We start from the raw sequence: 288,358 nt of genomic DNA, 5'->3' as shown, positions 1-288,358 counted from the left end.
ATACCTCTCAGTGCTGGCTCAAGAAAACAAGCCATACATTCCAGACATCCAAAGGCAGCTATCAAAAGCTGAGAGAGTCAAATGGCCCTCCCCAGAATAAATAGGCTTACTAAGAGTGGCTAGGTTAATATTAGAGCAAAAGAAGGAGGATATCAAGACTGCCACATAGTGCAATGGAGATCAGATGCCAGCAGCTACAAGACTTTAATAATAGCCAGTGGGAATTTATGAGCCACCCAGAGATAGACTCCCAGTGATTCGTCCGGGTGTGGGCTCAGTGTCTGACAGTTGTAACATCTCCTAGGGGAGATGACATGCATAGAAATCACCCCCATCACAAAAGGCAAGGCACGATGTACACCACAAGGAATATCCAAGTTGAATACTATGAAAATGCAGTGTAGAAGGAAATTTCTTCCAGATGAGAAAATTTGCAGCAGCTGAGACCATGTGAACAAAAGCATGGAAATGGTGTGTTGGGGGTCGTAATCATCTAGAGATTTAGGAGGAGCTGTAATACAAATTATAAATACCACGGTATATTGATTAAAGCATTTATTGACTCCAGCAAACTCTGGGACTTACTCAAGTGTTCCTCACATTTAAATGTCACACACAGACACTCAAGCATTGCAAATGTTCCCAAGACATACACAGTCATTTGTTACACATGCTCATAGGTCACACACCAATTCAAAAGTTTCTATTCTGCCTGCTTAGCCACAATGCTAAAGGGAAGCTTTCAGCAGAGCAGTCAGAGTCCTTCCCTCATGGAATGTTCCCTCTTCAAGGATTCTAAGGCCTTTTGATCTTAAAGGGAGGGCCCAGTCCCACCTTGGTTTTTCACTTCTACTCTCACAGAGTTCATGCTAACCTGCTATTCAGATCTCCAGAAACTCACAAGGTGATGAAAGCTTCCCCCAAAAGAAGTTTTTACTGGCCTTCATAGCATTAATAATGATAACTATGGTCACTTTCTATCACATACAAACTTAGAACATTAACAAACTCACAAGCATTTTATTGATCATAATCCACACAGAGTCCTGCTAAACAATTTGAAAATAAAAGCTGCTGGGGGTGAAACTCTTTATACTCACATTCTCCCCAACTAAACCTAATCTTTCCTAGAAACATGTAATTTCCCAAAACTGTATTAGGAGGAAATAGGACATTTGAACAGACCAATTACCAGCAATGAAGTTGAACTGGTCAAAAAACTCCCAGAAAACAAAATTCCAGGACCAGATGGCTTCTCGGGTGAATTCTACCAAACATTTAAAGAAGAGTTAATACTTGGGGCACCTGGGTGGCTCAGTCAGGTTAGGATCCAACTTTGGCTCAGGTCATGATCTTGCAGTTCGTGAGGTTGAGCCCCGCGTTGGGCTCTCTGCTGTCAGCACAGAGCCTGCTTCAGATCCTCTGTCTCCCTCTCTCTCTGCCCCTTCCCTGGTCTCTTGCTCTCTCGCAAAAATAAACAAACATTTAAAAAAATTAAAATAAAGAAGAGTTAATACCGATTCTTCTCAAACTGTTCCAAAAAATAAAAGAGGAAGGAAATCTTCCAAATTCACTCTATGAGGGCACCATTACCCTTATACCAAAACCAGATAAAGACACTACAAAAAAAGAGAACTATAGGCCAATATCTCTGATGAACATAGATGCAAAACTTCTCAACAAAATATTTACAAACAAAATCCAATAATACATTTCAAAAGTTGTTCACCTCGATCAAGTGTGATTTATTCCTGGGAGGCAAGGGTGTTTCAATATTTGCAAATTAAGCAACGTGATACATCACAACAATAAGAGAAAGGATAAAAACTATATAATCATTTCAATAGATGCAGAAAAAGCATTTGACAAAGTACAACCTCCATTCATGATAAAAAGTCTCTAGAATTTGTCTCAGTGAGTGGCACCACAATCTACCCAAGTGTCCCAGCAATAGCTTATATGTCATCCTTGCCTCTGCCTACCTCTATTCACCTACATCTAATTAATTACCATATCCTGTGATACCTGCCTTACTTACCGTTCTCAGTTCTCCCCCTCTCTTTCCATCTTCATTTCTACTGCCTTAGTTTGGGCACAACCATGGCTTACTGATCACTCTGACAATTTTTTGTCTCCCTACATTCACTCTGGCTCCCTTCACTTGGTTCTCCATATTACAGCCAGGTCTTTCTAACGTGTAGTGATAAGAATAAACTCCAAATACTTTACATGACAAACAGCTTTGTGAGGGTCCCAACAGGAAACTCATGACATACTCAAACTGGGAAATTGAGAATATAAGGAAGGAAAATTAATTTCAAAGCAGTGGGCAGAATTTAGAGTAACAGTGGGGTTACAAACTGCCTCTTTTTGGCCAGGACTTAGGGGTTTCCTGGGATTCAGGACTTCCAGTGTTAAAACCCAGAAGTCCCAAGCAAACCCAGGATGAGTTACTCAGACTCAAGCACAACCAGGATGTTAGGGCATGAGAAAGGAGTAGTCGCCAGAACCCAGAAAGGAAAGGTGTTGGGAGACTACAAGAGCTGTGGTATTTGGAAGGGGAGCAACAACCAACTGATAGACACCCAGCAGGAAGGAAGCCAGAAAAATAGAGACCCAAAGCTCATGCTCATCATGCCTTCCCAATTCCTATTGGTGCCTCCCATTGACTTAACCAAGAGGAAAGGGCAAGGGAGATTATTTGATGTTGTCATATGAATCAGTCTAAGGGAGGCAGAAAGATGGTGACAGAAGGAGTCGGTGTGACATTTCAGGCTTTGAAGATAAAGGAAGAGGGCCACAATCCAAGGAATACAGGTGGTCCTTAAAAAGCTGGACAAGTCAAGAAAATGAATTATCTCCTGGAGCTTCCAGAAGAACACAGCCCTGCCAATACCTTGATTTTAGTTCAGTGAGACCAATTTCAGGAGTCTCATCTTCAGAACTAGAAGAAAATAAATTTGTGTTGCTTTAAGCCACGATAATTGTGGTAATTTGCTACAGCAAGGATGGAAACTAACCCAGAAGGAAACTTAGAGGGCATCTGGGCCAACTTCTCAGCCAATACATAAGTTGAACCAGGGCTTAGACTGCTGTGGGAAGTGAGTTCACTCTGCTGTTAGTGTGGAGTTTGTGAAGGTCTTTGACCTGGGAAGTGACATAGAGTTACGCTTCAGGAAGAATTATTCAGCTCCCTCCCACCTCAGGAATAGGTGAGATGGGAAGGAGGAATGACTGAACGAAAGATATAATCAGTCATAAAGCTACTATGAAAGTCTGGTTAAGAAGTGTGGGTTTAGGGGTGCCTGGGTGGCTCAGTCAGTTGAGTATCCACTCTTGATTTTGGCTCAGGTCATTATCTCATGCTTTGTGAGACAGAGCCCCATGTCAGGCTCTGGGCTGTCAGCACTTGGGATTCTCTCTCTCCATCTTTCCACCTCTCTCTCTCTCTCCCTCTCTCTCTCTCTCTCTCTCTCAAAATAAATAAATAAACTTAAAAAAAAAGTATGGGTTTAAAATGGGGGTGGATCCAGTAGAGAAGTGTAGGAAGACAAATTTGACAGAGATGTTGCCATCATGTAAAGAATGAGACTGTTGGGAATAAGAGCACACCTGGAGCCAGTGTGCTTGGAGAAGGTAAAGAATCCAAGAGAACGTGGCCACAGGGCAAATAGTATCTGTGACCAAATATGACATAAAATTACAAAATTTTGTTTGACCCTTTGAACAAGGAATTGAATTAAATGGTTCCATGGGATTTCATATCCACCAGGCTAACAAATTCCATCTTAAGAAGACCAGCAATGATGTCACTTGTTACCACATCTAATGAAGATATTTTGTCCTCACCTCACTCTCGCTCTTAGCTGAGCCATGTTCTCCTCATTGAAACACCACACTCTCCCAGGTTTCTCCCGCTCAGTCTCTTTTGAGGGCTCCTCCTACTTCTTCCTCAATCTAAAATGTCGGAGTTGACTTCCAGGGCTTTCCCTTGTCCACATTCTCCTCCATCTCATCTATTCCCACAACTTTAAATACCCTAACACTGACGTCTCCTCATTTTACATCTCCATCCCAGAACTCTCTTCCAAGCTTAAGCCTCATACATTCAACTGCTTAACTGGTAACTTTACTTAAATATTTTTAAATCCATCTCAATTTTAAAGTACCAAAATTAGAACACTTAATTCCCCACCACACTCACAAAAAGCTCTGTTCGTCTGCCAATCTACCCATCCTATACTTCATCCCCAGATGGTCAAGCCAGCGATTGGGACTCAAATTGATTTTTTTTTTCTAAATTCCTATATCCAGTCCCACAGCATTCCTGTAGGCTATGCTTCCAAAATATATCCGGGGTCTCTCCACTTGTGTCCATCTCTACTGCTAACACCATGCTCCAAGCCTAGTCTTTCATCTGGATGACTAAAATTGCCTTCTGACTAGTATTCCTACTTTTACCTCGGTTCCCCTTGAGATTCAATCTCAAAATAGCAAGAATGATCATTTAAAATTGGATTCTGCTATTTTACTATTAAAAATACTTTATTGGCTTTGATATTTTAGATCCTGTCATCCCCTGATTAAAATATTTCAGATGCTTCCTGTGCCATTTAAAATTAAATACTACAATGTGATCTGGTCTCTGTGTATCTTTCCTGCTTCTTCTCACATTTCCACTGCTCATTGCTTGATCACACAGGATTTGACATTTCCTAAACATCACTGACCTCGGAATGGATACCTTTAATCCTGGCTCCTCTCCTGGCTTCTTCTCTTTTAGGTCTCAGTCTAAGTGTCCTGTCCTTGAAGAAGTCTTCCCTTATCACTCTGTCTGTTGCTCCTTACCCTGTTAGTATTTATGGAAATATTTTCTCTCCAGCACTTTTGTGTTCCCTCCACTAGAAAGTAAGCTCCTTGTGGATAAGCATCATAGGTCCTATTCACCATTGCACCTCCAGTACCCAACAGTGTCTGATTCATATTAGGTGCTGAATAAAGATTTCACAAGTAGGGGGCACCTGGGTGGCTCAGTCAGTTGAGCGTCCGACTTTGGCTCAGGTCATAATCTCGCAGTTCATGAGTTCGAGCCCCGCGTTGGGCTTTGTGCTGACAGCTCAAAGCCTGGAGCCTGCTTCAGATTCTATGTCTCCTTCTCTCTCTTCCCCTTCCCCACTCATGCTCTGTCTCTGTCTCTCAAAAATGAATAAATGTTAAAAAAATTTAAAAAAAAGATTTCACAAGTAGTAAATAAATGAAACACAGGGCTACTACATCTCATTTCACTTTGGCTCCTAACAATTTGACTACCTGAGGTCATTTAAAGTATCATCACTTTGACATGACCAAATGTTAGGATAGCCAAAAACAAATTTGCACTCAGGAGGAAAAAACTGACACTTTTTTTCCCATGTTGAACTGATCAGTTTAAACAAGGCTAATATATGATAAAGCATGGCTCAAAATAGGCAAGACTATAACAGATCTTTCCAGAGCCATAATGTCTCTACTGCAAATGGCAATGCAGATAGTTTTACTGTGATATTTTTCAAACTGTTTTATAGCCAGTCCTTTTCCTCAACTGCCCTTTTTAATGTCTGGTAGATTCAGGAAGACTAACCCGCTGGCAACCATTTCTTGAAACTAGGCAGTTTTACTTGATTTTTTAAAATTATTTTTCTCCTTATTTGAACACTTTTATTTTAGAATCTTAAAAGAAGATCCAATTTGGATTGTGTTTTTTGGCCTGATTTCTTCATTATTCAGTTAAGCTAACTGGATGTGTTAAATGTGTGAATATTTTGAGAGGATGCAAGCTGACACTCTTGTTTCTAGGAAATTTGTTCTTTATAGTCTGCATAGTTTATCATCTTTTGTCAAAGCTAATTGAGATTAATAATCTAACATTTAGATGCTACTGTTTAATAAAACATGGCTTCTACTAAATACCATTTAGTTATAATTCTGACAAAGTAATAGACATTCATTTTAGAAAATTTGGAAAAGATTTTTAAAAAAGAAAAATTTAATTATCAATAAAATTCCAACTAGAAATAACCTTTTCTTGCTTGTTATGTATCCTTCCAAGGTTTTTATATACACATATACATAGTCATTCATTAACTCACTCATTTGACATTTATTGAACAGTTATTATTTTCAAAAAGAAGTCTAGATGCTGCTGACCAAGACAGATGAGGTCCATACATTCAGGTACTTTACTTTCTAGGCAACACATGAGAACACTAACAAATAAGATGATTTCCATTAGTGATGACAGCTATAAAGAACATAAAACAAGTAATGTGATGGAGTAAAGTTCATAAGGGGTGGGACAGTGAGGGCTGGCTACTTCAGAGAAGGTTCACAGGGAAGACATCTCTAAGAGTATATTTGATCTGAGACCCAAAGAACTAGGAAACACCAGTCATGGGAGGGTGTACAGGAAGGACATTCCACACAGAGGGAACAGAACATGCAAAGGAAGAGTCTTACTGTTTCTAGTAACTGCCACAGGTAAGTGTGGCTAAGTGTGGCTAAGACCAGAATATAAAAAGGCACAAACAGGGATCTCTCACATACATTATGCATTTTGACCAGCTTCATGCACACTTTTTCATTCGTGATATTTTTCACCCAGAGAATTTAAATTTTTATGTTGTCAAATCCATCAGTTTTTCTCTTTGTTGTTTCTTCCATTAGAAAGTCCTTTACTTTAACCTTCAATTAGAAAGATAATCACCTGTATCTTCTTCAAGCACTTCTATTGTTTCACTAATACATCCACAGTTTATTATGACCTATGATGGAGATTTAAGTGGTGTTTTTCCCTAAGTAAATAACTCATGTCTGAGTATAACTTTTTGAATAATCTTTTTTTCCCCTGCTAATTTTGATGGCACAATTATCATATCCTTATTTCTTATTTTGAAGACTAATGATAAGAAGAGTGATATGAATGAAGTGACCTAAACAGTCTTTTAGGACATTTATTCTGGCAACAATTTGAAGAAAGAATTAACTGGTCAAGAGCCTGAAAGGTGGAAAATCAATCGGAAAGCTGCAGTCATCATTCAGACACAAGATACCAAAGGGCTTGAATTAGGGCCATGACACTCAGAATGGAAGAGAAAGTCAATAGGTAAGGAAAACACTGAAGATATTAAGCAAGCAAAACTCATCAAATGACTGGATATGTGGCTGAAAAAAATAAGGAGAGAAAATCCAAGATGATTCTGAGTGTAACTCAAAGTGTAATTCCTCCCTATTGACTCATGCTGCTTCTTCATACTTAAACAATCACGTTTACTTATTATTCAAAACTCAAATTAAATATTGGAGCAAGGCAAAATCCAGCAGGCTTTTCTCGTAGCACATGAGAAGCAAAAATTTAGGAGCCAAATCTACAAATTGAGTCCTGATCTCATCTATCCCATATCCCTGTCTGAAAACATTGCTTATCTGGAATTTACTCTCAATGGGCTGAATTACACTTGTTTCACCTCCAGCTTCCCAAATCTTGACTTCTGCTTCTTTTTCCTTCAGGGAAACCAGTGTGGCTTCCCTTTCTCCCTCATGCTGGATTAGTCTCACCAAGAGGAGGAATTAAGGTGACCCTTAGGACTGTGATAATTACTCAGATGGCTGTAAGTCACTCCTCAACAAACTTGATCCAAGCTTTTCTTATTCTCCAAAATAGCCTCCATGGTATCCTAGTGAATGTTCCTCTGTAGAAATTCTTCCAACCCAATCACTTAAGTAGAACAATTCTCCCAGGTATTCTTCCTCATGGTTTCAGAGGTAAGGGAGGCCATCCATCCTCCCTTATGCCAGTCAGTATTTCTAGACAGTCAACATTTACAGAAGATTTGAACACAAATATGAAAATTATATGCTACCACCTACTTCTATCCATGGCACTATAATGCATAGGGTTATGAAAGCATTTACCATGTTTACTTTAAGAATATTAAGACAGAAAGGAGAATGGTGGTTACCAGGGAAGTGACTACTCAGTGGATAGGAGGTTTCTGTTTTATGAAAAATTCTGAAATTAGATAGTGGTGATGGTCGCACAACAGTGTGAATGTGGTTAATGCCACTGAACTGTACACTTCAAAATGGTTAAAGTGGTAAATTTTATGGTTGTGTATTTTATCACAATTTTTTTAATTACATTTGCTTATTTTGTTGTTGAGGATGTCTTTACCAGATTTCAAGATGCCCTCTCTATAAATATCCATGGGAGAAATGTCTGACTATATTACTAATATTCTCAATTGCAAAGTGGATCATGTTTCCCTTTAACACTGGCCAACAGGAAGGTTTGAGCCAACTTTAGCCTTTCCCTGGCAAGTGCATAGTATTTCACAGCTTGTCTTTTTGCACTAATTCCAGGCTCCACTGTACTTTCCTATCTTTATTTTTCCTTTGCTTCATTTTTCATTCCTACTTTCAATTTATTTTATCTTGCTACCATATATAAATCTTTGTGAGATACCTTAAATCATTTTAATAATCTGGCAGAATATAAATAACCTAAACATCAAAGTATGACCAGATATGGCATTTGTTTATTTTGTCTCTCATAATGTCGTTTCTTTTCTTGGTATAAACTCCAAGACGGTCCTTGCATTGAGATCTCTGAGAAATCCTACTAGACTTGAGACACATTTTTATTAGGTAATTAGCTTCCTCATAGTGAACTTCTTTTTTCTGACTTTATTCACACCTGGTACTTTCTTTGGTTAACTGAACACTGTGAAGCACCATATTACAAATGCAGTGATAATGATGAAGTGTCCTTAACTCTGAGTAACAGCCACTGTTGAAAAAACAAATCACACTTCCTCTCTGTCATGTTTTTACTGCTTTCCATGATTACAAGGAACAAGAAGCTTAGCAGTGCCTTTTTGTCCAAAGTGCAAAAAAAATGGTACATTTTAGAAAAAAACAATAGACTGCTATGATACACATTTTTCTTATGTTTGTGGCAAATTGGAAAGAACATAAATAACTCCTCAAAGCAATGATGCAGAGGCTTTTTTTTTTTTTTTTAGAGAAGGAGTCCCATAAAACAGAGACTGGGTACAATGGCAGAGAGTATTTTTAAATGAAATTTCCACAGCTGGTTTGAAACAAAGACTGAATAAATGAACATTTAGAATATGGCTTAGAGATTAGACTGGTCATTAAGGCTTTATTGCTGACTAATATGGTGGAAATAGTAATGAGTTTATCTATTTGCTCAACAAATGCAGGGTCCATCTGAAAGCCTCCAATGTCGGTCACTGAGACTCATTGTGGACCCCAAGAATTTGGGGCAGAGAGGGCAGAAAAACTGTAAATAAAAAAAAAGAGGATCAGAACCACATGCATAGACTTTAAACCCTACCTTGAAGATGTTTAACTGATCTCTTCTGAATTCTCTCTTGAGCCAGAAAGGTAGTGATTTAAAGATTAATGTCAGATGCATTACCAAGTATTATCTTATGTTGAAAGAGCATCAAGATTTATAATTATCAAAAAACGAGCTGTTGTTGCTTTGGAAGATGTTGCTTTTCCGGTACAGACATGTTCTCATTTGAAGCTCACAACAGCCATATTCAAGCAAATGAGGAAACATTCTCTGAGAGGCAAAGCAATTTCTCAACAGTTACACAGAGAGTAAATGGCAAGATCAGGATTCAAAACAGGATCTGTTTGGGTTCAGCACCAGGGATCAGCACCATTACACCACAATGCCTCACAGACTCACTCAGCAAACTGACAAAATGCTCTCACAGACTTCTGAGGAACACAAAGAAAATGCTGCTGCAACAAAATTTAACAGTTCAAAGATGCTGTGATTTTCACTAAATCGCCTGGATTATGAGTGCAGGAAGCAAAATATAACCTGGGTTTCCCAGCACTCGGTCCAGAACTTAGGCACTGCAGCACATGCATTAGTGTACACATGTATATACACATATACGCACACACATACACATATGCATGCACACACAGAGAGTGACGGGAGATCGACTTTACAACTGCACACTACTGATAATGCCAAAGAAGAAATGCATCACCTTATGCTGAAGAAGCTGTGAAAGCAGAAAAATCAATCTACTGTTTTAATAAAAAATGTGGAAACTGAGAAGATGAGCTATGGTGCAATCACTTTGGGCGGACCTGGCTGTTTTGCTATTAATCATTTCTCTACTGTGCAGTCAGCAGAACTTTATTTCAGTCTATTCGGTGCTTTGTTGGGTCCACTTCAGAGGCACTGTAACCAAGTGGGATGAGATTATGAAGCCATTATTGTATCCTCAGGATTGGGAACTGTGCCCACAATTGCAATCTTCAAGTAGAAAAGATTAACCCTGAAAAAAAGACAATCATTTTCCACAAGACCAGAATGTCAAAAGTTCCTGACATGACAACTTACATTCTAGCAATTACAAACCTCAGATTGGAGATAAAATCTTATAGTGTATCTGGAATCAGTCTTCAATCACTAACTTTCTGTTTTAAGAAACAGTTCAAATAAGATTAATTTCTTACAACTAGGGTCTTAAATTTCCTTATAGATTTGGTTAGTTTTGTCTTCTACTCCCAAACTAATTTGGGGATGTCAGTAACTGCCTCAGAGGCCTTCAGACTGTTCCCTCCTGATGTCTGATTCTACTAGTTACTGAGTTACCTAGAGAGAATAGGGAGCATTTTTTTACCAAGCCTCTTAAATTAACATACATGAGTGAACTGAATATCTAAAATATCCAAGATCTTGAAGAATCGGCCTATACATGGGAAGACGCTAGTCAAAAAAAAAAAAAAAAAAAGGAACAATGCCTTCAAGGACCCATCACCACTAATCCCTCAGCAGTACACTCTTTAGGTCTAAGCATCCTCCCTGGGAATGGATGTAGCTATGGTGCATCCAATATTGATGACCATTTTTGAACCAAGCTTGACTACCATTAGGTTCCCAACATCAAGAGCTGTCCGAGGCAGAGGTGTTAAGTCTCAGCATCAACCCAGAAAACATGAGTAGGGTCCCTTTTCTAAATATCATATTCCCTTCTGAGACAGAGCTACCTGAGCCAAGGGTTTTCTTTGTATTAGATCAATTGTTTTCTATTGCTTTGTGAAGGAAAAAACCCAAACATAAAAACAAAAGGATGCATTTGCTGAGGAGTAGAATATTTTATCTTCTTATTTTCATTCCAATACTAAACATCTTTAACTCTTTATGACTCCCTCCCCTTACACTCTGCCCCAAGGATAACAATACTCTATAAGACTTTTTGTGTCCTACAAGTTTGCTATCCTGACACTTCAGTGGCCCTGGCTGTGGATTTTGCTGGCCTCTGCACATTTGCATGCTGTGCTATCCTACCTTGAGTTCGGTCTTCCTCGTTCCTCCCCAAAAGGCTCCTCTTTCCAATGTGTTACCTGCTTTCTCCTCAACTGTAGCACCAAAAAGACCTCATGACTCTCTAAGGCCCTCAGTGGCCTCACCTTTGGCAAAATCATCCCAGGAAAAGACCTCACTAACCAAACTCCAGGTCCCATAAGAGGCCCATCCTTGCCCACTGGTCACAAAACCTAAGACTTCATTGGTCCTAGATCCCTCTCGTTTTTCAGTGTCAAATCCACCAACAAGTCTAGTCTCAGGACAAGTAGTGTCAGTCATCAAGCTAACTATTAAATATTTCTGGCCAAAGAAACACATGTAGCATTAATATGAACGCATTTCCCTATCAGCATCATCTAAGTCTGTTGGGCAATATTCAGGTCCTTAAGCATGCAGATTAATGCTGTTTATCTCAGTTCTGTTGTTTCGGGGTACAAATAAATTTCTTTGGGATAAAAAAATGAGAAAGATTATTCTCTAAAAAGGTATCCTTCTTTGTATTGCTTTCTTCTTTTTTCCCCCTTTCAAAGTGTCTATCATGTGTGTATACCCAGGTAAAATTATAACTTCCTATTTAGAACAGGTGAGTAGGGCTTAAAAAGAATATTTTCACATAAATTAAATCTTCTGGGGGGTGCTTGGGTGGCTCAGTTGATTAAACATCCAACTTCAGCTCAGGTCATGACCTCACGGTTCGTGAGTTTAAGCCCTGCATTAGGCTCTCTGCTGTCAGCATGGATCCTGCTTCATATCCTCTGTCCCCATCTCTCTCTGTCCCTCCCCCACTCTCTCTCCCTCAAAAATAAATAAAAACATTAAAAAATCTTCTAATTCCTTTCATCATCCCTTTCCAAGACATGAATTACATATGCATAGACCAAACGATGAGTTTCTACACAATACAGTCATCAATTTTATATAGATTACTAAAAGCATATTCATTCAGATTCCATTAATTTGATATTTCTCATGAAGTAGGTTTAGCTGTATTCTGTGAAAAATTACTGTCCTAAACAAATGAAGACAAAGTACAAAGTGGGCTTTATATGACATCAATCTTCAATCTCTTCTAAACTACATTTTTCTCAAGAATTCTAGAACTATCTGTATACACATGTCACAAAGTTCTTCATTCATCAAATCATTGTTATTTTGTTTGTGCCAAACATCTACCCTCAAGGAATTTACAATCTGGTAACTACAAACTACGAATTTCCCTAGGTAGAAATCATTCTTATGGTTGGATTTTTAAAGTATCTAAGACTTTTGTATGTAAGAAAGTCACTATACATAAGTTGTGCAACAGAACAATAAATACATTATGACTTTATGACTTAGCCTCAGAACTAGATCATCCTGATATCTGTGTATTAACCTACATGTACCTTTCTTATCCCCTCATCTGGCTCTACCACACCCCCACCAGTACTAACAACTATCCTGAAATTTGTAGCTATTATTCTTTTGCTTTCCTTATAGCACTGCTCCATATATGTATATTCTTAAACATTAACTTAAGTTTTGCTACTTTATAAACATTTTAAAAATCAAGTTGTATTAAGTTGTATGGACTCTTTTGTAACCTGCTCTTTTTTGTTCACTGTTTTTAAGATTCGTCTATCCTACAGCTGTGTAGTTATGATCTGTTCATCTTCATTACCATACAATATTCCATTTATTAATCTATTCTCATGGTGATGGACATCTGGCTGTTTCCAATAATTTTCTATTACAAGTAACAGTGCTGACACTGGTATGAATATCCTTGCATGTGTATGGTATTTATATTCAAGAGTTTATCTAAAATATACCTAGGAAAGTGCTGGAGTATATTCAAGTTTACAATATAATGCTAAAGATCATTTCGAAAACGGCTGTGCCAATTTATACCTTCCTCAGCAAGGTATAATTTTCCATTGATCCATATCCACTCCAACAGTTGATATTGGCACATCTGCCTTTTAAATTTTGCCAATTTAGTGAATATGTAATGTCATACCTTTGTGAATTTAACTCACATTTCCTTGATCATCAATAAAATTGAGTACATTATTATATGTTTCCTGGCCATTTGGATTTCCTTTGTAAATGTCTATCCAAGCCTTTTTGTTCATTTTGCATCAGTTTGTCTTTTTCTTATTGATTTGTAGGTATTATTTATTGATAAAATCTTACTGATTTGCAGGTAGTAATTCTGTGTCAGTTACATATGTTGCAAATTACATCTCCTGATTTGTGATTTGTCTTTTCATCCTCTTTATGGTGACTTTTGTTGAACCAAAGTTCTTCCTCTTAATGTAATTGAATTTATTGGTCTTTTTTTTTAAATTTTTTTTAACGTTTATTTATTTTTGAGACAGAGAGAGACAGAGCATGAACGGGGGAGGGGCAGAGAGAGAGGGAGACACAGAATCTGAAACAGGCTCCAGGCTCTGAGCTGTCAGCACAGAGCCCGACACGGGGCTCAAACTCACGGACCGTGAGATCATGACCTGAGCTAAAGTCGGACGCTTAACCGACCAGGCCACCCAGGCGCCCCTATTGGTCTTTTCTTTCATGATTAATGCTTTTTATGTTTTAAGAAATCATACTCACCTCTGAAGCAAAAGAGATAATAAATCATGCCTTTGCTCTATTAACTATTTGTCCTTAAAAATTATATAATTTAATTTCCTTGAAGTATTCTACAATTTTAACCAGTATTTGGGATTCATAGGACCACCTGTATCACAATCACCTAAGTAATTAAAAAAATTTTTTTTTAACATTTATTCATTTTTGAGATTGAGAGAGGCAGAGCATGAGCAGGGGAGGGGCAGAGAGAGAGAGACAGAATCTGAAGCAGGCTCCAGGCTCTGAGTCGTCAGCACAGAGCCCGATGTGGGGCTTGAACTCACAGACTATGAGATTATGACCTGAGCTGAAGTCAGCCGCCCAACCAACCGAGCCACCCAGGTGCCAACCCTAACTCACAGGTGGATGGGTGATGGGTTAAATAGGTGATGCAGTTTAAGGAGTGCACCTGCTGTGATGAGCACTAGGTGATGTATGGAATCGTTGAATCACTGTATTGTACACCCGAAACTAATATTATTGTATGTTAACTAGAATTTAAATAAAAACATTTAAAAATAAAATAAAATGCTAATTTACAGTCCTCATTTTTTTCAACAAACATTTATTACATAACTTTTACATGACAAGTCTGTTCTAAGTCTGAGAATACAGAAATAGACAAGACAAACAAAATACCTCTGATAGTCTGTAGTTTACATGTATGGGAGAGAAAGAAAATAAGCAATAAATGGGTAAAATTCATAGCATATATTCTTTTTATTTGTCTTCCTCCTTTTGTTTCTCTACTATGGGGCCCCTAGTCTCTTCTGACTGTTCTGCTATGGCAATGACATCTTTGCAGATGCTATCAGAAAAGTGAAGCTATGACATATGTTTAGCCTTGAATATTTAATTCTAGGGACAGCTGATAGCATACAACAATAAGCAGGATGCTAGTGAGTCATAAAAACTCACTTCTAATAGAGAGCAAATTGTTTCAAATTGAGTATTTCTCTAAACTTGGCAGAAGCACACCATCTTGACTGATGTTTCAATACCTGATCATACTAATAAATGCACCAAGGCCCTTGCTTTTATTTAAAAATAATAAGCTTTTTTCTTATTTGAAAAGCTTTATTGCTTCAATGGCAAATTTAGATCTTACATTTTGGATTTACAATAAAATATTTAACTATATTATCTTCGAATAACTATGGAAACTGCACTCTGGGAAAGTTCAAAGTTGAAATTAAGATAGAAAAAGAGATTTCACAGCTAATCTTGCTTAAGGCTTCTGTGCAAATTGTCCGTTTGCAATTTAAATATTTATTTATTTGAGAGAGACAAAGAATGTGAGTGGAGGTGGGGCAGAGAGAGAGGGAGAGAGAATGCCAAGCAGACTCCACATGGTCAACAAGGAGCCTAATGCAGGGCTCAATCCCACGAACCTCAAGATCATGACCTGAGCTGAAACCAAGAGCCAGACGCTTAACTTAATGAACCACCCAGGCACTCCTGTCCGTTTGCAATTTGGCCCCCAAATCTCCTTATGCTCTCACCTGCATTTTAGGGGATGACAGCCTGAGAACCAGATTTTCCCTAATCTCTACAACAGAGTTCTGGGTTAGAGAATGCCAATGAGAGGCATCATGCATGATTCGACGGTAGGAAAGAGGAAAGCCAATTCATTGTTCCCCAGCTACAGCAGACATGGGACCCTGCAAATGTAGGATTTTGCAAGCACCTCTATACATTTCCTCATGCATCTCCTAACTTGGTGCTGCAGGTTTGTGAAGTGGCTGCAACTTACTGATTTCCTGAAAGCTGGTGGTGAACCTAAGATCTAGCAATGGCCTTCCTTGACCTTCTACACTTGCAGTTCCTCTAATGATTGTAAAAGCACCTAATTACTTATATTAAATCCCTATCTTGCTTGAAATACGTGGAGTGGCTTCTGTTTTCTAAACTAAATTCTGAGTAATACACCATCCCATTCCATTTTCTTTTGCCTTTCTTGTTTTCTAAATCCCCAAATCATGATTAATTTGATTGATAGCCTTCAAACACAGAAGACACTCCCCCCACCCAGATTACTGAACTGGAGACCTGAAACCCCAGAAAATCTAACCTTTAAGTTAATTGATTGGGAGCCCAACAGATCCTTTGAACCATAGGAAAAACAAACCTCAACAAGAGACGTTGTATTTCATGAGTATTATGGCCATAAAATTTTCACAATATGCAGGAAATTCTATTTATTAATATGTATGTGCAAGTACTAAAATGGCCTTTTTGAGAATTATGTATTTTGAACATCTGATCAGGTAATTGAATCTACTAAACTTTAAAGGTCATATCACTACTAAAGGCCAATTTACTGAACATTCAAAGTATGCCTTACAATTTAGCATCTGTGGTAGTTTGGTAGGGCTGTCAGAACAAAGTACCACAAAATGAGTGACTTACACAGAAGAAATTTATTGTCTCACAGAAGTCTGAGATCAAGGTGTCGGCAGGGCCATGCTCCCTCTGATGGGAGTGTGAAGGCACTAGGAAAAGATCTTCTCTTGGCCTCTCTCCTAATTTCTGCTGGTTTGCTGGCAACCTTTGTTGTTACTTGGCTTGTGAGTTATTACCCCAATCTCTGCCTTGTCTTCACGTGGTGCTTTTCCTAGTGTGTGTCTCTGTGAGCAAATTTCCCCTTATTTTAAGAACACCAGTCATATTGGATTATGGCCCACCTTAATTACCTCATCTTAGCTTGATTAACCCTCTAAAGACCCTATTTCCAAGTAAGGTTACATTCTGAGGTACCAGCAGTTAGAACTCAGACCTATCTTTGGGGAGGGACACAATTCACACCAGCATCCTTTAGAATTGTTTTTCACTAATGTCCTCAAGGCAAAATGTCAACAATACATCACAAGCCACATTCTGAATCTAATAAAATTCTAACAATTAAAAATAAGTAGAGCTTAGTCCTTAAGTTTTCTTCCCATATGTCACTCAAATGAAAAGAGTGCCTGCCAATTCTAAATGACCTTGATCTTTTTTCATGCTGTGTATTTAGATCTTTAATTATAACAATAATATATGATTATAAAAAGCCATTTAGAGGTGCACAAACCAGGTATCTTTTCCATCCTCCTCTCCTCCCCACCTCAAGTCCCATGTCACAGAGAAGTTCCATTCAGAGTACTGGATTCAGATCCATCCAGATCTTTTTAATACATGCACATATAAACATTGTTCTCTTTTTTGCTTACTTGAATTTCCTAACATGTCTGAATAAACACATACACAGCTTACCTAAAACATAAAAAATAAAAGCTTTAAGAAAATGACATGGAAATTTTATTCCAAGTTATGTTAAGTGTATCTCTAGAATTTTAGAGGAAAAGCAGGACATAAATATCTTTAGTGGGGAAAAAGGCAACTTACTTGTTTGCAAAATGCAATAGAAATACCTCTTAAGTTCATTATTAGTTCAGTTACTATTCAATTGGGAAGGAACCAACTAGTGCAGTTTCTGGCACACAATAGTTGTTCAATAAATATTAATTAATTAATAAGATAAAAAAGTATTCTCCAGGAAACATCTTTTGGGGCTGGAAAGTCTGGATTAGGACTCTGAGGGGGCACAGGTGGTGTTGTCATTGCTTCTTCCAATGAACAGTTGGGAGTTTCAAAGAGAAAGGAGGCTATGGGAGGTTAAAGGCTGGCTATGCAGATGGTGTTAAAGAAAGAAATTTAGATTTCTGGACTGCAATCTAAAACACCAAAATGATATGCTTTGGGCTAGAAATGCAGCACATGTTAATAGTACAGGGAAGCATATGTTTGTACAAAAATGAACTACTAATCTGAGTAAAAGGTCCTGAAAATGGAGAAGATCTAGACACTGGCTGAAACTTTGCTTCAATTAAGTATCATTAAACCAAATCATTGAGCCACTTTCATCCAAGTTACTTTTTAAATGATAACACAATGTCCACAAGCCCTTCTAATCTTAATATTCAACATATCTATAAAAGAGAGAAAAATTAAAAAGTGACATATGGATCCACCAACTAAGGAGACCTAGCAGGCATGACATGGAAGAAATTACAATAATGCCCAAGTACCCAGTGGTGTCCAGGAGATGATATTAACAACAGATTCACAAATAATAGTCATAGTTCCAGATGATTATACACCAACACGTAGAGTGTGGGTAGAGAACAAAGAAATCTTGATATTCTTTTTAAAAAGACAAAGGCAACACTATGGTTGTCCTCAGACTTGGTAGGCAGCTGCACAGAAATGGAATATTGTGGTTTATATAAACAAAGAAGAGGCAGAATTTTGTTTAGTGTAAATAAGACCTACACTTGCTCAGAGATTCTTAAATGTGAGGGTAAAAATACCCAGAAGAATATAGGGGTAAGGATAAGAGAAGAAATCAATTCTAATAATTCATTTGTTCATCCATTCATTCAACCTAGAAGATATTCAAAATATTTAACAATGGGTATGGCACAACCAATCAGAATGTACACTCTGGCCAATCAGAAGAGATACCAGCTGTAAACAAATGGTATAAAGGCATGAGGCCCCTGGTGCACATATGCTGGCCACCTACCATCTCTCCATTCAGCAACTGAATAAATACATAAGAACAGTGGTGTGTGTGTGTGCGTGTGTGTGTGTGTGTGTGTGTGTGCGTAAAAACTTATGGGACGCTTTTAGTCACCTATACTCCCACCTTGCATGACACCTTTGCTCCAAATTATTGTTAATAAAATTGTTAAGGCCACATATTTTCTCTTTCAAGAAAAAGTTTTGAAATTTGCATTTAATTTAAAAACTCATTCTACATAAATATATGGCTTAATCCTATATTTTACTGGTTTCAAATATCTTTTAAACCATGTTTTGCTCATTCTTGGGTCAGTGAAGTAAAGCATCCAATAGTTTCAAGTGTTTCTCTATACTTTGCACATATGAGAATGTGTTTCTCTTGCTTTTACATATGAAATCTAACTTAAATAGGTATTAAATTAAATAGGTATGTCTGAAAAGTTACCTCATAGAAATTTGAAATTAATGCCCCATTGTTCTCCAGCACTTATCATTCCTAAGAATTCTAAGCCAAACAGATTTTTACTCCTTTGCAGGAAAACATTATATGCATTGAGATGTTTCTCTTCATCTGAGTATATTTTGCCAGTATATATCCAAGTGTGATTTTTTTAATATTTTTATTCTCTTTTTTCATTTTTATAGATTCCCTTCAGGAAATATTTCTGCTTTTATGTCTCTATTATTGTTTCTGTTTCTGTTTCTCTGTCTATCCTTATGCTATTCTTTTCTTTTTCAAAAGAGCTATAACTCTAATAGTTTTCTGAAATATGTATTTTATATATTTCATGGTTTTCATGTTATATATATTTTTATATATATTTGTATATTTATACATATATTATATGTATATATACACATAATATATAGACAAAATTTTTAGCCCCATAACTCACATATGCACATAATTTTTAGCCTCTGCCTCTGAATCAGACTATTTCTTTTCTTCCTTTCCCTGGCTCTGCCACAATTTTTCTGTTGGTTTCATGTTGCGTGACAGATGTTGCTGAGGTGGTTGGTGCTGTTGTTTTCATCATCAAATGAAGAGCAGGCTGATCAGACATCATGTTTGTCAACAGACAGCTTTTTATGGTTCTCTTTGACTTTGTTCAGGATACATTTGTGTGATGATCAAATCCCCTCTCAGGATCTAAAATGATGGGCAGGTTGATGTACCCTGTCATCGCTGGCAAGTGGCAGATTCAGGATGAAAACACAGTTCTTTTGGCTTCATATTTTTCCTTCATGCTACAGTATAAGAGACAGCTGTACTCAGATATGATAGATGAAGCAGTGATGGTGATATTTACAAATGTATGTCTCTATATGTGCATATGTAAATAATTTATATAATTCATGATAACAGTATATTCTATAACTACTATTCTGTAACAAAAGAGGATTCAAAATAACACGAAAACCAAAGATGATACAGTAAAATAGATTGTTGCTGGAGGTATAAGCAGAAAGCTCAGTTCAGCCTATCTAGAGTAATCCAAAGGGCACTATATGTTGAAAGAAATTGAAGGACTTCTTTCATATTCATAACAGATGCATGATAATCCTCCTCCTTTGGCTTTCTTATTTGCCCTAAAAGAGCCTGTAGAGTTATGTAATTGCAAAATGAAATGCAGCGTGAAGAATGACTTTCCATTTTATGCTACCCACTGATTAAGTGATCCAGTTACAGCAATGTCAACAGTCATTAAGAAAAGTCAGAGATTAGATACTGTATAAAAACAGACTACGCAAATGAATAAGTAGCTTAAATAGCTTTTAGAACTTGCTGATACTTAATAATGAGATTTTATAATGAAATTAAAAACTAATTCACCTGTAAATAATGATATTAGTAATGCACAAAACTATGGCACTGCCATGCATTTCCTGTATGCCTTCTATGGTCCTTCAGTGACAAGTCCTCTATATTACATATATTTACCATCTTGACTCTGGGGGATCATTTTCATATAGGATCATCCTGAACTCTTCAACTTTATGGAGAAAAGTCTGTAAGCCGCTCTTATGATACCATAGCCCTGCTTACCAGCATCTCACTAAATATTTAATAAGCAAAAAATTGTTAAAAAGCCATTTAGCATGACCTCACAATCCCTTTAGACATTTAAACCCAAGTTTAAATCCAAGTTTCTGTCATTTAATTGTAGAAAGATAACTACATTTTTATATGATTCAGTCACCTAACAGCCCACCAATAATTTGCTTCTCAATTCTTTTTTATTATTATTATTTAGAGAGAGAGAGTGGGGGAGGGGGACAGAGCAAGGGGGAGAAAGAGAGAGAGAGAGGGAGAGAGAATCCCAAGCAGGCTCCATGCTCAGTGTGGAGCCCAATGCAGGGCTCAATCCCACAACCCTGGGATCATGACCTGTGCTGAAATCAAAAGTGGGGCACTCAACCAACTGAGCCACCCACGTTCCCCATTTGCTATTCAATTCTAAAGCAGATTATTTAGTTTATGCTTTTACATTTTGAATAAAAACAAAATAATTCAAAGAAATCACCCCCTGCCAAGATTATGTAGGCAAAAATCACTTGGATTCAGACCCAATGATTTTAATTACCTTTTTTAGTAATTTTTTTATTTGCATATAGTTGACACACAATGTTATATTAGCATGTTATATTAGTTTCAGACGTACAACAACTCTATATGTTATGCAGTGCTCCCAACAAGTGTAGCTACGAGCTGCCAACTTACAACACTATTACAATATCATTGACTATATTCCCTATGCTGTACCTTTCATTCCTGTGCCTGGAAGCCTGATTCATTCCATAACTGGAAGCCTGTATCTCCCACTTCACCTATTTTGCCCATCCCCTACTACCCTTCCCTCTGAGAACCATCAGTCTGTTCTCTGATTTTATAGGTCTGATTCTCCTTTTTATTTGTTTATTCATTTGTTTTATAAGTGGGATCATATGGTATTTGCCTTTCTCTATCTGACTTATTTCACTTAGGATAGTACTCTCTAGGTCCATCCACAGTGTTGCAAATGGCAAGATCTCATCCTTCATTATGGCTGTATAGTATTCCTGTGTGTGTGTGTGTGTGTGTGTGTGTGTGTGTGTGTGTGTACTCGCGCATGTGCACACATGCACTCACATACATCTTCTTTATCCATTCATTTATCAGTTAACATTTAGGCTGCTCTCATATCTTGACTACTGTAAATACTGCTGCTTTAAACATAGGAGTAGGTATACCTTTTCGAATTAGTGTTTCCCTTTTCTTTGCATAAATAACCAGTACTGGAATTATTGGATCATATGGTAATTCCATTTTTAACTTTTTGAGGAAACTCCATATTGTTTTCCACAGTGGCTATACCAATTTGCATTCCCATTAACAGTGCATGAGAGTTCCTTTTCCTGCACATCCTCGACAACGCTTATTTCTTGTTTCTTTGGAGGGGCTTTTTTTGTTTTTTTTTGTTTTTACTTTAGCCATTCTGACAGGTGTAAGGTCATGTCTCATTGTGGTTTTGACTTCCATTTCTCTGATAACTAGTGATGTTAAGCATCTTTTCATTTGTCTGTTGGCCATCTTTATGTCTTCTTCGGAAAAATGTCTATCCAGGTCCTCTGCTCATTTTTTAATCAGATTATTTTGAGGTCTTTGGTGTTGAGTTGTGTAAGTCTTTATATTTTTTGAACATTAACTATCAGATATATCATTTACAAATATCTTCTTCCATTCAGTAGGTTGTCTTTATTTTGTTGATGGTTTCCTTTGCTATACAAAATTCCTCTTAAATTTTTTTTAATGTTTATTATTTTGGGGACAGAGAGAGAAAGACAGAGAGAGCAATCAGGGGAGGGGCAGAGACAGAGGGAGACACAGAATCTGAAGCAGGCTCCAGGCTCTGAGCTGTTAGCACATAGCCTGACACAGGGCTGAAACCCATAGATTGAGAGATCATGACCTGAGCCGAAGTCGGCCGCCCAACTGACTGAGCCACCCAGGTGCTCCCACAAAATTCCTCTTAAATCATGAAATGAAGGCAAGTTTCATAATCTAGCAACATGAAGAAAGGGTCTGGAACTGTGGGAAATCTCAGCAGTTGTCTTTTGATAATCATTTCTTTGTTGAGAAGCCATAGCCATTTTTCTGTATTTGATTCTCTGCTCCTTGAAATCAGTATGACTGAAGGACTCCTTCCTGACATTACTACCCATCATCTGGGTGGTGACCCCATCTTATTAGTGAGAAGTCTTGTCAAGCAAAAGCCTGATAACCTGCTGACTTCCTATTTGTATAACCATATTACTCTTTGAGCGTCATCAGAACCACTTCCAAATATTATTGATTTATAGCGATAAAAAGAAGCTCTAAGTGGCATGGCCCTCTCTATTGATTCTTCCTTTATCCATGAAATTTATTCATCTTACCAGGATTTGCACCTTAGGCGCAGTGGTCCTTTTCACCGGTCCTTTTCACCTACAAATTCAGGTGGTTTTCCAGTGAGTAAAAAAAAATGTAAGTAACTTACTTTCCATTTTTCCTGATCTCTTTAAATAGTATTTATTCATATTTTTAATATCTTCTTTTTCTTTTCTATCATTTTTCTATCATCTTTACATTTTCATGCCCTTTTTTTCTATATTCCAAGAAAGAACTTCAAAATGGTGTTCTGCATATCTTACATAATTTCCTAAAATCTCTTTTGCTTTCTGCACTCCTAATTCTGACTTTAAGTCTGAAGCTATGTTTCTAATTTAATTAAACTTTAATCCACATCTTTATTTCTGCATGCCTTTCAAAAGGCTTTTTTGTTCATCTCAGTGGACTTTTTCATTATATTATTTTGACCTTTCATCAAAAAGTTGACAAAATGCTACAAATTTAGTTAATCCCATAAGCAGATGTTATCAAAATACTTTATGAATCCTATAGCAAATCTTATCCTAAAACAAATCTTTAAAAGTTTGTACTCCTGGGGAACCTGGGTGGCTCATTTGGTTGAACGTGGGACTCTTGGTTTTGGCTCAGGTCATTATCTCACGGTTCGTAGGTTCAAACCCCGCATTGGGCTCTGCAGCTGGCCAGCATGGAGCCTACTTGGGATTCTCTCTCTCTCTCTCTCTCTCTCTCTCTCTGTCTCTCCGTCACTCTTTGCTTGTGCTGTCTCTCTCAAAATAAATAAACTTTTAAAAAAATGTATAAAAAAGAAAAGTTTGTACTCTTTAATTTTTCATGTCTTTGTTTTACCATCCTATTTTTTGAAGAATTCCATATTGGTTTTCCTTTATCTGCTCCACACTGGAATTGCAAGAGGTCTACTAAGGCCTAGGTTTTCCCTCATTGCACATCTGGTTGCTGTCAGAATTTTTTCAATCTTAAACATGAATGCGGTTTTACAGACCTTTACATCACAGTTCAGTGAACCAATTACACCCATAGCAAGGAAACTTCATGCATCATTTCTTCCTTGTGTTTGATTACACAGCTGTGATAGAGGCCAGCTTTCTCTTCTTGAGAACTTTATTCTTGGCCTAGCCTCTGCACCAGTCACATGGTTTGGCCCTCACTGGCCTCCCTCCTGGAGGGTGTAAAAGCCCTGCTGTGCTACCAGGCTTTGCTTGGTTTAGCTACTACACAGATCCTGGGGCTGCTCTCAAGTGTTGTTGCCCCAATACAGTGAGAAGTTTGTTTCCTTTCTAGATCTGGGCTCAACCTTTTCTCTCCAATAAATGGCATATAAATGAATTTCTACCAGCTGCTACTGTCTTAGAAAAAGTACTGGTGAGTCAGTCGTTAGTTTTCCCTCACCTTTAATCCTCTCTTCCCTCCTCAAAACTGGAACAACTCATCTGTTCTGAATTTATTCACTCCCCTAATCTTTATTGATGGTTACTTTTCCCACCCTACTAACCAATCACAGACTCTCAGGACTCTTTTCATGTAATACCATAAATGCTGACACACATAAACCACATGCACGCATACACACTCATACACATAATTACATACAATCCCATTAAAGTCAAGAACATGATAAGCATATTTTACCACAGTTTTCATTGTTCTGGAAAGTCAATGCAATTAGGTAGGAAAACAAGACCAGCAGTATAAATATTTTCAAAAATGAAGTCAAAATATTTTATGTAATAGATCTATAGGTCTACAAATGCAAGAAAATCATCAATGGTAAAACTATAGGAACTGATAATAATTAATTAAAATCACAACTTATTGCTGAGTGGAATACATTTTAAAAACCGGATGAATATTTTGACTTTAATTATGTGAAATGATGTCTGTGCACGTGTGTGTGTATGCGCGCGTGCACGCACATGCATGTGGGTATATATGTAAGGATGAGAATATTAAAATGTCAATATTAGTCATCTCTTTAGATGATAAGATGCTTGCTTTTTCCTTATCTATATTTTCCAAATTTCCTATAGTGACTATGCATTGTTTTTATAATAAAAAGATAAGATGTAAAGTGATGAAATGACATAATGAATGCTATAGTGCCCAACTACATTAGTTGCTCTTTTCCTATGATTCACCTTAGTGAATATTTGGGAATGTTAAGAAAGTCTTTCTTGAAATTCTAATTTATGTCAAAATGATTATTTCTTATGATATAGGGCCTTTAACAAAGCACATCTGAAGAATAAATCCAGCCAAGCATAAGTACAACCTGGAAAATGAAAACAAGAGCAAAGGCCTAAAATCCTTCACAAAGACCTTGTAGGTTGGTATACAATGAGATTCAGTTTTTAATAATAGAAAACGATTTCAATGCAAAATGTGTATATTAATGTCAAGCTGGGATGAAGTGCAAATAAGACCAGCAGCTGTATAGTATTATCTCTTCTGTCTCCTAGATTCCCTTTCTCACTTGTCCCTCAATAGCCTGGGAAATGCCACACATCCTGAGTGTTCAACAAATATTTATGAAGATAAATGGTAAAGTAACTTTCCAAGGGTCATTCAGCTATTGTCCATGGCTAATGCGAGAACAGACACCTAGTAGAAAGTTCTCCAAATACAGATTCCAATTTTAAGTTAACAAATATCTGTCAGAGTATACCAAGTACTCTAGGTACTTACACATACTTGAATTAATTTAATTTCATAACATGCTAAGAGATAAATATCTTTTTCTCTGGTTAGATATGAGGACACTTGGGCTTTTTAAAGTGAAAGGACTTGCTCATAGGAAAGAACAAGGTGGGAAATGTAGTGCCATCTAACAAATGAACAAATAGAGGCAGGTGGCAGGACTGCTACAGACACCAGATGAGAGGTTTTATTTGATGTTGGAATGAAAATGGTACCTTTATTAAGCAAGGCCCAAGCACTATGCTGGGCACCAGGGACACACTGGTTTTTAAAAAGTACAAGTCCTGTGTTTAGCTTCATAGTACTTACAGTCTAGTTGGACAAAAACAAGGATTAGGTGAACAATCTCATTAGAACCTATTTTAAATATGGGGGAAAGACTGTAACAGACAAGCATAGGTGAATAGGAGGTGTCCAGGGGAAGAAAGTAGCTAAGACTATTCCAGGTAGATGGCAAAGCATATCTGAAGGCTCGTTGAGACAAGAAAAAGCCCTGATAATCCAAGAGAATGAACAAGAGCCAGCCAGGGTGAGTGGATAGGGACCAAAAGCAGGTTATAGCAATAGATGAGGTTGGAAGGTAGGCAGGGGCAGAAGGAACTTGTGAGGAGTGTTAAGGATTACTTTTATCTTTATCCAAGGAGCAAAATGAAGCCAAAGAGTGATGTTAAATAAAGGAGTAGCACAACACAATTTCTCTTTGTAAAAAACTCTATTGCTACGCCTTGGAGACAAGATTGGAGAGAGGCAAAAGTGAATATGGTGTAGTGGATAATAACTCAATGTGTACTGTCTTGTACTTTCCTTCCCAGTTAACAAGTCCCCAGAATGCCTTCAAGTTATTTTCCCCGTGACATTCTTAGTCATGTATTGTGAGTGGGATCTATCTCCCCTCAATTCTAAGGGTGAGTCTCCAATCAGCAAAATCCATCCCTCTGACTACAGTGCCTAGTTCAGGAAAGGACAACTGGCCCAAACTGGGTAAATGAAAACAAACAAACAAACAAACAAACAAAAGGCTACTGGGAAATAAGCTTTGTCACCATTCTATGAGAACTTCTGGAAGAAATGTTTTCTCTTCCTGAAGATCATGAACAAGGAAGCATGAGGACCTAGAAGCTCCAGCAGCCCCCTTATTTGACAGGATGATCTAGTTTTAGCAGGAAGACAACACCATAGAAAGTAAAGAGGAGAAATTGAAAAAAACCAAAATTTTGGCAACATTGGTGACATTCTCAATCAAGTCTTGCCTGAAACTGACCCTAACTTTGGCCTTTTCAATTCTGTAAACCAATAAATGTCTTTTATTGCTTAAGATGTTTTTTATTATTTGTACCAAAAAGAGAAATACCTTATGGAGATATCTCTTAGGAAGCTGTACTCCAGGGTAGAGATACCATTAGCAAGGGCTAGAGTTGTAACAGTAAACATGGATAAACGTGATAAACTTGAGATTTATATAAGAGATATACTTAACAGAACTGGTAAGAAGTTTGAGAGAGAGGGGCACCTGGGTGGCTCAGTAGGCTAAATGTCCAACTCTTGATTTCAGCTTGTCATAATATCACGGTTTGTGAGATCGAGCCCAGCTCGGGCTCTGTACTAACAGCATGGAGCTGGCATGGGATTCTCTCTCTCTCACTCTCTCTGCCCCTCCCCTAGTCTCTCTCTCTCTCTCTCTCTCTCTCTCTCTCTCTCTCTCTCAAAAATAAATAAATAAACTTAAAAAAAAGAAGTTTGAAAGAGAAAGGTATCAAGGATGACTGCTAGGTTTCTGGGTGATAAACAGTAGTAAGCAATTCAGGACCATTGCAGAGGGAGCAAATTTCAGGCTGGGTTCAGAGGGGTGTTGGGGGTGGGGGAGGCAAGCATAGTTTTGCACACTTTAAGGCTGAGGATCCTGTGAGCTATCCAAGTAGAAATGCCACAGGCAGTTGGACATACAAAGCACATGAGAAAGGAGTAATACAATACTACATACAAGCTTTATCGGCCTCCATTTCTCACTTTCCTTCAAACAAATCCAAAAGAGCAAGTCTATACAATATCAGCATATTCTCAGCCTCTGAAATCATAGTCAGAAGAATGAAAAAAAAAAAAAAAAAACCAGGGCAAGATATTCTTTAGGGAGCAAAGGAAAGTCTTTTCCTAGTCTGTAGAAAATGATAGAAATGCTAAGGAAAGTGGGAATTGGGTATGTGCCATACATTTTCAGAGAATGGAATACAACTTGAAAGGCAAAAAAAAAAAAACAAACAGGAACACATTAGTAAATTGATGATTCAGGAAAGAGAAGTCTTTCAGCTAGTAACAATATTAAAAAGTCTATCTATCCCATTAAAATACTATGATGTACATGAGGTCTGAACACGCTCAGGCTTGGGTAAAAATGTGCTGTGATGAGCCTTGCTTGTTAAGAAATGGCCTTTGTGAAATATTATATGACTTCACTCATATGAGGATGTTAAGATACAAAACAGATGAACATAAGGGAAGAGAAGCAAAAATAATATAAAAACAGGGAGGGGGACAAAACATAAGAGACTCTTAAATATGGAGAACAGAGGGTTGATGAAGGGGTTGTGGGAGGGGGGATGGGCTAAATGGGTAAGGAGCATTAAGGAATCTACTCCTGAAATCATTGTTACACTATATGCTAAGTTGGATGTAAATTAAATAGATAGATAGATAAATGCATAAATAAATAAATTCATGTTTCCATTCCAAAAAAAAGAAAAAAAAAAAAGGAATGGTCTTTGTGAATCCTAGGGAAGTAGACTCCACAAAACAATGGGGGCGGGGCGGGGAGGATTAAACCCACAAATTGACAGCCATAGATGGAGCGGTATCTATGTGTTTTTCTTTTTTGTATCTGAAGCCACAACATTTTGATATGGAAAATGGGAAGGAACGTACAAGTTTCAAGGTGATACAATCTCCAAAGTAGCATTTCTGGGCCCTGGGCTTTCTCCCTAATAATGTAACTTATTTAAGGATTTAAATAATAATTTTTCTACATTCAGAGAAAGAAGGTATTATTTCTGTGGTCAGAAAATTTTTGATATTTGGTATTTGATGGAAATAAATGTTTTGGCAATCTTAATTGCATGACAGAAGGCAAATTCCCTGTGAAAGAGAAAAAGACATCGATATGAAGAGAACAATCTAAAAGTAAAACAATAGGAATGAGATTTCAATGGAAAAAAATATAAAAGAAGCACAGTGCAACTGAGGAATTAAAATCAAGTTTGGAGTCAATTACGGGCAGGAAAACTGAACCAATGCTGAAGACAAACTTGAAAAGTTGCATAATTATAGAAAGGAGAAAAAAAAAGATATGAAAACTGAGAATACATGGGAAAGGCCAAGGAAACCAAGTTTTATATAAGGAAAAGGGTATGATTTCAAAGGACCTCTAAGGGTACACAAAATCAAGAAGAAGCTGGAAAACCAGGTTTGAAAACAGAAAGGAACCAAGGGAGTTCCAGAAGGTAAAGATGTAGAAACTTTGGCCAATCTGTGGATAGAAGAGACTCTAGGGCACAGATGACACGGGACCACCACCTGGTGGTTCTGTGCCACTTGCTCAAGCTTCAACTCAGGAGATAGCATCCAACTGTCCAAGTTTGTACACAAGACTTAAGAATAAAATAATATTTCCAGGATCTTTAAATAAGTTCTACTAAACTATAAGCTCTTTAAAGGTCAAGACCAAATAGGTATATAGTATATGTATAATACACATAGTCTCACTATGCTTAAAACATTGGGTTTTTTAAGGCAGCTATTAAATAAATGCTTGTTAAATGAATGAAAATTTAACCACGTGAACACTAAATAGACTAATACTTACGTAGATATATTGTTTGATAAATTAATGACACAAAATCAAAAATCATTCCTTCACCACTGTCTCTATTCACTCATAAATGCCCATTGCTTTTATTTCTTAGACTTCTCTCAACTCCATCCTTTTTATTTCCATTTCCATTTCAATACCCTCAGTTTAGGCTTTTAAGCCCTACTCCCCTTAACTACAGAAGTGAATCTGATAGTTGATCCTCAGATATGCACATCTGGTCAACTAACCTATGATAAAGTAGCCAAGAATATACAGTGGGGAAAGGACAGTCTCTTCAATAACTGGTACTGAGAAAACTGGATATCCACATGCAAAGAATAAAATAGGACTACTATCTTACACTATACACAAAAATTAACTCAAAATGAAAAAGACTTGAATGTAATACCTAAAACCATAAAACTCTTAGAAGACATAGATCCTTGACATTGGTCTTGACAATGATTTTTTGGATCTGACACCAAAAGCAAAGGTAACTAAAGCACAAATGAACAAGTGGGACGATATCAAACTAAAAAGCTTCTGCACAGCAAAGGAAATCATCAACAAAATGAAAAAAAACCTAAAGAATGGAAGAAAATATTTGCGAATCATACATCTCATAAGATGTTAAAAATCCCAAATACAGAAAGAACTCATACAACTCAAAGCAAAAAATCAATCTAATTTAAAAATGTACAGAAGATCTGAATAGACATTTTTCCCAAAGAAGACATACAGATTGGCAGCAGGTACATAAAAAGATACTCAACATCACTAATTATTAGGAAAATGCACATCAAAACCACAAAATCACCTCACACTTGTTATTGTTAGAATGGCAGTTACCAAAAAAGACAAGAAATAAGGAGCGTTGGCAAGGATGTGAAGAAAAAAGAACGCTTGTACACTGTTGTTGAAATGTAAATTGGTGCAGCCACTATGAAAAACAGTATGGAGATTCCCTAAGAAATAAATAATAGAACTACCATATGATCTGGTAGTTTCACTTCTACGTATATATCCAAAGAAAAGAAAAGTACTAACTGAAAAAGATATCTGTATTCCCATGTTCACTGCAGCATTATTTACAATAGCCAAGATATGGAAACAACCTAAGGGTACACAAACAGATGAATAAGAAAAGAAAATGTGGCATAAATATTTAATGGAATATTATCCAAAAATAAAAAAGAATGAAATCTTGCCATTTGCAATGGATGAATCTTGAGAGCATTATGCTAGGTAAAATAATGTAAAATAGACAGAAAAAGACAAATACCATATGATCTCACTTGTATGTGGAATTAAAAAAAACAAACAAGTCCATTTATGCAGAAACAGATTGGTGGTTGCCAGATGTGGGCGGGTGGCGGTGGGGTGAAATGGGTGAAGGGGGTCAAAAGGTACAAACTTTCACTTACAAAATCTATGGCCCAATCAGGAGACTATAGATGCTGGAGAGAATGTGGAGAAACGGGAACCCTCTTGCACTGCTGGTGGGAATGCAAATTGGTGCAGCCACTCTGGAAAACAGTGTGGAGGTTCCTCAGAAAATTAAAAATAGACCTACCCTATGACCCAGCAATAGCACTGCTAGGAATTTACCCAAGGGATACAGGAGTACTGATGCATAGGGGCATCATTGTACCCCAATGTTTATAGCAGCACTCTCAACAATAGCCAAATTATGGAAAGAGCCTAAATGTCCATCAACTGATGAATGGATAAAGAAATTGTGGTTTATATACACAATGGAGTACTACGTGGCAATGAGAAAGAACGAAATATGGCCCTTTGTAGCAACATGGATGGAACTGGAGAATGTGATGCTAAGTGAAATAAGCCATACAGAGAAAGACAGATACCATATGTTTTCACTCTTATGTGGATCCTGAGAAACTTAACAGAAACCCATGGGGGAGGGGAAGGAAAAAAAAAGAGGTTAGAGTGGGAGACAGCCAAAGCATAAGAGACTCTTAAAAACTGAGAACAAACTGAGGGTTGATGGGGGGTGGGAGGGAGGGGAGGGTGGGTGATGGGTATTGAGGAGAGCACCTTTTGGGATGAGCACTGGGTGTTGTATGGAAACCAATTTGACAATAAATTTCATATATTGAAAAAAAAATAAAAATAAATAAAAAAAAAAAATCTATGGCCCAAAGCTAAATACTGAATCCCAACTGGTTATGAATTCACACAGCAAAACTATGTTTTATTTCTTTTTCTAGCCAAAGTAATGTTGGTTGAGCACACAAATTAATCAGAGAGCTGCTACTTATGGTTCAGAATTATTTTTACAATGCTATTTTACAAGTATTATTCCCTTCATAAATGCTCAAAAGGAAAATATAAACCATAATCTTTTAACAACCATATGTAATCAAATTTAGTTTTCAGACATTGTCTTTTCACTCTTTCAGAAGCAATGTTAGTTGTAGTTAAAAGCTCTGACTTTGGAGAAAAGTTTTTCCCCAACTCAATCCCTGTTCTGCCTAGTGACCTTAAGCAAGTTATCTATGCTTTCTGTGCCTCGGTTTCCTCATCTGTAAAATGGGGACAATAATAGTACCTCACAGAATTTTGTAAGGATCAAATAAATTAATACATGTAAAACATACAAATTTTAATATTGTTTGTTCTAGCTCTGTGAAAAGTGATGTTGGCATTTTTAATAGGGATTGCACTGTAGATTGCTTTGGGCAGTATAGACATTTCAATCATACTTGTTCTTCCAATCCATGAGCACAGACTGTCTTTCCATTTCTTTGTGTCATTTTCAAAAGTCTCTCATGTGTTTTACAGTTTTCAGAGTACAAGTCTTTCACCTCTTTGGTTAGGTTTATTTCTAGTTACCTTACTGGTTTTGGTGCAATTGTAAATGGGACGGATTCCTTAATTTCTCTGCTACCTCATTATTGGTATGTAAAAATGCAACAGATTTCTGTACATTGATTTTATATCCTGCAACTTTACTGAACTTGTGTATCACTTCTAGCAGCTTTTGGTGGGGTATTTCAGGTTTTCTTTTTTTATTTTTTGTAATATTTATTTATTTATTTGAGAGAGAGAAAGAGAGAGAGCAGGGGAGGGGCAGATAGAGAGAGGGAGATAGAGAATCCCAAGCAGGCTCTGCACTGTCAGCACAGAGCCCAACATGGCGCTCAATCTCACAAACCATGAGATCGTGAGCTGATCTGAAATCCAGAGTCAGACGCTTAACGGACTGAGCCACCCAGGGGCCCCAGTCTTTCAGGTTTTCAATATAGAGTATCATGTCATCTGCAAATAGTGAAAGTTTCACTTCTTCCTTACTGATGTGGGTGCATTTTACTTCTTTTGCCTGATTGCCATGGCTAGGATTTCCAGCACTATGTTAAATAACAGTAGTGAGAGTGGACATCCTATCTTATTTTTGATCATAGAGGAAAAGCTATCAGGTTTTCCCCATTGAGGATGATGTTAACTGCAGGTTTTTCATATACAGACTTTATTATGTTGAGGTATGTTCCTTCTAAACCTACTTTGTTGAGGGTTTTTATCATGAATGAATGTTGTACTTTGCCAAATGCTTTTTTTGCATCTATTGAAATGATTATAGTTTTTAAACTTTCTTTTACTAATGTGTTGTACACATTGATTGATTTGCAAATATTGCAAAAGATCCCAAATAGTCAAAGCAACCCTGAAAAAGAGAAGCAGAGCTGGAGGCATCACAATTCCACCCTTAAAGTTATACTACAAAGCTGTAGTGATCAAAACAGTATGATACTGGCACGAAAATAGACACACAGATCAATAGAACAGAAAAGAAAACCCAGAAATGAACCCACAACTATATGATCAATTAATCTTTGAGAAAGTAGTAAAGAATATTCAATGGGAAAAAAGCAGTCCCTTCATAAAACGGTATTGGGAAAACTGGACAGCAACATGCAAAAGAATGAGACTGGACCATTTTCTTACATCATACACAAAAATAAATTCAAAATGGATTAAAGACCTAAATATGAAACCTGAAATCATAAAAAATCCTAGAGGAGTACACAAGCAGTAACCTCTTTGACATCGGCCATAATAACTTCTTTCTAGATTTGTCTCCTGAGGCAAGGGAAACAAATGCAAAAATAAACTATTGGGACTACATCAAAATAACAACTTCACAGCAAAGGAAACATCAACAAAACTGAAAGGCAGCCTATGGAATAGGAGAAGATATTTACAAATGACATATCTAATAAAGAGTTAGTATCCAAAATATATAAAGAACTTATAAAACTCAACACCCAAAAATGAATAGCCCAATTAAAAAATGGGCAGAACACATCAACAGACATTGTTCCAAAGAAGACAGCCAGATGGCCAACAGGCACATGAAAAGATGCTCAACATAACTCATCATCAGGGAAATGCAAATCAAAACTACAATGAGATATACCTCACACCTGTCAGGATGGCTAAAATAAAAAACACAAGAAACAACTGGTGTTATCAAGGATGCAGAGAAAGGGGGACACTCTTGGACTGTTGGTGGGAATGCAAACTGGTGCAGTCATTCTGGAAAACAGTCTGAAGGTTCCTCAAAAGTTAAAAATGGGGGCACCTAGGTGGTTCATTCGGTTAAGCATTTGACTTTTGACTTCAACTCAGGTCATGATTTTGTGGTTCAGGAGTTTGAGCCCCTCACTAGGCTATGTGCTAGTGGTACAGAACCTTCTGGGATTCTCTTTCTTTCCCTCTGTCTCTGCCCTTCCCCTGATTGCTCTCTCTCACTCAAAAAAAATAAACTTTTTTAAAAAGTTAAAAATAGAACTACCCTATGATCCAGCAATTGCACAGCTATGTATTTACCCAAAGAATACAAAAATACTAATTCAAAGGGATACATGCACTCCAATGGTTATAGCAGCATTATCTACCATAGCCAAATTATCAGTGTTCAACTGATAACTGGATAAAAAAGAAGTGGTATACATATACAATAGAATATTAGTCATAAAAAAGAATGAAATCCTAGGGCACCTGGATGGCTCAGTCGGTTAAGCATCTCACTCTTGATTTTGGCTCAGGTCACAGTTTGTAAGATTGAGGCCAGCGTTGGGCTCTGCACTGACAGCATGGAGCCTACTTGGGATTCTCTCTCTCCCTCTCTCTCTCTGTCCCTCCCCTGCTTGCACTCTTTCTCAAAAAATAAAAAATAAAATAAAAACTAAAAAAAATGAAATCTTGCCATTTGCAACATGGATGGAGCTAGAGTATTACGGTAGGTGAAATAATAAAGACAAATACCATATGATTTCACTCATATGTGGAATTTAAGAAACAAATGAGCAAAGAAGGAAAAAAGAGAGAGGGGCAAACCAAGAAACAGACTCCTTTTTAAAAGTATTTATTCATTTATTTTGAGAGAGAGGGCATGGGGGAGAGAGAGAGAGAGAGGACAGAGTGAATCCCAAGCAGGCTCCACGCTGTCAGTGTAGAGCCCGATGTGGGGCTCAAACTCACTAACTGTGAGATCATGACCTGAGCTGGTATCAAGAGTCAAACATTCAACTGACTGAACCACCCAGGTGCCCCAAGAAACAGACTCTTAACTATAGTTAAGAGAACAAACTGATGGGTACCAGAGGGAGGTGGCGGGGGGGGGGGGGGGGGATAGGTTAAATAGGTGATGGGGATTAAGAAGTACACTTGTTTGATGAGCACTAGGTGTTGCATAGAAGTGTTGAATCACCATACTGTATACCTGAAACTAATATTATACTGTATATTAACTAATTGGAATTTAAATGAAAACTTAAAAAAAATACATGCAAAGCAAATTGGACAGTGCCTGACACATAGTATGCACTCAATAAACATCAATTCATTATTATATCTATAGCACATTCTTTTAAGTAGTCAACTTTTTTCAAAGTGGTTTTCTATTTTATTTTTTTACATTAATTCTAGTTGGTTAACATACAGTGTTATATTAGTTTCAGGTGTATAATATAGTAGCCTAATTCTTCTACTGAGTTATGTATCATAAACATCTCCATACATCTAAATTATTTTCTACAACATGATTCTTAATAGTATGGATGCACCTTATTTTAACATAGTTTCCTATTGGGAGACATTTAGGAGAGTTTCAGATTTTAGTCATTAGAAAGTGTTACGAGTGAGCATGTTTGCACATCTCTTTCATGATTTCCTCAGAAGTAAAGTTGCTGGGATAAAAGGCATATTCACTTTTAAGCCTTTTGATATATTTTAGGTCCCAGGATTTATATCACCCACAGTTTCTTATATTTTACATTTGGCTTATTATGAAAGGGGCCTCAGAGACTGTTACTGAGCAGAGGAATAATGAAGTTAGGGTAGTGTGCTCCTTAGCCACTCTGAACAGCAAAATAATGTTGAAATGAAAGTTTTGGGTGACATGAGTGTCCAATGAAGGTGACATGTGCTGACTACCATACCAGCATCTCCAAGCCCAGGCTATTTGAGCTATCAGCACTCTTCCAGTACAACTAACTCCAGATACGAAAAACATAATCAAGCCCCGGGTGTCAGGAATCCTCAGCCTCAAACTGTTGCATTGGGGAAAGTCAGAGCAGCTGCACTGACACACATTTCACAGGCTTTCTCTCTTAATTTACTCCATTCATGGAGAATTTCTCTTGACAAAGTGTTATGGCCCTTGTGTCAGCAAGACCTTGTATAATTTAGAAGTATGTTCCTAAAATAGTGAAAGGGCTGAAATGTCTCAGAGGCAAAAAATTACCTGAAGAGGTTCCATTGTAAGGAACCTTGCCAGAGGGAGCTAATCACATTGAATCACAGGTGAGGAAGCAGCATGACATGGGTGTCCAGCCCATTGGCCCAACACTTTATGCCTGCATGCTATTAAAAAGAGAGGTCTTAAAAATAAATCATCAGTAAATAAATATTCTAATATTTAGAGAAAGCGGAAATCATGGATTCAGGGATTCTCACGATTATAGAGATCATCAAGGTCATCTATTCTAGCTCAATGGTCAGCTGTTGCTTGGATTCCATTTACAATTGTCCTGAAAAGTGACCTTCTGCCTCTGCTTAGACATGTCCAATAGCAGAGAACTGTTACTCTCTCCTTAGAACAACTAATATAACTAGAGAGTTCACCCTTATTAAAATCCTGAAATCCATTAGCCTAAATAAACAAACACATAAGTAAATAGATATTTTCCAGACATTGGTGAGTCCTATAGAATGTTGAAAATGTTATTTTTTACAGCTGGCTCCAGAGCTTTTCTTAGGAAGGGAACTAAGTTTGTTTAGAAAAATACTCTGATAAGCCATATGGGGTAAGAGAGATGAAGGGTTATAAGGTAAGCAGAGAGCAAAACCAAACTGTTGTGCTTAGAAATTAAGGGAACACTGAAGTGGGGTAAGCAGTGAAAAGCTGGAAATGGGACTGAAAAAGGAAGAGGAGTTGCTGAACAACACATCCAGATGCTGGAGCCTGTAGGGAAAGGTGGCCAGTTAGGAATTCCCTGCGCTTAAAGTTCTATTAAGAACAAAAAAAAAAGAGAGAGAGAGAGAGAGAGAGAGGTTAGAGTGGGAGAGATCCAAAGCATAAGAGACTCTTATAAACTGAGAACAAACTGAGGGCTGCTGGGGGGTGGGAGGGAGGGGAGGGTGGGTGATGGGTATTGAAGAGGGCATCTTTTGGGATGAGCACTGGGTGTTGTATGGAAACCAATTTGACAATAAATTTCATATATTTTTTAAAAAATCACAAAAAAAAGAACAAGATTCCATTTTAAGATGATTTCATTTCTACAATACAAAAGATAGATTGGTATAACACTTTTAGAAAGCAATTTAGCAATATATATCCAATGTACTTTAGCCTTATAATCCCAATTCCTGACATACATCTTGAAAAATTAAATCAAAATGTAAAAATGCTGAATGAAAAAAGATGTGGTACAGATATATAATGGAGTATTACTCAGCCATAAAAAAGAATGAAATCTTGCCATTGGCAATGACATGGATGGATCCAGAGAGTATTATGCTAAGTGAAATAAGTCAGAGAAAGACAAATACCATATGATTTCACTCATATGTGGAATTTAAGAAACAAAACAAACAAGCAAAGGTGAGAGGGCGCAAAAAAAGAGAGAGAAGCAAACCAAGAAACAGACTCTCTAACTATAGAGAAAAAACTGATGGTTACCAGAGGGGAGGTAGGCAGGGGGATGGCTTAAATAGGTGATGGGCATTAAGGAGTGTACTTGATGTGATGAGAACTGGGTGATGTATGTAAGTGTTGAATCATTATATTGTATACCTGAAACTGGTATTACACTGTATGTTAACTACCTGGAATTTAAATAAAATTTTTTTTAAAAATGTGAAAATGCAAAAACTTAGAACTAACCCAGATCCTAAAACAGAGACTGCTAAATAAATTATGGCACAATCCCAAGAATATTTTGCAACTCTTAAATATGATGTTAATGATAATATAAGAAAATGTATGACAAGATGTTTTTGATAGAAATAAGAAAATTATAATTTAATATTAACCTACTAAGGAAACAAAATAACAAAGAACTTCTATGTGTAGAAAATATTTTAAAGAAATACAGCAAAACTGTTAATAATAGTCATCTCTAAGGATAATTTTCTCCTATTTTTCCAAGTTTTTAAAATTTTACATAGCAAATATGTTTAACACTTAAAATGTAAAATTTTTTTACACAATCTATATTTAAATGTCAATTTTAAACTTCATTTAAAATGTGTTTATGGCTGTTAATTCTTCAGCAACTATACAAGAGAAACAGCTTCATGGTTATAGAAAAGTCAACTATCCTTTCTTTATACCCAAGTCTGACTTTGGTCAGTTCATGTCACCTTTCTGAATGTCAGCTGTGGTACAAAAATAAAGATCTCTCCCTGACTCTATCACAGGCTTGTTGGGGTGCACAATACATTGGTGAATATGGAAGCCCTCTGAATTCTGCATCCTTATAAAATTATAAAGGACTCTTACTGTTAGATTAGAATCTACAGGTAGTCACTTCATTCTTCTACCTTCTGATCCATTCTTCTTTTGCAATGACCACTTCATATAATCTGGGGAAATGTGACTGTATATAAGTCACATTTCTATAGAACACATGTTGGGATAAAATGTATAAAATTCAGTATATTACTTTGAAACAAAATAAACAAAAGGTCCTGAAACCATTGGTGTCATAATGTTCTTTAACAGTATGTTTTCATGTGTGGCATGTGTGTGTGATGGGAGTTGTGAGTGTGAGTGGGTTATGAGTGTACATGTGCATATGTATGGTGTGTGTGAGGTATGTGTTTGCAAATGTGCACACTGAAGAGCCCTAGGGAGCCAGAGGTGAATTTAGAATTGCTGTTTCCTTATAAAGAAATTTACTTTGTTTTCTTTTGCTTTGTTGTGCCTGACTATCCATAGCAAGTCTAGATATTAAAGAAGAAACTTTCAGGACCAAAGATTACGGATTCAAATTCTGGGAATGGGAGCCTGTCACATCCTGTTGGAGATCATTCATTGGAATCTGACTGCAATACCTTAATCTTTAAGCAGAATTCAAAATAAGTCCATCTTGAGTTCCTTCCAAAAGTTAGGGGAGGAATCACTAAAAGACCCATTTACAAGGCAGTTTCCTCTATTCCTCCCACAAAACAAACAAACAAACAAACAAACAAACAAAATGGTATAGTGGGAAGAACACAAGACTCTAGTCAGATGCTCAAAGTTAAATTCCTACTTACACTAACTAGTAAGGCCATCTTTACCCACCAGCTCAGCACAGTGCCACTTCCTTCCACTCTGCCTGGTTACTTCCCCAAATTCCCAGGGAAACCTCTCCCATTGCCAATCCATCCCAGTTCATCACCAGTTCTTATAAATGGATCCCTGTGCCTTCATGTCTTACATTTCTTGTATCGCTCCCGACCCCCGGCCTATGCCCTTCATGTGAGATCAAGTTTCCAGCCTGGTTCATCTTCCAGTGATTACCCAGGCCACATTGGAGACTGGACACAAGGGAGCCGGGAGAACATTTTTAAGTTATTGGACCTCTCTTGGCCTGAGTTTCAAGGCTACTGGGTTAAATGATCTCTAGAGTCCATTCTTGATCTAATATTCTACCGTTCTATCACAACATAAACATTACAATAACAAATATAATAATTAAACCAGAAAATTTGTGTAATGGTCCAGTTATCAATGCGTCTTTATTCACATCATCTCCTTGGCCCACCCAATGGATAGATAAACCAGGTGGTATCATCTCCATTCTGGAGATACATTTTGAAAATTACATGATTTACTCTCCCAGGGTTACAGGACTCAAACCCAAATCTTCTGACTCTAATTTTTAAGTTCTTTAATCCATAGAATGATAAGGCATAGAAAAACCCTGTTGCTATCTATTCAGAGAGGAAACAAGGATTTGAGCAATTGTGGGAATTCCAAAATTTAAAATATAAGCAATGTGACTTTTTCAGACTAGATTCAAATCCTTTAGGGCATAACAAGGCATTCATTTCAGTTCTTATGAAGCAAAGCACATCTCCTACCCAAAAGAGAAACTGGTAGGATTTCAAATATTCTTACCAAGCTCAAGGGGTCTAGAATTTAGCACATACCATAGTAGCTTATCCAAATATAAAGCATCATGAGCCTCACTCTTGTATAATTGTACATAACCATTACATTGTCTTTTTTAATGTTTGTTTATTTTGAGAGAGAGAGAGAGAGAGAGAGAGAGAAAGAGAAAGAGAGAATGCAAGCAGGGGAGGGGCAGAGAGAGAGAAGGAGAGACAGAATCCCAACCAGGCTCCAAGCAGTCAGAGCAGAGCCCGATGAGGGGCTTGATCCCACAAACTGTGAGATCATGACCTGAGCTGAAACCAAGACTCAGACGCTTAACTGACTGAGCTACCCGGGTGCCCCAGCCCTTACAAATGTCTTTGATCATGTATTGGTTTTCCATTGTTACTATATAAGAAATTATCACAAACGTAGTGGTTTAAAACAACACAAATTTATTGTTTCATGATCCTATAGGTCAGAAGTCTAACATGGATCTCACTGAGCTAAAGTAAGGTGTTGGGAAGGCTGGTTCCTTCTAGAGCCTCCAGGAGAGAACCTGTTTCCTTGCTTTCTCTAGCTTCTAGAAGCTGCCTGCATTCCTTGGCTGGTGGCTCCTCTCTTTGTCTTCAAATCCAGTGATGTAGCATGTCTCTGACCCTGCTTCTGTTTTCCCATCTTTTTCTCTGACCACAGCAGGATAAGGGTCCTTTTATTTATTTTTGTTTATTTTTTAGAAACAGAGAGCACAAGTGGGAGAGAGGGATAGAGAGAGAGAGAGGGAAAGAAGCTCAAGCAGGCTCCAAGCTCAGTGCGGACCCCGACTCATGGGGTTGATTGACATGGGGCTCAATCTCATGACCCTGGCATCATGACCTGAGCCGAAATCAAGAGTTGGACACTTAACCAACTGAGCCACCCAGGTGCCCCAATAAAGCCAGATATGATTAGATTATACTCACTCAGATGATCCAGGTAACCTCCCCATCTCAAGATCCTTAATCATATTTGCAAAGCCACTTTTCCCATGAAAGGTTAACACAGTCCCAGGTTCCATGGATTAGGATGTGGATATCTCTGGAGGGCCATTATTCCACCTACCACCATGAATGTCATTAGTTCATTCAAAAAATAATAGCCAAAATGCATCAATGTACCTTCTATATGTTAAATATCTGATGTAGGAACTTTATACCCATTCCAACAAATATTTATAACAATATGTCAAGGTTGGTATCACTATCCCCATCTGACAGACAGTGAAAATGAGACTTATTGGTTAAGTAACTCTACAAGGTCATCTAGCTAGTCAGAGGCAGAGCAGACTTTTAAACCACTATAAAACAACCATGCACAGGAGAAGCCACCACTTTTCAGTGCGAGCACTGATTCCCAGGCATAAAGCTATCATGTAGTTAAGCTCAGCTGGGAGCCTCACAGATATCTCTGCTTGGAGGAGAGCCCCAGCATGCAGTCTGAGGTTCCTTTGCTTGTGGCACGTTCCATCCACAGCAAAAGGGAAATCTAGAGAGTAAGAAACAGCAAAAGCTTCCTAAGAGAAAAACTCTTCTAAAACCTCTGCAGACTCTTGAGATTTTGGGTAACACATGGCAAATGTGACAGGTTTCCTGGGCGTCTGCTAGTACTTGGCATCATCACGCTCCACAGTCAATTTCAAAATTGTCATTTTGGGCCCACTGAGGCTTTAAATAGCACCTCCAAACAGCCGGGCAAGTTTTGTAGCTTTCTCTTTCTATTAAGAGCATGTGAGGGCTCAGAGACTATTGAAAATAAATGTCACAAAGTAAATGCTTTTATGCATTTGTTTGTTTAAATTGTTTTGAGGGCACTGAGAATGAAGACACATGCTTCAAAAAGAGATATTCCAGAATAATGATGCCATATCTCAAAGCACCCAAAATATTAATTGCTACCCAAAACAAGATGCTGAGATAGAAATGCACATGTCACATTAATGCAAAGGCCAAAAAGTGAGAGAATAAAAGAAAACAAAATTTCAAAACACTATTGTTTATTAAGCACCTGTTGTTTGCCAGAAGTTTTTGAAAATTAATTTCATTTAATCAATACAATACTTACAAGTAACCTAATTTCACTGGTGAAGACAGAGCCTTAGAGAGGTTAAGCAACAGATCCAAGGTCACCCTGCTGGATGCCGATGAGGCTGGGGCTATCTAGCATAAAAAGAATCTATTTCACCACACACCCAACCAAGCAGGCTAGGCTCAGGGTATTAGGCAAGTGTCAGCCCTGACTCACCAGAAGGCAGCCTGACTTGGAAAATAATATATATCTGCTTCTAGGCTACGGGGGAGACAAAAAGAAGCATTAAAGCTGAAGATAAAAGACAGGCAGGTGCAGCTGATTTAGTTCCAGTCATCACATTCTCAATGTTCCTAACAGGAGTGGTGATAGTAACACCTCGTAATTACACAACGCCCTCCTCAGGGAAGCTCAGAGCTCTTTAAAGACACATTCACATTTGTCTTCCCAACAGCTCTGGAATGGAGGAGACAGCACAATCACTTTCCTTTTACAGAGGGAGAAGCTGGTGCATTTGCCCAAGGTCATAGAGGGACACAGAGGCTTGGAGAGACGGTAGCCCTGGGACTCTTATCCAGATGGCTTAACCACCAGCCCTGGGCTCAGAGACCCATGGGTGAAATATCCATTTAGTCAGCCATGCTATGCTTTGTAAAATCCCTGTCAAAATGACCCATACCACGAGAAACATGTGACAGGAAGGCCCTCTATTTCCTTCATTCTTCCAGATAGTCACTCCTGGTGGAGAGGGGATCTTTCTCTTTTGTTCAACAGCACATGTGCATTATTGAAAAAGGATCAGTCTTAACCAGAGAAAGGTTTGTCAAATTGATAGTCTACTCCAAACAGCCTCAAACTCTGGAGCCAGGAGGATCCCTGATCCTCTCCCAGAATGGAACCTAGAATTAGAATTTCTTGCCTTGACTACAAGGTGCATCAACTGAAGAGAGCAGGACCCGAGGGATGGCGAAAAGAAAAAAGAGGAAAAGGAGGGAGACCCAGCAGAGAAAGGACCCACAAGTGGAACATCCACTGTATGGGCCATCCCCAAAGTGAACTGTACAGATGGTAAAGTGTTTTTTAGCACAAGCTCTGCACATCCTTAGTGTCTGCAATTGGCTACTGGTATGGCTAAAGTTTGTATGAGGATTATACGTGCACATTCTTCCAGATATTTCAGGGCTTAGTAACAAGCATATGCAAGATTCAGAATGTGTCTCCTACAGCACAATACTTCACAGCATAGAAACAGGTAGAACACTATAGGTCTTAAACAAAGTGTGAGTCATTCTAATTACCAGATTTAATAAAAGGTTCTATTGTACCAACATAAAAAGAGGTCTTCATAATTTAAAATACTCTCAAGGCACAAGGCTTAGCACTTGACACTTGGAATGCCAGCTTCCTCATTTGCGATCTTGGGCCAAACACTGAGATATTTGCACTCCTAGAAAAGTAGTTCAGTTACCTCCTCCCTAAGGCAGAGACTTTACCATCATGAAACTTTTGAGAGCTAATACCTGATTTTTAATGCTATATGATTTATGCTATGATTTAAATGCTACAGTCTCAAATGTGAATTCAATGAAAATACTATGTAACTTTGCTTTGCTTGTTGCTCCTAGATTTGAATCAGCACAAGATCAGAAGCTTTTAAATTAAAACAATAAGTTTTGCCTACCCCACTCATTCTCAATTTCTGATGAATAAAAACCAAAAGGAAACAGGGGAATCTAGCTGGGTCAATCATTAGAGTGTAAAACTTTTGATCTCAGGATCATGAGTTCAAGCCCCAAGCTGAGCATAAAGCTTACTTTAAAAAACAAAGGGAATAGAAAAGAAGGGGGAAGGGGAGTAATCTGAATTAAGAGAAATCAAGAAAGAAGATTGAAGAAAAGTCTGCTACATAGACAATAGATGAAGACAAAATGAAGAAAGAATAAGAGTATATTCTGTCTGGGAAGAAAGTGACCAGAACCCAAGGAAGAAGTCACAAACAGCCTCCCCACCCCAGCTCAGAGCTACAGGGTTTGAAGCAAGAGTTGGCTATGGAGTAGTAGCTGTGAGGCAAATTCACAGTCTCCTAGGCAATCTCAATTATAACTATAAATACATATATCATTAATAAAACATTAGAAAAATCAAGTCTGTCAAGATATTTAAAGACTAATACATCATGACAAAGTAGGATTTATTCCAGAAATGAATGCAATTATGGGCCAATATTAGGAAATCAATAATTCATCATATTACTAGGTCAAAGGAGAAAAGCTATCTGATTGCCTCAATAGATATTTTTTAAAAAGCAATTGATAAAATTTTAAATCTATGACCTAGAAATATAAATAGAAGAAAGTAAAGATTATTTATTAATTGATATGGAAAATCTATGATCCAGTTAACTGGTAACATAATATTTAAATATAAAACATTATGGAGATTTTTACTAACTGAAGGAATGAGACAAAAATGACCATTATCAAAACTAATATTTTAATATCTTTCTGGTAGTTCTAGGCAATTAAGTAAGACCAACAGAAGTAAAAAGAAGTATAAATATTAGGAAAGAGAGGAAATTTTATCTTTGCTTGCATATAATATCTATATGAAAAATATCTAAGACAATCAAATGAAATAAATACTGAAACTAATAGGAGAGTTCATTAATATGGCTATGTAAATAACAAATATATATTTAAAATGAGAAATTTTGTATATGTCAGTTATATCCATTTTCTCCCCAATTAAAACCCACTCATGTTGAGAAACCCAAAGAAAATGAGGGTAAAACTAGACCCATGAAGATTTCAGGAAATGTAAAGATACAAAGAGCACCAGTTCTCTATCCTATGACTTTCCAAACTACAATGGGATTGTTGAGAAAAGATGAGAATCTTTTTTTTTTTTACATTTTTTTTTTTTAACGTTTATTTATTTTTGAGACAGAGAGAGACAGAGCATGAACGGGGGAGGGTCAGAGAGAGAGGGAGACACAGAATCTGAAACAGGCTCCAGGCTCTGAGCAGTCAGCACAGAGCCCGACATGGGGCTCAAACTCACGGACCACGAGATCGTGACCTGAGCCGAAGTCGGCCGCTTAACCGACTGAGCCACCCAGGCGCCCCGAGAATCTTTTTTAAGATGAGAAATATTTTAAGAATTAATAAAAGTACTTACATACAAATGGAAACCAGCAGTATTCCTTTCCCTTTTTGTCAAAATATTCTAAAGTTCCATAACAAATTGAGTTTTTACCATGGTGTCTCCTACCCATGCACCAACCCACTGATAAGAGCACAACTATATTTAAATTTGAGGTTACAGAAGCCACTCCTAAATCATATTCCAGACCCCAAGTCACAAATCGGTAACCTCACTACCAGTGGGCTCCTCTTACCTATATAGTAATGGTTGTCTTCCTCTCACCCTAAACCTCTGGGTCTATTTCTTCACTTACTTTTCAAACCCCAGCCCCTCATCAATCCATGAACAAGAAAAACTTTGTCTTACTACTTTTACTTGGGAATTAAAAACCTGCTACGACCTGAGGTCTGCTCTGTGCATTTATTCTTTCATACATTTATCCCACAAACAAACGTCTATTCAGTGCCAACCACAGACTAGTTGCTGGTGCTGTAAAATGAGTAAATTAGATACAGTAAGGGCCTCATAGTGCTTATAGTCTAGTGGGAGATTCAAACAAATTGAGAGGCAATGACAATATCATCAGTAAATGTGTGCTAGGGGAAGCACAAGGTGATGATGTAACAAAACATAGGGTCATCCAACCCTATTGGGGAGGTGCCCTAAAGTATGAATAAAAGCTGAAAGGCAAAGTATAAGGTGGGGGTGGAGAGAGGAAAGAACACATCTCATTTTACTTATTTCAGGCATAAAAGACAGCCACACATTCAATTAACATTCTCAGACCCACTAGGCAAGCTTCTAGGAGCTGGAACAGACACCATGTTACATGCCGTGTTTTATAGCTCCTTGGTGATGTCTGACAGCACTCTAAATAATCCTTTTGGAACTAACAGAAGTTTCGAGTGGATAGGATGAATTCTGAGCACAGTGTTTTTAAGAGTTTCTTTATCCTCTGGGGCTAAAACCCCTTTCAAGGATTGCTTGAGCAATCCTAGTTGTTAGATGACAACCCGCATGGTTACCAAGGATGAGAAAGGCATATGAAGAAAATACTGTTTTGGTCTTCAGTAAATGTTTGAACTCTGCTGGGTCTGACAGCAAAGCCCCAAGGACAAAGATGAATTTTATGATGTAGGTTTTTCCCATCAGGGCTCATGACTGACTAAGTTTTTCAGGGCTCAAGTGAGGGTCTGCTACCATGGTCAGCATTTAAAGTATGTAGCCTAGAAAAGTGCAGCTTTATAGATTTGGAAAATCTTACTAACTTCTGCCCAGGAGAATAAGAATGTTAAAAAGCAAATATTTTTGCTTATCTCCCAAAAACCAGTACTCCTGCCCAACTCTAGGTGCTCCGCAGCTACTACAAACACCACTTTATTAATATATTGCTACTAGCCCTTTCACATATTATTTACATTTAAACAGGAAAGACATGTTTATTATTGGAAAGTCATTACTATGACACTTTCCTAATCTTAAATATTTACATGTATTCTGTTCATCCTAAAAGAGAACTCTAACATTCACTCATATAAATCATAGTAAATTGGTTTGAAAACTAATTTTTCATTAAACAAAATGTATTTATTGCTTAAAATGTGACCCCTAGGAATTACTGACCTCTAAGAATAACCAATTTTTATAAATTTCAAGACAAGGAAAACATCATTACTTTCCCTCTAAAATCAGGGATTAAATGATGATGTCTGTTTTTACCCCCATCTATTAACATTGTACTAGAGGTTCTAAGCAAAGAAGTGTCATTATCCAAAGACAATATGATTGCCTATGTAGGAAATCCTAATGTATCTACAAAAGAAGAAAGAAACAAAAAAGAGAGTGAGAGCTACTGCTAAGTGAATTTATCAAGATCAGTATACAAAAACCAACTGCATGTGTATATATATAAAATACTTAGGGATGGAAGATGTACAAGACTTGAATACTGAAAACTACAAACCACTGCTAAAAACTAAAAAATACATAAGTAAATAGACATAGACCAAACAACTCAATATTGTTAAGATGTTAATTCTCTTCAAATTGATCTATAGATGTAATACAATCCAAATCAAAATTCCAGGAGGCTTGTTAGTAGAACTTGACAAGCCAATCATACAATTCATATGGAAATACAAATGGCCTATAAAAGCCAAAACAAGTTTTTGAAAATAACCAAGTTAGAGGACTTAACATTACCTGACTTCAGGACTTACAATCAAGTAATAGTAATCAAAACAGTGTGATATGGGTGCAAACTAAACAAGCAGATGAAACAGAATAGAAAGCCCAATAATAAATGCACACATACATGGTCAGGTGACCTTTGACAAAGATGCAAAGGCAATCCAGAAAAAAAATATACAGACTTAACAAATGGCACTAGAACAATATCCTTTAAAAAAAAAAGGTAAGCTTCAATCCATAACTCACATCACATGGAAAAATTAACTCAGAACAAATGTAAATATAAAACCTAACACTATAAAATTTGTATGAAAGGGGGACCTGGGTGGTTCAGTCAGTTGAGCGTCCAACTCTTGATTCCGGCTCAGGTCATATCTCACGGTTTAGGAGATAGAGAACCGCATCGGGCTCCGTGCTAGCAGAGTCTGCTTGGGATTCTCTGTCTCCCCTCTTTCTGCCCCTTCCCTGCTCTCTCTCGCTCTCTCTCTCTCTCTCTCAAAATAAATAAACAAACATTGAAAAAATTGTACAGGAATTTCTCTGGGTTAAATGAAAATAAAATCAAAAGCATGATCCATACAAGAATAAACTGATAAACTGAACTTCATCAAAGTTAAGGCTTTGGCTCTTCTAAAGATAGTGATAAGAGAATGAAAAGACAAACCACAGAGACGATATCTGCATATCACATATCCAATAAAGGATTTGTTTCCAGAATACATAAAGAACTCTCAGAACTCAATAAGAAATAATGTTTATAAAAGATTTGAATAGACACATCCTCAAAAAAGACAGATGGCAAATAAACACAGGAAAAGATTTTCACACCAGTAGTCACTTGGGAAATGCAAATTAAAACCACAATGTCTATTACACCTTAATAAAAAAAAATTTTTTTTAACTGTAAAAAAAAAAACCTCCTTAATGAGATAAGCACTACATGCCTATTTGGATGACTACAATTTAAAAGACTGAACATTCAACATTTTCATAGAGATGGGGTCGAGTTAGAACTCTGATACACTGCTCATGGGAATGTGAAATAGTAGGACCACTTTGGAAAATATTTTGGCAATTTCTTAAAAAGTTAAACACACACCGACTATATGATCCAGCTCTTTCATTTCCAAATATTTGCCCAAGAAAATGAAAGCATATGCCCACACAAAGACTTAACACAAAAGTTGAGAGCAAATTTTTTATGGAACATTTCTAGGATAGGTGTAGATCTTTTTCTCTCTTCGGTGCTGGAAAATTCTCTTCTATTATCTCTTTAATAATTTTCCCTTAAATCTTCTCAGTTCTCTTATCCTGAGATTTCTATTATTTGTATATTTGGCCTCTAGGATAGGTCTTTATATGTCTTATCGTTTCATTCACATTTTCCACTCTGTTTTTTCCCCCACCTTCTTGGAAATTTCTGTCTCTATCACACCCTTCTAGTCCCTCAACTGCATTATGTGTTGAGATCATCTGAAACTTGGGATATTTAAAAAAAATAGCTATTTTTTTAAAATTCTGCATAAATAATTATTTAAAATTAACTAAAAGTTTTACGCGTTTCTTTGGATTGAATGTTTGCTTGTCTTATTTGTTTGCTTTGTGTATCTCATGGGTTTGCTGTATGTGTGTATATATATATACGTGTATTTATTCATGGAGGTCTTTTTTCTAACCATTCTTTCAGAGTACATTTTTTGAGACATTTTTTAATTCTAAAATGTCTTTGGTAGGCCTTTCAAATTGAATGTCACTGTCACTGGGTATGGAATTTTAAGTTCAAAATAATTTTCCTTCAGAATAGCAAACATTTTGTTCCAAAGTTTTTGTAATACGTTGTTTATGACAAGAAGTGTGATGTCAATTTGACTTTTATTTATTTGTAAAAAAAACTATTTTTACCTTTCTGGAAACTTTGAATTTTCTCATTATCCTCAATGTCTTAAAATTTTCACCCATAAAGTTAAATTATTGCACACGGGGGCGCCTGGGTGGCTCAGTCGGTTAAGCGGCCGACTTCAGCTCAGGTCACGATCTCGCGGTCCTTGAGTTCGAGCCCCGCGTCGGGCTCTGGGCTGATGGCTCAGAGCCTGGAGCCTGCTTCTGATTCTGTGTCTCCCTCTCTCTCTGCTCCTCCCCCGTTCATGCTCTGTCTCTCTCTGTCTCAAAAATAAATAAAACATTTAAAAAAATTTAAAAAAAATAAATTATTGCACACATTATGCTTGATACAAAGTATATCTCAAAAACTGAAAAATCATTTCTTTCTTCAGCTTTGAAATTATTTTCTACCTTTTTTCCTTAAAAATTTCCTCTCCTCCATTCTTTCTTTCCTCTTCTATTATATTTTCAAAGTTTAAATGGAATTTCTCTTGAAATTTTTGAACTTCTATTCCATGACTTATATGACTTTTCTGACATATATACCTTTTGTCATTTTGAAAAATCTGGGGGGAGAATTACTCTGTTCAATTACCCTGAACATAGATCTCTCTCCAGCAGTAGCACAGGGGTGGGAATAGGATATACTTCTGGTTGAGATTCCTGGAATTGGTATTCTGCTGGTGGAAGATTCTAAAGTCCTCCCAAAAATTGCCATATAAGTTGATAAGTTGGGATACTTATCAGCATCTCCCAATAACTGAAACTTTCAACTTTTTTTTTGTAATATCCAGACTGTAAGTAATCCAAATGTCCATCAACAGATAAATGAATAAACAAATTGTGGTAAATTTACACAATGGAATACTATTCAGCAATAAAAAGGATGAATTCCAAAATAATTATATTGATTGAAATAAGCCAGACAAAATAAGGGTTCATGTATTATTTCATCTATATAAAATTCTAGAAAATTTAAAACAATCTACAGTGACAATAATCAATGATTGCCTCTAAAAGATGAGACAAGAGAAAGCAATTATAGAAGGAGAGATGACAGTTTTGGGAAGGACAGAATATGTTCATCATCTTGATTGTGTTGATATGTATAGCATTTGTGGAGATACATATCAAAAGTTATGAAACTGTACACAATTTAAATATGTACAGTTTATTTAATTATATCTCAATAAAGCTGTAACAAAAGAATATAATACACAGTGTTGAAAGCGGTTTATTTTGAGGTGGTAGAATTAAACCTGGCTTTTATCTTACTCTATGTACTTCATTTTATTTCACTATTTTTATAAATAAACATATAACATTTAAAATAAAAAACAGTAACTCTTACTTTATATTACATTTCAAATCAGAAAAATAGTAACTATCTGGTTTTGGTCTGTAATTTTGGATAATTTGTAAAAGTATAAAAATGTAATTGAATATTCTGACATTTTCACTAAGCATTGTATTATAATGCTTTCACTAAACATTGTATTATAATCTTTCTAACATATAACAGACTTTTTTGTTGTTATTTTTAATAAACCCACAGTAATTTCATTGTGTTGCTGGACCACAATTTAGCTAATCATGCTCTTTCGTGGGGTATTTAAATTTTCCCCCTTCTTTTCTTTCCCCTCTTGCTGTTATAGTTAATTTTCAAAACTACCTTCATGCACAAAACTTATATGTTTTTTCAAAATATATGTCACCCAACTGCAAAAGCAAAAATGAACTATTGGGACTTCATCAACATAAGAAGCTTCTGCATAGCGAAGGATACAATCAACATAACTAAAAGTCAGCCTACAGAATGGGAGAAGATATTTGCAAATAACATATCTGATAAATGGTTAGTATCCAAAATTTGTAAAGAACTTATCAAACTCAACACACAAAATACAAATAATCCAGTTAAGAAACAGGCAGAAGATATGAAAAGACACTCTTCCAAAGAAAACATATAGATGGTCAACAGACACATGAAAAGATGCTCAACATCACTCATCATCAGGGAAATACAAATCAAAACCACAATGAAATACCACCTCACACCTGTCATAATGGCAAAAATTAATAACACAAGAAACAACAGGTGTTGACAAGGATGCAGAGAGAAGGGAACCCTCTTGCACTGTTGGTGGGAATGCAAACTGGTCCAGCCACCCTGAAAAACAATATAGAGTTTCTTCAAAAAGTTAAATATAGAACTACCCTATGACCCAGCAATTGCACTACTATTTATCCAAAGGATACAAAAATACTGGGGCACACACCCCCAATGTTTACAGCAGCACTATCAACAATAGCCAAATTATGGAAAGAGCCCAAATGTCCATTGACTGATAAATGGATAAAGAAGATGTGGTGTATATATATACAATGGAATATCACTCAGCCATCAAGAAGAATGAAATCTCACCTTTTGCAACAACGTGGATGGAGGTACAGTGTATTAAACTAAGCATAGTAAGTCAGAGAAATATAAATACCATTTGATTTCACTCAGATGTGGAATTTAAGCAATAAAACAGGCGAACATATGGGAGGGGGAAAAGAGAGAGAGAGAGAGGGAAACAAACCATAAGAGACTCTTAAAGATAGAGAAAAAACTGAGGGTTGATGGACGGAGGTTGGTGGGAGACGGGCTAGATGGATATGGGTATTAAGGAGGGCACTTGTTATGATGAGCACTGGGTGCTGTATGTAAGTGATAAATCACTGAATTCTACTTCTAAAACCAATATTGCACTGTATGTTAACTAACCAGAATTCAAATTAGAATTTGAAAAGAAAATAAATAAAACAAAAGTTACCCAATTGTTTTCCCAAAAGGAGGCATCACTTTATATCTCCTTCGACAACAAATGAGTGTATTAGTTTTACTATAATCTTACCAGTATTACACTTACTTTTTGTTTTGTTATTCTTCTGGTTTTTAGGGGGAGGAAGTGTCTAATTTAATAAGGCACTAAATGATACATCATTGATTATTAACATGGTTAAGCATTTTCTATGACTTTGTTTATTATTTATATTCTGTCTTCTGTAAATGGTATTATCATTGTGTCAGTACAAGAAAATAGTCAATTATTTCAAAGGAAGGTAAAGGAAAGAATGAAAATGTATCCGTATAAAATAAATGAGATAGAAAATGATATACTTTACTAAAACGAGTTAGGGATGACTTTTTTCAGCAGACAGAAGATAACACCACAAATGTAGAACATGTCATGAATTACCTAAATCCAGGAAACACTCTTCTAAGGTGGGAGCAGCGCAAAATCAAATCAGAGCTACGAATGGAGCCAAACTGCAGATGACTGTGGAAAACCAGTGAGCAAACACCCAATCATCCCTATCCAGCCCCAGCCGATTGCTACCATGCAAGAACACACCACCAGATCTTCGGATTTTGTTGAAAGATATTGGACTTCTTGATTATAATGTGAACTCTCCCCTATTTTTAAAATAGTATTAATTAAAAAACAAACTTTGTTTATTCAAATGAAACATATCCAAAGACTGTTTTGGACCTCTAGACTGCCAATTTTCTACTTCTGGGCTGAGCCTAAACCTGAACAACATCTTTCACTTGAGTTCCAATATTTCATAAGCATCCCTCACCAGGTTGAACTATTCCTCAACAAGAAAGGGATTAAGAGTTTCAGTGAAGGACATCTAGTTAATCACAGCATGTTGAACACATATGCTTATTACTATTCCTTCCTGAAACTCCACTAACAATGAGAATGAAGAAATAAAGAAGTAGAATTCCATCAGAACTAAGAGAACAGTACAGAAAACCATAATAATACAGATAAGAGGAACAGAGACAACACAGATGAGAGGTGTCAACAAACTTTTGGAAGATGGAAAATAAATGGGGGATTTCTCATAGCTGAGAACGCTGAATACCAAAAACCTTCAATAGAGAGTGATAAGGAGGAGACAAGTAAACCAATTTATACCATAAGCCCCATAAAAACTTAGGAGTTGGTGGCACCAGGTATAGAAAGTCGCATATAAAATGTGGCACTGAAAATATGAGAACTGGCTAAATGTCCACATAGGAGCAGTCAGACCGGGAATTAAATCGGTGAATAAATTAGACCAGAGTTTCTCCAAACCCAAAGACACTAAACACAGTGAAAGGTGGAGAAGAGGTGCCAGGCTAAAACCATGGGTAGTAGGTGAAAATCTACATTCTTAATAGTGAGGTTCTTGTCCAGTTTCCTTGCAGTGCTTAAATCCAAGAGTACTGGAAGTCAAGCATATAAACCTCAATCTCTAGGCAGAAATATGTAGAGCCCTGAACAGTCCCAAGTCAAAACACAAGAGACTGATATATGGGGATCCCTAACAAAAGAAAGGTCCCAAGCAACAATTCGGCACAGAAATCTGCTGGAGAATTGATTTCAAAGAGCCAATAAATACCTATACACATTATTTCTTAAAGAATCTTATGGTTTTACGAGTATCCCTAAGGGCTCTGTGAAAGATCATGATTCAAAAAATAATAATAAACATCAGTCATGAATTTCACATGCCTTGTGATGAAATGGACAGTGACCCAACAGGCCCACTAGCAATTTAGTAAGCAATCTTTCGGCAGTGCACTGTAGAATGATGTTTATTGCCTAAGACCATTCTCGGTTTTTGACATGAAATAAAGGAAAGCTGTTGATAATTGATGACTGCTACATGGCATGGAGGCAGGCTATGGTAGGCTGATGACATCAGTCTCCATCCCAAATTACTTCATCCAACCTCTATTTATGGGCTGCTTGTGTGAATACATAAGTTCTGCTGGTGTAATTTTAAAAACTGCAGGGAAATTTTCATTCTAAAGAATGAATTTTTATGTGCTGCGATTTAATTGCCTCCATGCCATTTTGATATTATTTTAAACATCACAAATGTGAACTATAGAAGTTAGAAGTAAATAGCATTATGAAATTTTCATTTTTTGTGATATTCTGTGTAGTTATATATTAGGTCTTTCTGTTTTATATTTTGCTAGCATTATATTTTATAAAGAGGTCTGATAGCCCAAAACACTTATTTTTAAAGATAATGTATGAGTTAGAAAAGGAAAATTCCAAATCTAAGTTAATGAACAATTCCAATAAGGTCAAGGATGAAGAATTACAACCTCAAGAGTCATTCACTGCACTTGTGCAACAGATGATCAAAATAAAAGTCCAATCACTCACAGAAGGACAGTGAATTTTACCGCACTGTTCAACCTTCAACACATCTGAGCAAACTCTTCTTATTTAGGAATCAAGAGAAATCATCTCATCTTGATTGAAAATGACATACACATGTGCTTACCTCAAATTTGACCTAGACTTGCAGATCTGTGCAGGAAAAAAGCAGCACAGGTTTCAAAATAATGGCATATATATCATTTTTTATTTTTAGTTTTAAAAATAATACTCTTTATGTCTATATACTCCTATAAGAGCAATAGAGAAGCCAACACATATTTATAATACTTTGCAACTGCTAAAGTTAAAATTAATTTTGGGCATGAATGTAGTAAGAAAATATTTCTTCAAAGTCTTGTATAAAATTATATCTTACAATCCACTTTATTCATATTGCTTTTGCTTATGGTTGTAATAGCATTACTATTCAACATTGTCAATAAATTTTCGTGTTATAAATAACATTAATTAAAATCTATTTATAACCTCTTCTTAAATCTACCAAGCTCATATTTAGAAAAATCAAATCCCGGGGCGCCTGGGTGGCTCAGTCGGTTAAGCGGCCGACTTCGGCTCAGGTCATGATCTCGCGGTCCGTGAGTTCGAGCCCCGCGTGGGGCTCTATGCTGACAGCTCGGAGCCTGGAGCCTGTTTCAGATTCTGTGTCTCCCTCTCTCTGGCCCTCCCCCGTTCATGCTCTGTCTCTCTCTGTCTCAAAAATAAATAAACGTTAAAAAAAAAAAAAAAAGAAAAATCAAATCCCATATTGGCTTAAATCAGTCATCGGAAAAAAAATTTATTATGTTTGTTTTATGAGCTTAAAATTTATAAAAATACAATAAGATTGATTTCAGGAAGGCTAAGCTCAGCTTAACTATCTGGTTGTTTTAAGAAAGGTTGGAAGGGCGTCTGGGTGGCTCAGTTGGTTAAACATCTGACTTCAGCTCAGGTCATGGTCTCGCGGTCCGTGAGTTCGAGCCCCATGTCAGGCTCTATGCTGACAGCTCAGAGCCTGGAGCCTGTTTCTGATTCTGTGTCTCCCTCTCTCTCTGACCCTACCCTGTTCATGCTCTGTCTCTCTCTCTGTCTCAAAAATTAATAAACATTAAAAAAAAAAGAAAGGTTGGATAAGTAGTCTCTTTTTTTTTATTTAAAGTAGAGGGGAAATACTCTTGCACACACATTATACCACATATCAACTCATTAACATTTCATGTAATAGAAATTCATAATAAAACATCAGGCTACTTGGATAAGGTTTTAAAAATCAAATAGGACATAAAAAAAGAATAAAAATCAAATAGGAAATGTTGGAAGAAAAATATCGAAATTACCACAAACTATATTACTGACCTACATTACCATTGATATCCTCTCTGGAAAAGGGGAACTGCTCACAGAGAGTAAGCTAATGTGTTGCACAAAATAAGCAGACCTACAGAAAAATATTATTCTCTACTCAAAAAAGCACTGGAAATTATTATTAAATTTTTACATCTAAAACTTAGTGGTCATGTTATGTACCTTGAGCCAAAGATGTACTAATTTTATGCATAAGTTCCCTGAGACATGAAAATTATTTCAAAGGTTCCACCAGAGAAAAAAAGATTACAAAAGGTTGTTCTCAAAACACAGAAAAGATCACGAGCCGATTTTAAAAACCTGGAAGAAACATAAACAATTCAGGATCTATAAAAACCCTTGGAAAAAACCATAACTAATATCCTAAAGTATATTAGAGAGGTTAAATTATTACATCCATGAACAGGATGCTGTAACCAAAAAAAAAAAAAAAAAAAAAAAAAAGGAACAGGCAGAGAACCAAAAAGAACTCTGAAAACTTGAAAATATAATGGCAGAAATGAAAAATGCAATGGAAGATTTGGAAGATGAAGTCAAGAAGATCTCCCAGAAAATAGTGGAGGAGGACGAAATGGGTATCAGGAAAAAAATAAAAGGAAAATATTATTCTAGGAAGTACAACCTTGGACATTGTTCCGGGGAAAAGGGAAAAACAGAAAATTAAGGACAGGAAATCATCAAATAAATAATACAAGAAAATTTCTAATAGTGAATGAGCGCACCCAAGTTCTCAACACAGTAAATGAAAGAGACCCACACCAAGGCACACCATTCCAAAAGTTTAGAACGCTGACTAGAGAAAAAATAGGTCAGATGCAACACTTCAAAACTCAGCATGCATTCTCTAGAGCAATACTGGCAACCAGGCATTTATGAAGCAGTGCCTTCCAAATTCTGAGGGAAAGTTATTTCCAAATTAAAATTCTATATGTAGCCAAACTACCATTTAAGTGTGATGGTAGGGTATAAACATTTCCAAACAAGCAAAAATATATTTGAATTCACCTTCTAATCAATTTTTCTCAAGAAGTTACTGGTGAGATTATTCCAAGAAAACAAGGAAGTTGTCCCAAAGATAAGAATACAAAGAATACAGAAAATAGGGACTCTAATACAACGACAAAGAAATGTCCCACATTGAGATGTGTCCACGGGCTAAAGCCTGCTGAAAGATTACTGGGGTCTCCAAGAAAGGAGAAAGCAATGGAGGCTAGGAAAATTATGGGAATTCAAGACCTAATAGTAACTTGTATTTTCTCAACTCATTTTCTTAGGATAATTTAAAGGCTGAGGCATAGTTTGTCTTTATCACATGCAATGCTGGGGCATTTCGTGGATTTCCCTCTCAAATGGGTGAATGTTAGAGTGCATAATCCCAAGTGTGTTCTTTCAACATTTAAGAAAACAATATATTTCAAGGAATTCAGTAATTTCAACTCAATATAATGTTCAATTTCAAGAAAATAATGTAAATAGGTAAGTCATATTCTTTATTAAGCAAATAATTTTTCAAGCATTCAGTATTTCTGGAGATTTTAGTCTGAACCTCCTGGCTGAATTCAACCCAAATAAAGGTCTTATTTGAGCACTGCTCTAAATTTTTCTTCTAATTTGAATTCTAAATGAACATTCCAATTAGCCACAAGCCACACAACTACTCCATTGTGTTAAACAAAATCTATTATGCTGGATAACACTGCCTCAGCCCTATAAGCATTTGAGTTGTTGAACCTTGGTTTAAAAAAAACAAAAAGCTATGAGGTTACAAGTGCATCCTATCTTTTACAGTGATTCCATGGGGACTGAAACTAGAGTGTGACTGGATAGACAAAGATAACCGAAAGCTACACCCTGGATAAGCCATTCAAAATTAACATAAGCAATGAATATTTACACTCAAGGAGTCCTGGTTGGGAACAAGGGAACAAGAAAAATCCTAACAGTATGGCCCCAAGTTCAAGATACAGAAAACACTAATTATGGTTGTAACTCTGTCTTATCTGCTCACGTCATCTACACTTACTGCTTCAGCATCTCTGTCTGGGAAGCAGAGATAAGGCTTACATTTATCTTAGTGGAATTAGGAAAGCTTAGTTTGGAAGAGTATGGGAAACTTCCTTGAAAAGGATACACGAACACTCTTATTACATATTATAGTTCTAGTACTAATGTATTTAGGAAATCCAATTAAGCATTAAGGCTCTGCTATAGAAAATCCATTTCTCTTTTCTTAATCAAAGGACAATTTTCAAAGGAAAATTACTTTCATCCCTAAATAATCCTTCTAGGTCCCTCTGTTTTGCAAGTTGTCAGGTCTCGTCAGCTTTCAATGTGAGCTCCTCTAAGGGTAAGAACGAGAGATAGAGGCATTCTGTAGAGCTTCTCAGATGCCATAGATGACAATAAGAATTCTTAAAGAATGCCTTTTTCAAAAATACACTGATGTCAGTAGAGCCACGAACCCACAAAACAGAACATTTTTAAATGTATGAAGGGATAAAAGAAGTTTTATACTTTGTAACTACCTGCCAACTATTTCCTTTTTTCCCCTCTCATATTGCCTTGGCAGCAAAGTGACTTATCTACCAGTTAATAAATAGGTGAAAAAATGCCACCAGGCAACTATTTACTTCATAGATGTATAGGCCCTTAGCCCACTGGATATAATGGCAGCACTGGACACTTGTTGACACTGATTCTGTTTCCCTAAATTCCAAGCAATTCCAGAATATCGGCATATCAGGGAGCTGAAGCCACTTCCTGTCACATGCATTTTTCATGACTTTTCCTACTGTCTCAGACGAGGAGATTCTGGGGGAAAAATCAACTGGAAGAGATACGTACCTTGCTCAAAGGCTTTCCACATATGTAATTATTGGTCAAACAAAGGTGGAGCCATCAGCCTTTCTCAATCCCACATTAAATGTTAGGCTAATAAAATTCATAGAAAAATATAAAAACAGACACAGAAATCAAAATACTTGGAATTTTTTTTCAATTTAATTCAAATATACTAATAAATAAAAACCTGAGGACTCACATTTAAAAAGCTGTCCTAAATTAAGAATGTGGAGAAACTGTACATTTCTGGTGGAAGATTCACAAAATGGAAATGTAAAATGGAACAGCCAATTTGGAAAACAGTTTGGTAGCTTTTGAAAGGTTACACAGAGTTACAATATGAGCCAGAAATTCTACACCTAGGTATATACACAAAAGAAATGGAAAGGCATGTCCACACAAAAACTTGTATATGAATATTCACAGCAGCATTATTCATAAATGACAAATAGTAGAAACATTCAAACGTCAATTAACTGATGAATGGATAAACAAAATGTGGTATGCACTCAGTTGTATACTATTCAACAATAAGGAGGAATAAAATACTGATATATGCTACAACCTGGATGAACCTTGAAAACATTATGTTCCATGAAAGAAGCCCCATGCAGAAGAACACATATTGTATCATTCCATTTATTTGAAATGTCCAGATTGGCCAAATCTATAGAGACAGAAAGTGGATTAATGAATGGTTGCCTAGGGATGGAGATGGAGACCAAAATGTGGGGGGTGGAGGGTGACATTCTTTGGGAGGTGATGAAATGTTCTCAAATGGATTGCAGTGATGGCTGCATAACTGTGAACACACTAAAAAATATTTTAATTTAAATTATATACTTCATATGGGTGAACTGAATGGTATGTTAATTACATCTTAATAAAGCTGTTACAAAAAAATTTTTTTAAGAATTTTTAAAAAGCTGTCCTAAAGAAGGCTGAGATGAATCTCAATTTGACCACAGGTCAAACTATGAAGCTGATTCAGTGGGAGGAGAGAATATTTTGTCTCTGTAGAGTGAGTCTTTCAACCAGCCTTTTTCTTTTTTTTTTTAATGTTTATTTTTTTGAGAGAGTGTGAGCAGGGGAGGGGCAGAGAGAAGGGGGGACAGGGGATCCAAAGAGGGCCCCACGCTGACAGCAGCAAGCCTGATGTGGGGTTCACACTGACAAACTGTGAGATTATGACCAGAGCTGAAGTCCAACGCTCAACCGACTGAGCCACGCAGGCACCCCTCAATCAGTCTTTCAACTTACCTCTAGGTAAAGGAAGGATTCTAAGAAAGGAGTTTAATGTCAGAATATCTAGAATTGTAATAAAACATGTTGGAGCTTTCCAGTGAACTCAGAAAGAAGTTGGATAAAAACTTAACTAGCTTTTGAGAGAGCTCCTTGTTAACTGCTCCATTCAGGAGGGGGAAAAAACTTTTTTTCCCAAGGATTTACAAAATTAGCAGTTGCTACAGATTCCTTGTTCTCTTTTTTACTTGCACCAATATAGAATATGAGTTTATGAGTCACATTTACTCATTAATAGAGCAATGAATTTTCTCTTCAACTACAGATCACGGCACTTTTATAAGCCTACAGCAAAAGGAATCCTCCCACATAGAGAAATCACAAAGCAGAAGGCTGACAGGTTCTGCTCCAGTGTTCCGGAGCAGGGAGCTTTCCAGACAGAATTAAACAACTATGCAAAGTTCATATCATGCTTGTCTACTCCAGTAAAACACTGAAGATTCACAAAAATAACAAATGCTGAGGATTGAAATATATGTGTCAAGTATATTGGGGGTCAACTAAATGAGTTCAGGCAATATCCACAGGTGTGAGAGCATTTTGATAAGTCCTACCCCATAGTATTGGCTAGGAAAACCTCTTCTGTCAAAAAGCTTTGCTTCTCTTTGAGCACCAGCTGGTTATAAAAATAGTCTGTCAGGGAGCAGAATATGCAGGTAGGAGACAAAGCCCCTTTTAAAAAGGAGGGAAGCCACTGATCAGTGTCAAGATGTGATAAGACAACTAGTGTGTTCCAAAGGACTCACGAGCTGAGAAAGGCCTTCAGAGCTGATTCTGGGAGAAGATGTCTGCTAACTGCAAAAGCATATTATATTCCACCTAGATTATTAAATGTTTTTAAAAGCCAAATAGATGATGAAGAAAAGTTCCCCTTCATAGTATAATTCCTGCTAATAATGCAAAAGAATAAGAGAATTAGGAAAATCACCAGTTCTGTAGAACCTAATGAATGAAGGATCTGGACCTCAATTACCAACAGAAGCTAAAACCATAAAGTGACAAGCTGATGGTGAACTTTATAATACACAATCTGGCTTACACCAGCAAAACCCACTAACCAACCTTAAAATAGCATAAAAAGTGGAACAGTCATTCTGTGTTTCACCACCTGTGAATTATTCTTGCTAAAATAACTGAGTCTAAATCTAGTTGAGCCTAGATCAAGTTACCAGTTTACAAGAAACATATAACATTGAAGATGATGTTAAAAGATACCATGAGGATGCTATCAGCCAACTTCAAAATGAGAAGAACTGTCCCAGTTTCAAGAAATAAATAGCATGAAAAAGTGGGGTAGGAGAGCTGTTTGAGATCAAAAAAGACTTCATAAAGATGGCAGACAAATGCTATGTGTGGACCTTGCTTGGATGCTAATTCAAACCCAACAATTTAAAAAAGCATTTTGGGGGCAAATGTAAAATTCTTCTAAGAGATCATTTAATCAGAGGATATGGGATCTTTGTTAATGTATAGTGGCATTCTTAAGTCCTCATCTATCATAAACATACTGATATATTTATGGATGAAATAATATCATGTCATGGATTTGCTTTAAATATGCCACCAGCAATCCCTATCAAAATAAAATCAGCATTCTTCACAGAGCTAGAACAAATAATCCTAAAATTTGTATGGAACCAGAAAAGACCACGAATAGACAAAGCAACCTTGAAAAAGAAAACCAAAGCTGGAGGCATCACAATCCCGGACTTCAAGATGTATTACAAAGCTGTAATCATCAAAATAGTATGTACTGGCACAAAAACAGACACTCAGATCAATGGAACAGAATAGAGAACCCAGAAATAGACCCACAAATTTATGGCCAGCTAATCTTTGACAAAGCAGGAAAGACTATCCAATGGAATAAAGACATTCTCCTCAGCAAATGGTGCTGGGAAAACTGGACACTTATATGCAGAAAAGTGAACATGGACCACTTTCTTATACCATACACAAAAATAAACTCAAAATGGATGAAAGACCTAAATGTAAGTAAGATAGAAAACCATCAAAATCCTCAAGGAGAAAGCAGGCAAAAACCTCTTTGACCTCAGCCGCAGCAACTTCTTACTCAACACATCTCCAATGGCAAGGAAACAAAAGCAAAAATGAACTATTGGAACCTCATCAAAATAAAAAGCTTCTGCACAGCGAAGGAAACAATCAACAAAACTAAAAGGCAACCGACAGAATGGGAGAGAATATTTGCAAATGACATATCAGATAAAGGGTTAGTATCCAAAATCTATAGAGAACTTATCAAACTCAACACCCAAAAAACACATAATCCAGTGAAAAAATGGGCAAAAGACATGAATAGACACTTCTCCAAAGAAGACATCCAGATAGTGAACAGACACATAAAAAAATACTCAACATCACTCATCATCAGGGAAGTACAAATCAAAACCACAATGAGATACCACCTCACACCTGTCAGAATGGCTAACATTAACAACTCAGGCAACAACAGATGTTGGCGAGGATGCAGAGAAAGAGGATCTCTTTTGCACTGCTGGTGGGAATGTAAACTGGTGCAGCCACTCTGGACAAACAGTATGGAAGTTCCTCAAAAAATTAAAAATAGAACTACCCTACACCCAGCAATTGCACTACTAGGTATTTATCCAAGGGATACAGGTGTGCTGTTTCAAAGGGGCACATGCACCCCAATGTTTAATCACTATCGACAGTAGCCAAAGAGCCCAAATGTCCATCAACAGATGAATGGATAAAGAAGATTTGGTATGTATATATATACAATGGAGTATTACTCAGTGATCAAAAAGACTGAAATCTTGCCATTTGCAACTACGTGGATGGAAATGGGAGGGTATTATGCTAAGCAAAATCAGTCAGAGAAAGACAAATATTATATGACTTCACTCATATGAGCAATTTAAGACACTAAACAGATGAACATAAGGGAAGGAAAGCAAAAATAATATAAAAACAGGGAGGGGGACAAAACATAAGAGACTCTTAAATAGAGAACAGAAGGCTGCTGGAGAGGTGGTGGGAGGGGAGATGGGTTAAATGGTAAGGGGCATTAAGGAACCTACTCCTGAAATCATTGTTGCACTATATGCTAACTTGGATGTAAATTAAAATATTAATTAATTTTTTTTAAATATGCCACCAAAACCCAAAGATGTAGGGAAGGAACAGACTGGCAAACTGTTCATAACTATTGAAGCTGGTTAATGGGTACATGAAAGTGTACTTTCTACTATTCTGCTATTGTGTATGTTTGAAACATTTCATAATAAAGAGATTAAAAGAGAGAGAAAGAATTGCTGTAGCAAGTTTTCCCCTTGGTTTTGTCCTCATTAACACAATCCATGGACAGACAGAAAGTTCACAGAAGAGAAAGTGGACAAAAAGAGAAAGCAGCAATAAGGAAGAAGGAAAACACAATTGCTGGTCAAATAACTGCAGGTTATTTTGGTCCCTCTAAAAGAGAAGGCTTGACAGTTAAGCGTCCAACTCTTGATTTTGGCTCAGGTCATCATCTCATGGTTCATGAGTTCAAGCCCCACATCGAACTTGGCACTGTAAGAAAGCACAGAGATTCTCTTTCTCTTCTTGGGATTCTCTTTCTCCCTCTCTCTCTATCCCTCCCCCGCTTGCACATGCTCTCTTTCTCAAAAATAAATAAACATTAAAAAATTAAAAAATAAAGAAGATTTGATCTTTATGACTGATTCTACCTTTTTTATTTTTTTTTTTTAATTTTTTTTCAACGTTTTTTATTTATTTTTGGGAGAGAGACAGAGCATGAATGGGGGAGGGGCAGAGAGAGAGGGAGACACACAGAATTGGAAACAGGCTCCAGGCTCCGAGCCATCAGCCCAGAGCCTGACGCGGGGCTCGAACTCACAGACCGCGAGATCATGACCTGGCTGAAGTCGGACGCTTAACCGACTGCGCCACCCAGGCGCCCCTGATTCTACCTTTTTTAAAGAAAAATAATCTCAGATGAGTCCTTTATCAATCAAATGTTCTTGTCAGTTTTCGGGAAAATGGTGAAATAACACAAATGGAGATGTTTAACTTGAGAAGCTATAATTTCTATTAATGATAGAGATTATTGTAATTAAGTCTTTGCCAGGATTATATCTCTAAAGCCTTATTAGTTATCTTTAGTGTACTATTTATTTTCCATGCATGGATTTAAATAATACCATCATTTTTCCCATAGGAATAGGTGGCTTCAGGGATAGGAAAAGGCAGGTGTATTGAGAGTTGCCTGTGTAGAGATAAAGATATAAAACCCTCAGGATGGCAGGAAGACAAGCAGACATGATCTTCAACTGCTTTAAAAGCAAGTTAAACTAGCTCAGCACAGCTCAATCTGGGCAGAAATACTGCCATCTTCCTCTGATATGCCCTGTTACTTAAACCTGAAAACTCCTAAGTGTGCAATGTTTGATTATTTTAATTTGGTATAACTGCCCCAGTGGGAACCACTGGTCAAGATCACCTGCCTGTGGGATTTCTTTAAAAGAAGCAAAGATTTCTGCTGCCAACTACTCTGAGAAAGAGTAGATCTTGGGGAAGAAAATGAGGATTAAGAAGGCAGACATAGACTAAAGGAAGAGACACATTCCCTCCTCTCTCTAGAAATTGAATCTGGCCTCCAGTATCATCAGCCTTGAGGACACCATCCAGGACCCACCATCATGGATCCCAGCCTACAGGAGTTAAGAAGCCCTCGTCTAGAAGTGGTTTTATTTTATTTTAATTTTGTTGTTGTTACTGTTGTTTACAATTTATTTTCTTTTAAGATGTTATCTTTTTACGTAATTTCCACACCCAATGTGGGGCTCCAACTCACAACCCTGAGATCAAGAGTTGCATGCTCTACAGACTGGCACCCCTTAGAAGTGGTTTCAGGTTATGCTCCATGTTGTATACTTCTCTCCCACTTTCCTTGAATCTTCATCAGAATTTTGTCAATGTTGTGGTCTGGTCTCAGCCATCTTATGGGACACACTCTAGGAAAGACTTGTGCCTACACTCCTTCACAGAAATAAAAAATAAGTTGCCAGTCAAGAATCTCACATTGACCTAAAGCAGCGTCACAAATGCTCATGCACAGAGGAATAAATAGATCAAAATTCAAAAACATGATGGCTTGACACCAAGACAGATTTTTTAGTACAGGTAAACTTCTAGATTCTCCAAAGAACCTAGTGAAAACTGTACTTATTGTTGGAAGCCAGAGTGGAAGCTAAACATTTTGTAATATGGGGTATTAATGCAAATGCCTTCTCACAAATTAATGAAGCATCCAATAAGTTAAAAAAAATTACAAAAAGAAATTTATTTTTAATTTTAAAAACAAAAAATAGAAGTGCATTCAATTACATGCTGGAGCTGAAGTTCTGACATAAATAAAATTTATAATAAAATAAAAATAAATTTGTTGGATTTGTTTCTATGCCATGTGTCTGTGTGTGCATGTGTGATACAGAATCCCATCAGCCTTCAATATATCCACATCTTCTGACACCAAAGAAATGGGAAAGGATTTTGTTAGACATTAAAATTAGTATCAGATTCTTGTTTTGCTGGTGAGCAACTGCTCTAAATATGATAGTTTGATTCAGTTTGGAAAACTGTGATGTCCATCAGTTGGTGTCTTCAGGCTCCAGGACACATTAACTTATGGTTAACATATGATAGTGAGAATTAAACTCTTCCAAAATAGATGATGGTATGAGCACAAGTGACCAACCTCCCCGGCTGATGCCAACTAGAATGACCCTAGCCAGGTCTATCTCTACCTTCACTACTGAGACTATATTTGGGGGTCTTCTCAGGCATCTGGTCCTCGTCTGCTCTGCATTAGATTCCTTACCCCCGTCAACCAGGCAATTAGAGAAGAAATTTAAAAATATATGGAAACAAACGAAAATGAAAATACAACAATCCAAACGCTTTGGGATGCAGCGAAGGCAGTCCTGAGAGGAAAATACATTGCAATCCAGGCCTATCTCAAGAAACAAGAAAAATCCCAAATACAAAATCTAACAGCACACCTAAAGGAAATAGAAGCAGAACAGCAAAGGCAGCCTAAACCCAGCAGAAGAAGAGAAATAATAAAGATCAGAGCAGAAATAAACAATACAGAATCTAAAAAAACTGTAGAGCAGATCAACGAAACCAAGAGTTGGTTTTTTGAAAAAACAAACAAAAGTGATAAACCTCTAGCCAGGCTTCTCGAAAAGAAAAGGGAGATGATACAAATAGATAAAATCATGAATGAAAATGGAATTATTACAACCAATCCCTCAGAGATACAAGCAATTATCAGGGAATACTATGAAAAATTATATGCCAACAAACTGGACAACCTGGAAGAAATGGACAAATTCCTAAACACCCACATGCTTCCAAAACTCAATCAGGAGGAAATAGAAAGCTTGACCAGACCCATAACCAGCGAAGAAATTGAATCAGTCATCAAAAATCTCCCAACAAATAAGAGTCCAGGACCAGATGGCTTCCCAGGGGAGTTCTACCAGACGTTTAAAGCAGAGATAATACCTATCCCTCTCAAGCTATTCCAAAAAATAGAAAGGGAAGGAAAACTTCCAGACTCATTCTATGAAGCCAGTATTACTTTGATTCCTAAACCAGACAGAGACCCAGTAAAAAAAGAGAACTACAGGCCAATATCCCTGATGAATATGGATGCAAAAATTCTCAATAAGATACTAGCAAATCGAATTCAACAGCATATAAAAAGAATTATTCACCATGATCAAGTGGGATTCATTCCTAGGATGCAGGGCTGGTTCAACATTCGCAAATCAATCAATGTGATACATCACATTAATACAAGAAAAGATAAGAACCATATGATCCTGTCAATCGATGCAGAAAAGGCCTTTGACAAAATTCAGCAACCTTTCTTTTTTTTTTTTTTTAATTTTTTTTAATGTTTTTTATTTATTTTTGAGACAGAGAGAGACAGAGCATGAACGGGGAAGGGGCAGAGAGAGAGGGAGACACAGAATCGGAAGCAGGCTCCAGGCTCTGAGCCATCAGCCCAGAGCCCGACGCGGGGCTCGAACTCATGGACCGCGAGATCGTGACCTGAGCCGAAGTCGGACGCTTAACCGACGGAGCCACCCAGGCGCCCCTCAGCAACCTTTCTTAATAAAAACCCTCGAGAAAGTCGGGATAGAAGGAACATACTTAAAGATCATAAAAGCCATTTATGAAAAGCCCACAGCTAACATCATCCTCAGTGGGGAAAAACTGAGAGCTTTTTCCCTGAGATCAGGAACACGACAGGGATGTCCGCTCTCATCGCTGTTGTTTAACATAGTGTTGGAATTTCTAGCATCAGCAATCAGACAACAAAAGGAAATCAAAGGCATCAAAATTGGCAAAGATGAAGTTAAGCTTTCACTTTTTGCAGATGACATGATATTATACATGGAAAATCCGATAGACTCCACCAGAAGTCTGCTAGAACTGATACATGAATTTAGCAAAGTTACAGGATACAAAATCAATGTACAGAAATCAGTTGCATTCTTATACACTAATAATGAAGCAACAGAAAGACAAATAAAGAAACTGATCCCATTCATAATTGCACCAAGAAGCATAAAATACCTAGGAATAAATCTAACCAAAGATGTAAAAGATCTGTATGCTGAAAACTATAGAAAGCTTATGAAGGAAATTGAAGAAGATATAAAGAAATGCAACAACATTCTGTGCTCATGGATTGGAAGAATAAATATTGTCAAAATGTCAATACTACCCAAAGCTATCTACACATTCAATGCAATCCCAATCAAAATCGCACCACCATTCTTCTCGAAACTAGAACAAGCAATCCTAAAATTCATATGGAACCACAAAAGGCCCCGAATAGCCCAAGTAATTTTGAAGAAGAAGACCAAAGCAGGAGGCATCACAATCCCAGACTTTAGCCTCTACTACAAAGCTGTAATCATCAAGACAGCATGGTATTGGCACAAAAACAGACACACAGACCAATGGAATAGAATAGAAACCCCAGAACTAGACCCACAAACGTATGGCCAACTCATCTTTGACAAAGCAGGAAAGAACATCCAATGGAAAAAAGACAGTCTCTTTAACAAATGGTGCTGGGAGAACTGGACAGCAACATGCAGAAGGTTGAAACTAGACCACTTTCTCACACCATTCACAAAAATAAACTCAAAATGGATAAAGGACCTGAATGTGAGACAGGAAACCATCAAAACCTTACAGGAGAAAGCAGGAAAAGACCTCTCTGACCTCAGCCGTAGCAATCTCTTACTCGACACATCCCCAAAGGCAAGGGAATTAAAAGCAAAAGTGAATTACTGGGACCTTATGAAGATAAAAAGCTTCTGCACAGCAAAGGAAACAACCAACAAAACTAAAAGGCAACCAACGGAATGGGAAAAGATATTTGCAAATGACATATCGGACAAAGGGCTAGTATCCAAAATCTATAAAGAGCTCACCAAACTCCACACCCGAAAAACAAATAACCCAGTGAAGAAATGGGCAGAAAACATGAATAGACACTTCTCTAAAGAAAACATCCGGATGGCCAACAGGCACATGAAAAGATGCTCAACGTCGCTCCTCATCAGGGAAATACAAATCAAAACCACACTCAGATATCACCTCACGCCAGTCAGAGTGGTCAAAATGAACAAATCAGGAGACTATAGATACTGGAGAGGATGTGGAGAAACGGGAACCCTCTTGCACTGTTGGTGGGAATGCAAATTGGTGCAGCCGCTCTGGAAAACAGTGTGGAGGTTCCTCAGAAAATTAAAAATAGACCTACCCTATGACCCAGCAATAGCACTGCTAGGAATTTATCCAAGGGATACAGGAGTACTGATGCATAGGGGCACTTGTACCCCAATGTTTATTTATAGCAGCACTCTCAACAATAGCCAAATTATGGAAAGAGCCTAAATGTCCATCAACTGATGAATGGATAAAGAAATTGTGGTTTATATACACAATGGAGTACTACGTGGCAATGAGAAAGAACAAAATATGGCCCTTTGTAGCAACATGGATGGAACTGGAGAGTGTGATGCTACGTGAAATAAGCCATACAGAGAAAGACAGATACCATATGGTTTCGCTCTTATGTGGATCCTGAGAAACTTAACAGAAACTCATGGGGGAGGGGAAGGAAAAAAACAAAAAAAAAGGAGGTTAGAGTGGGAGAGAGCCAAAGCATAAGAGACTCTTAAAAACTGAGAACAAACTGAGGGTTGATGGGGGGTGGGAGGGAGGGGAGGGTGAGTGATGGGTATTGAGGAGGGCACCTTTTGGGATGAGCACTGGGTGTTGTATGGAAACCAATTTGACAATAAACTTCATATATTGAAAAAAAAAAAAGATTCCTTACCCCCATCCCTACCACATCAGCTGAGTGTCACTTCCTTGACAGAATATAAGATTGAACATGATGAGCAGAACTGCACTCCCACCCATCACTTGTATCTACACCCACCTACCCACCTGCTCGAACCAGGAGGGAAACCCATTCCTTACCTCTACTTCATTCCAATGTCCTGCACTGTTATCAACACATGCTCAGCCAAGGGCAAATTATCCTTTACCTTAACACCTTCTTTTTTTTTAGTTTCAACTTTTTTTAATGTTTATTTATTTTTGAGAGAGAGTGAACATGAGCAGGGGGAGCAACAGAGAGAGAGGGAGACACAGAATCCAAAGCAGGCTCCAGACTCAGAGCTGTCAGCACAGAGGCTGATGCAGGGCTCGAACTCACGAACCATGAGATCATGACCTGAGGCGAAGTCGGACACTTAACTGAGTGAGCCACCCAGGTGCCCCTATCCTAACACTTTCTAATTAAACCACACTATACTTTTTCTTCTGCCCATATATTTCTATTAAGAGACTGTGGCCATATCTAGTTGACACCAAACAGATCTCACCTCAGTGAAATTACCACAATATAGATTTATATGAATCATCTATTGAATCATTTGCCAAACATATTGTCCCCTTCTTTGTGCCCAGCACCCTGTTAGGCTCTAACTACACTTCCTAAAATATACCAATCTTAGGATTTGGTGGGTTTTTTTTTAATTTACTCTATTAATTTAATAATTTTATTTTCATTTACCCATCACATGTTACTTAATGTCTCTGTAGGTGCCACTACACAGATTAATTCATTTAATCCAATGAGCTAATATTTATTGACAGCCTACTGTGTACATTTAATAGACACTATAAAAGAAACAGAGAACTATTAATTCCCTAAACTTCAAGACAGTGAAATGTAGTAAAGTAGGTAAGAATTACACACTTACGCGCGCACACACACACACACACACCGTAATACATCAATCAGTGCCATATAAGTGGTTCAGACAGCAAGTTATATAGGAGCTTAGAAGAGAGAGAAAGATATAACTGACACACAGTAAATGTGAAATCAATGTTTGATTGAATAAAATTGAACCAGGGCACTTAATATTGAAAATAAAGACAGATGGAATGACACAAAAATCTGATAATGTGGAAATTTGCACGAAAATACTGAGACATTACATGCATGTTTTCTTTTAAATACGTTTTTACTTAAAGTAATATAAAAACATGTTAAAGTGACATTTTATTATCATCACTACACATGGGAATCCCTACAGGTGACATCTCTACTAATGTGCTAAAAATAAATTATTTTAAATTCATTCTATTTTTTTGAGACAACATCAGTATATTTGGTATATACCTACAGGGTTTTGGTTAATTTGAGTCTTCTGGAAGTCATTTGATTAATAGTTTCTTTTCTACTGCCTAACTGGCTTTCTTGTTTATGTTACATAGAAAAAAAAGCAGAACGTGACATCATTCTGAAAGTTCACAATGAGAATTTAAAAAATCATATTAGGAGGGAACACTACTCAGCAGGTACTCTAGGCATGAAGAAATGGAGACAGGAATCTGTCTTTCTTCTCCTGTGACATCAATTCATAAATCAAAATTACCATGACTAAAACATCACAAACAGATTAGCACATTGGTATGATTTTCAAAGTAGAATCTCGGAACTAAAATATCCATATTAAAATAGCAGCCCCATCAAGTGAACCAAAACATTCCTAATGAAATGGGAGCCTCATAAATTAAGACTCCAGGTAGCAAGACCAGTATCCCAATCTGAATTAGGTCTTGGAATTCCAATTTGCAGTCAGTATGTAAAAGACAAAAAGAAAAAAAAAAATTCCCCCCCAAAAAGTAAGTAAGGACACCTTCTGAAAAAGAAACTAGTAAGAACATAATAAATATACTGAAGCACATCAGACCACCTGGATGAAGCGGGGGCTACTCTAAAGGGCAGGCAGCATGGATCAGTCAGAAAGCCAGGGCACGTCCTGGTGTCAACTGCAATGAATGAATGAGGGGCCCTGGAGACGTGAGCAGAGTTGAGGAGGGCTGGATGATACTGTTCATCAAGATCCTTTTTACACTTCCTGCTGTGGACTGGTCTCCAAGGAGCCTCCCGTTTTACTGAGATTACCCTGAAGTTGCTGCATTGACTCAGCAAATGAGGTTGTCAATTTTCCTGGTGGAGGGGTTCTCTTTGAGATCAATAATTTGAAATGAAGAAATAAAATGTAGGAACTACATTTTAGGAACTACATTTAGGAACTACTACTACAGATTTCCTTCTTGAAATCTGATTATCCTGTGTCTAGTCCCCTGAGATATAGTCACATTGTAACTGACATTGTTGGTCTGTGCACCCTCTTCCAAGGAATTACTTTAATAATAATTAAATACTAACCCCAAGTAGTATTTATGGAGTTTCCACCACGCACCAGACACTATTCTAATAACGTCTGCCTATCCCTAGCAGCAAGAAAACTGCATGGGTACCAGTTCCACGCCCCATGGCCACGCGGCAGATGCTCAATACCTATTTGTGGAATAGGTGAGCAAATTAACTCAACAAACCTTGGAATTCCTAGCTTTACCCTTTCTAGAGAAAAGGGGAAAAGTGGGAGATGGAGAGTATGTGCCCCTCTATAGTGCTTTAATTATAACAAGTTAATGACAAATACATGTCCCTTTTCCTTGACAGCATCTCCACCTTGGCTCTCTTTAACTTCAACCACTTCTTTGTCCATCAGTTTTAAAACATGCTTAGAATACTCTAATTCTTATCCTTTTTATGTCTCAGGGTAGAAGATTCAGTGATCCATGCATGACAAATATATGTAGTATCAAAGGGGCAGTTAAAAACTCAAAGCAAGAATCAAGATTCATCACATAAAAGAAACTTCTAAAATCTCCCTGTACAGTGGCCTTAATTACATCATGACAGCCCAACTCCTTTTTCACCATATAAGTGAGGAATCGGATGTGGTTCTACTTCTACATGTTACAAAAGCTAAATATAAATGTGAGTATAAAGTCAAAAGCCAGTTTCCAAAAAATAAGCACTACTTTGAATTTGAAACCCCCTTTTGGCCAGTAAATCCATGCTGAAAATGATGAAGGATTTCTCTAGATTTAGCTTCCTTTAGAGATAATTCTGAGATAACAGAATTTCTGAGTGACAGAGAGCCAAAGGGATGATTATAGGAAACTCATTCCAAACAGCTCAAACATTCATACACTTCTGTATTTCATAGGCACTTACTGCGCACCTATGATGTGCATGACACCTTGCAGGACACAAGACCTGGTGTCCAGGGAAAGAGACACATAGATATCAGGATTGTGTGCCCCAGGCTTCTTACAGCAAGCAACAGAGCAGAGGAAAATCACTTAATCCAGCTGGAGCACCACAATCTAGACTAGATTACATGCAGAACAAAAAGATCTCCCTACAAATAAATATTTCAGCTGCCTCTCCAAAGCAAAGGTGGCATTTTGAAATATTTTAAGCAATGCCAAGTCAATGTTGAAAATCTTTGGGTGAAAATCACAGGCATGTAGAGAAAACCCTCCTCCAACCTCTCATACTTAACCTGAAGTTTGTGCTAAACTAACCCAATATATCAGAGCAGTAAGAAATCTAAACTTTAAAATGCTCTTCAGTTTATAGCAATGTACTTAATAATACAATGATGTGCTTGACCACCAAACAAAGATGTACTCCTCTGAAAATTTAGCTAACCTAAGCATAAAACAACCTGATGATTTTTGGGGGGGAGAGATCAAATATACCTTCTCCCAGTGTGACCTGAAAAAGATTTCTTGAGAAAAAGAATCTCATCAGCTTTGTTTCTTTCTAATCTCCTATCTTAGACTATCTTTAATATGCTGTCAAATGCAGATAGTTCTTTATACCACGGTATGACAGGAATACAAGTAATATAAAAGCAGTTTTGCACACTTATAGACAATATCAAGTATTTTACATAATAATGATGCTAGAGAATACAGACAATGATATTGTAATAGCGATGTGTGATGGCAGCAGCTACACTGTAGTGAACATAGCATAATTTATAAAATTGTCAATATGTTGTACACCTGAAACTAATATAATTGTGTGTCAAATATACTCAAAGTAAAAAAAATAATGATGATGATGTTATAATACAGATTCTCACCTGCTGGGGAAGAAAGAACTAAAGTAGGGTAAAAGACAAAGATTTTATAATTTAATTGTGTCTTCCTATCAAACTCTACAGATTCCAATAGTTTAACTGGCATAATATACTCATTTTCTTTTTTTTATTCACTTAGCCTATGATTGCATTAAGTAGATTACTAATGCGTTCATTAAATGAGGTCCTTCCAAGGGAACTGGTGATTTTAATGCTCCTGGCTAAATGATAAATATCACTAGCTTTACAGCCTTAAGTATGACTTGTGGCAGAGCAAACAAAAGTTCATCAACGATTGAGGTAGGAGAGAATGGATGGCTCTCTATCTTTAATTAAAAATAATCTGTTAACATTACAAAAGAAGGAATAGAAAGTTAACATGGAAATAAATGAATATTTAGAAGTCAACATTATGCCAAATTTAGCAACAGTACTAGGGAAGCTAGAAACTCATCTATATTACAAATACAAAATAGAAATGCATCTATATTAAAAAAATTATCAGAGTTCATATATGAAGTTATTTCTATAATATTCAAATTTTCCCTTTAAACATTCAAACACTAAAAAGTTTCATTTTATAGTTGCACTGAAGTTTCTTATTATCAAAATGAATGCCAAAAGACGGTGGGGGGGGGGGTAAGATTAGAGAGGAAATAAAGATTACCAGGATTTCCACTTATGGCAGCATGATGGATAAAAGTGGATGGACAACTCTCAAGGATGAAACAATAACATGTTGGATAAAATAGCAAAAAAAAAAAAAAAAAATGTTAATGCAATTAAGTGCAAAACTGAGCAGGAAGGAAAACAAAATACACATAGAGCCCAAAAATAAAGTGAAAACAGGCACCCATACAGGTAAGCACACACCAAAGCTGGCTTCTACCCTGAAGTTTCTGCTGAACTCTAGGGACCTTAACTTCCTACTTCGATGACTGCATAGACCTTAATAGAGAGATCATTCCTAGGATCTCATTTTGAGAAGTCAAAATAAGTAAACTAATAAACTACACATAAAGCTGGAGCACCCCACTCTCAGATGCAAAATTAACTCCACTGCACAAAAAGGGATGGCAAATAAAGAGTGAAATCTTGCCATTTGCAATGACATGCATAAAGCTAGAGAATGTTATACTAAGCGAAATAACTCGGTCAGAGAAAGACAAATACCATATGATTTCACTCATATGTGGAATTTAAGAAACTAAAATGATAAGAGGGGGATGAAAAAGAGAGAGAGAGAGAGAAGCAAACCAAGAAACAGACTCTTAACTACAGAGAACAAGCTGATGGTTACCAGAAGGGAGGTGGGCGGTGGGATGGGATAAATAGGTGATGGGGACTAAGGAGGGCACTTAATATGATGAGCACCAGATGTTATAGGGAAGTGTTGCATCACTATATTGTAAACCTGAAACTAATATTATACTGTATATTAACTAACCAGAATTTAAGCAAAAACTTTTAAAAAGGGAATGATGGAAAAATCTTACCTGTTTTTACTTTGGCACTAAATTGAGACAGAGGGAAATCCCCTGAAAATTAATAACAAGCTAGGTTACCCATGACTTTGTAGTCCAGATTTACACTACCTGTGGGGATAAAATCCTCAAGCAGAGAATTCAATTCAACATGGTCCCAATTTGGTAGTTCCACTAAGCAATTAACAGAAGCCAATGCTAATCCTGTCTAGGGGAACTCACCTTCAATCCAGAGCTCAAATGTTTCCCAGAGATAGAACCCCAAATAAAATAGTCCACAGTTTAAAAAAAAAAAAGTTACTAAACACAAGAGAAATAAGGCAATACGACTGAAACATATAACAGACCCACAAAAAGATCTGCAAATGGAATTCTTAGGCAACAAAAATAATATAACCATATTGACTATGATTTAAAGAAATAAAAGAGAGGCTTAAAAATCTAAGAAACAAGAACTCATAATTAAGCACTTGGAATTGGAACCAAGTAGAATTTAGAAATAGATACTACAATAAATGAAATTAAAGTCTTGATGGAAAGATAAAATAGACAAGACACAGCTAAAAAGATGTGGATTATAAAATAGATATTTTTAAATTACCCAAAATTAAATCCAGACAAATAGAGATGAAAATGATGAAAAACAGGTTAATGACATCACCAATATGGCGACATAGGTTATCTCTGACCTCAGTCCCCCTCACAAGACCAGTTAGCAACTATCCATAGAAAAGACACCATTGTGAAAAATCACAGAACCCTGGGTAAGGCTGAAATACCCTTGAACCACAGAAACAAAGGAGGACCACATTAGAAGGGTAAGAGGAGAGGTTTTACTTTGAATGCATTACCCATCCCCCAGGCCAGCACAGCACTGCACTGAGATGCTCCCCTCCCCAGGCCTTAGTTTGTCTGGTAGTTAAGAGATCCCAAGATGGACATTCAGCTTCCCTAGCTTTATGGAGCATTTTCCAAGAGGCCTACTCAGGTCTTATGCCATGGAGATCACTGGGGGATTCTACTGGGCCAAACCACTGGAGATCAGATAGAGATACACAAGGGTTTAGAACTTACAGCAACCAGCACTCAGATCTGATACTACAAAAATACAAAGGATCATGGGGCGCCTGGGTGGCTCAGTCGGTTAAGCGTCCGACTTCAGCTCAGGTCACGATCTCGCGGTCCGCGAGTTCGAGCCCCGCGTCGGGCTCTGGGCTGATGGCTCAGAGCCTGGAGCCTTCTTCCGATTCTGTGTCTCCCTCTCTCTCTCTGCCCCTCCCCCGTTCATGCTGTGTCTCTCTCTGTCTCAAAAATAAATAAACGTTAAAAAAAAATTAAAAAAAAAAAATACAAAGGATCATAAGATACTACAAACAATCATAGACCAAAAAATTGGACAACCTAGAAAAAATGAGAAAATTCCTGGAAACATATAGCCTACCAAGAATAAATCATGAAGAAACAGAAAAACTGAACAGACCAATAACAATATAAGAGCTGAATCAGTAATCAAAAATCTCCCAACAAAGAAAATCCTAGGACCAGAACATTTCACGGTGACTTCTAAACATTTAAAGAAGAATGACTGCCAATCTTTCTCAAATTCTTACAAAAATATGAAGAGGAGGGAATACTCCCAAACTCATTTTCTAAAACCAACAATACCCTGAGAGCAAAGCTAGATAAGGACACTACAAGAAAAGAAAATTACAGGACAACACACCCAGTGAATACAGATGTATGGGCTGATGTATGGATCTGCTGAATTTTATGTTGTATACCTGAAACTAATAAAACACTGTATGTTAACTAATTGGCACTAAAATAAAAACTAAAAAGTTCTCTCCACAAAAAAGAAAAACTGGTACCATGAGGTGATAAATGTGTTAACTAACTTTATTATGGTAATCATTTTGCAATATATACATATATGATATCATCACATTGTATAACTTAAACGTACACAATGTTATATGTCAAATATATCTCAACAAAGTTGGGAAACAAAAAAACAACAAAGGAATATTTCCAACAAAATAAAAATTAAAAAGGTCAAGAGCCATGGAGTACAGAGTTAGAGGCTCTCATAGGGCTGTCCAATCACAGCTCCACTCTGAACAGGCAATCACCAATATTTTTCCGGAATTGATAAAAGATTCCACTTCTCAGATTCAAAAACCTCAGTGCATTCCATGTTCACATACTCTCCCAAAATAATACACTCAGACACGTCACAATAAAACTGCAGAACATGAAGAGGGAAAATAACTTAAGTACAGCCAGAAAGAAAGGACAAAGCACTAACAGAGGAATGATAATTAGATTGACAAGTGACTTTTCAATAACAATGGTGGGAAACAGAAAATAATTACAATGTGCTAAGAGAAAATAGCTGCCAGTCTGAAGTAATATAAAACCAGTGAGACTAGCTTTCTAGCACAAAGAATTTATACATAGAACAAAACCTGTAGTTTACCCTCAAAAAATGAAAACGTTTTTTAAAACTCTAAACTTAACCAGAAGGAAAACAATCCAGTTAAAAAGTCTGAGAAAATATATTGGTAACTATGTGGTTACAACCAAACAAATATTTACTATATAAACCTAATTGAGACTATATTAAGTAACAAAATGTAATTTAAATTAGTGAGGAGAAATGATGTGTTATTCAGTAAATGATATTGGGAAAACTGGCCAGACACTAATTAAAAATAGATTCAGAAATCTTACCATTTGCAACTTTGTGGATGGAACTAGAGGGTATTATGCTAAGCAAAATTAGTTAGTCAGAGAAAGACAAATATCATATGACTTCACTCATAGGAGGAATTTAAGATACAAAACAGATGAACATAAGGGAAGGGAAGCAAAAATAATATAAAAACAGGGAGGGAGACAAAACCTAAGAGACTCTTAAATACAGAGAACAAACTGAGGTTTGCTGGAGGGGCTGTGAGGTGGGGGATGGGCTAAATAGGAAAGGGGCATTAAGGAAGACACTTGCTGGGATGAGCACTGGGTGTTACACACAGGGACTGAATCACTGGAATCTACTCCTGCAATCATTATTCCACTATATGCTAACTAACTTAGATGTAAATAAATAAATAAATATATATAAAATAGATTCATATCTTTCATCTTATATTTTTTTAATTCCTGATTTATTAAAATTTAAATATAAAACTAAAATGAAACCATTAAAATGTATGTAAAATTTTGAAAATTTTAAATAGCAAAGATATTTCTAACATAATAGCAAAGCCTGAAAACACAAAGGAAAATACTAATTTAATGCTAATTTAAAAATGGCAAAAATATAAGAAAGGCATCATAAAAATGAAACACTTAGAAAATACTTACAATATGAATGATCAAGAGATAGTTTAAAAATTCATACAAATCAAAATGAAAAGTACAATGACTCCGGTTTAAAGATAAGCAAAACATATGATCAGACATCCTATAAAAGAGTGAAAACAAATTCTTAATAAACATTAAAATTAAAGGCAAGGAAACCCCTTATTAATGAAGATCACAGAAATAATAGTTATGAACTATCAATTTTTCTTGTAACACAGTTAAGATCAAACTGAGTAAAGGGCACCTGGGTGGCTCAGTTGGTTCAGCATCCAACTTCAGCTCAGGTCATAATCTCTCAGTTTGTGAGTTTGAGCCCCACGTTGGGCTCTGTGCTGACAGCTCAGAGCCTGGGGCCTGCTTCAGATTCTGTGTCTCCCCATCTCTCCGCCCCTCCCATGTTCATGCTCTGTCTCTCTCTCTCAATAATAAATAAACGTTACAAAATTTAAAAAAAAAACTGAGAAACACCCATTGTCTAAGAGAGTGTATAGGCACATTTGACAAAATGTATTATATCCTTTGGCTTTTTTCCCCAACTTAATGGGAATCTAGCCTAATAAATTATACAAGAATACATATATAACAGCTCCACTTGTTTGTGAATACAAGACTGGTTAAATAAGATAAAGTTACAGTGGAATATTATACTATCTCTATAAATGTTAGTTCATAAATTAGCCCTGTACATGGAAGGCCAGGAAAGACCAAGGAAAGAGGCAGACTACCCCAGATTAAAACAAAGCACTTTTAAGGGAACTTAGAAGACTTGTCTTGGGTAGCTACAAGATAAGTAGATCTCTGCACCTGTCTACCAGAGTCTAAAAAGTTCATATAGAGGCCCTAACTGGGTTCAGTCATTTATTCAGTCCATATGGTCTCAACAGCACCATATTCTCTCTTTTTTTTTTTTTTTTTTTTAACATTTATTTATTTTTTTGAGACAGAGAGAGACAGAGCATGAACGGGGAAGGGTCAGAGAGAGAGGGAGACACAGAATCTGAAACGGGCTCCAGGCTCTGAGCAGTCAGCACAGAGCCCGATGCGGGCCTCGAACTCACATACCGCGAGATCGTGACCTGAGCCGAAGTCGGACGCTTAACCGACTGAGCCACCCAGGCGCCCCCACCATATTCTCTCTTAAAGCAGGCTAAAAATTTGTAGGTATAGTGTGATGTCAACATGTTTACTTAAAAAATAAATAAACTTATAACATAAATTAATATAATCTGAATAACTAATGAATATTTTTATCACTGCAGCTACACCATTAGAAGATACTCATATGTAAATCTTTAACTCTAAACCACATTTTTGACAATGTAATTATCCATAGCTTTATACATTTTAGAATTCATTATGTTTGATGGCAACTAAACTGAAAAAATATGCTAATTCTTCCTTCCTATCACCATCATGTGCAAATTACACATATACTTGATGAATGCACATGTTGCTAAATTCCGCATGTAAATGATATTTAAGTTTTGATAGTTTCACTGCTTCTTTAGCCAGTATATCTCCACAAATTATACACTGCATATCCAGAACCTGCAAAACAATTTCACAATGCCTAGAATCCAATCAAAGTTTATCAAATCTACAAAAAATCAGCAAACTATGATCTATAGTTAGGAGAAAAATCAGAACTGACACGTTAGCATTAACAGGTTATCATTAGTAGACAAGGACATTAAAAGAGTTATAACTCTAACCCATAAATTCAGAAAGTTAAGTAGAGATATAGAAGATATTTAAAAGCCCCAAATGAAATTTCTAAAAAAATTCTATTTTACACACATTAATAGCATGTATTGTGTGTAATCCCACACTGATGGGATTAACGGAAGAAGAAGAGAAACTGCAGAATAAAACATCAGTGAACTTGAAGACATAGTAATATTCAAAAGAAAAACAAAGAGAAAAGAGAATTTTAACAACATAGTATCAGTGAGCTGTGGGACAAATTCAAGTGGCTTAATACATGTGTTTCAGGGGGCCCTGAAAAAGAGGGGGAATAAAAAAAGGACAAAAAATATCTGAAAAAATTGTAGCTGAAAGTTTTCCAAGTTTGGTAAAAAGCTATCAACCCACAGATCCAAGAAACTCAACAAACTCCAAATAAGAGAAATGAGAGGGGCACCTGGTTGGCTCAGTGGGTTGAGTGTCTGACATCAGCTCAAGTCATGATCTCACAGTTTGTGAGTTCAAGCCCCGCATCGGGCTCTGTGCTGACAGCTCAGAGCCTGGAGCCTGCTTCCAATTCTGTGTCTCCCCCTCTCTGCTCTGTCTCTTTGTCTCAAAAATAAACAAATGTTAAAAAAAATTTAATAAAAAATATATAAAAGAAATGAGAAAAAATTACACCAAGTAACAACAAAATCAAATTTTAAAAAAAGGACAAATTATCTTAAAAGATAAATTTATCTTAAAAGATAAATTTTAAGAGTAGCCAGTAATAAAAATCACATTATATTTTAATGTTTATTTTTGAGAAAGAGAGAGGCAGAGTGAAAATGGGGAGGGTAATGCCTTTCTCTGACTGACTTATTTCACTTAGCATTATACTCTCTAGCTCCATCCATATTGTTGCAAATGACAAGATTTCACTCTTTTTTACAGCTGAGTGATATTCCATGGTATATCTAGACTACATCTTTATCCATTCATCTATCAATGGACACTTGTGCTTATTCCATATCTTGGCTATTGTAAGTAATGCTGCAATAAACATAGGGGTGCATCTTTTCGAATTAGTGTTTTCATATTTTTGGGTAAATACCCACTAGTGGAATTACTGTATCCTATGGTAATTCTATTTTTAAATTTTTGAGGAACCTTCATACTGTTTTCCACTGTGGCTGCACCAGTTTGCATTCCCACTAACAGTGCATAAGGATTCCTTTTTCTCCACATCCTTGCCAGCACTTGTTTCTTGTGGTTTTTTTTTTTTATTTTAGCCATTCTGACAGGTGTGATTTTGATTCATATTTCCCTGATGATCAATTAAGCTGTTTTTAAAAGAGCAAGTCAAAGACAAGAACATAGCTCTTTATCTCGGTCTCAAATCTCAAGATCCTTTTTCATTTTGTTTTATTCTGCCTTTGCTTTTATGTACTTCCTAAATAAAATAGTTTTTTCTGTAGCATGGTATAATGAAAAGAGCACTGGGTTAGAAATCAGAACCAACTTTTAATTTTGGCACTAAATATCGCTGTGACCCTGAGCACATTACTCAAATTGAACTCTACCTGTCATCCAAAAAACAAGGAGGTTACACTGGATACTCTCATAAATTTCTTCAGCATCCATAATTTACTGTGAATCAGATTAGAGATAAAACAGAAAGACTCCTCCCCTCAAAACTTACTCCAGAGCAGCAATAGAACGTACATCTGGACATAATTAAATCACTCACCATTCAAATGGATACAGAGAAGCAATGAAAGCAGAAAGATTATCTGGCACTCCATAAGTTTCCATCTGCTGTACATTTGAGGGTTCCCAGGAAAGGGAAAATAGTGACCTACATACTGGATATCAACTCAGGGAAGTCATTAAGGAAATAATAACAAAGCAGGAAGCTCTGTCTAGTCATCCTGGGTAAGACACAGACACCTTCTCACAGGACTGGCACAATCAGGCCCATTTTGAATCACAAATGAGGGCTTTGGACCAAAAGGTCTATGAAGGCCCTCCTACTTGCTCCAACATTCTGTGATTTGCATTTTTATTGTAGATTGAGGATTAAAATGGGAACAGATGAACGTTTTTCACACCCAGTCCCAGTTTCATGTGAAATGTTTCTGCACAAAATGTTTAATTGCTTTGCAGAACTCACAAAGATGATTCAATGCCTCTTTCCTCTCCAAATGCATATAACTACTAGCTATGCTTATACAATATAGAAAACATGATGCTTTGGGATAATTTGGAAATGAATGGATAATATTCTCTGAAATAGTTATCACTAATATCTAAGTCAGCAGGTGCTTGCTGAATCACTTCCCCTTTTGGCTTTGGCCCTTTAGAATATCCGTATCTTTTTAAAGTGTATTTAAACAAACAAAAAGGTGGACTGATTGTTCTCAAAAAATGTTTCCACAGTTGGTTATTTACATTTATTGGAGGATGCAGCAGATACCCCCAAAAGCCATTCCCACTTGCCTGCCTTCATTAAAGTTTGAATACATTCCCACTCCCAGCTTTAAGAAGAACAGAATTCACTCCTAGCTTTAAGAAGAATAGAATTCACTCCTAGCTTTAAGAAGAATAGAATTCTTAAAGCTAGGAGTGGCCACATGACACAATTCCAGCCATTGGGATATAAACAGATCTGACAGCAACTTCTGGGAACTTTTAGTTATTCTGGTTAGGTTTATACATTCCCCATGATACTTTCTTTCTTCCCTGAACATAGGTGTTATGTCTAGCCCCGCAGCAGCCCTAGTGCAACCATGAAATTACAAAGCAACATACCAAACAGTAAAGGGGAAAGATAGACAAGGCTTAGGTCGCTAACAACACAGTTAAGTTAAAAGATAAACAAATACCTCTTTGCTTAAGCCTCTGTATGCCAGGCTGTCCATCCACTAGTTGCAGCAAAATATATTCCTTGTTGATACAACAGATTTGAGGAAAAGAACTAATTGCCTTTTAGTCTGAGAATATATGTATTGCTTACAAAACACATGAAACTGATTCTTGACTGTTTCTTAATACTAATAACACCATGATTATTTAATAGGGCAATTACACATAGTCTAGGTTTCCATCAACATTTCAAAGAGGAAATATTAGCATATCATCATCTCTGATAAACAGCATAAGGATATATTACTTGTATACATATCATAATCCAGTTTCTATCACGGTCATAGCCTCTTTCCTATTATGAAAAACCATAGTTAAGTATTTTAGCATAAGCATGTTATCTGCCTCAAAAGCCACAGTCATTTTATTCATTCATAAGTCAAAAGATCTATGTGTCAGAAATTGTCATTTCACATTTTCTCAACTGATAAGTGTAGATACTTGTCAATCCTTTTCATCCAGTGTGCTTCAAACTCTAAAGATCTACATTTTTTTATACCTGGGAGTAATATAGTTATGTTTTGTTATATTATTTTAGCTATACTGAAATGTAGAGCAAGGATTAGCAAACTTGCTCAATAAAGAAACAGATAGTGGGGCTCCTGGGTGGCTCAGTCGGTTAGGCGTCTGACTTTGGCTCAGGTCATGATCTCACAGCTCGTGAGTTCAAGCCCTGCATCAGGCTCTGCGCTGACAGCTTAAAGTCTGGAGCCTGCTTCAGATTCTGTGTCTCCCTCTCTCTCTGCCCCTCCCCCGCTCACGCTCTGTCTCTGTCTCTCAAAAATGAATGTAAAAAAAAAAAGAAAAGAAAAGAAAAGAAAAAAGAAAGAACCAGATAGTAAATATTTTAAGCTTTAGGCTTTACGGTAAATATTTAGGCTTTACCATAAGGTCTCTGTTACAACCACTCAGTTTTGTCAAGTAGCACAAAAATAGCCATAGACAACATGAAAATGAATTAATGTAACTGTGTTACAATATAACTTTATTTACTGACATTGAACATTGCAGTTCATAAGGTTTTCAGGTGTCATGAAATATTATTCTTTCCAATTTGTTTTCAACCATATAACAATGTAAAAACCATTCTCAGTTCTTGGGCAATACAGAAACAGGTAGCAACCCCTATTTGGCCCACAAGCTATTTCTAAATAAAACCTGCTATTTTGCCCTGAATGCTTCAGTCACCCGATTATGCCTTACAGAATAAGCAAATGGAAACTTTCAAAACTTCACTAATGTTTCAGGTGTAGTTTTTTCTAATAAAGCGTTCAACAGACATTCTAATGTGTACTGCTTTACAAATAAATGATTCTAGATTTCTTAATTCCTGCATTCATTTATATAGGAAAAGGCAGCCTTTTTGTATAGCAATAGGCAGCATTACCACGAACGCATTATGATCTGAGATCACGTTTCCACTGATAACTGATAATCCCTGTGAGGTCTGCATCCATAGCCCAGGGGAGTACCCCATTCATTTCTGTGCTCATCCCTGTTATCTTCCCCCTGAGATCACCCCATCGTGGCTGTTCTCTCAAGTCACATAAGCACTCTGCCAGGGAAATAAAGGAAGGCATTCTTTGGTTGTCCTGATTTTAACTGTCTCCCTTAAGTTTAGCCTGGCCGCTAGACTTTAGTCCTCTTTCATATAGAGGTTAATGTATACTATTTAACATAGTACTGGAAATCTTAGCCTCAGCAATCAGACAACAAAAAGAAATCAAAGGCATCCAAAGTGGCAAGGAAGAAGTCAAACTTTCACTATTTGCAGATGACACGATACTCTATGTAGAAAACCCAAAAGACTCCACCATAAAATTGCTAGAAACTAATACAAGCATTCATCAAAGTCACAGGAAATAAAATTCAATGTGCAGATGTCTATTGCATTACTACACACCAATAACGAAGCAGCAGAAAAAGAAATCAAGGAATCAGTCCCATTTGCAGTTGCACTAAAACATACCTAAGAATAAACCTAACTAGAAGAGATAAAATATCTGTACTCTAAAAATTATAGAACACTTACGAAAGAAATTAAAGAGGACACAAACAAATGGAAAAGCATTCCATGCTCATGGACTGAAAGAACAAACATTGTTAAAGTGTCTATACTACTCAAATAAATCAACACATTCAGTGGAATCTTCATCAAAGTAACACCAGCATTTGTCACAGAACTAGAAAAAAAATCCTAAAATTTGTATGGAACCACAGAAGATCCCAAATAGCCAAAGAAATCCTGAAAAAGAAAAACAAAACTGGAGGCATCACAATTCCAGATTTCAAGCTATATTACAAAGCTGTAATCATTAATACAGTATGGTACTGGCACAAAAACAGACAAATAGATCAGTGTAATAGAATAGAGAACCCAGAAATGGACCCACAAATGTATGGCTGACTAATCTTTTGACAAAGCAGGAAAGAATATCCAATGGAAAAAAGTCTCTTCAGCAAATGGTGCTGGGAAAACTGGACAGTGAGTGACATGCAGAAGAATGAAACGGGACCACTTTCTTACACCATACACAAAAAATAAATTCAAAATGGATGAAAGACCTAAATATGAGACAGGAAACCATCAAAATCGTGGAGGAGAACACAGGCAGCAAACTCTTTGACCTCAGTCGGAGCAACTTCTTACTAGACATGTCCCTGTAGGCAAGGGAAACAAAAACAAAAATGAACTATTGGGACCTCACAAGATAAAAATCTTCTGCACAGTGAAGGAAACAATCAATAAAACTAAAAGGCAACTGACAGAATGAGAGAAGATATTTGCAAATGACACATCTGGTAAAGGGTTAGTATCCAAAATCTATGAAGAACTTATCAAACTCAACATCTAAGAAACAAACAACCTAGTTAAGAAGTGGGCAAAAGACATGAACAGACATTTTTATAAAGACATCCAGATGGCTAACAGACATGAAAAGATGCTCAACATTACTCATCACCAGGGAAATGCAAATCAAAACCATGATGAGATACCACCTCACACCTGTCAGAATGGCTAAAATTCACAAGAAACAACAGGTGTTGGCAAAGATGCAGAGAAAGAGGAACCCTCTTGCACTGTCAGTGGGAATGCAAACTGGTGTAACCACTGGAGAACAGACTAGAAGTTCCTCAAAAAACTAAAAACAGAACCACCCTATGACCCAGAAATTGCATTACTAGGTATTTACCCAAAGGATACAAAAACACTTATTTGAAGGCCTATATGCACCCCAGTGTTTATAGCAGCACTATCAACAACAGCCAAACTATGGAGACAGCCCAAATATCCATCAACTAATGAATGGATAAAGAAAATGTGGTGTATGTATACATGTATGTATATACACATATACACACATATGCATACATATATGCACATATATACATACATATATGTACATATATACACATATATACATACATGCAATGGAATATCACTCAGCCATCAAAAGAATGAAATCTTTCCATTTGTGATGACAGATTGGAGCCAGAATGTGTTATGGTAAGCAAAATAAGTCAATCAGAGAAAGACAAATACCATATGACTTCATTCATATGTGGAATTTAAGAAACAAAACAGATGAACATGAGAAGAGGAAAAAAGAGAGAGAGAGGGAGAGAAGCAAGCCACAAGAGACTCTTAACGACAGAGAACAAACTGAGGTTTGATCTAGATGGGCTAGATGAGTGATGGGTATTAAGGAGGGCACTTGTGAGGAGTACTGGGTGTTGTATGTTAAGTGATGAATCACTGAATTCTACTCCTGAAACCAGTATTTCCCTGTATTTTAACTAAAATTTAAATTTAAAATGAAAAGAAGCTAATGGGACATGAGGTTGCCAAAAATAGTAATAGCATTAAATGGAAAAAAGATGCTTTATCATTCCTGGCAAGAAGAACAAGACAATATTACTTATGGGGTGTAAAATGATAGTTCTCCCCACTCTAGGGCTAAGAAACATAACCTCCAAGAATGACTTGGCAATTTGTGACAATTGTTGTTTTTGTTAAGATCATCGCCTATGCACATTGGCATTAATAAGTTATATGAATTATCTTTTTATGGTGAAATATTTTCTGATTCCTTCATTTTGCTAACCAGAAACAAAAATCAGTAGTACACCATGAAAGCCTTAGGCAACTGCAGCCCACATATGTCTGTCCCATTCATTCTTATTCTACTTTCTGTAACTGTAGCCCTTTTTCTAGGACTGGAGCTCTGCCCACATTTCCATTATTTTTGGCTAGAGTCCTATTAAATGAAGGTGACTTTGAATTCCAGGCTCAATAAAAAGACCTCAGGATGGCTAGGTGATGTGAATAGTGAATGATTTACTGAGAATCTACTATTAACAAGGCACTGTTCTAAGTTCTTCATATATTTAATACATGATCTTTAGATAAGGTGCTATTATCATCATCTTATAGATAAGAAAACTGATGCTTAGGGAGTTTACAAAACTTACCCAAGGGGCACCTGCACAGCTCAGTCAGTTGAGCATCCAACTCTTGATTTCTACTCAGGTCATGATCCCAAGGTTGTGGGATCGAGCCCTATGTCAGGCTCCATGCTGAAGGCGTAGCCTGCTTGGGATTCTCTCTCTCTCTTCCTCTGCCCCTCTCTCCAGGTTACACATGCATGCACTCTAAAATAAAATAAAATACTTTAAAAAAAACTTACTCAAGGTCACACTGCAGGTAAGAAACAGTTCTCCTTCCACTGCACCAACCTGCCTCTTAGATTCTAGTTCATTATAGGCTCTTCCCTTAGGGTCTGAATTTATCTCCAATTTCTCCATGTAGATATGGGAGGATTTCCCAAAACAGTGATCATTTGGAAGTGGTCACTTTGCATTGATTTTGGATCACACAGAGTTCTACCCACCTTTTCCTCCCAGAATGAACTTGAGAATATTATATTTGAGTAGCCCAGGTGTTTACTCCAGGCCAGCCCTCTATCACTGGACAACTTCTTCCCAGCCCCTAGCCTGTGCCCTGCTGAACAGATTTTATTGCTTCCCTGAAAACCCAGTATTTCTGGGTATCTAGGATACCAAAACCATGCCTACCTGAGTTTCATCATTTCACTGTAAATCTTTGAATGCTTAATCCTACCACTATAAAGGGAGGACACTGCCCCACTGTAAACAACACTTCAATAATAAATTGCATAATGATGAATTTATGCAATTAAATTTGAATTTTTCTGTGAAATGGAACATTCCAATGAAATCTTTTTTTTTTCAATAATAGTTTTCAATGTGAGGTCCTGGAAGGTGTAATGCTACGTGCAAAGAGATATACTGGGCTTCTATTGTGTATTTAAATTATTATACCTAGTCCCAGCTTAAAAAGGTTGAATTTATATGTACCACAGTTGTAAGACAGTCTTGTTTTCTTTTCATAATGAAGACACATACAGCTAGAACTCAGTCCAGGCCTATGCCAAATGCTGAAATAGTTGAAGTTGTCTTTGCTGATTCTTTACCTCTTCCGTGGTACCTGACCCTAGATATCCTACTATTGTCATGTGTCACCCACACATGCCCACAGAGAGTTCCCTAAATTCTAAACCTTTCCCATTTCCATTTTTGTGCCTATCAAAAGTGTCCAGGATTTTATTTTCTCAGTCATATTCTCTATTTCCAATCTCCCCAAAGCAAAAACAAAAACAAATCCACAATATATTCTAATTATAAGTGCTTTAGTACATTCCCCCTCAAAGATAACAAATTATCAGTTTGGTTCCCAAGATTGGAAGCTAGAGGTCCCTGGTCAGAACAAGGAGGGTTAAGGTGAAGAATTTCAGATGACCACAAAAAGCACAGAAGGTTGGACAGTTTGGCACACAGCCAAAGGATATGGCAGGTACAGATGGCAGCAGTCCAGTACCCAGGGATTCAGATGGCAGCTAATTGACAGGAGAAAACAACTAGGCAGGTGGCTAACAGCACAGGTTCAGCTATCTAAAGTCAGGTCAGGCACAGGGTCAGAAAACCAGTAACATTAAATCTGAGAAATAAGGAATTCATAGAAACTGAGTAATTTTGCCTGAGGAGCCTGGATTACTGAACCATTTCCTTCCCCAGCTTTGGCATAGTTTTATCCAGGCTATAGTGGTTAACTACAGGAGTCTGAGAATGAAAGCGATGTGACAGATTCAGATAAGGAGAAACCAGACAGCATCTGAGGGGCTAAGGTTAATAAGACCATTGACCAAGCCTCATGAACAAACATTGATTATTTCCCTCCTTCAGGAGAGGACACATTTATAGTATAAGGAGAACTGCAATGACTGAATCCATTCTAAATGCAATACTTAAGTCCATTCTACAGCAGGGGGGAAAAACTCACAAAGATTAATTCCACCTGAGAGCAAATGGCTGCACAGGTAATTGAGAAGGAACAGTCAAGAGAAGTTTCACAAGGGAGATGACATTTGAGCTTGATTGTAGAGCATAAATAGAACATTATCATACAGGATGAAGGACGTTCCAAACAGGGGGTACAGCATGAGCAAAGACAAGCAGGCTTGAAAATACACATTGTACTTGAGGACTTTTGGGTTGTCCAGTGTGTTCAGATATAGGCAATATGGTAGGAAATAGCAAAAACGAAGCTAGACTATAAGCATGTATACATACACAAGTGCTCACATACATATGCCTATATATACATATATTCACATATGTATACATATTTGTATATTATATATAAATATAAATGAGTGCATAAATATAAATGTATATAGTTGTCAAACTGTAATCAGACAGTGAAGTCTTTGACTATAACCCTTAGGGAATGTGACCTTAAAGGAACACATTCAAAGGTTTTAATCAAGCAGAGAGGCATGATCAGTTTTATAAAATCAGTGATAACGATGCATAGGAAGGACTGGAAGGAGAGAACTACAGCACAGATAACAGACCCATCAAAGATCAGTTACAACAATCCACACAGAAGATCATGATGAGCTAAAGCAGGGCAGTGGTCACAGGGATAGAGAGGAAAAGGCAGTTTCTGGAGTTTTTGAGGGGAGAAATCAGCACAACTTACTAACCTATTTTACACAGAGGAAAAGAAACAAAGAGGTTCCTAACTTATGCAACAGAGGGTGATGAGATGGGAGTGCCATTAATGAAGACAAAGAAACAAGATTTGGGGAACAAGATTACAAATTGGATTCAAATTTGAAAAAACAAAAAACCAAAAAGCCTAGAACATAAGAATGAGCTTGTGCTATAAATTGAGGGTCCAGTATATTAGTAATGTTTGAATACTTGGGAATGTACAAAATCACCCAGGGAAAATGTCTAAAAGGAAACCTGGAGAAGACTAAATTTGTCTGCACATGAAAAGATATGTCACTGACTACAAAAGTAACTGTAGAGACTTTAACCAAATGAATAATACCCAAGAGAGCAAGTCTTATATTTGAAATAGGTAAGAGAGAAGGGGACAGATCATGCTTAAAGGAGAGATACTGAAAAGTAGGAAAGGTTTTCTGTACTCAAATACACCATACTGACAACCAGCTACTCTATTCAAGTCTTCTTGGAAGAACAAGAAAGTGATAATGGTCTTTCCAGGCTCTCTTGTCCTATAATGCTTTCCTCTCAGATGTACTTGCTTAACTTCTATCTTGTTTACAGAATCCTGGCCTTTTTATGGGCTGATGCTGGCCTGGCAATGGCACAGTTGTCAAATAAAATGCATCTGAGTTCATGGAAACCAAATCTATCGTTGATATTATGCAGCCAACCTGTATGACAAGGTTCTGGAAACACACTAAACCTGTTGTGGCCAAAATCACCCTATGCAAATTAAGTCTTTACATTCATCCTTATTTCCTGGTAACAATTTAGATGTAATTCTTCAAGTTACTCAGTGACATATAGTAAATGGCCTCTTCTATTACACTGATCAGCAGCAAACATACATGTTAATTACCCTGACTATAGCAATCATTTCACAAAGTACATGTATATCAAATCATCACATGTACACTTTATATTCAATATTATCTGTCAGTTACACCTCAACAAAGCTGGAAAAGAAAAAATAAATATCCAGTTTATTATATGCTTGGAAACCTCTGTATTCTCAACAGGAAAGCTGGAATTACAAATGCACCTTACAGAGTTGTGAGGATCAAATATTTGTGAAAGTGTTTTATCAACTTTCAGTCATTTCATAATTGTTAGTTGCTATTAGTAGTATCAGACCCTGGGGTTTAATGTACAGTTAATGACACATAGAATTAAGTGATAAAGTGATTTTTGTTTAATTTTTACTACAGCTTATAAAAACAGTAAGACATTAACCCAAATATGTGACATTTTAACAGACAAAATTTGTATTCTGATGATCTAGCTGAAAAATAATCATAGAATTACACACATTCAATCAGCACCTATATAAATACAAAAAGAAACTCTAGCCCTTTCATTGTGAATAAGGAAATACAGTAAAGAAACCTGCCCACAAGAGCCTAAACAGATGTGTTTAATCAAATCAATAATATTGTGTGACTGATAAAAGTACCAAACATCAGTGAATCAATTTCATGTTATATTCTTGGAGTGATATTGTATAGGCATTATTTTAGCAGAAAACTTTGTCCCAAAATGCTTAATCAACACTAGATAAAATACATACAAGCACTGTTGTTCTACTAGGCTTCATAAAGAATCCATTCATCCTAAGGGAATACATTCTGGTTTCCACATCTCTCCACAATATTTTATATCTATGCTCAAGAAAAGCCTGGGGTGAAGAAAAAGATATGACTAAATGGTTGAACATTTTAGCAGCAAAATCCTTAAACTCATAGTAGAACAATGATGAGATTAGCTGTTCCAGAAGAAAATCAAAACTATGGAAAGTAAAGAAAAATTTATAGTCAGGGTAAGCAAAGTAAATGCAGGCTCCTACATTTCACAAGAATATAACTATTTGTAAGGGCAAAAAAAAAAATATGTTGACAATTAAGTTTATTAACTCTCTGTTCTCCCAAGCAATTGAGGGCATCAGGAAATACAATGTTTCTAAAAGAATACTTCTGTTCAAGAAATAAGAATTATTATAAATGGGGCCTTTGTCTGAAAACACAGAACACAGAGATAAGAATCATTTCTATTCTAAAAGAAAGCTGCAGGTTGATAACAGTGGTGATCTATTTGGGAATGCAGATCCAATTCTACTGCTCACAGTGCTTAATGTCTCCAGCATTTTCCAGCCATTTCCTTCTACAGAGGCCCAGGTACGATAGCATATGCTGCATAGGATGGCCATTAACAAAGAAATGTGGGCTTAGGACAAGAATCAATACCAGCTGTCATCTTACGTGATCACAAGATAATTTTTAAAGCCCAAATAATCTCCTTGATTTGGCGTATGGCAATTGAGCTCATTTTTCAGTAGCTAAAATCCATGACTACATATTTACCCCTAAACACATAAAAGGGAAACAGAACGCTGTATTTCTCAAGAAAAGCAGACTTGGCTTGCCTAGACTATAGATCAAATTAAGTGGGGCCATGAGGCAAATGAGCTCAGATTTGGGACAACAAATTCTGTCGATGAATTTGGTTCCATTAGACTTGGGTTACAAACTACACCAAAATAATGGGATTTGGTTCCATGTGAGAAAATTATGGAGCTTAAAAAAAAAAAAAAAAAAACTCTTTCCCATTACAATCAACCACTAAAGGATTCTGCAAGGGAAATGCACTCAAATGAATTAGTTGTATAACTGTTACTCTTTCATTAAAATGATTTAATAGTTCTACAAATGTCATGGCATTAGCATTTTATGCAAAGCTATAAAACAGTAGCAAGTAAAAAATCAACTGCCTTTAAAAGTCAGCACTTTTGGACTATGTTTATGAGACTACACGGTCACTTTGTGATATGAAATGGCAGCATTGCTAAGATAAATATTGCTTGCTGGCCAGTTTTATTTTGGGCAGAAGGCCATTAAAGGAAGGAGGCTGCCGAATTCATATTTCATTTGGATGGGCTTCAACAATTCATGTACATTGGCTTAATTCATCTAAGGAAAAGAGAAGCTTTTTGGAGTATCTCCTTAAGAGATTATTTAATTACATATTCCTACAAAGTTTAAACTACTCCTTTCAGGGCAGGCAATCTAAAAACATATTTATAGGCAGGTGATAGGCAGACATGTGATGGCAAAACAAACGACTTCCAGAAAGACAAAGGTGCTGACTCTGTTCACAATCTATCCTTAATCCACTGTATCTCTAAATAGATATTAGATGTTTTCCATCCTCATTAGAGTATGGTAGATGATGTTCATATTTTTCATTAGTTTTTCCAAAACTATTCCTTAAGCAAAATTTTGATAACAATTGTCAACACACTTAGGCTGGATAGTAGCCCACGAAGTTTAACTTATTAACTGCACATTAGCCAACTGCTAAAGTTTAATAGTAACAAGTACCTAGTGGTATGGCTGGCATTCAGATTAAAAATAAAGGTTTGGAAAAAATATATAGGAAGGAAGGAAGGGAGGGGTGGTAGGGAGAGACAGAAAGAAAAAGGTAGGTAGGTTTGGACTGTCATAATTTTGATTGTCAGTGGGTAAGATTTAAGTGGTTAGAACACTGTCAATGGTCCTTCAGTAGCTGATGCCACATGAAAGACTAGCTAACAAAAATGAGCAGGTAACAAAATAAGTCTCTTTTCTGTGTTATTGACCTTCTTTGGCTAACATGTTCAATAACATGTAATGAAAGGAGACAGCATGATGCAGTGGGAGAACACTGAATTTGGAATATTAAGGTCTGGGTTAAAATCCTAGCTTGATCTTAGGAATTCACATAGCTTGTTTTTAAACTAGGAGCCTGGATTGGATGACATCTAAGATGGTGGACCAAATGGTATGGGGAAGGAGAGCACCCTATTACCACACAACAACGACAGGCCACTAGTGGCTTACCAACAATTATCAAGAGTAGGGGCGCCTGGGTGGCTCAGTCGGTTGGGCGTCCGACTTCAGCTCAGGTCATGATCTCGCGGTTCATGAGTTCGAGCCCTGCATCCAGCTCTGTGCTGCCAGCTCGGAGCCTGGAGCCTGCTTCGGGTTCTGTGTCTCCCTCTCTCTGCCCCATTCCCACTCATGCTCTGTCTTTCTCTATCTTTTAAAAATAAATAAAGCATTAAAAAAAAAAAGAGTAGTCAGAGGATATAGGTAAACTCTGTGTGGCTCCTTAATATCTACCTAATTGAACTGATGTGGAAGTTCAGTCACAATGGATTGGAAGTGGGCTTTTCAAGCTCCTGTATGATCTCATTCCAATAGTAAGACAGTTTCATTTATTATCTTAAACTTCTAAATGTTATGTTAGCCTAATCACTTTTAAACTTTTTCTTTAATATTTATTTATTTTTGAGAGAGGAAGCAGGAGCGGGGGGGGGGGGGGGCAGAAAAAGAGGGGGACAGAGAATCCGAAGCAGGCTGCACACTGACAGCAGAGAACCCAATGCAGTGCTCACACTTACAAACCATGAGATCACGACCAGAGTCAAAGTCACACACTTAACCAACTGAGCCACCCAGGCATCCCAGTCTTTTAAAATTCTATATTCTAATTATAATTATTAACTCCCACCAATATCTCTGTTTTTTATTATTAAAGTCTCCTCAAATTTAAAGGCAGGCAAACTGAAGCAGGAAATAAGGATGCAGTGAGTGAGTGTGAGAAACTGAGAAGTCTTCATGAGATCGACCCTAACTCTGGGTTCTAACTCTGTGGGACCTTTATTACTGGATGCTTTATTTATTTTTTTATTTTAGAGAGAGAAAGCACACAAGCTGAGAAGAGAGGCAGAGGGAAGGAGAGAGGGAGAGGGAGAGGGAGAGGGAGAGGGAGAGGGAGAGGGAGAGAGAAAGGGAGGGAGAGGGAGAGGGAGAGAGACAGAGAGAGAGAGAGACAGAGAGAGAGAGAGACAGAGAGAGAGAGAGAGAGAGAGAGAGAGAGAGAGAGAGAGAGAGAGACTCTTAAGCAGGCTCCATGCTCAGCACAGAGCCCGACACAGGGCTCAATCCCACGACCCTGGGATCATGACCAAGCTGAAATGAAGAGTTGGACGCTCAACTGATTGAGCTACCCAGGTGCCTCTGATTTTTACTCGAAGCTTTAATTGGAAGTCCCACCATATTGAGTCTTTCCCACTGCTATATGAATACATTTAATTTTGCTTTCTAAATCAAAAATGCAAGTAGTGAGAAAGCATATAGTAAATGTCTAAATATCTATTGCAGACTTTGGGATTCAGAAGGTAGTAGATAACATAATCTCTGACCTCAAGAAGTTTACAGTCTGTACTGGATATTTACCCAAAAATATAAAAACACTAATTCAAAGGGATACATGCACCCCTCTGTTTATAGCAGCATTATATACAGTAGCCAAATTGTGGTAGCAGCCCAAGTGTCCATCGATAGATGAATCGATAAGAAAAATGTGGTGGATAGATAGATAGATACAGAGACATAGATAGATACAGATATAGATAGCCACAAAAAAGAATGAAATCTTACCATTTGCAACAACCTGGATGGAGCTAGAGAGTGTAAAGCTAAGCAAAATGAGTCAGAGAAAGACAAATACCATATGATTTCACTCATATGTGGAATTTAAGAAGCAAAACAAATGAGCCAAAGGAAGAAAAAAAGGGAGAGAGACAAACCAAGAAACAGACTCTAACTATAGAGAACAAACTGGTAGTTGCCAGAAAGGAGGTGGGTGGGGATGGGTGAAAGAGGTGAAGGGGGTTAAGAGTACACTTATCATGATGAGCAATGAGTAATGTATGGAATTGTCGAATCACTATATTGTACACCTGAAACTAATATAACACTGTATGTTAACCATACTGAAATTAAAATTTTAAAAATAAAAAGTAAAGTTTACAGTCTGATTAGAGATAAAAATGAAAAGTCAGTTATGTGCAGTGGTTTTCAAAATACAGTTTGTAAAAATTATTCAGGAACTTTAAGGATGCAGATTTCCAGGCTGCAGACCTAGACCCAGGGACTCCAACAAGACAGTATTTCTGGGGTGTGTTCAGTAACTGAACTGAGTAACTTTAGTAACTGAGTGCTGCATTTTTAACAGTATCCAAATAGGTGATTCTAACTAATCCACATGGTCAGGCAACCACACACTGAAAAACACCACTGAGTAGAAGCTCAGGCTCCAGAGTCAAATAGTCTGGGTCTTACCAGTTTCCAGCTGTGCGACCTTGATTAAGTTACTCAGTTCTCCATGCTTTAACGTTCTCATCTATAAAATGAAGATAATAATAGCACCTGTGTCTTTAGATGGTGGTAACAATGGCACCCAGTAAGCACTTAGTAAAAGTTGTTCTTGTTTTTGTTATCATTAATATTATTATAACACTAGAAACTGATCAAGTGCTAATTGGCCTGACATTGTTCCCAGAATTCAATGATAAAAAAAGAGTTCTGACTAAGGGTTCCAGGAAACGCTTTAAGGAAGAAGAGAGAGTTGAATCACATCTTAAAATCAGTGAAACGTTTGGATTATCAGAGAAAATAAGAAATTCTGGGTATAAAGAACAAACTCAGCAAATTATCAAGGAAGGTGAGAATAAGGTGTGTGAAAACAGGGAGGGGAAGTAGCCCCTGAAGCGGAGGGTTGAAATGGGGAAAAGTGGGAGGTAAGTAGCCAGAATACTTAAAGCTCAGCAAGCCTCAAGTCCCCCCTTCTTTTTATTTTAGATACCTGTTTTAAGAGGCAGCTACATTAGAGACAGGCCCCCGCTTTAAGAAACAGGATATAAAAGATCCATTTATAATAAGTTTCCTTTTTACAAAAATAATCCCTATTTACAAAATAAGTTATCACACAGAACCTTAATTCACTGTCTGCATTAAGGTTTAAGACACATTTCATTCACTAAAAATAAACAATTCAACATTCCAATAAAGGGCAATGAGCTTTTTCTGAAATCAAGAGACTATTTTATTTAATTTCGGGAACCTCAGACCCCAGCACAAGGCCAGGAACATGAGAATAGCTCTAAAACCAAATAGTTGCTCAACTATATATATATATATATATATATATATATATCAAATAGTTATGATATAAAATAGGATACACATTTTTAAAAAGTTTCTTTCCTTTTGAAAGCTGCCACATCCATTTATTGTTCATATTCCCACATGAGGCTACTGCTTTAAAAATGCAACCAGATTCATTGTTTTCATTTATACTGAGTGTCCATAACTATGTAAGGAGCAATAAATTAAATTAAATATTGTACATGTCAATAGTCAATCTGGATAATTCAACTGAAAATACACTGAACTCTTATTTGACTTCACAGGAATTTAAGTAACTTCATTAAATTTGTAATTTAGTGGATGAAAAGAAAAGCACAGCGCACTGAGGCACTAACAGCCTAGCCTCCCCTTGTTTCTTCTTTCCTCGGGTTTCTGTGTACACAGATCCTTAGAGGTTTACTTACAGGTACAACTTGATCCTCCAGGAAATGTCCATCAAACATCTCTAAACCCCAAGAATGGAAGTATCCCCTACTGGTTCCTATTGCCCAAGAACTTCTTTTCTGATTTAGGATATTCCAACTTTTCTGTTTTTATCTTAGGAAAACATCAATGGAGCATACGGGACAGTTCATTTTTTTTTTTCTTTGACTCCTCAAATGATGTCTTGAAACTTACGTTATGACCATACCGCACTCAAAACATATCCACCACAAAGGATACAAAAATACTGATTCAAAGGGGCACATGCATCCCAATGTTTATAACAGCATTATCATCAACAGCCAAACTATGGAAAGAGCCCAAATGTTCACTGACTGATGAACGAATAAAAAAGATGTGATATGTATGTATGTATGTATGAATACACACACACACACACACACACACACACACACACACACACTGGACTATTACTCAGCCATCAAAAAGAATGAAATCTTGCCATTTGCAATGACATGGATGGAGCTAGAGTGTATTATGTTAAACAAAATAAGTCAGAGAAAGAAAACTAACATGATTTCACTGATATGTGGAATTTAGGGAACAAAACAGATCAACATAGGTGAAAGAAAAAAGAGAGGGAGGCAAACCATGAGAGAGACTCTTAACTACAGAGAACAAACTGAGGGCTGCTGGAGGGGAAATGGGCAGGGGGATGGGCTAAATGCATGATGGGTATTAAAGACATTGGTTGTGATGAGCACTGGGTGTTATATGTAAATGATGAATCACTAAGTTGTACTCCTGAAACTAATATTAAACTATATGTTAAATAACTAGAATTTAAATAAAAACTTGAAACATTAGGGGAAAAAAAAACCACATGGGCCAGAAGTTCATGAGGGTGTCACACTTCACTTTCATAGATGCTATCCATGTCCTGGAGACAGGGCAGCTGTGTTTATCACCTATAAAGCACAAACTAAATGTAGATTATGGAACTATGTCACTGAGGAATCAGTAACCAAGGCAAGGAGAGATGTCCATGTCGGTTATTAAGATATCCATTACAGTGGAAAGACTTGCTTTATAAAAGAACCACAACAGAAAAATGGGAATTTATCAGAAGTGATATTTTACATTGCTATGCCCATAATTCCTACAATGAAAATACCCCACTAATACAATTTGTAATCTTTGATGAACTAGAAAACGTCTTTGTTCCCACTACCATTCACTTCCTGTTTTTGTGAACTGGGGATAAAATGACCAACTTAAGCTTCACTTCACTAATTTGATTCCAGTTAATGCCCCAAGGGGAGCTATCAGCATGTCTCTTCCAATTGCCTCCTAGGGAACAAGAGAGAAATATTTGGCCTATTAAAAACAATGGACGCATTCACTTCTGTACTGGCCTGATGGGGACCCTGTGCTTCCGTTTACAACTGCCAGGTTCATTCAGCTCTTTGATTACCTTCTATCAGTGTGTTCACAACCAATTCAAACCAATAGTGGGAGACAATTAAATTCACTGAAAGAGCAGTTTTTATGGTCACACCTGCCTAATGTCACCCAGTCTTTTTTCATGCACATGTAATTAATACTGTTCAATGCCAATAACTCAGACTTCCAGCAATATAGAGTATGGTGGTAAGAACTCTGTTACTACCAGGGACTGAGCCAGGCCTGGGTTTGTGTTCCAGCTGATACACTTAGTACCCGTCTGCCATTTCAAATACTGTGACTCAATATACCTTCAATAGTCATGCTCTCTTCTAAAATAAACAGAATGATGAAAGAATAGCAAGAAATATAATGATTACACTTGCTTTTGTATTAATAGTTACTGTCACTTGAAGCACTGTCACTGAAAGTCACTGCTTTTCAATATAGGCAGGGGCAGAGGAGCACTTTGAACTAGACATCTGTTCTTCAAAGACTCATTTGAGTCATCTCTCTTATAAAAGATGAGCATGTACCTCTGCTCTGGCAGAAGAATATAATAGAAACATTTGTGCCTTACTAAGTCAGACCCCTTATAATACCCATTGGCAACTGGGCTGGTTTCTAGGAGAAAAGGTGAACCAATCTGCAGAAGGGTCTGATACACTCAAACCCTGTTCCCTGATTCAAAGTCAGGAAGATCAATGATGGCAGACCAGGGTGGTCCAGAATAAGACCCACAGGAAAAAAAAGGCAAGCCCTCTAGAATAAAACTCTCTGTGGAAAGGTTAGCAATCCAAGCTCAAAGGCCTGAGATTCAGAAGTCAGGGGGCATGGAAATAACAATGGAGACCTAGAAGTCTCTCAGGACCCAGACATCCAAGCACAATGTTGTGTTTAGAGGACATTTGACTATAGACTAAAGAACATATGAGTATGGACTTAAGTATGATCTTGGAGCTCAACCGTAAGGCACCACAGTGGTTGGCACATGAGTCTGGACCCCTGTCATATTGCAAAGGGAAACATCAATATTCATGGGATACTAGAGCACCCAGCTTCAACAGCAGTGCTAGGAGTTAATAGAAAGCAATGTCCAAGACTTCTCGTTTCCCTCTAATTCGGGCATTAGAAGAAGAAATAACCTTAATTTCAAGAAGGTAACACTGGACATCTTTCTACTAGAATATCTGGGGTCTGAAATAATTAACCTGACAAAATTAAGGTGATATGACCATATTTGTACCCTAAATTAATAAAGTAAGTTACAATGGTTACACTGCAAAGGTTACAGTGCAAATGGTTACAAAGGCAGGATCTACACAGCCCAACTGGAGAAAGGACCAAGCACTGGCCTGTTGAAGAAGCTATGCCGGCAACAAACATACAACAATCTCCCAGCAGCATAGAACTGCCACCTTCTAAACCCATACATTTAGTTTATTATCTCCTTTGTTAGATTGCCAGTTAAGGTGGAAATCTGGGCATATCCCATTCCCAATGCCAATGTAGATTACTTAAAAATTTTTAATAGTATGAAAAGTATATGACATCTTCACACAAGAAACACTGATGTATGCAAAGGGAACTAGATGGAAGGGAAGGCTGACCATTCCCATGACTTCTCTCATGTGCTGGATGAATTTACTTAACAAGTAAGTGGAAGAGAGCTCAACAGAACCCACTGAGAAGGATAAGCAATTGAGGGAGGCAAAAGTGGTCTTGTGGGGTCATCGTACATCACATTTAACTCCCATCTGAGCCTTTAGAAAAACCATGGGTGCTAGAGACCACATCAAGACAGGACTCTGGGAGGGACTTACTCCTCCTAGCTCCCATCTAGGGGACTACTATGCTTGCCCTTGTACAGGGGCACTGCCATGACTAGCTCATTTTGCCACACATAAAAATATGGAATTGCCCGTATTGAAGTCTGATTGCCACAACAAACATGGAAATAAATGCTGGTTCTAGCTCCGACTCTTTCCCTACTAGGATGCTAAATCTTTAAACTAATTGGTAGCTTAAAGCTCCAGACAACCTAACATTTTCATTTTCTCTTTCTTCTTTATTTATGTCTGAAATATTTAAACAAGGATCCATATTCCCTCCATTAGACCCACTTCAACTCCCAGCAGATCACAGGTATTGACATTCTTCTGTAGGAAAAGCAAACAGGGGGAAAAAATCAGCAAACATGTAAAGTTATAAAATAAATCAAATTAAGGAGAAGGAACCACCTGAGGAATCAGAGCAAGTATGAAATATGTTTGAAATATGTGACCACCAGAAACAAGAGAGAATTTTAGGCATTTCCCAATACACATTCTCAAAAGATGAGTTGAGAAAAATGTTCACACATACATGAAACCACAACAGACCCTTAAGAAGTCATGGGGCGCCTGGGTGGTTCACTCGGTTAAGTGTCCAACTTTTGATTTTGGCTTATAATCTTTTGATTTTGATTATAATCTCACAATCTTGAGATCAAGCCCTGAGTTGGGTGTGGAGCCTGCTTAAGATATTCTCTCTCTCTCTCTCTCTCTCTCTCCCTCCCTCCCTCCCTCCCACTCTTCTCCCCTCTTGTGCACGTGTGCGTGCTCTCTAAAAAAAAAAAAATTTTTTTTTAAAAAGTCACAATAGCCTGATGTCAAAAAAAAAGAAGAAAACAACACACACTGTAACAAAAACATGCAGTGAAAACACCACGATGGATATAAGGAGTAACTGATCAGATCCTTCTAAAATGGATTACAGGGCACCTGGGTGGCTCAGACCAACTCTTCGATTTCAGCTCAGGTCATATCTCGAGGTTTGTGAGCTCACGCCTCACATGGGGCTCTGCACTGGTGGTGCAGAGCCTGCTTGGGATTCTCTCTCCCTTTCTCTCGCTTCCCCTCCCCACTAACTTCCCCTCTCTCTCTCTCTCTCAAAATAAATAAACTTAAAAAAATGTAATCAGGATTATAGAAATAAGATTGTAGAATTCAAAATATTCTCCCACAAATTCAGGAGAAATTGATTAACAGGCTAATTTAATGAAAGAAAGGGTAAGATATATGGAGAGATTAGAATTTTATCTATGTCAGATGTAAAAACGGAGAAGAGAGAGAAGAAATAACTGTTTAAAATTAGAAGCCAATGTCTTAAGATGAAGAATTCATTTTGCAAATCCCAAAGCCTAAAAGAGTACTAGGCAAAATTATTTAGATGTAACCTAGATAAAATTTTGAAGTTCAAGACTTGTGAAAAAATATGCAAGAAAACAATCAGAAATAAAAGTGATGTGCGAAAGAGCAAATATCAGATTGGTCTCAATCTTTATGAACCGAATTTTGAGGGAAAAAAGTATATCACATCTATTCAAGTAGTTATCTTCAAAGACAAAAAGAAATTTCAGAAATTTAAATATTCTGAAATTAAAACACTTATGTACTCTTCATGAAAAAAACATCTAGAGTATATATATAACTGAAAATGAAAGCAAAAATTCAAGAAAAGAAAAATTGATATTATAAAAGAAAGTAGTTAGTGAAATACAGTCTAGTTAACATTTGGACAAAAAATTAATGTAAATGTCAAATTATCATTAAAAGGCTGTATGTTGTCCAATGTAAAAATGATAATTGTTTAATAATCTGGATTTAAAACTCCAATTTACAACAAAGAGCAGTAAGTGGAGAGAGGAAGCAGGAAGTAAAGGCATAGTAAGTTTCCCAAAGAAAGGAGTGGGCTCAGAAGAGCCAATGTTGCTTTTCTCTTTGAACTCCAAGTTCAAAGTCATGTCAATAGCTTGAAATTGGCCTGGGGGGAAGCATTTACACCACCGAAATCAGCAAATATTACCAATAAGGCTTTTCTTTTTTTCCTCAGAGAGCCACTATTGTCCCACAGGGTATAGTCAAATACCTAGTCTTTTTTTTTTATTTTATATTTTTATAGTGTGGTAAAACACACATAACATAAAATTCACAATTTTAACCATTTTTAAGCATGCAATTCAGTGGCATTAAGTACTTTCACAATGCTGTACAACCACCATCACACCATTTAAGAAAGTCTTAAAGTAGTCAAGTAACTTAAACTTACCAATCCGGCCAAAAGGACATGAAGTAAAAGGCAATTTCATCAGGAACTGAAAACCCAGTGTCTAGAGAATCAGACAATAGGATGGACTCAAGGCTGTGGGCAGTAAACAAATATCATGGAGCTGCATGGCTTTCCATTACAATGGCTATGGTCAGGAGCTGGGGTGGGAATTTTGCCTCCTTAATGTACCTAGCTAGGGATAGGGGTTGTAGAGGAGAAGATGTGGTCTCAAAAGATTCAGGCTGACTCTACATTTCAAACATTCCCCTAACTTAGCCCTTTTATCTTTTGAATCAAACAAACCAGAAAGGTGCAAGAGTAGTTTCCAACATGGGCAATATACTGGAATTGCCACATCAACTCTTAAAAAGCAGAAAGGTGCAAGAATAGTTTCCAACATAGGCAATATACTGGAATCACCAGATCAACTCTTAAAAAGCACTGATACCCAGACCCACCCAGACCAATTGCAACAGAATCTGTGGGAATGTAGCCAGGACTGAGAGCCACCAGTGTAAAGCCACAACTTTCAGTAAGGGACTGCAAACCTGCATGAGTCTGCATCAGGTAAGGGACTCCCCCCTCTACTGTAACTTACCTTGTGAACATCATTCCAGGGAGTCAGAAACCACAGAGGGAAAGAACATGAAATGGAAAGACACACAGTTCATAAACTGAGCATCAAATTGACAAGGAAAGCAATGGAGGCACCTCCCGAAGCACCACCTCAGCCAAGATTAAGCCAGTAATTTAAATCCAAATTAGAAATTGGCTAAATCTTCCACCGGTTTCATTTCTTCCACTCAGTTCTTTCTGCTGTTTTTGGCTTTGTTTTCTCCCTAGAGGTGATCCCTGTGGATTGTGCCAAACAAGTCTATTCTGATCGATTCACTGCTATTAAGATATTTTCTAAGATTACCCAGCCTCTGTGGGATTATTCAGAGAATTTCCAAACCATTCAGAGGTAGCAAACCTATAAAATGCTGGAATGCATTATCAGAAGGCTGCTGTAAGATACCAGTTAATAATACATTGTCTTCCCACAAATGGGCTAGGACAGAAGCCCTGAATAGCCCAGGATGTTACTGAAGTTGGTTTCAGCTGGCTGCCAATGCTTCTCAAAATAAATGTACAGCCCAGTCCACTTGAAAGATGAAACATTAGAAACAGGTCCTAGTCTGAGCTCTGTACTCTCCTTGAGAAGGTGGAAAAGGAAAGTGAACCAGCAATAATTCTCCTAGAAAACAGAAGCCAATATGGGAAGCTTTGGCCAAACCTAGGCCAGCTGTGTGGCACCAACTACCCTTGAAATATTTATTACCAGATGAGACACTTGTTATGGGTTGGACTGTGTCTCCCAAAACGATGTTGAAGTCTTAATCCCTGGTACCTGTAAATGTGATCTTATTTGCAACTAGGGTCTTTGCAGATGATCAAGTTAAGGCAAGGTCATTAAGATGGGCCCTAATCCAATATGACTGGTGCCCTTATAAACCAGGGAAATTCTGATAAAGAGACAAACATTTACAGAGGGAGGATGACGTGAAGACACAGAGAGAACATCATCAGCAAGCTAAGGACCACCCGAGGCCACCAAAAGCTAAGAGAGCAGGCACTGAACAGAGACTCCCTCCTAGCTCTCAGAAGGAACCAACCCAGCTGACACCCTGATTTCTGACTTCTGGCCTCCAGAACAAAGATAATAAATCCCCGGGTCTAAGTGACCAGGTTTGTTGTACTTTGTTACAGCAGCCCTGGGAAACTAATACAATCATCAAAATACAGTATTGGTTTAAAACCTGGTGGACCATTCAAAACCAGACCACTAATCCAGAGGACTAGGTAAAAAGAGGCATTCAAATATGTAATTCGAAGAAGGCAGGCACCAAACAGAAGTGATTAGAGAAAGCTAACAGGGTGGAGGAAACAGAACCAGGAGCAATCACAACACTGAAGAGGAAATTAGTTTCACTTCCTGAACATGGATTTAGAGGCCAGGTACTGCCCTCGGTGCTGGGGATTCGAGAGCAAATAAGGAGTTACTCATCATCTGCCCTGCTAGCCTTTTGTAGATATGGTGTGCCAAGATAGTAAGCAAAGCACTTTGGGATCAAAGGGGTGGGGGAGGCTCACAGAGCAACCTGGGATTTGGGGAAGACTTCCTGGAAAATAGGATATCTAAGCTCAATCTTGAAGGATGAGAAATTGACAGGATGGGCCAAAAGATGCCCATTTTCATAAAGAATCCAAGGGCCTCTTGATAGAGTGTCTAACAGGATGTGATTTTTTTTAAGAGGAAAGAGGCACAATCTTCACATACACATTTGAACATAAAACACCACAAGTTTGTCACCTTCAGAGCTGCAAAACACCCAAAGTAATAACCAGCAGAAACAGTCACTACATTGTAGAGCAGAGGAAACTGTGACCAGTGGGAGAAACCGACCTCAGCATGTGGGGGTATGAGGGCAGGAGGAATAAAAGCACATGTGCCATGCTGTATTTGTTCATGATACACATGAGACACCCCACCTTTGAGAACTACCAGAAAAACATAGAGAACTTTGCAGGAACTCATGACAGCAAGTGGGAGCAAGTCAGAGAAACTACAGCAAAAATGAAAATAATAAGGATCCCATAGGGTTGTTGTAAGAAATGAAGAAAGAATAAGTAATATTTCAAAGCAATTGGGATATATCACCCCCACTCCATCTATCAATGTTTGATCCTATCTGCATCTGTGTTTATCATCTTATGTTGTCATCATTCTCACTTACCAATATTCATTTCTTGAAAGCAACCTATTTTGGGAATGATGGCTCTGTAACACGAATGAGACTGATTTAATGACTGGCAAGTAGCAATCTAATGGGGATCATGGTGGCTACAAGCCTGAACACAAACAGGAATGGCATGGACCTCCTTTGTGCTGCAGCGCTCGGCTAATTGGGTCTAATGGAGGAGCTGGAGGTATTCTCCTTACGTTTTCCTAATGATATTAATGTCTTCATGAGGTTAATGAAACTGCTAACATGGGCCGACTGTGAATGGTTTTGTGTATAATATAAAACCATGTATTCTGAGTCTTATCCAAACACTAGGGATTATTACTGTTGTGGCTCGTTTTCTCTATAAAATCAAGGATGGTTGGGGGGTGGGGGGGGCTTATTTTTCCTTCTAAGAGCCAGAATCAAAGACCACTAAGGATCTGATTTGATTCAGAAATTCCTAGACTGCTAGGTGGACACCATCTGGTGGGGGGGGGGGGGGGGTGGCGCGGGGTCATTAAAACTATAGCCCTGTTTGGTCATATCCTTTATGGTCTCTACTGCCCCCTGCTGGCCTGAAGAGGGAGGAGCGGATCTCCAGCACCCCCATGGGAGATGGAAAGCACCTGAAGACAAGATAAAATATAAACAGCTATTATTTACTATCACTTACTACGTGCTTTCTAATTTAATACTCACAACATTCCTGTGGGGTAGGTCTTGTTACTGCCATTTTACAGATGCAGAAACCTATGTTCAACTAGTAAGCCAAGTTACCCAAGGACACAGAGCTTATAAGTGGCAGAACCAGGACAAGGTATAAATCTGTCTGGCTCACAACTGTCGTTACACTCCCACCAGGGCATATAGTACAGTAAAAGTACCCATACTTCAAAACCAGATAAATTTGAGTTTTGGGTTTTTTTTATTTTTTTTAACATTTATTTATTTTTGAGAGAGAGACAGAGCGTGAGTGGGGTCGGGGCAGAGAGAGAGAGAGAGAGAGAGAGAGAGAGAGAGAGACAGACAGACAGAATCTGAAGCAGGCTCCAGGCTCTGAACTCTGAGCTGTCAGCACAGAGCCTGATGCGGGGCTCGAACTCATGAACCATGAGATCATGACCTGAGCTGAAGTCGGATGCTTAACCGACTGAGCCACCCAGGCGCCCGAAGTTTTGATTTTAATCCCCCAACTTAAGAGCTGTCTAACATAAACTTTCAATAAGTTATTAAATCTATTTAAATTTGCTGAACTTGTTTTCTTTATCTGTATAATGTGAATCATACCTACCTTGGAGGATTGTTGTGAGGGTTAATAATAAAGTAAGCAAAAGATAGGACCTAGAGTACAGTGGCTGCCCAACAGATGGTGGGTCCTATTTGGAGCTAGAGACAGAAGGTGGACAAGCATCAGCCTTCCTGTGGCTCGGTGGCTGGTTCACTCAGGTCCCCAGGAGGTTTGTAACTCAAAGCTCAAAAAATACCAGAATGCTCAAGTAATGATGCCAATATATCTGAATGGCTCGTTAACACTTACAAACCACTTTTGTGTATATTTTATTTGATCTTCACAAATATGTAACTACAGATGCATAAATATGCCACAATTAATTGAAGAAATTCACAATATGCCCAGCATTACTCTAAGCATATAAAATACATTGCTGAATTTCACCTTCATAACAATCCCACAGGTTGGTATTATTTTTCCCATTGTCTAGATGCAGAAACTGAGGATCAGAAAGGTCAAGTAACCACCCCAGAATCACACTGTACTAAGTAGCTGAGCCAAGACTTGAACACTGGCCAATCTGACCACAGAGCTCATTTCTCATAACCTTCAAGATACACTGCCTTCTTCTGAAGCAGGCAGGGCAAGTATTACATTTTTACTATACACATAGAGATGTTCTGATTCGCATTAAGGTAAACAACTTGTTTTAGTACTCACAAGTTGTATTCGTGAAAATTAAGCCTGAATGGTGACCAGGGGTGTCATTTAGACATTGGCACAAGAAGGTTCCAGGTGTGTCAGGTTTGCAATGTGACATCTGGAGAAGAACCTTATGAAACTACTCATTATCCAAAAGTATTAACATCCAAAGATAAATTCATAATAATGGGAAAAACCAATTATTCACTGAAACTGGAATGAGCAATGAGGCATGAAAAAAATATATTATCTTTTTGCAAATATGGTCCAGTACTTTTACTATAAATTAAAATCTATGATAAATTGCAAATAAATTAGATGGACATCTGCAGCAGAGATTAAATAACCAAAGAAAAACTGCACATTTGGGGAATTTTAAGAACATGGAAACCACCTAAGAGAGATGGCTTTCCTTGCAGATTGTTTAGTGGATCCATTTCTTATCTAAAATCTTTCAAAGAACAATTGTGATGGCTCCCACTCACTAGCTCCTTTGAATATGAAGGATTTTCTAAGAACTAGACGGTGAGGACAGGTACCTCCAGCAGTTAATACAGAAAATGCCATTGTCATAATGTCAGATACATAAGGACACCGCAACTCAGGGACTATAATACAGATATATAACGTCTACATACAAATTTATCAAGTTGTGAATACAAGTCTGAAACTTGTAACCATAACATATAGCAAATCAGAATGGAAAGGGAGGCCTTCATAAATATTAATTTCCTCATCTTTAAAAATGGCTTAGGTGTCTATATATCTCAAGATCAGCTTCGAATTTAAAATGAACAGTGAAAAGAGGGGCACCTTGGTGGCTCAGTCGGTTAAGCATCTGACTTTGGCTCAGGTCATGATTTCACAAAGAACTTGAGTTCAAGCCCTGCATTGGGCTCTGTGCTGACAGCTCAGAGCCTGGAGCCTGCTTCAGATTGATTCTGTGTCTCTCTGGAGACTGCTTCGGATTCTGTGTCTCCCTTTCTCTCTGCCCCTCCCCTGCTCATGCTCTGTTTCTCTCTCTCTCAAAAATGAATAAACATCAAAAAAAATTTTAATGAACAGTGAAAAGAATGGAAATAATATATAAATATAAATAAATTAACATTTTGTTTCTTAAAAATTGTATATAAAGGAAAACACTTGTTAAATTACTGGAGATCTTGCTATTTAAAATAAACCTGTGGCTTCTCCCTTCCCTTTTATAAAGTGAAAATAACTTACTGTTCTTCAGTCCCTGTTGTTTTATTTTTAATTTTAACTTACGTTTTTCTTTTATTTTAAATATTTCTATTTCTTCAACAAAGGCTTTGAAGTCCAATAAATAAAGTGTATTAACTGAGAAAAGTCTTCCTGAAACACAAACTTTCCTGCTTTGCAAGGGGAGTTACCCTTTCTGTGACCACAGCATGAATAAAGACACACTTTGACATTCAGCAACACCGAGCCAGGAAGTTGCCTACATCTCATAAACCACTATGAGTCACCACAACTTCAGAGCAAGACAGAGAAATAGCAAGTGTCCACAGTTAAGAAGGAAATCTCCTATCTATGGTGAGAGATGCTTTCATGTAGGGAGCAAAGGCAGCCTTGCCAACCAATGGACATCCCAAATTTCCAGCCTCTCCTCTCCACACCTGTAGCATTTCCTGACCAATGGAGAAGCATAATTTTATCCTATACACCTCCCTTCACAGGTTATTATTTCTGCTCTTTCCCATTCCTGTTGATTGTATCATGTATGTAAGACTTTCTTCTATCCCCAATAGTGAGTCTCTTGGCAAAGCTAAAGGCTTTTCTTTAGTTGTCTCTTGAGACATATAGAAACTGGGAGTTGGGAAAGCTCTGTTTAGAAGAGCCAAAGCAGACCTAGGTGCTCTCCATACCTTGGGTTGGACCATGGCCCCTGAAGCAGGCAAATGGGCCCAGAGTGTCCATGTGTCAGAACAAAGCCTTATCTTCCTTCCAGCAAGGAAGCTTTCAAAACCCAGCCAGTACAGTAGCTGTCCACCAGACCAAAGTAAATGTCCAGATTCAACTTCATATGTATGTATGTAGGAGGATAATTTTCACATTTTACTGTGTACTTTCGTCTGGGTGAATAAAATCTCTTCTAGAAAAGAAGGTTGGGAGAAATGCTTTTATTTTCAGAAATTCTTAAAGGGTAAAATCTACCCACACAGCCTAGAGAAGGAAATCAATCAATCCGACACCAGAGCTAAGATTTCACTATATAGTAAGTGTGAGCTGGGAGGGAAGCATGGCAGGGATTCACTTGCCTCCTACATGGTCTCACTGGGAGCCAAGACTGCATTCCATAGTAGGACACTCCAGGCAGCCCTCTGTTCTGCCTCTGAACATAAGAAGTCTAACCCAGGAAGCAAGTCTAACCCAGGAAGCAAGACACATCATTCTACAGCACCTTCCTGAACTGCAGTTTATAAAATGGGATTAGTGTTTTTTTCTAACTGTATAACATTGACTAAATGTTAATGAGTATTATTATTATCTGGAATAAATACACTAGAACTTAAAAAGGAAATGTGCCAAGTTGTATGGTGCATTGTGAAGACTGGACCTAAATTTAGAAGACCTGGGCTCTCGCACTGCTATATACTACCATGTTCCCAGTGTTCTCTCTGGTTCTCAGTTTCCTCGTCTGTAAAACAAAGTGATTCAAAGTTGTGAACTGGCAGTCCCTGGAATGACTGCCCTGTTTCTCAAAAGTTTAATTTAATCATATTTAAATGGAGGACATGCTGTCCAGGCGGCCAGAGCCCCATCACTTTTTTTTCTCATAACTGATCCTCCTTTACACATTTATGAAACCAACCTAGCCCTGAAAAATTTGGGCTAGAAATGCTAAAATCTCAAAGAATATTTCCCAGTCTTAAAAAAAAAAAGAAAAAAAAACCTACAGTGTTTTTACCCAAGCAGCCACAGCTAGTATTTCCTTGTTCCCTCCCTATTTGAATATCTCAGCTTGAGCTACATTTTGAAAATGAAGAGATAAAGGCAGTCCAGCACGAGGAAGGAAAGTATTGTAAAGTATGACACTGGGACATGTCATGCCACATCATGGAGATGTAAACAGTCGTGCATGACTATACAGAAGAGTGTAGGGGGAGAAGTAAAGGGAATAGAAAAATTGAGGTGAGAGGCTTAGCAAGAGGCCAACACTGAAAAGAGTTGTGAGCTAGGCTGAAAACCCTGAACTCTGTCCCAAAAACTGAAAAGAGATGGTGGGGGGAAGGGGAGAGGGAGGTCACTGAAGGTTTTTAACCTGTTGGATTTCTATTTTAAGCCTCTCTACTCGAGAGGCTGCATGGAAGACAGACAAGTACTTTCCCCCACCAGCATAAAGTACTTTCCCCATTAGTAAAATAAGTTGTGTAGAACAAGGGTTCACACTGCTGGCTGCATATTAGAATCACCTGAGAAACTTGTAAAAGCACTGCTAACCTAGCCTGATGCTAAGAGATTTTTATTTAGTTGAGGGGGTAGAAACAGGTACGATATTTTTTCTTAAATGCTGAAACCTTAAAGATTCTTCTCGCTCTGAAATTCTATCAACTGTGTCAAAGGAGGTTCTTACCATTCAAAGTGAAGCGTGGTGAAAGCCACTTCCTTTATATCCTCAGACCCCAAATCTGGAACAACGTTTGGAAAGTACCTCCAAACAACTTATATCACTCTTCTTCTTTAAATTGGTTTAATCCTTGAGCGTATCAAGCTTCTCTCTGAAAAAGCACAGGATTATTTCAGAGAATGATTTCAAACTCCTATTTTAGAATTTCACACTGTTAAATCATTTAGAAGTGAAAGAATACCAGCACCTCCCAAATAAACGGAAAACTAAAATGAAATATAACAAAGTCTATTCACATCTTATAAGGGATTGTTTTTAATCAATCAGTCAATGAGAATATACATAAAACCTGAGTCTGTGTAATATTTCCCAAAATGAGTTACTCCAGCCTGGTAGGAAAGCAGCTCTCTACTCATTTTCTGCCTCTCTCTTCCCCTAGCTTGAACCTGAAGACATTTGCTTGTTTGCTTGCTTGCCAGTTTTCAAAGCTATTGAGCACTTCCTATGAGCCAAGCATTGTGCCAAGGACTTTACAAATATACATCACCATTTTACTAATGTAGAAACTGAAAAGAGGAAAAATAACTCCCTCAACAACACAGAGCTGGTAAGAAGCAATGCTAGAATTTGAACCCAAGTTCATCCTCCCAAACCCATGTGCTTCACCATCACCCTGCAGGGTACGGCCATTCCTCCCTACTCTCTAATGACATCTTGCCATCTACCCACACCCCCACACCCTCCCTGACCTGTGGATGATTCCACTTTGAGTTCACTCGAAGGATGTGAAGAGGTAAATTAAGAATAGACACACATATAACCCAGATCATCTGATCCTCTCTCAGGGGGTGATCCCTCAGAATGCTGAAGCAGGGTGCCCTCTGCTGTTAAAGATGATGTAGATGTGGGTTAAGAACCGAGGGCCAGGAAGATTCAGAGGGCCTCCTTATAATAAGGAGACCAAAGCTTGGGATGAATTTGTCCCTTATAAACAAACAACTGTACCTCCTGCTCACAAAGAAAACGCTTCTGCTCCATGGGTCTATCCCAAAAAAAAGCCTTCAACTAAAAGAAGCAAGACTTCCATGTCAGTTTTCAAAATTTTGTCCAAATTCAACGCACAGAATCATTACAGTGGTCCTGAAATCAGCCTCCAGTCCTCTGGTTTGATGTTATTTTCCTGTGTTCAGGCTGTTCGCATTAAACGGAAGCTGTGACCTCTACGGCTACCGCCCTCTTCTAACTGCGATTGTGAGAAGGAATGTCTCCTTATATTAGGCATTAAAATGATGCTGAACTTGCTGCTAAGAATCCACAGCCTTGGATGCTTTCTTTCTTTACTCAGAAATTATAAAACATTTAGGGACCCCTGGGGCAAGTTAATCATAAAATATTCAGCAACATCTGTGCCCTATTATTTACTGACAGACTAAACCCAGAAAATATGGCGCCTGTATCGCCGGCTGCCCTTCATCACGTGGGCGCGCACACGGTGGCTGGAGGCGCTGTTCTGCAGTCCTTTGCCTCTTTCTCACTCAGCCCTTCTCCCCAGCACCTCAGTCATGGGCTACCAGTACAAGCCGAAGATTAGAGTCTCCCCAGGCAAAGCAATTTCTAACAAATGGCTCCCGGTCCTGCGGGGATACTGCTGTGTGCCTCGCCTCAGGAATTTACCCAGGTGAGTGGCAGGAAGATATGATCACAGCCTGTGGAGGGAACTGCAGTGACCCCGGTGAGAGCGCCCCCTGGAGTCTGTGCACAGGCACGCACATGCGCAAGCTTCAGGCTGCTCTGCTCCAGAAACAGAATCCCATAGGAAGGGTTACAGACTAGAGGTTAAGGCACTTGCATTCTGTCAGGCAGTCAATAAACGCACAATCAACACCTCCTCTGTGCCGGGTGCAGTGCTGGGCTCTGGCTTCTGGTCCTGACTGTGCTGCCTTATGACCCTAATACCGTGATCCTCAGTGTGGGTTTCAGGATGGAGGGTGAGGGGAACAAGATAGCCACGTGGAGCGCTGTTGTAAACTACATGGCCCTTCTTATTACCAAATTCTGATAAACAGCTCCCCTCTCCACCACACTCCCCTCCCACTCCCAGCTGCATTTTTATTTTGGAAAAAGTTCCTCACAGTATATAGCTGGTCCCTTCAAGAACTATGAATTAGATCCTTTGTAAGCAGAGTGACCATACATACACCCAATTTGTCCAGGACAGTTCCAATTGACATCTGTTCTCCTATTTTATTAATAACATCCTTTTTCCCTCTCAGAGGTGTCCCAGTTTAGGAATGTACTTTATATGGTCACCCTTTATAAGGGCCTTTCCAGATTTAATGTGACTTTCACACACCCATACCAAAGATTTCAGGGCTTCTAGAAACTTCCCCACAAAAATCTCCCTAACTATATTTTAAGAGTCCCAACTGAGAAGTCTCATCACATTGTGTTTCTATCAGACAACATTGCTATAGACCCTTGCTGCTTAAAGTGTCCTTCACAGACCAACAACTTGAATATCACCTGGAAGCTATTAGAAAACAGGATCTCAGGCCCCATCACAGGTCCACTGAATTAGAATCTGCAGTTAAACAATATCCCCAGGTGATTCATCTCTACACTGAAGTTTGAAAAGTACATAGGACTGGAATAGACATTTTTCCAAAGAAGACATACAGATGGTAAACAGACACTTGAAGAGATGCTCAACATCACTCATCATCATGGAAATACAAGTCAAAATCACAATGAGATATCACCTTACACCTGTCAGAATGGATAGAATCAAAAAGAAATAACACGTGTTGGTGAGAAAGGAGAAAAAAGAAAATGGGAGAAAAAGGAACCCTCATGCACTGCTGGTGGGAATGTAAACTGGTGCAGCTACTGGGGAAAATAATATGGAAGTTCCTCAAAAAATAAAAATAGAAATACCATATGATCCAGAAGTACCATATAATACCAATTCTATTTACCCAAAGAAAACAAAAACACTAATTCAAAAAGATATATGCACCCCTATATGTATTGCAGCATTATTTACAATAGCCAAGACCTGGAAGCAACCCAAGTGTCCACTGATAGATGAATGGATAAAGAAAATGTAATATATGTGTACACACACACACACACACTCACACACACATATATATTACTCAGCCATTTAAAAAAAAAAATGAGATCTTGCCATTTGCAACAACATGGATGGACCTAGAGAATATTATGCTAAGTGAAATAAGTGTGACAAATAGCATATGATTTCACTTATATGTGGAACCTAAAAAACAACATGAACAAACAAAGCAGAAATAGACCCATAAATACAGAGAACTGATGGCTGCCAGAGGGGAGTGGGATGGGGAGTGGGGGATGGGGAAAATGGGTGAAGTGAGTGGGAGATACAGGCTTCCAGTTATGGAATGAAAAAGTCGTGAGGATGAAGGGTACAGCCTAGAGAATATAGTTAGTGGTACTATAATAGTTTTGAATGTTGACAGATGGTAGCTACATTTCTGGTAAGCACAGGATAATGTTTAGAATTGTCAAATCACTGTGCTGTACACCGGAAACTAATGTAACATTGTGTGTCAACTACAATTTTAAAAATCTCATTACATTAAAAAATTTTTGAAAAGCACAGTTCAGGGGTCAAATTTTTTTCTTTAAAAGGCTGGATCATGTGGTGCTGAGTGGTTCAGTCAGTTAAGTGGTCGATTCTGGATTTCCACTCAGGTCTGATCTCACAATTCCTGAGTGCCGGGCTCTGCGCTCACGGAGCCTGCTTCAGATCCTCTGACTCCCTCTTCTGGCTCTCCCCCACTTGTGCATACGTGCGCGCACCTCTCTCAAAAATAAACGTTAAAAAAATTTTTTTAATAAATAAAAGGCTGGATCATAAATAATTCAGGCTTTATGGGTGATACAGTCTCTATCACAACTACTAAACTCTGTCATTGTATTATATATAAGTGAATGAGTGTGGCTGTGTTCCCTTGAAACTATTTACTGGAGCACCTGGGTGGCTCAGTCGGTTGAGCCACCGGCTTCGGCTCAGGTCATGATCTCACGGTTTGTGAGTTTAACCCCCACGCTGGGCTCTGTGCTGACAGCACAGAGCCTGCCTCCGATTCTGTGTCTCCCTCTCTCTCTGTTCCTCCCCCACTTGTGCTGTCTCTCTGTCTCTGTCTCCCTCTCTCTCTCTCTCTCTCAAAAATAAATAAACATTTAAAAAAAAATTTTTTTTTTTTAAAGAAACTATTTGCTGAAACAGGCCATATATTTACTATGGGCTAGACCAGTGGTTTCTCAAATGTTAGTATTCATTAGCATCACTCTGGGAACCTGTTAAAACTTTTGCTTGCTCATCCTTGCCCTCAGTTTCTGATCAGGTTTAAGCAAGGGTCTGGGAATTTGCATTTCAAGCAAGTTTCCAGGTGATGCCAAAGCTGCTGGACCAGAGACCACAACTTGAGAATCACGACTCTAGAGTTGTGATTTTCAACTCTAGCTGTACGTTAGAGTTATTCAGGAGTCTTTTGAAAAATACCCAAGCCTGGGTCTCACTCCAGACCAATCAAATTACAGTCTCTAAGGGTGGGCCCTGGCAGCATTGATACTTTCTAAAAGCTCCCTAGGTAATTTGAATGAGCATCCCAGTATGTGCACATTACAAAATTACCTTCTATTCCCTAAATGACAATGGCAAAGCATTAGGAAGACAGAAATGTTAATGAACCAATTTACAATTATCTGTGAAAAACCTGCACCTTAACACACAAAGACAAGAATTTTACAAGGGGATGTCTTCTTAAGACTCTCAAATTGGTAAAACCTACAATGTGACTAAGTACAATTTAACACTTTCAGGTTGTTTGGGGAGGTTTTTTTTATTATTATTTATTTTGAGGGGGGAGGGGCAGAGAGAGGGAGACAGAGAATCCCAAGCAGGCTTTGTGCTGCAGGGCTCAATCTCACAAAGCTTGAGATCATGATCTGAGCAGAAATGAAAAGTTGTATGCTCAATGGACTGAGCCACTCAGGCACCCCTGGGGAGTTATTTTTAAGTGAACAGAAAGAAATATAGGTTATCAGGATTTCCTTCCCATGCTGTTTTGGTATTCCATTTCACAAATAAACAACTCAACAGCAAGTACCAAGACTTGACTCCTAGTTCTGAGCTTGCAAGTCAACCAGCTGTGTGACCTTGGATAAGTCTCTTGAGCTTGTGCTTTCTTGACTGTAAAATGAGAGGGTTTGGCTTGTGTCCCCTCCAGCTCTACATGTTTTTGCTTTATGATTTGCATTTTATGAATCACGACTTTCTGTAAACATTTCAAGATTTTTCTCTCTGGCAGTAGCAGCGGGTATTGTGTCCATAGGATCAGGCCAAGAGTGAAAGCAACTGCTTATACAGAGATGCCCTGCATGTGATTTTTGTTTATGGGGTAGCAAATTCTGAGCACCATGGAACTTGCCATCTTGGTGGACCACCCTTAGAAATCAGAATCATGGCCAGGGTCAGTATCAGGTGGAGATTTCACCTACTGTGCCAAGCTCTCACCTACTTTGAATAGTGATATTGATGCATGGGAAGAAAGGAGAATGAATAACCTTAACCATGGACAAAGAGAATAAAAACTGTCTTAGGATATAGGAGGCTTTATCCTTGGGCTGAGGAAAGAACAGAACAGATGCAAGAGAAGTCAACAGAGATATCTCAGCAACTGTATGAGAATAGAGGTCACGTGGGAAATGACAATTGCTACATTCAGTGGGACAGGGAATAAGAACACTCATGAACCAGAGGAAAATAGAAAGAAAGGCCGTAGTCATATGTATGACTTCCTGCATCTATGTTTCAGGGCTAAGTCTCTTGAAAATAGTCCAAATGCCCTTAGAAAGTCCTATAAATGCACAATAAGATCAATTCTGATTCTTTGGGAAAACCCAGTGAACAAAGGTGCCCCTGCTACTAGACACACTTTGGACATTAGGAATCATAATTTCTATATGGGCTTTTAAGGAAGACATTTTATTAACTTACTTCACTAGATGTCCTTTCTACTGAATAGTCTTTTCTATATCATACATGATGGGAACTAGTTTTCCAATTAGATATTTAACTTTTACTACTCTAAATAATCTCAATTTAACAAGGAATTAATTAAATGGATATAGTGAAAAAGCAAGTGGAATGATCACTAACAGCAATCTTGTAATTCCATCTTTTATCAACAACGTGTGAATCAGTGTAGGTTAAGCCAGTCTCTTTCTTCCCATGAAGTCCTCTCTGGATTCATAAAGTAGAAACTTTCACCAACACATCCACCCACCCTCTTGAGGAACTTCCATCAACAACTCCACCCTCTTGATCTTCGGGAAGAGAAGAGAAGCAACTTATCTGATTGTTGAAAATGGGATAAAATGCATAGCTCATGCATATCTTTGGTTGAGTCTCAAGAACTAAAATAAGATTCTAAAAACTGAAAATTATGGATTTGGCTGAATATTACTAAGCATTCCTATTACAGTAGGGAGGAAATCTGAAAAAGATATGAAAGTGACAGTTACTGAAGAAAACAAGCATTACATGTTTATTCTCCAATAAAGTACATATTAGATTAGCACTTATTTTTCTTTTTAATCTGAAATGTGATACTATCTTGTACATTAATCTCCCACTTTTTTTTTCCACATAATATTGTATCATTGGAATCCATACAGTTCAAAATATGTAAATCTGGTTTACTCTTTTTAATTTTGGTATAACAGTTTGTAGTAAAGATTATTATAATCAATCCAACTATTCTCCTATTAATGTTCATTCAAGTTGTTTCCACCTTGGGGTTTTTTTTTGCCAGTACAAACAACACTAAATAAATATCCTTATTCATATATCCTTAAACACTTGCACTTCTGCTCTTTATTATAAATTACAAAAAGGGATTACAAGATCAGATGATATCATGTAATTTACACCTTCACAGATATTGCCAGATGCTTTCCCATCAACTTCTAGCAATTCAAATTCCACCCAGCAATGTACAACTACCCATTTTGTATTTTCACCAACACTTAGTGTTTCCAAAGTTTCCCATTTTTACCACACTAATTGTTTCTTATTTCCCTGAGTACGGGTGAAATAAGCATCTTTTCATGTCTTTACTAGCTATCTGTATTCTTCTGTGAATTATCTGTGCATATACTTTGCCCATTTTTATTAGGTCATTTGCCTTATTCTTATCCATTTATAGGAAGCCTTTGTTTATCAAGCTTCTTAAATTTTGTCCATCATAGATGTTGAAATATTTTTTTTCCTTTTTGTCTTCTAGCCTTTGCTTTCATTTATGTTATACTTAAACATACAAATGTTGATGTTTTTTGAAATTTATTACATTAGTCTCTTATTGCAATTGGGTTTCCTGTTAGGAAGTTCTCTCTACCCATGGTTATGAAAATATACTCCTAAATTTCATTATTCTATATTTCTACACTGAAATCTTTATGTATATATACATATATATATATATATATATATATATATATATATATATATATGTGTGTGTGTGTGTGTGTGTGTAAATCATAAATTTATAGTACCTGACTTCAGAGCAATTTGGCAAGGTATCAAGTTCTTTTAAATATATATAAACTATGGGGTGCCTGGGTGGCTCAGTTGGTTAAGCGACATGGCTCAGGTCAGGATCTCACCATTCATAGTTTGAAATCTGCGTCAGGCTCTGTGCTGACAGCTTGGAGCCTGGAGCCCGCTTCAGATTCTGTGTCTCCCTCTCTCTCTACCTGCCCATGCTTGCACTGTGTGTGTGTGTCTCTCTCTCAAAAATAAACATTTTTTAAAAAGCATATATAAATATATATATATATATATATATATATATATATATATATGCAATTTAATTTCTAAGAATTTGTCCTAAGGAAATAACTCATGTGCCCAAATATTTCTGTACAACAATAGTCACAGGAAAGAGGTAATCTAAAATGTCCAAAATCAGAAGATAGGTAAAATAAACTATGCTATTTATAATAGATTTTGTAATAGAATTTTATACAGATATTAAAATTTGGTTCATAAATATTTTACAACTCCTTTGTAATATATAGCAAATATATATTAAGTGAAAAGAAGTATAAAATACCAAATATCATTTGACTACATTTTTGCACAAAGATAAAGTAAAAGATCAGAGGGATATATACCAAAATGTTCTACTCTTAAAAGAGTGGTTTGCACCTTGTCCACATTCATTATTTAATCCTCTGCAAGATTTGGGGTTGAGATTGTAGGTCATGTTATTTTTCTTGTCTCTGTTTCCTTTTTCCTCTACAATTAGCATATGTTGCTCTTGTACTTAAAAAAAGAATACCAAAAAAAAAAAAGAATACAATAATTTCAAAAGTAAAAAGAGTGAGCCTCCAAACCCAGTATGTATTCTGGTCCTATGTTTCCTCTCAATCTGCTTCAAAACAGTCGTATTTCAGTTGATTGCTACTTCTCTTCTCTTTTCCCTGGTGCAGATATCATGTGGACACACGGCAGATTTATAATTACTCATCCTCTGTTCAACACGTCTATTATTTTCATCATGGCTCTAGTAGGTGGGTGTCATGTGGGCAACCATGGAAAAACAATGAAGCAGCTCATCAACACTGCTGCAGAGTCAAACAGGAAATGAAAGGCTAAGTTGAGACGAGGCATCATTTGTAGCCGGTATATCCAGAATTTCAGCTTTTGTGTAGAGAGAAAAATTAGGGGGAAATTGGAATTGCATTTACTGTCCATATGTTAGAATAAACAAAGAGAGCTTGTCTGCTCACCTACTCCCTCCCACCGCAATACAATTTGTGCTATCATTTTATACATTTGCTTTGCTTATGCAGAAAATAAAACAGACATGCTATTTCTTGTTCTGTTTCCTCTTCTATCTCAGTAATGTAACTTCAGCCCTATCAACTGGCCCTGTTTGACCAGTGCCTAGAACCACAGGCTTCTCTTAAACCTTGAGGCAAAAGCACAATTCATTCGGCTCTGTTGTCCTCTCCTGAAGTCAATTATTCTACTGGGAAAGAGTAGTTTGCTCCTAGATCCCATTCACTCTTTAGTCATCCATAGAATCAAAGCATGTTGGAACTCAAAAGGTCTTAGATAATAATAGCTATCATTTAGAGTGCTTACTACATATTCAGTATTCTGAGAGCCATGCATAAAAATTAACACACTTAATCCTGACCACTCTCAAGTAGGTTCTATCTTCATTACAAAGATCAGAGAAATGAGGCACAGAGAGGTTAGATTAAATTGCCTGTGTCACACAAAAAAATATTCTAGGATTGGAACACATGTTGTCTGGCACCGAAGTCCCCTTAACCCCCATGCTCTGCTTCCCCATCATCATTTGTACATCAGGTCCTCATGGAGACTACCAAGTAGCATTCTCACTGTGGAAAATTAGAAAGCACGGAATACAGAAGCAATCCATCATTCATGTATCTGTCTTTTATTTTCATTTATGGTGCTTCTGACATAAGGGAAAAATTTACTCTTTATGTGCCATACCTTTCCATTGTATATTTTCTGCCTGTGGTAGCATACTTAGATTTCATGCCTCTAGATGATATATGGATATAGATAGTCACCTATATGTACTTCAGTTTTTCTACATTTATTTACTTATTCTATATCCTATTTATTTCACTCCTTTTGAAACATTTATATCTCTAATTCAAGTAGAATTTATTTTGATGTGGTATGATGTAACACTTCCAAAATTGTTTAATCAATGTCTAGCCTGATTTATGACACATTCAATCTTTTCTTGCTGATTTTAAATGTAACCTTTATCACATGAATATATTTCAGGACTCTTCCTCTATTCCATCAATATGTGTCTCATTAGGACTTTTTATTTTCCATATTCTAACTTTTAATGCATTTTAATATTTCATTGGGGGACAACCATGTAAATTATCATTCCTTTATAAAATTTTCCTCAATATTTGGAAAATAATTGTTATCACTTAATATAACTTCTCATTCAAGCAATCCCTATCAAAATAACACCAGCATTCTTCACAGAGCTAGAAAAAACAATCTTAAAATTTGTATGGAACCAGAAAAGATCCAAAATAGCCAAAACAATCTTGAAAAAGAAAACCAAAGCTAGAGGCATCACAATCCCAAACTTCAAGATGTATTACAAAGCTGTAATCATCAAGATAGTATGGTACTGGCACAAAAACAGACTCAGATCAATGAAACATAATAGAGAACCCAGAAATGGACCCACAGACATATGGCCAACTAATCTTTGACAAAGCAGGAAAGAATATACAATGGAATAAAGACAGTCTCTTCAGCAAATGGTGCTGGGAAAACTGGACAGCAACATGAAGAAAAATGAACCTAGACCACTTTCTTACACCATACACAAAAATAAACTCAAAATGGATGAAAGACCTAAATGTAAGACAGGAAGCCATCAAAATCCTAGAGGAGAAAGCAGGCAAAAACCTCTTTGACCTCAGCCGCAGCAACTTCTTACTCAACACATCTCTGGAGGCAAAGGAAACAAGCAAAAATGAACTATTGGGACCTCATCAAAATAAAAACCTTCTGCACAGCGAAGGAAAAAATCAACAAAACTAAAAGGCAACCGACGGAATGGGAGAAGATATTTGCAAACTACCTATGAGATAAAGGGTTAGTATACAAAAGCTACAAAGAAACTATCAAACTCAACACCCCAAAAACACATAATCCAGTGAAGAAATGGGCAAAAGACATGAATAGACACCTCCAAAGAAGACATCCAGGTGGCAAACAGACACATGAAAAATGCTCAACATCACTCATCATCAGGGAAATACAAATCAAAACCACAATGAGATATCTCACGCATGTCAAAATGGCTAACATTAACAACTAAGGCAACAACAGATGTTGGCAAGGATGCAGAGAAAGAGGATCCCTTTTACACTGCTGGTGGGAATGCAAACTGGTACAGCCACTCTGGAAAACTGTATGGAGGTTCCTCAGAAAACTGAAAATAGAACTACCCTACAACCCAGCAATTGCACTACTAGGTATTTACCCAAGGGATACAGGTGTGCTGTTTCGAAGGGGCACATGCACTCCAATGCTTATAGCAGCACTATCGACAATAGCCAAAGTATGGAAAGAGCCCAAATGTCCATCAATGGATGAATGGATAAAGAAGATGTGGATTATATATACAATGGAGCTAAATGGGTAAGAGGCTTAAGGAGTCTACTCCTGAAATCATTGTTGCACTATATGCTAACTTAAACAATTTAAACTAACTTAAACAATTGTAAATTAAACAATAAATTAATTTAAACACACACACACACACACACACACACACACATATGACTTCTCATTCAAGAATCTTGTGTGTCTGTGCATGTTTTCAAGCCTCCATTTCATGACCTTCAGAAAGAGCTTATTTAAAGGAAATAGTTTTAGGGGAGCCTGGGTGACTCACTGGAGCATCTGAGTTGATTTCAGCTCAGGTCGTGATCTCAAGGTTTGTGGAACTGAGCCATGCATCATGCTCTGTGCTGACAGCTTGAAGCCTACTTAGGATTCTCTCTCTCCCTCTCTTTCTGCCCCTCCCCTGCTTGCACACACGTGCACTCTCTCTCAAAATAAACAAATAAACTTAATAAAGGACATGGCTTTACAGTGTTTTACAGATTATTAAACCACTCTTACTATGTTAAAAATCATATACTATATTGAATAAAATTGGTGAAAGTGGGCATCCTTGTCTCATACCTGACTGTAGGGGAAAAGCTCTCAGTTTTTCACCATAGAGTATGATGTTGGCTGTGGATTTATCATATAAGGCCTTTATTATGTTGAGATATGTTCCCTCTAGACCTACTTTACAGAGGCTTTTTATCATCAATGGATGTTGTAGTTTGTCAAGTGCTTTTCTGCCTCTATTAAAATGATCATATGGTTTTTATCCTTTCTCTTATTGATGTGACACACCATGTTGATTGTTTTGCAAATATTTTCTAAATGTTTATTTATTTATTTTGAGAAAGAGAGAAAGCACAAGCAGGGGAGGGACAAAGAGAGGAGAAGAGAGAGAATCACAAGCAAGCTCCACACTGTCAGCACAGACCCTGATCCGGGGCTCGATCTCATGAACCATGAGCAGAAATCAAGAAAGAAATCAACCAACTGAGACACCCAGGTGCCCCAGATTGTTTTCCAAATATTAAACTACTTTGTATTCTGGGAATAACTCCCATCTCATTGTGGTATATGATTTTCTTTTTTTTAATTTTCTTTAATATACTGTTAGATGTCCATTCTCACCACTGTTATTTAACGTAGAACTGAAAGTCCTAGCCACAGCAATCTGGCAACAAAAAGAAAGAAAAAGCATCCAAATCAGCATGGAAGAAGTAAAACTTCCACTATTTGCAGATGACATGATACTATATATGGAACACCCTAAGGACTCCACCAAAAAAAATACTAGAACTGATACATGAATTCAGTAAAGTCACAGGATACAAAACCAATGTGCAGAAATCTGCTGCATTCCTCTACACTAATAATGAAGCAGCAGAAAATGAAATTAAGAAAACAATCCCATTTACAATTGCACCAAAAACAATAAAACATCTAGGAATAAAGTTAACCAGAGAAGTGAAAGACCTGTACTCTGAAAACTATAAAACATTGATGAAAGAAATTCAAGACAACACAAAGAAATGGAAAGACATTCCATGTTCATGGGTTAAAAGAACAAATATTGTTATAAGTCTATACTATGCAAAGCAATCTACAGACTTAATGCAATCCCTATCAAAACACAAACAGCATTTTCATAGAATTAGACCAAACAATCCTAAAATTTGTACAGAACCACAAAAGACCTCAAATCGCCAAAGCAACCTTGAGAAAGAAAAACAAAACTAGAAGTATCACACTTCTAGATTTCAAGTTATATTACAAAGCAGTAGTAAATAAAACAGTATGATATTGGCATAAATACTGTCACATAGATCAATGGAATAGAACCTAAAACCCAGAAATAAACTCACAATTATATGGTCAATTAATCTTTGACAAAGGAGGAATGAATATACAATGGGAAAAAGACAGTCTCTTCAACAAATGATGTTGGAAAAAATGGACAGCCATATGCAAAAGAATGAAACTGGACCACTTTCTTACCCATACACAAAAATAAACTCAAAATGGATTAAAGACCTAAATGTAAGACCTGAAATCATAAGAATCCTTGAAGAGGGGCATCTGGGTGGCTCAGATGGTTAAGTGTCTGACTTCAACTCAGGTCATAATCCCACAGTTCGTGAGTTCAAGCCCCATGTTGGGCTCTGTGCTGACAGCTTGGAGCCTGCTTTGGATTCTATGTCTCCCTCTCTCTCTCTGTCCCTCCCCCACTTGTGCTCTGTCTCTCTCTCAAAAATAAATAGACATTAAAAAAATAAAAAAATAAATCCTTGAAAAGAGCACAGGCAATAATCTCTGACATTGGCTGTAGCAACATTTTTCTACGTGTCTCCTGAGGCAAGGGAAACAAAAGCAAAAATAAACTATTGGGCCCACATCAAAATAAAAAGCTTCTGCACAGCAAAGGAAACAATCAACAAAACTAAAAAGCAACCTACTAAATGGGAGAAGATATTTGCAAATGATATATCCAATAAAGGGTTAGGATCCAAAATATATAAAAAACTGATACAACTCAACACCCAAAAAATGAATAATCTGATTAAAAATGGCAGAAGACATGAACAGACATTTCACCAAAGAAGATATATAGGTGGCCAAAAGACACATGAAAAGATGGCCAACATCACTCATAACCAGGGAAATGCAGACCAAAACTACAAGGAGATATCACCACCTCACACCTGTCGAATGACTAAACTCAACAACACAAGAAACAAGTAGATGTGCAGAAAAAGAAACCCTCTTGTACTGTTGGGGGGAATACAAATTAGTACAGCTACTGTGGGAAACTGTATGGAGGTTCCTCAAAAAATTAAAAATAGAAGTACCCTAAAATCCATCAATCACACTACTGGGTATTTAACCCAAAACACAAAAACACTAATTCAAAGGGATACATGCACCTCTATGTTTATAGTAGCATTATTTACAATAGCCAAACTATGAAAGCAACCCAAGTATCTATTGATAGATGAATGGATAAAGAAGAGGTGGTGTACACACGCACACACACACACACACACATACACACACACACACACATACACACACACTTGAATATTATTCAGCCATCAAAAAAGAATTAAATCTTGCCATTTGCAATAACCATGGATAGATCTAGAGAGTATAAGGCTAAGCAAAACAAGTCAGTCAGAGAAAGACAAATACCATATGATTTCACTCACATGTGGAACTTAGGAAACAAAATCAAACAAACAAAGGAAAAGATTGAGAGAGAGAGAGACAAACCAAGAAACAGACTCATAACTATAGAGAACAAACTGATGGTTACCAGAGGGAATTTAGGTCAGGGGATGGAAGAAATAGCGGATGGGTATTAAAGAGTACACTTACCATAATGAAAAAAAATAATTTTGAAAATGATATACTATAAGAAGCATATAGAAGACAGAGAGCCACCCTGGTCTCCCTATGCAAAGATATCCACTGCTTTAATTTTGACGGATATCCTTCCATTTCTCCTTTCTATGTACATATACATACCTGAAATTACGTATTTTATATAGTGTGAAATTTATTTTCATTTCATAATATATTATGAGTTTGTTATTTTAAAAAAACTGGATTTATCAAGGTCCAACTTCTAAACAATTAACTCCTGGTTCTACTGCCCAGTGTTTGTCTAAGGCACACATTCTATATTAGTAATAATATAATGACTACATTCTATTCCATTGTACGGATATTCTACACTTTATTTAACCAATTCACTATACTGGAGAGTACAATGGTTATCCATTTTTATTACCATATATTACTTTGCAATATATATCCTTTATCTTCATCTTCGAAAAGTTCTCCAATTACTTGCTTTGGATAAATTTGTTAAATGTGGAATTAATGGGTGTATATAGTATAGTGTATACATACTGTTCAGGTTCTTTGTAGATATTGCAGGACAAGCCTGTAAAAGCTGATTCCAAGTTCTACTATGACATAAATATCTAGAGTTCCCATCTCTTTGCAGTCACATCACTAGGCATTAACACAAAGTATTGAGAATCTTTTAAATCCTTGCCAATCTAATGGGGAAAACCAAATTTCACTGTTGCTTTAGTCATTTCTTTCCAGCACATAAAATTCCATGATAGTTAAGGCTTTATTAGAAATACGCTTTATTGGGGCGCCTGGGTGGCTCAGTCGGTTAAGCGTCCGACTTCAGCTCAGGTCACGATCTCACGGTCCGTGAGTTCGAGCCCCGCGTCGGGCTCTGGGCTGATGGCTCAGAGCCTGGAGCCTGCTTCCGATTCTGTGTCTCCCTCTCTCTCTGCCCCTCCCCCGTTCATGCTCTGTCTCTCTCTGTCTCAAAAATAAATAAACGTTAAAAAAAAAATTTTAAAAAAAAAGAAATACGCTTTATTAACAAAATTAACATTTTTCATCAAATATTTAAATTATCTGATAATATCACAAAGTATTTTTTTATTTTTACTTACAAAATATTTTTTCCCATCTTCCTTCTTTTAACTTTAATAAGTCAGTTTTTAATTGGGTATGTCTGTTGTAGATAGACACAAATAATTAGATTATATTTTTACATGCAATTTGACAGTCTTGGTCTTTTAAATTTTTTTTTAAGTTTTTAATATATTTTATTTTATTTTTGAGAGAGAGAGACAGAGTGTGAACAGGGGAGGGGCAGAGAGAGAGGGAGACACAGAATCCAAAGCAGCTTCCAGGCTCTGGGCTATCAGTACAGAGCCCAATGTGGGGCTTGAACACACAAACCGTGAGATCATGACCTGAGCCAAAGTCAGACGCTTAACTGACTGAGCCACCCAGACACCCCAAGAATCTTAGTCTTTTAATAAGGAGACTTTACTCATTTTTATTTACTGGCATGTGGCTTTACTAGATATTCAGTGGTATCTTGGAAGTACTGATCTATGTATAGTTCCATTAAGTTATATTTACTTTCCAAAAATATTTTAAACTGACACTTCTCTAGCTATAAACATTAAAATGAAAAATTATATTTAGAGTCCACCATAATTAAAATTTTAGCATAATTGTACATACTACTACTTTTCTAATAATCTAACTTTCCATTCTTTATATTTTTCATCTTTTATCATTTTTACCTTAATTTTGTTCTCATGAAAACTATTTTGGCATTTGCATTCAGTTTTATAACCTGATTTGCTGTGTTTAATATATTCCAGTGCTCACTACCAGCCTTCCCATACTCTACAGACACGAGGGAGGCATGTTGATCATACAAAGCTGGGTTTTATTAAACGTGCTCAGCAGAACAGAGCATCACCTAAAAGAGGTCTCAGAAGGGTCTGCTAAAGGGAAGACGAGCCTAGGAAGGAAAGTTTCAAGGTTTCAGAAGCTGGTGTTAGTTATAGAGTTTCAAGTGGAAGTAAGTATGGCCAGGCAGGAATTGGTCACGATTTATAACTGGGCCAGTTGCTGGAATAATCAGTGGTCTTATCTTTGGAATACAAGTCTATGTGGAGTTACTGTGAAGACAGTTTGTCTGTGGTCTTATCAGCTTAGCTGTGGGTCTGAATGAACTGGTGTTAAAACACTCTGGGATCAGTCTTACATTTGGCGGTTTTATAGTCTGTTTTGCCAGCCAATTATGTTTTGTTTCATTTATCACTGCAAATCACTATTTTTGCTTCATCTAGTTGTTATTTAAAATACACCTTCAAATATTATTTTAAAAAGTATGGGGCACCTGGGTGGTTCAGTCAGTTGGGCTCTGACTTCAGCTCAGGTCATGATCTCACAGTTCATGGGTTTGAGCCTCTCATCAGGTTTTGTGGTAACAGCTCGGAGCCTGGAGCCTGCTTCGGATTCTGTGTGTCTCCCTCTCTCTCTGCCCCTCTCCTGCTCGAGCTCTATCTCTATCTCTCAAAAATAAATAATAATATTAAAAATAAATAAAAGTAAAACATTTTCTAAGTTCATGAATACCTGAGTTTTGTTCTCTTTTGTTTTTTTCTGTTGACTCCACCACTTGAAAGATTGCTTATTTGGGTACAAATTTCTTGGTCACAACCTCTTTCCCTCAGAATTCTGTAAATATTATCCCATTGTCTTCTGACATTTAATGATACAGAAAAAGGAACTCTGATGCCAGGATTTTTCTTTTTTCTTTTTCCTTGAATATTTGAGAATTTATTTTCCTTTCATTCAGAAACTTTGTTGGTATATATTTACGTGTGGATTTCTTTTTAGATCTTGTCTGGAGTACAGGAGCCCTATTTTGTCTATAGACACAGACATCTTTTCAACCCAGGAACAGTTTTATCAATTATAGCTCTGATAATTGTTTTTGTTCTATGTATTTATTTTTCCTTTCAGGAATACCTATAATTCCTAGGTTTGCTCATCAATCTCTGTTTTCTACACCTTTCTATTGTTTCTTTCATCTACTCCTCTTTTTCTTGATATTCTGTGATGTTCCTAGGTTTGTCTTCTCATAACCATTTTAGTTTTTAGTAGTGCTAATTCTGCTCTCACTCTCTCTTAGCAGTAAGGCACACTAGTTGAGAGCACACCCCCTGCATCCCCTGGATTAGAAATCTGGGTTTTTCTCGTAACCAACTCTGTGACTTGAGCTGCATTTCTAATCCTCTCCATACTTTGGTTTTTTCATCTGTAAATAGAGATAATAATAGGTACTATCTCAGAGTTGAATACAATGAGTTAATACATTTAAAGCAAAGCTGACACTCAAAAATGATTAAGTATTATAATCAATTCTGCTACTGCATTTTCTTTTTTTACAATTATATCTTAATCAATGTGGTATATATATGCAATGGAGTATTACTCGGCAATCAAAAAGAATGAAATCTTGCCATTTGCAACTACATGGATGGAACTGGAGGAGATTATGCTAGGTGAAATTAGTCAGAGAAAGACAAATATCATATGACTTCAGTCATATGAGGACTTTAAGAGACAAAACAGATGAACATAGGGAAGGGAAACAAAAATAATATAAAAACAGGAAGGGGGACAAAACATAAAAGACTCATAAATATGGAGAACAGAGGGTTGCTGGAGGGGTTTTGGCAGGGGGGATGGGTAAGGGGCACTAAGGAATCTATTCCTGAAATCATTGTTGCTCTATATGCCACCTAATTTGAATGTAAATTTTTAAAACAATTAAATTAAAAAAATAAATAAAAATTTAAAAAAATTGTAAAAAACAATTATATCTTAATCAGATCTATTTTCCTCTTCATTTTGTCCTCCTATCCTTTCATATCAATCTGTTTTCTATGATCTTTTTTTTTTTTTTTTTTTTTGGTTCACAAATCTTCTTAAATTCTACAAAACATCTAAAATAAATACCTGAAATCTTCTTCTGAACCCCACACTATTTCATTTTCAGGGATGTGCTCTTCTTCTGAGTCTTTACCAATCATATTTACTCTCCTCTGTTTTATAATCTTTTTCCAAATGTCCTATGTTGAGTTTTGGGATTTTGTCATTAGATGCAGTGAGATTTTTTTATGGTTTTTATTTAAGGTTGTTCCACTTAGGTCAAATACCAGGGCTGATTGGATCTTCTGTGCTTTTGTTTGTTTTGGTTTGGTTTTTTTAGTGTTTATTTTTGAGAGAGAGAGAGACAGAGCGTGAGCCAGGGGAGGGGGAGATAGACAAGGAGACCCAGAATCCAAAGCAGGCTCCAGGCTCTGAGCTGTCAGCACAGAGCCCAACATGGGGCTTGAACTCACAGACTGTGAGATCATGACCTGAACTCAAGTCGGACACTCAACCGACTGAGCCACCCAGGCACCCATTTTGGGCTTCTGCTTTAAAGGGATAATGGAAGAGGAAGAATATGAAGGGTACAATTAAGGCAACGTGCTGCTTCTGATGTGTCTGTTTCTTCATTATATGTTTTGTTAGAGGTCCCATAAATACATTTTCTCTCAGGTGTTTTCAAGGACTTTTAACATTGTAACTATCTGGGCAAATTACCATCCTATTTAAATTAAGCATCCTTAAAGAGATTAATTCACTGTCTCCAAGCTAAATTCCATGTAACAATTATTGCCTAAGAGATTTCATGAGAGCTCCCAGGTTTGTCAGTGCTTCGTACTAATGATCTGATTCTAGGACTCAGCATCCAACTCGTATCACATAGCCTACTGGTTGCAGTTTGAGTTAAAAGAACAAAGATGACATCAATGGTCATGTTTGAACTGTCACTGTATCTCTGTTCTGCAATGCATTTGTATTTAAGGCTTTGGATCCTGAGATAACACATTTGTTTAGAAAACCATTGTTTCTTCTCAGACTTCTGTATCAATGCCTCTCTCAAACTAATTTTGTGTGTGAGAGAGAGAAAGAATACAGTGAAATAGCCTTTATATTTCATTAAGTCTTTTCAATACAATGCTCTCTTTCATGTAGTTGGAGGCCTGCCTCCGAAATGAAGGTGCCATTGGACACGATCAATCATTACCCTTAGTTAAATTTATCCATAATAATCTTTCAGTTAGCAGGTGTTTTCAATATTACTGACTGTTAAAAGTCATTGGAGGGATATTATGGCAGGATGTGGTGTTAAACTAAGAAAGATACAACCTGGAAAGATAAATTTCCCATGTACTTTTCCATCTAAACTAACCTCTTTAATTTCCAAGGGGCATGCCCACCCTACTAGAATCCTAATGCATGGAGGTTAAAGAACATCTTACTAAAGAATGAATGGGTCAACCAGGCAATTAAGGAAGAAATTAAAAAATACATGGAAGCAAATGAAAGTGAAAACATGATAGTCCAAACCCTTTGGGATGCAGCAAAGACAGTCCTAAGAGGAAAATACATTGCAATCCAGGCCTGTCTCAAGAAACAAGACAAATCCTGAATACAAAATCTAACAACACACCTAAAGGAACTAGAAAGAACCCCCAAAGCCAGAAGTAGAAGAGAAATAATAAATATTAGAGCATAAATAAACAATATAAAATAAAAAAACAAACAGTAGAACAGATCAATGAATCTAAGAGCTGGTTTTTTGAAAAAATAAACAATATTGATAAATCCATAGCCAGACTTCACAAAAAGAAAAGAGAGAGGACCCAGATAGATAAAATCACGAATGAAAGAGGACAGATAACAAACAACACCACAGAAATACAAACAATTATCAGAGAATACTATGAAAAATTATATGCCAACAAACTGGGCAATCTGGGAGAAATGGACAAATTCCTAGACACCCACACACTACCAAAACTCAAACGGGAAGAAATAGAAAATTTGAACAGACTCATAACCAGTGAAGAAATTGAATCAGTTATCAAAAATCTTCCCATAAATAAGAGTCCTGGGCCAGATACTTCCCAGAAGAATTCTACCAGACATTTAAAGCAGAGCTAATACCTATCCTTCTCAAGCTGTTCCAAAAAATAGAAACGGAAGGAAAACTTCCGGACTCATTCTATGAAGCCAGCATTACCTTGATTCCCAAACCAGACAGAGACCCCACAAAAAAGGAGAAATACAGGCCAATATCCCTGATGAATATGGATGCAAAAATTCTTAATAAGATACTAGCAAATCGAATTCAACAGTGTATCAAAAGAATTATTCACCATGATCAAGCAGGATTCATTCCTGGGCTGCAGGACTGGTTCAATATTTGCAAATCAATCAACATGATACATCAGATTAATAGAAGAAAGGATAAGAATCATACGATCCTGTCAACAGATGCAGAAAAAGCGTTTGACAAAATACAGCATTCTTTCTTAATAAAAACCCTCAAGTCGGGATAGGAGGAACATACCTAAACATCATAAAAGCCATATATGAAAAGCCCACAGCTAATATCATCCTCAATGGGGAAAAACTGAGAGCTTTCTCCCTGAGATCAGGAATATGACAGGGATGTCCACTCTCACCACTGTTATTTAACATAGTGTTGGAAGTCCTGCCTCAGCAATCAGAAACAAGATGAAATAAAAGGCATCTAAATTGGCCAAGAAGAAGTCAAACTTTCACGTTTTGCAAACGACATGATACTCTACATGGAAAACCTGAAAGACTCCACCAAAAAGCTGCTAGAACTGATAAATGAATTTAGCAAAGTCACAGGATACAGAAAATCAATGTACAGAAATCAGTTGCATTTCTATATACTAGAACAGAAAGAGAAATCAAGAAATCAATCCCATTTACAATTGCACCAAGAACCATAAAGTGCCTAGAATAAACCTAACCAAAAATGTAAAAGATCTATATGCTGAAAACTATAGAAAACTTATAATAGAAATTGAGGAAGACACAAAGAAATGGAAAAACATTCCATGCTCATGGAATGGAAGAACAAATAATGTTAAAATGTCAATACTACCCAAAGTAATCTACACATCCAATGCAGTGAGATTTTTTAAGTGACGTATTTGCCAAAACTCAGGTAAGTCAATTTCTCTTGCCCACTTTTTACTTGCTGGAGAATAGATATATACAATGGAATACTACTTGGCAATGAGAAAGAATGAAATCTGGCCATTTGCAGCAAGCAACGTGGATGGAACTGGAAGGTATTAAGCTAAGTGAAATAAGTCAGGCAGAGAAAGACAGATACCATATGTTTTCACTCATATGTGGATCCTGAGAAACTTAACAGAAGACCATGGGGGAGGGGATGGGGGGAAAAAAGAAAAAAAAGTTACAGAGAGGGAGGGAGGCAAACCATAAGAGACTCTTAAATACTGAGAACAAACTGAGGGTTGACGCGGGGTGGGGGGAAAGGGGAAAGTGGATGATGGGCACTGAGGAAGGCACCTGTTGGGATGAGCACGGGGTGTTATATGGAAACCAATTTGACAATAAAGTATATTTAATATAAAAAAAAGATTTTAGGTTAGCAGTGGGTTATACTGTCTCCATCCTGGCTTCTAACAGACAGCTCCACTATTCTGAGATGAAGGGTTCTCCTTGCCTGGATCTCTGACATACTAAACCAATCCAATGAATAAAAACCATTTCCCCCAGCATGAACTCCAACAAGCATCTATCTTCAAGTCTCCTCCTTTAACCACAATGTTTTATCTATTGGAATCTACACATCATCATCAACAACTACTACTGCTACTACCATGTCTTGAATGCTTACCATGTGCCAACGCTGTATAAGACACTTTATATATCAAATCTATAAAATAATTCTGTAAGCTAAATATTATTTTCTCCATGTTACAGATGAGGAAACAAGCTCCAGAAGAGTAAGTCACATTGCCAAAGCCTCTCAGGTATCAAGTGGAAGAGGTAAGATTCTAACCCTGCCCCCTCTGTTCATTCATTCCTCTATACCAAGCCATGTCCCTGCCAGCACCTACTCCCTTCTTCAAATTCTGGTATTTTCTAGTAACCTTTTGTGCTAATGAATATAGAAGGATAGAGAGGTGTAATTTTATCCTTTTGTCATCTTAAAAAATCATTGATTCTAAAGAAAAGAAGATCAGACCTTAGGTCCTGAAGACAGGACAAATGGTTGGTAGGAAAAATCAGTATTTTTCTATCCTTTTTTTTTTTTTTTTTTTTTTTCAAATGGGTCTGTTCCATAAGGTAAAGTATGGGTGTGCCAGAAGGGAAGATGAGGAGGTATTTCTTAATCCACCCTCTGCCAATAAACTTTCTTTCTTAAATCTTCTTAGATAGTATAATATAGTTTCAGGATTTTCTTTGCACCTCATAGACATTTCCAACCAAAGTTAGGAAAGGCTATGTCAGAGACAGCTAACCTCACACTATTTTAAACATTGCAATTTTCTATCATTAGGCCCAATTAGAGAGTCTATGAGAGCCAGTGAAATGTGTGGTGCACAGTGACCTTCCCACTCCTCTCCTACACATGAGCCCATTCCAGCATGATAGAAACATGAACCTGGGAACTCACACAGGTTAAATGGGGAAAATTGGCTAAAGGCACGCAGCCACAATTTTTAAAATACCCCATGCATTAATTTGAGGTTAATTAGGAAAATGAGTTTTGTCATAAGGCCAAACACCTCCTCTAACCTGAAGGAATGATTATTCAAAGCATGTCATTCAAGGTGACAGAGAAGACCTAGTGTCACTCAATTCCTTTCTGGTTGCTGACTGTAATTATCTTTACATGAGCTTTTTATAATTTTCTACTTGAATCAAGAGAATTTAAAGAAAAACAGAATAACTAGTATCCATGTTCAGCATTCCTTTTCATATGTGAATCTGTTCCCTAAATATTTTTCCTAGAGAAAATATTAATTAAACTAAAAAGAATGCTGGGAGAGCAGAATATGATCTGGGTTATAAATTAACAACTCATACTATTAAATGATGAGGATAATTTATTAATGAACTAAATGCAATGGACAAGAAAAATGCATTTTACTTCTTCCAGGTCATTTGGTGAAATATTAGAGATTAATTAAGTGTAGCCTAAGAAAGAACATTCTCTAAAAAATTTTTGACTTGATTGTTCAATAACTGAAACACACTATCTAGTTTCCAGTCATCATAAATCTGTCCTTTATGCTCTTGCTATTAACAATTTAGTACTTGTAACTACAAGTTACTAAAAATATTGAAGGAATTAGCACAGGGTTACAACAGGCGCTGAGAGCTGGAATCCTACGCCCAGAAACTGCTGTTGATTTTGAAACCACCCATCATGGCTGAGTCAGTTGTTCATGTGTATCTCTGCTGGGGCGCAATGATCATTTTGTGCCAAATTTGGCAGGTGTTGTCCTCATATTCCAAAATAGGGAGATCAGCTCTCTAAAAATATCTTTCTTCCTTTTTCACACAGGCACCGTATTATTCTGGGAATGAACGCATTACTATCAACAATTGGGTATGTATGTATTCATTTAGCTTTTGTACCGTTCCTTGTTCCAAAAAAAGATTTGTGTTTATGTTATATTTTAGGATGGAGCATCTAACCTGATGCCTGGAACATAGTACCCAACAGATGCTGAAGGAATGAATATTCCAGCAAAGCAACTCAAAATCTCTTTTCCAGGAATTATATTGCAAAATACTCAAAGCCCAAAGCAATTGGCTTATTTTTAAGTATCGTATATTTCTTGTAAATTTCTATTTGTTTCCACATTGCTCATCTTTATGTAGATATTTGACAGTAGTTTATAAAAGTACAGCCTTCTTTGCCATCATAGCCCCTCGGCTTCTGTCCTTCCGACCTTTGTTCTGTATGTATTTCCCTAGGATTCTTCTACGTTTGTTCAAGACATTACCTTCTCCTCAGATGACCTCCTTATTACTCGCAACAATCTGAATCATTTATGTCCCAGCTCAAAATTCGCCTCTTATGAGAATCTCTCCCCAGGACCCCACACCCCTCCTCACTGATCTTCACCCCTCAGCACATACACACTAGGTCTGCTCTAGTTGCCCTGATATCTCTAGTGTCCCCTTTAGTTTTCTCAAGCTATTCATGGTTAACATATATTTTATCTCTCCTTAATGATGAATGCCTTCAGGAAAGCACCTGTTCCACCTTTTGAGTACACTTCCTTCCACTGACCCACTGTTGATTTCCCTATGACACATCATGTCATAGACAGTAAGAATTCAATTCACGATTCACTGTTCAAAGACCACACTTCACAATATATCAGCTTAAGCTCAGAGCAGTTTTGTTCTTAGCAGTTCTTTGGCCAATCCACACAGTCCTTGGATTCTCAGCACTTCGCATCTGGCACATTTTACTAAATCATAAGCCACACTTCGGTGATATATTCTAAGTGTGGATCTTCTATAAAGCCATCCTAACAGGCCTCACAAGTAATTTTATGTCAAAGAAATGTGTATGTGGGTTACTTTCTATGTCTAGCACTTCCTTCTTCTTGTCCAGTATAACAATAGACCCTTCAAGAGAAAAGGTGTCACTCCATAAAACCATCCATACTCTGGGAGAAAAATAAACCTTTGTATTTTGTTATTGTACAGGGTAGAAAATCAACCACTGTCCTCCTCCAAGTTTTCAAATGATCATGCCATAAGAACTCAGTAAGAGCTCTGTAAGTGAGAGTAGAGTGTTCAGATTTTCTTCTAGTGCATGGGAAGCCACTGGAATGCTTTAAGCAGGGTGGGACTTTCTTAAAGGTCACTCAGGCTACAGGATGGAGAACAGCTTGTAGGGGAAGAGGAGGATTGCAAAAGGAAGCCCTAGTGTTGTCCCCATGAGGATGGCTTGGACCATGTCAATCTTTCCTAAGAGCAGATTGAAAACTGACTGTAAAAAAAAAAGGTGAATAATTACAAATAGGAAATCAAATCATCTTTTTACAATACAGCCTTGGGGAAAAAAACAATAGAAGTTGAGTCCACAAGCACAGAAAGCTGGAGCATCCCTTGATTGCTTGTGTGTGAGAAAGCAGAGGGGTGTGCGTACAACTCTAACAGAGCAGGCATGATCATCTAACTGTGCCCTGATGTTTGTCATATGTCACTGCCTTGCTTAGGGTTCAGGAGAGTCCTCCATGTACTGGGAAAAGTTGTTAAGTGCTCCTGGCTACACGCCAACATTTCTCCCAGAGCTATACAAGCTGAGAAGGCTAATTATAATCTACATAAGATATTTTCATCTCAAGAACCTGCTTACCATCCATCCTGAAACCAGAGGCACCAAGCATGTACAAGGACAAGTTCATGTGTGGCCATGAAGCTGTGCTCTCAACATTCTTCAACCACATAAGTTAACTAAGATTTAACCCAATATATGTGGGAAAACTATTTTTACAAACGTGAGGGGGATGCAAAATAATATTTACTAATCCCCTCTGTGCCAAGCTCCAATAGCCACTATATATTTTTTATTCATTGTCTCATTTATATTTCTCCCATCAAGCCAGTAGAGTAGTTATAACTATCTCCAAGTTATAGAAAAGTAGACTGAAACCCAGAAAAGGCAGGGGCATACAGCCAATGAGTGTAAGTGCTTGGATTTGTTTTCAAAGCTCACATTTTAGGGAAGCCAAGTACATAATATAGCTTTGATTTCTCTAAAGGAACAGAGACAAGTTGTTTTTAAAAGTGAACAAATGTGCCTTAAAATAAAATAGCTTTATTTGTGGTTTTGTAAAAGAAATACATCTTCGATGTAAAAAGTTTAAATAATACAGAAATTTTTGCTCCTACTTCATGGCAAGAGCTTCAGTTCAGGGGGAATCCCCAAAGCTTCGGACCCACTGGAGGTCTTACTACACTTCTGTGCCCTCTGCACCCTCAGCTGGAATCCCCATCCAGACTCACCTACACTCCCTTCCCTCTCTGGTAAATCTATAAGCATCCTAAAATTCTTATCCAAATTTCCTTCAAGGCCTTCCTTGCATCCTTCACTTTATCCCCCACCTTCCTCTAACCTTCCCCTAACCAGACAGAATCACTCCCACCTCTGCCTCCATCACTATGCCTTTGAAAGCACTCCTACTATGGTTTGCTGATTTTGTATCTCTCTCCTCCCCCCCGAACTTGGGGCTCTAAGAGGGTAGGGGCAAATCATATTCATCTTCATGCCAAGAGCATAAATGTCATGGCACAACTGCAGTGTAACTTGGAAGCAGGGAAAAATATATCATGTCCATTGTTCCATGGAAAGAAAGCATAATGCAGCAGTGAGGAGCAGGGACTCTGGAGCCAGACTGCCTGGGTTCAAAATCTGGCTCTGCCTTTGCCAGTTACAACTTTGTACAAGTCAATTAACCTCTCCATGCATCAGTTTTCTCATCTGTAGAATGGGGATTACAATAGCACCCACCTCACAGCAAGACCATGAGGATTAAATGAGGTAGTATTTGTAAAGAACTTAGAAGATGACCTGGAACTAAATAAACACTTGTTTTAGATATTTGTTTGAGAAATAAATATTATTCAAGACCTATACCTGTGCCACGTCATTCAAAAGAGAAGAAAATACAGCTCAAATTCAGACTCTTGAGCCTGCTTTTTTCCCCTCCAGTTGTTTTCACCAAGTCTGTGTACAGTCAGTGCATAGGGAGTAGTTAACATTGCTCCCTACGTGAAAAACGGGGATTTAGTACCTGGAATTGATTTTAGAGATGACTGAGCTTAAGCTTCTCATTTTATGGGTGAGGAAACCAAGGTGAAGTGGCTCTCCCAGGGCACAAGGCTCATCATAACGGTGCTTCCTTTGCCAACCCAGTGTTCTTTCCACATATTCTCAGATAATACCAGAAAGCCTAAGCATGGTTAAAATTATCTTGGAGAAAGAAAATGTCAGCAAAACTTGCGTGAGCACAGGGCCCATGCTGATTAAGCCGCTGTTCTTATTCCAAACAGATCTCATTGTCTTCTGACCAAAGTTGGATTCTACTCCTTCCAGAGAACTACTGGGCCCTTCTCCTTGGACAAAATCACCATGAATTTGAGAAAACGCCCCTAATTGCTTACTGAGTGGCAGGAAGAATTACAGAATGTCAAATTGCCTTGGTGTCATCTGGGGAGAATTTTCTAAATTTTATGCTTCCAGTAGGAGAGTACAGATGACTGTTACTACTACAACAAATGAGAGCATATCAGGGAATAGAATGCAAAATGCACTCTGGTTTTTTGTTTTTTTTTTTTTTTTTTTTTTAGTGTTCCAATGACATTGCAAAGAATTTCTCACTCCTAGGGGGATGCTTCAGGCTACACCTCCACCCTCTAAAGATCAAATCCACTCTCTTCTACTCTATCCTCTACCTCAGGAGGATATTTTGAGATGCAGTGAAATGGCAGAGTCAAGGATAGGAACCACTCAGTGGGTTCAAATTCAAATCCTCGCACATGCCATCTAGCCCAAAAGATACAAACAAACAAAATCAAAGCCAGCATGGCCTCTCTTCAGAGACGATTCCTGCTCCTTTGCCTTCTTCCCTTTGACAAACATGATATGCGGCTGGGAAAGTGCCATTTTCATAAATGTTTCATTTCCCCCTCCCCCAGGCACAGCGTTGCTGGAGCATGAATTATGACCAGCCTGGCAGGCAAGCATCTTTCCACAAGCACATCTTTTCTCATTTGCGGTCACGGTCGTACCTCCAATGGAGTTGCCGGGGTGAAAGAGCTCAGTATTGGAAAACACTGGCAGCTTCTGCGTCTGCTGACCAATCCCTTGCCGGAGAGTTTACCAGGCAGTTAATTTATGTTCTTTTCTCAAAGCCAAGATGAACAGGGGTTTTCTCTCCTTCCTGCTTGGTTGCAAACATAGGGAAGTCCTGCTGCTGCTGACTTAACCCACTTAGGATTCCGCTTTCAAGCACTATTTCCATTGTGCTATATTTGAACAATAAATTATTGTTCATCCTTTTTTAAAATGGTGAACAACTTCTGTGCTTGCTGAGTGATAATATTTATAATTGTTGCCAACCAGGAGAATCTGTTTGTGGGCGTTTCCTACTGCCGCTGTAACCACAGCACTGCAGGGGACAAGCAAGGAGAAAAGAATATGATGTAGCCCCAAACACACACCCTCTGACAGCCTCATTCATCTCTCCATGAATTCCTCTCCCTTACACATGCCTGCTTGGTAACATAAAACCATTCATGGAAGCCACTTAATTTACTGAAAGGCCCTCATAAAAATACTCAGAAAAGTAGAAGTCGCTGAAGTGGAAAAATGGAGTCATCTTTAAAAGGAAGCCCTCTGTATTTGATGATCCTAAGTGACAACACAATACCACTGTGAGCATGCCTTTTATTTCTTTTGGTGCAGGGCATTAGCCTTCTATCTCATGAAGCAGTATGAAACTTTAGATATACTGTATGACCCAAAACTTGCTTCATTTTGTTCACTTTGAATGGAGAGTTGTACGTAGGTATTAGTATATAGGAAATATGTTCTTAAGTAATAAATGAGGAAACAAAAGAAAGGTTGAATTAAGAGGTCAAGCAACTGTGATGAGTACTGAAAGTTTCACTAGTGTTGGCTGAAAGAAGGGAACACTGCATACCTATATTAAATATTGACAATGGAATAAAAAAAATAAATAAATAAATAAATAAAATAAAAGGAAGCCCTCAATGTGAGGTACAGCAAAACACATTAACCCTAAGACTACTGTACTTTTAAAGATTCTGTTTCTTTTTGATTCCCCAGCTTATTGATGGCCCTTCTGCCCACCCAGTTACCCAGTTCAAAACCTTTCTCTTCCTTACTTCCCTCCACTAATCACCAACACAGTCAAGTTCTATGTCTTAAATAGTTCTTAAAAGTATCTTTGCATCCCAAACCTCACCATTACATCAAATCACCATTGTTTCCCTGCAACAGTTGTTCTCGTGGTTCTCAGTATGGGGTTCCCACACCAGTAACATCACTATCACCTGAGAACTCAGAAATGCAAATTCTCAGGCTCCACCCAGACTCACTGTATCAGACACTCTGGGGTAGGCTCCCAGGAGTCTGTGTTTTAATAAGCACTCTGGCAGGTTCTAATGCCTACTCATTCGAGGACTACCACTCCTTCCCTATTAATGACCTTCCTAAATGCAAATATGCTTGTGTCAATTGCCCTGCTTACAACTTGTCAGTGGTTCCCTCTTGCCCTCTAGATAAAATCCTAACTTCCGAGAATAAACATGCAAGGTCCTCTCTTATCAATAAGTTTCCTCCTTTTCTGCTGATACCCTTCCCCAAGCATCCTATTGTCTAGGTATACCAGAGAGCCACCCTGAATGTGCCTGTCCAAGTGCATGCTGCCACCTTGGCTGGGGAAGATATGAAGAGGTCAGAGAAGGTTTTACAGAGGCAGAGTTCCTCATCTGGGTCTTAAAAGAAAGGAGATGAAAGCCATTCCAAGTATGGTCATGGTGCATATAGAGGCCATTGAGGCATTACTGTGCACATAGGCCTATCTATTCTTGTAGGACCCAGTAACTTCTGGGTTCTAGAATTGGAGATGTTTTTGCAGGGGCAAAAGCTCATGTCAACAGATACTACACTTTGTAGAACATGACCTGGCACCAATGTCTCTATTCAGGCTGTGGCTGTCATCCACAACTGTTAGCGATCCACATGTGACAATAATAAAGCAAAGATACAATATATTTTAGAAGACCTCTTGGGTGACTAGGAACCACCACAAGTTGTAGTTACTATTCAGGAGATTTACTAAAGAGCAATCAAGGCTGAAAAAAAGGGATATAAAACACTGTTAATAGCTTGTCAATGTGAGATAGCACTGGTTGTAAGACCCTGAGTAATGAGTAAACTTCCTGCGTCTCAGTTTTCTCACTTGTAAAATGGAGGTAGTAATGGTACCTACCTTACAGAATAGGAACTGAGATTTTTAATGTGGAATACTTAGCACAGTTTGGCATACAATAGGCACTCAAAAAATGTAATCATTATTATCACCAATATTGTAATGCTTGATATTTTATGAGCCTGTCAATGCCACACAGTATGTATTTTCAGAGAAAGCATACATATGGGAATAAAACATGTTCCAGAAATTCTGAAAGCATAATAAGATTCAAATTGCTTATATCAATTAAGTCTTTCACTTGTCTCTCTCCAATTCATTCTAGAGAGTAGGTCCACTGGAGGACCTCACCAGTGAAGTTAGTTACCCAAGTTCCAAATAATGTGTTCCAAGAATTTGAGATGATCATGGGCCAAGCTTCCCTAAGCTTTATACTATTTACCAAGAATTCCAGCTGTTGAGATGAAGACAGAGGTGGGAATATTATCTGATAAGATCTAACTCACAAAATGAAACTCATGCAGGGCACCTGCATGGCTCAAGTCATGATCTCACAGTTCGTGAGTTCAAGTCCCACATCGGTTGAGCTCGTGACACACTGTGGGTGAGCATGAGCCCCCTCAACACAAGCCCCACTTCAGATGAGCCCCACTTCTCTCTCTCTTCCTCTCTCCCTCTCTCCCTCTGTCCCTTTCCCTCTGCCCTTCATGGGATTCTCTCTCTCTCTCCCTGCCCCTTGCTTACACACACTCTCTCTCTCTAAATAAAATAATAATAATAATAATAATAATAACACTCATGCATAAAGTTATCTGAATAGCTTGGTTTCCTTTTGACCAGGGACAGTATTACTCAACAGTTTTTGATGATGACTTCCATACCTGGAGGCTGAGTTGTCACTAACAAAACTGGAAGTGCTTCAACAAGAGAAAAAGATATTGTTCTCACGTCAAATGCCTGGCGCAAGTGCCTTGTTTGAAAAGGTATTTATGATATAATCAAAATCAAAGAACATCACCTCATGTTGTTCTAACAGCATATCTTAGGAAAAGAGATGAGAAGCAATTACTTACAGTGGGGATTCTTAGTTTCTCCCAGGCTTCCTAAATATACTCTATTCATTTTAGAATGTGAGTTTCAAATTTTGGGATCTATGATTTTGTGATTGAGAGACCTGGGTAATGAAAAGTGAACTGAAGCCACTAATTCCAATAGATGGGACTATCAACAAGAGAACTCATGACTGTATTTAGTCAGAGTTATAAGAGCGATAACGAAAGTAATGACCTAGAAGCAATTTTGTCCCCTTCATCTCAGTAACTGCTTAGGGGTCTTTGCATGAATAGCAAATGTTTATTATGAGATTCCATCTAGCCCTAATTGGTTCAAATAATACATTTGGCTTCTCAGTAGGATTTGGAGTGCCATAAACAGAGTTACCGAGTTACAGGCTCAAGGATCCTGGCTTTAAATGAAGGGGTTGCTAACACACTCATGCACCTTTCCCATGTCCATGGTAACAACTAACGTTTATGGAATGCCAAATATGTTGTCAACACCATATTAGATACTTCCATGGATCTTCTCCTTTACAGCAAACCTACATGGAGTCTACTATTAATATAAATACTTTATGAATGAAGTAAGTGATGTCTAGAGAGTTTTAACTTGCCCAAGGTACAACAGCTGGTCAGTGTGGAGCTCCAACAGTCAAATCAAGCAGTCTAACTAATGGAGCCCATACTTTGAATCCCAGGGCTCTACTGCTACCATACTGACTTTGAAAGCCTGGGTTTCTGAGCTAGTTCCTGAGATATTACAGTTCTTCTCATTGATCATCTTTTTCTCCTTTCTTTGGTTGCTAAGAAAGTCAGGACCAATTTTTAGTACTTCCTGGGGAAAGGGCACTTAGCACAGTGGCAAATGGCTCAGCTCTGATCAGTCAGATACAGGCCCATATCTCAGTTCCTCCCCTTAACTGCCATGTGAACATAGGCCAGTGATTTCACTTCCTGAAGCCCTATTTCCTTATCTAGAAAATAACATAATACCTGCTTAGGGTTATCATGAGGATGAGATCTGGTAAATTAATGCATGTCATCTTGTCAGTAGACTAGTGGTGATGTGTTTGATGAAAAGAGATCAGTGAGGATAAGCACTGTTTCAAAAACTGCTTGTCTAGTGTTGTGTGCTTATGCACACACTACTGGGTCACCATGTAAAATGTGTTTGTTCTTGTGAGTTGGAGCCAAAGTTTGAAGGCCACTGTTCTAACCCTCCTCCCTCCCAACATTTCCTCTGAGATCTCCGGGGTTCCTTTATGCCCTCTTTTTTCCCTCTTGCAATGAGAAGAAGAATCCCCTTTTCTTCAGAATTTAAGCTTCCTTGCAGAGACATTAGGAATATACTCACCACAAGAAAATAAACTGTTCTTAACTGGTCCTTTCTGATTTGGGAAAAAGAAACCAAGAACTTTTTCCCTTCGAAGGAAAGCAGCAGATATTTACTCTGATTCTCAAATGCTGCCCCACAGGCATCCCTGGACACAGAAGCCCAACACAGTCCTCTGACCAAGTGGCTTATTAATAACTCTAAGTATGTAAAAAATTTCCCGGGTGTGTCTGATGATTGGGATCAATAATCTCATCCTATTTCTTTCTGGCTTTCTTGTTTTGTTTTGTTGTTTTTTAATTTTTTTTATGTTTTTTTTTATTTTATTTTGAGAGAGAAACAGAGTGTGAACGGGTAAGGGGCAAAGGGAGAGGGAGACACAGAATCCGAAGCAGGCTTCAGGCTCCAAGCTGTCAGCACAGAGCCTGACATGGGGCTTGAACTCACGGACTGTGAGATCATGACCTGAGCCAAAGCCAGAAGCCCAACCGACTGAGCCACCCAGGTGCCCCATCTGGCTTTCTTATTTTTATCTCATTCTCTCAACCCTTTCTTGCTTATTCCTTTCCCTCCTCAAATCCTTCTATTTTTCCTTCTAGCCAAATAGCCTACTGGAATGCAAAATGCTAATTTATAATTCTTTATTAACTATTTTTAACCACAATTACACAAAACCAACATCTTTTAGTTGATTTGAATCAGTACAACTCTTTAGTAATTGAATGGTCATGGAAACTGTAGTTTTGGTAAAAATTGTTTCCACTTTCAATCTGTCATCAACTCATCATCAGAGCATTAAGCTTGCACCGAATTTCCCAAATTCAAGCAGCACCTCTACAAGTGACTTACAGGCTGCCCTTTGATGTGCTAATCATGCAGGCTGATAGAATAGTCATACTTTCAGAAGGCATCTTCATGGAAGCAAACAGCTCTATTAACAACCTGAAACACTGAAAGTCATTCTGACCCAGGAGTACCATTACGTACACAAAACAAGATGAATGGTACAGTACATGAGGCCAAGCAGAATCCCTTCCAATACCGGATGGAAAAGACACCTGATTTAGCATGAATTCAAGAGACAATTGTCATCCTGTGGTATACGGCTACTATTCTTCACTGCAGACTATGAGGGAATGTTTCAGTCATGTTAGCTGGGTTTTTTACTTTTACCATAAAAATTATTATTGACAGATTCATTTGGGGTAAGAAATGGTCTTCCAGAAAAGCACGAGGGGATTCAGCAGAGCCCAGGAGCAGATGTACATTATAAAGCAATATGAGGCATAATGAGAAAAGCACTCGCCCCTATCCCATTAATCATTGGCACTACCTGATAATCAAGAATTACTGACCCCTCCCACCCTCCAGCTAGCAGATATTTGTGTATTGTAATGCACCATGGCCCCAACACAAGCTCAATTCTATGTAATGCTGAGAATCAGCATTTCAGTAACATTAATCTGAACCCTACCTATTCCCTCTTGCATTGCTTATAACACAACTTGTGAATAATATATAAATTCCTTCCAATAGGCAAATGACTGAGTAAATGATACAATCCAATTGACGGACTACTGCGTAAAAATTTTAATGGTCAATTATGAAGATGATTTTAAAATATGGAAAATGCTTTAGAATTAAGATTTAATGATAAAAGCAAAATGCAAAACTGTCAGAATACTCAGCTTACAGACACATAATAATGCGGTTAGATGGAAAGAAAAGGCAAGCTGTTGATAGGGAGAATGATAAGCAATTTCTTTTTTTTCTTTTGAAAATACACTCTAATGTTCCTATGATATTCTAATTACAAAAGTTACTTTTTTTATTTTTAAAGATTTTATTTGTAAGCAATTTGAACACCCAGTGTGGGGCTCAAACTCACGACCCCGAGATCAAGAGTTGCATGCTCCACTGACTGAGCCAGCCAGGGGTCCCTAATAATAAAAGCTATTTTAAAATCAAAGCCCACCTCTTAGGAAAAAGTTGGTTACCCCTTACCATGTATCCATACAATGAAAACTGCATGTGATAAATGCTTAAATGGTTTTTTTTTAGGTTTTTTTTTTTTTGTTTTTTTTGGTTTTTTTTTTTTTTTGTTCAAAAATAGGTTGGAATCTGCCAAGGAATCAGCTCACATTATTCAATGTCAGACACATTTACACTCATATGTATTAGTAATTCCTTTGGTTGACTTTTTCTTGCCGTTGTCATGGCAACCGTTTCCACTGCCATTAGTACCTCTAGGGCCCTGCCTTGTTCACGTATTTTTAGGCCGTTTCTCTTGTAACAAAGCAATTAATACTTATGGTGTATCTGTATCGAAGCCCTGGTGACCTGTTCTGTCTCTTGGAACTGCTGAGCATTCTGTTTCCTTCCTTTTTGCTTCTGTAGGTGCTTCTGTTTCTCTTTGTGGTGCTTCTTCTTTTTGCTAACTCTTGCAAGCAAGCCTCTTGACTATTTCTAATTATATCCTATTTGGATTATTTAAAGTTTCGTTTTTTCACATGTCCTCCATGTTTCCCTATCCATTGACACTCATTCCAAAACCAACAAAATAGCACATTTTCATTCATGATCACTTTGGACTACCATTATAGAAGAGAATAAAAATGCCATGCAATAATTGAGACTTTAGAATGATTCTAGACGGAAGATCACATGGCTGTGTAGTCGGGATTGCACACCTCCAGTCACAAGGCATCCACAAAAGCACAAGGTTATCACCTTGCATTTTCTGACAGCTGGAATGAGTCATCTCATAGTCTTCTCTAATGAAGATTAAGGATATTGGCTACCTTTTTTCATGCCAAATTAATTTTCTCTATGCAATGACCAATGTGGTGAGGTTGCTATAAGATGGACTGATTCTTACATTGCTACACAGAGAATAAATGTGGGCACTGTTTGTTAAGCAATAACTACTGTCAAATGCCTTTGGCCCTATAATTCTTGTAGAAATCTCTTCTAAGAAAATTATCTAGGGGCGCCTGGGTGGCGCAGTCGGTTAAGCGTCCGACTTCAGCCAGGTCACGATCTCGCGGTCCGTGAGTTCGAGCCCCGCGTCGGGCTCCGGGCTGATGGCTCGGAGCCTGGAGCCTGTTTCCGATTCTGTGTCTCCCTCTCTCTCTGCCCCTCCCCCGTTCATGCTCTGTCTCTCTCTGTCCCAAAAATAAATAAAAAACGTTGAAAAAAAATTTAAAAAAAAAAAAAAAAAAAGAAAATTATCTAAAGTGTAGGGAAAAATAGGTATTTGTTTATTAAAATTGTTTACAATAGCAAAAACACTGGGAGCCATCTAAATGTTTAACAGTAGGAAAAAAAGATGGCGTATGCACAAGGTAAAATATTTACAGATGATGCATCTATAAAGGCATTGCAAGTGCAAGTGGTGTGATACTTTAAATCGTTAATGTGAAAAATCAGGAGGTGAATACGCAAGTATAACTTTGTAAAAAGAATAAACTAAACCACAAACCCCATGAGAACAGGAACCATGTTTATCTTATTTATCTTGTATCTATATAACCTACCATAATATCTGTAAATATTTATTGTATAAGTGGGTGAATGGATAGACAGATGAATATGTGTGCCAAAAGAATGGAAGATAATACACCAGATTTCTAAGAATGACTGTCTTTGGGAGATAACTTTTTGTGCTTTCCAAGTTGTTCCTTACTTAATTGTGTTTTCCATCTTATTAACTTTTAAAGACTTTTTGGAGGAGTTGGATTAATCTTCTCAGCTTTATGCCTTGCATACGGAGACAATACAGAACAAATCTATACCCTTTCTACGTAGAACCCTCCAAATAGTGAGAGTCAGTTCGAACAATTTCAAACAAGTTCTGTATGACATGAATTCCCAACCCCATGTAGGGCTTTATCTACTTCATTCTATAAGATTAAATGTTTTTCAAGTAGGTAGAAAAGCTATGTAAACTCTAGAACTCTGTACACATATGAGAATTCTGTACACTAAAATTGCCTTTATTGTTTTATAAATTCTCTTCCTAATGCATAGTTCAGATCATTTCCATCATCAAAAATCTTCTTGCCTAATGAATAAAATTCAACCCCTTAGTCTGGCATTCAAGGCCTTCCAAAATCCAGTTCCAAAGTATATCTCCACTTTTATGTTCCATCCCAATGTTACCCAAACTCTGTGCACTAGCCTTGCCAGAGTATTTGCTATTTGTTGTGTATGCAATACAATGTCTTGCCTTCCTACCAGTGCTGACACTGTGCTCTTAGCTTGAACTGCTCTTTTTTTTTTCCCCTTTCCTCTTGACAAAATCTTTCAACACCAATTCAAACACCACCTTTTCTGGCCATGAAGATATAATCAATGATGACAATCAGTCTATAGAATGATTACAGTTAAAACCTTTTTACATTTTCAAATACTCAGGGGTTTGATTTCTGCCATCAAATCAATCACAAATTAAAGTATCTAATATTCTTTGGCATTCTAGTTAGGATCTACTATGAGCAAATCTCATTAACGAGAACAGCCATTTTACCTGGCAAAGTTACACTCAACTTCATCCTGACAGGAGAGTAAGAGTGTGTATGTGTGTTACATAGGGGTTTAGACTCAGGATAAATGTGACCAGCACTCTACAGAGTGTGTGTGTGTGTGTGTGTGTGTGTGTGTTGGGAGTGAAGGAGAGTAGCACATACTGACTAGACAGAATTTCTGGGATTGTGGAACCCTTTTATAACATTCTGAAGAGTTACAAAATTTAAGTCTGGATCACTGATGGTGAGAGAAGGAGAGAACAACAATTTTCCAGCCTGGTGGATAGGCCAAAAAATAGCATGGGGGGGGGGGGGGGTGTGGGGAAGAACTTCAAAGGACATTTATTTCCATCTTTTAAGGCGTACTTGAAAAATTCACCAAAAGATGACATTTTAAAATGTTTCTCTTTTATAATGATTGCCCAAACTAGCCTTCACCCTGCCAATGAGAGCAAATAGGAGATAAAACCACCAACCCAGAAAAACACCAGCTGTCAGAAGAGACTGGCACATGGCAACCTCACTTAATACAGGCACAGAAATGCCTTCACTGGAGTGCCGTGCTGTCTTCTCTCGCTCCTCCTGTGGGGGACACTTCAACACAGCCAAACCATTTTCTCTCGCTTTGCAGTCATCTGTCTGTAGTCTTTTAGAATATTTATTTAATTTCCATTTTTTATAAGTGTTCAAATTTACTTCCTCATCAATAAAAACCATATATAATACCCCCTTCAATTTGTATGAAAATTCATTCAACCAGCTCTTTCCCAATAAAAATGAAGTGCACTTTTCCTCACTTTGTATTTCACTAATTCCCTCAGTAAGTTCTAACAAAATTACACCTATATTTCATCTCCCAATGCCTTTTTTCCACTAATTCATTGGAGGATTGCTAGTTCAAACTATTTCAAGGGCCCAGATGATTGATTGATGCTGACTGGTGTTACTCCATCTCTCCAGAAGATTGAACAAAAAGAAATGGAATTAAATCACATCTGAAAGGAAATTCTGAGACAGAAGGAAAAAGCTTCTTAAGTGTATAAATCAAATGTTACAAGAGTTTCTATGAAGGCTATAGAACACCAATCATCAATATTCTTTTAAAAAAGAGTTAAGTGGGGCGCCTGGGTGGCTCAGTTGGTTAAGCGTCCGACTTCGGCTCAGGTCACGATCTCGCGGTATGTGAGTTCGAGCCCCGCATCGGGCTCTGTGCTGACTGCTCGGAGCCTGGAGCCCGTTTCAGATTCTGTGTCTCCCTCTCTCTCTGACCCTCCCCCGTTCATGCTCTGTCTCTCTCTGTCTCAAAAATAAATAAATGTTAAAAAAAAAAAATTAAAAAAATAAAAATAAAAATAAAAATAAAAAAAAAAAGAGTTAAGTGTATTTTTAAAGCCCAACCTCCTTGGAAGAAGTGATCCTGAATGAAAGACTTCTTGATGCCTTATCCTTCACAAAAATTCTATGATTAACAAATACTGTAGTACAGCAGCAGACAATATTTGCCTGCCCAATATCCACGCTTCCCTCTTCCTGACCAACAGACTCCTCTTATGCTTCTAGAGATGGCCATGTAACCTGGCTAATGAAATGTATGCTGAAGGGATGGGAAAGAACTTCTAAGGAAGATTTACAGAAAGGAACCAGACTCAGCAGTCATCCTCCTTTTACCCTTTGCCCTTTGCTCTTTACCCTTTCCCATTCTTCTGACTCTAGAGATGTAGCCACCATCTTGGAAATGTGATAAAAAGGAAGTCACTCGCTAAACACAGCAAAGGAGGAAGACATAGGTACCTTGCACTACTACCCCAGCCAAGGATAGCTCCTTCTAGACTTACTGTTATAGGACAAAAGTAAAGCCCTTCTTTGGTTAAACCACTGTAATAGGGTTTCCTATTATCTACAGCCAAACCCAAACTGATACAATTACATTCCTCTTTTTTTTTTTTTTAATGATTATTCATTTTTTGAGAGCGAGACAGAGCAGGAGTAGGGGAGGGGCAGAGAGAAAGGGAGACACAAAATCTGAAGCAGGCTCCAGGCTCTGAGCTGTCAGCACAGAGCCTGACACAGGACTCGACCCATGAACCACTAAATCATGACCCGAGCCAAAGTCCAACACTTAACCGACAGAACCACCCAGGCGCCCCAACATTCCCTTTCTTAAAACTGGCTACCCTTGGCTTCTGCAACACTACATTTTCCTGGTTTTACTCCTCTCTCACTATCCATTCCTCCTTTTCCTCTTTGCTGCATCTTCTCTTTTCAGCCCCCTCAGACCACTCCAGGGATCAGTTTGGGCTCTTTGGTAGGCAAAATAATGGTCTCCAAATTTGCTCACATCCTAATCCTCAGAATATGTGAATATTCTACTTTACATGGCAAAAGGGACTTTGCAGGTATAATTAAGGATCCTGACATGAGGAAATTATCCCAGATTATCCAGATGGGACCAATGAAATCACAAGGATCTTTATAAGGGAAAGAGGGAGGCGGGAAAGTCAGAGTCAGAAAATGCTATGAGGATGGAAACAGGGATTGAGTGATACACTATAAACACTGAAGATGGGGCCACAAACCAATGAACGCAGGTGGCCTCTAGAAGGTAGAGAAGGTGAAAAAACAGATCCTGCCCTGGAGTCTCCAAAGAGAATTCAGCCCTGCCAACACCTTGATTTCAGCCCAGTGAGACCCATGTTGGACTTCTGACCTCTAGAACTATAAAATAATAAATTTGTGGGGTGCATGAGTGGCTCAGTCAATTAAGCGTCCAACCCTTGATTTCAGCTCAGGTCATGGTCTCACGCTTGTGATATCAAGCCCTGTATCAGGCTCTGCACTGGGCATGGAGCCTGCCTGAGACTCTCTCTGTCTCCCTCTACCCCTTCCCCACTTACAAACATGTACTCTCTTTCAAAAAAAAAAAAGAAAAAATATTTTTTTAAAAAAAATTTTTTAATAGAATAATAAATCTGTGTTGTTGCTTTAAGCTACTACTTTTGTAGTAGTTTGTTATAGCCTCAACTGGGCACTAATACAGATCCCATTCCTTTCTCTATTGATAATATTCTTCTTAAGAGACCTCAAGGCAATCCTGTGGTTTTAAAAAAACATCTATATTCCACAATTTCCAAATCTTTCTCAGCAAGTCTCACCTCACCCCAGGATTTCAGATTTGTATATTCAAATTAATACTTGTGGGGAACAAAAACAAATAGCAGTCCTTTACAAATGCAGACTTATCTAAGCCTAATTTTGTCTGAATGTGTTACTTTTTGAATTAGTCTTTCTGTGCTCCCACATGTGATGATGAGGCAACATCTGACAAGAGTGCAGATGTAGTGACAGAGTAGGCTACCCTCTACTTCATTCATTCATCCCTTCATCCAAATATGGTTGCTGACCCAACCTAGAATGTGCCAGTTGCATGCCAGTCCCACAAGTGGAAGGCATGTTCTTTCTTGTGCATCTAATAGATATCCCAAACTCCATACAGCTATTCAGCTATTTCACAATACACCTCTCCCCACAGCTTCCCCCCATCCCCACCAAAACACACTCTGCTCCTTTCCCAAACTTCCTCATCTCAGTAAAATGCACCTTCATTCACCCAGTTGCTCATGCCAAAAACCTAAGAGCTTACCTTGCACCTATTCCTCTTCCCTCACTCCACACATCCAACCTATATGCAAATCCTGTCAGCTCTACCTTCAAAACACACCCAAATGCATTGACACATTTGCAATCCAAGCCACTGCCCTCCTTCATGGGGAATACTGCAACCACCTCCAACAATCTAGTCCCCACACAGCAGCCAGAAGTACATTTTTTAAATGTAAATTAGACCACATCATCCCCCTATTTAAAACCCATCAATGATACCTTGTTGCTCTTAGAATAAAAGTCAATCTGGCTTTCAAAGACTTTCTTCCTGCTTCCTAACTCTTGACCTTGTCCCATACCTGGCTTGAATGAGTAAAAGAGGACAGTAGCATCACTGTATCCTCAGATGTTGCCCCACCACACATGAGAGGCATATACAAGGTACAAACTAAGTTAACTGGTAGCAAATTCAGATAAATATAGACTCAGTTAAGCCCACATTCTGTAAGGGGGCTGCTTATATGACTAGTGTTCACTGTCGTCGGTCCAATAGTCAGGTGGGGTCCACCCGAACTAGTGTCAATGTAGAATAACACCCTAAGGATTCTCTGCTTTGAAACACTATGAAGAGGGGTATCTGGGTGGCTCAGTCGGTGGAGCCACTGACTTTGGCTCAGGTCATGATCTCACGGTTCAAGAGTTCGAGCCCCACATCGGGCTCTGTGCTGACTGCTCAGAGCCTGGAGCCTGCTTCAGATTGTGTGTGTGTCTCTCTCTCAAAAGTAAATAAACATCAAAAAAATATGTATTTAAAAAACCTCTATGAAGAATATAAAAGGATTGGTGGGGGATTCCTAAACCCTCATTTTGTAATGGGAACAAAACACAGTTCACTAAGTACACTAACACACTAAAAGCCATTAAAAATGCCGAGGGGATTCTGATATGTCTCATTTCACTATGGAACTAATAATAATATAATTGCATTAGTATTTGTACAGCTAACATTTGTAGAGAATTTACTTGGATCCAGAAACTTTGCTAAGAGCTCTCCATGAGGTGTGCTATAATTATTATTTCACAGATAACATGACTGAGTTTGAGAAACACAAGGTCACACAGTTATTTCATGGCAGATTCAGACTATCAACCTGGTGACCTAACTCCTGAGCCCACACACTTAACCATAGCCCTAGCCTCAATTAACCAGCAGGGTCAGAGAGACTAGTCAGACTTTCTAAGATGGTTCTCTCTGGGTCTTTTTCTGATTAGCTCAGCATATGTGCCTCCCAGGGTCCCACTTAGTCCTCTGCTGGGATGCCTGGAGGTCTTATGTTTCTTTCAGGACTCTTGTTATAAAGTCTTGAATCTCTGCTTAAGTACTTATTCAAAGAAGTGATTTAATCATTTCCTAATCCCTACCCATCTGGATTTGCTTCCCTCCCACAGATTCTGGGTAATGTTATAATGTCTGCTTGGTGCTAGAGCTCCCGGCTCTCCAACTTGAGTGCTCTACAGCTGGCTCTCTTGGCCCCAGTGTTCCGTGCTGCATAGCTGAGCACTGGCAGCAGGATTAGTATATCTCAAAGTCCCTTTGACGTGGAGTATGTATCTGCTTGAAGTAGAAAGTTAAAATGACTTCCTCATCAGACAGAAACCTGGAGGGAACGACATTCCCTATGAAATACCATTTGACAACTCCACATTAAATGTTTAATTATTTCATGCCCAATTTTATATAGGTTATTCTAAAATACTCTAGCAGGGAGCAGGACTTTTTAATCACATTTTGGTAGATTCTAAATTGAAAACTCATTAATAAACAAAACCTCCAGGGACTTTGATTTCTACAGCATTTCCACCCTGCAGCGCACAACAAGAGTGTCAGGTGGACCCTTTCTCCAAATGATATTCCCTTGGCACTTGGGACATAGGGTAATGTGTCTGTCTTTCTATAATTCTTTTTTGCGTTGGCATTTGGTCATTTACCACAAAAGAAGTGAAGATGACCGGGATAAAAGACAGAAGTGTGTAGTTCTGTTACCTATTTTTCCCACACACAAAAAAAATTAAGGCACATGCTTTCTATATCATGTGTCTTTGCTTTGGGTTCATAGTATGAGGATATTTAGAAGAGCCTGGGAATATTCTGGCCAAACCAAAAAGGAAAAGGCACCAGTATAGTTATCAGTCATGTTTTCAAGCAGGTATCAGCACATTTTTAAATGCTGAATAATATAAGGAGTATGTCGAAAAGCTGAAATAAATGCATCTACGTTGTAACCAGTAACATCTCCCGCCTCACTAAATGCAATAGGTAAACTTCCAAATGGGAGTCATGTAGCTTTAAGAAAATGAAGGCCCTAAACATAGTAGAAACATAGCCAATTACAGTCACCAAAAATAATTCATGTCTATGTTGCTCAGTGCACAAGACTGCTTACACCCAAAAAGAGATAGGGCTTTGTGGCATGGTAGTTCCTCACAGCTGTCAGAAGCCAGTTTTCTTATCAGTCCAGCAGGAGTGTAATTAAAGACAATAGCCAGAGCAGCTGTATTGAAAAAACAATTCATTTGTCTTCCCCTTCCCCCGCCCCTTCTGCTCACATAGCTAATCTGAACATAACATCAGCTCCATCTTCAAGGCTTCTTCAAAAGGCAGAATAATAGGAAACATCTATCTGTTTCCCACTGTGGATTGTGAAGATTGAAGAAATACTTGCTCTTATCTTGCTATTACATTATATTAAATGCAAGTAATTTAAGTCTGGAAATTCAAAAGCTCCTAAGATACGGCAAGTTTTTGGAGAATGAGAAAAATTATTCGCAGGAATAGAGAGAATCTGGGGAAATAACCTAAACTCACTGGTGTCCTGGAAAGTGTTTAACAATAGGCTGATTAGGAGGAAAGCCCCAGCCTGGGTGTTCAGTGGCTAAGCTTCCGACTTTGGCTCAGGTCATGATCTTGCAGTTTGTGGGTTTGAGCCCACATTGGGCTCTGTGCTGACAGTTCAGAGCCTGGAGCCTGCTTCGGATTCCGTGTCTCCCCCTCTCTCTCTGCCCCGCCCCACTCGCGCTCTGTCTCTCTCTCTCTCAAAAATAAATATTGTTTAAAAATTTAAAAAAAAAAAAAAAAAGGAAGGAAGTCCCATTTCTCCTCCATTCAGAGGAGAAATACCCATGTCAATGGAATGGTGCCTTTTCTCTTCTGAGGGATCAATTACCAAGGTCAGCAACATGGGGGAAGAGGAGCAGAAACCCTCTGTGGGTAAAGAACACATAGCAGCAAATGCAGTATTAATGTTCACATGTAGAACTTTCTTGTGTTGCCTCAAGATGGCAAGCAATCATTATTGGTTCTCAAACTGAGCAATCCTGAGGGACTTTGGAAAACAGTGGCTTGTAGATCATTTCATTTTTAATCATCACCTAAATAGGTCAGTGTCTTCACTGCTGACATGCACTTTGAATGTTTTTTTTTAAACATTTATTCATTTTTTGATAGAGAGAGACAGAGCATGAGTGGGATAGAGGCAGAGAGAGGGAGACAAGAATCCGAAGCAAGCTCCAGGCTTCAAACTGACAGCACAGTTTGAACTCAAGGGGCTTGAACTCAAGGACCATGAGATCATGACCTGAGCTGAAGTCAGACGCTTAACCGACTGAGCCACCCAGGCACTCCTGAATGGTTTTTTAATTAACATAATTACAACATAAACAGCAGGAGTAGATTCATTACAATTAAGGAATTCAATGGAATCATTTTTTCCCTTAAATATATCCTCTGATATTATAATCTTCTATGAAAAGACACACTTTTTTGGGCTCCTTTCTAACCTCCCCTGCCCACTTTACACCCCTGCTCTGAATCCCACCCTCACCCCATTCTCTTCTCCAAGGAGGGAAAATTCTAATTATAAATCATATTCCAGGGCACAGATCATACAACATAAGCTAGTGGGTGGAGCCACCATGCAGAAAAGGTCAGCATATAATGGTGCTTTTTTCTTTCTCTTGATTGTTTACTGCTGAAGTGAGAGTTGATCCATGTCCTGGATATGTGCTGTCTTAGGACAATAAAATTATTCTCAAGGGATGTTAAGAAGAACAAAAGGAGGTTACAAGAAATTGCTAGAGTATATAAGATTTTGTTTCTGGTGTTATTTAAGTTTTTATTTATTTATTTTGAAAGAGACAGAGACAGTGCAAGTGGGGGAGGGACAGAGAGAGAGGAAGAGAGAGAGAATCCCAAGCAGGCTTCTTCTCACTGCCACGCAGAGCCCGACATGGGGCTCAACCTCACCCACTGCAAGATCATGACCTGAGCTGAAACCAGGAGTGGATGTTTAATCGGCTGAGCTACCTAGGAGCAGCCCCCACCCTGCACCATTCTTTTTTTTTTTTTAAAGCATCTTAACATACTTATTTTGCACCCAATAACTGTATCATTCAAAATTCTTGAAATTCTAATTCTGTTACTTGTGTCTGGTGAGTCTAACTCAAGGGGGATCACTTTTTTTATGTGCTTTGTACTTTTAGATTAAGAGCTCATGTTTAGTAGAGCTATGGGCATCCTTTGGGGCTGAGTTGAGGATGCGCATTTGCTTCTTTCAGACACCCTGGGGCTCTTTCCAAATTAGGACTTTCATATTAACTTCTTGGCTTGAGGATTACTTTGATAGGAATTCAAATGCCCAATGTGAGTAAAAGAAGCACTGTGATTACACATTCCCAGAGAATACCTTTTTCCTGCCCAGAGCTCAGACTGAGACACACAAATTACAACTTCATCTCCCTCTGTATGTGGGTTGATTTTTTCTAGTTTGTCCTTTCCTGGCCATTCGGCCTTTGAGAACCACGGCCTTAGACTGGGGCTCCATTCTATGGGTCCCACATCTTCAGCACAAGCTCTCATCCCCACCCCCAGAGCCACTCAAACCTAAGCTCCCTGACTACCAGCAAACCCACTCAGGGTAACTCATACTTCAGCATCCACTTGTTCCTGTCTTTAGTTTTTGTTTTGCTCCTGAACAATTTCTCTTTCTCTTGCACTCTGTTATCCTTCAAAGAGATATCTGTTAGATTTCACCTATTTTCCCAGACATTCTGCAGCAGGAAAATTTTCAGGTTATCTAACCTCTAAATTGCCAAAAGAGAAATGCAGTATGTAGAGAATTAATTCAATTTGGTATATATTATACAGTCCACCAGATCAATGCTTCCCAGACTTTCATTTACATAAAATCAGCTAAGGATATTGATAAAAAGCATATTCTGCTTCTAGCTCTTGGATAGGGTTGAAGGGTATGCCTTTCTAACAAGCTCCCAGGTGAGGCCAATACTGTTAAGACACTGAATGGCAAGTTTCTAGATGACCGTATTTTTTTAAGTAGTAGTTATCTACAGATACTCAAGTTACAATCTTTTCTGAATTTGTTTCAATAATCTAACAATGATGCTATTTTCATTTTTAAGAAAACATACTCAGTTTGTAATCACTTTATGATTTAGAAAATCATAATCCTACTAGATCTGCCTTATTCCTTCTGTGTTTATTTTGTTTATGGCTATGCTGTCATACAGAAGAATGTGATGAAGAATATGACTTCCCTAGAGGGAGAAAACTTTACCTTATTGTATCACTAATGAGATCTTACATACAGAAAGCAAGTAAAAATATTTCTAGAGAACAAACGACTCTGGTCCTATTTTCAATCTCTATCTTGAAAATTATATAACAAGGGCATTCCCATCATTTACTCATTTAATGAACATTAATTAATCTGCCAGTCTTTACCCATAAGGAGCTCTAGAGTTATATCTACCTCTACTGGTTGAGTCAAATAGTCAACATCTCAGTCATAATAATAATAATAATAATAATAATAATAGCTAACACTTATTGAACCATTGGATCTGACATGTATTACTTCACTGAAACCTTCAACATTTCTCTAAGCGAGTTACTATTCTTATCCTCATTTTTTTTTTGAGAGAGAGTGTGTGTGCATGCACACACGCACACATAAGTGGAGGATGATGGACAGAGGGAGAGAGAGGGAGAGAATCCCAATCAGGCTCTGTGTTGTCAGCACAGAGCCCAACTCAAGGCTCAACCCCATGACCATGAGATCACAATCTGAGCAGAAATCAAGAGCCAGACACTCAACCAACTGAGCCGCCCAGGCGCCCCTATCCATTTTATGGAGGAGAAAAGTTGAAGCTTGCAGAGAGGTGGGTAACTTTCCCGTGGTCATGCCACTAGTAAATTGTAGAACAAGAATTTAAAATCACGTCATCCTGACTCCAGAATCCAAACTCTTACCCCCTAGGCTATACTATAGTCACACATAAGTTTCAAAGCACTCTGGCTCAGGTATGAAGCAAAGGTAACCATGTGAGGCCAACAGGAGAGGGACTACACTGAGATCCAAGGGGTTCTCATTCACGTGGACATAAAACATGGGCTGAGGGTAAATAACCTACTGCAAACACCTCAGGGAATGACGTATCCAAGGTCTGGTCTGAAGCAAAGTTTAATTCTAACTTGGATGAAATATGGACGCTGAGGTTGCTGCTCCCCTTGCCGGCACTGGAACAGCTCCTGCTGCAACAGTCCTGAGATTTGGGAAGTCCAGCTGCAGGCATTTGAGGGAGAAAATAAAGTAGGGGACTCTAGGGTACAGACAGGCATAAAAGCACAGAAGCTAGCATGGTTATGCCAAAGTTCACTGATATGTTGAAGAAAGCCCACCATTTAGTAAATACTCTTTATTAGGATGAAGAAATCAGGATTTTCACAATGTGCTATGGTATCTGAAAATGCCATTGCATGGGTCAGCAAGACACAGCTCTGTACAATTTATATTTTCTGGACTTTAAACAGAAGACAAGTTCAGAAGAGGATTTGTTGAGTTGAAAGCATGAAAAGCTAAGGGTAAAGGGTTTGAGGAGTGAGCTCCCAAGTGGTACTTTCAAGTCGTTAGGTAGACAGATGATCAGTGCCAACAAACATCGAGGATGCTCATGCCCACTCACTAGCAGATGCAACCTCTCCTAAAGAAAGGTATTTTTTTATGTTTATTTTTGAGAGACAGAGAGTGAGAGCAGGGGAGGGTCAGAGAGGGAGAGAGACACAGAATCTGAAGCAGGCTCCAGGCTCCGAGCTGTCAGCACAGAGCCCGACACAGGGCTCAAACTCACAAACTGTGGGATCATGACCTGAGCTGAAGTTGGACAATTAACCGACTGAGCCACCCAGGTGCCCCAATAAAAGGTATTTTTTAAAAACTCAGACTAAATGGGATATAGTAAAATTCTTCCATCTGAATAGATTGTTACAGATCCTCATTTTAGCTGTTTATATCACTGTTTGCCATCTACAAAAAATTCAATCTAGAAAAACTAAGAGGAAAAAAAACTGTACACATTCTTTAATAATAACTCATGGTCTTGTGTATTATGAGAATAAGCATTATGTAATTATAAAACTATTGTATTATTGCCTGAGACTGATTAATCTCAGAACACCAGACAAGGTGTAAATGAAGCCATGGCCAAGGGTCAGTTCTTATGAAGGCTATTCAGGATCACTGTGTTTCGTGACAGCCACCTGACCCCTCACTCCAGCTGGTGGCAAGGGGGACAAAGCAAGACAGAGGAGAAACGGTCCTAGTGATAGCAGTGAGTGGCACAGCTTTTCCATATAAAGGAAAACATATTATTAGGTCATGGCTGACATTTAGTAGGTAATTCACTCAAATAACTTACCACTTCATACCCTGTAATTTGGTATGATTCTTCTTTTAACACTGAACAGATGCACATTTCCCATTTACATTCAAAATGACAGCAAATTCTCTTTCCACCAATATGGCTCTTGTGAAGGATAAGGAAAGAAAAGGTGAGTGTTCTAGGGAACCACACAGATCTCTGGCCCTGGTTCTGTCTCATCATTCATTCCTCTGCCTCCATCTGCGCTCTATGCCTCTAGGAGCCCCTTCCCTACAGTCCCTTTATATCACTTGAAGTTCTATTCTTTCCTCTCTCAGCCCCTAAAAATGTGAATGTACTTATCACTTAATAGATAGAGATGGATACATGTGAAATAGACAAATTTTAATATGAAGAATCTGAAGAGATCATCCAATTCTCAGGCATGAGAAAGATGACCCTTCTCCCTTTCTAACACTGTAACTCATGTCTTCACGCATCCATCCACCAAGGTTTGCTGTGATGTTTAAATGTATTTTTAAAGTATAAAAGAAATATAATAGACCCGAGATAACTAATTCCCATTTTCCCCCTATTCCTTTCCCCCAACTTACCCCCACTTTACCCAGAGCTCTCCTCTCCTTGAAAACAAATTTTGAAGAATGCCCTTGAGGGATGTGTAATACCCTATTGATTGCTAAATTGACCTTTGAAACATTTTTTAAAGACTATGTGGACACATACCCTTTGTTCTCATGGCTTTTCATCTTCACATGAGTATGACCAGTAATACTTAACCATCTAAAGTTTAAACCTTCTCTGAGGATTAAGTTGAAGGCTTGAAAGTCTTCTTTTAGAAGATAAAAGACAACAGTCTCCTGCATATAATGTCCCTGTTCCATCAAGCATTTTTTATAAGAACATTAACATCCTCAAGTTTAGTAGAAACAATTTGATTCAAAGGAGAATTGATTTCTGCAGATGGTCCTCAAATTCTGTTGCAGCTTTGGAAACATTCTTCCCAAGTAACCAAAAATGACTAGTCTAATGTGAAAAAATTAGAATTCAGTTTTGCCATAGAAAAATGTAGCAAGAGCCAAGATCTTACATTTCTGCAGAACTGGAATTGAGAAAGAATAGCAGGTCAAATTGGGGCACCACATTAAAATATTTCTCAATCGTGTGGTAGCTCATATAACTGTTGGCAACTATTTGCTCCCTACCCTGCGAGAAAATTACACATCTTTGTTGTTTGCCCTGATTCCTGTAAGACGGAGCAAATCTCACTGCCCATAGTCAGACTTAGCCATGGACTTGATTGGCCAGTAAACATCAGCAGAAATGGCAGTGTGCTTACTCCATGCAGGAGCTTGTTTAAGAGGCCTGCTCTTGCTTTTTAATCTCTACCTAAAGAATAGCATATCCTTGATGGAATGCTCCACTAGCCTGGATTCCAAAAGGAAGACTCATGGAAAAGAGCCATATGGAACCTAGCCTTGGCCACAGCTGCAGCTGGAGGCAACTAACAGCAATAGGGGCAAGCTTCAACCTGTGCACGGAGGACATGCATGTTATTTGCCACTGAGATTTGGGGGGTGCTTTTCATCACAGAACAGATGATTAATACAACAAACAAATCATGATGTGTTTATCCCAAGAATGGGGAGACTAGGTTTCTGTGCTCTACAAAAAGGAAAAAGAAATGAACATTTATAGAAACTTTGTTCAAGGCCAACTACTGTTCTAGGAGTTTCACAAAATTATCCACCAACCAGATGCCCAGAAAAACCTCTTGGGTCTCATCTATGACCTCTAAGTAAGTTTCCAGAGCTGGCATTCTATTATGAGTTGCTTACTGAAGCCATTCAGAAAAGTAAGATTCACTATATAATTTACAGTCACTACATTTCAAGAGAGTAGATATCTGGCCAAGATTAATCCCTATGTTTTTTTCATAATATGACTGATGTTTTAATGTACCACCAATTATTAGCATGATTTTTCAGAGAAAATCCAGTTCACTAATATTTGAAACTTTTTATTTCAAACCCATTTTTATTTCCTATATTCACCTACTTGTTACCTAACTACCAAAAATATTAGATTCTTTCATTTTTAAGGGCAATGTCCACTTAAATTTTAGCTTCCTTTTATACTGCCATCAATTTCATTAAGATGCCTATAAACATAATGATAATAATGTGAATCTCACCAATAATTTATCTGTTCCAAAAGTTTGTAAGTGATAATCGAGATATCACCAAAAGATTTCAAGTCATCAGAGTCTAGTATTATTAAAGATCAATACCATCACCATTAATGAGACACAGGTACTGTTCTGGGAAAGGATATATATCTGGAGTTTGATAAATGGACTTCAAACAAACAGCCGAAATAATTTATCCAGGCTAAAAGAAAGCTTTTAAAGGCCGGCAAAGTCAAATATAATATTCTAAAACAAAATTTTCCTATGCCTCTTCTGATTTGAAAAAAAAATTGTAGAGAGATACCAATATACATCCTCTAGTGATGTTAATATTTTTAACCATTTTTATTCAACATTTTCACTATATGCCTGTTGGATAGAAAATATATCTATAAACGTGCCAATCTTTTTAGTTCTAGGCAAAGAATAAGATGTTGGGTGAAAATTAGAAAAATATATGAAGGCTATTTTTTTCCCAAAGTACCTTATTAAAATTCACTATGAACACTCATGCACTGTTATATCTGCATATGAAATAAAGGCACAGACTAGAAAATAAAAGAGGTAAGTTTAGGTAAGGGGATTATGGGTGATTTGGTTTATTTACCTTTTATTTTTATAATAATTTTTTTTTTAATTTTTTTTTAACGTTTATTTATTTTTGAGACAGAGAGAGACAGAGCATGAACAGGGGAGAGGAGAGAGAGACGGAGACACAGAATCGGAAGCAGGCTCCAGGCTCTGAGCCATCGGCCCAGAGCCCGACGCGGGGCTCGAACTCACGGACCGTGAGATCGTGACCTGAGCTGAAGTCGGACGCTTAACCGACTGAGACACCCAGGCGCCCCTATAATAATGTTTTTAAACAGTTACAAATAAATGCTGCTACTAGAATCTTATTATATGTTAATTTTAATATCCTATCTATATATGTTAATTTTAGTAAATCTAAGCAATCCATGCTTTTTTCAGAAAACATATACATCACAAGGAAATAAAAAAGAAAACAAAAAGCATCCATAATCCTACAAAAATTCTAAATTCTTTGAGTCTTTTGTGTCTGTGCATATTTATATGAATAGAGGAAAGAAACAAGAGTTCCACTTCAAGGAAAGAATGATGCATAGTGTCAAAACACCCATCCTATTGAGAACAGCTAAAAGATGGACAGTGTTTTAAAATATATACTTGAGGGGCACCTGAATGGCTCAGTCGGCTGAGCATCCATCTGACTCTTGTTTTCAGCTCAGGTCGTAATCTCACAGTTCGTGAGTTTGAGCCCCGTGTCAGGCTCTATGCTGACATTGAGGAGCCTGCTTGGGATTCTTTCTCTCTCCCTCTCTCTCTACTTCTCCCCCACTAATGCTCACCTTCTCTTTCTCTCCCTCGCTCTCTCTCTCTCCCTCTCAAAATAAATAAATAAACTTTAAAAAAAATAAAATATATATTTCAAATATACGTTGGCCTCAAAGAACTACCAAGACAGTGAGAAGAGGTGAGACAAGATTTAAGAGAAGAGGGAAACCAAGAGGGGTAATCCAGAACTTAGGGCACTTTTCCCCTTGAGGCAAACTGCCAGTTATGAAAATGAAAAACAACAAATGACAGGCTAAGAAAGTGAGCACAATAAAATAAAAACTTGAGTACACGGCATCAGAACAAGGAGGGACTTAGTAAATACCCTGTACTTTAAGTGAGATTCTGAAAGGGCTTAAGAGGAATTAGGAACAGAACAGCCCTCACAAGAACTGAAGCTCAGATTTGAATCTGGTCTCAGTTTCTGATGGGATGAGATTGATTCTGTTCAAATGAACTGTATACAAGAGCCGGAGGAAATCTTCCCAGGACAAAAAACATTACCTAGAGCCCAAAATTATCTCTAAAAATTTTTTTTCCCAATATACGAAATTTATTGTCAAATTGGTTTCCATACAACACCCAGTGCTCATCACATAAGGTGCCCCCCTCAATACCCATCACTCACCCTCCCCTCCCTCCCACCCCCCATCAACCCTGTTTGTTCTCAGTTTTTAAGAGTCTCTTATGCTTTGGCTCTCTCCCACTCTAACCTTTTTTTTTTTCTTTCCCCTCCCCCATGGGTTTCTGTTAAGTTTCCCAGGATCCACGTAAGAGTGGAAACATATGGTATCTGTCTTTCTCTGTATGACTTATTTCACTTAGCATAACACTCTCCAGTTCCATCCACGTTGCTACAAAGGGCCATATTTCATTCTTTCTCATTGCCACGTAGTACCCCATTGTGTATATAAACCACAATTTCTTTACCTAAAATTTTTCATAAACAATGCCTGGCCTTCAAGGAAGGAAGGAAGGAAGGAAGGAAGGAAGGAAGGAAGGAAGGAAGGGAGGAAGGGAGGGAGAAAGAAAGAAAGAAAGAAAGAAAGAAAGAAAGAAAGAAAGAAAGAAAAAGAAAGAAAGGAAGGAAGGAAGAGAGAAAGAGAGGAAGGAAGGAAGGCAGGAAGGAAGGAGGGAGGGAAGGAGGGAGGGAGGGAGGGAAGGAAGGAAGGAAGGAGGGAGGGAGGGAGGGAAGGAGGGAGGGAGGGAGGGAAGGAGGGAAGGAAGGAAGGAAGGAAGGAAGGAAGGAAGGAAGGAAGGAAGGAAGGAAGGAAGGAAAAGCAAGCAAGCACAGGGCACCTGGGTGGGTCAGTCAGTTAAGCATCCAAACTCTTAGTTTTGGCTCGGGTCATGATCTCACGGTTCATGGGTTCAAACTCCACGTTGGTTGGGCTCTGTGCTGACAGCTCAGAGCCCGGAGACTGCTTCAGATTCTCTGTCTCCCTCTCTCTCTGCCACTCCCCTGCTTGTCTCTCTCTCTCTCTCAAAAATGAATAAACATTTTTAAAAAAGGAAGAAAGCATGTAAGAGGGTAAGATTTATCTGCAAATCAACAAAAAAACACAATGGAAATAAACTCACAAGTGATACAAATATTGAAGTATCAAAGACTAGATAAACTATTATTATGTTCAATCAATAACTGATGGATAAAGATGGAGAATTTCAGAGAACTGGAAAGCAGAAAATAAATCAAACAGAGTCTAAAATTAGAAAATAAAACATGGTAAATTGACAACAGGAAATTACATGCAACTGAAAACACAATTAGTGAAGAGGTCATCAGAGGGGAATATATACCCTGAAGCATGGAAAATCAAAATGAAAAAATTGAGAAATGATCCTAAAAGACATAAGGGATAAGGAGAAAGTGTCCGAGCATAAGAGAAAATAAAGCAGAAGGGATATTTGAAGAAATAATGGCAAAACTTTTCCCCCTCAAAATGTCAAAACACCAATAAGTGCTACAAACTCCAAGAAGAGTAAACACAAAAAAAACCACACCTGAGCACACCATCGTCAGACTACTGAAAAACAAAGAGAAAGAGAAAAAGCTTCAAATCCATTGGAGGAAAAGAGATGTATTACCTTTAGAAGAACAACTGAGGCACCTGGGTGGCGTTGAACTCTTGATTTCAGCTCAGGTCATGATCTCATGGTTTGTGAGTTCAAGCACCGCATCTAACTCTGTGCTGACAGTGTGGAGACTGCTTGGGATTCTCTCTCTCCCTCTCTCTCTCCCCTGCTCGTGCTCTCTCTCTCAAAAAAAAAAAAAAAATTAAAAGAACAACACTAAAACCATCAGCTGATTGTTCAACAAGGAAAAAAACAAGAAGACAATGTAATGATATCCTCAAAGTGCTAAAAACAAAACAACAAAACACCTGCCTACACAGAATTATTTATCCACCAAAAATATCCTTCAAAGTTTAAGACAAATACATTTAATACAAAAACTGAGAGGATGTGTGACTGGCACAAATGCACTCGTGGAAATACAAAAGGGAGTGCTTCAAGAGAAAGAAAAATCATCCCAGAAAGAACCACTAAGATACAGAACAGAATGCAGAACAATGGAAAGGGTAAAGTATGTCAGTACATTTAAGTAAATATTGACTAGAAAATAACAGGAACAATATCATCTGGAGTTTAAAAGATATCATTAATAACCTTGACATTAGCAGCACATAAGACATGAGGGGGCTACTCTGCCCTCTTTGCATTTCCCAGAACTAGTAAAGGTAGTACTACATACAATACTTGAATAAATATTTTATTAACAGAAAGATGGTAAGAAAAAAGAACATAGACTAGTAGGACAAATAAGTATTAAGATAGCTTTATACCAAATATATAATTAATACACTGAATGTGAATAGATCAAATACATAATTTTAGAAAAACTGTCAAACTATCATCACAAATAAGCAACTCAATTACATAGAAAAGATACACCATCAATAGGTGAGGTTGGGAACAAAAGGATGGAAAATCATATACGCCATGCAAACACTCACTAAAAGAAGGCTGGTATATCTTCACTACTGTAAGATACAGCAGATTTAAAGGCAAGAAACATTACTCTTCATATTACAAATTTTATCATCAATTTTTTTGGATGTTTTATGATGGCAAAAGCATAGATCTAAAGGGAAAATACAATGCCTAAATTTGTATGATGAATCTAAAAATACTACGTAAAGCCAAAAACTGGCAGAAATAGAAGAATAGAAAAATCCACATCATGGTTAGAGACTTTAACACATTCTTCTCAGTAACTGAGAGAAAAAGCAAATATATCATCAGTAAGGATACAGAGCAAGATTAACAAAGGACTTAGTGGACAGACAGACAACAGAGCACCAACTAGTGTCAACTACACATTCTTCTCAAATACCACAGGATATTTACCAAATAATCTCAGATCTGGGTCAAAAATCAAGTTCCAACCAATTTTAGAAGATTTAAGTAACACATGTCATGTCCTGACTAACCACAGTGGAATTAAAACTAATAATTAATACCAAAAAGATAACTAAAAAAATCCCCATATGTTTGGACATTAACCAATGCTGTTCTAAATAGTTCATGGGTTAAAGAAGATAATGAAAATGAGAACTATTTGAGATGAATGACAATTTTTTTAATCGCATATTCATTTTTTCCAGATGAAGAATTAATGTCACACTTAGAAGGACATTTATGGCCTTATGTGCATATAGGAAAATTGAGAAAGGCTAAAAGAAGAGCAGGAGGAGGGAGGAGGAGAACGAGGAGGAGGAAGAAGAAGAAGAAAAAGGACATCAACTACAGTCTCTACAGACATTAAAACATAAGGAAATATTGGGGCGCCTGGGTGGCGCAGTCGGTTAGGCGTCCGACTTCAGCCAGGTCACGATCTCGCGGTCCGTGAGTTCGAGCCCCGCGTCAGGCTCTGGGCTGATGGCTCGGAGCCTGGAGCCTGTTTCCGATTCTGTGTCTCCCTCTCTCTCTGCCCCTCCCCCGTTCATGCTCTGTCTCTCTCTGTCCCAAAAATAAATAAAAAAAAAAAAAAAAAAAAAAAACGTTGGAAAAAAAAAAAAACATAAGGAAATATATATTAACAACTTTATGCCAAAAAATTTGACATAATAAATTAAGTGGACTAATTCCTAGAAAAATATAACTTAGCAAAAGTATCAGAAAATCTGATGAGTCCTATAACTATTAGAGAAATTGAATACAGCCTGGTATTTTTTCCATACAGCAATATATTATAAACATTTCCTTATGTCATTAAGTATCCTTGTTCAGTGACAGAGGACATTTATTACAGTATAGTTATAAGATTGGGGTTTCATTTAAGCTTTATTAATTCTTAACCATGTGACCTTTGATAAGTTATTTAACCTCTTATACTACAATTTTTAAAATTATGACCTAATAGGTGAGACATTACATTTACTTAGTACAATGTCTTGAATCTAGTAAATGTTTGATAATGATGGCAATGAATATGTTTAATGACTGCATGGTAGCCTTTTTTCCCCTCTTACAAATGTTGCAAGAAATCCTTATCTACTTTTACACACATCCCTAGTTTCCTTAGAGTAAAATCCTGGACATGAAATTAATGGATCAAGAGATTCATGACACATAGGGTCCAACTGTCCTTCAGAAAAGCTGAATCCGCTTACACTTCCATAAACAGTAAAAAAAAAAAAAAAAAAAAAAAAAAAAAAAGTACTCATTTTCCTACACCCTTGGCCACGTGGATATTATCCTTTTTTACTTTTGCCAATTTGGTAGGACAAAGTGGCTGATCAGTATTAGATTCATTTTGGATTATATTTATTATTTAGTAAGGATGAACACTTATTAGATCTATTGACATCTGAAACTGTCCCTGCATAAATGGCCATTTCATACCTTTTACCAGAGCAGAAGGAAAAAAGGAAAACTGGGGCACATCACACAGTAATGGCAGTCAAGCGGTTCCAAAGCAAATACCTGTTGGTTTGCACACGGAGGGTAAGGAGAGACAGGAGAGACAGGCCACTGCAGTTTGGCAGATGGCATGTTTAAAAAGCAAGGGAACGTATTAGGAGGCTTGTCTTGGCTAGCTGCAAGACAGAGAGAGCTCCACACCTGCCCACCAGATTCTTAAATTTACATAGAGGCTTTAATGGGGTTCTGTCCCGTATAACACTTGATGTTCCCAACAGCACCTTACTCTCTCAAGCCTGCGGCCTTGAAAAGGGCTCCTGCTGTGGGAAGTAGGGGCAGAATGTACATGCCAGGGAAAGGGGAGGGAGGGAGGGAGTGAGGAGCCTAAGATAGCCCACATCCAGCTCCAGGGTCAGCCAGCAGTCATGATGACCTTCTCCAACAATACCATCCAAAATATTTTAGATAGTGTTTCCTTTCTAGGGACCCTAAAAGTTTTTGCACGTAGGTCGCCTTCTTGACAGCCCTTCTTTCTTCCATTTCTCCTCTGGGATATTTGTAGTATTTCAGACTGACATTACAAGAGTTTGTTGCTCACCTTTTAATTCTGTTTAGGTTTATTTACTTTCATTGTCATTTACTAAGGAAAGTAGTAAGGCCATGGATTTGTCTCGGTAGTTTTGGTCATATCCTGTGGGTTCTTACAGGGAGTTTTTTCATTGTAAATTTTTTTGCATCTGCAATGTATTTTTCTTAGTATATGGATTTAGTACATAAATATAGAAGAGAAAACAAAATCAGGACAGCACAATTACCAACTCACATTATCTGTTAGGTTTTGTTTCTTGGATTAATTATAGAATATTAAACAAAGAACATAAAAACCATACCACGAGGATATTCTCAACTAGAATAACTGAGTTTTTTCCAATTCAAAGGTTAAAGAAAAAATAAGGGAGCAGGGAGGGTATATAGATTCTAAAAGGCAAAGATTATACATATTCACTGTCAGAAGTGGTATGTAGTTGAAATGATATTGCACCCATGATCAGATAATGCTTTAACATGCCAGATGCAATCCATAACACACAGGTCTCAGGAAATGAGATGCCAGGCTGCAGATACACAGGCTGTACTTGAGTCGTCCGCGATTTCAGGCAAAAAACGTATCACCACAACAAACTTCCCTGAGGTCTGTTTTACTAGGACCAGAAATTACCTTCATTAACAGTATATGCAGCATTGTTTATACTGTAGCATTGACAGTTTAGAAATTATTGACATTTCCAAAAGAGCCATCTAAGAAGAGATTTTGAAATCATTTGAATTGAGGACAGCCCATGGCTTCTTGTCAAATGAAGCTCCTATTAAATACAAGAAAACCCAAAACAAGGCCTGTAAGGATACAAAACTTACTGAACTGATGCTGAGGCACTGACTGAACCAAGGTACTTATTGGAATTTTACATTAAACATTTTCAGGTGAAAGCTGCATATAAAATCTGTGCAAAATATGAGAAAAATAGGCAACCCTGATTTTGCTCAATCATATTTGTCAATGTTTATCAAAAAGATTCAAGTTATGCCCCACCCAAGGGGGTACAGTATTCTTTCTTTTCCAGGGCGGATACGTTCTGAGACCCCCACTGGGTTCCTGAAACCCCCCAATAGTACCAAATCCTATATATATATTGTTTTTTCCTATACAAACATACCTATGATAGAGTTAAATTTACAAATTAGGCATAGTCAGAGACTAACAATAACTAACGATAAAATATAACACCCATAACAACATACTGTTGGGTCTCCTGGGTGGCTCAGTCGGTTCAATGTCAGACTCTCCATTTCCGCTCACGTCACTCGCCATCTCACGTTTCCTGAACTGGAGCCCCACATAGGGCTCTGCACTGAGAGCACCGAGCCTGCTTGGGGTTCGTTCTCTCTCTCTCTCTCTCTCTCTCTCTCTCTCTCTCTCTCTCTCTCTCTCCCCGCTCCTCCCTCTCTCTCACACACAAAATAAACACTTAAAAAAAACCAATATCCTGTTACACTATACGCTTAAAATATACACTTAAAACAATAAAAGTTATGTGAATGTGGTCTCTCTCTCTCTCTCTTTATCTCTCTCTCTCTCTCTCAAAATACCTTATTGTACTTCACTCACCCTCCTTGCGATGACGTGGAGATGATAAGCCCAAGTGACGAGACGAAGCGCTGAAATGCCGTGAGTGACGCCATAATTGTGACGTCACTTGACGCTACGTCAGAAGGAGGAGCATCTGCTTCCAGACCAGAGAGGAGGGCCGAACCGAGCGGAAAACCTTGGAAGGCGAAACCATGGATAAGGGGGACCACTGTAGAGTACAGCTGTAAGAGCTTGGCAAAGCAAAGCACCAAACAACAGACAAAATACACAGCTGCAAAAGGGAGATTGATTCTAGCCTCTGTTTTGGCACAAGTGACCCTGTTCCCATCAAAAGCATCACTAGAAGAGTCTGAGTCACTGGTTTTTTTTCAAATGCCACAGAGAATTTCTTTTTTTTTTTTATTTTTTAATGTTTCTTTTTTTGTTTATTTATTTTTGAGAGAGAGAGAGACAGAGACAGAGCACGAGCAGGGAAGGGGCAGAGAGAGAGGGAGACACAGAATCCGAAGCAGGCTCCAGGCTCTGAGCTGTCAGCACAGAGCCTGATGCGGGACTCGAACTCACGTACCGTGAGATCATGCCCTGAGCTGAAGTCGGATTTTCAACCAACTGAGCTACCCAAGAGCCCCAAGAATTTCTTAACATCAGCATTTTACAAACTGACTTCCCAAAGTATCCTTATAACCCAGTGCACATTTAACATTGGCCCGGAAAACACCATTTGGTATATATTTTATAGAAGAATGTTTATTGACATGCATATATTTCCAAGTAGTCCAACACTATGTATAAGATAGTAAAATTGTGTTATTATATATTGATACATTATTTATCTATTTATATATCTAAATATATGTAAAATATATAGTATATATTTTGTTATACACACATACACAATTTCTTCATTATTCTTAGATTCCATATATGCAAATTTGTCTATTTGCCAAAATGTACTTGTAACACCAAAATTATTACTAAGGGAACTCTTGCAGTCATTCACTGACCTTCAAAAAGGGAGGAAAATCTTGAGTTGCCCAACATTTATGTTGTCAATTGAGGTTAAACAGGCGATCATGGTTTACTTAGTGCCATCTTTTTCACATTTCTGTGCTTTTCACATTTTTCACATTTTTGTTGGTGATTTTACATGGATCCCAGACATAGGGCTAAAGTGCTGTCTAGTGTTCCTAAGTGCAAGAAGGCTGTGATGTGCCTGATGCAGAAAAGCATGTATTAAACAAGCTTCATTCAGGCATTAGTTATAATGCTGCTAGCTATGAGTTCAATATTAATAAACCAGCAATGATATTAAATAGTGTCTCTAAATAGAAACACATATAAAACAAGGTTATATATTGATCAGTTGACAAAAAATGTGACCAGAGACTCATAGGAACCTAACCCTGAATCTGCCCTAGGGGCAATGATGCAGTATTAATTCTGTTCAAAGCAAGTTTATAGAATATAACTACCAGCAGATAACAAGAATGACATAGATAGATAGATAGATAGATAACAAACTTTAGGAAATTTTTTAAAATGTTTATTTTAGAGAGAGACAGAACACAAGCAGGGGAGGGGCAGAGAGAGAGAGGGAGACACAGAATCCAAAGCAGGCTCCAGGCTCTGAGCTGTTAGCACATAGCCCCACATGGGCCTTGAACTCATAAACCGTGATATCAAGACCTGAGCCGAAGTCAGACACTTAAACAACTGAGCCACCCAGGTGCTCCTGGAACTTTAATCCTTTAAGCTAGAGAAATGAGCCTGAATAAGATCCATGTCTGATAGCTATTCATTTTTTCAATGAATGAATATTGGAGATAAAAGTGGTGCACAAATATGGACATTGCCATGACTTTCTGGACATTTGTGGTCTAGCAGGGAAGGGCCACCATTCATATATGTTATATGATGCACAACCTGACTAGAAAATACAAATGTAACCAAATAATCACATTAATGAATTAATAATCACAGACTTAGCTAAGTGCTCTGTGAGAGAAGAATATGGTTCTCTAACAAAGAAGTCACCCATAGAGTGCCTGGGTGGCTCACTTGGGTTAAGCATCCAACTCTTGATTTCAGCTCAGGGAATGATCTCACTGTTCGCGAATTCGAGCCCCGTGTTGGGCTGTGCGCTGACTGTGCCAATCCTGCTTGAGATTGTCTCCCTCTCTCTTTCTCTGCCCCTGCCCTGCTTGTGCTCTCTCTCTCAAAAGTAACTATTTAAAAATATATATACATAAATAAAATTTTTAAGGAAGTCACCCAACTTAGATGGAAGGTAGGGGATGAGGAGAATATTCCAGTCAGAAAACATGACTTGGGCAAAGCCTGATAGCAGGAGGAAGCATGACATTCTGTAGAAACTGTAAGAAGGACATTGTGCCCAAATCAAAAGAAAGACAAGTGGTCCAAAATAAAACTTGAGAGTCAGGCAGGGGGTGAACCATCCAAGGCCTTGTAAGCCAAGCTACAAAATGTTGGTTTTATTCTGAATGCAATGGGAAACCACTAATGGGGGATGATTAGATTATTTGCCTTAAAAAGTTGCCCTGGCTACAGTGCAGCCACGGTGGAAGGGGGTGGTCAAAATCAATGTAGGGAGAACAGTCAAATTATCATAACCTCCCTCAAGTGTCTCCTACAGTATAATTACAGCCTAGCAAACATATAGCTCTAAGTGTGCAGATTAGACCTTCCACAGGGGGAAGAATAATAAGATCAGCAAAACAAAAGAGCTTCGTATCTCTTATTCTAAAATTTATAAACCATGGGAATACTGTGACTTCTTTTCATTCCAAATATATATCTGAATTTCCTTTCATAGGCACGTTTAATCTTCTTTACTATGACTTCTCTTATTTTTCAAGAGGTACATTTGTGTCTCCATGCAAATGTATACTTCATCTTGTCATTACTCTCCTAATTGTGCAACGTCTGCTTCGGTCACCTTTTGAATGTGTGATATAAGTACTCTTATGAATACAAAGACTGCCTCCTCTGTGGGTCCCAAAACAACTTCTGAAAATGAAGGAGGTGGCAGGGAACCTCAAGTTATACTCAGTAATTATAGGTAACCCAGAAAACTCACGATGTAAAACATCTAGCTCTTTGCTGTGGATGCTCCCCTCACTTTTTCCTGTTTGCAGATTTTTAAATACATGGTAAAAGTTGTGTTCCAAAAGTGTAAGGGATGAAGGAGAGATTAAAAAAGGAGGAGAAGAAGGAACAGGTGAAGGGAAAAGATGAGACGTTATCTCCCACCCATGTGAACTTGTCTGGTCCTCGTCGAACCAATGACTTTAAGCAGATCATTCAAGTCTAGTGGGGAATAAGGACTGTGCATCAGATGACATGGGGACATTTTGTGTGATGATGTGATAGTGGCGTCTAAAAGATATATTTAAATGTCATTATTTATTAGTGATGTATAATGAAGCATTTTTGAGTAAAATGACATGATGTCTAGGACTTGCTTTTTAATGATCTAGAAAGGGAATAAGATAAATGAAATGTGGTTGACAAAAGATGAGTAAGTTACAGAGAGGGAGGGAGGCAAACCATAAGAGATTCTTAAATGCAGAGAACAAACTGAGGGTTTATGGGAGTGGGGGAGAGGAGAAAGTGGGTGATGGGCATTGAGGAGGGCATTTGTTGGGATGAGCACTGGATGTTGTATAGAAGCCAATTCAACAATAAATTATATTTTTAAAAAACACGACAGATTAGTAAATGTTGAGTCTAGGTAATAGGTACATAGGAATTCATTACACTTTTCTCTTAACTTTGGTATATTCTTTAAAACTGAGGGAAAGCAGACAGAGGCCAAATTGCACTGGGCTGAGGAGTGACACGGAGATATTTTGTTTCCTCTGTCTCAAAGCCTTTAGTACATTTTTACAAAATGTTTCGCTTTGTTTTAATTAGCATTCAAGAAATTAAGAGAGTGAATTCTTAACTGGGAAGAGATATTATGCAGCCTCATTTCTCAGGAGACAATGGTCTGGGTACCATAGAAGGTGGCCAGTAACACAGCAGTCCCTGGTGGAACTTTGGGCACCAGCCAGAAGCCCTGCAACCCTGGAGAGGCAGACAAAGGTGATAAACAACAGCCAAGATGGATTTGTGGAACTTGTAACAATTCCTTCCAAGCCCCAGAAAGGACTTGAGGAGGTGAACCTGAGAAATGACTGCAGTTGCAGTGTTCAGCAGAATAAGTGCATAGACTCAATATTTGGGCTTCAAAGGGAAAAGCCATACCTTGAGGCTGGACAACTGGGGAGCAGAGAACACACACACACACACACACACACACACACACACACACACACACAGAAACACTGACACAAAGCACTTACCTTGAGCTGTGTACTGTTCTTTACGTATACTCATTTCATCCTCTGAACAACTGTGAAGAGGTATTGTTATATAGAAATGCAGAAACCAAAGGACAACAAGGTTCTCTAATTTGCCCTCTCCAGCTAGTGAGTAGAAGATCTGGAATTCTAACCCAGGCAATCTGACTCCAAAGTCTATGCTCTTTACAGCTTTTCTATAGCACTGCTTGTGCCTCTCTTTCCCTCTCTCTCTCTAAGGGAAAACAACCAGACAGACATTCACTAGTATGTTTGTGGTTGAATATTTTTTTTCCTTTGCACTCAATCTATGTTCTAGGTTTTGTGAGTTAACATGTATTACTCACATCTTTATTTTTAAAATCCATAAATATATATATATATATATATATATATATATATATATATATATATATATAATGTTTTTAATGTTTATTTCCAAAGGAGAGAGACAGAGCGTGAGTGGAGGAGGGGCAGAATGAGAGAGAGAGAGAGAGAGAGAGAGAGAGAGAGAGAGAGAGAATCTGAAGCAGGCTCCAGGCTCTGAGGTGTTACCACAGAGCCCGATGTGGGGCTCAAACTCACAAACTGCGAGATCATGATCGGAGCCAAAGTAGGACGCTCAACCGACTGAGCCACCCAGGCACCCCCATAAATATATATTTTAAATAAGGATCTTCCTTCTTAGAAAATCCTCTAAATATTAATATGAGATTTTGCTCAGATTAAGTGAAAGAAAAAAGTGACTTCTGGGAAGCTTTTTTGCTTGATGTTCATGAAAATGTGTTCCCTAAGAACGAAAAGGACTATGAGGTAGAAAATGTGACTGTTAACATGGAAAAAATGTCAGGAAAACCCTCCCATAACAGAAAATACCTCCTGACACTACAAGAGAGAAATATGGGATGAACAGAATGTGGTGAATTGCAAAACTGGCCACAAATTTTTTACCCCAGTATCCAGTGCTTTGCAATGGGACATTGCTCTTCCCATCAAGACCTGGAGATTGTGGGAATCTAATGCACAGCATGGTGAGTATAGTTAACAATACTATATTCTACACTTGAAAGTTCCTAAAAGAGTGGATCTTAAAAGTCCTTATCTCTCACACACACACACACACACACACACACACACACACACACAAATGGTAACTGTATAAGATAATAGATATGTTAACTAACCTAATTGTGGTCATCATTCTTCAATATACACATATATTAAATCATCACATCGTCACCTTAAACTTACAAAATGCTACATATCAATCATATCTCAATTAAGCTGGGGGAGGGGAGAAAGAGGTCTGCTTTTTCATCACCTTGTATCTGGGCTTGGCCACAGACGTTCATTGAGCCAATGGACATTGGCAGATGTAATATAAGCAGAGACCTGAGAAACACTTCTTCTCTGTGGTTTGCTTCTTGCTGATCCTAAAACCTTGAGATAGCATGTAAATGAACCCAAGCTAACCGACTAGAAGATGAAAAGCCAGACAGAGAAAATCATGGCTCTCTGGCTTGTCACCTGCCAACCACCAAACATGTGAGTGAGGCCCACCAGCTGACCAGAGTTGCATGCCTCAGTTTCTTTATCTGTAAAATAAAGCTAATTTTGTAAGAGTTTATTGAGTCGGGTATAATAATGTATTTATAACTATACCAAGCATAATGAACATTACCAAATGTTATTATTTTAGGGAAAAATTGAGAAAGACATTGAAATGGACCAATTACCGAGTGTAATCCCATATAGCACGCCCATCCAGGTTATATCAACCTTTCATTGTCATTGAGCTACTTCACAACTCTGTAGAAAATGGGGAATAATGTAAATTATCCTTGTCCATAAAAATGCAAAATAATTGTATCTAGTGGAATATAATTGATTATTGCCTCATAGATAGACCTATCTTGATTCTATTGGTAAATCTATTCCAGCATTCCTTATTTGCCTGTATAATATGTGGTTCTTCAAATTTCCATTGGAAACAACCATAGCATCTTACTGGTTCTCTAACTAATGAGTTAAATAAAATTTTTGATACATGTTCATTGTATGTTTGTATGTGAGTCAAAATTCCCCATTTTAAAGTATCTTTTAACACTATAATTATAGTGTTTAAAAAAAAAAACTCTTGTGAGTCAAAAAATATTGTGCCCACTTTCTTTTATATAAGAAAAAACCACAAAGGTATTCTCACACATGCAAGGGCACAGGTATACATATAAAATATAGAACACACACACCTTCATTTAAAAAAGTGCTTGAAGACCTAAATGTCCATCAACTGATGAATGGATAAAGAAATTGTGGTTTATATACACAATGGAATACTACGTGGCAATGAGAAAAAATGAAATATGGCCTTTTGTAGCAACATGGATGGAACTGGAGAGTGTGATGCTAAGTGAAATAAGCCATACAGAGAAAGACAGATACCATATGGTTTCACTCTTATGTGGATCCTGAGAAACATAACAGAAACCCATGGGGGAGGGGAAGGAAAAAAAAAAAAAAAAAAAAAAGAGGTTAGAGTGGGAGAGAGCCAAAGCATAAGAGACTGTTAAAAACTGAGAACAAACTGAGGGTTGATGGGGGGTGGGAGGGAGGGCAGGGTGGGTGATGGGTATTGAGGAGGGCACCTTTTGGGATGAGCACTGGGTGTTGTATGGAAACCAATTTGACAGTAAATTTCATATATTAAAAAAAAATAATAATAAAAAAATAATAATAATAAAAAAAAAGTGCTTGAAGAAATCAGCATACTGAAACATAAATCAACATTAAGAAATTTGGAACAGCAAAGCACTGAAGTTAAACATTGAAATTCCTTAAACATAAGTCATATAAATATATATGGCTAGAGTTTACAGAAATAGGAAAAACATGGTTTGAAAACAACACAATAGTTTTAAAATAAATTAAACTACAATAATCTAGGGAGGATTCTGGGGAAATGTGGTGAAAATACAACATTCTGACACCCTCCCATGCCCAATTCCCTTCTTTTATTTTTTAAGATTTTTTTTTAAGTAATCTCTACACCCAACATGGGGCTCAAACCCACAACCCCAAGATCAAGAGTCACTTGCTCTACCAACTGAGCCAGCCAGGCACTCTACCCCACCCCCAATTCCCTTAAGTAGATGAGGAAACCCTATTCCATAACCACCTTGCCGTACAGAAGGGTTTCCCCTACATACCTGAAAAAGTTTCTGCAAATAAAGTGCAGTGGTGAGGAGGGTGGAGAGCCTACCTGTCGTGTTCTCCCCCAATACTCATAAACAGAATTTTCCCTTCTGGCAACTCCTTTCTGCAGACCCTCCCACTGGGCCACATCAATGATCTGCCTATGTAAAGGGATCTAAAAGGGGACAGATAATCTCGTGTCTATGTACTCTTAAAACTACCTTTGCTCTGATTTGCCAGTTTTTGTAAGTATAACAACACTAAGAAACTGTAAGGACTACCACTATCTTTACCCAAAATGTTTTGTTAGGAAGAGGATCTGTAGAAAGTGTATTTTACTATTCAAAACTTGTAATTCAAAATGAATTACCATGATTCTGACTTAGCAATAGCTGAGCACTTACAAACTCATAAATAAGTGTAGGGGCCAAAATTTGCTATCCCAACATATGCCTCTTTGGCATGTGGATTATTTTAGTTTTATTGTTTAAAAAAATTTTTTTAATGTTTATTTATTTTTGAGAGAGAGAGAGAGAGAGACAGAGCACAAGTGGGGGAGGAACAGAGAGAGAAAGAGGGAGACACAGAATCTGAAGCAGGTTCCAGGCTCCGAGCTGTCAGCACAGAGTCCCACGTGTGGCTCGAACCCACACGTGGCTCGAACCCACACGTGGTGAGATCGTGACCTGAGCCAAAGTTCAATGCTTAACTGACTGAGCCACCCAGGTGCCACCTAGGTTGGTTATTTTTAAAAAACAGAAGACTCAAGGAGTTTTTCTTTTTTGCCTCCCTTGTAACCACCTAAAAGAATTTAGATAGAGGACCTATTCCAGGAAGGGAGATATCACTATAGATACCTATAGTGTAATATGAAGTAGGTGTGCTAGACAGGGAGGAAACTAGCAATACCCCTTTGACCTAAATTGTCTCTATGTCCCATTGTTTCTGTATGGCCCAACAAACATATTTACCCAACATTTACTCTTTCTATTCTTTTTGTGAATTGCATTCCTTCCCTTCAAGCTTCAGGCCCCTACCCTCTTCTCCTTAATCCATAATGACATATACCTCATTTCTCCTTTCTTTGTAATTTCATTTTTATGTGGTTTCCCCCATATATACATAATTAAATTTCATTTTTCCTATTAAACTATCTCATGTCAATTTAATTCTTAGACCAGCTAAAAGAACTTGAAGTGTAGAAGAAAAATTTTCCTCTCCAACATAAGCCACACCATCCATCACAAGACTATTTATTGAATGAAAGGTAATCACAAGAATATTTATTGAATGAAAGGTAAATAGCCACAGAGCCTTTTGTTGATATCTTGACAAATGAAATACTTAGTATAACAGTGACTTATTAGTCTTCCTACAGGAAAGTGTGCTAAGAAACTACAAAAAATTTACATCACATATGCCAATATTTTCTACTTAAAAAAAGATATAGCACTCTTAAATGTATAATTCCTGAAAAGAATTAGTAAATATAATTCTGACTTACATGAGTACAACTTCTTTTTTTTTTTCAGTTTATTTATTTACTTTGAGAGACAGAGAGAGTGAGTGGGGGAGGGGCAGAGAGAGAGAATCCCAGGCAGGCTCCACACTGTCAGTGCAGAGCCCAGTGCAGGGCTGGAAATCACCAACTGTGAGATCATGACCCAAGACAAAATCAAAAGTCAGATACTTAACCGACTGAGCCACCCAGGTGCTCCACGTGGGTACAACTTCTAAGAAACCTCGGGGAATATATCATCCTCAACCAGAATATTTGCTTTTTGGAAAGAAAGATAGATCTTTCCCCCAAAAGACCAAATTACTATTTTTTATGAAAAGTCAGCTAAATGCTAACCAGATATTAAGGCTTCTAAATGTTTACATCCTTCTAGACCAAATGTTCCCCCATTTTTGTCTTAAAGGGGCAGATAGTAAATATTTTTGCCTTGGCTGACCATATGGTCTCTGTCACAACTATTCATAGTTGTGCAAAAGACTGCCAATATGCCAACAAATGGATATGGCTGGGGTCCAATTAAATGTACTTACAAAAACAGGCAGAGAGCCAGATTTAGCCCTAGGCCATAATTTGCTGGCCTTTCCTCTAGAACTCAGTTATTGCAAAATAAAGTGTGAAAGGGGCAGGAAACATCCCCGACCCTATTTTCCCACACGAATCAGAGTTCAGCCTGCTTGTTTTCAAGAACTGCTTTCTAAATAGCACCTCAGGCAAGCAGACAAGGATCTCTCCTTTGTCTTCCTTGTTCGTATTCCTGATTGTTCCACAGACTCAGCGGAAGAAGTGAAGATGCAGAGGACATTTTCAGAGAAATCTTCTGCAATATGTGACTCAATCTCACTTCAAAGGGATCCTCTTCTGGCCCAGAAAGTCATTTTAAACTGAAGCACCACTTCTTATCCCAAAGGAAATCAAGTACCAGAGGGTCTTATCCTGCCATCTTGTGGCAGATTGGAGTATGGAAAGGGAAATGGTTGCACAGGTGGAATGCCTACTTTGTAACAGGCACTCTACTCTGTTCATGTGCTGGATGCAGGAGCTATATAGGCAGCCAAAAAAGCCACAATCCGTTGTCCTCAAGGAGCTTACAATCTATAGGACAGGAGGTATTAATCAAAAAAAATTCGCACAAACACATGTAAAGTGGTCTGAAGGAGCTTACATGATCTGAAAATGAGTATGAGGGACTCAACCTGGACACGGAAGGTGGAGAAAGCTTCCCTGAAGATGAGATGATTAACATGAGGCCTGGATATGGGCAGGGATGTTTCAGGTGAGAAACTGAGGGAAGTTGATTTCAGAGAAAGGGAACAGTGGCCATAAAAACTCTGCAGCAGGAGGAAAGCAAGGGGGGGCTCTGGTATGAGATAAGGCCAGGGAGGTAAAGACAGGATTGTGCAGAGCCTCAGAAACCAGGAAAATAAGGGAGTTTTCTTTATCGTATAAGCAGAGTGAAACCATAACATGGTTTAAAGCAAGGAGGAGAGACAAAATCAGATCTACATTTCAAAAAGACTGAACTGTGTATCAGTCAGGGTCCAGTCAGGACACAGAAGCTACACAGTAATTTGAACAGGGAAAGATTAAATCAAGAATTACTAACTCTTTAACAGGAGTAATGAGGGACTGGTCTACAAGATGGAAGCAAAATTCTAAAAAATATACACATATCACATATAAGGAGCAGCCACTCCCCAAGAAAGGGCCTCCCACTCCCAGGGCTGAGACCCAGACCTTATTGGAGAGGAAACCTCCATGGCCCCCTGGTTGGCAGAGAAGTCACAGTGTTGCAACTTGCTGCAAATGCCCCCTCTAGGGTGCCAGGGGAAGCCCTTCAAAGGGAGGTAACCTTCTGGAGGCACTCCACTAGGAAACCACGCAAGGGGAACATCCACAAGAAGTTTCTGACTGCTGGGTGCTGCTGGCCACAGTGCACTGCAGAAGCTGGGCTCAGGAACCTAGTTCTGGAGAAGCTGGGCACTGAAAATCCGCGCACACTGCAGGAGCCTGCATGGAGCAGTACGTCCCAACTAGGAAAGAAAACCCCTTCCTCCTCCAGTGTCTCTCCAGTGCCCTCTACTGACAAAGGTTAGCATTGTGCCTTCTGGCAAAGGAAAATTATTTAAAGGCCCCAGCAGAGCAGGCAGTTTGAAGTCAGCACCCATCTTGTTAGTTTGGATGAAAAAACACAAGAGGTTATATCGTCCCCAGGCATGGCCAGAAAGGACACAGACCCAGGCCCAAGAGACATACAAGTAGTTGGTAGAGTGCTGACAGGCAGCTAATCAGCACTATCCTGAACACATAAGCACCAGATGCACCTAATGAAATCTCAAACAGAATATTTTTCAGAGTCCAAGTCTCTTGAGACAGAACAGGCCTCCATGGGACTGGAAGTAACTAAGTAACATTTATTAACATGACTCTACGGACCTTCAATCAACAGCATCCACCTTCTCAGGAGACCCCTGCCTCAAATTTTGCCCTTAAAAATCCTCACTTCTGGGGCACCTGGGTGGCTCAGTCAGTTGAGCTTCTGACTTTGGCTCAGGCACTGATCTCACAGATTGTGAGTTTGAGCCCCATGTTGGGCTCTCTGCTATCAGGGCGGAGCCTGCTTCAGATCCTCTGCCCCCCTTTCTATCAAAAAATATTTTTTTTAAAGAAGGAAAAAGAAGGAAAAAAAACCCCTCACTTGTAAGCCACTGGGGAGTTCAGGACTTTGATCATTAATTCCTCATTCTCCACACCAATAAATAGCCTATCTTTCTTCACTCCAAAAGCTCGGTGTCAGTCTTTTATTGGCTCGCTGTTCATGGAGTTGACAAACTCTCATTTGGTTCAGTTTCACATGTACAATGGATTTGAAGCTGAGATTGGTCTCTATGTGGAGAGCCTCCTGAGAGAGGAGCAAATAGGCCAGTTAGGAGGTACTAAGTCCAGAAGAGAGAGGAGAACATGATATTAACCTATAAGGTGCTGGACAGTATACATTAGTAAGTTCCACTGTGGATTACAGAAAAGACACCAAATAGCATGGTTTATGTCGCTGTGCTCACTGGATTTGCAGACATGCTGCCTTGGAAGGTATGGCTAAGAAAGCAAAGAGGGTCAGCTGTCATGGGTCCTTAGATAAGAAATTGATAGCATCAGCTGCACTGAAGCACAGGAGAGCTTCATAAGGCACAGGCGTGGTATTGCTCCCAAGAGACAGACTTGCCAGGTTTACCCTACACACCAGGTGCAATCAAAACTACATCTAATCCATGCAAACACTACCAGTCAGGCTTGCAAAAGCAGGCCTTTGGGTCTAAAAGGTTACTAGAGAAAAATGAGCATAATTTGTAACAAAACATCATTCTTATTTTTAAAAAGCTTTTAAATGAATGACCTTTTTTTTTTTTTTTTTTTTTTTTAACAGCCAGCAAGTCTGGCCTTCATACAGGCTTTCAATTCACCCACTGTCTCAAGATCATCAGGGGGGCAGAGTCCAGGTGAAGGGGGTAAAGTGCCATAGCTTATCTGTAAGGAGTCACCCCTCATTCCTCCAAAGCATTAATATCACCAGCTGGTAGATCTTGAATACTGCCTGAGAAGCCAGGGTTTGAAGTAAATTTGTCAACAACCAAAATTTACTAAACACAAAAACAAACAGCAGTTATCATGGCTCCTTCTGCGTAGTGGAACTAAGGGTGGGGAGAGGAGGGGGGCAGTGATTTTTTAAATACACCCTTTTATGTGGTTTGATATTCTTTTAACCAGCCCTGAAATAAAGGTGGAGAGAAGCATTCAAATGAGTAAAGTCATTATATCATTACAACACTGGACTGGAATTTTAATTACTCAAAGATTACTCTTGGGTCTGAAAGTGATTCAAGGACTTTTTATTATCTGAGAGTGGCTGAAAAAGATATAGGACATGGCTGAGATGGTCTGTGGGGAAAGAACACAGTGTCCCTCTGCTAGCACTTCTTTGATCTCAGCTCTCTCAATATAAGGGCAACCACAGCAAGTGCGCCAAAAAAGAACTGTTTAGAATTGAGCTCTGCTATTAAGGAGGGCACTTGTTGTGATCAGCACGGCGTGTTGTATTTAAGTGATGACGAATCACTAAATTCCACACATGAAACTAAAATGAGTATTATGCTGTATATTAACCAAAATTTAAATTAAAACTTGGGAGGAAAAAAAGAAAGAAAGAATTGAGCTCTGCTCGTTCACTGGAACTAAGATTTGGACAAGTCTGAATCTAGACTTGGTTTCGGAGATAGTTGAACAAGCTCCTTTATTCCATGTAAGTTTTCCTTGCTTCCTGCAGACGGATTGTGATAATGCTGTCTCATCAAAACAAAACTCTTTGATATATAAAAATCTCTGGAGGCACAAATCGGTAGTGAAACAGATCATCCTGATGGCTGAGTTTGCAAAGGAGGACTTGGCTAAAAACCTTGAATCCATCATCATGCCCATAAAGAAGATATAAAAGGGTAAGGATACAGTTTGGAAGAGGAGTTGGAGGATGTCTTTGGAGAACGCTGCTGATCTTCCAACCAAAGGTGGTGGGTATGAGAGGCCTGCCTCTAACTTCAAGGTTAGACCTCCCCAGGATCAGCCAGCGAGCCCGCAGTGAGGAGCCACAGTGGACTGCCGTCTGACTCCCATCTAGGAAATATGGAGAATAATGGTGCCTTCCAGGTGTGGCAAATTATCAGGGCTGATTCTTTTATTTGTGGAGCACTTTCAGAGTTTCCTCCTGCAAAGCCTCTCCTCCAGCAAGCCACTCAACATCTGCATCTAGCAGTACAACTCCAGCCCCCTCTGCTGAGGTCCCCTCACCTTGGAGAAAGTCCCTTTAGGAGAGTTCCTCTCCAAGTGACCACCACGCCAGCTCCCTACCACAGACCCACCTCGCACAGACAGAACTCATTCACTATTGCCCTCCTCTCATAACTGCAACTGGTTCCTAAATCTAATTCCACCCATGGGAAAGTAACGGCATTTGCTCCATCTCCAAAGCTTTGAAGTAACAGCCTGGCTGCCAGCCATAATTAACGGTTCAAGAAAAAAATATTAGTACTTAGACTATAAACAGACCAACACACACACTCTAAATTTCTGGGTTGCATGGGTGGGACCGCAATATATTCCACCACATGTACATAACTATATTTTAAATGATGAATTGCCTATTGGTAGACGGTTAGATCGCCATCGATTTTTTTATTAACACAGTTCCTACAAATCAAACGGCGGGGTCACGTGGGGCTCCAGTCAGGCGCACCACCCACATTCTCACTCTCCGAACAAACGCCAGGTCCCTGCGGCCTCGGCGCTGCGCACTCTCCGTCGCTCCCGCAACGCGCATGCGTCAATCAGTCCCGTTTTCCGCAACCATCTTTCCGGGTCGTGTGGCCCTCTTCGGAAAATACAGTCTTCCCTCCTTGTGGAAGTTGCCTCAAGATAGCTAAGGGTGGCTTCCGGAATAAACTCCATCCTAGAGAGCACGCCCCTCCACGAACCACCTGCCCCAAAGCGTGTGCTTACCGGCCTGCTTGGGGGACTGGGCAGGGCTCCAAGGAGGCAGGAAGCCTATCAGAACCGAGGCCCCGCCCCCTTCGCACCACCTGCTCCAGACTGGTAGGGTGGTATTCTTGAAGATTTGTTGTGAGGGTTAAATTATTAAAACTTCCTGATGCTTAAAGAGCATAGATAATTTGTAGCTACTATTAACTGCCTCCATGTCTACTCATTTTCCTTCCGGTGTTAGTAGTAATTTGGCTTCACTTCGCCAAGATTAATCTTGTGTGTTCAATCATGTATCACTTTCTCAAGAACTTATTAGTTGTCACTCCTATGGCCTCCACTTTATACTTTTCTAACTGGACTTTCTCCTTCAGCCCATCTCCGGAATCATTTATACACAAATATCCTCCTGTTGTCTTGGATCCTCAATGCTATCTCGTTCTTCCTAACTCATGAAAACTGTAAAAAGGTTCCCACATCCATTTCTTCATCCCCCCCACCTCCCCCCCACCCCATTTACTTCACTGGAATCTGGCTCCACTAAAACTATCCCCAGCAAGTGACATTAGATCTAGTGAACGAACACTTACATGCTATATACTATCTACACCTGACACATCTATGCCTGTAATCCCTGTAAACCCCTCTGCACAACCACTGGTATTCCTAATGCTCACACTCATTTTCCTACCTCTCTGATCACTCTTTATCTGCCACAAGTTTGTCTCATTTGTCCTGTCTCCCTCTGTTGGTTCCCAGGCCACCCTAGTCCTGTTTCTTTCACTCTCCGTTCATAGGCAAGCTTTTTCATGTCATTTTGGAGTGCCAGTGACCCCAAGTCTACATACACCTCTAGCCTACACCTTTCTTCTGAGCTTCAGACTCTTGGTTATCCCACAGGAACGTCAGACTTAACACCTCTAAAACTTACCTTTTCCAGCAAACCTGCTTCAGTTCCTGTACATTATCACCTTCCTGTGCTCATCTCAGTGGATGGCATCATGTGCTGTCTCAAAACAGAAATTGAGGAGCTACCTTAGGATCCTCCCTCTCCCTCACCCACAGTTCTCAGTCTGTTCCCTGGGAAACAGACTCTTGAGACTTGTGTGCAGGTGGTTTATTGGGGGGAGAGGGAGGAGACAAGCTCTCAGGAACAGCATGTGAGGCCTGAGGGAGGAAAGGTGAAGTGGGAGGGGGTTGAACAGTTGATGCAGTTCAAACAGTGGCCTCAGTCAATCCTACCACTACCTGGAATGGCCCTTCACTGAGGCAATGAGTGGAGCACATGCCCCCCATTAACCTGTCACTGCAAGTGACCTGCTTTCAGGAAGGGGCGTGACCTTAGGTAAGGTGGCTCTCTTTCCTGTGGGCAATTCCTATAGAGGGTCTAGGGTGAGAAGCATTGGCATCAAAACTCCTAGCATGTGGGGCACCTGGGTGGTTCAGTCTTAAGCGTTTGACTCTTGGTTTTGGTTCAAGTCATGATCTCACCATTCATGGGATTGAGCCCCGCACCGGGCTCTGCACTGACAGCACGGAGCCTGCTTGGGATTCTGTCTCTCTCCCTCTCTCAGACCCTCCCTCACTCACATGCACATGAGTGTGCTTTCTCTCTCTCAAAAGTAAACATTTTTAAAAAAATTCTCAGCATCTGGAGGGATGAGTAGTCTACAAGAGGAAAACTGGGCATCACACCACAGTACCCACTACATCCCCATACTCCATTAGTTATCAAGTGTTTTACTGATTTCTATATTTTAATTTAAAATAAGATCCCTCATCCTTCAGACTAGTCTCTTCACTATTCAAAAAATATGAGTCTAAATTTTTTTAATTAAAAAAATTTTTTAACGTTTAATTTTGAGAGACACAGCGTTGAGCAAGGGAGGAGCAGAAAGGGAGACACAGAATCCGAAGCAGGCTCCAGGCTCTAAGCTGTTGGCACAGAGCCCATCGCGGGGCTTGAACTCACAGACTGTGAGATCATGACCTGAGCCAAAGTTGTATGCTTAACCAACTGAACCACCCAGCCTCCCCCCAAAAATAGGAATCTAAATGCACCAAGCACTGTGGCAGGAACAAAGTAATGGGTGAAATAGACATAGTTCTTGCTTCCAAGATACTTACAGTCTAGTTGGGAAGTGAATAATCATCCAAATATATACTTTAAAACTATGGTAAGTGTTCTGAAGGAAAATTAAAGTGCAGAATGCTATGAGATCTTACCAAGAAGGGAGGCTTGCCCAGCAGAGTGAGGGTGGGGGTGGGGGCAGGGAAAGTTTCCCCGAAGAAGTGTCAAAGACAAGGGGCGCCTCGGTGGCTCAGTCTGTTAAGCGTCTGACTTCAGCTCAGGTCATGATTTCACAGTTTGTGAGTTCAAGCCCTGCATTGGGCTCTGTGCCAACAGCGCAGAGCCTGGAGCCTGCTTCAGATTCTGTGTCTCCTTCTCTCTCTGCCCCTCCCCACTCACACTCTGTCTCTCTCTGTCTCTCAAAAATAAACACACGTTAAAATAAAAAAAAATTTTTTTTAAAGTGTCAAAGATGAGTGGGCATTAACTAGGTGTGAGCTTGGTTGTGAGGCTGGGGTGGGAGTGGAACAGTGTGGACAAGGTAACGAAATTGCAAAGTCTTGTGACAGATGGAACAAGGAGCTGGAGGACCCAAAAGGCCAGCAAATCTGGAATGCAGAAACTGAGAGGGAGGAGCAGTAAGAGACGAAAATGAAGAGGCAGGCAGGAGCCAGGTGATGCAGAGCTAAATATTTGGGTCTTTTTTCCTAAAAGTAATGAAAGCCACTAAACAGTTTTAATCTCTGTCAGGCATAAATGATATACCTCAAACAGAATATTCAACTACCCCAATCGATGTAGATAAAATGGATCATATAAATATACAAAATGGCTAAAACCTAAATTCTGTTAATGCTAAGTGCTGGAAGCAAAATATATCTATATATTCAAAGCAGGTGGTATTACTACAACAACCTGCTTCTCTACCTCTGATGCCTACCTGTGGTTCCTGTGAACAGTAACACTTAGCTCTTATTGACTGTATACTAAATGCTAGTGTGTTAAGTGCTTTGCATAAATTAAATGACTTAATAAAACATCTTTGCAAAGTGGGCACTATTTTGACACTGAGATACAGAGAGTGCAACCTGTAAAAGTTCTCGCAGGCAGTAAATGGCAGAATAAGACATGAAGCCAGACGTCCAATTATAAAGCTAAAGCTTGAACTAATACACCGAAATATCCCGCCTAAGCTTCGGAAACACCCAATCTCACCTGACTTGGGTTTTTTCACATTGTCTTGGACTTTCTCCCATCGTGCCCAACTCATGAGATCACACCTGTTTTGTAAACTGATTGTCAACCAAACTCCATACAATAAACCACAGGCCACCCCTAGAACCAGAGCATTGATTCCATTGGTTCTGGCTCATTCTCTCCTCACCAGCCCAAGATTTTGATGTCCCAGTCATCTGGTAGCTAAACCCAACAGTTTTTAAAAAAAAGTATTTGCTAGAAAAATACAAACTTACCTGAATATGAGCCAAAGAGAAACAAGGAAGCAAATCAGTCTTCTCCTAATAATTGTTTTATTATCCTGCTTTTGATTTTCTACCCTCTATTCCTAATCAAGAGCTAGGATGTTCCAAATTGTAGGTTTATAAAGTTAGGAAAGTACCCACTAGATGTCAGCCTTGAGCTGCAATGGGGTTTACTGGGATGTGGCCAGGGAGGTAAGCTGTTACGGAGAGAGCAAGAAATGGAAAAAAAAAAGGTTTAGAGTTTGGGGGATTTCTTTTGTACTGTAAACTAAGACTGGAATTGTAGTTAGCTCTTTGTACCAACACAGTAGTTTGATTTCTCAACAAGTATAATTAGGCCAATACATTAGATGATGTCACTTCTCTGCTCAACAATCTCCAGTATGTTCCCTTCTCATTCAGAGTAAAAACTGAACTCCTTACCACAGCCTATTAATACCCCACTCTACCATCCCCATTCTCACCCACTTCAGCCACACTCTCCCCTGAACAAACCTGGACATTGTGGCCATCTTCTCAAGAGAGGTCCTCCTGGACACCTTTTGTAAAATGGCACCCAGCCTGCACCACACCACCCATAGTGACTTATTTTTCGTCTAATACTTATCACCACCTGACACACTACATTTACTTACTGTCAGTGTCTCTCTGGGACAGACTTCCAAGAGTCATTTGTTTTCATTCAGTGAATGCTTATTAAAAACCTAATATAAAGAAGGCACTGAATTATAGGAAGTATGAGAGACATTATCTTACTGATGAGAAGCACAGTCTCTTGCTCTTAACTCATATAACATCTCAGAGAGAATGCATGCACAATATTTTAAAAGGTTTTACAAAAAGAACTATTTGACAATCATGGCTGCCCACTGTGGAAAACTATGAGAACAACAAAAACGTGATGCATGCATTCACCTCTAGGCCTATTTACTACCCTGCCTCCAAATAGAAGATTGTTCAATTCTTAAACCCTCCTTGGAAGATGTTTTCTGCAGAGTAGGAGCCTTTCTTCGTGGGTAACCCATTCCCATCCCCTGCATTTGAAACCCATTTATTTTGGTTTGTCCTCAATGCAAATGAAAACCACCCAGTTACCTTTCTCCAGATTATTCAATATGCACTATTTAAAGGTGTTCTTTGCTTTGATCTTTAATTCGAAGCTGAGTTGTATTTTTGCCCGGAAGACTCAATTAAGTTTCATTATCTCCATGTCCATTCTCCCACTCCTATACCTCATGCCCCTGGGGAAAAAATAACCATTGTCCTTTCTGCGAAAGAAAAACAAAAAGTGAAAGTCAAGAAAAATAATCCACCATATGCATATGGCCTGGGTTTCACCAAACTACTAGGAGTAAATTCAGGCTCCTCTGGACCCAAATCAATTATTTAGCCTCTTTCCAACCCCTCCACCCTCACAGACACTGTCATTCTAATGGAAGGAAGGAAGGAAGGAAGGAAGGAAGGAAGGAAGGAAGGAAGGAAGGAAGGAGGGGAATAAATAAATAAATAAGGGAGGGGGGAGGGAGATGTTTGAGCAGATTATCACTAGAAGATGATTTTTTAAGAATATGGAAGAATGACTAGTAAATTTTAAACAGCTTTACTCTCCAACACAGATTTGTCTGTAATGCTGCTGATGTTTAATATAAGAACATGTAGGAGTTCCAATAGAGAACATTTTGGTGCACCTTCCTTGCATCTACAACCTATGATCTATTTGGATATTTTCTCTCCTTTTAAAGAAAATTTAGTCCTATTTCTTTAAAGTAGAGAAGCATATGACTGTTTCCCTCTGAAATCTTTTCCGTTGCTTTGAAGTACAGCCAAACATATCCCATGCATAATCCTGTTAATTTATTTCTTCTCCTTATGGAAACATTCCAAATAAATGTGGCCACTTGAAAGGTGCTAATACAATTAAAATGACAAACTCATTTCAATGGATTTTATTTTACTTTAAAACAAGATATTTACATCACCAGTTGAGAATTTAAAGCTTATTTAGATAAAAGGCCTAATGAGACTCTAAGTTATGAATATTATTAGCCCTTAAGATTTTAAGGATAATTTGGCTGCTTTATAACATTATGCTGTAGACAAACTTCAGCCAGGAGTTGGACTCACAGCAAGAAATTGAACCAAACTCCCCAGACTGTGGTGCTCATTGTAGTTCTAAATCTAAGCTTAGGACAATATTTATTGTCTCTCCTATTTTAAAGTGAATTATATCAGGAAGGTTTGGAAACTAGCCAATGTTTGAGGGTAGGGAATTTCTGCTCTCACAAAGGTAATGGTCAGACTGATCAGAACAAATTGTTCTTGAGACGAAAGCCCAAGAATTGTTTGGAAAAATGGCTTAATTTAGAAGTCAGCCAACTTCTTTACCCACCCCTTCCTTCAAAGTCCGACTGCCCCGTATTTTCTCATAAAAATACACAATTTCACTTATCTGTACTTTATCTGACAACTGTGTTCCTCCAGCCCTCTCCTCCTCTGGGCTGGGTTCTATAATATCCTACCCTCCTATCCTCCACTTGGTTCTACCAAGGAGATGAGCACCTCAATTCAGTGTGTCCAAATTAGGGCTCCAAGGAGTAGTAACTACCTTCACTGGGCTGTTTAACTCTGCACATTAGGCCCCAAAAGCACAAACCAGGCTGTGTGGCTCCTAGCCCAGGAGCTCCAATCTCTCTGCTTCCAGTCTCCTTGCTATCTGCTCACCTGAGGAGAGGTCTTCCATTTCCACTGCTCCCTCTGGGTAAGCATGTGAGGCAGGCCTGTGGGCTTCACTACTAGCTGATACAATGAACTCTGTTTCTACTCCACAAACCTTGCTGCTCTCTCCCACTGCCACTCTAGAGCAGGCAGGGAGACAGGAGAGCCTATCTCCTGTCTTAGGTCTAAGCCTATTTTCCAACAGAATTTACCAGATGTTCTACATTTGGGAGATTTACTGGACCTCTGCCCAGCCAGTAATAAAGATGGTCTCCATTTTGCTGGCAGTTCTTATATAAACTCTATCAGCCAGAACCTTGGAGAAAAGAAAATGGGTTGCCATCAAACCTCATCTTCAAACCCCTAATACATTCGTGATGCCCTAACTCAGATCTAACACCACAGACACCAGGGAATTAGAACCAAAGTACCCACAATGAGATTGAGGCTCATGCCACAACCATGGCAGCTGATAGGAGTAGCTACATAAAACTGGGCAATTGGCCTTGGTCAGTGTACCAAGTTATAGCAGCTTTCACTGTAATGTCAGCTGCTTTGACACTGGAGTGTCAATCACAGCTCTAGCTGGAATCTTCAGGTGCCAAAAGATTGTAGAAAAAAAAAATATTCTAAGAATCAGGAGTAGCTTTTCTTTGTAGCATACAATGAGCAAGCAGAAATCTGGCCTTAAGCAGATACAGGTGGGAGAGAAACCATGTGTCCTTAAAACTAAAAGGCAATGCTACCTCTCAAGGACTTTGGAGTCCCAGTAGATAGGACAACATGCTTGCTAGAGCCAAGAAAGGATCCCTTCAAATCAGGCTTTTCTTCTTCAAGCATGGATGAGAACCATAATGGCTAGATTAGGCAGACCTCTAGTGTGGGAACTTATGGGCATGGCTCTCCTTTGGTATACAGGCTATGTCAAGGGACTAGCAACCAAGGCTATCAGAGCAGAGAGTAAAAGGAGCAGCAGGCGAATGGAGTCTTAGAATCCCTGGACAGAATATCATGTTTCCTATCTCAATGAATGGCATAGCTTGCCCAAGCTCTAGCTATCATTTGCTCTCCATCACAACCCACATCCAAGTTTATCCCATTCATAATTCTGTTGATAGTGTAGGTTAGGTGCTACTCTCCCATCTAGAAATATTCAAGGGCGCTAGAAACTTGTGTGTCTCTGCCTCTGGTATGCTAACAAGAGCATCCTTTCATAAACATAAATCATGCACTCCATGGCTTAAGATTGATCAGTGGGTCTCTAATGGCCTTTGACATAAAACCCAAAACACTTCACACAACCTCTCTAGCTGAATCTTGCTTTGAATTCTGTTATTTAGCTGACTCTTCATTAGTCTTCAAATGGCAACTGAAACATCTTCTCTAGCTTTCTCTGGCAGCTCCTCACCAGCTTGTTAGATGCTCTTCATCTATGCTCCCATCATTTTTTTTTTTTACATCTGTGGATCCTATCACAATAATGTTGGGTTACCTAGCTCCTCCACCCAGGGAAAAGCTCGGTAAGTGGAGGAACCATGTCTTTCATGATATCTAATGATAGCTGCTAGCACATGGGAGGCTCTCCAAGTGCTAGTGACCCAAAGATGAATAAAATACATCTCCTGCCCTTGAGAAGCATAGTCTAGCCTAGAAGGCAGTTACACAAATAAACTAGAACAAATTAACTAGAACAATGTAAGTGCTATGACAGATGTATCATCAAAATTCTATATAAGCAACTTCCATCCCTACAGTTCCATCATCTTATACATACCACTAGTCACACTGCTGAAATTTTGCTTGACTGTCTCCCAGAATGCTGTAAGCCCAAGATAAGGGTTGGGAAAGGGGAGGGGAAGGAGAGACACAGACTGTATCCTATTCATCTTTGAATCCTCAGTGCCTCACACAGAAGAAGCTGGCATATAAAGGTGCTGTATATATTGAATATACGGAGAAATTAATCATACCTTTCCTAGGGGGTGGGAGGTGACCAAAGCAAGCTAAAATGAGAAAATCGACACTATCATTGAACCTGAAAGTCATCTCCCAGAATGAAAGGAAGACAAATGACATGAGCAAAGGCATCAAGAGGCAGAGCCGGGGGGGGGGGGGGGGGGGGGGGGCGGGGAAACAAGCACAGCTGATTTTAGGAAGATGCCCAAAGTAAATTCAAAGCCTGAGTATATTCTGCCACTCCGCTCCATCCTCTCAGGGATCCTTGGATGTCCTAAGAGACTCACAGTGAAGAGATACTTACCCTAGGTCCCCTATTCACTTATGAAATACCCTGAAGAATTCTGACCTCACATCACATAACTCAGAGGTAGTCAGTCACAAGAATGGCACACAAAATTCAGCACTTTTCATTCACTACAGACCAGGTACTAGCATGCCCAAAATTCAAATAGAACTGAGACCATAGTTGTCATTCCCCAAAGTCTTGTCTCAAATATGCCAAAACAACTTATTTTGGTAATGTAAACTGTAACTTTTTTAGTAGGGTTCAATAAAAGGAGCTATAGAAAACATGTATCAAAAGAGAAAAAGGCCTAGTAATTTCACGTAATGGAACTGAACAGTTAACAATGATTCTGTGAAATTATTTTATGTAACATAACCCATGCTCTTTAGCTGGTGGAGTGACAGTGAACTTCAGGCTTTGCTCTAAACCAAACCCTTAAATGTGCATCAATGGCAAAGAATGAAGTCAAAATGAAAATACTGTATTCCGGTTTATATTTTTAATTTATGAAAACTTGTTGAAGGAAGTTCACACACACACCAATACACTCTCTAAATTTCCATGCTCCTGATCACTATTTCACATTTGGCCTGTTTTTTAACGAATAAGCCAGAACCAGACCACCATAAACTCTTAGGGGAAAGCCCCTAAATCTATCATGCATATAAGACAGAGCTGTACTTACAAGGCTCCATGGCCTCAGTGTCTATAGATGTTGCATGTTTCTGCCTCATAAAAGGAAAAAAAAAAGGATAAATCCCACTCATGGTTTTATTGAATACATTATTTAGAATCTAACATGTATAATTTCAAAAACACAGAAGAATGGGGCACCTGGGTGCCTCAGCTGGCTAAGTGTCTGGCTCCTGATCTCAGCTCATCATTATCTGGTGGTTCGCAAGTTCAAGCCCCGCATCGGGCTCTGCGCTGATGGTGCGGAGCCTGCTTGGGATTCTGTTCTTCTCTCTGCTCCCTGCTTGTGCTCTCTCTCTCTCTCAAGACAAATCAACATTAAAAAAAATTTTTTTTAACACACAGAAGAGTAAAATAAACAGAAAATCTATTTTGTGTTGTCTGAAACTTTTGAAATAAGGAATGTTGACTAGAATACTCTGCATTAAATGGCAGTGTGTGATTTTGCAGCCTATAAAAAATGACATTCTTGGGGCGCCTGGGTGGCTCAGTTGGTTGAGCGTCTGACTCTTGGTTTCAGCTCAGGTCATGATCTCGCGGTTCGTGAGTTTGAGCCCCACATCGGGCTCTGCTCTGACAGCATGGAGCCTGCCTGGGATTCTCTCCCTCTCTCTCTGCCCCTCCTCTGCTGTCTCTCAAAATAAACAAACTTAAAAAAAATGTTTTTTTAAATGACATTCTTTACATTAATAAAACATGGTGAAAAGAGAAAAAATTAGGAATGTGGAATTGAGAAATACCCTAAATATGGTGGAAAATGTCAAGAGACATAAGCGACATGGAGGGGAAAATCCTAGTACCAAGAAAGCAGTATAAGATTTCAATGAACCTCTGGCAACATAAAATTGTGTTTCTAGCATTGTACAAAGTCTACCATGATGAACAGCCTATCAGATTATAATGCCTTCCACATCAAAATTCAAATGTATCTATATGGGAAATGTTCCATAATGTCAGGTCTGGTTATACAATGGGTCAGTAAGCAATCCTTACAAAAATTCCTTGACAGCAATATTTGCAGAAAAATATTTTAGCCCAATTGATATTTATTCTGTGTAGGACTAGAAAAAAACAAAGAGATTCTAACTTTCTATATTCATCTTAACTTAGAAACATATCTATTATAAGAAGGCTTACTGTATCAGGGGTGCCTGGGTGGCTTGGTTGGTTGAGCGTCCAACTTTGGCTCAGATCACGGATCTCACAGTTCATAAGATTGAGCCCCACATTGGGCTCTCTGGTCAGCACAGAGCCCACTTCAAATCCTCTGACTCCCTCTCCCGTCTGTCCTCCCCTGCCCCCCTCATGCTCTCTCTCTTAAAAATAAACATTAAAAAAAATAAATAAAAGTGTTACTATATCAAATTCATGCCATATTATTTGTCTTCGTTATTAGTAAAAATATTTACAAATAGGATACCAACATCAAACTCTGTAATAGTATCTTTTTAAAATTCAACTTTATTATGGCTTTAAGGAAATATAGGCATCTAAGCTCTTTCTAAACTATAACATTTTTTAAATTATTATTTTCAAAGAATGTTGTAAACACTTTAGTTTTCAATATAAAAAGATACTTGAGATGAACAATTCATGATTTTATATAATCATACAGAGTGAAGAGGAAATGATATTGAATCAAACTCCCAAACCCAAATATCTGGGTAACATAGTCAAATACTTTAAAGCTGATGTGTGTGTGTGTGTGTGTGTGTGTGTGTGTGTGTGTGTGTACATTTATAACAATTTTTAACTACCATAGGAGCATCCAAAATCGATCTGAAAGCTGCTTGTCTAAACTTTTCAAATTCAACAATTTCATCATTTCTTCCTCATTAAAAACCAGAAGATTTAAACAGCAGAAGTGCAGGACCAGTATAACCATTCCTCTCGATAGCAATAATATCTACTTTGGGATTGGCTAAATCTAAGGCTAATGGTTAAATGGAATCTGGAATCCTCCCAAACCAGCTATGATGAATTCCTATGAACACTGTTTTGGACAGACAGCCCCTGAGGGGTTCACTCTGGAAACCAGAAACACGAGGTCATTTCCAAATCCACTGCATCAGGGAAGAATTTGGAAAAACCTCTTGAAGACACAGCCATAGTTTTATGCTTCATGCTGCTCAAAGATAGCTCTAGTCTACCATAGATTTAAATAAAAAGAAAATTAGGAAAGGTATTTCCAGGGGCGCCTGGGTGCCTCAGTCGGTTAAGCTTCCGACTTCAGCTCAAGTCATGATCTCACAGTTCATGAGTTCAAGCCCCACGTTGGGCTCTGTACTGACAGCTCAGAGCCTGGAGCCTACTTCAGATTCTGTGTCTCCCTCTCTCTCTCCGCCCCTCCCCCACTCATGCTCTGTCTCTCTCCCTCTCAAAAATAAATAAACATTAAAAAAAGGAGTTTCCAGGAAACATTTTAAGACCCTACTGAAACCCAAGGTCTGATTTTAGTCTTTGACGAAAAGATGTCACTCAAACATTTATTTTTCATTTCTGATTCTGTGAAAAGGCTTCTGAAGACCAACTTTAGCTTCCGTCCAACCTAGGTCCTCAATGCTTAGAGCTCAAGTCTTTTTCATAAGGTGTAATTATTTCAATTCTGTTCCTAAGGAACCAGTGGGGTTTGTTTTCTATGGATGTGCTCCCTGTTCCCCCAGAATGTGTCACATTTCCTCTGATCTTCACACAACAGTCCTCTGAGATAGGATAGACAAACTCTCTCCATTTTACTAATGACTTGCCAAATAACTTGCTGTAAGCAAAGCTAAAATGCCAGAACCAAATGCTCAAGTCCAGAACTTCATTTTTTATGCAAAAACATCAAAAAGAGGTATGACTACTAATTTACTAATGACTCTATTTGAACATATGGATGATATAATCCACACATGGGTTATTCCCCTTGGAGCTTAGCCACAACATCAATCTAGGCCAAAATTGAGAGTTTACTTGCAAATGATGGCCACAAATTTACCTTCATTTGTTTTAGACACCAAATACCTAATTGGCCCTCACTAGGAGACTACTTTTCTGCTGGGCAATAGAAAGGAACTTAAAAATCCACAGCTGCCATGAGAATGACATAAAAGGGAAAGTTGTTAGCCCAGGGGAGAAAAAAAGAATTCCCAAGGAAGTTATAAGGAAATGTATACAATACTCGTGTTATTTTTAAGATTTTAAACATCAGAAATGAATCCAGCTATATCACTCATGTTTTCCCATAAATAAATGTAAATGACTTCACTATTTTATAAATTTAAATGACTATACTATCGATGTGACTATGCTATTAAACTAGAACCTTGTGATTAAAGACTTTTATACCTATAATATACTTAGTTCTTCTTCATGATTACTGCTTTAAATCTAACAAAAGAGATTCATCATCTTCCACTTTCACCTGGGGTTTAAAAGTAACTTTTAAAGCCTCAGGGGTTGAGACTTCCCCTCCTTCTGTGGGAGGATATACAGCCCTGGCCTCCTCACGGTCTGTTTCACTGAGCTCATCAGTGTAGAGCTCAGTGATGGGGCCCAGAGACTCGCTCCTGGCAATGATGTCCACACCCATCTCCCTGACCTCTTCTGCATCTTCAGCCACAGTTTGGTCTTTAGCTTTCCGAAGGCTACGCATCTTAAAAGCTTCCTTTGAGGGAGCTGCGTTAGAAATGGATTTCTTAAACCTTTCCCCTGACTGTTTCAGCCTCTCTCCTGACTGCCTTAACCTTTCTCCCGACTGCCTTAGCCTTTCTCTCCTCTCCGGGGTCACTATTCTAGTTCTAATTCTGTTCACTTTCTTGTCAAAATTCTGCCGTGTCTTCTGCATGTTTTCTTTGGAAAATGCCTTTTTGATATTATCAATGCGCTCCTTGCCTGACTTTCTAAGTCTGGCAGATCTGCTTTCTTCAACATAATACTCTTCATCCGAAGACAGATCTATTGGAGGGTCAAAGACATCGTCTTCAGCCTCTTGATTCTCAGTTAGGTTTCTGTCTTTAACAATAGACAGGGATGTCGGACACCGAATCTCCTCCTGAAGGAGAGAAAAAGAAAGCATGTTAGACATCAGCTCTTTTACCTTCTGGCCATGCCTTTTCAATCTCCTCCATGGGCTGTTCACCTTCTGCCTGCTCCTTAACTATTAATATTTCTCAGGGTTTCTCTCTCTGTGTCCTGTTTTGCTTTATCTCCCAAGTTCAATCAGAGCAAACTGATCCACTCTTCTGTATTCAGATCCAATTGTAAGCAAACTCACAAATATTTTATCTTCACCTCTCCTCTTCTCCTAAGGTGAAGATGCAATTCTAAATGATAGACTTCACCTGGATGTAACAGGGACACACCTCAAACTTAACATGTCCAAAAATTAAGGTCAACCCAGCATCCTCTCCACATCTTCTTTTCCTGGGTTTCTCAGCACCAGCGCCCATCCAGGTGCCACCCAAATAGAAATCTGAGAATTTTCAACCCCAGTATTTCCCCTCCTTGTCATCCCATGTCCAACAGGTCACCAAGCACTCTCAATAACACTGCTTAGTAACTCCTGTCCCCTCCTCCTTCCTCCTTACCACTACCAATGTCCTAATTCAGGCCCCTGTCACCTCAGACCTGAGTTTGTACAATAATATGTCTACCTCCAAAGCATCACCTAAGTATTTCCCAGGAAATATTTCTAAAGCATAGCTCTTATCACATCCTTTCTCTACTTTAAAACTTTTGGGAACTCATAAATACTCAAAGGAGAGAGTTTAGTTCTTTAGTATGATCAGAAGGCTCTTCAGTTTCAGCTAAACCTACTTTCCAGTCCAGCAACACACAACCACTCTCTACTCCTCAAACACAGTGTTTTCATCCCTCCATGCCTGTTTGTATCTTTCTTTTTCACTATTCTTTTTTTTTTTTTTTTTGCTCACTTTAATCCCTTTCACCTCTTTTCAGCTCTGTCAACAAAATCTTCAAGAATCAATTAAAAAGTCCCCAACTTTCCTCAAGAAGCTAATTCTTTCTCCAGTTTACACCAGAATGACATGTGCATACCTCTACTTATTAATACCACTAATACCACTGTTTGAATGAATTGGAACTCTGCTCATTTATATGCTGAGGCCTTCACTAAATAATAGGTTCGATGAAAGCAGAGATGTGTCTTATTTATGTTTTATGCCCAGTATCTATCAGAGAGCCTTGTGCATAGTAGTTATACTCAATAAATAACTATTCAATCAAAAAGGGCACAGACCTTCATTCAACAAATAGTTTCTAAGCACCTACCATGCACCAGTCAATGTTCTAGGAACTGAGAAACTCCTGTGGAGAAAGCAGAGTAAAAGAGCTTATATTCTTGTAGGGAGAGAAATAAACAAGTTAAATATATAGTCTGTTGGATGGTGGTAAATGCTAAAGTGAAAAATAAGGTAGGGAAGGGAGATATACAGTGACTGAGGAGGATGCTTGGAAAGGCTTCACTGATAAGATGACATTCTAGCCTAGACCTGAAGGTAATGCATATATCTGAGAGGAAAACCAAAACAGCAAGAAGGCAGCATGGCAGGAGCAGACAGATCAAGCGGCAAAAGAGGAAAGGGGGTAAGAGAGGTAGCGAGAGGGCCAGCTTATGTAGGGGTTCTATATCTAATAATAAGGACCATGGCTCTTATTCTGAGTCTAATAGGAAGCCTTTTAAAAAGTTTTGAGAACAGCAACATGATTTGACCCATGCTGTAAGAGGATTGCTCTACTGAAAACAGGCTCTAGGGGGCGAGATAAGAAGCAAGGAGACTAGTTGGAGACCACTGAGGTAAGGCAGGTGAGAGATGAATGAGGGTGTTGGCAGAGGCGGTGGTAAGAAGCAGTCTGATTCCAGATCTACTGGGAAGGTAGATGCTGACAGGACTTACTGCTAGATTTGGATGTGGAGTGTTAGTGTCAAGGATGATTTTCAAGCACAAGGTTAGATTTCCCATTAACTGACATGGGGAAGAAAGCAGGTGGAAGAAACTGGAGGGGAAAGATGAGATCTGAGATGTCAAGTAGGCAGCTGAGTATACAAACTTGGAATTCAGGAAACAGGTCTGGACTGGAGATAGATATAAATTTTGGAGTCATTAATGTCAAGAATTAAAAATCATGAGACCAGATGGAGGAGACTATTAAGAGACTGACTGAATGGGACAACACTTAATGTTATTCTAACTCCTTGGGGCCAAGGTACATTTCAGAATTCAGAACATTTCAGATTTGAGGAAAATAACTTTTATATTACATCTCCAGTCAGATCTTGTGAAGAAACAATTTTGTGACATGAATATGAATGAATGTTCACTATAAGATGCAATAAAGAGTATAAACAGGGGCACCCTGGGTGGTTCAGTCAATTAAGCATCCAACTCTTGATTTCAGCTCAGGTCATGATCTCACAGTTTTGGGGATAGAACCCTGCATCAGGCTCTGTGCTGACAGTGTGGCACCTGCTTGGGATTCCTTCTCCCTCTCTCTGCCCCTCCCCCACTCATGCACACACTCTCTCTCTAAATAAATAAATAAATAATCTTAAAAAAAAAAAAAAGGAAAAGAAAGAGTAGGGGGCGCTTGGGTGTCTCCGTCAGTTAAGCATCCGACTTCGGCTCAGGTCATGATCTCATGGTTCATGGGTTCAAACCCCACGTCGGGCTCTGTGCTGACAGCTCAGAGCCTGGAGCCTGCTTCAGATTCTGTGTTTCCCTCTGTCTCTGCCCCTCCCCTGCTCATACTCTGTCTCTCTCTCTCTCAAAAATAAATAAACATCCGAAGAGGAGGAGGAGGAGGAGAGGAGGAGAGGAGGAGGAGGAGGAGGAGGAGGAGGAGGAGGAGGAGGAAGAAGAAGAAGAAGAAGAAGAAGAAGAAGAAGAAGAAGAAGAAGAAGAAGAAGAAGAAAAGGAAAGAAAAGAGTGTATAAACAGCCTTGTGCTATTTCAGGTCAGGTTTTGCCACCAAATGGGTTCAGGTCAACCCTAGGTAGCAAGCTACCCAGTATGTTATGAGAAAATTTTAATTTTTAGAAATTTTTGGATTTTGGATTTCTAATATAGATTTCGAAACTGTAGAAGGAAAAGATGAGAAAGAACCAAAAAAGGAGAAGTATCAGCTATTGAGGCAGGAAGAAATCCAAGAGAGTAGCACCCTCAGAAGCCAAGGGAAAACAAGTTTCAAGATGAGAGGGAGGGACCAACTATGTCATATGTGTCAAAGGATAAGGATGAAGATTGGGTTTGGGAACATAGCAGACACTGGGGACCCTTGAGAACCAGCCCAGAAACACAGCTGCTAAAGAATCCCAACTTACTATTTAGGGATTATTTCCAAAACTAAACAGGCAAGACTTTAAGGATCATGACACTCTTAAGGGAATCCATGAGTTAAAATTTCTATTTTGAATTTCCAGTATAATGCCTTTGCATATATCATTTTCTTAATGTTTACTATTTTTTGAGAGAGAGAGAGAGTACAAAGAGATGAGGGGCACACACACACACACACACACACACACACACACACACAGAGAAAGAGAGAGCACGAATGGGGGAAGGGTAGAGAAAGAGAGAAACACAGAATCCAAAGCAGGCTCCAGGCTCTGGAGCTGTCAGTACAGAGCCTGACACGGGGTTCTAGAAACCACTAGATCATGACCTGAGCCAAAGTTAGACACTTAACCAATTGAGTCACATAGGCACCCCTCATGAGTTACAATTTCTAAAAGAAACTGTGCTCCTACTTGAGATCTAAATTAAATCTGTTCAATAAGGGCCACCTGGGTGGCTCAGTTGGTTGAGCATCTGACTTCGGCTCAAGTCACGATCTCGAGGTTCGTGGGTCCGAGCCCCATGTTGGGCTCTGTGCTAACAGCTCAGAACCTGGGGCCTGCTTCGCATTCTGTGTCTCCCTCTCTCTACCTCTCCCCCACTCACACTGTCTCTCTCTCTCTCAAAAATAAATAAACATAAAAACATTTTTTTAATCTGTTCAATAAAATAAATTAAATTAATATGTAAGAAACAGGTTTATTTCAAAAACCTATCAGCCTGATAGTCAAGAAGGTCCTTGGAACCTGATTTCTTTGGATACTTGCTTAAAATTAAATTCTTTGGCTACAGGATTGGAGAGTCTATCTAGCAGCTTTGAAAAAAAAGAAGAAAAGGCAGGTGGGCGTGTCATAGCTCTCAGATGAATCAGTGAAAGCAGCAAAATTATTCCTCTCCTTTCCTGACACCTGCTACAGGGAGTAGCTTCAACAACACCAAGTGGGTTGGTATGGCCTGAGAAGGTATAATTAGAATAGGAAGGAGCCAAAGAATAATTACTGCTTAGTAGGGGGAAAAACCCTCACAGTCTTGCTGTGAAGGAATCAGATATAGCTTAACTCAGGAATCACATACCCTTCTCTTCAATGCACAAATTATACAAAATCAGGCTTAAAAAACAAAACAGAGGTAGAGTAGGAGAAAGTACTTGTTACACGGATCTATTTGTTGCAATTCCTATGAGTCAGAGATACCATGAGTTAATGATGAATACGCTGTAATAATAATTAAAGATTACAGGCTGGGTTACGGTTGATTTCCAAATAATTATTGTATCTCTTTTTATGTAAAAGACCAGGTAAAACGGTGATTTTTGTAACAAAACGAGTACTATGATGAGAGTAAAGTGGGCCCTATCAAAGTAACATAGCCAGGGGACTTCCGAATACACAGAAGTCTGGGATTTGTCACTAGGGAATAACCAAATATCTCATTTGGTAACTGCAGACATGTGGTTTGTAAGCAAAATTGTTAAAAGAGATGGTAAGACTGCTGGCTTTCATGAGAAGGTCATCAAAGTGGACGTATGTTAAGGAGAAATGATAATTAATGAAAACTAGCAGATAGTTTTTTAAATGCAAATGTCCAGGATTAGGTGAAAGCTCAGCCATACACAACTGTGGGAAATAAAATGCCAATAAAGATTGCCACCAAGGGGCGCCTGGGTGGCTCAGTCGGTTGAGCGTCCAACTTCAGCTCAGGTCATTATCTTGCAGTGCGTGAGCTCGAGCCCCGCATCGGGCTTGCTGCTGTCAGCACACAGCCCACTTCGGCTCCTCTGTCCGCGCCTCTCTCTGCCCCCTCCCCCACTCACACTCTCTCTCAAAAATAAATAAATAGAACATTAAAAAAAAAAAAAAAAAAAGATTGCCACCAAAAGATGTAACTAGGGAAAACTTTTTGAGGAAAAACCCAAATGGAAATGAAAGTATACTACAGCTGAATTACTCCAGCTTTAAGTTCATTTTGGAAGGACAGGTGATCTCAAAGTAACCACTTAGACGTATTAACTATGAGAATGAAGTGTAGAAACTAATTTTAACTGAGAATAACCATGTGAATACTATATAGTGTTCTAACAGCTAAAGAATCATCAAATCCATTCTTAATTGCCTTTATCTTTTCTCTAGAAGCTCTGCCATCATAAAAGAGCAACTGCTTACTGACAAACCATTGCTGACCCTGAGCAACTTAATTTCATAGAAGCTTCACAACATTATATCTTACAAGGAATAAGATCTGACTTAAATTAGTGCCTCTCAGTTGTTTTTTACATACTAATCTTTGACTTGTTCAAATAGCTATAGGAGTTCAAAGAGAAAAAAATAGCAAGCGCCAGGTAATAAATAGGTGAATAAAGAAAATAATCTTAACTATAAAAAAAAAAATAGGTCAACAGACCAACTGACAAAAGTTCAATTAGAAATTTTCAGAAACTTCTTTCCTCTAGCTTTTGTAGATCTTGATTGGTACATGGCCCACTCTCCATAAAGGTTCTCAGGAGAAATGCTAGATGCCAAGAATGCTGCCGGGCATGCCCCATGCAAGTGAAGGGTGCAACACAACCCCTTCCTGCTGATGCCCTTGGAAGGTGAACTGAAAAATGGATCCTACATTCTCTAGTACCAAATCTAGATCCCTATTACATGCATTAACACTAGGACTGGTCTCTTCTTAAATAAAACACGTTCTTAAAAACAGATCCAAAATACTACTCTTTCATGCCAGTGTAACTGTATCAGTCAATAGAGTGCTATGGAGAACTGCCTAATGTGTAAAGAATGCTGTGGAGAGTTGTGGCCCACATCCTTAGTGTCTTACAAATATCTGCCTACATACATAATCCAACTGTGTTCTTATTTCATTTTGGTTTTGCTCTTCTAGGGTTTTTTCCTATGCATAGGGATAGCCATCTATTTTTAAAATACACTGCGATAACACTGTATATTATATATACACTGATGAACATCCCTACACACATTCCTGATTTTATGCTTAGAAAAATTCTTTGACGTAAAATTTTGGTGCCCGAAGGTTTGTGAAGGTTCGTAATAACATACTACCAAAACTTCCCTCCAGAAATGTTGTACCAGTTAATACTCCTAACCAGCAAAATATGAAAGTACCCTTAAACTCTGGGTATATGTTTTAATAACTGAAAATATTTAAATGGGTGAAAATGGAATTCTTCTCATTTGTCTTTTGTGAACAGTCTGATAATGACTCTCAGTTTTCCTACCACAGGACGAGAGTTCAACTTTTTCCTTTTGATTTGTAAGAGTTAAAAAACATATTATAAATATTATGCATCTTGCCATGGATGTGTTCCTATTTCAAAAAATATGAGTGCCAAGTGCAGAGTAATGTAAGAACTTAGCGCAATACACAATGCCACACAAAAACTACTATATTAAATAGGCTAAGTCAAAAGACTATAAGCATTTATAAGCAATTACTTATATAATTGACTCCTATGCTTGTAAAACTGTAACAAAACTATATTATAAGAAACATAAAAACAACTGCCTGATTGTTAATAACAGTAATAGTTTTGCTTATTGTAATTATTTTACATATTCTCACATGTAAAAATTCCAACAGAGAAACAACATTCTGAAAAGTTTACATTTTACTGTTTAGGACTTTCCAGGGTCTCCATAGAAGAGGGAAAACCACATTGTGGGATTACTATCCTCCATTTCTCTTTTTAGGTGTTTTAAACCACAGGCTTCTTAGATCTCTTCTAGAACTAACACTCTCAATGTATGAAAGGGCATCATGCTGATATGGCAAATATGCTGGAGGAGTCTTACCAATATTAAGTTTCAAAGGCAAGAAATAGCCTCAGCTCTGATCCACAGTTCATATTACACAAAATGGTTGAGAAGCTCAAAATACTGATAGGATAGTACATTAGTCAACACAGTAATGGCTTTATCCTGAGATTCTTGCTGATACAGAATGCCACTCCGTGAATAAATACAATAGTAATGACGAGATGCTGGAAACTTCTGATAGGACTGGTTGGCAATTCAAGGATGTTAAGATTTTTCAGTAATCAAGCAAAACACAAGTGGCAATCTTACCTGGAATATTACCACACGGAATTTGTTTTTCTTCATTATTTCCTCTTGCTTGGATTCAACTTTTCTCACGTGAGTTTGCTGCCTCTCCACCCGGGCCTTCACATCTTTAATGTGAGCACTGACTTTTCGAGTTTTCTCAAACAACTTGTTAATGACGTAGCCTGTATTGCTGTGTGACTGTGAAAGCTTCAACAGGTCAATCTGGACAGATTTTATGGCATTTTCCATTTCCCTGTGTCTCTCCTCTAGTCTCTTCTGGCTTGCCTGCACACTGTCCACGATGGTGGCTACTTTGTCCAGCACAGTCACAATGGTAAGAGCAGCGTCTTGGTCTTCATCTTCTGTAACACTTGACAGGCGATTCTGATGGGTTTTATCAGCATTTGAAGCAGACCCATTATGTTCCATTTTACTTATTTTTCAGTGAAAGATGTCCCACCACAATCAATTCTGGCACTAAGAGCAAAAAGTTAGCTTGATAACAGGCAACAGGGTTGTATAAAGGGTTGGAAACCCCACCCCTGGAGACTGGTCAAGTATTTATAACTACAAATACCCACACGTGACTGTTCTGCAATATGAATCCTTGCAGAGCACTGGGTACTGTTCCAAACATGCTTGGTGACTGACTAATGGACTCAAATAAGACTGTGTGGAGAGAAGAGGACAGTTTAAAAAAAAAAAAAAGTTCCCTGAAGCCACCATGTTACTAATATTAAGCCTAGAAACCAAATGATCAAAAAAGCAAACACTAAATATTGGGGGAAGCTTTTGCCTTTAAATAATTTGAAGCAGTATTTGAAAAAGCAAAGGGGAATTCTGAACTGAAATCTTTTTGTACTTACTTCACACATTAAATGTACCGATTTATCAATATCAAAGAATGTAGTAAAATAAACACACCAAAACAGAGGCCATATAGTGAAAACATTATATTATAACATGCTTTTCCAAACCAAATATTAAAATTAATATTTAATTTTTAACATATTCTTAAATTCTACATGCATACTTCTGATTATCTAAACTACATGTTAAACAGCTGAATACATTCTACTCACACTTCAGATCTTTAAACACCAACAATCTATTAATATAACTATTACTACAGGACAAATTTGGATAGAGGTCTTAGATAATTTTTAAGCTCACTTTAAGAGCACCCATCATTAACAATCATTTTTGCATTTTATTCACAAACACTGATACAATTTATTTATGTTAAAACAAGTATTTTTTAAAAAAGGAATGTGTATTAAAGTAGTTTAACTGATAGAGAAGGCTTTATTCCAATCTGTTTGTTAAACAGACCATTTTCACAATACCTAAACCTACTTTTCAGTGATCTGTTCCATCTTGGCTACCAGATATCTTTCCGAATTATCAGAATTATTTTTTCAAAGAGAGGAATAATCAAATTCCAATCCATACAGCTTATAAATATTTTACATCTAACACACAGCTCTACAGTTCATGCGATAGGCAGGGTCTAAAAAATCAGTTACTAAATCTCAAAAAACATTTAAATGTCTATTTAAACACAGTGTCTTCTAGATTTTTTATCTTTTTTTGTAAGAAAAGTAATCTGTAAACATCTTTACCTTTAGTTCATGCTTGGTCATTTGTTGTGGTCACTGTGGAAGAAGTGGGTATGACTTTGTAACCATTTGTGAAGTGGTCCATCTTTGCAAAAATATTACATTCCATGGGTAAAGAACAAGTCTTAGAATTACCATGTGGTATAAATTTGTGAAATCAATTTCTGTATTTAAAAACATAAAACAAAGACTACGAAACAGTCCAAAACTGTTGTAGCTGAATATTCTAAATACGAGCCAACAGTACTACACTAAAAATGTCCAAAAATAAGGCCTCTGAAATAAATATTTCCATTCTTTAAAAAAAGACATAATAAATGTACATCACATGGTCAGTGTACATATAAAAGTCATCAGTTTAAACCATTCTGGATGACGTATCTGAAGTAAAATGACCTAGGTTTTGCTTCTGTCGCCGTCCTCTGTTGTTTTTAGGGCATTTTCTGTTGAATTAAAAAAATAAAGAAAAGAAAAAGGTCATTTTGTTTAAGATATTTCAAATGTTTCCAAAGTAATACACATTTCACACATAAAGCCTTAATGAGAAACAGGATGCTGTTTGATGCAAGACAAGCTGAGGACCAACGTGTCAGACTGCTATCTTCCCTACACAGCTGGGGACTAGAGGTTAGGTACAGAATGCAGGTGTAAGCACAAGCAAAGCTCACTCCTGGGTCTCTACTGCTGCAGATGCACTTCCCCGCCCTTCTTCTGGCCTGACAACTCCCTAGCTGCGGTGACCAGTAACATATAAACCTAGGATAGTAGAAAGGATCCTGATCCATGTACTTCCTCTGAGCATTATGACACACCCAAAGTGACAAGAACAGCTTGGACGAGGGAGTAATCGGGAAGAAGTGTGCTTATTAACCTCAGATATGAATAGACAGGAAATGCTTAGCGATTTTAGACAAGGACTCGAAAGAAGTTTCTCTGCACCCTGCTTGGGCAAATCACAGAACCCAATAAAGAACTGTCATCCTGGGGATAAGGGATAGTCTTGGACTCTGCTTTCCCTTTAGTGTACATGTTTCTCCGTGGTGGTATCAATCTCATTGTGCTGTAATTGCTCTTGTGCCTGCCCACCAGAATGCAAACATACGAGCTCTTACTACGCACAAAGTGCTGCGGTATGCAGTGTGGAACAAAGGCACTGGGATGAATTCTGGGAATTCTGAGTTTGGACTCTGCTAAAAACTAGCTGTGCAATCTCCTTTTCCAACATATGAAATATTAAAAGTTGTACCAACCTCTAAAATCTCTGCCAGCAAGGTATTTATAATCTAATGGAAAGAAAGTCTTGTGACAAGGAATATTCCTAAAGTTCTCTGTTTCTAGTTCAGTTTCAAAGAGCACTGCTTTGCCTTGACTTAAAAGCCTTGGTGTTAACACTTTCATTTTATATGCTGTTTTTCGCAAATTTTATCTCACTAATCCTCATAAAAACACTTTGAGGTAGACAGTGATGAAAGCACGTCCATTTCATGGTTAAGAAGCCAAGCAAACCTCTTTAACTGTCACCAACTCACCATGACCTTGGAAAAATTCCAACTTCCTGGGGCCATGGTTTTGTCATCTATAAAATAAAGGTGTTTGGCTAAGATGATGTTTGAGGTCCCTGCTATTGTCATTCTAGGAGTCTCAAAACATAAAAGAAGATTCCAAGTATAAAAGAAGAAAATTTTACTCATGCAGTCTTGCTCAGTGAGTCAGTGGGAACATCCTTTTAATGGAAGATTCCTCACATGTAACAGCCACCATGGGATAAGTGAACAGCTGTCCCATAATGGACCGTGTGGGAGAGGCACTCCTTAAAAATTCAGTGGAGCTAAGTCCAAGTACATAATTATAATATTCTAAATTCAAGAGAGCAAAACATTTGAGGGGAGACAACACCACAATAAAAAGACAGGCCTCAATGAGGAGACATGTAAGATAAATTCAATGAGATGAGCCTTCAGTCACGGAGACAGTGGGCAGCAAAAGACAGCTGCAACACAGTTATAAAAACACTGTGATGTCTAAGGTCTGTGAAGGCAGCACATGGATTTGGGATATAAATTTGAGGGCACAAACTTGAAAACTACTTGTCAGGTAATTTTAATTTAGTAGAATTAGAATTTTGAAGATTGTAGCACGCTGAAAACAGAAGTGTAGAACAAGATAAAAGGCTGGATTGGGATTTGTAAAGGGCTTAAGTATCTTGAGTAAGGTATTCCCCCATCTAAGCCTTCAGTCTCCTCACCTCTCTAGAATAGAAGGCATTGACTCAAAGCTGCTTCCTGCTAACTCTAACATCCTTTGATCTTCTTAAACATGACATCGTCACCAGGCCTCAAAAGCTTCCCTCATCTTTACCTTCTTTCTTTCACCCTCCAAATAATTCATTACTCCGCTCCTGCTTTACTCGAATAACGTCCTAAATAGTTCCCCTGACCTCATATTTTCTCTCCTCCAGTGAAATTTTGCAGATGACACCCAGATTAATGCTCTGAAGAAATGATTCATACCAAGTCGTTCCCCCCAGCTCTATTCAAAAGCCCTGTCCCTCTAACAAAATTAAGTTTGAACCTTGCTAGCAAGCAATGGTCATACTTGGCAAATGTATTTCCTGAGGTGACTCAACATAGACCCTCCTCTTGATGGTTCAGTGGAAAGAGGAATGGTTTGGAAACCAGGCAGCACTGAATCCAAATCCAGCACTTCCACTTACTAGTGGGATGACCACAGGCAAACTACTTAACCTCTAAGCCGATATTAAATGGCCACAGGCAGCTCTGCTGTTACGTGGGTTTTTTTTTTTTTTCTATTTTCCCTTTCTGCTGTCATTTTTTATATTATTATCCCAATTTTAATCTACTGCCCATTTTTTTTCCTACTGCCCAATTTTATACTCAGTAGTCTTGCCTAAGGGCAGATCATCTGTTCAATGGAATAAAGTCCACTGATTTTAGCACTTGAATTTTATGAAAAATACCTGTTATTCAGAGAACATTTTTTATCATTTCTAGATTTATCATTTCAGCTCCAGATGGCTGAGACTAGTGAAGGTCTGGCTTCTATCCAGACCTTGGATAGAAGAGCTATAAATCCATTATGGCCTGCCAATATCTGTACTTGATATGCTCCGATCCTCTGCCCAGAATAATGCAGACAAGTACAGAAATGATGTTTATGGGACTTCTGAACCAAATCTTAAAGGAGACAGGAATAGCCAAGCAAGACAAAAAAAAACAAAAAAAACAAAAAAAAAACAGGACACTGGGAAGCAGAAAGACAATATGAACTGGATTTAGCTGGACTTTTCTTGGGTCCACTTCATTTCTGACTTCTACATTTCCACTAAGTTTGGAAAATACCCATTTTTTTCCCTGTTGCAATCCAAGAATGTCCTTTAATTTTGAGTTTAATTATGATAAATGCCAATGGTTTTAGTTATGATGGAGAATTTTAAAGATTACTTATAACTGTGTTCCAGAAAATGAAGTAATGAAATGTTAAGACAATGATATACGAAGAAAAGCCATTTTCTTTGATCTCTGATTTCTTCCTTTCTTATTATATTTACTATGGATAAAGTATACCCTTAGGGCAAAAAACACCTTGCAGTTCATCAGCGCTTTAAAAATTGGGGCAGGCCCTTCTGTGCATGTGCAGACCATTCTGCTACTACAATCATCATTCCAGAATGCAGTTCTAAGATTCCTACATTCTTTATGCCACTGAATATTATCCATGCTCCCTTTGCCAGTTGCCCAGCTACACCTGTAACCCTGAGAATGAGTTCTTGTCAATACTCTAAGGAAGCAAGATAAGGACAGGTCAGACCTACTTAGAAACCTTAGGAACTGATCCTAGGATTTTTTCCTAATAGACAGGAAGACTTAAAGCCCCTATCATTTTGAGTGTGCTTCAAGGTTCTTCTTTACTTTAACAGCTATCCAACTCTAATTTAAGGTTGGTATTTCTTAGGCCATTACCTACCTTGTTATGCACATGACAATCGCTACTATAATGGCAATCTGTACAGCTCCAATAATTGCTGCAATAAGAACATGAGTGAGCTTTTGCCTACTTGGCACAACATAGAGAATACTAAAGTCCGTCTTTTCACAGTGCTGTCCAGTGTAACCAGATTCACATCTGAAAAGGGGAGGAAAAAAGATTCCTATGAGAATTACAGATTCTAATAATTCTAGGTTTTAAAAGTAAGAACATACAAAAGAATAATAAGTTTATACAGAAATAGCAAATCAGGTGCTTTCCCACTATCTGAAAAAAAAACCCAAAACTGCCATCTGTGTATTTCCTTAAACGCTACTCAATGTCTATTTCACAGTGCATCTTTCACCTATCATTATAGGACATTAATTTTACAGTTGCTAAATGGTCTTTATTATACCTCCTTTAAAAAAACAGATACATAAGGGGTGCCTGGTGGTTCAGTCAGTTAAGAGTCCAATTCTTGACTTTAGCTCAGGTCATGACCTCAGAGTCGTGGGATTAAACCCCACGTCAGGCTCTGCGCTGGGTGTGGAGCCCACTTGGGTTTCTCTCTCTCTCTGCCCCTCTCCCACTCAAACAAGTACATGCTCTCTCTCTCTCTCAAAAAAAAAGGTACATAATAGTACATTTACTGGCTATCATATAGCTAACATCTATTCCTCAGTCTAAGAGACATGCCAGTTATTTCCTTTTTTTTTTAGTTTAATTATTTGGGGGGGGGGGGAGAGAGGGAGAGAGAGAGAGAGAGAGAGAGAGAGAGAGAGAGAGAGAGAGAGAGAGAGAATCCCAAACAGGTTCCATGCTCTGCATGGAGCCCCATGAGGAACTCAATCCCATGATCTTGAGATCATGACCTGAGCTGATATCAAGAGTTGGATGCTTAACTGAGTCATCTAAGCGCCCCTATTTTCCATTTTTCACAACTATGAATTAGGTGTAACCAATATTGGTGAGTGTGCACATTTCTATATTTGGTGTTATTCAAAAGGCTAGGTACTTGGAAATGGGATGACTAAATAAATAGATATAAACATTTACAGTTCTCTGAAAATTGCACTCTTTATATTATATTATATCCAACACACTTTAGTGTACATAAATATAATCATTTAAGATGCAGGGGGAAAAGTAAAATAAGTTATTGACAAAAGCAGTCAAGCAGCCAAACAGGAGCTAATCTTAGAAATTATCTGAATTCCAAGTAAATAAAAAGGCAACATCAGCTGATGATAATAATTTGACAGGGGGAAACATTTAAGATATTTAACAAATTTCACACTTTGTAGCTGACAGAAGTAAAATGTATAAATTAGCCAGCCTTCAGTTAGAACTGATTAATAAAACCTCTGAAGTGTAAGGATAGTCGAGTTATTAACATCCCACACTTCATTAGAAAAAAAGATTTTTTAATAGAGCACACATAAAGAATAAGAAGAAATAGGAATAGGGAAATAGGAAGCCAGGGGTGATGTGAGTCCACTCCTCCCATCCCTGAGGTTCCTACACACCTATCAGAAAATTTCACACTGGGTTCTAAGTCTACTAGCAGACAAAAAAAAAAAAACAACAAAAAACAAAAAACAAAGTAGTAAGGCAGATTTATAGATCATGGAATAGAACCTGAGAGCCCTGAAATACGCCCATACATCTATGGTCCAACTGATCTTTGACAAGAGTGCTAAGACAATTCAATAAGAAAAAATAACCTCTTCAACAAAGCTGCTGCGACTAGATGTCCACATGCAAAAGAATGAAGTTGAACCTCTTCTTTACAACATACACAAAAAATAATTCAAAATGGATCACAGATCTAAAGGTAACAGCTAAAACTATAGGGGCGCCTGGGTGGCTCAGTCAGTCAGGTGTCCGACTTAGGCTCAGGTCATGATCTTGCAGTCAGGGAGTTCCAGGCCCGCATCAGGCTCTATGCTGACAGCTCAGAGCCTGGAGCCTACTTCAGATTCTGTGTCTCCTTTTCTCTCTGCCCCTCCCCAACTCACACTCTGTCTTTCTCTCTTTCTCTCCCTCTCTTTCTCTCAAAAAATAAACATTAAAGATAACAGCTAAAACTATAAAACTCTTAGAAAAAAAAGTGAATCTTCATGATCTGGATTAGGCAAAGATTTCCTTAGATATGATACTAAAAGCATAAACAACAACAAAAAAGTTAAACTGGATTAAATCAAAATTAAAACCTTTTGTGTTTAAAGGCACTATCAAGAAAGTAAAAAGATAACCAAAAGAATAGAATATTTTTGCAAATTATATTTTTGATAAGAGACTTGTATCTAGAATATATTTAAAAAATTATTACAAACTCATTAACCAAAAGAAAAAAAAATTACAAAATGGGCAAAAAGATCTGAATAGACATTTTTCCAAACAAGATAAACAAATGGCAAATAAGCACATGAAACGATACCAATATCATTAGTCATCACGGAAATGCAAATCAAAACAACAAGAGATCACTTCATACCCACTGGAATGGCCAGAATCAAAAAGTCAGATAATAACTGTTGATGAAGATGCTGTAGGGAATGAAAAATGGCAAAGCCACTTTTGAAAACAGTCTGGCAGTTCCTCAAAAGTTAAACACAAGAGTTACCATTTGGCCTAGCAATTCCACTCCTGGACACTTACCCAACTGAAATTAACACAAGTCCACACAAAAACCTGCCAACAATTATTCAGGGCAGCATTATTCATTAATAGCCAAAAAGTGGGAACAATCCAAATATTCATCAATTGGTAAGCAGATTCAAAATGTGGTATTATAAGGAGCAAAGTACTGACATATGCTACAACATGGATAAACCTTGAAAACATTATGCTAAGTGAAAGAAACCAGACACAGAAGACCACGTTATACAAGCCCACTTAAATGAAATGTCCAAAACAGGTAGATCTATAGAAACAAAAGAGACCAGTGATTGTCTAAGACTAAGGGCGGTGGGCAGGGCGATTTGAGAGTAACAGCTAAAGAACACAGAGTTTCTTCTGGGGGCGATGAAATGTTCTAAAATTGATTGTGGTACTGCAAAACTGTGAAAAAAAATACTAAATACTAAAAATCACTGGTTTAAAAAAAAAGAATAAGTGGGAAAAAATGGTAAGATTATTAACATAAAATGCAATCTCCATAAAATAAAATCAAACCAGTTGCTCAAAAGAACCACAGTTACTACTAATATTAGATTCAGGGGGATTTTACCTCATTGGTCCTGATTTAAAGAGGGCACTTTTTGATGCAGAGAACATCATCCTCAATAATATAGTTGTAATAAATTCAACAATATAATGAAATCTTATAGGATTTTTAAAATAATGTCTTTTGTGGTAAGCTAATGGCAAAAAGTCAAAGCTCAGTAAAATAAAAACAGGTCCATAGGGAGCTATAACAGTGTCCTAGATATGCAGCTCTCCGACAGTTTAGCTTAATCCAAAGATGAAAATCAGAGTATCAAAAAGAATGTATAGGCCATGTATCATTCAGGCAATCCTCCTTGGATATTATTTTCTGCAACTGACTTTTGGGTTACACTCTCCAAATATCTGGATAATAACTTCTAGGTTATTACTACTTCTTCTGTTTTTGATTAAAGGCAGATCCAGGCATTTGGTCTTCTACACTCTCCATTCTTTCATCCTACACACGTCCATAGTAATCTCGTTCACTACCATGCCCTCACGTGCTGATTCTTCCATTTGTCCATTTACTAAACATCTGACATGTGTCAAGTACTGTGGATATTTGGGATACATCAGTGAGCAAAACAAATAAAGATCGCTGGTCTGGTTAACCTCTAGCTGGAGGAGGGAGGGTCAATAAACATGAATTAAATGGTTATGTTACAAGGTGATATGCACTACACGAAGAGAAAGAAAAGAGTTAGTTAAAGGAAATTATAGGCCAGGAAGAGAGGGTCGCAACTTTAAACAAGATGGTCAGGGTAGGCTTCACTAAGAAGCTGACATGGAAGTGAGGATGTGAAGGAGGTGAGGGAATCTGCCATGTGGACAACAGGAAGGAGAACATATCAGATAAAGGAAGAGTCAGTGCAAAGACCCTGAGGAGGGAGCATTATTAGCACATGGCCATGTCCAAGAATAGCAAGCATGGCTGGAGTGGAGTGGGCAAGCAGAAGGGAAACAGAATTAAGACAGAGAGGTGAAGGGGTCAATTGTGTAGGGCTTCTGCACTCGATGAGATAGAGGAGCCACTGGGAGGGTTTTAGCAGGGAAATGACATGAACTTTCATTTGAAGTCTCCATCTCGGGGTGCAAGGGTGGCTCAGTTAGTTAAGTGCCCAACTTCAGCTCAGGTCATGATCAGGTCATGAACAGCCAACTCATGTTTCATGAGTTCAAGCCCCACATCAGGCTCTCTGCTGTCAGCACAGAGCCTACTTTGGATCTTCTATCTCCCTCTCTCTGCCCCTCCCCAACTTGCAAGCATGCTCACTCTCTCCCTCGCCCTCTCAAAAATAAACATTAAAAAAAAAAAAAAAAATGAAAAGTCTCTACCTAGCTTCTAAGTTGAATATGGACTGTAGGATACAGGGAGGCTGTTGCAATAATGCCAGAGAGAAGAAATGGTGGTCTGAACCAGGAATAGCAGTGGCAATGGGGAGAAGAACTCCGATTCTGGACATATTCTGAAACAGAGGTAATAGGATTTCTCAACTGACTGGGTATGGATTACGAGAGAACTCGAAGATGTATCAAAGGTGTTTTCTCTGAGCAAAGGAAAACATGGAGTTGGCATCAACTAAGATGAAGAAGGCAGCAGATGGAACAGGTTTAGAGGAGGGAAGGCAGATCAGGAGATAGGCTTAGATCCTATTGAAATGGAGGAGTCAAGACATCCACAGGAAAATATCAAGGAGGGAGAGGGATCTATGAGTCTCAAATTGAGGAGAGGGGTCTGGGATTTATGCAAAGTAGGAGTCATCAGCATATGTCATGGAAAGCTCTAAGGCTGGGTGGCATCACTAAGGAAGAGGACCAGGACTGGACCCTTGGACATTCCAACAATGAGAGGTCAGGAGCAAAAGGCGAACCAGCCAAGAAGATGTAAAGGAATGGCCAGTGAGGCAGCAGAAAAGAGAGAGAGAATGCAATCCCTAAAGCCAAGTGTATTATTATGCATATTGCACAGGAGTCAAATGCTACTGACTGTTCAAAAGTAATTTAAGACTAAGAATTGATCACTGAATTTAGCAACAAGAACAGCCTCAGGGAAGTGTTGGAGCAAAAGCTCATTGGGGTGGGTTCATGAGATACAGGAAGTGAGGAGCTGGAAAGAGAGCACAGACAACTCTTTTGCGTTCTTCTACAAAGGAAATAAATGGGACAGCAGCTGATGAGAGAGTGAGAATTTTTTTCAAAGACAGAAGAAATGAAAATATATATAAATGTATCTATACAAGAACATATGAAACACAGAAAAGCCGGGAGAATTTCTGGTTGGTGCGGGTGAAAAATCTGTGAGAGTCCTCCTCATAATGCTTCAATGTTCTCAGTGAACTCAGAAACAAGATGATCAGCTAAGGAGGAGAAGGAGGTACGGACAATCTGAAGAGAAGGGTGACAACAGAAAGCCAGCATCTGGGACAAGAGGAGGATGAATGGACTGAAGCTCAGAAAGACAACCTGGCAGCTCGTAGGGCCCATTTTGAGTACAAACATCGGTGAGATGCATTAGCCTGGTGGTGTGCTTTTCATCAACAGTCATGTTCAGCTGGATGGGTATACAGAATAGCTGTATAGGTACACATTAGGCAGGAAGGAATGAACCAGGATTATAGTTTTGTCAAGTGAGTATGATGAAACAAGAGAGGGACGACCATGACTGACCATGAATTTAAGCTGGATAAGGAGGGGATGAAGACATTCAAGGGGCTAGGGACACGGAAAAAAGGTGAAAGGATGGACAAACTGGAGGCCTAGAGGGACAGAAGCAGGGCTGGGTAGGAACTACAAGGGATATGCTAGAGTAGAACGATTCCCAAATGTATGCCTCCAACCTGCATCTGTCTCCTGAGTTCTCAAACCAACATACATCCATCAGCCTGCTAGACTTCCATTGGTGGATCCCCCACAGGCACCTGAGACCAAGCATATTACACTGAATACATCATTTCCACCCAAACCTCCTCCCTCTTCCCGTTCCCTGTCCCCACTCACTTCTGCCTTACCCAGAAACCCAGGAGACTCTCTTGAGTCTTCCTTCCCACCACCCTCCACCAACTCCCACATTCCATCTTCAAACAACTGGTCACCAAAACCTAGGGGTTGAACTACCTTATCTTCTCTCTGCAATTCATCTGCTGATCTCAGTGTCACTACAACTCCTTTACTTAGTTCAGGCTCTAATTTCTTACTAACGCACAGTCTCCTAACATTCAGTCTTCTGATCCATTTTCCACAAAACCAGCGGCTTTCAGATCTGATCATAACTTTCTTAACTTAAATCCTTCAGTGGCTTCTCAAGCATCCTTTAAAATAAAGGGCAAGTTCCTGGAGTGACACAAATGTTCCTGTAAGACCTGCCCCCCTTCCCACGATGTCCCTCATCCTCATCAAGGTGAAGTGCCTTGTCTGAAGTTCCAAATCATCTTGAGTATATCTATCTCTGTGTGGCAGCATTTTTCATATTATATTTTAATTGTTTATTATTATTGTCTTCAACCAGACATTAGGTTTTTTGGAACCTACAGATGGTAGGTTTTTTGGAAGGCAAGATGCCTGGATCCCTGTTATACCTGAATTTGAGACGCCAGGGGCAGGCAGAATTTGGTACAAAGTAAGTAATAAACAAACAAACAAATTAACGGTGGGATAATACTAAAAGATTTTAACCTAATAATAGGACTGTGGCTAGCGATTGTTCATCCCTGCCTGCTTACTGTTACCCAAACATACCCACCTATTAGTTGAAGTGCATGTGATATTATGGCCTGATTCTTACAGACTTTGTAAATGCTTAGACAAAAGAAAAAGATCTGCTGCTTTTTAGGATTATGCGTATGCAGAAAAGAGATTCTCTGGCACAACTCTGGTCTGGAGAAGAAGGTAGAGTTGATCATCAGCACATGGCATTCAAAAGATAGTTAACTGGGACACCTGGGTGGCTCAGTTGGTTAAGCGTCCGACTCTTGGTTTTGGCTCAGGTCATGATCTCACAGTTCATGAGTTTGAGCCCCACATGGGGCTCTGCGCTGACAGTGCAGGGCCTGCTTGGGATTCTCTCCTTCTCTCTCTGCCCGCCCCTCCTCCTCTCTCTCCCTCTCTCTCTCTCTCAAAATAAATGAATAAACATTTTTTTAAAGTTACCTAAGTAGCTACTGGAATAGGCCCCCTGCGAGGCCATGGGAAGACAGGTTTAGCAAACAGTCTCAAACCTAAAGGCAATTATAATCTAATAATGTCAACTCCTATTGATTAAATACATACTAAGTACCAGGTATTGTGCTAAGCACTTTGCATATATTAGCTCATTTAATTTTAGCAACAATTTAAATTTAAATTTAGTAACAGTTTTAGGAGATAGTTACCATTATTATTTTAATTTTTGAAATGAGAAAATGAGGCTTAGAAATTTAAATAACTTCAGAAGAGCACAGTCAGTAACTGGCCAGTCTGGCGTACCTGCTTCCAAAGCCTTTAACCACTATACCACTGAATCCTCTCACTGTCAATTACTCACAGTAAATACTACAAAGTGACCTGGTATCACTTGATTATCAGGACACCTTCTTCTCTCATCCCTCACTTTTAGATATCTTGAAAGATGCCCTATCCTAAGAACAACATAATCTGAATTTCTATCAAGATTATGTATGCCACTTGGGACAAATAGGAGGAATCCATTGAATGATTTTGTTTTAAAACTGGCTTGTTGGGGCGCCTGGGTGGCTCAGTTGGTTGGGCATCCGACTTCAGCTCAGGTCATGATCTCACAGCTTGTGGGTTTGAGCCCCGCGTCAGGCTCTGTGCTGACAGCTCAGAGCCTGGAGCCTGCTATGGATTCTGTGTCTCCCTCTCTCTGTGCCCCTCCCCCACCCTCTCTCAAAAATAAAGATAAAAAAATTCTAAACTGGCTTGTTCCCCTTTGCACAGCTATATTTTTTTAACATTTAGGAAAGAGGGGTGGGAAAGGAGCGATAGCACTTTCAAACAGGAAAAAGCCAAAAGCTTAACAAAGAATTATTTAATCATTAACAGTTTATAGTGTTTTGTTCTGTTTTTAAAGCAGGAGAAGAGGAAAAAGAGAGCCAGGAGAAGGGAGCTAAGGGTAGAGGGACCAGGATACCTGCTTTCAAACAGCTTTCTTTTCCTTTCTGGAGAGAAAGATTCACTGGCCTACTAGGCTGACAGAACAAAGGAAAAGTGTAGTATTTCTCCATCTTTTGATGTTTTGACTAAGAAAGGAAAAAAGGACTCTGGCCAAACTGCAAGAGGCAGGAACGTGCAGAATGACAGGAATCTCCCCTTGTCTAAGGAAATACTGTACCCTGGCTAACCAGACCAGTCTGAAATAGAGGATGAGCTCCCAGCACCAGCAAGAAGTGTTACTGGTAAACAGACACAGAACAGCAAAACGCATCACGATCATTAGGCTGAGTGTCAGGAAATCCGAGATCTAGTTTTGCTGCTGCTGACCTTGAACAAGTTTCATAACCTCTCCTGCTTCAGACAGTAGAAGATTTACACCTTTCCCATTTCTACTTCTCTCTTCACACCTGGTTCTACATCCCCATTCCCTTATTTTTAGAAATCTATTTCAGTATATGTTTTGAGTTACATATTCTCTGTTCTTAACACATTCTTTAGTCCCTAAATCACCTTGTGACAGATTGCCTGAAAACCAAAATAGTGCTGAAATATGGCATATTTATTTCTTATATAAAAAATGGACATCATATTAAAAATGTTAAGCCCATAATCTTAAAATCCTAATATGACATCTGTTTTTGGTTTTGCATATTATACATGTCAGCTTTTTCCAAATGATACTGCTAATTTATTTTTGACTCAACTGCAAATAAATAATACTTTTTGGTAATATTTAATCTATATTTCACTATAGCTTTCTATAGAGCAGTGACTGCAGGAAAAAGTTCCTCACCTCTGATCTGGAGATGCTGACTTACCTACAAGAAGCCTTCTGAGTGGAATAGATGAATTCACATTTCCCATGGATGCAGTAACCATTGAGGTTTTCAGGGCAAGGCATGTGGTTTCCAATATAAACATCTTCTCTTTGATCACTAGCATCTTAAAAGAACATAAACCAGGGCAATAAACAGTGAAAAGCAACTGAAAAATATGGAATTTTCAAAGATTCTAACAACAAATAAATTGGCTGGTAATTTGGAAAAGAAAATTATCAGATAGGGGGCTGGATAAGAACCAAGGTCTCATTATGACATAAACACAATAAGTAGACTGTTTAGATTCAAAGCATTTAAAAATATTTGCAAAACATGACCACTATGAGTTACTGTTGTTTACAAACAATCTGCCCCCAAAACAAAAACATCTTGGTTAAAGAAATAAATGCTAGCTCGATAAGAAAGCTCATCTCTATGAACCAGAGATGGTGTACTACAGCTCTGGGTTTTGAAAGACTGACTTAGTCTAGTCATTAACCTGGGGACTACGAAATTGAAGTAAAAAAACCTGGAATGGCAGAGAGCAAGGTATGGCACTTTGAAATTTTAGGGTGAAATATTTTTGGAATGAAAACTATTATGCATGTTGATTTTTTCTTCCAAATGAAATTTCTTCCAAATGCTGATTTTTTATCTGGCTGTTCTTAAGTATATGTTAAGTATATGTTATTGTATAAAAAATTCAATAACATAGAGAACAAATAAAAAAATTTTTTTAATCACCCAAAACCCCTCTATCAAAACAGAACCATTGAAAACATGTTGATGAACATCTGTTCAATTAGGTATATTGATTTGAACTGACCTGAGCTGAAGTGAAGAAAATGAGAGTATGGTGAGTAATTTCAATGTCATAAATAGGAAGAGAATCAGGAAAGAAGGACAGAAAGGAGCAGGAGGGAGGGAGGCATAAGGACTCGGTCTTCAAAATAAATCATTTCATCCATTCATTCTCTCTATCCCTCTCTATTTCTCCCTATCCCCTCTGTTTCTCTCTTGCCTCTCTCATGTACTTACATAAGCGTATACCTAACACCCACACATTCTGCAATGGACTTTTAAACTTTTTTTCCTGGCGTATACATTTAATATATTCATCCTTAGTCTATGGACTCAAGAGTTCCTACACAGGCCTGTGCTTATGTAGGAAAAATTCCCAGGCTTCCTGTCAGTTTCTCACATTTCTAGCTTACAAATTCTGTGATCAGCTGTGTGACCTTGAGAGTACCACCCTCTCTAAGACTGAGATTTCATAACTGTAAAGTCAGGATCATAACAGGATCTTTACTTCATGTAGTTCTGAGAGGATAATGTGAGATAATTGATGTATGCACAAGACCACTAGAACAACCAGCTCTCAGTCTATATACCACACCATGTTACAGCAAAGGCTATCTCCCCCAAATACAAATAAAGGTATTGCTATAATGTGGAAATTATTAATGGAACCAAATTAAGAAGGAATAAAATAGAAGACTGTGTGTATAAATATGTATGTGTAGGAAAGGGGAAGAGCAAGGGAGAAAAAGGAATGGAGGTACTAAGTAGGAAAAGAAACCTGAGTATAAAAATGCAGATTTTCTGGAGACTGAAATTCACATACAAAAGGAAAAATGTGTAATGATTATTAGGCTCAATAATAGGATACCTAAAAGCAGAGAGATCATGTCATCCCTCACAAGACGAAACTGATGCTATTTTACCTCAAAATTTATGTATTTACATTGTACTAACTTATGCCTGTAAAGAAAACTGAACCAGAAATCAAGAAATCCAACATGGAAATTCTCAAGGTATCTCTGCTGTTTTGTTCTGTTTAAGTATTTATTTATTTTGAGAGAGAGAGAGCGCATGAGCAGTGGAGGAGCAGAGAGAAAGAGAGAGGAAGAGAATCCCAAGCAGGCTCCATACCGACAGCTCAAAGCCCGATGTAGAGCTTGAACTTATGAACCGTGAGATCATGACCTGAGCCAAAACCAAGAGTCAGATACTTAACCAACTGAGTTACCCAGGCGCCCCTCTCCTATTTTGTGACCTTGGTCAAATCACACTGTCTCTCTAAAGCAGCTGAATAAGATCAGCATTGTCCAACATAATATGAGATGTGTAATTTTTAGTTTTCTAGTAGCCATATTTTTTAAGTAAAAAGAAATAGGAAAATTAATTTTAATCCTATATTTATTTAATCTATCAAATAAGTATCACTTCAACATATAATCAGTATTACAAAATTGTGATTTTTTTACACACATTTTCTTAAATACGTCTTTAAAATCTGGTGACCACTTAACACTCACAGCACATCTCAATTCTGACTAATCTTGTTTCAAGTACTCAATAACCACATACTGCTAGTACCCACCATATAAGATAGCACAGTATAGATGACTATTCATTTATCATTTATTGATCATCTTTCATATGCCAGGTACTCTGTAGGTGCTGGGGACAGAAAAATATCCTGTCCTCAAAGGGCTTATAAGGTCTCCTCCAGCTCCCAAACTATAATTTTGCCATGACAGAAGAAATCCCTTGGGGCTGCTATAATCCTAAGCACCCACTTCTCCATTACAATACTCATGATATTGTCTTACAACCATTTGGGTTTTTTAACTCAGTCTCTGAGACTGTGAGCTCCTTAAGAATCTAGACATTTGTTGGGGGGCCTGGGTGGCTCAGTCGGTTAAGCGTCCGACTTCAGCTCAGGTCACGATCTCGCGGTCCGTGAGTTCGAGCCCCGCGTCAGGCTCTGGGCTGACGGCTCAGAGCCTGGAGCCTGCTTCCGATTCTGTGTCTCCCTCCTCTCTCTCTGCCCCTCCCCCGTTCATGCTCTGTCTCTCTCTGTCTCAAAAATAAATATACGTTAAAAAAAAATTTTTTTTTTTTTAAAAAAAGAATCTAGACATTTGTATCATTTATTTCTGTATAACTCCTAACACTTAGAATATAGTACTTTTCTTGCTATGGTTTCAAATTAAAAGTGCTATTCCACATTTGCAATCAAACCATAAGTGACTTGAGCAATGCAACTGTCTCCCGTAGCACTCATCACCCTGCAACTTCTCAGAACATGATACTGTCATGGTGTGTTACATCATGAAGTATATAATAATGGGACTACAGAGACTAAGGTTATGTACCAACCTATAATAATAAGATCTTGTAATGTGCATCATAATGGTACTCTATAGGTCTACAGAGGCTGTGGTAATGTACTAATCTACCATAAGAAAAGTCCTATCAACAGCAGGAAATCTCAAGAATAATGCAGAACTGAATGCTATCAGAGAATTCAGCTACATCACAGCAATAAGAAAAAGTTAACTAAATCAAGAACAGGGTTTTGAGAAATTAGTAAACAAAGCATAGCACCAGTGGCATTTACTGAATGAATTAATGGAAGAATGTGGTATCAGGCTGTAGACAAGGCAAAGCCATCTAAAAACACAGACATGTCCAGTAAGACTTTGAAATCTGTGGCTGTCACAGAGCCCAAATTTCGCATTCTGCTCAGTGCTAGCTCTATTCATTCCATTATACATAAACACACTATTTCTGTGCATAGCCATATACTCAGCTAAGCTACAGAAGATATAAAGAAAAAGTATACATGGTCCCTGCCCTTGAGAAGCTTATAATCAACTTAGGGAATTAAGGTATACACATGAAAAGCTGAATAACACAAGAGAAGGGTTTCCACATGACAGTTTACAATTAAATGCCAAAAAAAAAAAAAAAAGTTTTACAATACTGGGTGCTAAGGGAAGTTCAAGCTTTTTTTTTTTTTTTTTTAATGTTTATTTATTCTTGAGAGATAGAGATAAAGCACGAGCAGGGGAGGGGCAGAGAGAGAGGGAGACACAGAATCCTAAGCAGGCTCCAGGCTCTGAGCTGTCAGCACAGAGCCTGAGGCGAGGCTTAAAACCCAGGAACCACAAGATCATTACACATGTCGACCAAGTGCCCAAGGAAGTTCAAGTTTAAAGGAGAACTCATTGTAGGTGATATTACTCAGGGAAGTATTCATAGAAAGGACAGGACTCAAGTTAGGTCTCAAAGCATATCCAGATTTATTTAGAGGAAGAGTGGAAACCAAAAGGAAGGTAGAATGCACACAGCATTCTTAAGAACAAGAAGTAGATGAGCCTTAGCAAGAGTTGTATATTCAAACCAGGGAAGGGTTTAAGTCAAAATTGGAAAAATAAGCTGAAATCAGATTATGGAAAAATATGAACCCCCCAGGTGAGAAATGCTTTCTAATCATATGGACAAGGAAGACACTGACAGTCTTCTAGCTAAAGAACAGCCAAATGAAAGCCATGTTTTGCATAATTAAGAGTGATTGCCTAGAGCTGGTGGTTAGGGAGAATGGGGAGTGAATGCTAATGCATGTGAAGTTTCTTTTTCGGCTAAGTAAAATGGCCTAAAATTTGATTTTGATATGATAGTTGTACAATCCTAAATATATTTTTTAAAAAATTGAACTGGGGGCGCCTGGGTGGCTCAGTCGGTTGAGCGCCGACTTCCGCTCAGGTCACGATCTCGCGGTCCATGAGTTCGAGCCCCGCATCGGGCCCCTGTGTTGACAGCTCAGAGCCCAGAGCCTGTTTCGATTCTGTGTCTCCCTCTCTCTGACCCTCCCCCATTCATGCTCTGTCTCTCTCTGTCTCAAAAATAAAATAAACGTTAAAAAAAAAAAAAATTTTAAATAAAAAAAAAAAATTGAACTGAAGGTGCCTCGCTGGCTCGGTCGGTAGAATATGCAACTCTTGATCTCGGGGTTTGAGTTCAAGCCCCATGTTGGGTATAGAGATTACTTTAAAAATGTTTTTTGTTTTTTTATTTTAAAACATTGAATTGCATACTTTAAAGAGGTGAACTTAGTGGTATGTAAATTGTACGTCAAAAAGTTAAAATTTTCAATTGGAAAACAGCATGCAAGATAAAGGGGCAGGGGAACTAGGAAGACCAGGTGACCAATTAGGAATTCACTACATAATCCAAACTTGTGGCAATGAAAAACTACACTAGGCTTAGCAGTAGGAATAAATATTAGAGATACAGAAAAAAATACATACAGCTTGAAGTTGCTGTGGAATGAGCTCTCAGAAACTCAGAGCTGAAAGGGTCTTTGGGGCCTATCTGGTCTGATGAAGGAATCTCTTTATAAAGTTACAACCCCAAGGTCCTGTTTCTACTTGACCACTTCCAGAAGTTTAAAAAAAAAAAAAAAAAAATCAACCCAGTTAATTCCAGTATTATCAAATGTTCCTTATGTCGAACGAAATCTCTTTCTTTAACTATTGATTTCTCCATGTCTGTTTACCCCATAGCCCACTGTCCAACAATTTTTTTTCTTAAGGTCAAACTTCCCCAGTCCCACCCTTTAGATAACTTGTAACAACCATCTTCACAAGTAGTGCCCAGCACTAACCCATTAAATGTACCTTAAGCATTTAGTAGAACAGAACTGTCTTTATTAAAGATGCTTTCAATACAGAATTATGCTCCAAAGAAAATATGCATGAATTCAAAGAAACTATGATCAATAAACACATGAAAAATGTTCAACATCACTAATCATTAGGGCAATGCAAATCAAAACTACAAGACAGCATCCCACACCCATTAGGATGACTACTATCCAAGAAAGAAAAAAAAGAAAATAGTTAAGCGTTGGCATGCATGTGGAGAAATTAGAGCCCTGTGCACTGCTGATGAGAATGTATGATATAGCCACTGTGGAAAACAGTACGGTGATTTCTCAAAAAATTAAACACATAATTACTATTTGATCTAGCAATTCCACTTCTTTTTTTTTTTTTTAATTTTTTTTTTTAACGTTTATTTATTATTGAGAGACAGAGAGAGACAGAGCATGGGAGAGGCAGAGAGACGGGGAGACACAGAATCCGAAGCAGGCTCCAGGCTCCGAGCTGTAAGCACAGAGCCCCACGCGGGGCTTGAACTCACAAACTGCAACATCATGACCTGAGCCGAAGTCAGACGCCCAAACAACTGAGCCACCCAGGTGCCCCTAGCAATTCCACTTCTGGGGATATATTCAGAAGAACTGAAAGCAGGGTCTCAAAGAGATAGCTATAAACCCATATTCAAAGCAACATTCATAATAGCTCAAATGTGGAAGCAATACAAGTGTCCATCACTGAATGAATGGATAAACAAAACACGGTACGTATATACAATGGAACATTATTCAGCCTCAAAAAGGAAGGAAATTCTGAGTTACGCTACAACACAGATTAACCTTGAGGACATTATGTACACCGAAATAAGCCAGTCATAAAAAGACAAACACTGTAGGTTTCCATTTGTATGAGGCACTTAGAGTGGACAAAATTATAGAAACAAAAAGAATGATAGTTGCCAGGGCTGAGGGAAGAAGTGGGAAGTTATTGTTTATTGGGTATAGTTCCAGTTTTACAACCTGCAAGACTTCTAGAAATGGATAGTAGTGGTGATTGCACAACTTCATGAATATATTTAATACCACTGAACTGTGCACTTAAGCATGATTAAAATGGTAAATTTTGTTATATGCATTTCACCATAATTAAAAAATTAGGGAAAAAATGACTCTAAATGTGAACTTAATGACAGGAAGTTCAGTAGAATGAACATAGTAAATGAAGTTCAAATTTAGACCTCTAGGTATCCAAAAGTATTTACTGAGCACCTATTATGTTCCAGGCTCTACATATGAATATATGAAACTGGAGCTTAAGATTAAGCTCTAAGGGCACCTGGGTGGCTCAGTCAGTTTAGCAGCCAACTCTTGATCTCAGTTCGGGTCATGACCTCACAGTTCGTGAGATCAAGTGCTACATCGGGCTCTGCATTGACAGCACGGAGCCTGCTTGGGATTCTCCTTCTCCCTCTCTCTCTGCCCCTGTCCCTCTTGCACACTCTCTCTCCCTCTTTCTTTCTCAAAATAAATAAACTTAAAAAAAAAAAGATTAAGCTCTTAATTAAAGCTAGAGAACAAATGTTCACCAAGGTGATGGCTGAAAGTATATTAAAGTTCTGAAGCAAATTAAGAAAGAAAGCAAAGCAGCAGTAGAGAACTCTGGAATGGTTGTGATACAAAAAAAGGAGCACCAGGGCTTAGGGTCAGAAAGCCTAAATTCCAGTCTTTGCTCTGCTATTCTACATGAGCCACCAATTCACTGTTTCAGTTTCTTTGTCCACAAAATGAGGATAACTTGGTTGTGATAAGGATCAAATAATAACACAAATATGTGAAAGCACCCGACACACAGAAGGGCACACAAGAATAATTGTTGAATGAATGAATATCACACTGATGTCACTCATGAACCACATTAAACATGATGCAGATAGGTAGACTCACCAATGGTGAGTCCTTTGACCGCAGTCAAGTACCAACAATGAAAACAGAAAACACAAGTATTAACAATCACCCTAATAACCTCCATAAGGAATTTAGTGATACAGCATTTAATAATCAGAGTAATCCTAGGCTGTAGATAGTAGTATCCCCACTATATAGATAATATCATTAACGATCAGAGAAAGGAGGCCACACAGCCTTTAAGTGTAGACCAAGTCTGATTCCACAGAGCAAGCTCTTAACCATCACACTATTATTTCACCAGCCACTCTGGGAGATGTGAAGGGAATAGACAAAAGCAGAATGTCCAAGCACCTGCTCTCTGGGCCAAGTAAATTAGATTAACTTCAAAAAGGAAATATAAAAAGGCTTTAAAGATGGAATAAAGCACAGTTTCAGAAACCACAGCAGAGATGCAGCCTCGCACAGCAAGAACTGGGCACAGAATGGTCCTCTCCAAACAATGCCCTCAGGCAAGTGGTGACAGGCTCCACGAACAACAGCTGCAACTGTTAGTCTCTGAACAATGTTGGTGTGTGTACGATATAAAAAGTATACTTGGTCACTCAGTGGCTCCTTCCACCCACAGAGGCATTCAGAAACAAATCTACCACCAACGGCAGTGTTTTCAAATACAAAGGAGAGTATGGTTCTAAGCGATGATGTTATAAGAAAATCCAGCACCAGATGGCCTATCTGCAAAGGCATCTTCCACTGGCTGGCTGTCCTGGTCCATCAACATACAACCCAAATAAAGCATAAGGAGTTGCTATTAACAACCAAGACACGCACCTGGTAGGTCATCTGCTGAGGCCACAACAACACATCAACACTGCATCCGTAACTCTGGCTCATTTCTACAAATCCCTACACTTAAAAAATTTAATATATTCTTTCTTGTTTCCCCTATACTACCCTGCACCTCATCTTCATTACTAAATATCCCTCCATACATACTTTCCCTACACCAGTCTCCTCATACCCCATCAAAGAATACGTAGGTATAAAAGCTACCTACCCTCCAACACCTCTAACTCTCACATTTCTAAACCCATTTTCCATACTAACCCTAACTCTTCCTTTCCTAGCCTTTCCACTCTTCCCAACAAAACACATTTTCTAATGTGAACAAACTCATCCACTTCCTCAGCCATTCCCTTAGAAAGTATTCCTTTCATCTCCCTGACATACCAAGATCACATTACTTCCTACATCCCCTTTCCTTCCACCTTCCCCTGCTGTGCTTCCTACCCATCACCTCCAGATCAGTATTCCACTCTCATCTCCCAGTGACCTTCATCTCTTAGGGGTCTGTGCCATCCACCCAGACAGCCTTCTAAAACTCATCAGGACTCTCTCCCACACTCCACAGCACACACACTCAGACTTCTCTCAAAGATTTTAGCAACTGGCTCAGTCTTACCTTTCAATGAGGGGAATTTATCAAGATTTTAAAAATGGAGCATATCAAAAGAGCTGTATTAAAATATGTAAGTGACAGTCACCAAGTAATGGAAAAAATAGTACCAGTATCTCAGTATCTCTGGTATCATCACTGGTTAGCAGGAAGAGAGAATATTGAGAGAAGGAGGTCAAAAATGGGATGAGGGATGGGGTGAAGTGAAGCTCAGGAACTAAGACAAGCGAGAATGTCTTAGAAATAAAGGTGTTACAGTTAGATTGCAGGCTGTACGAAAATATCTTTGGACAAAAATGGCCACGTTGAAATGTCATATGCCACAAAGGAACTTCCTGGATAGATGGAAATATTAGAGACTGTGGGTATGCATGGGTATATTGGGGTGCATTCATTTTTGAAAACTGATAGCTTAACATTCATGTATCTCACTGTATGTAAATTATACCTCAAAAAAACACCTGTAAAATAAGAATAATGATAATCAAGAGGGTAGAGGTATACAGGCAAAATAAAAATGACAGAATGCTGTAAACTGTTGAAGGTGGGTACTGGGGAAAGGAGGGTTCATTATACTATTCTGTTTACATACGTTTGAAATTTTCTATAATCAAGCTTTTAAAATGTCACATACCCATCTCCCATACCTCATGTTCAACCAACATACCCTGTACGGCATAAACATCTACAACAATGCTTCCAACACTACAATCTCAGCATTTACCACAGGTTTTCTAACAGCCCAAGACAAGCACTAATTCAGCCACCATGCTGGATACTGAAATGTTCCATTTCATGAGCACTACTTTCTAAGAGCTCAACTTTAAAAAAATCTTCCCTACTGAGCACTACCTTCCAATCTGTCCAGCTACCTGCCGATACTGTGTTCCTGCTTTTCACTTTGTAGCCTCCATCCCTAGAGCCCTATCTACCTAGTGAGTCTTGTGTCCTGGGGACACAAGTATTTACTAAGGTCCTCCTATAAATGCCTGTGAGGACAAAAAATAGAAGCAAATGGAAAAATACAAAATAGTACCTTTTGGCCTCTACTCCTCCCTACTAGAACATTTCTTAACTCTTTCAACAATTTGATTTCATATTTATAACTCGAGAGAAACTCTTTGGTCCAAGATTACCAATGACTCCCTTGTCTTCAAATTCAATACTCATCCTCTCAAATGTTTACGCAGCTTCTCCCTTTTGGCTTCTGTGCCACTGTAGTTTTCTTGGTTTTCTCTGGATCTGGATAACTGTGCCATCTAATGGAACTTTCTACAACTCTCGATATGTTCTATGTGTGTGCTGTCCAAAACGATAGCCACTGGCCACATGTGGCTGTTTAAATTTAAATGAATTAAAATGAAATGAAATTAAAGGTTTTGTTTCTCAATCATGCTAGCCCTATTTCAAGTGTGCATTAGTCTACACAATGCAGCTCTATAATCTCTTACTCGTTCTCATGACTTCAGTTATCTATAACCTCTGTCTCAAAGGACTGACTTGCAAATTTATGCTAAACAAGTCATGTGGACTTATTTAGTCCCACAAGAAACTCAAACTCCAAAATTAATCACCTCCACCATCAACTCCTCCCTTACCTTAAACACCTTGCCTCTCCCCAAAATCCTTAGTTGTGTAAATAGAATCTATCGTCCAAGTCATCTCAACTCTATCCCTCTGATCTAAGCAGAAGTCTATCCCCTTTGAGTCAACCTAACTGATCTCCCTGCCTCTAGTCCAATATATATAATAATAAGCACAATGTACCTACCACATACCATTCATTCAACTGGTTAACTCTGCAGCCTTGTCTTTTTCAAATATATTAATAATTCTACAAATAAAGTTTAAATGTCTTAGGATAATACAGCATTTAAGACACTACATAGTCTGGCCCCAACCTTACTAGTCTCTTCTTCCATTTTCTACCTCTTAAGCCCCCTACTCTCCAGCCAAAAAAGGACTCCTTACCACTGTCCAATACATTCTATCATAACGTTTGCATCCACACCTCTGCTCATGCTCTTGCATTCTCCTTAAATATCTTTTTGATCTCTGTTAAAATCCTAACCATCCTTCAAGGTTCAGCCCTAATTTCACCTCTTCCATTAAGCTTCTCAGATCCTCACTATACTCCACCAAATAGCAATCTTTTCTTTTCTGAATGTCCATTGCACTTTTCAACCACACTACATGTATAACAATAGCCAATTTCTACTTTGTTATAAGTAGGTTATATTCATTTCTTATTATGAAGAAACTCTTTAAAGAAGGAGGTCATGTGTTAGTTATCTTTCTATCCACCAACAGTGTCTGATAAAACAACCAGTATAGAATAGGCACATAATCTACTGATTATGGTAATTTCATTTGAGTTATAGACCAGTTCTTATGTGTAAAGAATTTTCAGTATCTCAAAAGTGGCCTAGGCACTAAATTATCCCTGTAGTTTTATCAAAGGCAGGCAAGTATTTGGGGCATACATAATTCCCCAAATTACCTTAAGTATGAGCCTCTAGCTACTGAAAAATAGCCTTCCTGTTCAGGTCATGTACTAACAGTATAAAGAAATAAAACTGGGGCTGATCTATTATGTCTCCTATGGGAATACAGGAGATTTTCTATTTTAAATACAGCACTTGTATCAACATAGCAAACTAGTATTTCAGGAGCTCATGGAATATAAATGATTCAGGTATGATATGATTCTATTGAGGGAATAACAAATTCAGTGATAATAACAGATATCATTTATTGAGCACTTATGAGTATGTCAGATACTATTCTCAGCACTTGACATATATTATTTAATTTTTATAAAGCTATGAGATAGGTACGATTACTATTCTCATTTTACATATTTTTTGGAAATTAGGCATAAAAGGTAGATCACACATCTAAAAACAATTGTTCATTAGTATAACCTAATAAATGGATAGAAGATGCATGTGTGAAAGAGCACTTAGTGCCAAACTAGGAGTCCCAAGATCTAGACCTATTTCAGTTCACTAGACAGAACCTCATGGAGTCTCAACATTCCCCTTGATCCTTAGCAGCCCTCAGAGTAGTTGAAGAATCAAATTAAATCAAAGAGCACTGGACTTAAGGTCAAGGAATCCAGTCTCTGCAGCTCTGACCTTTACTATATCTAAGACTCTGTACAAACAAATCCTACAGTTTCTTTGAGCTGCATCCATTCTCTGCAAGTACAAAGCACCTACATATGTGCCAAACATTTTGCCAGGATTAGGAATACAAAAGTGAACATGATAGATACAGTCTTCTGTCCCTACAAAACTCAGAGCCTACAAGGGGATACAGATGAATAAAAGAGACAACTATAATTAAAGTTGGTTAAGTAATCAAGTAGGAGAGTATAATAGAGAGGCACCTAATCTAGACTTATGGGTCAAGGAGTATTTCCTAAGAGGAAATGACTTCTAAGCTAAGACTGAAAGGATGAATATGAATTAGAGAAAAGTTCCAGGCAGAGGGAACAAGACCTGTACACAGAGGGCAAGCATTAACAGTAGATTCTAGAGAAGTAAAGAGGATTTAAAAAGCAAATATGAGGGAATCTGTGTAATTTGTTACAACTACATGTGAATCTGCAATTATCTCAATAAAAATTTCAATTGCAAAAACACAGCATATGTGAGAGTACTCTGCAAATTGAGAATAAGTGTCTTAGTCATTTCAGTTCATATTATTACTAATAATATATTCTACAACATACTGCTACAGAGAGCAAAGTTGGAAGGGTCATTATAATGGAAACAGAACTACTACAGACAGATACTGACCATATTTCAATAGTTGGCCAAAATTTGGAAAATCGTGATTCAATACCTTTCACATCCGGTCGATACTGTAGTCCATCATCTTTTTTTCCCAACAAACTAGTGTCATCTGTGTCTATAAAAGAAAAGTTTTCAAATTAAGACACATATGATATTTAACTCATACCATGAAACTTCCAAATATTCCAAATGTTCCAGGTCCTTCCCAACTTCATCCACTTATCCTGCTTACATTTCCCTCCAATCTCTTGACTATTGTTCCATTTCTATCTTAGGCTTCAAGACATCCCAAATATATACACGCTCTGCTCTGCATGATGAACAGCCTAATTTCATCTAGACTTCGGCTCAAATGTCCTCTACTGAAAAAGTCTTTCCTGTGCAAACTAAAATAACAGATACCCTGACGTGAAAAGATTAACCCTGTCTCCAAGGGACAATGGTCTCAAGTTTTACCTTCTCCTACCACTGTTTCCCTAGAAACATATCAGATTAAGATAAATGTGGAATCTCAGTTACGTTATCAGACAAAATTTATGATAGAAATGACCCCAGACTGGCGAACTGTATTTGGACTGGGAAGACTGTAAATGAACCACAAATGCCTGTTGGAAACACAAGCTTCAGCTTCCCAGTACATAGTGAGGGAGGAAAGGGAAGGTATCATTAGGGATGAATGGAAATATTATCAAGAGGACCAAGATAAAAATTAAGGACCAACTACTCCAAAGGATTCTAAATCTGCATGAACTTCAATTATCAAAATTCTCAAGTTTGACCAATTTGAAGTTTGAAATTCTGGTAGTACCATTCAATCATGAGCCAGTTCCTCATAAAAAATATTATTTCTCTAAGCTACTGTTTCAACTTAGGCTCTAAACACCATTCTAGGAAAAGAAAAACAAACCCGGGCACGTGGGTGGCTCAGTCGGTTAAGCGTCTGACGGGCTCAGGTCATGATCTCACAGTTTGTGAGTTGGAGCTCTGTGTCAGGCTGACAGCTCAGAATCTGGATCGTGCTTTAGATTCTATGTCTCCCTCTCTCTCTCTCTGCCCCTCCCTGCCCGCGCTCTGTCTCCCTCTCTCTCTCAAAAAATAAACAAACATTAAAAAAATAAAAATTAAAAAAACAAACAGAAAAACAAACCATAATACTTCTTTAAGATCAAGGGACCTAAGAAGGGCCTCTACCAGCAAATGGTTTGCTCTCCTGCCCATTTAAAAAAAAAATTTTTTTTAATGTTTGTTTATTTTTGAGAGAGAGAAAGAGAGAGAGAGAGAGAGAATGGGAGAGGGACAGAGAGAGAGGGAGACACAGAATCTGAAGCAGGCTCCAGGCTCTGAGCTGCGAGCGCAGAGCCTGACGCGGGGCTCGAACCCACGAACCATGAAATCATGACCTGAGCTGAAGTCAGACACTTAACCGACTGAGCCACCCAAGGGCCACTCTCCTGCCCATTTTTGACCCCCAACTGGAAATCCTCTTATGAGCCCCTTGGGCATTCTCTGGTAGCTTAGACCAGAGGTACTGCAATCCCTGGTGCAGTATTCCACAAATAATTTGTTACCAACATAAAGTACCAAACTTTGCCTTACCACTTTTTTCTCTTAGCTTAGATAAAAAACATATCCCTTTAATAAATCCAAAACAGGTAGGAGGGATGGACTTACTAAGCAGGACTACTAGGACCACAATCCTAGTCCATGACAATGTGCCTGGCTCTTGTATGTTACTAGGAATGATACATTATCCTCACCCATACGTGTATTACTAGGGAAAGAAGATTGAGAACCTCTGCCTTTAGTGACTGGATATTTCTAGTTGTAATAGAAAACAAAAATAAATTCTTAGCTGGTATCATGGCCTCCAAACTATGACATAAAGCAAAAAGAGAAAAAAGAATTTTAAACTGAAGGTGATAATTTTTCCTTATATTCTGTAACTTCACACCAAAATCTCTTAACAGTATATAATATGTAGGGGCAAAAACTGCAGAGAGAATGTGAAAACATAGTATGTGAAATGTGAATGTGAACATAGAATGTGAAAACTTTTCGGCTGTAGAAAAAAAGATGAAGAAATACATGGCAATGCTTATAGTTTTATTATAATTGAAATAAGTTGACTAATTCTTAAACAGCGATATTTATTACTATAAATTCGAGACAACCTTTAAGAACTATAAATGTATCTATAAGTCCATGTAAGCAATAGCTTAGTAACTATATGAACAACAAAAAAGCATGGTTTGAATTTTAAGAAGATGAAAATAAATGGAAAAAAATTCTAAATTAGCAACAGAACAAAGAAATTCTAAAACATAAAGTAATTAAAAAAATAAATAAAGCAAAGATTTCTCATTTTACAAGTATGGAACACTACCAAAATGACAAATAAGAATTCAGACACACAATATAATAAAGACAGGTCTCTGGGTGAGTAGAATAGCTGTTACCTGTGCAATGACCAAGATGCCTTATATCAATTTGTTCTTGCTTTATACAAGATGCTTCTCGAACAAAACAAGGATTGTTGTAGGAACTCCCATCAGAAGCACACACAGGATTAAAACTGTATCCACTGCAATCTATATTACATACACACCTGTTGGAAAAGATATAAATTACCTATAGTTTAATACAACAAAATTTCACAATGCTGCATTTCATTTTCTTTTCTGCTTTCTGTTAACAGAAGTCAATGTATTATTCTAAGTGATAAAAGTTTAACTGTAAAACAAAAGTTTAACAATAACAAGCTAACAATTTCTTTTTTTTAATGTTTTTATTTATTTTTGAGAGAGTAAGAGACAGAGCATGAGTGGGGGAGAGGCAGAGACAGACAGACAGACACAGAATCTGAAGCAGGCTCCAGGTTCTGAGATGCCAGCACAGAGCCTGACACGGGGTTTAAACTGGTAAACCGTGAGATCATGACCTGGGCCAAAGTCAGACACTTAACCGACTGAGGGACCCAGGTACCCCTAACAATTTCTTTCAAGTGAGAGTTTAGGGATAATTTCATCTAGATATTGTTAATCCGGTGGTTTCCCTGAAATTTTCATATCTAGATATAATAATCAAAAGATGTCAAATGTCAACATTAATTAAAAAGCAACATGGTGTAGTGGAAAGAACACAGAATTATGAATCAAAAGTCATGAATCTAAATCCTAGCCCAACTAATTACCAAATTTTTGTCCAGATTCTTCCCCTAAGTTTTAGTTTACTTACCTGCAAAATAGAGGTTATAATAATATCCCTACCTCGCCAAATAACTGGAAAGATTAAAACACATAATTGATATAAAACATGTAATTTGAAAGCCCTCAAAAGTGTTACTAGCTGCATATCTACCTATACCACTGAGTGCCCACTCAATACTAAGATTGCATAAGGAAGTCTAAGACATGGCCACTCCTCTCAAGAACAATAAAATTTAACTGGGAATATAAAAGTAAAAAAAACCAGAGATTTCTCCTTCTAGCATCGCTGTAGTCTTAGAAGCTAAACTAATATTCCTGATGAAAACAACAAAAAATATAGGAAAGGTATTTTAAAATATTCTCTCAAATGCATTCATAAGTTGACAAGAAATCAGGGAATATTCTGACAAAGGTTAAATGAAGACAGGAAGAGAGAAAGGTCAATTGAGTTTGCTAAAGCTGATTTTCACCTTGAAAGTGGTTGCCAAATTGTGTAAACTCAATTATCAACTTTTGTGGCTTTGCAGGCCTCTGGGAACAAAAGACAAAGAATACTGACCTACCTAAATGGGGAGCCTGAAGACCTTAGATAAGTGGGTATGTCAAAAAGTAACAACTCTCAGCATGAGGGTAAACCAGAAATGAGTTGTCATGTTCCACAGGGACTATTTAAAGGGGGGGGGAAATGCTGTCCTGAGCCATGGCATTGAAGAGAGGGAAGAAAAACATCTCCCCTGAGAATTAAAAACCATAAGCCAGCCCTCACATGGGTAATTACAACTTAAAATACTACTTGGGTGTTCTGAAAAACCTCAAACCCAGAGTTTATTTTAAGAGCCAACGACTAGAAGGGGCCCTAGGCAACTGACAGAAGCAAATGCAATCTTCTCTGGAGAAACCCAACTTTATTATCTTCAGCCTCACACATTTTCCAAGATACAGTTGTGAGAAAAATAAGTAGATCACACACACTCACTCAGTCATATATCTACAAGAAATAAGGAAATAAAACACCATGAGTGGAAAAAGCTGATCTGAAAATGAACCAAGCAGGGCATCTTGCTGGCTCAACCAGTGGAACATGAGACTCTTGATCCTGGCATCCTAAATTTGAGCCCCACAACAGGGTAGAGCTCACTTTAAAAAAAAAGGGAGGAGAGGGGTGCCTGGGTGGCTCAGTCAGTCAAGCTCTGACTTCAGCTCAGGTCATGATCTCACAGTTTGTGGGTGTGAGCCCTGTGTTGGGCTCTGTGCTGACAGCTTGGAGCCTGCAGCCAGCTTCAGATTCTGTGTCTCCCTCTCTCTGCCCCTGCCCCGCTCACACTATTTCTTTTTCAAAAATAAACATTTAAAAAAAAAATGAGGGGAGCGGAGAGGAAGAGGGAAAGGAGAGGAAATGAACCAAATTGCATTTTTAATAGATAAAAAATGTATGATTAGAAATAAAAAACTATTTAGATTTGACAGCAGATTAGATAAACTAAACGTGAGTTAGGGAAGCAGAAGACAGGTTAAAGGAAATTACCCAGACCACAGCAAAGAGAGATGGAACATGAAAAAAAGATTAAGAGACACGGAAGACTGGGGCGCATGGGTGGCTCAGTCAGTTAAGCGTCTGACCTCAGTTCGTGTCACAATCTCACAGTTTCGTGAGTTTGAGCCCCGTATCAGGCTCTCCGCTGACAGTGCAGATACTGCTTCAGATCCTCTCTCTCCCTCTCTGCCTCTCCCACACTCATTCACCCTCTCTTAAAAATAAAAAACATGTTTAAAAATGGTAAAAGGCCTTCAAGAAAAAATAAAGAGAGAGATATGGAAGACAAAAGCAACAGAATCTAGAAAAAATCTGATTGGACCTCAAAAAGGAGTAAAAGGAATGAGGCAAGGGCAATATTCTCAGCAATTTCTTGTCAAACTTTCTAAAACTAAAAAAGATACTCATCTAAATGCCCAAGAAGACTAATATATTCCAAACAGGATTATTAAAAAGGAATGTAGACATGGAGATGTCACAGTGGAATTTTATAAAAACATCAAAAAAGAGTATTTTAAAAGCAGCCAGAAAGAAGACAGAGGGAAAAATAAGGGGGACAAGTGTTTTCAAAAGCAATACTGAAGCCAAATTGTTTATTTATAGCAAAAGACAGTGAAATAATACCTGCAATGTGCTGAAATTAAAAGAAATATATATGAAGAGAAATAACTTTCATGAATGAAAGTAAAATAAAAGAAATTTGGAAGAAGTTAAAACTTAAAGAGTTTGTTACCCGCTGGCTGTCAGTAAAGGTAGTAATCATAAAGGCAGTTGAAAACTGATCTTATAAAGAAAATCTGAAATGCAAATGAAGAACAAAAGTGTAAATCTGTACATAATGTTACCAAAGCTAGCCTTGCAAGGACCTGACAATTTCACTAGTAGGTAAGGCCTTTGGTAGGTAAGCTCCTTGTGCATCAGGAGACATAAGAAAGAATGTTCACAGCAGCATTATTCATGAGAACAAAAGACTGGAAACAATCCAAATGTCCATCAACAGTAAAATGGACTGTAAAAGGATGTGGTATAGTCAAAAAATTAAATTCAATAGGGGCGCCTGGGTGGCTCAGTCAGTTACGCGTCTGACTTCAGCTCAGGTCATGATCTCACAATTCGTGAATTCAAGCCCCGCGTTGGGCTCTGTGCTGCTGGCTCAGAGCCTGGAGCCTGCTTCGGATTCTGTGTCTCCCTCTCTCTCTCTCTCTCTCTCTCTCTCTCTCTGCTCCTCCCCCGCTCACACACACACTCTCTCTCCCTCAAAAATAAACATTAAAAAATTTTTTTTAATTAAATTCAATAAACACTGAAATTGAATGAACTATGGCTATGTGCATTAACACGAATGAATCCCAAAAACATAACTGCTGAGCAAAAGAAGGTACATATAGTGATGATTCCATTTATACAAAACTAAATATCAATCAAAAGCCAAATCATATATTAAGTGATTTACCATCTGTGGTGAAGCTATTTTAAAGACCAAAGAAATGATTTCCACAAAATGCAGTATACCAGATGTATTCAGGGAGGAACATGGGAGGGCAGCTCTGAGGTTTTGGTAATATTCTATTCCTGGCTTGGGAGGTAGGATTCACAAAATTTTGTTTCATTTTTATGCACTAAACCAAGCATGTAAGTTTTCATGCACTTTTAAATATATACGCTATTTCACAATTTAAAAATCAAGGCACCAGAAAAAAAATTAAAAATTCCTATTTACTAAAGTCAAAAATGGCTTTTACATTTTAGTGGAGGAAGAGGGGGCAAAAAGAACGGGACAGGGAGCATATCTGGTCTGCAAAGTGTAAAATATTTATCAGCTGGCCCTTTACAGAACATCCTTGCGGACCTCAGGTTGACAGGATACGAGTGGGCAAAAGTAGAATGGCAATAAAAGAGAAAGGTGGGCTGATGAAAGATTAAAGTACTGTTCCAGGAATTGAATCAGAAACAGCTCAACAACAAAGGCAAGATACCACACCAATCCAGTGAGGAGAAACAAGCGATGGAGCAGTGGGCACTGAGCACAACTGTGACTAAGTGTAGGAGAAAGTCAGCGCTCCTCGGTGGGATGGCACCACTGCTTGTCAGACTGCAAACTGTGAGAACACACCAGGCTGCTCTTCTCAATGGCACAGGCAGAAAGAAAATCAAATTGCCATGTCAAGGAAAGTCCAGGGAAACAATGAGCAGAGGAGGAAAATATTAGACTCCAAAGGCTGCTGATACTACTGATTACAGTGATTACAGCTGTTTGCACAGGGCAACCATAGCAGAGGGCAGGATGCCCAAAGCTTAGGAGTGTGCACTAACGGGGAAAGAAATCACTTCAGTAAAAATGCCAAATTCAAGACATCTAACAACCATTTACTCTGTACCTACTGTGCAGGAATACTCACATTTGCCTTATTAATCCCGACAACAAATAATTATGAAAAGGGAAGATGAATATGAACAAAGTTAAAAAGCCCAAGATCAGTAATAAGTGGCTGGGATGGTGTTCTCTCTACTCATAGCTGTTATGTAAAATAGATATCTCAGTATGGAAAGTAACAAATGAAAGGAGGTAAGTATTTTCCACATGATTTTCATGATTTATCATGAAAAATCTTTCACTAAACTGGCCTTGCTTTTCCCTCAAACACACCAGCGACACTCTTGCCTCAGGGCTTTCCCTCTCCCTGAACACTTTTCCCTCAGACACCCACCAGGTTCAATCCATCACTTCCTTCAAGTTTTTTCTCAAGTCTTAAAAAAATGGCTGAAAATTAAATCACTAAGCATCCATTTAAGAAGCTAGGGGAAAAAAACAATGAAATAAATCCAATGAAAACAAAAAAGAAGGGAAAAACAGATGATATGGATATAGATACATGGAGATAGAGATATGGATATACAAATATATCTCAGCAGAAATAGAAGACATGGTTACAACAGAAAAGATCAATAAAGCCAAAGCTGATCCTTTGAAAAAACTTTCAAATCAACAAAGGAGGATTAATCCAGAAAGAAAGAAAAAGAACAAGAGAAAAACATATCAGCAGTGAAAAAGACTAGATTCAATGGGGATTATGGTTTAATCAATAATGAAAAGTTATTATAAAGCACTTTAAGATAGCAAGTTTGAAAACATGTGAAATGAGTAACTTTTTAAAAATATTCACTATTGAATTTAACCAAAAAAGAAACAGAAGCTAAATGGTATTATAATCATTAAATAAATTAAATCATCTGTTTGAAAAAATGTGTCCTTCAAAGACAGCTTCAGAGCCAGGTGTCTTTTAAAAAGAAAATTCATGAACACATTCACTCCAATCATTCAATAAATAGGTCATTCTATTCTTGCACAAAGTTGTCCAGAGAATAAAAGGAACACTCCCTAACTCACCAAGGCCGTATAAACTTTAAAAAATACACAAAAGTTAACAGAATAGCACTCACTGAGTAAAAATGAATAAAAGAAAATCTATCCTTACAGCAGACAGAATACCAACCAATAACGCACAGGCACAAAAAGATATTGCAATCATAAAACAACAATAGGATGCAATGAAAAAGGAGCACCATGACAATAAAGGTAAGCTCTTAGAAATCAAAATTACAGCAAACAGAAACAAAAAACTCAAAAGAGGACTGAAAGATAAAGCTGAAGAAACCTCTCAGAAGGTACAGCAAAAATTTTAAAACATAGAAAATGGGAGAAAAGAAAATTAAAGGACTAGTCCAGGCTGCCCAACAACCAAATAACAGAAATACTAGAGAGAAAAGAGAGGAAAGGAAATCATCAGAGAACTGATTGAAGAAAATTTCTCAAGTCAGAAATAAGTAACTTTTGGGGTGCCTGAGTGGCTCAATCAGTTAAGCATCCAACTTCAACTCAGATCATGGTCTCATAGTTCATGAGTTCAAGCCCCACATTGGGCTCTGTGCTGGTGGTGTGGAGCCTGCTTGAGATTCTCTCTCTCTCCCTCTCCTCTGCTCGCTCTCTAACTCAAAATAAACAAATAAACTTAAAAAGAAAAAAAGAGGAAGTAACTTTCTAAGAAGGGGTGCAACATTGTGAAATTTCACTACACTGGGGACCAAAAGATCCTACATGCTTCAATACAGAGAAAAAAAATCATACGCAAAGGTTCTAGAATCAGAATGGCTTCAGGCTTCAACAGCAATACTGAAAGCTAGAAGACGGTAGAGCAATGCTTTCTCAAGTCTGAGGGAAAATTATTTCCCACCTAGAATTATGTACTTGATAAGTTATAAGTCAGGTATTAGGCGTAGGATAAAACACTTTCAAACATTAGGTCTAAAAAGTTTTTTGGCTTTTTTTTTTTAACATCTTGTACCCTTTTTCAAGAAGGTACTGAAAAATATGCTAAAATGGGAGACTAAAACCAAGAAATTAAAGGCAAAAAAATGCAAGAAACAGACTATCCTATATAGGAAAGAGGTAAATGAATTTCTAGGATACTCATGGTATAACGCCCTGTTCCTGACACCGAGCTCCTAAAAACCCTCAAAACTTTCTAAGGAGAGTCTAAGGAAATGCTAAGGAAATGCATCATTAGGTGAGGGGAGAGAGGGGCCACTTAGACACCAGAAAAACCAACCATGGTAATTAGAGAATCAGAACTTCCATTTCCCCACCCCACCAACCCACCTGACCTCTGGGAAGGGGAGAAGGAGAGAAGGGTTGGAGATGGAGTTTATCACCAATGCCAATAATTTAACCAATAATGAAACCTCAGTAGAAAACTTCAAACAGAAACATTCTAGGTTGGTGAACACATTCACGTGCTGGGAAGGTGGTATACCTGACACCATGGAAACAAAACAGAAACTCCAGTGCTCAAGACCCTTCCAGACCTCATCCTATGTACTTCTTCATCTGCCTGCCTATTTACATCCTTTATGATAAACAGTAAGCACAGCACTTTCCTAAGTTCTGTGAGCCATATTAGCAAATTACCAAACCTAAGGGAAGGTTGCAGGAGATCTTCAAATTAGTAGTATGCTCAGCCAAAATGCAGGGAACCTCACTTGCAGGTGGTATCTTGTGGGTTTGTGCCTTCAATCTGTGGGCTCTATGCTAACTCCAAATAGAGTGTCAGAACTGAATTAAATTGTAAGACACCTGGTTGGTGTAGGAAATTGAAGAACTGGTTGTTGTTGAAAAAGATACAACACTAAAGGAAGATCCCAGGGTGATAGCTATATACAAGATGTACAGGGCAACCAGTCCACATTCAAAGTTTCACTCTGTAGACAGTTCTGTTGATGGCTACAATTATTAAGAGGCCCAGTGCCACTGTGCCCTTTTTAGCCAGGGGACAGAATGCCCAGGTAAGCCTGATCCAGATTCATATTTGGCTTGTCTTAACTGTATGGTGGTGAATTTCCCACTCTCCCCTCCAATGTCCTACTGCCTGACTCAAATAAGCATACTCCTTTAATTGACTCCTGAGAGCTGGAGGTCAGCTATGGCAGGAGGAGAAGTAGAAAACACAGGGCAGGCCCTTCCCTGACCACATTCCTGCCAGTCATCTGTACCTGGCAACACTAGAATCCTGCCAGATGTCTCAACTGTGGTGAGCCCTATGTTCCCCATGACTCACTCATGTTCTTGCCCACTGACGTCCCCAGAAGGGAATCTTGTAAACTCTCTGGGAAACTAAAAGCCAGACTCTGATTCAGAGACTGTTCAATGTATCTTCTTCTGAAAGGTTTCACGTAATAGTGGCACTATTGCCCCTTCCATCCATGGCTGGATTAATGCTCCATATTGGTAATATGGCAATATTTTATTTTGTACCCTAGATGTTAGGTACACAGATGTAGTATTCCTTAAATTGCATGCATATATTTTAAACACTTCTGTATGTAAACATTCATTTTACAATAAAAGTCTTAAATAAAGCATAGACCAGTATGTATAGTGTGCTGCCATTAGTTTTTTAAAAAAGGAAAGAAAGAGAATATGTGTATATATTTGCTTGTACATGCATAAAATAATCGCTGAGAGATTAAATAAACATCACAGTGACTGCCTCTAGTGAAGACAACTGAGTGGCTGGGGAACAGAGGTAGGAAAAAGACTTTTTACAGTAAAGTCTTTTAAAGCTTTTGCATTTCTAACACTGCAAATTTCAAAGGCATGAATGCATACATAAATAAATGAATTCAATGACTTCTATGATTTCTGCAAATCACAACTCTTAAGTCTTTAAAATAGGGATGATACCTCCTAATACTGGTGAAAGAACCAAATAAGCTTTTGTAAAAAAAAACGCTTTGAAATCAAATACTATATACATCTGAAAGTAGTAGTATTTTTATTCAAAAAAATCTATCCTTTTCCTTCTTTCTCCTTACTTTACACAGAAAGTGTTATTCCTTCTTGATATGGTAAGTTTATTTAGCAGTTAAGGAAACACTGGCTTTAAACTAATTCATGTGAAGTTATTTATATTTAGATTTAACAAACACCTATGAAGCCTTCAACAAGTTTAATACCAGTCTTTTTCACATATATTAAATCCTTACAACAACCCCATGTGCAGCTCTAAGTGAATACTAAAGATCTAATGTGAACAGCCATGAGTTCAACAAAGACCTATAGAGGGACCCTACAACCCAACCTTACGGCAAGTTCATCCAGTATAGAAATCCGCAAGACAAAGTCCCTGCTCTTAGGGAGCCCACATTCTGCTAGTGATCCCAAGAGAAGAGGTTATTTCTCAAGAACAAGGAGTAACAGGGAATAAAGTCACCTAACTCATAGGGACTATGGAAGACAGCAAGGGAGGCTTCCAGAAGAGGTGTTATCCTGTGATCTGAGTTAAATTTCATTCAAGTCAGGGGACAAGAGTAGGTATTAAACAAGTACATAAATAGGGATGCGAGTCCAGAAGAGGGAATAACAGACAAACTATCAAAGAGTAACAGAGCATTCAAAAAACTGCCAAAGGTCATGGAGATACGGTGTTCTGCACTTTAATTTTTTTTTATTTGATGGCAGGGAGCACACAAATGGAAGAGAGGGGCAGAGAGAGAGAGAGAGAGAAAGAGCTCCACACTTAGTGCAGAGCCCAACGTAGGGTCAATCCCAGGACCTGAGCCGAGATCAAGAGTCAGATGCTCAACAAACTGAACCACACGGGCGCCCCTGTTCTGCATTTTAAAAACAAACCTCTCATAGGAAAGCTTTACTGGCAGCTGTGTAGCACTACAGGAAGATACTTCTGGACAAAGGAGCCTGTCATTGCTAATATCCAATTTGTACTTTGTACAAAATTATGTTTAATCGTGTTGTTTCCTGTTATCAGAAGAAAAAGAACAGCATACAATTATTTTTCCATTATAATCTAAGGGATCATCATAGCAATGTATTAAACCTAAATAGTTTTAAGTCTATATTCTATGTATCCAGAGTAAGGCAATGTTAAATGACAAAAATTATTGTCATCTCTGATTAGAGGAAATAAGAGTAGAAGATAATGGTAGGAAAGGTACTTCTTTGGTTCTTTGCTAAGAAGTATATGTAGCCTCCAGAAAGGAGAACACGACAGAGGACACACATATATAAGCATCATTCTCTTTGCTTAAACAAGAAAAAAGATTTCATCATACCTTCTAAGGGAGAGACTCATCAGATTGTGACACTGACCAGCTGTGTCAAACAGAAAATGGTCCCACAAATGACAAAGATGTCCAGCAGGTAGATTAACTTTATCAATGTTGTCTGTCATACTGCATACCTACAATGATTCTCTGAGCAACTCTAAGATCTCCTATCATTTAAGGAAAGAGCATCTCCAAAGAGACTGACATCAAAGAGGCAGAACAGGAGCTATTTCCATAAAGTGTACCATACACAAAGTTCAAAAGAAATAATTAGAGGATTTTTATAACTTACCTGTATTGACATTATGCCTGATGACTCTACAGATTCCACAAACCATTTGTGGGCCAAGATTTAGGTCAGGAATATAAAAGGTACTGATGTAAAGGAGTTCTAGGATTATTCAGCCCCAATGTCCAGACAAACAGCTGATGGCTATCTTGTAACAATAACTTCAGATTTGGTCAGATTAGAAATACCATTTAGAAAAAGAGGGGGTGTGGTTGCTAAGATCCCTATGGTTTAAGAAATATAATGTGCTGTAAAGCAGGTGCCGTTTCTGAGTTTTAAGACTAAGCAAAAGGGGTGCCTGGCTGGCTTAGAGGAGTATGCAACTCTTGATCTCGGGGGTTGTGAGTTTGAGCCCCACGTTGGGTGTAGAGACTACTTAAACACATAAATAAATAAACTTAAAAAAAATTTTAAAAAGACTAAGCACAAGGTCTATCCACTGTACTTCACAATGGTCACAATGAAATACTGAAATCTATCTCACCTAGGTGGAAGTTAAATTTCTTAGAACCTCACTACCTAGCTCTAGGTATAAATTAAAAGGTAAGCATCAATGAAAATAGCCATCACTAACCCATGCAAACACCAGAGTGTCATTGGAGAGGCATCCTATACATCAGGAAGAAAAGGGGGAAAAACCTTTCAGAAGCTAAAAATAATTTAAATTATAAATAAATTAGCCACTGAGCAGACAAGAGAGAAAACATATGCAATAAATCAAGTTCACACACTTCACTCAGGAGAACCTATTTACCGGGCACCTGGGTGGCTCAATCCGTTAAGTGTCCAACTCTTGGCTTCAGCTCAAGTCATGATCTCAAGGTGCGCGGGTTCCAGGCCTGCATCAGGCTCTGTGCTAACAACACAGAGCCTGCTTGGGATTCTCTCTCTCTCTCTCTCTCTCTCTCTCTCTCTCTCTCAAAATAAATAAACCTTAAAAAACAAAAAGAACCTAATTACTCTGGTTTATGTTTAGAATTTATTCTAAATTATTTATTCTATAATTGTATTATCTCCTATTCCAGAAAAGAAGAGAAGCAAATTTAAAAGCTGGGGTTATCTACACCCAGGCTCATTGTCAAGGCACACTGACAAAACCCAGAAGCAGCAGCTAAGAGCCTGGGAGAAGTAAAACTTATTTTTAAAGAACCCAAAACACAAGACAGAATGGAGCTTTCAGCTTAGGGATAAAACCACCACCACTGAGAACATCATAGTATTACACATGTGTATGCACAACACAATGGATAAATCCATTATCATTAGATCTGTGTGCTGGTTCTGCTGCTTAACTGCAAGCCATTCAGCCTCTTCTGAGCTCAGCTTCACCTGTAAAATCAGGATAATACTTCCTTGCTACCGGACAAAACTGCCATAAAGAGCTAAAAAAATAGTTCATGTAACATTATCTGAAAAACATAACACATTATACGATATGTAACATACTATACAATATGTAACATGAACATAATATATTTAAATAAATTCCCATTTAAATGGCTAAATAAAAAATTAGTAGTTTTCTTAATAACAAAAAAATAAATTACATGATAGTGCTGATCCCCTCCCCCAAAATGCCAGGGTTTTTTAAAAACTATTAACAAGAGGGGCACCTGGGTGGCTCAGTCGGTTGGGCGTCCGACTTCGGCTCAGGTCATGATCTCGTGGTCTGTGAGTTCAAGCCCCGTATCAGGCTCTGGGCTGACAGCTCAGAGCCTGGAGCCTGTTTCGGATTCTGTGTCTCCCTCTCTCTCTGACCCTCCCCTGCTCATGCTCTGTCTCTCTCTGTCTCAAAAATAAATAAATGTTAAAAAAAAAAAAAAAAAAAAAAAAACTATTAACAAGAAAGAGAGCTTTAAAGCAAGAGAAAGATTTTAGCTGCCCTTTGGAAACCAGATAGCTTATAAACATTTCTTGTAATGAAATGACATTTCAAAATGAGAAAAGATAAAATATTTTTTAAATGAATACCCATACCTAAAAATATAACATAAAATACAATATCCATTACAGATATATTATAAAGGAATATTTTTCAAACTGCAGGTTATAATCACCAGTGGATATTGAAGCCAATTCCAGCATTTTTTTAAGAAAATAGGACAGAAAATATTTGAGTACCTTGCATTTAATAAAGGTAGGTATATATTTCATAGACTTTTGTTATACTTAGTATTTATTATCATAATGTATACACATACACAGTGCTGGGTCACAGTGTAAATCTATTTCTTACATGGAGTTGAGTTTTAAAAAAGTCTGAAAGTCACTAATACAAAACAGACAGATAGGTATGGGGCATTCTAGATGGCAGCTAAGGCATAAATAAGGAATGTAAAAGCAGCTAGTACTCAGAGTAACTAGGAGAAGACAAGGAAAGTAAAGAAATGTCATGTGGGACCAGACTGAAGAGGGCAGTGTTTTGTTTTGTTTTGTTTTGCTTTGTTTTAAGTCATCAAGCAGCAGTCCTTGAAGTAGGGAGGGGAAGGGGGAAAAAAAAAAAAAGAGAGAGAGAGATTAGAGTGGGAGAGAGCCAAAGCATAAGAGACTCTTAAAAACTGAGAACAAACTGAAGGTTGATGGGGGGTGGGAGGGAGGGGAGGGTGGGTGATGGGTATTGAGGGGGGCACCTTTTGGGATTAGCACGGAGTGTTGTATGGAAACCAATTTGACAATAAATTTCATATATTGAAAAAAAAAAAAAAAGAAAAAGATAACAGCATTCCTTCTAGGAATAAAAAAGGCCAATACAGGAAAAACACTCTACTGGAACTTAGGAGAATCTGCCCCCTAAAACTCTCTGAATTTAATCCTTAATTTTCACAACTGTAAAATGAGAGGACTAGAATAGAAGATAAATTTTAAGATCCTAGGGGCACCTGGATGGCTCAGTCAGTTAAGTGTCTGACCCTGATTTCTGCTCAGCTCATGATTTCATGGTTCATGAGAACGAGCCCCAAGTCGGCTCTTCACGAACAGCATGGAGCCTGCTTGGGATTCTCTCCCTCTCTCTCTCTCTCTGTCCCTCCCCTGCTCACACTCTATTTCTCTCAAAAATAAATAAATAAACTTAAAAAAAAATTTTAAGACCCTACTCAACATTCTCTGATTCTGGTAGAGTTTATAATAATTAAAACATGACATGAGTACTTGTTCTGTAAGTAAGACCTTTTGTATTTAATAACTACAATATTATCTTTTAATTTAAAAATTATATTACATCTTCCTAATCAAGGCTTGATGGCTACTACCACATCTGGGCATCTCTCAAATTTCCTTACTGAAAAGGTCTGGTTGGCTAGGTCAAAACTACCCTTAGGCAAACATGTCAGTATTCACCTGGAAGTAACCACGAAAAGACACAGAAGGTGCTCTGAGGGAGTTAAATAACCTCCGTATAACTTTCTTGATACCATGCCCATTTAAAAGTTTTTTAAAAAAAATTACAATAACCATTGAGATACATCTAAATTGTTAAGCTCAACTGCAATCAGTAAGAAGTATTTTATACACTCAAAGATTAATGTTCCTAAAATTTCCTTCTGTCTCCTTTCCTAGTAGGATCAACCATTTTAGTTTAATGACTTTTCTAGGTAAAGCTTCCAATTGCTTCCTTAATATTTTCCTATCCTTTGCATTGATTTCCTGGCCTGGACTTGGCTGCCTGTCCCAATCTATGTGCTCCTTGGCTGTCTCCTCAGATTGCATGCTCCTTTCTACTGGTAAGCTCTTCCGTGGTCTGTACCCACTTCCTTATGCTTAAAGCCTGTATCTGCAAAAACAGTGGTTCCAAGCTCTCAAATAGACACACAAAATGAATTTAGTACATACAAGGGAGTTGCCCTAATTGGGCATAGGGTGTATGTCATATCATGAGGTGGTGTACGTAGAAAAATGTGTATTTTACCATAGATGTCATATTTGGGGCTGCCTCTGAGACTAAATGGAATCTGTTCTACTTCTAAGCAAAAGATCTCTATCTCTTTCAATTAAGGGATGAAAAATCAGAGCAGATAAATGACTAAAGCAGGACTAACTGAACAGAGGTACCATCAAAGGAATAGAAACAGATCAATGGACCAAGCCAATCAATCACTGACAACTATTTTGACTCTGAATACCTTTATGTAACAGTCCTGAGAGAAAACACTAAAAAGAACTAAATCTCTACAAACACACACACACACCCAACAGCGTTTCATCATGCCATATCATTAGCACAAAGTGAGACGAAGAGAACATAACATCTATTATCTCTTCTCTCTGTAAGTCCATATCTCTCATTGCTCTATAGACCCACATCTACTTTGCAAAACATGTTCTTCCTAATCAAATCACTCTTACTGAAATGAATGGACACATGTCAATCCAAGTGACCAACATGTAGAAACAGAGCAAACTGAAGTTATACAGAATTCATTTTTTACTGAACTTGTCTTGTGCCAATTCTCACCAACTCTGATATATCAAGTAAATTATCACGCTTTAATTTTACCACATACCCAAATAGCTGATTTTGAACCATAATCCTTAAAAATGGTGTCATCTTGACTTATAAAACTCACTTTGGGTTGTTAATTAAACCACATTACTCCTTTTCAGTGAGAGACCTGAATATGTTTAGGGCTGAATAAAACATGGGACCAGAAAACACACAGTGAAAATATGTGTAAGGAAGAAAGTGCAAATCTCTACAAAATAAATGTTTTAAAACATGCGCTAAGGGGTAATTGGGGAAGTGAAGATCAATTTGTGCTATAAGGTCCTGAAGTCAGCATTAAAGCTTTTAGAATCAACTATGCAAAAAGCAGGGGCGCCTGGGTGGCTCAGTCAGTTGAGCATCATATTCTTGGTATTGGGTCAGGTCATAACCTTGTGGTGGTGGGACTGAGCCCTGGGATTGAGCCCTGCATCGTCATGGAGCCTGCTTGAGATGCTCTCTCTGCCCCTCCTCTGCACACTCATGCTCCCTCTCCCCCTCCCTCTCAAAACAAATATACTTAAAAAAAAAAAAAAAAAACTATGCAAAAAGCAAACACCACAGGGAAATGAAAGGCTGAGACTGGAATAAACAAACAGGAATCTGATGAAAAGAAGAAACAAACATGGCTATGTTGATGATGTCAATATCATTACTATTCGACCAAACCCATGTGGAAATTGGACAGACAATGCTGTCCAACTACAAAACCCACAATCCTGAAGGCTGAACATTAGTGAGAAAATAAAACAATATAATGTCTGTACAACTAGGATTTCTAAAAATATTTTTTACATATGTATAATTACTGTATCTAAAATTTTGAAGCAATTTTGGACTTTTCTTAACACACTGAAATATATGAAAAATTCTGTGTAAAAATGCAAGTTAAGCAAAAGAAAAACGTATTGATACTGTTAGAAAGTATAATGGTAGGATAATTCAGAATAAGGGTATTTTTGATGAATAAAATTAGCACTTAGCATAAAATATATAAAATGATCAAAAATAAAGACAGGTAAAACTGAAAATATTATATGTGGAGTCTCATTCTAAAATATAACACTTTAATTTAAAGAGCTATGATATTATATCAACATAAGAAAAAGTCAACAGACCAGCAGTAAACAAAAAAATAAAGAAGGCACACACGAAATATCTAGAACCAGGTTAAAAGATACCTCTCTACAATAGAACAGTACTGATTAACCTCCACGTAAGTGCATCCCTTTCCCTCAATCAACTCACCCAACATTTTCTGCATCTTCATCACACTCAGCTTTATATTTGCAAGGTCCACACTTGGAGTGTTTTCTGTGAACTTCTGCCCCTGACCCTTCCTCTTCTGCTTAAAAAGAAAAATTAAATTTTCAACCAAAAGTTGGTTTCCTTTCCAGATAAGCTTCATGTTTTCAGCAGCCATTATCCCATTTCTGCGGAAAATGTACCTGCGCTCTTGAAAACAATCAGTTCCAAAATCTATCAATGTTTGCATCCAAAAATGTTGCCAATACTGAGTACAACATATTCTATGAGGAAAACAAGTATTGGTGCTAGCAAAATAATCCCTTAACCTATTTACGAAAGAACACTACAGGTTTTGATAATTAATTGCCTTTAAAAGAATTACCATATAACATTAAATAAGAGAGAGAGAAAATAAAACATGAGCAATAAATTTGGTACAGTGATTACCCTACCCTATGCAATGCTAGTTAACAAATAAATGATTAAATGCAATAGAGTATAACCACTTGTTCCTCACATCAGTTTCATACCTGCCTTTCTTATTACATAACTAACAGGATTCAAAAAAAATATTTATCTCCAAATTTGTAAAAGGAAAGGGGTCTCTTTACAAAGGACTTGCCTCCTTTTCTGTTTGCCCACTTAGCACACCAAAAATACCCAGAATGCAGAAGTGTGTGGATCTCCTATGATCTGGCACAAAAAAACAGTGGTTACCAGTAAGTCTCCAACTCATATCCCACATTCAAGGGATTCTACATTTCTGGGCTCAACTAGAATGAATCCTACCCTGATAATCTCAAACTGGGCAGGGAGATCCGTTCTGAAGCCAATTTAGGGATTACAGTTTACTCAAAGGATCTCTCATTCTGGTTTAGGAAATAACACCTTCTTCAGGGGGTGTCTATCAGTAAAGAAGACATTACAAGGCAAGTCCAAAAACCTAATATACCTATTTGGTAATACTTCCAAACTTTCCATTTTTAGTGTCTGCATGCACTTTAAGTAGAAATCTTTCCCAAATTCTCATGAACACTCCCAGATTCTAGGGATCATAATCCTATTATTTCCGAGGCTTCAGAAACATCAGGAAATCGTATGGCCACCACAAGCTCACTTAAGTTTGTACGCTAATCTGAGCAAACGACTTAGCCTTTCTAAACTCATACTCCCTGAAAAGAAATAGTCAACCTACATTCTCAGAGCAAGACATCCAGTATTTACATGACATAAAAAAAATCATGACATCAACTTCCACTTCTTTAGTATGGGAACATGACTGTTTCCTTACTGAATATCTGACCACAAAGACTAGACTACGTGATCTCTCTTAAAATCCTTTCCAGCTCTAAGATCTAGAATTGATGGTCTGATCCTTCACATGTGATCATGAAGCTTCTGCTTGAACATGTCCCTTTAAATCACATTCTATTGTAGGATAACTTTAATCTTTTTTTTTTTTTCCCTTGAAACTTTCATCCCCAAATTTCTTCCTCAGGATGGTTCTTCTATTCTCTAAGTGACCTTTGAAGTGCCTTCCAACTCTGATATTTTAGGATTCTATGAAATGTGGAAATCTGGAATAAGGTTTCAGATAGTATTGAAAGGATCATAACTGTAGTTTTCATTTGTATGAGTGTGAATTTTACTAGAGTAAGTTTTCTTTCAGTGTAGGTATCCCCACAGTACCTCCTGCATTACTTTGCATACAGTAGACAGTCACTAAGTCCTACAGCTTCATTAGACTATGAAATAAATGAGTCATTCTTAATTCTGACAATTTAAACTGTTGCTATACACTATTACCAGATACTACTTTTTTAAACAGCAGAAATAATTTATATATTTGTAAAATAAAATCAAAAACATACACAGGAGAATTTTAATGGCATAAAGTCTAGATTCCACTACAATTATCCTGTAAGCCTTCTCTTTGCCATGCACAATTCGCTCCAGAGTTTTACAACCCAGCACCTTGAAAATTCCTTAGGAGCAAAAATTTGTAAGCAAGGAGTGGGAGAGTTACAAATACTCTGGTCCAACCCAAAATCACTTGTGTGGATGATCCCAAGGAGAAGGCACTTTGGTGCAATCTCAATTTAACAGGAGCTACATTTCTGCTTTGTTTGTCAACAAAGCTTTAGTGAGACATAATTGTATGAAACAATATGCCTAGGGCTAAAAGGGACAGAAGGGTTGGGTGTAATGGCTAAAGGCTTCTTTCTGGAGTAACGAAAATGTTCTAAAATGGACTGTGGTGATGATGAATGCACAACTCTGTACTATACTAAAAGCAACCGAATGGCACACTTTAAATGAGCAAATTGTACACTGTGTGAATTTTAACTCAATAAAGCTGTAAAAATCAGAAAATGACAGAAAACAAATGTCCTTTAAGGGGTACTTGAAACCTACCTCCTTCTCCAGATCCAGAGCCATTATCTAAGAAGAAAAACAAACAGTGAATAGAAATACTTTCGCTGGAAATGTCATCTTACCCAATACTCAAATTTCTCATCAAAAATCAAACTGCAATAGCAATTCTCATTTTTTGATATCAAACCATTTATTCTTATGTACCTATTCCATGTTTTTCCCCAAATGTTAATTCCCTAGACACACAATCATCTATAACTCATACATCTTTGTAGCATATTCAGGAAGTATCCAGGTGCCCTGCACCGAGTAAAGACGAATAAATACTGTAAAATAAATGGCTATATAAAAATAATTTTAATTAACTCACTTAAAAGGTAAAAAAAGAAAAAATTTAATTTTGTAAAAGCTTAAGAGGAATAATGAATAAGTTGCTTTTATTAGAAAGGGAGGAAAAGAGCTTTGGGTCTTGCTCCAAAAATCTTAATGAAATCCGTGGATAAAGGCCAAAAGCCAAAAGGTAAGAAAAAGCCTCAAGGCTTAAAAGGAAAGAACTTCTGAGCTGAGGTTTTCATATTACTGATGAAATTAGCTTCCTCTAGGAAACCTCACCAGAAGGACTCACACCAAGGTGTAGGTGGGACACTTGTTACTAGTAAAATTAAAAAGCCTCCCTCAAAGTTACCAGCAAAAAGTCGGCCTAAAATGTAATTAATATAAAATGCTTATTTTATAAATCCTAAAAAGGCCAACATATGATGCAGAGCATGTTGAAGAGAGGGTAGTGCTATAATATCATCAGCATGATGCAGTAAAAAAGCAGAGATGGCAAAAGAGCTTGGCACACTTTATCCAGCACTTTCAGGGGTTGGGGGGGAGACACATCCTCAGGAACCCGCTCCAGTTCTTCAAATGGTTCCCCAGAGTGGGAGATAACAGCCTTCACAATATTGTCCCTTTCCCTTTGATCTCCTTCAAACAATAATCAAATTCTCAAACATAGTGGAAATAGGAGGAACCGGAACAATACATGTTTTTTGTAATATCCACTGCAAAATCTTCAAGGGATTTTATAAAGTCTAAAACTGTGTTCGATTCTGATTAACCAACCATAAATAATTAGATCTGAGTACACAAAGGAAAAGAAAAAGAGTAGAAGAGCAGAAAAAAGACAAAGAAGGGAACTCAATTAAAAAATTGTTCTATGACCAAACTTTTTTTTAGAAAAACACTCCTTTTTGGGGCGCCTGGGGGGGCTCAGTCGGTTAAGCGTCTGACTTCGGCTCAGGTCATGATCTTATGGTCTGTGAGTCAGAGACCCACGTCAGGCTCTGTGCTGACAGCTCAGAACCTGGAGCCTGCTTCAGATTCTGTGTCTCCCTCTCTCTCTGCCCCTCCCCCGCTCATGCTCTGTCTCACTCTCAAAAATGAATAAATGTTAACAACAAAAAAATTCTTTTTTGAAAAAATTAAAAAAAAAAAAGGAAAACACTCCTTTTTTCATTCCATTCTACATACACTGACTGGGTACATATCATGTGGTAGGCAACATAGTAAATGGTAGGAATAAATTGAATAAGATAGCCCCAGTGCATGAGATGCTCTCAATCTGTTTTCAACCCATGCTAAATTTTAATGAATATAATACCTCAAACTTTCCTTTAGTGTCCTTTAGAATTCTGAAATAGGAGCACCTGGGTGGCTCAGTCGGTTGAGCATCCAACTTCGGCTCAGGTCCTAACCTGGTGGTACGTAAATTCGAGCTCTATATCGGGCTCACTGCTGTCAGCACAGAGTCCACCTTGGATCCTCTGTACCCCTCTCTGCCCCTCCCTGCTTGCGCTCTCTCAAAAATAAATAAACAAACATTAAAAAATAAAATAAATAAATAAAATAAAGTAAGATAAAAACTCTGAAATATTGTGACTACTCTGATAATGAGTTGAGTTCTTCTTGTAGATTGTATTTTCATTGTTCATGTGCCTTTCCCCATCCACACAACTCCACCCAAACCCTGGGACTATAATATACCTCCCCAGATGGGGCATCCTGCCCTCCTGTTGAGAAGCAACTGATCCAGCTGAAGACAGATGTGTCAGATAAATGAAATACAGTATGATATATACATAGAGATACGCACAAAGTGTGAAAAAAACTCTGTCAGGAGATGCCAAAGGAGAAAAATTTCACAGAGGAAAAAAGGCTAAAGCTCTAAGTAAGCATTTTGCAAGTAAACAAAAGACTTATTTCTAGCAATGTCCCACCAAGCGTCTAACAAGATCAATATAGCACCTTACAGCTTAGTTTATTCAATCCTCATTTAACAATCCCAAGAGATGGTATCCATTTAACACTTTAAATAACTGGGGCTCAGAGTAACTAAGTGACTTGTCCAAGGTCATATAGTAAATAAGTAAACAAGAGCTGGAGGGGGGTGTCCTGGGTGGCTCAGTCAGTTAAGCATCTGACTTCAGCTCAGGTCATGATCTCCTAGTTTGTGAGTTCAAGCCCAACATTGGGCTCTGAGTGACAGCTCAGAGCCTGGAGCTTGCTTCAGATTCTGTCTCTGTGTCTCTGTGCCCCTCCCCTGCCCATGCACACTCTCTCTCTCTTTCTCTCTCTCTCTCTCAAATATAAACATAAAAAAATTTTTTAATAAAAAATAAATAAGAGCTGGAGTTAAAATTAGGTCTTTCAACCCCAGTGCAGTGCTCTTTCCAATCTACCACCCTGATTCTAATGTTTACCATTCACTGCCTATCAAAGCACTTTGTGTCTTAAACACATGCTCCTCATAAGAGACACCTAATTAATTTGGGATTGTAAAGAGCTCCATATTCTTTTTTACTTTTTTTTTTTTTTTTTTTACATTTTATTTATTTTTGAGAGAGAGAGAGAGAGAGACAGAGTGCAAGAGGAGGAGGAACAGAGAGTATGGGAGACACAGAATCCGAAGCAGGCTCCAGGCTCTGAGCTGTCAACACAGAGTTTGACATGGGGCTCAAACTCACAAACCGTTGGATCATGACCTGAGCCAAAGTTGGACACTTAACCGACTGAGCCACCCAGGTGCCCCTCTTTTTTAGTTTCTAAACCAAGTCTGTGAAACACAATGTACTTAGAGAAGTATACAAGAATCACAACAAATGATAGTCTATTGGCCTGAGAACATAATCGTTTCACGAAGCACATAATTATTTGATGTAGGGAAAAGAATTTGGTATTGTCCAAAGAAAGGCCTGGTCTTTGCCCACAGCTTTTTTGTATTTTCTTTTTAATTTTTTTAAATGTTTACTTATTTTTGAGAGAGAGAGAGAAACAGAGCACAAGCCAGGGAGAGGGAGAAAGAGAGAGAGACACAGAATCCAAAGCTGAGCTGTCAGCACAGAGCCCCGAGAGCCATGAATGAGATCATGACCTGAGCCAAAGTCAGAGGCTTAACCGACTGAGCCACCCAGGCACCCCTGCCCTCAGCTTCTTTAAGGTAATCTACATCATACCTGCCAGAAGTGTCTCGTTTCAGGAGGGTGCTAACCACATCAGATGATAGGGTGGGGCTGGCCACACTCTATAGCCTTAGGGTAGAGGGTTGGCCAACCACAAAGACCAGCCACTTAATTTAGAGTGGGGGCTTTCAAATATATGGTATTAGTGGACCTGGAGTTTGAGATCAACCACATGGACAATGGATCATTCGTGCTTATGAAATGGAGCCCCAGTAAAAATTCTGGACACAGGCACTATAATACATAGGAAAATAAATAAATAAATAAATAAATAAAGTATATCATATAGGAAGTGTCTACACCTATACTGCTAACCTTCATACGATAATTCTAATTACAACACTTCACTTGCATCCCTGTCCCCAAATACAAATGCAAGTAAGAAACTTACATTAGTGCCTTCCAAAATTAACCACTACTGATTCAGGAAGGAAAAGAGAAATAAATACAAAAAACCTGGGGGAAGATAGGTGACAAGGATTGGCAGACAGAATAGAGACGATATAAAAAGAGACAAGCTTGGAAAGAGACACATCCTGGGATGCCACTAATGACTTTCTATAAATATTCTCCACCCCTTTCCCCTGCCATGAAAATAAAACCCAACAAAATGGATCCCATGTAATTTCCACCCCAAATCTCGTTCTAATATTCAAACCATAAGGCAAAAGGCAGGCAAAGACCCCACGAAATTTCACCACCTGGGGTTAAAAAGCAACAACACGAGGGGTGCTTGGGTGGCTCAATCGGTTAAGCATCTGACTTCGGCTCAGGTCATGATCTCACAGTTCATTAGTTTGAGCCCTGCATCAGGCTCTGTGCTGACAGTTCAGAGCCTGGAGCCTGCTTCAGATTCTGTGTCTCCCTCTCTCTCTCCCCCTCCCCTGCTCACATTATCTCTCTCTATCTCTCTCTCTCTCTTGCAAAAATAAACAAACATTAAAAAACAAATTTAAAGCAACGACATGAAATGCAGACAAAAAAGAGCCCCTCCACTCCCCAAACAACTAATCCATAGAGCAGTTCTGGGAATACATCTCTGACTGGAAATTGCCTTTTAGAGACTATGATGGAATCATCTGTAACATTTATTCAGAAGAGTATCACACATACCAGAGTAGCATGGTCCTCTTGCTACTACTGTTATCTCTTTCTGGTGCTTACAAGCAGCCCTTCTGAGAAAGCATTCATTTTGATAAGTGTCCCCATTTGATCCACAGACAGGAATGTAATTTGTATGGCACTGCAAAAGAAACAAAAATAAACTTTCAAAACTAAGCAGGAATATTAATAGTTCACTTCATATTTATGAATGTAATACCATAGTACTGTGACATACTTCTACAGAATAGTTTGTTCTTTTGTTTGGTTTAAATAAAAGAGAGTTATACCATTTTCTCACACCTTTTTTCACATTTATAATGAAAATAACTATCAACTATCCATAAAGATAAGAAAATCCCTGTGCTATCTAGTGCATTTGCTTGCTATAAAAATCCAATGAGGTAAGAGAGAAATTCTTGGCTATGTTTATAATAAGCTAATAAGCACTAATTATATAATGTCATTTTATTAAAATCAAAATTCATTTATTCAATACCACCGGAATGCAAAGTCCCAAGATACATGCTATAGAAAACACAAAGAAATACATGATCTCTGGATCTACCATCCACGTAACTATAGGCTAGCATCATTGCCATTTCCTCCACCTAATGCATCTACCTAATAAAGTTGTTGTGAAGATTAAATAAGAGAAATCCATCTTTAGCATTTATATCTGGCCATGGTAAATTCTCAGTAAATATTAGCTGGTTTTGCTATGCCTTCATCACTTCTGAGTCTTACGTAGTTGCCCACGGTCATAGCTAGTAAGTGGGAGACCCACAATTTCTCACAAGTGATGTATTCTAACCACTACACAGTTGAGTTATTCAGCAGGGTGTTACCATGTGTCATTTGGTGGTAGTGAACAGGGAGCTTAAAATCGTGCCTGAAATTCAACCTAACAAGCACATACATACCTAGGAGTGAGCATGAGATGGAAGGAGAAGACCTGCTGTTCTTTGGTCAGTCTGTTTCCAGGGGTCTCTCTTAGGAGCCTCTCATTATGCTCTAGGCAAATGAAGGGATTTGGCGATTTTAACAACATGCAACTTCTGACGTGGGCACTGACTCTAACCTAAGGTCCGCCTCCTCCATACTGCCACCCTTGCTGGGTGAAACAATTCTCCCTATACCTTCTATTTAGCTAGAAGAATGTAATTTGAAGTAGTTTAGAAAGGTGCGGAGTGTACAACTCTGAGCCACATCCATTCAAGCATGTATTGTGTGCCTACTGCATGTCAAGAACTTTGCTGAATATAATAAGTAAGAAAATAGCAACAAGATTGTGATGGTCAATATTATGTGTCAACCTGACTAGGCCCCAGGGTGCCCAGATTAAACATTATCTCTGGATGCTCTCTGAGGGTGTTTCTTTTTTGTTTTTTTTTTTAACGTTTATTTATTTTTGAGACAGAGAGAGACACAGCATGAACGGGGGAGGGGCAGAGAGAGAGGGAGACACAGAATCGGAAGCAAGCTCCAGGCTCTGAGCCATCAGCCCAGAGCCCGACGCGGGGCTCGAACTCGCGGACCGCGAGATCGTGACCTGAGCTGAAGTCGGACGCTTAACCGACTGAGCCACCCAGGCGCCCCTCTGAAGGTGTTTCTGATTGAATTTCCATTAGAATCAACTGACTAAGTGCCCTCCCCAATGTTGGTGGGATCATCCAATCGATCTGAGGGCCTGAATAGAACAAAAAAGTAGAGGAAAGGAGAACTGGGTCTCCCTGCCTGACTGCTGGATTTGGGACAAGGCTATTCTCCTGGTTTTCAGGACTTCAGTCTTAGACTGGGACTTACATCTTCATCTCCCCGGATTCTCAGGCCTTCAGACTTGGACTGGAACTACACTATCAGCTTTCCTGGACATCCAGCTTGCAGACAACAGATCACGTGACTTGTCATCCTCCATAATCAAGCAAACCAATTCCTTAAAATATATCATCCCCTCCCTTTTTCCCCTCATTCTGTGTGTGTGTATTTCCTATTGGTTCTGTTTCTCTGGAGAACTCTAATACAAAGGTCTAATAAGAGGGCATGCAACACCTAGCAATAGCAGACATTGATAAATTCAGGAAAAAAAAAAACACAGTCTGGAGTACTCCAGGGAGAAGGAAAAAGACAAAGAGGAAAAAAGAAAATAGGAAAGTCGTAGGCACTCCTCTTTGGATATAATCCACGTATTCATAGAAAGATGCAATACTGATCATTTTTCTTGGTACAAAATAAAAGTAGGTTTGTGTATATAATGTCACAAGATATAATAGCTCTTACTAGCAGACTGAAAAAAAAAATTTTAGACTTTATTTAAAATCCTGTTATTATCTGTTAAAATGTATTTAAATTATAAGCCAGAAATTATAATATGGTTAATAAACAATATTAACACTAAAAGCATGCTGAATCATAAGCAAGTTTTTTAAATGAATTGAAAGATACAGCTAAAGAAACCAGCAAATAAGTGTTTAATGGACATAGGAGGTGATTTTTCTTCAACTGGCAATCACCTAGGTCTAAATTGAACGGATCTATAAATTATAAGAAGGCAGAATAGTCAAAGGAAGGTTTGTTCAGCAGCAGGATCAAATCATGCTGTAAGCCCTGAGGCAGTTTGCTCCTACAGGGCAAGCAACTTGTCTTTAAACATCTTTATATCCTCAGCATCTGGCACCAAGCACAAAGCAAGCCTTGGATAAAGGCTTGGATAAATATCTAGTGATCTCAACTCCTAACTTTTATTTCTCTTTCTTGCTTTGCCACCAGGTAAGAATGCAAAGGATTCAGACAGATCATACAAGGATTTTCTAGCTGTCCAAATATGTGACAAAGGTCAAAGAGGCTATTTCTTTATAATCTTAAAGTTGCAAGGAAAGACTTTCAATCAATGAAAAGCAGAATCATGAAGACAAAAATAAAATATGATACAAAAATTTAAACTTCTTTATATCACACACATATAATATATATATTAACATGAATTTAAATTAAAAAAATTATTTATATTAAAAATTATAAACAAAATGAAAATGACACTAGAATAACTTCTTCAAAACTTTTGTACTCTCAATTAAAAAGGAACACTCTAAGGTAAATACTACTGAGTGGTTTAAAACTTAAAAGAGAAACTAAAATACCTACAACTGACCCTTAAACAACATGGGTGTTAGGGGTACCAATCCCCCGCACATCAAAAACCCATGCATAACTTTTGACACCCCAAAATCTTAGCTACTAATAACCTGCTATTGACAAGAAGCCTTACCAATAACATAAACAATTAACACATATTTGGTATGTTACATGTATTATATATTGTACTTTTACAATGAAGTAAGCTAGAGAAAAGAAAATGCTATGAAAAAAAATCACATAAAAGAGAAAATACATTTACAGGACTGTACTATAAAAAATCCGTGTATAAGTGGACCCACACAGGTCAAGCCTGTGTTGTTCAAGGGTCAATCGCATATGCCTATAGAACGTACAATATTTCTAGAAGGAAATACAAGTAACAGATGTTGCCTTTAAGAAGAGCAATTGAGGGGCGCCTGGGTGGCTCAGTCGGTTGAGCGTCCAACTTCAGCTCAGGTCACGATCTCACGGTTCGTGAGCTCGAGCCCCGCGTCGGGCTCTGGGCTGATGGCTCAGAGCCTGGAGCCTGCTTCCGATTCTGTGTCTCCCTCTCTCTCTGCCCCTCCCCCATTCATGCTCTGTCTCTCTCTGTCTTAAAAATAAATAAACATTAAAAAAAAGTTAAAAAAAAAAAAAAAAAAGAAGAGCAATTGAGGGGCGCCTGGGTGACTCAGTCGGTTGAGCATCCGACTTTGGCTCAGGTCATGATCTCACAGTCTGTGAGTTCGAGCCCTGCATCGGGCTCTGTGCTGATGGCTCAGAGCCTGGAGCCTGCTTCCGATTCTGTGTCTCCCTCTCTCTCTGCCCCTTCCCTGCTCATGCTCTGTCTCTCTCTGTCTCAAAAATAAATAAAAACATAAAAAAAAAAAAAAAAAAAAAAAGAAGAGCAATTGGTAGTCTGGAGTGAAAGACATTTTTCATTGTATTATACATCTTCTTATATAATGTTCAAGTTGTTGTCAATCCTTCAATGTATGTAAATGGGCATACATTACTCTTTTAAAAAATGTAAAAACGGTACCCATATCACAGGTTCTCATGGGAGTTTATGAGTTATAGAGGCTTTTATATATATGGATATATATATATACATATATATATATACACACACATATATATATATCCATATGTATATACACATTTAGAACTATTAATGGATAATGCTCAGCATAGTAAGCAATATATAAGTACTCAAATAGTATACTATATATAGAGTATGCATATGTCTTCACATATCAACACAAGGAGAAAAGAAAATACTCCAAAAAAATGGGCAAAGAATATGAAATATAAATTCACAAAAAAATGGTCAATAAACACATGGCAAATTTTCAATTTCTCTAACAATCAAATGAAAATTTAAAAAAAAATTTTTTTGGCCATACAGATTTACAATTTATTTTTTTATTTTTATTTATTTTTTTTTAATTTTTTTTTTCAACGTTTATTTATTTTTGAGACAGAGAGAGACAGAGCATGAACAGGGGAGGGGCAGAGACAGAGGGAGACACAGAATCTGAAACAGGCTGCAGGCTCTGAGCGGTCAGCACAGAGCCCGACGTGGGGCTCGAACTCACGGGCCGTGAGATCATGACCTGAGCCGAAGTCCCGAAGTCGGTTAACCGACCAAGCCACCCAGGCGCCCCCAGATTTACAATTTAAAAGGACTGAAGGGTGACTGGTGGCTCAGTTAGTTGAGAGTCCAACTCTTGGCTTTAACTCAGGTCATGATCTTGCAGTTCATGAGATCTGTACTTTCAGCACAGAACCTGCTTGGAATTCCCTCTCTCCCTTTCTCTCTACTTCTCCTCTCATGATCACTCTCTCTCAAAATAAGTAAACAGTAAAATAAAAAAATTTTTTACAGGATTGACAAAACCCATTACCAAGAGGCTAAGAGGAAACCAGCAGTCAAATGTACTGTTATTGATGAGAATGTTATCTGTACATAAGCATCCACTATCCACTGGCTCAACAATTCCACATCAAGGAATTTAACCTAAAGAAATGTAAGACAGCTGGAAGAGGGAACAGCTTCAGTCTTCCCAATACAGGAGTGGCTAAAACACCAGTAAGAAAGCTCCAATCTTTCTGGCTCAATGAACCAAAGAATAGCGTTCAGGGCAATCAGAGCCACTAAAAAGAGAGAAACCCAGAAAGGAAAGAGTCAGAAGGGCCTTCCAGATTCTGTATATAAACTCAGACCAAATTTCTGGCTGACTCCCAAACCACTCATGAGGCAGATTCTAAGTAGCCCAGGCAAAGACTAAAAGAAATGAACTGATATTTGTGTTGCTTCCCACAACAGGGAAGAGAATGTGCAGTTTGAGTTCAGCCAACTTAATTGCTTCCAAGTGACAGTACTCTTCAGAGGAACATAACAAAATTCAAACACTCTAAAACATATCATTCACAATGTGTACAATAAATTCAAAATTACCCTAATACAAAGAAAAAGGAAAACACAATCCATTTTCAAATGAAAAGACAATCTGATCCCTGAGATGTCCCAGATGCTGAAATTAGCAAAGATTTTGAAGCAGCAATAGGATCTAAGCTAGAGGAAAATATGCTTGTGATGAATGAAAAGACAGGAAATCTCAGTCAAGAAATCAAAACTATAAATTCTAGAAATAAAATATCTGAAAATAAAAACTCACTGGATGTACTGAATGGAGAAGAGAAGAAAAGATTAGGGAATCTGAAGGCAGATCATAAAAAATTATCTAAGGTGAAGAACAGAAAGCGGTAAAAGTTCATGAGGGCTTAGTAACACTATATACACCAATACCTTCTTTTAAGGAAAGAAGCCCACTTTAGTTGCTATCCCTTTCAAGAATGGTTAGGGAGCAGGCAGGGAAGCCAAACATAACACATTGAAGAGAACATTCATTGCATGAGTAACCAGGTAGGTGCGGGCACAAGGTCAGCTAAACCACATCAAAGATAGCTACTGTGAATAAATAGTGCATTATAAAGTCCCTTTGACTATGAAGGGTCTGTGTAGCTGGACAATAGTATATCTCCCTCCCTACTCTTCCTCCAATAGTTTTAAGTTTTCAGAGAATTCATATGCAGCCTCTCTGATTTTGATTCTCATTACAATATCATAAAAAAGGGTAGAAAACATAAAGGGTAGAAAAAAGGTAGAAAACATCTCTTTTCAGATGGAACATATAGGAACTTGCTGAGGTTATAGGGTTACTGGAAATACTGACTGTCCTATGCTTTTGTCTCTAATCTCTGTACCCTTTCCTTCCTTTAAAATCCAAAATGATGGGTCCAATTAGAATAAAATGATAAGTGAAAAAAATTCCAGTTTTGCCTTTGTTTCATCTCAAATCCTAAATCAGGGACCATCTTCTGAGCAACTTTTTGAAGCCAGATTATAATTTAATCACAGCAAATAAAAAGAATTGAATGTAACAGCCTTTGCATTCCTTCTTTTTAGCTTTTTTTTAGACAACACAATCACAACCTAAAAGAGCATCTGAAAAGCAAAGATGTTAGTCTGAGGTTCCTCTGTCTAGTTTACCTCTAACCCTGACCTACCCTGAGGCACTGAGTCAGCCATGTTCTTTGGCATAAAGAGATGAGACAGTAGCAAATAAAAATGGAAGGGAAGAGCATAACATATAAAGAAGCTGAATCACTATGTTGTACACCTGAAACTAACGTAACACTGTGGGTCAACTACACTCAAATTAAAAAAAAAAAAAAATTTAATGGAAAGCAAAAAACCTAGAAAGAGAAGGAAAGGGGGAAAATTGCCAACGTTTTAAATAAGAAACTCATTTCTTTTCAGTGACAAGTAGAACTTACATTTGAATAGAACTTTTAATATTTTTTCAAAGCATCTTCACATCTATTATTGCCAGTCTGCCCTCTTAACTCAAAGAAAGAAGCAAAGAATGTACAAATAATAGTATTTCATCTGACAAAAAAATCAGTGGGCTGGGAAGTCCAACTTCTTTATGGGATTCAAGGTGCTTTAAGCTTTTTAATTTGAAAAATGTAGAATGATAAAATGTTAAAAATGTAAAATTCTTCAAAATAGGATTGGTTTCCTCACCTGAAACTGACATGCACATTTCAAACCATCTCCATCTTCTTTACAGACTCCTCCATATTTACATGACGATTCATCACAAACTCTTACATCAGACTCCCTCACATTTAATTCTGAAAAAGAGAAAAAAATGTTTCATATGTCTTTTTGTATCCAAATGTCCATATATAAAAGAAAAAAAACCTTAAAATGTGTTCATCGTCTCATTCACAGTGTAACAAGACATAACATACGAAAAGCAAGGACACAAAATGTTCAAAATTCCCCAAAGAGAACCTTGCATAATAATATGCCTAATAAGCAACCCAAACCAAAATAAAACTCAAAATTTCAGGATTTCACAGAATTCCCAAAGGTAAATCTCAGAATTTTTCTAGTTGGCTACCAACAGCTTAAGACAGTTTTCTTACCATTATCTTAATATCTTAGATTATTTTTTAATAGGTTTTTAAAAACTAATCTCTACACCCAATGTGGGGCTTAAACTCATGACCCCCAGATCAAGAGTAGCATGCCCTAACGGCTAAGCCAGCCAGGCACTCCCTTAGATCATTTTTCTAGTGATTAAGTTACTTTTAAGGAGAATAAGAATAATTAGAAGAAATCTTAATTCTTTTGGTATCTAAATAAATTTCAGGTGAACATAATTCATTCTAGACCAACTAATTTAATTAGAAAAGAATTCTAAAGTAAACCTGAATATCATACAATTGATATATATGGAGCATTTATGTGCACAGAATTAAAAAAACTAAAAATCTCACTCTTAAAATTTTTTAATGACTTAATTTCACTCTACCACAGGAAGTAGCTCCAATCAACAATACTTAGCATTCTGTGGCCATTTTGCTCCTGCTCCAAGACCATCATCGGTCTTGCTCTGGAACTATCAAATTAAGCTACCTAGCATCATATGGAAGTAAGTAAAAACCACTATAATGCAATTTTTATATTCTATTAGGAATGAGACATACAACAACAAACAACAAACAATAAAATTATAGCAACAATAACAAATAATAAATGATTATTTTGAAAACCCATTCCATTGTACAGGTAAAGAAAGAAGTCTGGGAGCAGGATGGCCTAAAGTAGCTTCTGACTCTGTCACTCAGTAACTGAGGGACCCTGGGAAGGGCACAAGGTCTCCTGAACCTCTAGATCATGATGAAGTCTTGGCAAACAGATCTCAGGGAGCATTTCTCCAGCATTCCCCCTTCCTCCATTGTTTTCTATTTCTAGATTTCAAAGCAGGACTCAGTGGACTCAGAGACACAGAGTCCAGTGTCTCTGTATCTAATGGCATCTGTCCTGGTGACATTTCATTGGATCTCTCTGCCCCGTTTGTTCTCACTGCTCTGCAATGGTGTCTTGGGTGTCCTACTCCTCGGAACTGACCCTCCAAGGAACTGGCAGTCAAGTACCTAAATACCCAAGGAGTCCACTTATCTGAATAACCACTCTCAACCAAGCACTGCACACTAGGTTAAGTATACATCTATGTAACTATAGGTTACAAAACTTTTTTCTTTTCCTTAAATGAAACTCACATGTTTAAAAAAGACATGAGCTGAAACTTAAAACAACAGGAAACTACTAGAGCTATTTTGTTGTTCTCACTGTTTCACAAGCTATTTCAGACACAGATGATCATCTTTTAACTCCTTTCACCTTGGCTATCTGGCTATGGAGGCTCTATGTTCTTGGTTCCCCTCATCTCCCAATTTTTGCTTACTCACCCTTCTCCTCCTTGATGACTTGCATTAGTACTTGAGACTCAATCCTAAGTGTGGGGCTTGCTTTTTTTCTATATACCCTCATTCCTACTGGGAATTTGCACAAGGTGCAGTTCCAAATACACTCTAATGTACATCTTGAAACCCAAGGAAGATTAACTAAATATTAATAAAGAACCGCTTTGGAGAAGAGGATAACAATGCATAATATTTTTGTTCAACTACAGGCTTAGTCAATTTTACGGGCCATAGAAATAAAAAGAATTGTACAATTTGAGAAATAAAATTGAGTGCATTTCTCCTCCTTTTCTTTGTAGCCTTAAAGTTCACACTGGGTTCCAATACAATCAGACATATAAAACAGGGATAAAATTTTTTTTTTTTGGGGGGGGGGTTCAAGATCATGGTCTGAGTAGCTCTGACTTGCTACTTGGGCTTGAGAATCTTTGAGGTATGTTTTACTTATTGTATTTTAAAAGTACAATGGCAGTGGGGTGCCTGGGTAGCTCAGTCAGTTGAGCATCCAACTCTTGATTTCAGCTCAGTTCATGATCCCAGGGTTGTGGGATCCAGCCCCACACCAAGTTCTACACTGAGCATGGAGCCTGTGTGAGATTCTCTTTCTCTTTTACTCTGCCCCTCTCCCCACCCACCCCACAAATAAATAAATAAAATTATACAATGGCCTTGAAATCTAGAACCTAAACAATCCCTGATACTAAGATTCACACTTCTCTGGAGACTGAGGATTGTTCAAAGCATCTATTTGTTTGGGCACCTGGGTGGCTCAGTCGGTTTAGTGCCCGACTTCGACTCAGGTCATGCTCTCACAGTTAGTGAGTTTGAGCTCCACGACCGGCTCTGTGCAGACAGCTGGAGCCTGGAGCCTGCTTCAGATTCTGTGTCTTCCTCTCTTTCTGCTCCTCCCCCTCTCATGCTCTGTCTCTTTCTCTCAAAAAAATAAATAAACATTAAAAAAAATTTTTTTCAAAGCATCTATTTGCATGAAAGACTAAGAAACATTTTAGGACAATAATCATCCTTACTAAAGAGAGGCAGAAAAGCTTGGTTCAATAAACAGAGCTTGAACAGGAGGAGTGTCCTGTGCACAAGATGGTGTCTATCACTTGGACTACTCCCCCAGCCCAGCCCCAAGAACTCAACATAACAGAGGAGCTACAGTAAGAAACTAAATAGCAGCTTTCACTAAAAGCTCTGAAACAACAAGGTATAAAGAGTTCTGCTTTGATGTCCACACGACAAGACAGAATAGCGGGGGGAGAAAAGAGGCTGGGACACCTCAAAAGCCCCAGCATCAGCACCACACCTGGCAGGATGGCACAAAGCCAAGGAGATAATCAGACACAGAGATACACCTCTGATATCTAGGGGCAGCAAACATGGCAGGAAGAAAAAGATGTGCCATGTGGCAGTGGCCAGAATACATTAGTGAGCCCACATGAAACACCCTTTGGTGATTCCAAGAATAAACCTGGAGGGAGAGCAATCTGGGGAAGCTAGAGGTTCCACATTAATAGGTGAGGGCAAAAGTCATGAAATTCTGATTACACTGGCTATTAGTCATGTTTCATTTTATGCCTACCCTGTTATTAAATTCATGATATTTTTGTGTGTATTAATGCGTTAAATGTGATTATTTAGTTGATCAGGAAACAAGTATCTACTATATATCTAATACTATGCTAAGAAATTGGGGCACACAGAAAAATATTAACAGGGAGCCTGTGATCTTGCTAACATGGAACAATTACTAATGCGTTCAATGTAGTCCATAAGGAAAAAATGCTGTTGTACAGGCTATAATTGCTCTAGGAGTTTCAAGAAGGAGATAAAGGGCCGCCTGACTGGCTCAGTCAGAAGAGCATCTAACTCTTGATATCGGGGTTTTGAGTTCAAGCCTCACATGGGGTATAGAGATCACTTAAATAAAAATATAAAAAATAAACTTCTACAAAAAGAAGTGGATAAAAATGGATTTGAGGCAGAGGATGCAAGGTCAAAGATGTCAAGACTTGCACTGGCTTTGAAAAATTAGTAAGACTTTTTTGCTGATTATAAAACACAGGATTTAGGGGCGCCTGGGTGGCTCAGTCGGTTAGGCGTCCGACTTCGGCTCAGGTCACGATCTCACGGTCCGTGAGTTCCAGCCCCGCGTGGACGTGACTGCTCAGAGCCTGGAGCCTGTTTCAGATTCTGTGTCTCCCTTTCTCTCTGCCCCTCCCCCGTTCATGCTGTGTCTCTCTCTGTCTCAAAAATAAATAAACGTTAAAAAAAAAAATTAAAAAAAAAAAAAAACAAAACAGAGGATTAAAAAAAAAAAAAAAACAGGGGTACCTGCGTGGCTCAGTCAGTTAAGCATCTGATTTCAGTTCAGGTCATGAGCTTGTGGTTCATGAGTTTGAGCCCTGCAATGGGCTCTGTGCTGACAGTGCAGAGCCTGCTTGGGATATTCTCATTCTCATTCTCTCTCTCTCTCTCTCTCTCTCTCTCTCTCTCTCTCCCCCCCCCCCTTTCTTTCTGTCCCTCCCCCACTAGTGTGTGCACTCTCTCTCTCTCTCTCAAGATAAATAAATAAACTTAAAAAAAAAACAATACAGGATCATTACACAGAATTTAGAAACAACATTTAAAAATAAAGAATGTTTTCGGGGCGCCTAGGTGGCTCAGTCAATTGAGCATCTGACTTAGGCTCAGGTCATGATCTTGCATTTTTTGAGTTGGAGCCCCATGTCAGGTTCTGTGCTGACAGCTCGGAGCCTGGAGCCTCCTGCGGATTCTGTGTCTCCCTCTCTCTCTCTGCCCTTCCCCCACTTGCACTCTGTGTGTCTCTCTCTCCATCTCGAAAATAAACATTTAAAAAAAATTTTTTTTAATAAATAATGTTTTAATTGCCCACACCATACAATACTGAAAGAGAATGTTCTTATCTAGGAAAACAATATAAGTGAAAGTAGAGACACAAATAAATAAACCGTACACATAAATATGAATACCAGCGGTTCCCAAACCATGGTCCTTATGAAAACTGCTCTCTTAGATTACATTGTACTTTAAATATACATTTAATGTACATTAAAATCAAGTAAGAGTTTCATTTTCTCATTTGCAAGGGGAAAAAAGTCAATGAAAAAGAATTTTCTCATTTTAAAAGTTTTTCACATATTTCTTAAACCTTCAATATCTGAGATTACTTCCTTGATAGTTGTCAACAAAACCAATATTCCTCAAATAAATAAAGAATATTAATAAACAAAACTCCAACAGTGTTTTATGAGAACACAAGCTCATGAATGTGCATTTTAAGTTGTTTTGTTATTGTGGCAGTCACAGCTAATTGCCTACCCTGGATCTACTCTTACTTTGTAAAAGAACCCCAACTTTGTTCAAGGAAGCAAGATGCTCAGCTAAATAATCTGTATATCCCAGACCCCCTTGCAATGTACCATAGTTCCATATGTAAGCACTGTCCCTTCCTCCTTCATTCTTCCATTCTTTGTCCTGCCTGGAGAGTAAAACCCTTGCCTAAGATTGTAGCAGCCATCTTACATATATGATGATGAAAGCTACAAGCTAAAGATGGTAGACCAGAAGGACAGGAGCAAGAGTGTGGAAAGAGAGAATTATAAAATCACCACACCTCCCCTGGATTTCACCCATCCAGACTTACTGTCATAGGAAATAAACACATAAATAAATAAAGCCCTTATCATTTAAGCCACCATTGGTCAGGTCACTGATACATGTAGTAAAACATAATCCTGACATAATGACTGCATATAAATTTAATTAAGATAGATATTTCTAAGCCAAAATCTTAAAATTTGGTGGTACATTCCAGTCCACATGATAAAATTAATTTATCATGAACATGACTTCCTGCTATTCCAATTTCTATCACAAATTTGAGAACCAATGCCTTAGCTCAAACTCAGTACAGAAGGAATTCTATTTTGGGATCATCTTCTGAATGTTACTTCTTTTCAAGTATTCTGTACAATACCAGGCATCAAGAGGGCACTCTACTACCTGTCAATGATGATGATGATTACATAGCTGCCTTCCTGAACCCAAAATGGAAATTCAGCAAAATAGATGAGCCATTACTAAGGCCCTCAAAAATCAATTCTCCAAACAGAAATATTTTACACAAAGAAGCACTCAGAAAAGTGGCTCAAAACAAAAATATTTTGCTCTGGTTGCAAATGTGCCCATCACACAATTCTCTAAATATAAAACTTCTCTCAGAAAAACAAAGAAAGAAACAAAAAGTCTGTCTCAATTTTCATTAAGATCTCAAAGCTGGGAAACCACAAACACTAGAGAAAGGAACCCTACTCACTCTGAACCTGAGCAGCCAAAATCCCCAACTTTTGGCAGCGCTAACTAGGTTCAGGTTACAGTTCAAAATGGACCCCTTAGAGGGCACCTGGGTAGCTCAGTTGGTTGAGCATCCAACTTCAGCTCAGGTCATGATCTCACAGCTCGTGGGCTCCCCGTCAGGCTCTGTGCTGACAGCTCAGAGCCTGGAGCCTGCTTCAGATTCTTTGTCTCCCCCTCTCTCTGCCCCTCCCCTGCTCATGCTCTCTCTCTCTCTGTCTCTCAAAAATAAATAAATGTAAAAAAAATTTTTTTAATTAAAAAATGGACCCCCTTAGCCCTCCAGAATGATAGGACTTTTCTACCACCACTCCATTAAACAGAAGGGAATCTTATAAGATAGCTAACACCAATGGAGAGCCAAAAGTGAACAAACCTTGCAAGATGTTACGATAGAATTCAGGGCTTCTCAACCTCAGCACTACTGACATCTTGGGGAAGATAATTCTTTGATGCATGGGGCTATCCTGTTCACTGGAGGATGTTTAGCAACATTTCTGCCCTCTACCCACTAGATACCAGCAGGACTATCCCAGCTGTAACAACCAAAAATGTCTTCAGACATTATCAAATGTCCACTGGGGAGAAAATTACCATCCACTGAGAACCACTATCAAAGATGACCAAAGCCTTGATTAAAGGCTTTATGTTTCATTCTCTTCACTATAAAGAAAATTAAGTCAAATAAGCAGCAACCTCCAAGACCTCTGCACATTACCATGGTTATTTTTTTTATATTAAATATATTGTCAAATTGGTTTCCATACAACATTCAGTGCTCATCCCAACAAGTGCCCTCCTCAGTGCCCATCACCCACTTTCCGCTCTCCCCCACTCCCACCAATCCTCAGTTTGTTCTCAGTACTTAACAGTCTCTTATGGTTTGCCTCCCTCCCTCTCTGTAACTTTTTTCCCCCTCCCCCTCCCCCCATAGTCTTCTGTTATGTTTCTCAGGATCTACATATGAGTGAAAACATATGGTTATGTCTTTCTCTGCCTGACTTATTTCACTTAGCTTAATACCCTCCAGTTCCATCCACACTGCTGCAAATGGCCAGATTTCATTCTTTCTCATTGACCATGGCTATTTTTCATTTCAATAGAGGGACCTAAATATATTGCCTCCAGGGACACCGGGTGGCTCAGTCAGTTTAGCGTCCAACTTTGGCTCAGATCATGATATCATGATTCGTGGATTCAAGCCCCGCATCCAGCTCTATGCTCTCAATGCAAAGCCCGCTTCAGATCCTCTTATCCCACTCTCCCTTGGCCCCTCCCCTGCTGCATACACTCTCTCAAAAATAAATAAAACATTAATAAAATTAAAATTTAAAAAGTGATAAATGTATGTATATTTTTAGGTTCACATAAAATGCTACACACATTTATAAATCATTTTTGTGACTCCCATCTTAAATGACTTTCTTTTTTTTTTTTTTTTTTTTAACTTTGATTTATTATTGAGAGACAGAGCATGAGCATGAGCATGGGAGGGGCAGAGAGAGAGGGAGACACAGAATCTGAAGCAGGCTCCAGGCTCTGAGCTGTCAGCACACAGCCCATCGCAGGGCTCGAACCCACGAACTGTGAGATCATGACCTGAGCTGAAGTCGGACACTTAACCAACTGGGCCACCCAGGCGCCCCTTAAATGACTTTCTTGATTAACCAACTAACTTACAAGAATCTTAAGGCACCAGGACAAGAGGATTCCTACTATGTATAAAAATGTCCTGCCCTTAGCCATCCCACTGTGTCCTGTCTTGCTTCTTTTCTCTGAGCATTCTCATCTCACTTACACCACTTCAAGTCTTCAAACCTGCTTTTCCCCAACCTTATTAAAGCCATCTCACCTGTCACTGCCAGTCCTCAGAGCACTGCAGGGGGAACGTCCTATAATGAATGCAAAGTATTCATCAACATGTGGGAATCTTTAGTTCATCTCCAGTTAATTTCTTATTGACTCCCTACAGGACATGTTGAAACTCTTTACCTTGTTCTTCTTAAGAATAACCTCATTTCAAGGGGTTTATACACATGTCTATATGTTAACAGTGTTCGAGAAAACCTTCCCCCCCCCCCCTTTTTTTTTAGAAAAACACACCAATCCAATCTGACTAGACATCCTGCTGGATGGTTTCACTGCCAAAACAAGGCAGGCGTGTTCCTGACCCTGTATCCAACTGTTGATGAGAAAGTCTCTGACAAAGTCCACAATATCCACACTGAAAACAGCAGAAATATCTGAAATATTTAAATATTTAAAACACCCTGCACCAGGAAGTGGTGTGGTACAGCCATGGAATATTATAGAGCTATTTAAAAGGCTGCATATATTATGTGGCACTATGGAAATATGCTTATAAATGTCAAGTGAAAAAGCAGAAGACAACACATGGACCATAATTGTGTAAAAAACACATATAGGAAAACCCAGCCAGAAAATAACAAAATGGTAAAGGTACTGTCTTTGTACCAGTTGAGCAATAGATTATTTTCCCTTCTTTTTAAGTTTCTATATTGGTTATACTTAATAGGGGAAAAAACTCAATGTGATTCCAAACACAGCCCCAAAGAGAGGTTGCCTATATAATGGACAAAGCACTAGTTTGTATGTCAACAAGGGCCAGGTTCACATGCTAGCTCTTCACCTCTTAGAATAATAACACCTTCTCTTTCCTAGATATTATAATGATTAGATATGTACTAAAAGCAACAATGCCTAGAACAAGTAGGTAAACAACAAAAAATGTTCTGTCTTTCTTTCTCCAGACCAATCTAAGGAACACCTTTAATGACACAAATCACTGAAAATACATTTCAGGGTAAAAATCAAACAGTAAGTTTAGTAAATGATGGCTTTTGTCCAAGCAAGCAAATAAGATGAATTAGGAATTAAACTCTCTTCAACTTGTTTATTAAATTAACCATATTATATTAGTTATCCCCTATGATAAAGATATGAGGGAAAATAAACTTAGTATTTCATGATACAAATCCAAAAGTAGTTTACATTAATACTAAAAAGCACTAACAGTAGAGATGACTAAAACTTCTCTAAGCTATGGGGTGCCTGGGTGGCGCAGTCGGTTAAGCGTCCGACTTCAGCCAGGTCACGATCTCGCGGTCCGTGAGTTCGAGCCCCGCGTCAGGCTCTGGGCTGATGGCTCGGAGCCTGGAGCCTGTTTCCGATTCTGTGTCTCCCTCTCTCTCTGCCCCTCCCCCGTTCATGCTCTGTCTCTCTCTGTCCCAAAAATAAATAAAAAACGTTGAAAAAAAAAAAAAAAAAAAAAACTTCTCTAAGCTATATTTAACAAAAAAAATTTTACATATGCCACCCAATTAATTGACTCTGATATTTTTCATCCCGTTCTACACACTACTGCCAAACTACCCTTTGTTAAGCACCACTTTGAAAGTGTCAATCCTCCACCCAACACCTAAAATCATTCCCTGCTGCCTCAATTCTAAATGCCTCTGCTTCTGGCAATGATGGGAAGGACTGTCTATTGCAGGATCAGAAAGAACAAAAAATCCAGATCTCAAGCTGGGTATTAGATACTCAGGGTCTTCCCAGCCCCACCCAGTACTAACCACAGATCCCAAACTGCAATACTCTCTCCTATTTCTTTTTCTGACTAGCTTGGCAAACTTGTGTGAGTTTTCCCTCTTGTGGATCTAAAAACTATTACATTGTAGTTATTAAAAAGAATGATGAAGAATCTCCCCATTTCCTGACATAACACAGTAAATTTTTCTTAAAGGCAGACTTTTTTAAATGTATGTCACAAACTAATTTATAATGCCTATATACAAAAATCTGAAAGGTATATACATGTAAATACAAGCCACAGTTATCACTTGGTGGAATTTGAACTTTCTTCTTTATTCTGTATTTTTCGGAATTGTCTGAGTTTCAGAATGAACTTGTATTACTTTTTAAATCAGACAAAAGAGGGGCATCTGGGTGGCTCGGTTGGTTAAGCATCCTGCTCTTGACCTCGGCTCAGGTCATGATCTCACTGTTGGTGAGTTTGAGCCTCCCATCAGGCTCTGCGCTGACAGCATGGAGCGACAGCGTGGAGCCTGCTTAGGATTCTCTGTCTCCTTTCTCTCTGTCCCTCCCCCACTCGTACTCATGTGTGCTTGAGCGCTCACTCTCTCTCTCTCAAAATAAACTTTAAAAAAATTAATCAGATAAAACAAATATGTGCATGTAAGACTCTTGAAAAATTATGTTAAGTGAACAAAGCCAGGCACATAGGGCCACATGTTGTATGATTCCATTTACATGAAATGTCCAGGATAAGTAAATCCATACAGACACAAAGTCTCTACATGGTTGCAGAGGATGGGGGCAGAGAGGTGTTGGGGTTGACTGTTAATAGGCATGGAAATTCTTTTTGGGGTGATGGAAATGTTCTATAATTACAGAGTAGGTAGTAGTGATGGTTACACAACATATTAAATATGTTAAAAAACCACTGAATTGGGGCACCTGGGTGGCTCAGTCAGTTAAGCCTCCGACTTCGGCTCAGGTCATGATCCCACGGTTCATGGGTTCAAGCCCCATGTCAGGCTCTGTGCTGACGGCATGGAACCTAGAGCCTGCTTCGGATTCTGTGTCTCCCTCTCTCTCCACCTCTCCCTCATTCACAATCTGTCTCTCTCTCTCTCAAAAAAAAAAAAAAACAACACTGAATTGTATACTTCAAAACAGTAAACTTTAAGTTATATGAATTATATTTCAATAAAAAACAAAAATAATTTTTATAATCAGATAAAACAATCTTATTAAACTGTGAAAAAAAATGAAACAAACAGAAATGAACAGGGATTATAATTTGATGTTTAAGAAACGGACCCTAGGACCCACCACCAAGATCAATACCCTGGCTCTACACTTATCAGCTCTGTAACCTTAGTAATTTACCACTCTCTATTCTCTCATCTGTAAAATAGGGATAATAAAAGTACCTATCTCATAATGTTGGCAAAGAATTAAATAAAGATACGGAAAGCACCCAAAGCAGTGCATGACACATCATAAGTGCTATACTATTAGCTTTTTTTTGTTTGTTTTTTAATTTTTTACACCATTGCTGGAGAAGGTATGGAAAATGAGCGCTCAAACCAACTGTAAGAGTGTAAATTGGGGGCACCTGGGTGGCTCAACTGGTTGAGCGTCTGACTTTGGCTCAGGTCATGATCTCATGGTTCATGGGTTCGAGGCCTGCGTGGGGCTCTGTGCTGACAGCTCAGACCCTGGAGCCTGCTACAGATTCTGTGTCTCCCTCTCTCTCCCCCTGCCCTGCTTGTGTGCGCTCTCTCTCTCTCTCTCTCTCTCAAAGGTAAACATTAAAAAAAAAATTTTTTTTAAGTGTGAATTGGTAGAACCTCTCACAGAATAATGCGGCAATAAACAATGAAGTTTTAATAATCTTTACCCTTTAACTAAACAATTCTATTTCTAGGAAATTATAACAGGGATAGAAGAAAAACATACAAAAATGAATGCACAGGTGATTGTTAACAGCAGCATTTTTTATAACAGCAAAGTAGAAAACCGCCTAAGCATCCATCTGTTGGAAATTAGTTAAATAAACTATTAATGAAATACTACGTGGCCATTAAGGTAGATACTAGAAACATATACACTGATATCCAAAGACCAAGATCCACTGTGAAGTGAAGAAAAGCAGGTTGTAAAACTATACAGAGCTATAATCCAATTTAGATTTTACAACATGTACATGTTTACATATGTATTTTAAGATTTTTGTAGGTACAATTAACACATTTCCTCCATCAAAGTTTTTTTATCAATAAATATCAATAAATAAATCTAAACACAACAATATCCCCCTCTGGCTCAATTTTCAACCACTATTCCTTAGTGTCTACAACACTAAGTGGAATAGGCAGTAGCCAGAATCCAGGGAAGTCACCCACAAAGACAAAAATCTATAAAACAAGCTAAAAGTTGGCACTGGGGAATCTGACATTATTTTAAAAGTGCATTTAAAAAAGACTTCACAAAACTCTGCTGCATTAAGAAGAGCTCCAGACTTGGAGTTCCAATTATTTGATAAAATAACTATATGATATTGGCCAAGCACTAAATAAATCTCTCTCACAAATCTCGGTTCCCTTAAGTAAAAATGGGTATTAACAATCCCTCATTGGATTGCAAAGAGTAAATGAGATCTTTACAAAAGAGAAATGGAAACTATACAGGATACTTTTCCTCTTTAGGTGAAACAACCAAAACCAAAACTTTTTTTTTTAAACATTTTTTTAGCTTTTATTTTAGAGAAAGGGGGGGGGAGGGGGGGCAGAGGGAAAGAATCTTAAGCAGGCTCCGCGCTCAGCATCACCCTGGGATCACGGCCTGAGTCAAAATCACGAGTCAGATGCTCAACAGACTGAGATACCCAAGCGCTGAACCAAAACTTTAAAACGACACAATCACAACCTTAAAATTCAAAAAACTGTTGTAAAATAGTGAAGAATTAAAAACACACACACACAGGGGTACGTGGGAGGCTCAGTCGGTTAAGTGTCCAACTTTGGCTCAAATTATGATCTCACGAGTTCATGAGTTTGAGCCCTGCATTGGGTGGTCAGCACAGAGCCCGCTTTGGATCCTCTGTCCCCCTATCCCTGCACTCTCTCTCTCAAAAGTAAATTAAAAATAAAAATATTTTTTAAAAAGAAATGATAACAATTTAAAAAATAAATAAATAATTTACAAAATTAAAAAACACACACACACAACTAGGTCTAATTGTAATTAGGAAATGCTTATGATCTGAACTTGAAGAAGGGAACAATAATGGTAAACATACAGCACCACCTAAAAAAATACGTTAAACCACTTCAAAGAGAAAAAGTATGAAAAACCAAACACAGGACACTAAACACAGACTAAAGTGTCTTGTGAACAATGGGGAATCTAAACGTATCATTTAGGCTATAAACCGAACTGATAAAGAAATATCAGCAGTTTAGACATGGATAGATATCTATTTAGATAATACTTGCAAAGCAGTATTAGATGAAAGCTGACCATGCAAAATAAACTGAACTTAAAAATTCGAAAAAGTGATCCGACCTGTGAACAAGATCTCCAGGTTAACATAAAAATGGCAAAGCAAATAGGGGAAATCGAGAGAAAAGTTCAAATTTTTTCTGGTATAAAATGAAACAATTTCAGTATAAACATTAAAATATTATACAGGAGAATGGCAATCATCACAGATTTCTTCTTTATATCTTTCCGTATTCCTCATGTGTTTAACATCCAATAAATGCTGCCTTTGTAACAACAACAGCAACAAAAAAGATGGGTTTTTCTTTCTTTTTAACCATGGAAAAGAAAACTCAGAATATCTGCACAAAAATAAGAGAAATGGAGCTATGGTTGAAAACATAATACCTGTCAAAGTTTCTGAAGGCAGAAGAATGTATTAAGAACTTCAGAACCTGAAATGACTTTTCAAAAAATGATGAAACAGCTGAGCCATGAAAAATACATGACACCTGTAAAAAAGAAATATATTCAAATAGTAACAAAGGATTAACAGTAAAGCATCTAATAAACTAAAAGCAAATACTGAGGGAATTTTAAGATTCAAACAGAATTTCAAAGTGCATGAGAAGAGAATGTATGCCAACTCCTAAATGCCTCATTTATCCCATGAGAGAAGCTAATAATGGAACTAATTGTAGGAATAACGAAAATAGCTCTGTTAAAACAATGTTTCCAACAAGGAAAAAAAGGGGGAGGAGGGGGAGGAAGAGGATAAATGGGTTGACATTATCTCCCAATCCAGCTTAAAAGAAACTGAGAATTTAAAATTCCATTAAAGAACTACATATACAGGGGAAATGAGGGATTAAAGAAATGAACTAAAAAGAAAATGGTAGGGTATAATAAAAAAAGACAGTAACAAGTGTTGAGCAGGATATGGAGAAACTGGAACCCTCACACATTGCTGGAGAAAATGTAAAACGGCACAGCCACTATGGAAAACAATTTGTCAGGTCCTCAAATGTTCAACATAGGGTTTACCAAATGACCCAGCAATTCTACTCCTAGTTATAAACCCAAGAGAACTGAAAACATATGTCCACACATAAATCTGTATATGAATGTTCACAGTATTCATAATAGCCAAAAAGAAGGCTATATGATGATGATGGAGGGTAACACAAATATCATAATTACTTCATTTAATTACACCCATTTAAGTGGGTGAATATTTATAAAAACAAATAGTCTAGGGGCACCTCGGTGGTTCGGTTGATTAAGCTTCAGACTCTTGGTTTCAGCTCAGGACATGATCTTAAGGTTTGTGAGTTCCAGCCCGGAGTCGGGCTCTGCACTGATAGCTTGAAGCCTGCATGGATTCTCTCTCTCTCTCTCTCTCTCTCTCTCTCTCTCTCTCTCTCTCCCTCTCTCTCAGCCCCTCCCCCACTCACACGTGCTCACACTCTCTCAAAATAAATAAATAAACTTTAAAAAATAAATAAAGTAAAACCACGATGTCCCTCAAATCCTGTAAGTTTCCCTCTGTCTTCAAGGCAAGTACCAAACCTTCAGCTCAGCCTTCAAGGCCTTCCACTAATGTGGCAATGTGCAACTCATCTCCTGCCTTAATCCCCACACTTCAGTATCTCAAAATATTCCCTTTGCTTCCCCATCTTTTCTATCACCATTCCCACGGCCTAGAACACCTACCCTTCCCAGATTTCCTCAGTTTCTGTGTTATTCAGTTATTAATTCATTCTACAAGTAAATATATAAGGGGCCCTTAACTAGGTACAGTCAATATAGCCGTGAACAAAACAAAGAAAAAACCCCTGCCCTCATGGAGCTACACAGAGCAGACAGATAATAACATGTATAGTTAAGTCACACAGGAAAGGGTGCTTTGGCACAAGAAAAAAACATTAAGAAAGATTAAGGTGGGAAAGGGGCAGAGGGGATGGAAGAAGGAAAAAGATTCAATTTTAACGCATCATTTTGAAAGGGACATTAAACACCTGAAGGAGCTGAGGGGATAAATAATTGGGACAAGAAGTTTCCAAGCGAAGAATATCAACAGCAAAGGCCTCAGGCAAAAGTGTGCCTAGTGTTTCAAGCTGACATTCTACTCAGCTTGGGACTATAGGGCCCAACTGAGTGCCATTTACTTGGGAAGACTGTTTTTTGATTCCTTCAAATCAGAATTATTCATGCCCTCAACACTGTACTACTACCTTTCTTAGAACACTTGTACAGTGAAAACTCCTTTCAAACATATATGAGTGGTTGCTGATCAATTAATCAAAAGTCTTGTAAAGGAGAAAATCATTTAAAAATAAGACATACTTTAACTGTTAAAAATTAAACATTTTAACTGTTTTTAACTTCACACATATAAACATTTATTCATTTTCCTATGTAGCACCAAAACCTTTGGGTCTACAAAATGCTGTTCCCTCCTTTCTTGGATAAGCCACACCCATAATCTACTATCTATAATGTCCACTTTCCCTTCCTTTAAAGTAAAAGGGAGACTTAAAAATACCTGCAAAATTTTGTAGGAGCAGAATCCTTCCAGAGATTTGTAAGATTTCCCCAATCTGTTTCAGTTGTCTTGACCACAGTCAAATTCACTGAAAGGCAATTCTCTCAGCCTCTCACCTTTATCAACTCTTTCTGAAGTATTTCATAAAAAACAACATTTTACATTTATATTGCACCAATCTGAGCGATTTTTATTAATTTATACTCAAAGGACCACTGGTATAAATAAATTTGAAAACAAACACAACTGACTCTTTCTTGGTAAGCAAAGAAATAAATGATACATGGGCAAACTAGAGTTAATCTACCAGCCTGAGCATCTGTGTGTTGTGGGAATTGATTAGAATGGTTTACTAAGGGAATGTGTAATCCAGAAAGTTAAAATCAAGACCGGCAAAGTATCTGAATAGACATTTCTCCAAACAAGATATATAAATAGCCAATAAGTACATGAAAATGTGCTCAACGTCATTAGTTGTTAGGGAAATGTAAATCAAAACCACGTTGATATACAACTTCACACCCACAAGGTTGACTATAATCAAAAAGACAGTAACAAATGTTGGCCAGGATATGGGGAAACGGGTACATTCACACATTGCTGGTGAAAATGTAAAATGGTACAGCTGCTTTAGAAAACAGGTTGGGAGTTCCTCAAAATGTTAAACATGGAGTTATCAGGTGATTCAGAAATTCTATTTCTAGGTATACACTCACAAGAATTGAAAACTATATGTCCACACAAAAACTTCTACATGAATGTTCATAGCAGCATTGTCCATAATTGATGAAAAGTGGTAACAGCTCAAGTGTCCCTCAACTGATGAATGGATAAACAAAATGTGGTATGTATCCATACAATGGAATATTACTCAACCATAAAAAGCATTTAAGTTCCGAAAGATAAATATCATATGACTTCACTCATGTGAGGACTTTAAGATACAGAACAGATGAACACATGGGAAGGGAAGCAAAAATAATATAAAAACACAGAAGGGGACAAAACATAAAAGACTCTTAAGTATAGAGAACAAACAGAGGGTTACTGGAGGGGTTGTCAGGGAGGGAATGGGCTCAATGGGTAAGGGGCATTAAGGAATCTACTCCTGAAATAATTGTTGCACTATATGCTAACTAACTTGGATGTAAATTAAAAAAATAAAATGCTATGAAAGACTCGAAGATTTTGTAAAAAAAAAAGAAAAAAAAAAGCATTGAAGTTCTGATACATGCTACAACACGGATGAACCTTGAAAATATTATCCTAAGTGAAAGAAGACAATCACAAAAGGCCATATATTATATAATTCCATTTAAATGCAATGTCCAAAACAGGCAAATCCATAGAGACGGAGTAGATTAGCATTTGTCAGGGGTTGTGGAAAGAAAGGAACATGGAGCAAAGGTTTTCTTTTTGAGGTGATGAATATGTTCTGTCATTAGATAATCATGATGGTTGTACAACTTTGTGAATATATTTAACTGTGTATCTTTTAAAAAATCCCATTGCTGTCAGTGTTCAATAAACAGCTTATTAACTGGGGTAGGAGAGAAAGTCCGGATGTATAAAATAGAAATTTCTTCACATAGATTTATAAGAGGCTAACTAACTACCTCTGTTAGAATATAAAGCCCCTGAAGGTGGGGATGGCCTCTCATTTATTTCCCTTAACATCTAGCATAGTAGAGTACCTTAAGCTGGTATTCAATCAAGTTCAATAAATAAATTATTAAATACCCACATATTACATACCAGAGATCTAGAAGATTCCAAACAGATTGAAAAAACTCACTTTTTGGCCCCAAAATCCTGAATTGCCACTAACAAGGCATGTCTCTTAATATGAAGTTTACACCATCCATTCATAGCATCCTTACCACCATATCACAATCCAGAGGACCCACTTCTAACTTCTGTGACATTTTTTAAACCCAATCCAAATTCTCTACCTTTTATCTATCACCAAATGCCACTTATTGGTCTCTCAGTATGTTTTTCCACTCCTTTAACCACGTTCCTTAAGACAAAAATGCTCATATTTGGCCTCATCTGTTCTTCTCAAACACCCTAGAGTCAAAAAGAACCATCATTATCTTCATGTTGCAAATAAGAAAAGAATGCCATGTCTAAGGTCACCTGGTCTCTCAGGTTCAAAATTCATCTTTCTTCACATAAATCATGTATTTCCCAACTTTCTTCTCTTTGGATGAACAGGGAAATTTCTGATTAAGTTAAATTTTCAAAGAATAAGTACAAATAAAAAAAATAGAAGACCAAAGCAACAATTATAAAGTCCAGAATGATTGAAGACTCGAGGCATGAGAACAATAAAAAAAGGTGTGTTTAGAACAAGAAGAAATAAACAAAAGGCCCACTGCTTTGGGAAGATGTTGTAATAATCAAGAGATGACAAGGACAAATACAGACCCATTCAGTTTCTTCTTTGCTTTGGTAATCTTCATCAAGGACCATGATCTTCAAACTGGGAAGGGCAGAACTCTGATAAAAGGAAGCTAACATCTCAGGTAAGTGCAATGAAGAAAGGACAGTAACAGAATATGGAGCTAGTTCAAAAGAATTTGCATCCTGATATAAACAAATTACACTCCACGACACTGAAAAACTTTTAGATCTGACAAGATGCCAGAAGACCAGAAACGAAGAAAACTCTCAGTTTTCAAAAAAAGAGAAATGCCGATCCAGAAAAACATCAGTGGGTAAACTTGCCATGTATCCCCTGAAAAAGTCTAGAATGTGTAGGTAAGTTTTTGAACACAATAAAAAGTAAAAAGCCACTATGGGCTCTTTACTAAGGCAGGCTATACAACATTTGCTTTTTGATAGGATCACTAAAATGGGAAAAACAGAGGATGATACATATACATAACTGATTCTAACAAGATGATCTGACAGAATCTTTAAATAATAGGCTAGTGAACAAAATGAGAAAATGTTGAACAGCAGAAGTTCAAAAATCTGTTCAACCCTACCAGGAGCGTGCATAGCCGATTGAACATCTGGTTGATTAATGTATCAACATCAACCCATTTGAAAGGAAGTCTCCAGTAAAAAATTGCAGAGTGGTATGTTTTCCCATGATCTAGACATCTTCTATTAATTTAATAAAGCACAGACCTGGTCTTCAGATGTGCAAGGGCCATGATGCTGAGTGACCCAAAAGACAAACAACCTGACAGAATCAGGCTCCAAAAGGTCAGAGTAGACTGAAATGATCCAAAATTCAAAATGAAAATTAACAGGGAGTCAAGACCAGCATTTAGATTTTGAAACTCAAATCTATGAAGGACTAAACTTCGGCTTATGTGGGGAAATACCTGGGTAACAAAAGCAACTAGGAAAAAAAACTATGTAAAATCTCAAGATGCATTCATTCATTAATAGATGCAGAAAACCACACTGGATTTCTATACTCCTTAAAAAAATTATCTTTTTCCATATGAATCACTCCCAGATTTTCATCCTAGAAATAGTTATAACAAGAATGTACAAATATCACTTAGTTAAAACTCTAGCTTTAGACCCAGAGTCATTCAAATGCATCTTAGCATTAGAAAACATTTCATTTGATAAGCCTAATTTATTGACATATCAATAAATCCTTGAAAGAAGGCTAGATATTAAATCCAAGTCCGTCTTTTAATAGAAGAGGAAATTTTTAAAAATTAAGTAACTTGGCTCCAAATAGCACAGCTGCTTAGCAAGGGTCAGGATCTCCAAATCTGTCTCCTTTTCCTACACCATGTGGGTTTTCAGCCCTCTGCTTCCTTTCTTAAAAGTTGTACTTTGCACTAAAGAGTTAGAAAACATACATACACAAAAACATCCATCAACACACTATTTTGCTAAGGACAAATTAGCTTAGCAAGAACAAATAATCACTGCACATTAGCCAGTGAAATATTTTGACATGGTGTGATCACTTACAAGTTTGATAACAAATATTTACTACAAAAAGGCACTCTAATATACAAATGGTTTTTATTCTTAACCATGAATGCGTGATTATTTATTAAACATTATCCCATATCCCACTTAACATTAGAAGAATAAAGTTAAAGTTATTACACGATGGAAAGGCTTTTAATGGACATGCCATTGTTTACTGTGCTCAAAATCCCATCCCCAACATAAAACACACCATTATGAAAATTACTGAAAGATTTTAGACCCTGAAATCTAAACAGCAAGCCAAAGGTTTTCTTCATGGAGGGCAGCATCTGTGCTGAGGCCCTCCTACTCCCTCCTCACTCCCCCAGAAACAATGCCCCTTCCATTGCCCAAAGGTACAAAGGTTGTCAGGCAGACAGACCAGTAGATCCCAGGTGGCCTGAAGTCCTTCCTCCTTTCCCCTCCTCCCCCTTCCCCACCCCCACCACTCCTCCTCTTCCACCCCCGTGGTTTAAAGAAGACAAGTGGAGAATTGAGAATTGATAAAAGGGTAAGTTAGAAAGACATGGCTGAGGACCACTACCATCTGCTAGGCCAGCTCCAGGAAGACCCACCCACTCCTAAATGAGACCTGGAAGCTTCTCCTTGCCCCAGGGCTCCTCTGGGACCCCTTTTGAAAGGAAGAAGGAACTTTACAGCTCAGATACCTCCTCCCCATTCTTATCCATTAGAGCCCCCAGCAAGCTCTTTGTTTCCAAGAGCTGGGGGGGGGGGGGGGGGGGGGAGAGGGACAGGCGGCCTTGGAGAAGGGGAGAGGTCACTCCCTTGCTCCCGTAGCTGCCAATCTCCAGGCCCTCCGGCAGAACACAAACACTCGAACAGGACTATACTCTCCGAGCCGGTTCCCTCTTTCCACACCACCTTAAAAACCCAGGGTCACACAGAGGCACTTCCTGAGATCTAATTACCTCTTTCAATACCCAAACCCTGCACAGGATGACTCCCTAGCTCCCTCCCTCTGGAAGGATACTAACGGGGTTCAATCCGGGACTCCCATCCTTTCTCCTCAATGCATACCCCAGGGTATACCCCTGAGCCCCACGCAAGGCGCATAAAAACATAGGGTCACTTCCTGGGCCCCAGGACTTTTCCCTGCTCACATCCACAGACCCGCCGTCACTCCTAGCCCCCAGAGCCCACCTCTAAACCCAAAGGACATACGCGCGCGCGCGCGCGCACACACACACACACACACACACACACACACACAGTCACTTCTACAAACCACGTCCTCTGGGACACCCGTTACCTTTACCCACACGACCACTCCCCAGTGTCCTAAGAACCTCCAAAGCACATGGTCACTCCCCTGGCCCTCAGGCTCGGCACCCCCAGTCCTTCACCGTCTCTGTCTCTGTCTCTCTCTCTCACACACACACACACGCTCGCTGCCTCCCCTGTGCCTTCACAACACAGACACGCGCTCCCGCGTGCACACCTACAGTCACACCAGGAACCCCGGCCGGCTTCCCCCGCCTCGCCGGGTCCCGTCCCCACCACCTCAGAGCACGCCGGGCCGGGCCGCTCTCTCCCAGACACTCGACACACATGGTCGCACTCACGGCCACTCCCCATGCCCAACGCCGGGCCCCGAGCCCGCGCCTCACGCTCGCGCCCTGCCCTCCGCCCTCGCTCACCCTCCGGCCACACTCTCCGGGAAGCCCGGGCCCGGGCCTTTCCCAGCGCGGCCGCCGGGACGGGGAGGGCAGCAGCAGCGGCGGCGAGGGAGGGAGGGAGGGAGGGGCCGCAGAGGCGGGCTCCGGCCGCTCCTACCTGAGCAGTTGATGCTCTTGCCTTTGCCGCCGGGACAGTCCCCGCCGCCGCCGCTGCCGCCACCCGGGGGCTGGTTGGACGCGCGGCTCCCGGGCAGAGAGAAGGCGAAGAGCAGAAGCACCGACGTGTAGCAGCAGAAGGCGAGCGGGGGCGCGGCAGGCAGCCGGAGCGGCGCCTCAGCGGCCGCGGCGCCCATGACTAGCGCCCCTGGACGGCGGGAAGCGCAGGGAGCCGCAGGCCCGGGGCATCCAGCCGCGCACCGGGAGCCCCGCCGCTGCCTCGGCGCCTCCTAGCAGCCGCGCCGCTGCGCCTGGGAGCAGCCCCTCAGCATCCCGGTCCCACCCGCAGCGCCCGCCAGGCCCCGGCCCGCCGCGCTCGGGACGGAGTCAGAGGGTCCGGGCGCGTGCGAGGGTCGCGGGCGCGCGAGGGTGCGCGCGAGGGTGCGAGCCCGCGTTGGGGAGACCGAGGCTGGGGGCGTGAACGGGCGCGCGCGCGGCGGGCGGGGGTCGCGGGGCGGGGGCAGACCCAGCCCCTCACTCGCCGCTCGCCTTCCCTTTGTGTCCGCGGCCGTCGCCACCGCGTCACAAAGACCCCGGCCCGCCCGGTGAGGGGCGCGTGACAGAGCCGCGGGCGGGAGGGGTGGCTGCGACCCCGCCCCGCGCACACCCCCAGCGCTCGCGTCGGCAGCTCCGCCCCCGCCCGCGGCCGGCGCCGCCTCCGGGGGAGCTATTGTTCCTGCGGCGGGGCGGGAGCGCCGAGGGCGGGGGTCGTAGGCGCTCCTCCGCCCGGCCGCGGGGAGCTGGCGGGCGCGGGGATGCTCCGTAGGCATTAGCCTGACAGACATTTTTGCCGCCCTTTGCAAGTGGTTTTGAAGCATTTCCTTCGCTCAGCAGCCAGGCTGG

General features: G+C 38.4%; 2 protein-coding genes and 1 long non-coding RNA gene across 5 annotated transcripts; all 3 read right to left on the bottom strand.

Annotated features, from left to right (window-relative positions):
* Window positions 1–87,519: 87,519 nt before the first annotated feature.
* Window positions 87,520–188,355, bottom strand: LOC109270066 (uncharacterized). The gene is made up of 3 exons (XR_008424283.1): window positions 186,367–188,355; window positions 111,509–111,653; window positions 87,520–87,823 (listed from the first exon to the last, which is right to left on the bottom strand). It is a non-coding gene; the product is annotated as an uncharacterized LOC109270066 (long non-coding RNA).
* Window positions 188,356–196,081: 7,726 nt separating this feature from the next.
* CAVIN4 (caveolae associated protein 4) lies at window positions 196,082–207,780 on the bottom strand. Of its 2 annotated transcripts, XM_019454338.2 has the most exons (3): window positions 207,667–207,780; window positions 206,066–206,521; window positions 196,082–198,676 (listed from the first exon to the last, which is right to left on the bottom strand). In XM_019454338.2, exons 2-3 carry the CDS (start codon window positions 206,471–206,473, stop codon window positions 197,999–198,001), a joined length of 1,086 nt encoding a protein of 361 aa, XP_019309883.1. In that variant the 5' UTR covers window positions 206,474–206,521; window positions 207,667–207,780; the 3' UTR covers window positions 196,082–197,998. The 2 variants fall into 2 exon arrangements, with proteins under 2 accessions (XP_019309883.1, XP_053764110.1); XM_053908135.1 differs by lacking the exon at window positions 207,667–207,780 and having other exon boundaries at window positions 206,066–206,712.
* Window positions 206,983–287,799, bottom strand: TMEFF1 (transmembrane protein with EGF like and two follistatin like domains 1). Of its 2 annotated transcripts, none has more exons than XM_019454336.2 (10): window positions 287,457–287,799; window positions 266,007–266,116; window positions 258,809–258,938; window positions 254,229–254,255; window positions 251,814–251,913; window positions 235,893–236,041; window positions 233,486–233,551; window positions 220,827–220,950; window positions 211,648–211,806; window positions 206,983–208,106 (listed from the first exon to the last, which is right to left on the bottom strand). In XM_019454336.2, exons 1-10 carry the CDS (start codon window positions 287,650–287,652, stop codon window positions 208,022–208,024), a joined length of 1,146 nt encoding a protein of 381 aa, XP_019309881.1. In that variant the 5' UTR covers window positions 287,653–287,799; the 3' UTR covers window positions 206,983–208,021. The 2 variants fall into 2 exon arrangements, with proteins under 2 accessions (XP_019309881.1, XP_019309882.1); XM_019454337.2 differs by having other exon boundaries at window positions 251,814–251,910; window positions 287,457–287,793.
* Between the last annotated feature and the right edge of the window lie 559 nt (window positions 287,800–288,358).

This window comes from Panthera pardus, unplaced genomic scaffold, assembly GCF_024362965.1.
Source record: "Panthera pardus isolate Hobbes unplaced genomic scaffold, ASM2436296v1 HiC_scaffold_20, whole genome shotgun sequence".
NCBI lineage: Eukaryota > Metazoa > Chordata > Mammalia > Carnivora > Felidae > Panthera > Panthera pardus.
This window is presented reverse-complemented; position numbering and strand designations above follow the sequence as displayed.

What these genes read in the sequence shown, in the direction of transcription:
- CAVIN4 (XM_019454338.2), bottom strand. Translation starts at nt 206,473, where the DNA reads ATGGAACATAATGGGTCTGCTTCAAATGCTGATAAAACCCATCAGAAT. An exon ending in TCCGTGTGGTAATATTCCAG is followed by an intron (nt 198,677 to 206,065) that starts GTAAGATTGCCA and finishes TCTCTCCTTCAG; the next exon opens with GAGGAGATTCGGTGTCCGAC.
- TMEFF1 (XM_019454336.2), bottom strand. Translation starts at nt 287,652, where the DNA reads ATGGGCGCCGCGGCCGCTGAGGCGCCGCTCCGGCTGCCTGCCGCGCCC. An exon ending in ACTCAGAAGGCTTCTTGTAG is followed by an intron (nt 211,807 to 220,826) that starts GTAAGTCAGCAT and finishes TCCCCTTTTCAG; the next exon opens with ATGTGAATCTGGTTACACTG. An exon ending in ATTGTCATGTGCATAACAAG is followed by an intron (nt 208,107 to 211,647) that starts GTAGGTAATGGC and finishes TTAATTCAACAG; the next exon opens with AAAATGCCCTAAAAACAACA.